At 38.1% G+C, this 254,270-nt stretch overlaps 6 protein-coding genes across 17 annotated transcripts; 3 read left to right on the forward strand and 3 right to left on the reverse strand.

Annotated features, from left to right (window-relative positions):
• Nucleotides 1-4,010: 4,010 nt before the first annotated feature.
• Nucleotides 4,011-6,146, forward strand: bhlha15 (basic helix-loop-helix family, member a15). Its single transcript, XM_055175475.2, has 2 exons — nucleotides 4,011-4,232; nucleotides 5,376-6,146. Exon 2 carries the CDS (start codon nucleotides 5,406-5,408, stop codon nucleotides 5,946-5,948), a length of 543 nt encoding a protein of 180 aa, XP_055031450.2. The 5' UTR covers nucleotides 4,011-4,232; nucleotides 5,376-5,405; the 3' UTR covers nucleotides 5,949-6,146.
• Nucleotides 6,147-7,067: 921 nt separating this feature from the next.
• tecpr1a (tectonin beta-propeller repeat containing 1a) lies at nucleotides 7,068-32,227 on the reverse strand. Its single transcript, XM_055175465.2, has 25 exons — nucleotides 31,804-32,227; nucleotides 26,521-26,756; nucleotides 26,238-26,420; nucleotides 26,024-26,146; nucleotides 25,800-25,922; nucleotides 25,417-25,591; nucleotides 24,902-25,002; nucleotides 23,950-24,051; nucleotides 23,067-23,215; nucleotides 22,400-22,944; nucleotides 22,152-22,297; nucleotides 14,976-15,131; nucleotides 14,616-14,765; nucleotides 14,379-14,536; nucleotides 14,003-14,130; nucleotides 12,872-12,974; nucleotides 12,687-12,783; nucleotides 12,509-12,588; nucleotides 12,163-12,219; nucleotides 11,902-12,076; nucleotides 11,450-11,585; nucleotides 10,164-10,256; nucleotides 9,955-10,061; nucleotides 7,932-8,051; nucleotides 7,068-7,833 (listed from the first exon to the last, which is right to left on the reverse strand). The coding sequence occupies exons 2-25, from the start codon at nucleotides 26,743-26,745 to the stop codon at nucleotides 7,675-7,677; spliced, it is 3,591 nt and encodes a 1,196-aa protein (XP_055031440.2). The 5' UTR covers nucleotides 26,746-26,756; nucleotides 31,804-32,227; the 3' UTR covers nucleotides 7,068-7,674.
• Nucleotides 32,228-33,019: 792 nt separating this feature from the next.
• baiap2l1a (BAR/IMD domain containing adaptor protein 2 like 1a) lies at nucleotides 33,020-56,495 on the reverse strand. Of its 2 annotated transcripts, none has more exons than XM_055175467.2 (14): nucleotides 56,283-56,495; nucleotides 55,334-55,409; nucleotides 54,940-55,026; nucleotides 49,890-49,951; nucleotides 48,945-49,016; nucleotides 48,716-48,850; nucleotides 44,805-44,957; nucleotides 42,449-42,604; nucleotides 42,111-42,225; nucleotides 41,788-42,001; nucleotides 38,562-38,621; nucleotides 38,316-38,466; nucleotides 34,095-34,129; nucleotides 33,020-34,019 (listed from the first exon to the last, which is right to left on the reverse strand). In XM_055175467.2, the coding sequence occupies exons 1-14, from the start codon at nucleotides 56,331-56,333 to the stop codon at nucleotides 33,947-33,949; spliced, it is 1,440 nt and encodes a 479-aa protein (XP_055031442.1). In that variant the 5' UTR covers nucleotides 56,334-56,495; the 3' UTR covers nucleotides 33,020-33,946. The 2 variants fall into 2 exon arrangements, with proteins under 2 accessions (XP_055031442.1, XP_055031441.1); XM_055175466.2 differs by having other exon boundaries at nucleotides 38,316-38,469.
• On the forward strand, nucleotides 55,379-61,631 carry tmem130 (transmembrane protein 130). Of its 9 annotated transcripts, none has more exons than XM_073866822.1 (8): nucleotides 55,379-55,459; nucleotides 57,567-57,652; nucleotides 57,739-57,898; nucleotides 57,982-58,115; nucleotides 58,223-58,307; nucleotides 58,417-58,619; nucleotides 59,632-59,750; nucleotides 60,703-61,631. In XM_073866822.1, the coding sequence occupies exons 3-8, from the start codon at nucleotides 57,759-57,761 to the stop codon at nucleotides 60,856-60,858; spliced, it is 837 nt and encodes a 278-aa protein (XP_073722923.1). In that variant the 5' UTR covers nucleotides 55,379-55,459; nucleotides 57,567-57,652; nucleotides 57,739-57,758; the 3' UTR covers nucleotides 60,859-61,631. The 9 variants fall into 9 exon arrangements, with proteins under 9 accessions (XP_073722923.1, XP_073722922.1, XP_055031448.2 ...); XM_073866821.1 differs by having other exon boundaries at nucleotides 55,381-55,459; nucleotides 57,727-57,898; XM_055175473.2 differs by lacking the exon at nucleotides 55,379-55,459 and adding an exon at nucleotides 56,409-56,546 and having other exon boundaries at nucleotides 57,727-57,898.
• A 584-nt stretch (nucleotides 61,632-62,215) lies between these two features.
• nptx2b (neuronal pentraxin IIb) lies at nucleotides 62,216-67,787 on the reverse strand. 3 transcript variants are annotated; one of them, XM_055177108.2, is made up of 6 exons: nucleotides 67,184-67,787; nucleotides 66,962-67,069; nucleotides 66,177-66,396; nucleotides 65,737-65,990; nucleotides 64,423-64,602; nucleotides 62,216-63,394 (listed from the first exon to the last, which is right to left on the reverse strand). In XM_055177108.2, exons 1-6 carry the CDS (start codon nucleotides 67,364-67,366, stop codon nucleotides 63,143-63,145), a joined length of 1,197 nt encoding a protein of 398 aa, XP_055033083.2. In that variant the 5' UTR covers nucleotides 67,367-67,787; the 3' UTR covers nucleotides 62,216-63,142. The 3 variants fall into 3 exon arrangements, with proteins under 3 accessions (XP_055033083.2, XP_055033082.2, XP_055033081.2); XM_055177107.2 differs by having other exon boundaries at nucleotides 62,216-63,370; nucleotides 66,962-67,787; XM_055177106.2 differs by having other exon boundaries at nucleotides 66,962-67,787.
• A 3,847-nt stretch (nucleotides 67,788-71,634) lies between these two features.
• trrap (transformation/transcription domain-associated protein) lies at nucleotides 71,635-175,811 on the forward strand. The gene is made up of 71 exons (XM_073866823.1): nucleotides 71,635-71,754; nucleotides 72,682-72,870; nucleotides 73,653-73,702; nucleotides 73,782-73,892; nucleotides 73,990-74,094; nucleotides 74,446-74,529; nucleotides 74,647-74,703; nucleotides 74,784-74,909; nucleotides 75,404-75,481; nucleotides 77,534-77,622; nucleotides 77,740-77,836; nucleotides 77,930-78,068; nucleotides 78,393-78,471; nucleotides 80,226-80,460; nucleotides 80,578-80,908; nucleotides 81,038-81,135; nucleotides 81,661-81,855; nucleotides 83,556-83,747; nucleotides 86,360-86,525; nucleotides 86,614-86,870; nucleotides 86,965-87,165; nucleotides 93,298-93,449; nucleotides 95,213-95,412; nucleotides 95,499-95,716; nucleotides 96,017-96,214; nucleotides 96,304-96,564; nucleotides 96,653-96,814; nucleotides 96,918-97,014; nucleotides 97,213-97,334; nucleotides 97,732-97,902; nucleotides 99,117-99,185; nucleotides 101,716-101,835; nucleotides 103,203-103,322; nucleotides 103,602-103,766; nucleotides 103,854-104,035; nucleotides 105,099-105,297; nucleotides 107,484-107,612; nucleotides 108,122-108,388; nucleotides 108,504-108,710; nucleotides 109,179-109,337; nucleotides 109,419-109,550; nucleotides 109,680-109,790; nucleotides 109,873-110,019; nucleotides 113,591-113,808; nucleotides 114,319-114,443; nucleotides 117,961-118,107; nucleotides 119,544-119,743; nucleotides 122,177-122,298; nucleotides 122,678-122,891; nucleotides 123,819-123,998; nucleotides 125,430-125,576; nucleotides 127,063-127,178; nucleotides 131,354-131,645; nucleotides 131,856-131,993; nucleotides 132,081-132,184; nucleotides 132,587-132,722; nucleotides 136,409-136,600; nucleotides 139,712-139,907; nucleotides 140,086-140,351; nucleotides 144,446-144,546; nucleotides 149,890-150,091; nucleotides 152,361-152,522; nucleotides 158,338-158,428; nucleotides 158,528-158,727; nucleotides 159,736-159,997; nucleotides 168,096-168,321; nucleotides 168,487-168,704; nucleotides 170,489-170,673; nucleotides 171,647-171,850; nucleotides 172,822-173,016; nucleotides 174,547-175,811. Exons 2-71 carry the CDS (start codon nucleotides 72,771-72,773, stop codon nucleotides 174,829-174,831), a joined length of 11,502 nt encoding a protein of 3,833 aa, XP_073722924.1. The 5' UTR covers nucleotides 71,635-71,754; nucleotides 72,682-72,770; the 3' UTR covers nucleotides 174,832-175,811.
• The last annotated feature ends 78,459 nt before the right edge of the window (nucleotides 175,812-254,270 follow it).

The raw sequence follows: 254,270 nt of genomic DNA on the forward strand, positions 1-254,270 counted from the left end.
AACAGGTGGAGACACCTGATTCACATATTCATAGGTAAAACCTGAGCTCCCAGGTGTCGCCTTTCAGCTGCAGCAGCATTTGAGGATTAAAACAGTGCTTTACCAAAAGATTTGTCAGTGATCTTTAACCATTACTAATAAAAGTTTGTTTTTGTTTCTTTGCATGTTCTGCATCTTTCAAAGACCATTTTTGAAAATCATTCATATTGATTCAGATGTGTCATATGTGTGACGGTGTCTTAGTGAAGATAAGGTCTGATACAGCATTTTCATAGCATATGTCCAAGCCAAACTGACATAACAGGCTGTACTTTCCCCCTCTCGTCTGTCCGTCTTTTGGGTCATGGAAAAACTGACTTCTCCTACTCTTTCCCATTTTATGACGCGGCATGAGTCAGGCTTGAGTGCACTGCCTTTGGCCGTTGTTTTGTCCAGATCAGTGATGATGACACGATTAGCATCATGACATCAATGTGTGATGCATGAAGAATTATATATCTGTATATAAAACATCTGGATTTTTTGAATAGCAGGGTATAATAAGCTAGTATTTAGCATTATACAAGTTATGATTTTGATTAGTGTTGTAATTGTGTCATTTAAAGGTGAAATGTGTAACTTTTAGAAGGATCTCTTGACAAAAATGCAATATAATATACATAACTATATTATTTGTGGTGCATAAAGACCTTACTTAATGAACTGTTTTGTTTTTATTACTTTAGAATGAACCATTTTTATCTACATACACCACGGGTCTTCTTATATGGAAGTCTTCGCCACCAAGTTTCTACAGTAGCCCTAAACGGACAAACTGTTTTACAGAGAGCGTTTTGTCCTTACGTTGCTTCAAACGACTTCATGTTTGTCCTGTGGCAGCTTCTCATTGCGTTTTGAAATTAAGGTTTATTGCAATTCGCAATGTCACCACTAGATGCCGCTAAAAACCCCATACTGAACGTTTTGGCGTTTGGCACGGCACGGTAGACACGATTCCGCCTCATTCGCGTGTCTAGTTCAGCGTCTGGCGCGGTACACGCGAATGGTGCTTTTTGTGCATTTTGTGTTTGACGTGAATTTGCGGCTGACGCCGGAGTTGAAAATTTTGAACTTTGGCGGATTTGTGCGCCGCGTTAACCAATCAGGAGCCTGCTTGCTGCTGTGGCGACAGCCCTGCCCGGAGTCACTTATTCAACATGAAGGAAGGCTTGATTTTGTCCATGAGCAGTCACCCGGAGCTATACGACACAAGTTGTTATTTCTATAGAGACAGGAATAAAAAGGACCTTGCTTGGAAGAGTGTCAGTGAGGACATTGGGCAACCTGGTAAGTTGTAATTACACATTTGACTTTTGAGTCACGTGACGTTTATCGACCCGCGGCATTCCCGCCGTTTTTTTAAACAATTTTCCCCCTATAGTAAGGTGACCAAATACAAACCGGTAACTCTCTCGATAAATGATCAACATCAGCCATCTTGCAAACAGACAACCACATAGCACTTGCCCCTCCCACAAGAAGCGGATTTTGTCTCTGACGCGTGTCAAATGCTTGCTTTTTCCGCGCGTCTCCTTCGCTCTAGACACGCAAATGCATTCAAACGGCAAACTAGGGTGGTAGACGCAATTTTGACACCTCAAACGCGATTAGTGTATATGCAGCAGAAGTGTTATAAGGGGCAAGGAGTTAAATGCACAAAATGTAATCTTCGCCACTAGAGGTCGCTAAACAACAACATCGGTGTAGCTTGATGATGCTGTGAAAGAGAGTTGAATGATGGGAGTTGTTGTCTTCACTTTAACTTTACATCTGACAGGGCTCAAAATCATGTTCATGGATGATGTAACGAAATAAAGTTTTATTACCATTACATTATAATGTAAGCTTGATAGTTAAAAGTTGCTTGCTTGTAGTCACAAGTACTACTTCCGCATACAACTGCACAGATCAGTTGGACATTAAAGTATCACAAGAGCGACGCAACAGTGCTTTTTTTGAAACTTTAAAGGGGACTTTTCACAAGACTTTTTTAAGATGTAAAATAAATCTTTGGTGTCCCAAGAGTACATATGTGAGGTTTTAAAGGCAGGGTCCATGATCTCTGAAAGCCAATGTTTACATTTGAAATCGCCTAAACCAGTGGTTCTCAACTCCAGTCCTCGGGCCCCCCTCCCAGAATGTTTTAGATATTTCCTGTTGGATGGTGCAGATTGAGGGGTGGTATTATTATAATAAGACCCCCCTCTGACATCACAAGGGGAGCCAAATCTCAATGGCCTATTTTTTCACATGCTTGAATAGAGTGGTTTACCAAATCACATTTTCTATGTTGATAGAAGCACCGAGGACCCAATTATAGCACTTAAACATGGAAAAAGTCATGTCCCTTTTAATTTTTATTTTTTAGATGAACAATTGTAGGTGAACTATTCCTTTAAATGTGTTCTGTTTAGTATTTTTATGTATTGAACAGCAGTTCTGCGTTTGGTGTGAAGAAACTATCAAGTGAACAGTGCAGGTGTACAGAGCAGCAGAGGTCCTGTGTTTAAACAGCTATTTTTAAGGTCAACCTTGAAGGCAGCCACCTGCGAGCTTTGGGTCTTGTTTGAGCTATCTTGCATTTGTGTATCGCTAATTGAAACGGTTTGTATACATAGAGGCGTATCATCTTAATTTCCCATTAAACGCACCATTAGTCAATTAGTCGATTTATTTGTCCTTACTTCTCTGCCAAATCCACTCAATGGAATGTAATGCTTAGCATGGGGTTGCCAGTGACTTATTTACAAAGGGATAACAAGCAGTATGTTTGTTATGCAAATCAAAGTTATCTTGATACATAATAATACTACTACATTACATTGCTACAGGAAATGTAGTAAACTATAACTGGTAAAATGCGTGCCATAGCAAGTGCAATAGATCAGTATTGCTAATCCACAATTAAAGTGGACACCATGGGTTTGATTGAGAAAAGGATTGAATGTTCAAATCAATTTTATTTTGTTGTGTTTATATCTTTCTCATGCCTTTTTGTGATAATGGTTTGCTGTCAGTGTATACAGGAGGTTCAACACTAAATAAACTGAGGGTTGGGATAGAAACGGTTTCCATAGTCTCAGCACTCATCCCAGAGTATCAAACCCTGGCATTAGTCTACGGCCAAACTCTGCAGCGACCAAGGACATCAGTACGAAGAGGTGGGTTTATTTAAGCTGATAGCCCTTGTGAGTTAACCAGGTGTGAAATACACTTGTTTTCACAAAGTCTTGGAAAATATTTGGTGTGTTCCAATATAATTTGAAACAGGCATCCCATGGTTGCGTAAAATGAAAACAGTTGTAAAAACGCGACTGTTGGTTCAAATTAACTTAGAAAACATCATATTTGACACAAACATGAGTTGAAACATACCAGTATTTTATTTTTAGTTTTCCTAATGCAACCACCTAAAAAGAGGAAGTGCAGTGAGAGCATTAAATTATAACATAAGTAAAGGATTCAAAATGGTATGATCTTGGTGGTTTAAGTTTCTCTGTGATCAGATAAAATAAACCCGTCTGTGTTTGATCTGTCTGGTGACACAGTTTGTTTAACGGGTGGCTCCCTGTATACATTTACATTCAAGTTAAATGACACATTAAGACAAAAGATATAGTAGACCTCTTAAAATGCTTAAATGGTTGCCATGCAGGGTAATTTTAAATGTGAAGCCTACGCAAATATTTAAGTGTTTTTTAAATTTTATTAATATGGCACAATTCTAAGGAAACCTTCTTGCATCACTGTGTCACCCCCCTCTCCCTTCCTCTCTCTTACAAATTACACTGCACTTTAAACATTACCATATTAATCACTGGAAAGTCCCCACTGATAAATGATTTGCATCAGGCTATTAAAAACATTAACGCAGTCTGTCTACTGTTTTTAGCTGAAAACATGACCTGCGCAGCTGCAGAGATGTGGCACATCATCATCTGAAAGTATGAACATCGATTCAGATCGCTGTGTTTCCGATTCACGCGCCAGCTCATGTGTGACTCGGAGCAGAGCGGATCTCGCGCGTGATTGGCTGAAAAAGCGCTACGTGGACACGGAGCAGCAACAGGTAGCGCGCATGTGACCGTTATCATGTCATTGTGACTGCGCCTGTCAGGACGACAACAGCGCTCATCGCAACTCTTATCGTGTTTAATACTCATCATCTAAGTTTGGTGCACATTTATTTTGAGGTAAGCACAACTTTTGTTTCTGAAAAGAATGATTGACAGCTTATACAGGAGACAAATATCGGAGAAAATGAAACTTGCACATCCGTTGCTGCTTCCTTTTTGCATTGAATTGTTTAAAATTATGCCAGGATATGTCCTTTATTTTAAACTTTTGTAGATTACTTGAAAATAAATATAAATAATACATTTTCCTTAGATTATCATGTAATAAATATGCTGTAACAATCCTGGCAACAAATAATTGTAACAAAAAAAGTGTAACAAAAAATTAGAGAAGGCCATTAAGTTACACATTATCCTTGCCCTGATATATTTAACCATGGTTTAATTAGAGTAAAAAATAAGTTACCATGCTTTTTATTGTAGTAACTGTGGTTTAATTATTAAAAAAAATGTGACATGGTTTAATTATAGTAAAAATGTACTAATCAGAGTAGCATAAGTAACGTAGCCATGTTTTATTGTAGTAAAAATGTAATAACATGGTTTTTATTATAGTTAAAATATAGTAACCATAATTCAATTATAATAAAAATGTGACAGCATAGGTTAAATATAGTAAAAATGAACTTACCAGAGTTTAATAACAGCAAAAATAAGGTAACCATGGTTTTATTATAGTAAAAGTGTAGTAACTATGGTTTTATTATAGTTAAAGGGTAATAAACAATGTTTTTGTTGGATTTTTGCTGTCTGTGGTACCATACAGGCTAGTTTAACTACACTGTAAAAAAATCCTTGCTGCACACAGTAACTTAAAAAAAGGTTAATTAACTTAAGTTATTTCAACTTATTATAATATATAACAACTCCAGAAAAGTTGAAATTAATTGCATTTGATTAAACGTAAAAAAATTAAGTACAACAAGGAATACAGCGTAAACATATCATGGTTTAACTTTGGTTCCTGTAGTGAGATAAATGTGTGGTTTCTGTGGTTTATCTAAAAATGACAAAGCTAAAATATGGTTCCTGTAGTAAAACCATGAATAACGTTGAGGTGAGTATGCTTTGTACTTATTTATATTGCAAGTATTCAGAGTACTTGAAATGGTATTACTTATGATCTGTGGTTTTCAGGAAAGACTTTAAATGTTAGTAAATGCATACAAATAATGTTGAATGTGTCTGAATACCTCCTAGGGCCTACACCGGGGTGTGGGTGAGTCCAGCATGAAGTCCAAAGGAAAGGGGTCAAAACGGAGCAGTCAGTCTTGGGCAGAGCAGGACGACCCAGACTTTACGCTGAACTCTGAGCCGGGTTCCAGCGAGCAGGAGGGTTCAGAGGCGTCCATGAGGCTCGGCAGGACGTGGAGAAAGGTTCACGGTGGCGCACGAGCCGGCACGCGTCGCAGGCGACACAACGGAAGTGCCAAAGAACGCAACGTGCGCAGGCTGGAGAGCAACGAGAGGGAAAGGCAGAGGATGCACAACCTGAACAACGCCTTTCAGGCCCTAAGGGAAAGCATCCCTCACGTCAAAACAGACAAGAAACTGTCGAAAATTGAGACATTGACGCTCGCCAAGAATTACATTAAGTCATTAACCACCATCATTTTGGGGATGTCTAACGCCTGCCTGCCTCTCTCCGAGAAGCAGGCGGAGAGTAACGCTACTCGGCTCCTGCAGTGCTACCAGCAGCATCTAGAAGAGGAAGGAGATGAAGATCTGTCCAGCTTCCTGAGCCAGATTCACACCTTTAGCCAAGGCAGCTGACACACACTGCTATTAAACAGACTGTGAGTGCTGAATGAGAAGACATTACGGTGTTAAACTGTCCTGTATGTCTTCAGACTAAAAAAAAAGGTTGTCACTGAGCTATATATGTAGTCCATGAATATGCACATTTACATGCATACAAATGGCTATAGAATGAAACAATCTGTGAATGTTTTTGCCATCCTTATATCAAAATATTCAGCCGGTAACCTGCCAATATGGGCTCCTATGGGTCCATAAAAGTGTATGTTTATTTTAAATAAGAAAAAGTGCACGTTGTGGAGCAGGTTTCATATTTATTGCGGACACAAACCATGCACAGTAATGACACTGAAAGTTGTAGCGCACTCAAATAACCACTTCACTGTTGTTTTCTTCTTGTGGCATTGTCCAATGAGCCTATTTGTCTACACTAAATAGTTTAAAACCATAATATCACTTTCAGATTACAGTTGTAAAGTCCGTAGAGACGAACACAACAGATTTGAGGTTGAAATGGCAACGCACAGGGCGAATTTGTTAAACATCGGGAATGTGTCTACATGCTGTCACCTTTCTTTGCCTCTTTTCTGCCTAAATTTGATAAAGCGTTTCTTTATGTACAGCAGTACAGCACACAATTTAATTTATACATTAGCTCACCAAGTCATCATTTACTCGCCCCCTTGTAAAAAGATATTTTGAGCAATGTTTGTAACCAAACCATTTTGGAGCACCATTGACATCTATTTTTTTACTACTATAGAAGTAAATGGTGCTCCTGTTTGATTACAAATATCTTTCTCTGCATTCGGAAATGTACACAGGTTTGGAAAATTGGAGAAATGATGACAGAATTTTCAGTTTTAAGTACCAACATCCAATATTATAACATAAATAGTTAAAATTTATACATCCACATTTACAATAACTTACTAGAACAGGAAAATTTCAGACAATTCATTCCTTTAAAAACCACTCTCGAAGATTTAGTATAAATACTGTTACTTTCTGAAATTTGTGCTGCCTTTAAACAGAATTACACCATTTATATATATATATATATATATATATATATATATATATATATGTCTGAAAAAAATATCCTGAGAAAAAATGTTTCATAACATGTTTAAGTTATGATTAAATATTTAAATATTGCACTTTTTGCCAACAACAAAAACAATTCCTAAGTTTACGCAGTGCCATTGTGCTATCTCATTTCTGAGTAAAAACGTAAAATAAACCAATAACCTGATGGAAGCTGATAATAAAAGTGTTATTACAGAAAGTTGAACTCTTTTTTTGAGGTACTGGCCATTCTGGTCTTACATTATTAAATATTAATGCTATATATGTTTTTATTCTATTCTATTCCATAACTCATGTTTAACGCAGCCAAACAGCATATTTCAGAAGCAGGTGTTTGTTAATTGTTTTGTCTGTAATGTTCAATGTAAAATGCTTGTAAAGTACCGTCTGTTGCTCACGCTTTTGTATCTAATGCCCCTCAACTCCAATAAAGAATCGAAAAAGAAAAGATGTAATCCTGATATGACCACTAATCTATCCAAGTGTAAAACATACTGGTGAATTTGGAAAGGAAAAGCAATGTTTTCAATTTTCAGGAAGACGAGCCAACACTGATAAATAAAAACACGGAGCCTTCTGCGCGTTCGTGAATGAGCTGGAGTGACTATGTGCTACAGAAGAAAAGTGAACTGTTGGCTACGTCAGAGATGGTCTAACATCCCACCGGGTTTCCGTTCATCTCTGGCTGGTTACTGCTTTGCAGTGGACCACGGCCTGTTGTGTGGTTGATGCTGTTGTTAGTCAGGGATGGCATCTGGATCCGAGGAGCTTCCATTGCATTCGCCCTCACCGTTATGTGATCCCATCCACCCTGAGAAGACAACACCATCGCATTTGACACCCATTCTTATCCGTTCTCTGTGCAGCCATTTACTGTATAGCAGATAGGAGAATGTCAGCAGTGCTCACCCCAATGCCATAGTCCCAGGAGTGGCCCTTGGGTTCCATAGGCAGAACCCCCAACCGGCGACATACAGTACCACAACTCAGACTGTGACTACCCTGCACCTTATCTGCAATGATCCACACCTTAGGAAACAAACACATGGATATTGCATTTACTGTATACAGCAGCAAACATGGAGGGAGTTGTGATGCTGTGCAAATTTATTCTTGCTGCTTGTATACTTTATAGATAAATACAAAGCCATAATGCTTGAGGCGTGTCTGTTGGTTGTTTCTTTAAGACTTGTACAGTCTTGTGTTTGGCCAGTATACATTTTTGTCACACATGCTGCTTTGAATGTGTAGGCTACTACATGCTTTACCATGCTTGCTTGTATCTGTAAAGTTTTGTTTGGGGCTTATTACATGTACAACAGCATTCTAAATGGTCCCGTTTTTCCTGATCACATTTTTCAAACTTTATTTAGTGTGTAATGTTGCAGTTAGAGCATAAATAATACCTGCAAAAAGCTCAAAGTTCAATGCCAAGCAATTTAATTTCTTTAAAGCGACACTCATTTTCCAGCTCCCCTAGAGTTAAACATTTCATTCTTACCGTTTTGGAATCCATTCAGCTGATATCCGGGTCTGGCATTAGCACTTTTAGCATAGCTTAGGACAATCCATTGAATCTGATTAGACCATTAGCATCACGCTAAAAAGAGTTTTGATATTTTTGGCGTAATAATCAAGTAATCAACTTTGCTGCTGTAACATAGCCACAGCAGGCGTAGTGATATTACACACTGCCCGAAAATAGAAAAATCGCAACTTTTAATTTTCTGTTGGTTTTAAATTAAAAAAAAGTTTAAATAGGAAAAATATTGAAACTCTTTGGTTATTTTTTAGCGCGATGCTAATGGTCTAATCAGAATCAATGGATTATGCTAAGCTATACTAAAAGTGGTAGCGCCAGACCCGGAGATCAGCTGAATGGATTCCAAAACTGTAAAAATCAAATGATTAACTCTAGGAGAGCTGGAAAATTAGCATATTTAAAAAAAAGTGGAATGTCCCTTTAACAGAATTTCCCTTCCAACGCCTACAGCGAGCGTCCAGTTTGGACTACAGCCCTCTACTTCCCGGTTAAATTACGTCAAAATAAGAGTTTCTGACTAACCTCCGCCCACAGGAATATGTCAGTCACCAGTAAGCGCAAGGGGCTCTGGCTAAGCTTAGCTGCTGTCGATTCCATAAACATTATATATGTTGACGCCTTATGACGCGATGGAACGTAATCCAGCGTCGCCGCCATATTGGTTGGGTCTCCTAACTCGACACTAGTCAATCGGAGTCAACAGAGAGCGAGCAACTATGCCCGTATTTTGCGCAGCTTACGGTTGCAATAACCGGCGCAGCATTGACACTACATCGCATTCTAAATAAGATTGAACAATAATTTTGGTGATTTTACCATTTGTAATATTGCAACATATTACAATAATATGTTATTGTAACTAACGTTACCTACCAAATCGTGTGAAAACCAGACAAAAAATTCGGGAAGTTGGCAATACACGTTCCTCTGTAGAAATTAATGCAGGGTGGGCGCATTGGGGACCCATCCAAGATGGCAGCCGCGGTGATACGTCAGCTCCAATAGGCATTGTCAGTCTATGAGGCGTCTACGTATATAATGTCTAATGGTCGAATCACAACACACTAAACAAGCTACACAATTAGAACTCATTATGTATTTCTGAAGGAGGGATTTCATAGAACAAGAAAGACATCAGCCTGTTTTAGGACAGTGAAAACAGCCCTATAGAGATAAGTAAATTGTGTGACAAATAGCGCGTTTTTTACATGTGAAACATGAACATGTTATATTGCGCTCTGTAAACACAATCAAAGCTTCAAAAACACAGGAAAACCCTTTTAACACTTTGCTAATAATGAATGAATAATCCAGAATCATTTGAGAATGAATTACAATGCAACTGTCCCCACCCCTTAGTAACAGACTAATTTAGGAAATGTTTCAGACCTGGTCCAGATGTCCCACTGATACTTTTCGCACATTATTGGAGATATGCTCCCAAGACGAGCCCTGAGGGTAACTAGGGGTCACACCCTGTCTGTACCACAAGTTACCTGCACAAAAGCAACCAAAATAGCAATGTTGTAACAATTTGCTCATTTATATTTAACACTTTCTATGGACAACACCTGTTAAATCTTTATACAATGGTGTACCATTTTCATCCACCGTATATACGGACGTCCTGCCCACTGACACCTGTTTGAGCTTCTGTCCGGTTGGAGAGGGGATGTGGTACCAGCAATCTCCTGCAAGCACAGATAAACTTGCATTCGTAATGCTGCTGCAGGCGATATGTCACAACTTCAGCATGACAAGCTTAACTTGTGGGAAAAAAACGTAACGTGAGAGATAAGCATTCTAGTGTATGAATGCATACTCACCAGATGTAAAAAAATGGTGACAAGTTTAACAATGTAATCACTATATGTGGGTCTGATGGTGTCCCTTCCCGTAATAATTTTTTACTATTTTAACATGACATGAAGCATTATGATGTACTATGAAACAAAGGGAAGAGACAAGATTTGCTTCTAGTGAAAACACATGATATTACGCAACGCCTGAAAATAGTCCCCTTGGTAACTTTCAATAGCGGGGGACTATTTTCGGGCACTGCATAACATCATTGCGCCTTCTGCAGCCATGTTACAGCAGCAATTATTATGTCAGAATGAGAGTATAGTTCCTAGCCATATCTGCCTAGAAAATCACAACTTTTATTTTTCCATTGGTCTTAGTACACGATGTAAATACGGAAGAGTCAAGTTTTAAATAAGAAAAATATTGAAACTTTTTGTTTAATTTTTTGTGCGATGCTAATGGTCTAATCAGATTCAATGGATTATGCTAAGCTATGCTAAAAGTGGTACCACCAGACCCGGAGATCAGCTAAATGGATTCCAAGATGGTAAAAATCAAATGTTTAAATCTAGGGAAGCTGGAAAATGTGCATATTTTCAAAAAAAAGTGGAGTGTCCCTTTAACACTACTTCAGTGGTACTTCATGGCACAACTGGCGGGTCAAAAATGATTGCTTTGGTCTTTTGGCCTGCATAAGCGTTTCGGTTTAAAGTAAATTCCTTGGAAAATACATTATAACATTTGCCTTAAAGGAACAGTATGGAAGAAATGTATATCAATTTATCATAAAATGGCCCTGATATGTCACTAGACATTAAGAAATCATTTTCATTTCAAATACTTATATCACTGACAACAGTGGTCTGGCCAAGATATTGTCATTTAAAAAGTGGAGTTGCAGCCCTCAACTGATGTTTATGTTGTCATTTTGTGTATTGGCCACCAGTTGTGTGATTGCAATACCAGTTTTAGCCACAAGTTTTGTGATTGCAATATCAGTTTTGGCCACAATCCTACATACTGTTCCTTTAAATAGTGTTCAATACTTTTGTAGGGCGGAGGACATGTTTTTTCTCACCTGCTGGGTTCTGGGCCGACACAGAGCCCCTATAGAATGCAGAGCCGTCTTTAGCGATGGCCCAAACCTGGTGGACGACACCTATGGAAATGGACTTGAAAGGCTGGTCAGTTCCCACATGTAACCACGACGACCCCTGTGTGCAAGCCACAATGATTACACAACTTTACGGAGGCTCTCAGAGGGATTATAAATGGCGGTTCGGCAGTATGTGTTAACTATCAGGGTGATTATATAATTGCATTAAATATAATTAAATGGTTATTTTTCAATTATTTTAATAATTTGGTTCATGTCATGGATCACAAAACATTACAGGCCGTAAAAATATAAAATTTCTGTTACTGTTAAAAATGGTGAATAGCCTACATACTGCGTCTTTAATCAACATCTAAAACAATGTTAGGTAGACCAATCATCTTTTATCTAGAAAATAATAAATAGGAACGTACTGCAGGGGTCAGTGATGTTACACCCAGTCGACACAAGACGTCTCCCTTGTTGCTGATGGCCCATAGTGGCACCTGTTCTACTGTATTCTTTGGACCACAGGGCAGGATTGTGATGTCACTCAGAGGTATAGGCGGTACTTCCTGCCATGGGCCGGTTGTTGTGAGTTTACACTTTCTAAGACAGAAGAATGAGTTACGTGAGTAAATACCTGGATAAACGGAGCTCAAGCTAAATATTGGTATATACACAGTGAAACACACCTGGCCCAACGCCTGCGCCGGACAAAGTCCTTCAATGTTTTATTTCCATGGTATGACCTAGAAAAGTAAATACATACAATAAAGTTGATTTGTTCTCCCCTAGCCACGCTGGTGAAACTAATATTGCAGTACACTGTGGTTAAATTTAGTAATATTTCAGTAATATTCAGTAATATTTCAACATACAACCAGCATCTCATTCAGGAACAACTCACACTTCAACTTAACTGGCCATTCTCAGACAAACAGAATTAAAATTTGAAAAAAATTTTGTAGCAATTCAAGTGCAAAAACGTTTGTGTTTGTGAATTCCCTCTAAGAGAGAAACAAATCTATTGAGACTTACGCAGGAAAGTCTGATGCATACTGCCAGCCCTCTCTGTCTGTCCCACCTGGCACAGCATAGTCAATAGTCCAGTCAGACACCTGCATGTACAATACAATCAAACACAAACTCTTTCTCACTTAATTCAGCACACAACATAAATAATATCTATTGATAGAATACGAGTAACAGCACAAACCCAAGTCCAGTGTGGGGAAGGTGGTTTAGCGTTGGTTTTGGTGCACTCCTTCAGACCCGATGCATCACTCCACATGTATCGATCAGTAGGGAGACCCCTGGTGGAGAAAAAGGAGTTAAGCACAGCAATCTGTACACCGAGTACCTCTGAAATACAGATCTGTTTACTGTAACCTTACTGTTTACCTGTTAGTGTAACCAGTGACAGGGTTCCAGCGCTGGTTCTCATATATATAAACACTCTTCACATCAGTCTGTGTGTAGATGTTATCAGTGCTGCTCGCCAAACCTATATGTGCAGGATGAACTTATATTAACTTATACTTTATATATTATATTATAACCCTGCATGTCAAAACCCTGATTTACTGTTTTCTACATAAAATATCAACATATAAATTTGATATCTTTAATATTGACTAAGATCATGTTAAAGATTAAAATTAATGATTGAAATAAAACATTGATGCTCCTCATCTTATAATTTTATGGTCACATATTATAAAATAGTGCTGGGTAAAGATTAATTGCGATGAATCACGTACAAAATAAAAGTAGATAATATATGAGTGTGTGCAATTATTCTGTATATATAATATATATATATATATATATATATATATAGGTAACACTTTACAATAAGGTTCATTAGTTAACATTAGTTAATTTATTAACTAACGTGAACAAACCATGAGCAATACATTTGTTACAGTATTTATTCATCTTTGTAAATGTTAGTTAATAAAAATTTAAGCTTTAATTGTTTGTTCATGTTAGTTCAGAGTGCATTAACTAATGTTAACAAGATTTAAAATAGTATTAGTAATTGTTGAAATTAACATTAACAAAGATTAATAAATGCTGTATAAGTGCAGTTCATTATTAGTTCATGTTAACTAATGTAGCTAACTAATGTTAACTAATGAACCTTATTGTAAAGTGTTACCTATATATATATATATATATATATATATATATATATATATATATATTTATTTATATTTTATTATTTATTATTATTTATTTATTTATATTTTTATATTTAAAATCTAAATATATATCTGAAATGAATATATGTATGTGTGTGTGGTAAAATATACATAATAATTACATATACATAATAATTACACACAGTACACACTATATAATGACTAATACTAATACTATATAATATATAGTGTGTACTGTGTGTAATTATTATGTATAATATATGTATAAATAAATAAATATTATATGTATATATTATGCAAAAAATACTTTTTATTTTGTATGCGATTCATCGCGATTAATCTTTGCCAGCACTAGTGATGCGTTTACCCTGAAAGAATCCTCCTCCGTAGCCTCCTGTATAGACCCAGGCGGTGTGGTCGTAGCCGATACCCCACACCACACCGAGACTGTTAGACTCAATAATTCGCAAATGCCCTCCAACTTGACGCCAGAACCTGTCCACAGTGACAAAATACAAAACCACTATATGGACGCCCACTTCTAAAGAGTTTGAATCCTTCAGTCATTTCTGTAAGCACAAATTCTAATGCTTTAAAAAAGAAATGATTGATTTAGTCTGGTGTGGAAAAACTTGACAGGTCCGCCTAAATCCCAGACCTGAACACCTTTGTTATGACTTGCAGGATCTGAGCCAAAGTCGCATCACCCAAACCCATAGATGATTATCAAACTGAATCCTTACATCTGATCACAAGGTGTAGGATATGGAGATGCCTCTAGTTCCTTTGTAGGCTCGCTCACAAAGATGTCGCCTTTACAGGTGACCGACCAGATGGCCTGTTTTGACGGAGGGCCCTGTATACCTCTGGAGTCACAGCAGGACATGCTGAGGAGAGCCAGCTGATAAGATGAAAAAATTGTCAGTCAAACAGCAGGTTAAAAGTATAAATGTCCCAAAATGATACCGTTATGTCCTTACCCAATCATGCATCTCTTGCTCTGTGGCAGCAGCCAAGCGGATGGGCCATCTCTGTTTGGTTCTCTCCGCTGTATAGATGGCAAATGTGTGCTTGGCCTCATTTAACACTGGCACTAGTATTGTCACTTCATTGATGAATATGTGGAGATACTAAACAGACATCATTTGATTGGACAAAGTGAGAAAGTGCTGTGGCAGTAAGCAATCATTTTGATCTGTATTAACGGTAGAAAGACTTTACAGATGCATATCTGCTTAAAACTAAACTGATATAGAAATGGCTTGAAAGGAAACTGTAAAGCCACAAAATTATTTCTGTGTTTAGGCTCTGGAATTAAAGAATATAGACTGCAGTAGCACCTTTTTTTCATCGTTGAAGGTGTAATAGATAAACAGAATGCCATCTTTGTTGCCCTCTGCTCCTGAGAACTGCTCCAGGGCAAACTGAACGTCTATCCACTTATGGGGTTTCCAGTCTCGCCACCACTGCATGCTGCCCTTCTTGACCCACACAGACTGAAAGAAGACCAAGAATCAACATAAATTATTCAGTAACATGGTATTAAAGTCCCTTTTAAAGTTTTTATTGTTGTTTATGTGTCTATGTGGTGTTTTTAGTATGTTTTAGGACAAGCCTAAAAGTTTAAAAGTGGGTAATTAATAAAAAAAATTAAAAGCCACAACACTAACGTTGTCGTCTTGCTTGCGAAATCAAAAATGCTTCCATACCTCTGACTTTTTATGTGAATGTGGCATCAACGTCGATGTAGCAATTGAAACACTATTTTAAGCACTGAATGAATGAATGACAGGTTCACCTCTCGCTCCTTGGTAACATTGCGCAAGGCAAAAAAGAGGGTGACATATAGTGAAGAAGACTAGTAATTAGATTAAAGTTAATTTAACGTTCAATGTTTGCGGAAGTAAATATGGAAAAAAAATTGATTCTGCTCAGCCCTATTCTACGGAAGCCGAGAGAGGACATGCACTATTATTATTTTTGCTTGCTTGTTTTCTCGTGATCACGACTTAATTTCTCGTGATCTCGAGATAACAAAAGTTGTTTTCTCGTGATCACGACTTAATTTTCTCGTTATCCTGACATGATAATCCAAATGTCATAATGTAATTTCCTGTCCATAATATGTAGTGTATTTTGAAGTGGCCTGCTAATGCATATGAGTTGGGGTCTAATTCGCCCGTGTAGCTATGTGTAACCGATAGACAATAAATAAATAAATAAATAAAGTTGGACGTTCATGTTCGTGAATTTAGGGACCATCTTTAAAAGTAATACTGTACACATCTGTATCTTCAATAGTATTTAACAGTTTATTTAAATAAATATAAAAAATCTAAAAAGTGTGCATTATAGCTGACAACCACATAAACACGTTGGTTTTGTGACTGTTTGTTGACTTTAAGTCATTCCATTTAAATGCTGTTAAAAGTATAAACGTGTATATTATTGAGTAACTTAAGGACGGTCCCTAAATTCACCACTGTAAAATTGTAAATATTGACAAATCTATTTCAGCTTGAGCGAATCTCTGATCCAAGTAAAATCTCATTTGTTCATCCATGCTAATTTAGCAAAATGTGCTTTTGCTGTTTACAAACAAAACAACACGTTCTATCGAGTATTACACGTAAGCTTTAATCACATCTCAAGAATACGACTTTTGTTATGTCGAGATCACGAGAAAACAACTTCTGTTACCTCGAGATAACGGGAAATTAAGTCGTGATCACGAGAAAACAAGCAAGCAAAAATAATAATAGTGCATGGCCTCTCTCGGCTTCCGTACTATTCAGAATAAAATTAATAAATAATGTTTTGGCTTCAGTTTATTCATATATTGGGTAAGTGCGCCACTTGTGGATAATAATCGCGGTATTGCAGATTAACATAAACACTCATCAGAAACGCGGTTTTTTAACACAATATTTTCTCTTAGTTGACAAGATAACTCATCAATGGCAGGGAAAGAGTTAAAGTTCTACCAAGTTGTGAGCCATTGCATCTAAGTTTACATTGTACTATCAATCTAACACTCAAAGCATTTGTCTGGACACTTACTGTCGCAATATCACTGAGAGTCTGCATATAAATCACATAAAATAAAATATAGCTGTAGACAGCGATACGGGGCCAAGCAACAATGGTCCTGCAACACGCAACGAAGCTGAAAGGACATGCAATTGAAGAATGCAATGTAGCAGATATGTATGGGAACTATCAGCACACAGGACTCAGAGATGAGAATGAACATAATGAAAAAATTAAAATTTTGAAGTATAATATTTATTTGCATGCTGAAAGAAGGACCGATTAGTCCAATGCTGACCTAGAAAACAATTGAACCATCAAAGCATCATACATGTTACACATGAGACTTAAACCAAAAGAGTACAAACGAAATAATACCTGTAAAAATAATAAAGTAAAATACAAATAATCAATTGAAGCTTTTGACTCTAAAGTAAGAGACTTCAATTGCTGCCCTAGCCAGGATTTGAACCCATGATCTCCAGGTTTCATGCCTGTCACCTATCTGGTTGAGCTACAGGGGAGACCTACATACAGACAGCTGCTTAAGCTAGATTGCTGTAGTGACAATGTGTATGTTCAAGTTTGGAGAGATTTTTCTCTAGAACAGAATATTTTTTTAATCCCCTGTAGGTAGTCAAACCTGTTTGAACATTTGACTCTACATGACACAAATTTGTCAACCATTTTAATTGCTGCCCTACGCTGGATTTGAACCAGCAACCTCTGGATTTCATGCCCATCACGCATTTGGTTGAGCTACTGGGAAGGCATAGATTACCCCATCAAATATTCTCCATAGAAGTTTAGTTGATTAAATGGTTTAAAAGTTATTCCTATTGACAAATGTATTACTTTTGAACAAAGATAAATATCAAAATTCTGTTTGGTCATTTCTATGTGGCTCGGTCCAAAGATAATCTGAGCCAAATTGTGTAACAATTCAACAAACACTGCAAAAGTAGTAGCAAAAAAAACTGAATACTGTACTTTTCAAAATGGCCGCTACTGCATTTTTGAACCGGTGATGATGCTTGGCCACCAAATTGCAAGCCGCGCAGAACATGGAAAACAGACTGGTTGAGAATAAAAGGTGAGAATAAACTCAAAACAAATATTAATAGAAAAACATAACACATGCATCAGACGGGATTCGAACCCTTAACCTCTGAGTTTTGATGCATGCGATTTAGTAGACTGAGCTACACAGGCAGCGCAGCTAGCCAAGGTTTTCAGAGCTGCAAGCATTCAAATGGAGGAAGGAAGGTGCAGACATGACATTGCAGAGCAGAAATAACAAAATTACAATTTATATGGGAATCAGATAGTTTAAGTGAGAAGAGTTAAAGTTTAAGTCAAGAAAAACATGTTGTATAGGAATGCACAACATGTTATAATGCAGTCATAATAATTTAATATGACGAAGAGACAATGTCACAGGGACAGTCAACTTTGGACAGGTATTTCTCGGGAATGGCAGAGAATATCAAAAATGTGTTCGGTCATTTCTGTGCGGATTGCTCCAAAGGTTATGTGAGCACAGCCTGGCATAAAATAGACTTAATTTGCAAAAGTAGTAGCGAAAAAACTACTTCACATATGCTATGAAGTAAGATATGAACAGAATGTTGAAAATTGACAAATGAGATATCGTTGCAATCGACATAAACCAGTGAATAAAAATTCACAAAGAAAATGAATATCAGACAAAGTTTTCAGAAGTTATGGGCTGTTTTATATAGTTTATGAACCCTAGGTGGCGCTGTCTTCAGATTTCCCAAGTACCTTCAGGACATCATACCGGATGCTTCCTACCGATTTTTGTGCCGATACATTATATAGAATAATAGTTATCCCAATTTAAAACAAAATTCAAAATAGTGGACAGGCGGTTTGGTCATTTCCGGCATAATATATATCGACAGATTGGTCATGAGCCAAGGAATCCATAGACACTAAGATCATAATTTTCTATCAAACATTTCAATAGTTATGGGCAAAAATGGCCATTTTTCATATCTCATGACCCATAGGTGGCGCTGTCCTCAAATTTGGCATGGTACCCCAGTTCATGGTCCTTATGAAGGGTACCAAGTTTCATTTCAATTGATCAAAGAATGACCGAGATAATGACTCAGAACGAATTTTGGGTTGACATCGATAAATGTACGCAATTATTACTTTTGAACAAAGATAAATATCAAAATTCTGTTTGGTCATTTCTATGTGGCTCGGTCCAAAGATAATCTGAGCCAAATTGTGTAACAATTCAACAAACACTGCAAAAGTAGTAGCAAAAAAACTGATTACTGTACTTTTCAAAATGGCCGCTACTGCATTTTTGAACTGGTGATGATGCTTGGCCACCAAATTGCAAGCCGTGCAGAACATGGAAAACAGACTGGTTGAGAATAATAGGTGAGAATAAACTCAAAACAACAAATATTAATAGAAAAACATAACACATGCATCGGACAGGATTCGAACCCTTAACCTCTGAGTTTTGATGCATGCGATTTAATAGACTGAGCTACACAGGCAGTGTAGCTAGCCAAGGTTTTCAGAGCTGAAAGCATTCAAATGGAGGAAGGAAGGTGCAGACATGACATTGCAGAGCAGAAATAACAAAATTACAATTTATATGAGAATCAGATAGTTTAAGTGAGAAGAGTTAAAGTTTAAGTCAAGAAAAACATGTTGTATAGGAATGCACAACATGTTATAATGCAGTCATAATAATTTAATATGACGAAGAGACAATGTCACAGGGACAGTCAACTTTGGACAGGTATTTCTCGGGAATGGCAGAGAATATAAAAAATGTGTTTGGTCATTTCTGTGCGGATTGCTCCAAAGTTTATGTGAGCAGAGCCTGGCATAAAATAGACTTAATTTGCAAAAGTAGTAGCGAAAAAACTACTTCACATATGCTATGAAATAAGATATGAACAGAATGTTGAAAACTGACAAATGAGATATCGTTGCAATCGACTTAAACCAGTGAATAAAAATTCACAAAGAAAATGAATATCAGACAAAGTTTTCAGAAGTTATGGGCTGTTTTATATAGTTTATGAACCCTAGGTGGCGCTGTCTTCAGATTTCCCAAGTACCTTCAGGACATCATACCGATGCTTCCTACCGATTTTTGTGCCGATACATTATATAGAATAATAGTTATCCCAATTTAAAGCAAAATTCAAAATAGTGGACAGGTGGTTTGGTCATTTCCGGCATAATATATATCGACAGATTGGTCATGAGCCAAGGAATCCATAGACACTAAGATCATAATTTTCTATAAAACATTTCAATAGTTATGGGCAAAAATATCCATTTTTCATATCTCATGACCCATAGGTGGCGCTGTCCTCAAATTTGGCATGGTACCACAGTTCATGGTCCTAATGAAGGGTACCAAGTTTCATTTCAATTGATCAAAGAATGACCGAGATAATGACTCAGAACGAATTTTGGGTCGACAACGATAAATGTACGCAATTATTACTTTTGAGCAAAGATAAAAATCAAAATTCTGTTCGGTCATTTCTCTGCGGCTCGGTCCAAAGATTATCTGTGCCAAATTGCGTAACAATGCAATGAACACTGCAAAAGTAGTAGCGAAAAAACGAAATACTGTACTTTTCAAAATGGCCGCTACTGTAATGGGTGGAGTCTTAATGTAAGGTGGTCATTGTAATGAGCGTGAGGAGAGGATTCAGATGTAGTAGGTAGAGTTTTTGTTGATCAAATGATTCTACAGTTATAACCATTTGAATATTGAATTTTTGAAGTGTTGGTGGCGCTATAGAGTTAATGCTAGAGACCCCATAGTTGGTCACATGACTATTTAGGACCACCACTACAAGTGTGCCAAATTTGTTTCATTTTCCTATGTACGGTTCATAGGGCTGCCATAGACTCCCATTGGGGAAGAAGAAATATAATAATAATAATAATAATAAATATAGCTGCAAGCAGCGATACGGGGCCAAGCACAATCAGCGCAATGAGCTCCCGAAGCACAGCAAGAAAGATACAACTTATCAATCACCCAGGGCGCATTGAGCACCCAAGGTGCATCAAGAACACAAGGCTCAGCAAAGAACCCAAAGCGTAGCAATGACAGAGCAGAACCACCGCAGTGCAGAGCAGCAACAGAAAACATGGCAAAAATAGAACATGTGTGAACTACAGACAGGTCAAAAAGAATAGGTGAGAAAGAACAAAACTATAATAGAAGAAATTAACACCTGCCTCAGGCGGGATTCGAACCCATGAACTCATGATCTCAATGCATAAGACTTAACAGATGCGCCACTCAGTAGACACAGCTCAAAGGGCAGCAGAAAAGAGCTTACATGCCATACAAAGAATTCAGAAGTTATAAGCAGTTCTATAAGAACTGTTATAGTTTATACCCCTAGGTGGCGCTGTTCTCTGATTTCCTCAGGACGTCATGCCGAAGTTCCCTACCGATTTTTGCGCCGATATATCCGATACTTCAAAAGTTATAGCAATTTATCACAGATTTCAAAATGGCGGACAGGCGGTTCGGTCAATCCCGGCATAATACATATCGGCAGATGCGGCATGAGCCAAGGAATCCGTAGACACCAAGATCATAATTTTCTGACAATCGATTCAGAAGTTATGCGCAAAAATAGCCTTTTTTCCTATCTCATGACCCATAGTTGGCGCTGTCACCAAATTTGGCATGGACCCCCATTTCATGGTCGATATGAAGCGTACCAAATTTCATCTCGATTGATCAAAGAATTACCGAGATACAGCTTCAGAACCAATTTTGGGTCAATCTCGTTAAGTTCACGCATTAATTACTTTTGAATAAAGAAAAATATCAAAATTCTGTTCAGTCATTTCTATGCGGCTCACTCCAAAGATCACATGTGCCAAATCTCATAAGAATTGAACCAAATTTGAAGGAGGAGTAGCGAAAAAATGAAATACTGTACATTTCAAAATGGCCGCTACTGTAATGGGAGGAGTCTTACTGTAAAGTATCAAATTCAATAAGCGGGATGAGAGCAATCACGTGTACTAAGTAGAATTCTCATAGATCGAATGGATCACCAGTTATAACCATTTGAACATTGAAATTTTGAGGTGATGGTGGCGCTATAGAGTTACTGCTAGAGACCCCATTTTTGGCCACATAACTATTTATGACCACCAGTACAACTGTGCCAAATTTCATCATTTTCCTACATACGGTTCATAGGGCTGCCATAGACTCCCATTGGGGAAGCGGAAAAATAATAATAATAATACTAACAGAAACAATAGGTGCCACAGCACCATAGGTGCTTGGCCCCTAATAATAATAAGAAGAAGAAGAAGAAGAAAACCATCAAACGCAATAGTGGCCTGCCGCCCTGCGGGCTTGGCCCCTAATGACAAAAAACAACTGGTTAGTATTAATGGAAAGATCAGATGAGGTGAACCTTTCTGTTTTTAAGCACTACCTGTTCAATAGCCTGTTCATAGTGCATGAAATTCTCCATTTCCCTCTTGGAGCGCTCGCTGAGCTGGTCGAATATTTGCTTACGCCATGCTGCTGTTTGTGCAGGTGTGATAGAAAGAGACATGGCCTGCATCGAGCAGTTCAGTGCTGTGGCGACACATGACGAGAAAAACAGATATTAGGACTATAAATAGATAAAAAGACAGTAAAATAAATTACAGTTATCAAATTTCTAACAGCGTGGCTGACCTGTGGATGTAGATGTGTTAAACCAGTTGAGCTGTAAGTGAGAGTCTACTGCACATCCTCCACCACTGACCCAGGCCCATTTTGGATGATCATCAGCCCCATAAGGCTCCTCTAAGGCCAAATTATATGTGGCTACAGAAGAAAGGCTGGAAGTCTCTGCTGTGTCACCCGCAGGTCCTGAAACAAGCTGAGTCTGAGCCTCTTCCAGGTCCACATTGCTCCACTGAGGGTCCAGCCCACCTGACTGACTGGGAGAGAGAATCTTGGTTGGACAACCACTGTCCTCTACCTCTTTTTCTGCAGGCTCCTCCTCAGGGATAGACGGCCCAGCCGCTGACCCGGGCCGACCAATTTGACCCTCGCGGTCAGACACCAGCTCGGAGATAAAGCTGTCACTTGTTACTTTGGGGATGCGTGGTTTAGGGGCGTCTCCCGTCTCAGAAGAGAGAACTCCGCCTACCGCCCTATCACTCTCAGGGTCCACATCGCTCACCACCGAAGCCTGAGACTGCAGACGGACCTCGCCGCCAAAGAAACAACCGGCGCTGTGAAACAAAGTGGATGGAAAGCATGTGAATGATGCCACCTGGTGGTATATAATGAAATGCGATGCATTTACAAAATGCTCATTGCTGTTATAGACTTTAGGATAAAGGCAACATCCTACCTCTGAAGACTGTTTGCACTGGCACTGGAGTGGGAACGGTCATTGTCTCTAGGCACGGAAACGGCCTTCCACGTCTTTCCACTTAGTTCGCTGGCTGTTACACCCTGGCGGAAATATACGGCCCGGTCTTCAACACCTATTGCCCATACCTGAGCAAATCACAACACAATCACTCAATGAGCCTTAAACACATCAACAGAAGTATCCAAGAAATCAATTCAGAACATCATAAAACGCAGATGACGGTACCTTAACGCAGTGGTTCTCAAACTTTTTCAGCGTGCGGCCCCCCTTGTGTACAGCGCATTCCTTCGCGGCCCCCACAAAGAAAATTTATGACAAAAAAACTGTTCTAAAGCTCAAGTTTTAATTAAACAAAACATATTGAATGATACAAAGTAGTGCTGTTGGTTAGAAGGCTTTTTTTAGGTTTAATTCCACAGAATTCATGATAAATTAATTTATTTTATAAAATGTCATAAAGCTGGGGCCCCCCTGGCACCATCTCGCGGCCCCCAGTTTGAGAACCACTGCATTAACGGTCAAGGCCCACATGTGGGCCCAAATTTCTTACACAACTTTTTATCCAATAATAGCTGAATTTTTTTTTAAACTAGAAAAATCTTGACTTTGAAATCTTGATATCTTTGGAAAGCTCTAAGAGTGTAGTTTTCATATTTCAATTGCAGTAATAATAGTGCAGTGAGAGTAATTTATTAATTTGTGACAACAAATGCAGCAAACCAAAGACAGCTAGTGGCCTTTGTTGGTAAAACTACTAAAAGTGTGAAAAAAACACTTTAAATTTTGTAACTTTAACTTGAAATTTGGATTCAAATTAGTTGAGACTTAAGGGGTTAGGGAAACAATACTAATCTCTGACCTGGTCATTGAGGCCAACGTTGATCATCACCATCTCTCCAACCATACTTATCCAACCCGAGCCACAAGGATTATGGGAATTCACACCCCGTCTAAACCAGACCTATTAGTAATTAGATGATAAGTTTAAACAAGATAAAAGGCACTGTACAAATGTTCAAGTTTAAAGGAAAACACCAACGTTTTTCAAAGTGCTGCAAATTAAGTGGTCTTCCGCCATACAATATAGGTCTAACTTTATCCGCGTAAAAAATCGGCACGTTTTATTTTGTGCCACCATACTTACTGGTGCAACTACTCATGTAACAGTCTTTAAAGCGTAACTAAACCCCTGGTTAGAGCCTGACTCCACCCACTGTCAATATTTGAAAAATGCAAGAAAAGTGGGCAGATCCCAACGGAGAGAGAGAGGACGAACTGAGCTCGTACAAAGTGTGTGGTGAGATCGTAACAAGGGCGTGGTGAGCTTGAACCTGCTTACGTCACGAGTCATTTTTTGGACCCAACATCCAATAGGAAAATTCATCTGCAGTAGCCACTGTTCAACCTGAAGAGGGCAGCACTCAGACGTTTTTACACCATATATTGCAGTATTGAAACACTTTATATATTAATGTCAAAAAACTTACTAAAATCAATTAACAGCACTAATAAAGCATAATTTTTACAGATCATTAACTTAAAAAAGTTGGTTTAGGGTTTAGTTACTCTTTAAATAGGGAAACATGGAAGTGTTTGGCGGCTTCTAAATTAATTCCTGTTTGGATCCTAAGGAATGAATGGGGCTAGGCTAAATGCTAACACATTCACGACACGCAGTGCAAAGATGAAGTGCACGCATTGATAAAAGATAGGTATTTATTAATTTGTCTAAGTTAAGGTAAGAACATGGTAAAATATTGAAAAACTGTGGTGTTTTCCTTTAAAACCCACAACTGCATATTCAGTCTTACTTTATGATCTTTAGTAACAGCCCACACTACATTTACACCAACAGCTACATGTACTGCTCCCACTTCAGGACTCGGAGATTCCACTGTGACCCAAGATGTCCCTGTAAATCAATAGATATCTTTAAATATGTGTTAGCAGCAGGTTGTGGGTTCGATCCTACAGAACTGAAGGCAACATCTGCTAAATGTGTAAATGTGACCCTGCCTGTGAAAACCCAGCTTAAAGTAATTTTTTGTGATTTATTGTTTTCGACATAAAATAATCCTATTGTACATAATGTAAAGAACATTCTGTGAAAATATAACCTTGATATATTTAATATTAACTGAGTAAAGTTATGTCAAAGATTGAAATGAATGAGAAATGAATATCTCTGATGCTCCTAATCACACAATTTTATTTTAAGACTTTAGCCTGGATTTCACAAACAGGGTCACAAATATAACTTTATTTGGACAGGTACTGGGTCAAGAGTCAAAGTTCAGGTATCTCATCACCATACTATTAAACTTACCCATGAGACAATCTCTGCCAATGCCCTCTCTGACCAGCAGTTGACCCTCCCACAGGACGGCCCAGACCAGGTCACCTGGACCACAGCTTATCTGTATCACCTCACCCGGCACAGGCACGTCCTCCCAAATGGAGCCTTCAGGATTATGATGATTGATGCCGCTCCGGAACCACACCTGCTCAAAGGAGCAGAAAAACAAGATCTTTAAGTCCAAAGATCTAATGACAAAAAACAAGATGAATTGTTCAGGATTTACATTTATAAGTGTATAATTTGAAACAAAGTTGTTTTATATGTGAACAGGCTCTAGGACCATATCTTTGTAAAAATCGAACAAAATGTTTGTTGAGCACATAATTGAACTTATTGAACAGAGCCCTGACCTTTCCCTGCAGAGATACTGCCCATAGTGCCAAACACCCTCTGGGTTCCTCAGTGATCTCCCAGCCGCCACAGGAGATGTCATTGAACGGGTCGGGAAGAGATTCAGTCTGCTCCGAAGGAATCTGCTCTCAAATGTAAACATTAATATATACATAAACACAAGTTGTATATTTGTACAAGAAACACTACTTAGTTTTTCAGATCCATTTGTACAAAGACCCACCTTTACCCAAGTGTCCTGTGACTTGTACCGTCTATATCGTATCAATCTCCGGCGACGCACGCAAGAATTCCACTTTTTGTCTTTTGTGTAAGTAGCTGGAAAATCCATGGCATACGTCCATCCCTAAAAACACAAAAAAAAGATCAGCCATAGCTTTGAGCAGAAGCATAGCTATGGTTAAATGGATGTGGATCTAATGGATGTTAATACTGACCCCTTTCTCAGTGGGCTCTCCACCAATGTTTTCATCCACATGCCAGTCTGCCTCCCATTCCCAGTTCTCCGAGGGCAACTGAAACCCACTAAGCGGCTGGTGGTTTAGCCCCGTGACATCACTCCACTGCCAGCGATCACTGGGCAACAACCGGTCTGAGAAGCCATCTACAGGGTTCCACCTCTGTTGGGAAGAAAGAATTGTCAATGAGCTTAGCTTAAAGTCTGACTTAAACCAAACCAAAATACAGATAACTCTGATAGGCTAATGGAGCTGTGCACACCTGATTCTCATATGTCTCTTCTTGATAGCGAATGGGCACATCACTAGCATGGACGTTCACGTAGACGTTGTGGTCGCAGGCGATGCCCCAGCAACATTGCTGCACGGCGGTGACACGTTTGAACTCCAAGTGGGCATCACGACAATGTTCCCACTGCTGGCCTGCTGTTGAAAGGCTATAAACCCTCCCGTAAACATCAACAGCCCACAGGAGGGAGCAAGGCATGATGCACCCCGCTGCAGGAGACAAGAGCAATGGAGACAAACAATTGCCAATGAGCAAACAGTGCTTCTCATATTTCTCTCTTATGCAACCCTTTAAACAGCACTCTGGTGTTATCATGGTAAAGTGATAGTATCAGATGTAAATTCTGCACTAATAGGATTTTTTTTGCCAGTACTGATTTTATCCAAGGCTGCACAAACATTGCAGATGTGCATGTTGCAAAAACAGAATGGTTTTAATAGTTCAAAAGGTTTCGCCTAGAAAACGTTTTAGCAAAGAGACTGGCAGACAAATGTAAGTGCTTGTGTGTGCAGGATGATAAACCAGCCGAAGTCATTTAGTTGTGATTTACTGTTTTCTACATTAAAAGGTGTTTTTTCTGCACAGAGGTTATCCTAGTTCCCGACTAAAATGCATGTTCGAGCTGCTTTAATTTAAAAACATCTTGCACTGACATATCTTAAAATACAGCAGGGAAAATAAGTATGTAACACATCAGCATTTTTATCAGTAAGTGGGCTATTGACACAAAATTTCCACCAGATGTAGCCATCAAGCCAAATATTAGTGATGCACCGATGTATCGGCCGCCGATATTTATCGGCCGATTTTTGATGAATTTGAAACCATCGGCATATCGGCAATAGCACGAGAAAGGCCGATACCGATTGTTTATTAATTAACTGCATAAAGAAATCCATAATATGTAAAAAAAACCGATTTAATGTTGTTAATAAAAATAAATGCTGAATAGCAAAAACCACCTTTGAAGTTTGTCATGATGTCTTATTATATTTGTTTTAGCTTAATTTGTGCCTCTCTTATTATGTTGGTCAGTTGAATGTTAATTCCAATCCATGTTCAGTAAAAATAATTTGACGCAGAAATAAACTAGCAAATAGACCAACTGTATAGTATTGTATACAAGTGTTTAATATCGGCATCGTTATCGGCCAGAAGTTGTCTGTTTAAATCCGTATCGGTCCAAAAAAAATCCTATCGGTGCATCCCTACCAAATACTGAATTCATACAAAGAAATCAGAACATTTAAGTATACAAGTTGAGTCATAATAAATAAAGTGAAATGACACAGGGAATAAGTATTGAACACACTTTATTTAATACTTTATAGAAAAGCCTTTGTTGGCGATTACAGCTTCTAGACGCCTCTTGTATGGAGAGACCAGTCATCTGCATTGTTCAGGAGTGATTCTGGCCCGTTCTTCGACACAAATGGTCTTTAAGTCTGGAAGGTTCCTTGGGCCTCTTTTATGAACTTTGATCTTCAGTTCTCTCCGTAGATTTTCTATGGGATTTAGGTCAGGTGATTGACTGGGCCATTCAAGAAACTTGATTTTCTTTCTTTGAAACCACTTCATTGTTTTCTTGGCCTTGTGTTTGGGATCATCGTCTTGCTGAAATGTCCACCATCTTTTCATTTTCAGCTTTCTGGTAGATGGCAGCAGATTTGTATTCAGAATGTCCCGGTACATTTCTCCATTCATCCTGCCTTCAATAATATGAAGTCTGCCAGTACCTCTTGCTGGAAAGCAGCCCCAAACCATGATGCTTCCACCCCCAAACTTAACTGTTGGTATGGTGTTCTTGGGATGGTGGGCAGTGCCAATTCTTTTCCAAACATGATGTGTGGAATGGCTGCCAAAAAGTTCAATTTTGCTTTCATCTGACCATACTATAGTCTCCCAATAATCCACAGGCTTCTCCAAATGCCCTTTCGCAAACTTTAACTGAGCCTCAACATGCTTTTTGTTCAGCAATGGAGTCTTGCGTGGTGAGCGTGCATGGATGCCATGGCGGTTCAGTGCATTGCTTATAGTTTTCTTTGAAACAACAGTACCTGTTGATGCAAGGTCTTCCTGGAGTTCTGCCCAAGTGATTCTTGGCTCTTGGAGAACTCTCCTGATTGTTCTTTGGACTCCTCGGACAGGGAGCAGGAGTCAATTACTGATAGCAGCTGATATCAATTACTGACAGGTGGCAGGGTTTCTCTCTCAATACTGACAGATTTCAGGTGAACTCCTGGCTTTCTATGCCATTTTGCACCTTGTTCTCTTCATGTGTTCAATAATTACTCCCTGTGTCATTTCACTTTATTTATTATGACTCAACTTGTATACTTAAATGTTCTGATTTCTTTGTATGAAATGCTGATGTGTCAAATACTTATTTTCCCCGCTGTATATCAGTGCCATTGTTTTGTCTCAAGATGCACACCAGTATTGTTTTTTTTTTGTAAGGTATGTTTAATGTTCCTGTATAACTGAGGCCTAGTCCTGGATAATCTAAACCCTGTCTAAGAAACTGCCCCAAAATCATCTAACAAAATGTAAAGAATGTTCATAACCTTGATATCTTCTTCAGTAATGACTGAGTAATGCCATGGCAAAGATTGAAATAAATTAATGAAATCAAACTTTGATGATTCTAATAATAGATTATAAAACTTTAGTCTGGATTTCACAGTTTTTAAATATATTTTAATAAAGTTAAAATTAATTTGGCAAACCTAAAACATTACATTTTCACATATCAAGTATTGCACATCACATTCTTCAATATCGTGCAGCCCTTATTTTAACAGTTTTTTGTTAACTTTTGTAAACTCTGGTGCCTTTTTTATATAAATATTTGTATTTCGCTCACTTATTGCAGCCTTTTTTCAATATTTTACTATGTTCTTCTTACATAAATTTAGACGAATTAATACCTACCTATCTTTTTTCAACGTGTGTACTTAATCTTTGTACAGCGGATTGTGAATCTGTTAGCATTTAGCCTAGTCCCACCAAACACTTCACGTTTTCCCTATTTAAAGACTGTTACATAAGTAGTTACACGAGTATGTATGGTGGCACAAAATAAACCATGGCGATATTTTAAGCGGATATAAATTAGAATATTGTATAGAGGAAGAGCACTTAGATTGCAGCACTTACCATACTTACTCGTGTAACTACTCATGTAAAGGTCTTTAAATAGGGAAAACATGGACTTCTGTTGGCTTCTAAATTCATCCCTGTTTGGATCCTAAGGAATGAATGGGGCTAGGCTAAATGCTAACATAGTCACGATGCACTGTACAAAGATTAAGTGCACGCATTGAAAAATATAGGTATGTATTAATTCATCTAAGTTGAGGTAAGTACATAGTAAAATATTGAAAAACGGTGGTGTTTTCCTTTAACATACATCACTGTTTCAAATTAGCATATGCATTAAGGTAAACAAGCAAGTTAATTGATATATCATTAAACTTAAATTGAACATAAATTTAATCGACAGGCCTACATTACAAGAGAGGCACAAAGATTGATAAAAATTACAAATAAGACAGCATAACAACCTTCACAGGTTATTCTTATTAACATTAACTCATACTTGACTTAGACAGAATATTATAGAGTATGCACTCTAAGAAAGGATGTGTTATTTTTAACACATTGTTTTGTGTTATGCTTTAACACATTATTTGTTATTTTAACACATTATGTGTCATTTTGTGTTGATTTTGTGTTAAAAAAAACTAAAAGGGACAACACAAGATGCGTTAAAACATGGCTTTATATACATGATGAAATAAACAGGGATGAACATAAAGGACTGCCTGGTGGCCCGGGGCAAGTGTGAAAGACATTCGGGTAGGGCTGCACGATTAATCGTATTTTTATCATGATAACGATATGCGTGCCCCACGATTAATTAATGACAATCGTCGCGATTAATGTGTAAAGACCAAGCACAAAACAGACAGTCTAGAATCAAGCAACAAAAAAAAAACAACTGCTTTAAATGCAATAGTAGTACAGCTGTAAGCCATCTGTGTACGGAGTTTTTTTTTTTGTTATTTCTGCGGATTTCTTTTGTAAAACTTTTGCAGAATTTTGCGGAATTATTTAAAATGTTTTAAAAACATCTAAGAGAATGGGAGCTGTGAATATTATAAAACAATAAAATATTTTATAATATAGGCCTATAAAATGTATATAATATTATATACATGGCTGTAAAGTGTAATAAAAATACTGTAAATAAGAAATGATCGTAATTTTTAATCGTGATCAAAAGTTTGAGCAAAACAATCGTGATCATCATTTTTCCTGTAATCGTGCAGCCCTACATTCGGGCCAGTAATAAGTATTGTCACCCTCAGTCACTAAAATATATTTTTCATATATATATATATATATATATATATATATATATATATATATATATATATATATATATATATAATTATTTAACATCGTGGAAGCAGACATTTACTTGGGTAAAACTTGACGAAAGAAACTATGCAGTATTTTGCACCGTTTGCTGTCAGTTTCCAGTTAAAGCAGAAAAGTTGGGAGCCTTTTTTCATTGGAACATGTCTGTTGAATATGTATACAATTATATTTGACTTTTGAATTATTATTTTTAAATGTATGTAACACACTGACATTTTTATATTGGGGCCAAATTTGGCATGGCAAGTGAAAACCTGATCCATGGCAAGTGAAAAACTATTTAAAAAATTATTTGGGTTGAGCCCTGATAAATAGATAATTCTAAGAATAATGCACACAAGAACGTCTATGTAACCCTTAACAAAAACACTGTGCTGGACTAGCATGGTAAAGTGATCTGATAAACACCATGCTACTGAAAGAATACCGTATATTTGTACAGTACGTGTCATTGGTAGTAAGCAGTAGTTACAATATATTATGCTAAATGTATTAACTAGATATTTTGTCAAAACAAGATCCATGTTTTTTTTTTTGTACTATCTTTATGTTAGTGAAGTATACATTTTAAATCATTCCGGAACTGATTTTTACAGATAAATCAGATGTGACGTTGAGATCATTTGTTGATGCAGGCTGCAGATAATATAAGCTAGCATTGACACCAAATTAATAAAATGCCTGTAAATAAACAAGACGACGTTGAGATAAATGACTGCAGGCACTTCTTCCGCAGAGACAGGTGGATTCAGACACAAAAGAGAGGTAAATATCATCTTCTCACACAGCATCAGACACATCAGCGTTACATACCTTATTTGCGTCAGGGTGTTAGCACTGTGCTTATGTTGTCATTTTACAGTCGTTTAGTTGTCTTAAGCCTGATTGCGTCCGCTGTTGACTCCTAGAATCCCAAACAGGAAGTGGTAAGAACCGTGTTGTTGTTACAAAAATCCAATTAAGCAAAGTCTCCGCACTCGGCACTCATGCTAGCAGCCTCTCCTCCGGACAGCTAGTTCAGTCATACGAGACCCAACCCTATCTATTTGAACAGGGGAAGACTGATATCTTTGAAGCCGCTTGCTAACGTCACAATTAAACGATATATTTCTATCCAACAATTAAATCTGACATTAACTGCACCATAAAGTTTGTTACTTGTGCTCAAATTGCGCTACAAAACACTTGTTTACAGGTAGCTCTTCCTGCTGCGCATGCGCACAAGGACTTCCCAGCGCTCTGCACACAGTCTTTAGCGATTGATGATTGTTTTGTTAGTCTTGACAGGAAAGGCGGGCCTTTCATCTCTAGCGGCATTGCTGTGGTTGCACTTCTCCTTATTAATAGTCTTGTTTGTTTCTATCCACAATAGTCTTTGGTTGTAATATCAGCAACTGATTGTTGTTCCAGTAGGGGGCGCCAATAAATCAATAACTAAAAGCATAATAAAGTATCATTATGGCTTCAGAAAGTATTCAAACCCATTGCATTTATTTTATTTTTTCGTTCTGTTTAACCAAGTTTACTACGACAAAATAGTTTTCTAACACATTAATCAATGGTAGAAAATGTATTGGCATTGTTTTCTATTTATTGCATTGGACATAAATTGCATTGCAATTTTAAAAAACATTACACAATCAAAAGTCATATTAACAGATAAGAAGCTGTTATATTAAGAAAATTGACTTACTAGAAAGAGGACAGATAGTCAATGCTGATGTAAATATTTTCATTAAAGTGTTTAGATGACAATATATGCATCTTAAAAACTGCACGGTGCACAATACTGTAGTGCCAGAAAACATAAATATATAAACAGCATCAATGTTTCCTTAGAGTTGAAGCTCTTTTGAAGAAAAAACATTGAATTCAACTAGCTACACTATTAAAACAATAGTGGGCGGTCTGAGTCTTACTCTTGACTACTGCATAAATAAGACCTGTGTAACCCGAAGTCAATACAGCACATCTACAGTAAAACATGTGAAAATTCTTGTGATATGTGACAGTAAAATAAAAAAACCTCTTGTATATTCATATACATCTTTATTTCAGAGTAATGTGATATGTCAGAAAACAGGACAATAAATCAATATTGCAACAAAACAAAAAAAGATGTCTGAAAGAAACGTTTCCCCAACTTAATAACATGCAAGCAACAGCAACATGTACACAACCTTATAATACTTAATATATTATAATAAAAAAACAGCATTTAGTTAAAAGATCCAAACATCTGTTTCTCTCAGTAAGGTAAATATGCTCATGAATTACAGATGATCTCCAGATAAATCCAACAATGTGCAGCTATTTTTCCTGTTTTATGCTTTACTTTACAAGATGAGGAATAAAAACAAAAACTTAACACTTTATATTTTCCTCCTATTAAAGTGTAGAATGTTAAGTAAGTATTATATCAATAAACAAAAACAATGATATTGTATTGTATAATAAAAACAGGCTAATATGAATCCATATACACACATTGGCATCTGGCATGATGAAGTAATAACAAAAAAGTAAAACCTCACACGACTTCACTAGAATTTGAAATGAAGATTTTGCTGTTTTGTGTTTCCAATTTGGGACTGCAATACTTCAACATTAGACCACCTATGTGACTTCAGCTTACCTTAACAAGGCCCTAGTTTTAGACATAGGACCAATATGGTCAGAAACTAGATATTCGTTAAGTGGAGGGGTCAAGAGCTGTTGCATTATTTTAAAAACTCAGTGTATGAATCCAGTTAAAACAATAATAATTTAATCAAAGTCTAAATATCTTATAAATAATGGCTCATGTAAATTTAAGTGTGCCCCCGTCTAAAAACTCTGCTGTGGATTAAAAATAAACTGTAACAGAATCCTTTAGTTTGGTGCCGTGTCTGCATTTCTTCAATCAAACCACCTCTCAGACACAAATTTACATCAGCCCATGGACGGTCCACTATCATCAAATTTTCGGGGCCGATCTGTCATTTGTGACGGTGGGTCGTAGTTTCACTGTGGAAAATACATTTCCATCCCTGGAAGGATAATAAAAATAATGATAAGTTCTAGGTCATGCTACTGGCAATGGCGATATATAATAAAATACTCACCCTAAAAAAGGAGGCACGGAGTTACCATTCGGCACCTGTTGCAAAAAAATAAAACAATGACATGAAAAGTGAGCAGTGTGAATTAAATTATAAGTTTGAGAGAAAAGTAAGGACTTGAGTTTCCTTGTTGGACTGGTTTGATTAGGATGTCAACTTTAACACCTGTCTTCTATGACCTCATTATCTATGTCAGGAATCTTGATATTCTTGAAGCGCTTGCTTCCTTAACACTGACAATCTTATTGTAACTACTTCAAGTGACTACAAACTGTAAATAGTCAGGATGCAAGAAATTGTATGAGACAAAGTTTAATAAAAGTCATTAAAAATAGTAAGTGACTTGTTTATGATTAACTAATCTTTAAGCAGGCACTTACTAGTAACTGTTACTACTCATTCTCCATATACTTATCAAACTTTAATCTGAATATTGAGTTTATCAATGTCTGTAATGACCCTGATATGAACCATTCAGAAACAACATCTGCAGTTGACATCACGCAGCCTAAACTCCGCCCTTTTGGCAGGAAATTGTAGAGCACTTGAGCATTTGTATCGATAGCCGTGGAACAATAAATTCAACATGTTGTATAAGGGTTTAAAAGGGACACTCCACTTTCTTTGATAATAGGCTAATTTTCCAGCTCCCCTAGAGTTAAACACTTTTTTTACCGATTTTTACCGTTTTGAAATCCATTCAGCTGATCTCCGGGTCTGGCGCTAGCACCCCCAGCATAGCCCAGCACAATCCACTGAATCCGACTAGACCACTAGCATTGCGCTAAAAAATGACCAAAGTTTCGATATTTTATTGATATTACGCAGTGCCTGAAAATAGTCCCCTGCTATTAAAGGTTACCAAAGGGACTCTTTTCGGGCGCTGCGTAATATCATTGCGCCTGTTGCAGCCATGTTACGGCAGCAAATTCCTTTATTATTACGCCAGAATGAGAGTATAGTTCATAGCCATATCTGCCTAGAAAATCAAAAACTTTTTGTAGGTCTTAGTACACGATGTAACTGCAGAAGAGTCAAGTTTTAAAAAATATTTAAACTTTTTGGTCATTTTTGAACGCGATGCCAATGGTCCAATCAGATTCAATGAATCATGCCAAGCCATGCCAAAAGTGGTACCACCAGACCCAGAGATCGGCTGAATGGATTCCAAAACTGTTAAAATCAGGTGTTTAACTATAGGGGACCTGGAAAATGAGCCCACCCTCAAAAAAAGTGGAGTGTCCCCTTAATAGTAACAATGAAATGACATGAAAAAGTTCAAAATGTGGAAAATACTATTAAGTTTTGGTTGTACATATCTATATCTTTTGAATTAAAGTGCACAGTGAACTCTGTTGCCATGAAACTCCTGCTGGCATCATTCATTTCATATTCGCTCCCGGCTGTCCTTGCCTGCCAGTATGGTGGCATAAACAGAATGGGTCGTGTGACATCCGGACCTCTATACCAATGTAATGAGAAGTTAAAGAAAAAAAATCTCAAAAGGTCAGTCCGTTTCTAGACAAAGGAGAAATTCCAACATTATGGATATTAAATTTCTAGTCAAAATAATAATAATTTCTGAGAGAATATATTTATTACCAATAAATTATTGATAATCGCTATTGGTATCAGTTTATATTTTTTCTAAACCATGACATCAGAAAAAATATCAGTCTATAGTACTCATGTTTTCTATTTTATAAGTAAGGGATTATCTATAAGCAGCAGGTTATGCCAGAAATAAATAAGCCTCGACAGGGGCGTTGCACAAGTCAGTAACAAATCGTTTCCCCTCGTTTCCTTCTCCTGTCTTTCCTTTCTTTTTTGGTGGCCTGATTTAGCTTTCTTTGAGAAAGACAATTCAAACGTACTGCAGACATTTGTGCTCCACCAGACTCTCAAAACGTAAAAAAAGCCGCGTGCAGATGGACTAAACCATTTGGCGCATTAGCAAGGGGTGGGACGGAGAGACTTTAGATTTTTAATTATACAAAATGTAGTCAGTCAAACAGTTATTCAGCCAATACACTAACTTTACATTTTATCTGACATTCATTATGAAATTTAATTAGGAAATGAAAATATCCAGGTAAAATAAAATATATGCCAGACTTTTCAAGGGCCCTGGTAATCAGTACTGGTTTTACCCCCAGTCCGACGCCCCTGAGCCTCGACAGTGTGATCACTCCATATCAGGCCTTGCTTATTTCCCAATATCTACCAGCTGCCTGTACATTATTCCGCTTATTACACGGCTATTTACCTCATAAGTAAGGTAAGGAACATTAAATATTAATTTGAAATATTTTATTTCCAAATTTTTAACGGATGCAGACCTACTGCGTTGGAAAACCTGTTTACTTTCGGTTTTAAGATAAGAAAAGATGATCAAATGTCACAAACACACTATTTGGTTTAAAGGTGCAGTGTGTAGATTTTAGTGACATCTAGCAGTGATATTGTGAATTGCAACCAAAGGCTCTGTCCACTGTTCACCGAAATGTATAGAGAAGCTACGGTAGCCGCTACAGGACAGACATGTTGTCTAGGACAAAATACAGAACTAGTGACAAAACGCGCTCTGTAGAGCAGTTTGTCCGTTTAGGGCTACTGTAAAAAACATGGCGGCACAAAATGGCAACTTCCATGTAGGGGACCCGGGGTGTATGTAGATGAAGTTCTTTTTCAGGTAATAAACACATAACAGTTCATTATGTAAGGTCTTTATACACCCCTGATAATATAGTTATGTATATTAGATTGCATTTCTGGCATTGGATACTTCTAAAATGTACACACTTCACCTTTAATCATTTGTAAATATATTTATGTCATTAAATTCATTTTTGTGTAATATTAAACTGTACCCGTGAAAATGATTGCAGCATCCAGGTTACCATATATTTTAGTGAGCAGTTATCTTGGAATAACATGCCTTGGAATGTCAAGACTGGCCAATCAGAATCAAGCCTTTTACAGTGCAGTGTAATAATAGAAATATACATCTATATAAATGTGACAAAAAAGGGAATTTAAAGGAATTTGTAGGAATTTATCAATTAAAATGCCCAAACCAGAAACAAACGGAGAAGGCATTCGTGTAAGCATTTATGTGGAAGAAACAACATTATGGATGTGACATTTCTCCGATATGGATTTGACCATTCTGAAAGCTGCACTTTCCTAACTATGGAAAATAATAAAATAAAAATGTAACTTAAACGGAGACCTTGCACTGGTATTTAAATCATCAGTATGGTTAAAAACTTTATTTTACGGTTGACATTTGAATGAAATTGCTAATGTACTTTCTTGGTACTTTCACTGTATAAAAAGTTGTTTAATGTCATGCTCTGAGGCAGTGATATGTGGGGTCATTCCCCATTCTCCATCACGATGTCAGAACCAGGTAGGGAGCATTTTTTACATGTCTTTTAATTCATCACAATGATAGTAATGCAGAGCATTCATCTACCCCTCCTAGGCCCATTGGCAAATAACAAAGGTTACGTTACTCCGGGTCTTTTGACTCTAATGTGTATCCAGCTATTAAGATCCTGCAACCTAATGTATAACTGGACAAATACATAATACAATACATAATAGATGCATAAAAGTGCAATCAGTGCTGTGGTGTAGTAGGGAAAAGCAGAGGTTTCGTGTTCGCTCTAAAAGGGAACCTGATCTGACCAGGGAGTCCCCCTTGAAATACACGTCAATGACTTTGCCTGTTTTACCCCAAGATAAATATTCAAAAGAAGAGGCAAAGGTTTTTCGTTTTCTTGTTTCGGCTGATAAATCAGTGTTGGGGAGTAACTAAATAAACCAAAGGATTTCAATCATTGATTTTAATGAAAACTTTATCATCTTTGACATGGTCTTACTCAGTCAATATTAAAAACATGAAGGTAATATTTTCAGTTCTTTACATTATATAGGGTGAGTTTATATCGAAAACAGTAAATAAAATAAAAAAACTGTAAAAACAATCAATTTCAGCAGGTGCTTGATTAAAAAGAACCAAGTTACTCACAGAGAAGTTTAATCAAGTTTTAAAAAGTCCAACATTTCAACCTCAAAGGCTAACGTTATTGGTCAAAAACAGCAGTGTGTCGTTCTTTAACTTTAGAAACCCCTTAAAAAACTTTTTATGAAAAAAAGGTCAGTGTCTTCAACTTATGTTGCACTCAGCTTTCCCATTAGCGTCTGTGTTGTGTTTACCGGGATCTGTGGAGAGGGGGTGGAGGGCTTGATGGGTCTGTCCCTGAATGAGTCACTGTAGTCAGGCGGGGGCAGCAGCATGGGTTCCTCCACCTCCTCTTGGTGCTGTGGACCATCAACCAAAGTCAGGCTGCGCATCGGGCTCTCCACTCTGCTGAACACATATTACACAGACCACAGTCATTCACTCGATCGTTTGCTAGATTTATACACATTGCTTGTTTTAGTTGAAAAAAGCAGAATCACCTGTTTCCGATGGCTGGCTCGTTGTAAGTTCGACAATAAGATGAAGGAAACCAGCCCCGTCTGCAAATGAACACAAAACGTGTGTATCAATGTCTATTACATAAACAAAATTATTATTCTTGTTATTATCCAAAACAGTGTAGATTGAAGGATTCATTTGGATGCTGTTGCTTAGGAACGGTCACACAGTAACTTTGAACTCGGTGTGCGTCAATGCATCAAGATATTTCATTTCTCAATATAGTGCTAGCGACAATAGTTAGTTAGAGGAAATCTGCACACCCACCTCGACCTTTAAAAAGGCCGGAGCTTATTAAAATAGCCAAATAAACAAAAACAATACTGAGCTCATGTAACTGCCATGACTATTTGAAATGAGTATGGAAGACATTAAAACCAGAATCATTCTTACATTCCTGTTATTACATCCTGATATGTAATATTACAATCTCATATTTATTATATTACATTATGTTGTTGTTACATACTCTAAGCAAAGGTCCAATTGGAGTTAAAGACTGTAATGTTTGTGTGGTCCCAAACTCCCATTATTAGTTATATCAGTGAGGGCTGGTAAGGGTGCTCTGTTTGAGAGAGAAATGTTTTGAAGGTACTTCAAATAATTAATTCGTTTTTAGATAAGTTAGATAAATATATTATATAATATGATCTACTATTCTGCATTTTATACAGAGAAAATACAAAGTATTTTAACATAAAACTAAGCTTTAATCAAATGTAATTTTTTATAGTTTTACGCAAAGGTCAAACATTTAATAACTGATATGTATCCATTTATATTGATCTTACAATATAATATTTATATATTTATATTTATATATATATATATATATATATATTATCCTTTACTAACAACTGGGACTGGCATGGTAAATCTATATATAAATATATATTTATATATATATATATAAAAAATTTACTTATTCATTTGTTTTCAGCACTTTTCTTTTTCCTACTATATATTTGTCTGTTGTTTTTATTGAGTCATTTTCCCCACTTGAATATTTTTTTGTAACTAACTTTTCTGAGCTGGAAATACTGGTTCCACGTTTCAAAAGATTTACTGTATTAATTATGGAGAAATACGGTAAGGCATATTTAACATGCCACGCATATCAGAAGTGAATGTGTACGTCAGAGAGGAACATTTGTGCTGACACTGTAAACATTTACCATGTTCACACAGCAAAAGAATGACCTCCTATTTATACCACATTTCACAGTTCAGTGATGACCTCATGGATTTAAGGCACAGCTTTTTTTGTAAAGCTTCTTTGAAACAACATGAACTGTGAAAAGCACATATAAACAATACTGCTTTGATAGTTGTTTGTGATCAAACAGTTTTGGAGCATGACTGACTTAAATGGAAGGAAAAATATTGAAGTCAATGGTGCTCCAGAAATGTTTGGTTACAAACATTGCTCAAAATATCTTCCTTTGTGTTCAGCAAAACACATTTATGCAGGTTTGAAACAACTTGAGGGTGAGTTAATTATTTTTCATTTTTGAGTGAACTATCCCTTTACTGCTCAGGGTCACGTATTAATTTATTCATTATTTGCACTTTATCACATTTTAGAATAATCTAAAAATATCAAGCAAAACTATGAAATAACAAAAATGTAACTCTGTTGCATACACAAAAATTATGTAACTGAACAAATGCACAATAAATTAAAACTTGTGTTATATGTTATATTTTAGCATCTTCAAAGTAACCACCATTTGCCTAGAATTTGTACAATTCTTTCATTTCAAAAACTTTTTAAACATTTAGGGGCAGTTTCCCAGTCCCGGACTAAAATGCATGTTTAAGCTGCCTTAATTTAAAAAAAAAAAACATCTTGCACTGACATTTTAAATGGGACAAATCATGAAAATCTGACTTTTTCCATATTTAAGTGCTATAATTTGGTCCCCTGCATACAGACTAGCAGCAACCAGCAGTAGAATAGTGACACGGTCTCATTAATTTTAATAGAAGCTTGGCGACTTCCGCAAGATGAGCGTGAGTGACCATGGGGCGCGAGTCGCGCGACAGAGTTAAGAATTTTTATGCAAATTATGAGCGATTTTCGAGAGCGACTACCAATGAGAACGAAGCAGGAGTTCACGTCATCTGTCTCTCGTCAGTTACTGGAGTAGACGTTACTCATTTGTTTAATGACAACCAGATATAGAAACGCCTTTTTTGAAAAAGGCACACAGCGACAAAGTCGCTTATAATGTGAAGCCGCCTTTCAAGATCAACTGAGTAACTTAGTTTTGGTAAACCATTCTATGCAAGCATGTGAAAAAATAGAAATTTGGCTACCCTTGTGATGTCAGAAGGGGATAATAACGCCCACTAATCTGCACTATCCAACCTTGCATTTAAAAGGACACATCCAAAACCAAAAAAATATCATTTTTTGCTTAGACCTACAAAGTGGCAATTTCAACATGTTATAATAAATTATCTATATGGTTTATTGAGCTAGAACTTCGCATGTGTACTCTGGTGACACTATAGTTTTATTTGACATTTTAAAAAAGTCTTGTGAAATGTCCCCTTTAACACATATCAGTGCCATTGTTTTGTCTCAAGATGCACAACAGTATTGTTTTTGTAAGATATGTCTGTAATAACTAATTAAATGCATAATATAACTAAAACCTAGTCCTGGGTTAAAGGGATAGTTCACCCAAAAATGAAAATTCTTTCATCATTTACTCACTGTCATGTTGTTACTTTGTTCTGATAGAAACGAAGGAGGATATTTTGAGAAGTGTTTGTAGACAAGCCATTCGTGGACCCCATTCACTTCAATAGTAGGAGAAAAGAATACTGTGGAGGTGAATGGGGTCCACTAATGGTTTGGTTACAACATTTCTCAAAATATGTTCCTTTGTGTTCATCAGAACAATGAAATTTATAAAAGTTTGTAACAACATGAGAGTAAGTGAATGATGACAGAATTTTCATTTTTGGGTGAACTATCCCTTTAATCTAAACCCTGTCCCATAATCTTTTAACTTTTTAACAATCTTTTATAACTTTCCTTTTTTTTAAAGAAACTTTCCTCTGGCCTTTAACACAATATTTGTTTAATAAAAAGAAATGAATATGTTGGCACAATAAAAAAAAATTCCATGCTACTAATTTCAAACATATCGTTGTATGCCTTCAGATCATGAAAAACATTTCAGTCAAGTAACTTACTGTCCATTACGTTCTAGTTCTCCATACAGCCATCCGTCTCTCTCCTCTTGAATCAGCAATGTAATGATGTCGCCATCATCAAAGCCTAGAAGAGTCTCATTATTTCCTGCTGTGTGGGGGAAAATAGTCTGTACCCTGGTTTTCTTTACAATATCCATCCCACTGGACTCTGATGTAGACCTGGACATGCCATTTCCATCTAGGCTGTCTTGATCTGTTGATTGCCAAGAACGGCATCAGCAATTATTTTGATTAGTAATCAGAATGACAATTCAAATGACTCAAAATCTCAACTGTTAAGCAGTGATTTTATGATACAGTACCCGAGTACTGCTCGGATGAGATGGGGCTTCTGGGAACCTCCTGGTTGAACATGTTGGCCAGTGGACTTGTGTGGGCTTTGAGGGGCGGGGCTGGTGGCAGGTCCACTGAATTGTTCTAATATAAAATAAAAAACCAAACAACGTATGACATATAAACAAGGACATAAATACAACAATGTAAAAACTACTACAGTAGATTATGATTTAAAGACCAAAAGCTATCTGTGACTATATGTGTCTAAAGTCAGTATAGACCATAACGTTTTGATATCCAAAGCTTGTTTAATGTCATATGTATTTTTAAAGAATGCAGCAGGTGTATTTTTTATGAGACTGACTCCGTTTCTGCGCTCCACCATAGACGAGGACTCGGGTATTCTTGGCACTGGAGTCTGCAGGCTCTCAATCATGGTAATCACGGTGTCTGGCACCTTGGTGGCATCTGTACACTTTTCCTGCCAGCTGGGCAGTTTGTCAGTCAGTATCTTATTGGCCTTTGGGAAAGGTCACAAACAGTTTTAAGAAAACAAGGCATGCCATGAACACGCACCGTCAAGTTTTGACTATCAGCCTAAGATAATAATAATAAAGCTTAATGTAAAGCATGTTTCTTAATTCTAGCCCTCATTGTCCCCCAAAGGTGTCCCTTTTAAAAACACTTGATTCAGTGTGTTAATGAGTGAGACACCTACAACGCTGCGCTTGTTCGTCTTCATTGGCGTCACGCAGACAGATCAGCACATAGCATCACAGCACCGTAGGAGCAACTAGAGAGTGAAGTACTCGGTATGCTCTCAAATTGCACCTGTGGCACTGTGATGTCACACGCCGATCGTTCTGCACAGCAATACATGAAGCTGAACAAGCCTTTTATGAGAGAGGCCTAATGAGTTAAATCAGGTGTTTTATATAGGGAGACTACACTCACCTAAAGGATTATTAGGAACACCATACTAATACTGTGTTTGACCCCCTTTCGCCTTCAGAACTGCCTTAATTCTACGTGGCATTGATTCAACAAGGTGCTGAAAGCATTCTTTAAAAATGTTGGCCCATATTGATAGGAGAGCATCTTGCAATTGATGGAGATTTGTGGGATGCACATCCAGGGCACAAAGCTCCTGTTCAACCACATCCCAAAGATGCTCCATTGGGTTGAGATCTGGTGACTGTGGGGGCCATTTTAGTACAGTGAACTCATTGTCATGTACAAGAAACCAATTTGAAATGATTCAAGCTTTGTGACAGGTTGCATTATCCTGCTGGAAGTAGCCATCAGAGGATGGGTACATGGTGGTCATAAAGAGATGGACATGGTCAGAAACAATGCTCAGGTAGGCCGTGGCATTAAAACAATGCCCAATTATCACTAAGGGACCTAAAGTGTGCCAAGAAAACATCCCCACACCATTACACCACCACCACCAGCCTGCACAGTAGTAACAAGGCATGATTGATCCATGTTCTCATTCAGAATACGCCAAATTTTGACTCTACCATCTTAATGTCTCAACAGAAATCGAGACTCATCAGACCATGAAACATTTTTCCAGTTTTAAACTGTCAAATTTTGGTGAGCTCATGCAAATTGTAGCCCCTTTTCCTATTTGTAGTGGAGATGAGTGGTACCCGGTGGGGTCGTCTGCTGTTATAGCCCATCCACCTCAAAGTTGTGCGTGTTGTGGCTTCACAAATGCTTTGCTGCATACCTCGGTTGTAACGAGTGGTTATTTCAGTCAAAGTTGCTCTTCTATAAGCTGGAATCAGTCGGCCCATTATCCTCTGAACTCTTGGATCAACAAGTCATTTTTGCCCACAGGACTGCTTCATACTGGATGTTTTTCCCTTTTCACACCATTCTTTGTAAACCCTAGAAATGGTTGTGCATGAAAATCCCAGTAACTGAGCAGATTATGAAATACTCAGACCGGCCCGTCAGGCACCCCCAACAACCATGCCACGCTCAAAATTGCTTAAATCGCCTTTCTTTCCCATTCTGACATTCAGTTTGGAGTTCAGGAGATTGTCTTGACCAGGACCACACCCCTAAATGCATTGAAGCAACCGCCATGTGATTGCTTAATTAGATAATTGCATTAATGACAAATTGAACAGGTGTTCCTAATAATCCTTTAGGTGAGTGTATATCTAAAACTTTTGGAATTTGTGACCCAGTCTGTGAAAACCCAACTAAAGTCTTTTTTGTGATCTATAGTTTTCTACACAAAATCCTCCTACACAATGTAAAGAACATTCTGTGTAAATATAACCTTGATATATTTAATATTGGCTGAGTAAGGTCATGTCAGAGACATTGTTGCTCCTAATCTTATCATCATTACATTATCAGACAGTGGGACAAACATACCTTACAAAAAACTATACCCGTGTGTGCATATTGAGACAAAACAATGGCACTGGTATATGTTAAGATATGTTAGTGCAAGATATTTTTAAATTAAGGCAGCTCAAACATGCATTTTAGTATGGGACTAGGATAAGCTCTGTCCGGGAAACCGCCCCTTTAAGATGGATTTCACAGATAGGTCACAAATATCAAGTATACTTCAGATGCCAGATGCTTCCCAGATTTTAAATTTCTGTAAGCTTATCATTGGTCATCATTATTAGGGAAAAAACAGACAAATTTAGGCAAACATTTACTGAAGCACAGCATGATTTTCAGCTGGTCACCTTGTCGTGAAAGGCTGCTAGCTGATAGGTAAGGGCACAATGTTTGTCCACTACGAAACAGAACCTCCTCTTCTCCTCCAGCAAGGCTTCTCTACATCCCTCTGCAATAAACCTCTGCATGTCTGTTTGTCGGGATGTGATGGACTCCAGACACTGAAAACCCATAACAACCAGAAGATATTGTTGAATCAAATGATGGTTACAGATAATGTCCAACTTTGTTTCAACAACAACGAGTATCAACATATTCAAAGAAATAGCTAAATATGAAAATGTACACATTCTCATACCATCACAGATGTATATGACTTCTTTCTTCAGTTAAACACAAATAATATTTTTTTAATTAAAATATCATCATGTCATCTTTTTATACTATCTAACTTGCTAGCCTGCTACCAATGTAATCCCGATCCCACCCTCAATTCAAATCGCCATCCAAACACATTAACACGCACAAACTAGAAGCCTACTTCGTCATGTCTCATTCATCACCAGTAAGAAAACTTTGCAGTACAAAGTGAATAACATTAGTACCATAACAAACATAAACAACTGTTTTAAATCAGAATCAGACACGGCGAGTTTTTGCTTGTGTAGATATAGTACTTTGCTTGTTAATTTAAAAACATTTCATTTGTCCAATCATTGCATTCGGTCCGAACGCAATGATTGCTTGGACATTTTTCGTTCCTACGCCTTTCGCAGATGACACATTTGTGACCACGGACCACAAAAGCGTAAGGATACATTTTTTGAAACTGAGATTTATAGACGGTTTCATCGGAAGCACGTGATACACGTCTGAATCCAAACTTAATTTCCGGTTTTCGTTTTTTTAATGGTCTGACTAGTTGCTAAACTGATCTATTGAACAAATGCCTCGTCGAAAATAACAAATGTTTTGGTTTCCTAGGTAATCTATGTGTTGTTTTTCTGCTTGTTATATAAATAAACTATGTTTAAAGTACTTTGTTGTTATTTATTATTAGCGGAGTTACCGGAAGTTATGTGCGGACAGCGACAGCGGCTTGTTTATGTTGTTACTGCTGAAACCGTCTATACATCACCTGGAAGCTGATAGGACAGGACAATATTTGGCCAAGATATAATGATTTGAAAATCTAGAACTTGACAGTGCAAAAAATCTTAATGTTACAAATTGCATTTAAAGGTCCAAGTCTAATGAAGTCTGTATACAGCAATGCATATTAATGAAAAGTTTGTTTTAGTGCTCTCCGCTGGCTAACCATTATAATGACTGAATAATACTTGTTGATTGAAAGGGGGAAGTTGTAAGCTTATACATAAACCAAATTTGAATGGGAAATCCCCAAGGAACGGGGAGCAAAGCAAAGTTTGTAGGGGAGTTTCTGATTAATTTTGATCATGATTTTGCTGCATCCACTCACAAAAATAAAGTTTTGTAATGTTTATGGTTGGAAATTTACAAAATATCTTAATGGAACATGATCTACAAACGTAGATAGTAATATAATATACTAATGATTTTTGGCATAAAAGAAAAATCTATCATTTTACCCATGCAATGTATTTTTTGCTTTTATTTTGCAAATATACCTGTGCGACTTGCGACTGGTTTTGCTATCAAGATGTGAAGAGACTTTTAATATATGTCTTCTGTAGTGAAACGATACGTTTGGAAAAGAAAACACCGTTTTGAGATTACTTAGTGATTGATTTGCCACGTATTTGTGATTCATTTGTGCATTTCGTCACAAGAGACATTAAAACCAATAAGATTTAGATGTGTAACCATATTTGAACTTACTGCACTGATCTGTATGTTGACAAGGATGTGTGATGTATTGATCACTAAATACGTTTAAAATAAATAATAAAACATGACAGCTTCTTTTCGTGTTCAACTAAAGAAAGAAAGTCATATACATCTGGGATGGCACACGGGTGAATAAATCATGAATCTTTATATTTGGATAAACTGTTCATTAAAATGTCCCAAGCAAAGCAACTTTACAGAGAGAGAGAGAGAGAGAGAGAGAGAGAGAGAGAGAGAGAGAGAGAGAGAGAGAGAGAGAGAGAGAGAGAGTGAGAGTGAGAGAAACAGAGAAAGAGACCACTGCACTGTAAAAAAAAACGTTTTTTATAGGTAATATTCTGTATTAAATGCTTTTGTTTTACAGATATTTTCTGTTATTTAAAGATTTACCATTAAAATGACAGTATTTCCTTGTAATTAACAATCACATCAAAATTATGTTTTTTTAAAGACAATTCATACTATTTTTACAGATCAAAAATGTATTTCCACAGACATTTGCCGTTAATTTTTACAGACATTTGCCGTTAATTTTCAGACATTTGCCGTTAATTTCCACAGACATTTGCCATTAATTTCCACAGACATTTGCCGTTAATTTTTACAGACATTTGCCGTTAATTTTTACAGACATTTGTCGTTAATTTTTACAGACATTTGCCGTTAATTTCCACAGACATTTGCCATTAATTTTCACAGAAATTTGCCGTTCATTTTTACAGATTAAAAAATTATTTTTACAGAAAATTTCTTTAAATGTTTTATTGATTATTTTTCTGTAGAAATGTAAGTAAAATTACATAAATCAGTAAATTTATAGTGTTTTAAATGTATCCCCCTTCAGCATTGAAACTTTTAGGGTTTTGCTCTTGCTGCAAAGTAAGACCACATCTACTGTTAACTCATATTCCACCTCAATCTCTAACTGGTGAACGTTGTTCAGCAATACTACAACATGACTTCATCAAATCCACTTCTTTTGTTTTGTGCTGCTTGTAGCATGCTTTATCCAGCAGAAGTGTAAAATGACACCAGAAGCATTGTGATCTGTGATCTTCCGTACAGGATACCTCTTCCTATTATAGCTCTGTGCTTAAGTTGTCATAGTGACTATGAACGTTGCTTGTTTCCTTGGAGTTCTTTTTTTTCTTTTGTCAGAATCACTTTTCATTTGTACTTCAGATCTTGCATAGATAAGAAGTTATAGTTATATACACCTATAGTTTTATCTCACAGTGATTTAAAGATAGCAGTGCATTTTAAATAGTTTGTTATACATGCTATCGGCTGGCATGCTTTTAGAGGTGGTGAAAGACAGAAATTACGCTTTATGATGAGCAATAAAGCGGCACCATTTGAATGACGCTAAAATGAGTGTATATTGGGCAACACTAAAACAAGTAACGTAACCTCAAACATATACTTTCGGGTTTGAAAAACAAGTTTTTATACAAGCTTCACTAGCCCAACCTAGAATAAGAATTTTGAGCGTGCTGTTTTGTTTACAATAGTACAAATTTAATGAACACTTCGTAAGACTATTTGATCATTTCCCAATCATTTTACTAAGTAATTCGACTGAAAGCACAAGATTGTTATACGATTATATTTTTTGATTCTGCTTTGTTAATGGCGCTGGCTCATTTTAAATTCCCCTATATATTTGTGTCAAACCAGGACTGAAATACATTCATAAGCAAAGATAAACAGATTTCCATTGCTAATTGTTTAAAGAAACAATGCACCTTTCAAAGAAGGAACACAATGGTGACCGATAAGCTACAAACTGGTATTAAAAAGTAAAGCCCTCCGAAACTCAACTGAAGTATTTGTGCACTAAAATAACAAAAAAAGATTAAGTTAAAGTGCATATACTGTCAGAAAATGTATACATATCTATACATAATGGGACATTTTAATGGGTAATGCCAACATGACAACTGTAAAAGTGTATTTTTATTATTTAAAAACTTCCCGTTTATAATGTTGGAATAAATAATAAAATATTATTGTAAATTGGCTTCCAAATGTATTTATTTATTTATTTTATTAACACACCAACATTGTCTCAACCAATAGCATAATGCGTAAAAATTCAAGATGCCCTTACCTCGTTTTCTTTGACACCATACTTGGATGAATGCTTTGCTTGACTTTTTCTGCGCAGTTTCTTCAGGTCAGCCTGTGATTTTTCTATAGAGTCTTGCCTAATTTTGTGTTCTGACTGGTAATGTTTATAAGTGGCCTAAAAGGATTGTAAAATTAAAGGTTAAAAAATCTTCCAGCTCAAACAGGTGCAATCAAATTACAAAAAAGCGTCAATACCATACACTACTTACATTCATGTATTTGATGTCCATATCCGTTTTCTTTTCCAGTTCGGAGATTAACTCCCTGTGGAACTTCTTAAACTGTTGAGAAAATCAAAATAAAGAAAAGTTCAAACTATGGACGATTCATTTCAATTTCGATTCAAATGTATTTCTATAGTACTTTTCATTGTGGCAAAGCAGCTTTACCAATAAATGCGAGCACAGGCAGTAGACATATTTATAAAATACATAGAATACATGGTATTATTGCTATTTTTTCATAAGATATACGGTCTAAATTATAAAAATAATTGCCTACGATAACTATAAAAATAGGAGAATAGCAGCATCCATACTAAAGAACATACAGAGGAATGATATGTTTGGGTTTACTATTTCAGCGCGATGAAGCATTGGCAGCCAATGAAAATCTGTTTTAATTTAAAGTGCTTTCACATCTGCAATGTAAAACTGTAGCCCATGAGCTCCATAAACATCATGTTATCGTCCACTGGTGGATAAAATCAATAACCTGATCGATAACGTGATATTACACTATGATAAATTCCACTACCGAGGTATTGTGACAATGTAGAGATACTGAACAAAACTGAAATACTGCTTTATTATCTTTTGGGGGTTAACATTCATAACACATTCTGTGAAAGAGAATACCAAAGATTTTTTGATAAAAAGGAGAAATTCTCTTAAAGGAATGAGAACTGAGGGTCAGCACTATATACGGTCACATACCAAAGATAAACTCACTTCAAAGTAAAGAACACATACTTTTGTTTCCTAAGGCAACAGACAACATTGCCATGTATTATAAAGTAAGCATATCATTTATTCAATGCTAAAACCATGTACATGAATTAAAAAATGAGGAATAGAAATAAGAGAGATAAAGAGACAGGGAAGAATGTTGGGTATCAACATGAACACAGACTAACTTGAGGGCCGTGTACTTACAAATTCCTCTAATTCCTGCTGGACCTTCTTATGCACTTCTGAAATCTCAACCAGAACCACACCTGGAAGTGAAACATGCATACTACCTTAGTGCTGTGTTGTAACTATTTCTAGAGATGTTTCTACCTCAAGTTGAATAAACACTTCAAGACTGACTTCAAACATTTCTAGGCAACACTGAAAAAAAATGATTTTGACCCCAATTAAATTTAACATAATTAAAATTTGCTCATCACAATATCGTTTTTGTTTTTTGGTTGAAAAAATATTAAGTGGTTTCTAGGTATTTCTAACCAATGTGAAATTAACTCATTTAAGTTTGGAATACATAAATCATTTAAGTATTAAAACAATATTGCTAAAACTGGGTGGGGATTTCCAGTTCCCAGCCTGCTTTGCATGAAACTTAAGAGTAAATCAGGGTTCCCACACCTTGGTTACCTTCAAATTCAAGGACCTTTCAAGGACTTACCAATACCCTCAAATTAATGTGGGGACGCATTTTAAGTGAGAGCAAGGTTACATTGTGTTACCTTGTAAGATAATTTGTTACAGTTTTCATGTGTCAAACACAACTATGCCATAAAGCATTTTGATACAGATCAAAATTAGCATTTAGAAGATATAAACATTCAAAATTCACAGTTTAGCATGTGTGCTCAAAGTCAATTTTTATGACGTCACACTACAGAGGGGAAAATATGGATTTTTTTCCAGAAAAATTCTTGCACAAAATATATTCAAGCACTTTCAATGGCCTGTATCCATTTATGTTTATTTTTAAAAACTTTTCAGGGCCTTGAATTAATTTACCCAGATTCACAAACTTTTAAGGATTTCAAGGACCCTAAAAAAGGGTTCTTTTATGCATTTTTAATTAATGTAAGAAAAGAGGGGGGACGAGTAGAGCATTTGCTTAGGATAAAAACAATCTCATTGACACGTATCAGTTATTTAGTGTTGTTTTAATCAGTAAGCATTACACTGTAAGTGTAAATGCCTTGATTTGAAAGCATTTACTTTGGAAACGTTTATGCCATAATCAGCTTTTGTTTCAGTTCAGTGTTTGTTATGGTTAGCTTGTGAATGTGTGCTGTTGCTGTATAATAACTTTGTATTTATATATTAAGTAGAACTATGATTAGATAATAATAGCATTGGTGAATTTAACTCATCTTTACTCAGATCAACTCAATTTAATTGCGTTAAGGTAACTAAAAAAATAAATACATATATCTAAATTTAGATCATTTAAATTTAAAATCAGCAAGTCATTTAAACTTTTTAGACTAGTGAAGAGTTGGTATAAATGAAAAAAAAGTGAAATGGGCTTAAGTTAATAAAACTTTTTTTTATAATTTATAGCAACTTCTACATAGTTCAAATTACTTATTAATTCAAGTTGTTTTAACTTAAACTTTTAAGTGCAACAAGGAATTTTTACAGCATATGAAAATGTAGCATTTAGCCATTTAAAACAAAGCCATCGAAACTTGTCTGATAAAGATTGCCATGATTCTTTTTAATGTAGAAATTCATACTGAATACTTTTAAGACACCAAAATAAAAATGAAATTGTGTGATTTTGTGTTTTCTACATATGAAGAGTTTCGTTGCAAAACGAGATAAATCCATTTTTTTACATTTTTGTCAAAACATGTTTATTATTATGTTATCATGTTATTATTTTGTTTTATGGTGCTACTTAGCTGTATTTTTTAAGTTATGCAGGTTTAAATCAAAACAAACCAACTGCAGTTGCATAGAAATTAATTGGAATGCACAACCAAAAAACAAGATTTCTGAACAATTAAAAAAACGGTGGTTATCTCGTTTTGCAACGAAACTCTTCATATTGTCATCCTACATAATGTAAAAAACAATCTGTGTAAATATAACTTTATATCTTATATTGACTGCTATCTTTAAAATACTGACTGAGTAACGTCATGTCAAAAACTGAAATCAATCTTTGATGCTTCTAATCTCAGAATCAGAATTTTGTGACAGGTGCAGCCCACTTCACAATATCAAGTTAACATACAGCTAAAAAGTCTATTGTTATAAAGACAATATGATCAGTTGAGTGTCATTTCAGCTTATCAAATCTCCATTAGCTCTGTTTGCAGTAAGGTTTGTTTTCACAAGCAGGGAAGAGTAAAGGCAAGATATGAATTATGGGTGAAGCTTGTATGGCAGTTTTAATAACATTATTAACATGAAAAGGTCAGCAGAGTGCATGGGTAAATGCTGTCTTTGTACTGAGAGTGCCAACACAAAACCCCTGTGTGTTTTCACATAAGGGAGCACAACCATTCAAAGGTTACAGGACAGTCTCAATGGATTACCATTTGTGCCCTCAAAAACTCAAAATGTAATACTTAGTCATTACCTTTTCAATCCAGGCTATATAAAATATGTATAATCTTTTATTAAAATAAGAACTTCCTCTGACTTTATATTTTCGATCCATGGGGCAGATTTTATTCATTACTATCATCAAGATAAAATATGTAATAGTGATTAAAACACTATCAAGACAAAATATATAATAGTGACTAAAATACTTCAAGATGCATGTCAATAAGCATGAGCGATTGTCATATGACATTAAAGTACAATGAGTTTAGATTGCACAGTAATTTCACACGTCAATCTGTCATGAAATTAAGAGAAAAGGACCCTATGGTTCGGAACCACAGCATTTTTGTCATTAAGAGAAATCATCTTGTCTCAGTTACAACTTTGACAGGTAAATGATAAAGAATGACCTCCCCCCCATTTGTATTTATTGCATTGCATATTGCATCTTCAAGGACGACAGCACACATGCTATTTATGACTGGATGTACCTTTGTATACTTTACGGTAAACTTTGCTCTCTTACTAACTTTGTCCTGTCTGTGTGGCTCTCATTAAAAAACTGTGAAGACCTATGTGCTATGTAAACAACACGCTTACGCAGTTTTGATGCCATAAATTCCTTTGACAAGAAAGGAGGTGCACTAGACATGAAAAGTGACTTATTACAAGTTACACTACACACAAAACTGAAATTGTGCTGTGCATCAGATGATCCCCTTCAAGTGCACCAAGTGCTTTTATTTGGACGACTTTAAAATGAAAAGTAAAACTATTGTTTTTTTAGACACCTTCATATGCATTTAAAGAAAACACCTGCAGGTAAACATTGCAATGACAGATGGATCAGGAGCATTTTTTGCATGTTTGTTGTTCTCATGCCAAAGTGCTTTCCTAAGTGCAGTTTAGATCATAATGACTAATAGAAAAAAATACATATTGCAACAACGAATGACAAAGAAAAATGTCTAAACAACTATTTAATGTATTAATGCTTGAGAATAATAGTAAAATTGTCTACCAATGGCAACCCACATCCTGCAAAATGCATCTGGCTATATCATTGATTGTATCTGTAAAAACAAACCAGTTTTATCCAAACTGCACTTTTATCGCTTGAACTGTTTATCAGCTTTAAAAAAAAAAAACTTTCCACAAAAATGGCAACAGGTAATTCACATCAAGCACCTAAACCAAACAGTCTCCAAGATGTTAGAAATTCAGCATGCTCCTAATAGTAACCTTATGTCTGATACAAATTCAAGTAGGCGACTAATCATACATTGCCATTTAGTACTTGTTTCTGTTCAAGGAACAAAAGTATTTTTTATTTGAATGTTCTTCAGCTTAATTTTAGAAGAATGTGTCATCGGGGGAAAAGGGTGGGGACCAGACCGAGCACTTCTCGCATTCCAGTCATACACGAATGTTTAGACTCCCCAGAGAAATCACTATGTTTAAGAACTAAAAGTTAAGAGTTAGTTGGAAAAGTTACAATAAGAACCAATTTGACGTGCCCCAGACATTTTTACTATAACAGAGGAGTCATGTAGCCTTTATTTAGTTAGTTAGGCTACTATCAAGTTTACATTCTATTTAGTCATTATCATACTTTTACGTTAGCCTATTCTGGACACTGACAATGCTTATTTTATCAAGCCAAAGTGTCAAAAGCAATCAAAACCATACAGAACAAGCTACCATAATAACTTTGCTTGCTCCAGTAAACACTAAACTATTTACAACTAGATTATATTGATATGATGCATGGTCATATATAGCCTTCTGTTTGACAGTCATCATTATAACAATAAATTGGGAGTTTCGGGATAATAAAGCTTAAGCTGAGGACTTATTTTGTTCTTATGTAACATTTGAGCCATGCAAATGATTTAAAGGTCTTGAAGGGGTTCAAAATGCGAGAACTTAGTGGACAAAATCTGTCAGCAGAACTGTTTGCTTTGTGTGTTTGCTGCCAGTCTGTGCAAAACATGTGAGAGAATTCACACTGTCTGGTGGTCATACACTGTCTAGACAGGTTTCCCAGATCAGTAAAAATCATATCAGCCAACTACTGTTTTTCCACAAACATCAAAGATTATTTGAAAATATGCAGCTTTATACGCACTTTTTAATACACCATTAAAGGGACACTCCACATTTTTTGAATATTTTTCAAATTTTCTGTCGGTCTTAGTACACAATGTAACTATAGAAAAGTCAAGTTTTAAATAGGAAACTTATAAAAACTCTTTGGTTATTTTTGAGCGCGATGCTAATGGTCTAATCAGATTCAATGGATTATGCTGAGCTATGCTAAAAGTAGTACCGCCAGACCCAGAGATCAGCTGAATGGATTCCAAAATGGTAAAAATCAAATGTTTAACCCCTTTAACACACCATTTTTATCATTTTCTTTTCCAAACCAGTGACCATAAAAGATAGACTAATAGTAGATAGCAATTTATAAATCACAGCACATCTGTCATAGTATTCCGATAGTACAATAAGCAAACCTGCCGGTGATACATCACAAAACTAGAGTTTATCCAGTCTTTGGATTCAAAATAGACTCCCAATATTCCAAGGCATGGAAATGACTCATCTAGTAGGAAATGCCCCTCTAGAGCCATAATGATAAGGGCCAGATTGTAAAGGACCTCTGGTCCACAGTTATAGTTATACTCACCCAGCTCCCTTGAAACTGGTGATACTGCAGCACTTTCCCCAATCTTTGAGACTGCATCAAAATATGCCTTTCCAGCCAAGTTCATTGCTGTAAAACACAAATAACTTGCATTGATTAATAGGAACTAGAGGTATTGTCTTCATTTAATCTCTTATCTCATGTTATCACAGCAGTTTTTCAATCGACTGTGTGTTTTGCACACAGCAACTTCACACAAAAAGCAGGGTGGTGGTGATGGTGCAAAAAGTAATGTAGCTCAACTGGTACAGCACTCCGTTAGCAACTCAAAATGTTGCGGGTTTGATTTCCAGGAAACACGCATGTCTTCGACACTAAATGCACTGTTAAAGCACCTGCCAAATGCATTCATGTAAATGTAATGTGATGTGATTACCTGACACTGACTTCTCATAACTCTTCCCCAGGTTGACCAGATTCCGTAGCCCTGGATTGAACTGCTCCACTACATTCTGGAAAAGCAGGAAACGCAGCTTGTGTTACAGTTTTCGGTGGAAAGCAGGTTATTATGGTTGAATGAAACTGAAATAACTTTGTGTTCCATGTATTTTGTCATTTGTATTTTCTGTAAAGTTGCTCGGCAAGAATGCAGAAATCTAAAAAGTTCTTTAGTTATAAATTTGTAAGCTTACACTTTGAGTAATGGATATGAACATGCTTCTCCATTATGTTAATTATCACATTTCAAATTTTCTGTATTTATACATTTGAATTGAACATCGTGACACAGGTAACCTATACTTTCCCCGGAATTTTTATTTCACTTATTTTCTACGTTGTTTCGGTTTACGAAGACCGCTCAACCATGTTATTGGTTTAGAAATATCATAAACTGATATTTACTACACTTTTATTTATTTACATTCTACTGCAGCTGTTTAATCATTTACTACTTATATTTCTTATTCAATTGCCTTATGAGATCAAGGTCCATCTAAAGTCAATCTTGGGCCCTGGGGCTCTCCATTGAAATGCCCGACAATGTAAATCTGGGCAGCTCCTCTGTTAATTCCCCAGGCACACACCCTTGGCAAAACAATGAACAAGTCAGGTATGCAATAACAGAAACACTGCAGCACAAACAGGTTTCCAACCCAGAAACCCAACAGGAAGAACTTTAATATAAATCCATGTTTCTGTTTGAACATTTTGAAAATTTCTAACAAAAGTGCATTTCTTTATTGGACACATAGGGCATAAAACTATCGCAAATGCTGATTTGGAAGTGCCTGTTTAGACTCGTACTTGTGGTACTTACGAGTCAATCTGTGTGCCAAGAGCCGCATAAAGTACAACATACCTAAACATTGTAAAGCGAGTTGTACCTTATAAGTGCTTTCGGTGAGTTTGTTTACGTCCTCCGGTGCTCGAGACATTTTGGCAGGTGGTCCTCAAAAGTCCTCAGTAAGAATGTGTTTGTATCAGGTTGCTAGTACAAATGCTGTGTTGTCGTTCCACCTGTTAAAAGCGTGTGAACGTGGGCAGAGAACAGAGCGCACAAGCGCGCTCTCGGACGACACGACACCGCACTGATGCGCTGAAGGAAGATGAAACCTTCTGAGCAACCGATCAGGCCACGCGTGGGAAAGGTGGGATCTGTGACGTCACCGACTTGCCCTTTCCCATTCAGCACATGTTTGTATTTATATTTCATTTGGCAGCTAAACGAATTTTATAGTAAGATTTCTTTATGAAGCGTTTAAATAATTTGTATGACGATCTTTTACCAGATTTTTATGGGTTTTCCTAACTATTTTGATAAGTGATTATTGTTTATTGATTTTAATGTGACTGGCAATTTTAGATTTAACCAAAAAAATAAATAAATTCTATACATAAATATTGGACAGGATACTTTTGTTACGGGGTAACTGTGATTGTTTAACTGATCATAGACAGTGATAAACAGCATATATTACGAGAAAACGAAACTAAGAAGATAGCCTAATACTGAACAACAATAATATAATATTTTGGGAGGGCGAAATCAATTTGAAATGGCACGTGTATATCGAATTGTATGGTATATCAAATCAATCAGCTGCGACAGAAACTGCGTAACTCTTACTTTCCAATTTACAGCGCCACTCTGTGGCCATTTTAGATGCTTGCGTTATATACTAGAAATAAAGAAATGTATATTATAAAATGTATAGTATACAACATGCAGTGACTTTTGCGATTACAATGTATTGAAGTTGGTAGCTTTGGATAAAAGCGTCTGGGAAATGCATAAATAATTGTAATACTACAACTTAGCTTCTTACGTATGAGTGTGCTTGTGAATTAGTTACGTTTCTGCATGAATTATATTCTCTAGCAACACAATAAACCTCATTTATAAGACAAGAATTCACGTGGATAAGATTTCAAGCTTTTACCAAAAAGTGTGAAGACATGAGTGACTCTGACTGTAAGTCACAAGCCATTGCATTGCCTATACTCATTTGTGATAAGTCTGGTAAAATACTGGTAAATATACTGTATAGCTTACACTTTAAGTAATGGATATGAACATGTTTCTACATTACAGGTAATCATGTTAATTTTTTAATTCTGTATTTGTACTGAATGTGTATTGCAATCATCTGTACATTAATTTCCTTCAGGATCCGGAGTGTTCTGGTTTACACTTTCCTCTCACTTTTCTTACCTGTTGTTCTTGGCATACCCGACAACTTAATCCATTCATCTGGTAAGATAGTCCTCTAATGTCTATTGGCTATCACTGCTGTTTATGTTTGTCACGTTGTTTTCATTTTGCCATAGGTAATGTTCCAGGAAAGATCACTTTTCATCAGATGGAGGGAAATTATACATATTTGCGGGACAGTGGCGATCTGGCCACCTATGTACCTACGTTGGTCACTTTTGAGCTCTTTGACCCGAGACATCATTTACAATCTGTGGCTTTCACATACACATGGGGCCTGGGCAATGGGTAATATGCCTGTGGCTATTGTTTCAATTAACTTATATTTAATATTTAAATATAAGCTTTTTGCAATTGTCATTGTTTTTAAGGCAAGTGTATGAAGGCCCAGATCCCTTTGTGCAGTGTAGATACACTACACCTGGAAATTATACATTTAAATTGAGCATTGAAGCCAACACAACCAAACAATCTGGGCTGTACTCTATAGATCTGACTGTGTTAGGTGGGTTCAACATCACTATAACTTGTCATCAGTGTTTTTTTATCTTTAATAATGGTGTTAACATGTCAAATATCAGCTGCAGGTTTTATTCTTCTTTTGTTTTGTAGATGCCATACGGAGCATTGAATTGAAAGGACCATTGAATTATAACGTGGACCAAAGCAGCAGTCTGTCCTTTCATGTTGGAGGAAGGTACCGTAGGCTAAATATATTTTAAAATGTAGACAATTGAACAAATGTAATTAATTCTTCATAAAGTCTTATCTTTTGAATTTATATTTTTCTATTACACGTGTTGTAGTCCTCCAGTTTGGATCTGCTGGAGGGTTTTGTCAGATTGTCACTCATCCAGTCCAACTTCCTGTAATTTAATCAGGATTTATAAGAATCTATTCAATCTGACTTACACCTTCACATCAGTAGGTGCATATTGCCTAGAAGTCAACGTAACAAATGATATCAGCAACCTTCAGAAATCCTACAATATTTATGTGCAGAACAGCCGTAAGTATAATACATTTATTTAAAAGTTTTTTTGTGATTGCATCAACTACAAAAAACCTAACATAAAAAATATGTTGCTGTCTTAGATTTTAAAGATTATTCAAATTAGCTGTGCAAGTCATTTCAATTTACTATTTTAAACATTGACTAGTGATAAGTTGCTATTGCCAAACTTAATTTGACAAAAATGGTATATTCAATATTTAAAACAGTTGACAAGACTTATATATAATTGTAAATAATTATACAAATTTAATGCAGCATAATTTTTTACAGTGTACTAACTGTAGGGATCATTTTTATTGATCATATGTTTTGACAATTATGGTTTAATACTTGAAATTAAGAGACATGAACTTTCAATGACAGTCATGTGAGTGAGCCTGACCATTAAAAATCTGTGTCTGACATCATTTAAAGCGAAACCTCATGCTCATTCACAATATGTGACCCTGGACCAGTCATAAGGGTCACTTTTTTTAAATTGAGATTTATATCATCTGATTAAATTAGATTTCCATTGATGTATGGTTTGTTATGATAGGACAATATTTGGCCGATATACAAATCTGGAGTCTGAGGGTCAAAAAAGTACAAATGAAGTCCACAGCAATGCATACTACTAATGATAAATAATTTTTTTATATATATTTATGGTATTTACGAAATATCTTAATGGAACATGATCTTAACTTAATATCCTTATGATTTTTGGGTGTTATACAAATATACACATGCAACATATATTTTCCATAATACATATAAGTACATTAGCTAATACAAGTCTGAATTTGCCAGCAAAAGGGCTCCTTTAACTTTATTTGTTTAAAAAGACAGATTTTTGACTTTCCACATGCAAATGAGGTGTGTTGTATTGGTTAGGCATATATAGCTCACTCCAAATAGGCTATGTAATGTTTTATTTTCCCCAATCCCATTTAAAGATCAGCTGAGATTGGTTTGTTTCTGTGTATTATACATCTAATATCTCTAAATAATTATTTTTCATCAGCTGTGAATCACCTCATCTTTATTTTGCCCAGTGCTGCTCTTATTGTTGCAACCCTGATATTCATCTCTGTCTCAGTGTGTTGTCCACTGCAGGAATCACGTCTCACATGTAAAACACTGGTGAGTCATATCATGAACGAGAATGAAAGCTGTCCATTTGTTTTTTGTTGTATTTATGTGGATTCAGTGGGAATAGTTATTATTAGGTGCACCATTAAGGTTTGTCCACTAGATGTTGATATGCACCAGAAATACACCACTTTTTGCTATTGGATTTATTCTAAGCATATAATAAGGAAATATTTGAACAGTTACACTATAGTGAAAATGGTTAAATTTAGTATTTTTCTTATCTGATGCTATTTTTCATCACAAATCATTTTAAATAGTAAATAGCAGCTTTAGTGAAGCACTCTGCTGAGATGAACTACACATTACACAACTACACAAATTGCAGTGATGATGCTTTAAAAAAAATTAAGGTTCTAAAAGGTCCCTTTAAGAAATGCATGGAAATCGGACCTTTCGTACACACTTGATAACATGGTCACTGTATCAGAATTGCTTATTTTTTAATTAATCACCTATATAGTTACGAATTTTAAATACTTAACTAAATATTTTATTTTGATTTAGTCTTCTGCATTCGTTTACAGTTGTAAATTTAAATGCCTGATTTTCATTGCGGTCTGAGACTTTTGGACCCCACACACACTCAGAAAAAAACTATAGATTGTATATACGAAGGTACAAGAATTGCACCTAAAGGGTGCATATTGATACCTTATGGTTCCTCAAAAAATATCTGTAGCAAAATACTATTTTATTACCTTTTTAAAAGGTATTGTCTCAGTGTATACCTTATTATATATACGATATCCTTTAAAAATCCTTTCATATGTAGCATTTGCGTACAGTATACATTTGGTACTAATATGTACTCCATAGGTATCAATTTGTTCTTATTTAAAGGGTACCGTCCCAGTGACAGCTTTTGTACCTTTTTTTTAGAGGACTATATGTTTTGTATGTGTTATATTTCTTGTTTATTGAAACTTTTGTGAATTTTCAGGAGGAAAATACGAATGACGTCTCCTTCACAGACGTGGAGATGCATGGCAAGGATACAACCGTCTCCTTAAAGGATAATTGTCTTTTTTCAATATCTACCCAGAAAAATGAAGCACAGCCCTTACTTGATCAGCAAAATACCTCCTACAACACTTAACCCTGTAAATCCTACCTGGTCGACATCTAGCTTTTTGTTGTATCATCTTTTTATAATAGCTATTCATATGTCAGAGCAAATCAGAGGTGGCCAGTTTTGACTCAACATTGTTATTGAGCAAAATAAATCAAGTGCATAAAATGTGAACTTATTGTTTCTCAATTATAGTTTTTCTCTTTCCTTCTCTGCTTCTGCTCTTTTTCTTTTTTTATTTTATAGTTGAGTGGGTTTCAAGGTTTTACTCCATAGTGTCTTTTATTGATGCCTTAAAATTTTTTTTTTTGTAATCTGTTTGTGTTTACTGTTTGAGGAGTTGAATGGTATTTAACAAAGGTGCTTTAAAATAGTTCAGTTTTTAAGTGGACCAAGATGTACACAACAAACACTGCTTTACAGAATATCATATGTCTTTGGTAGTGATTATGAGCAAGAGCTCTTCTCCAGAAATAAATGAGTCTGACCTGTTACTGCCATCTGCACTGTGTGGTATCAGGAAGACACAAATTACAGCTCTACAAGGGATTGCGAAATACCTCTCTGGCCTAAAAGATGTATATATGTAATGCATCATACTCCTAATAACTGTGCCCTTCAGCCCAACAGTAGATGTTCCTGGAAGTGTAAAAGTAGTTGTAATGTGAAAGACAAAGTAAAAGGAGGCTATTTATATTAAGTCACTTAATTCTTAATGAAGAGCGGTGCTCTAGAAAAGTCAGTAAAGTTTTTTGATGCTTTACCTAGATCTAAAAAACAAAATCATTTGCCACGAGACACTTTTGAAATACTTCCATGTTTATTTAAAATATTATGAAAGATTTAGGATTGAATTGGGCATTCAGGTTTTTTTAGTGCCTCTCATGGGAAAACAAACAGCCCTACATTATAATCATATACTTCATTCATTGTCATTTGAAAGCTCACAATTTTTCTGTCTAATTGGAATGCTGTTGGCAGATGTTGGCGTCCTCATTTAAATACTGCACACATAATGCCACATATGAGCCTTTCAACACGAATTTCAACCATTTTAAACTCTTAGATATTTGTGAGATGTCTGTCTGTGATACAAGCTTTGGCTTGTGACTGATCCCATCCTCTAAAGGCTGTCTAATGCCATCAGAGCCACCTGTCCATTACATGTTAAATCCATTGTTTGATCTCAACCACAGTTAGCAAACCTTACATTCAGAAAACAGTTATTATTTAATTTTTACTTTTCTGCTGTATATTTTCAAAATGAGCATGTCAATAAATATCAGAGCAATTGTTAAAAATAAATAAATAAATAAATAACATCATACTGATCAGATCTAAATCTCAAAGGAGGAAAGTGTAGCCGGAAAAAGGAGCAAAAAGCCAAGATTTCCAAGCTTTTATTTATTTTCCATTGGCAAATATACATTGACATTGTCAAGCAAACCCTGTAGAAGAATTGGCACAGTAATCTGAAGCAAAACCCTTCATATAACAGAAGCATGGGTATTCTGACCAGACATAACAAAGACAACGCTAAATGATATTTTTCTGAACAAGATTTAAAAAAAGAATACAAAAATATGATATTATGTTTTATTGAAGAGACAACAAAAATTTCTTCAAAATATCTGACATCTTAAAGCATTTATAATGACTATGTTAATGAGAGTAAACAATTAAACAAAGATGTGCTTTGGATTTGATTCTGAATATAATGATAAAGTAAAAAAATATATATTAATAAAATAATTGTTATTTTTTTTCAATATCTATTACAACTCAAAGTTTGTAGCATAACAAATTTGAAAGGTACATTTCTCTAAACACAATCACGCCTGTTTTCTGACCATTTCAAACCATTAAATTGTAAAGCACTAAAGTAAAGGAAGTCCCTTAAAGTACAATTTAAATACTATATAAGAAAATACTTCAAAGCTCATATTGATGTGTCTACCATTGCATTTATATATGACCAAGTCTGTGAAAACCCAGCTAAAGTCATTTGTTGTGATTTACTGTTTTCTACATAAAATCTTTCTAGACAATTTAGAGAACATTTAGTAAAAATATAACCTTGATATTGACCCAGTAAGACCATGTCAAAAATTGAAATCAATGTTAGTCAATGAGTAAAATAAAATTTTGAAGTTTCTAATCTCATCATTATATTATAGGACTTTAGACAGGGTTTTTACAGACAGGGTAACATCAGCGTATACCATGCTCCACTCCCATTCCTTTGTTTTTATTAAAAATGTTTAATACATAGTCATTTTCAACGATTTTGCTGAGTGATATCCACAATTATTTAATTGTCAAAGAGCCTGGCTTCGCAAAGCTCGAGCTGCAACTTTGATGCCCCACCAAACACCTCAATATTACTGTCGGTCCAGGCCACCACATTGCCAGGCATGTAGGATGAGCAGTTTGCCATGGAGACGATGTCCGTGGAGCGCAGAACCCGATCCCAGATGTTAAAGTGGCTCAGCTCTCCCACAAAGGCCTGGTTGGCATCAAAGCGCCCACCTACTATATCCTGTTGAGGCCATAAACGACAGGCCTCATTAAAACAACAACAACAACCCATTTTATTCACCTTTAGATAATGGGCACTCTCATGCTAACCCTAATGTCAACTACAACATTGATTTAAGGTCCATGAATCGATAAAACACTTTTAAGCAAGAAATAAGACTACAGCTTATTATAAATGTTAAGTATAGACCAGTGGCAGCTCATGACTGCTCATATGAGGGTCGCAAATTCAAAATATGTGTTCGGAGTGTCATGTGTGTTGCTCATGTTTTCAAAATATGTGTTTGTTGCATCATGTGAACCATGTGCATCACATGTTTTGTCAAAATAAGGGCCTGCTGCACACGCATCAAAACCGTTTATGATAAAAGAGACGCTCGCGTTCATAAAATACACGCAAGACACTCCCTTAACAGCCAACTCTGATTACGCATGTTATTATACGAGTATCTGGCAAACCCAAGCGTCTCTTTAATCATAAACCCTTTAGACGCGTCTTCAGCAGGCACTTATTTTGACAAGACACGTGATGCACATACGATCACAAATAATTAGCATAGCACCACTTTTAATTTTTATCCTAAAACAAACATACAATCACACGCATTAGCCACTCATTCTATGTGCATGCTACAATAATTTGGAAACAACTAATGTACATGTAAAAACTAAAGCATGCTTTGGCCCTAAAACCAAATGGGACTGCAGAACCCTACTGAAAAGTCCAGCTAAGACCAGCATAAGATGGTGAGCTGGTTTTAGCTGGCCTCCCAGCTTGGTTTTAGCTGGTGTAGGAAGCTGGTTTTGCTGGTGTAGCAAGCTGGTCTAGCTGTGTTTTGGTCACTTTCTAAGCTGGTCTAGCTGGACTTAGCTGGTCAGGCTGGAAGACCAGCTGACCCACCAGCATGACCAGCTTTGTCAGGCTGGTAGGACCAGCGTAAACCAGCTAGTGCCACCTTAAACCAGCTAAAACCAGCTACCAGCTTATGTTGGTCTTAGCTGGATTTTTCAGTAGGGAAGAGGCTGATGTATAAGCGTATATTTTATTCTCACCTGCTCTTGGCCAAGGATAAGGACTCCACCCGGCTTGATCGGGTGCCAAGGGGCCAGGTTCTCCCCTGAACCCAATCTCTGGCCATCCTGATATGCTTCCCAAACCCCATCCCTAACAGTCCAAGTGATACAGACATGGTGCCATCTCCCATCGCCCAATGATAGAGGCAGTCTTGCCACCTATTTAAAAAGAGATGTTAGATTATAAAGTTTAAAGATTATCTGCTTTATTTCCTTACACAAGTTTGGCCCTGTCCCAAATGGCACACTCCGGACTTGTGGTCCTCCTCAGAGTCCACACTTTGATGACATCATGTAGTGCAGACTTTAGGGACCCTTGATGCGAATCCACGTGGGTGCACCGGAGTCGTATTTTGGGACAGACTCGAGCGTCACACCGGAAATAGGTTGAGAAGTTGCCCGTCAGTGTGAACTCCTCCCTTCCGTCGTCTGATTGCTCTGATTGCTCTTTCACAAGGACTTCTGGGTTGGTAAAGTGGGCGAACCCTGCTGCGGTGCGGGCTTCGCTGAAGACCGCATCAAGGGGGCAAAGGAGGCGCTGATGAGCACACTTCAAAGCGTAAAAATGAAAGACGGGACGCCCTACGGACTCGTAGACTAAGCGAGCACGCGCAATATAAGGCCACGAGACCGAAAGTCAACATGAAGTGCGCCATTTGGGACAGGGCCTGAGTTGAATGGTAACTTGAAAAAATTTTATCAGTTGAATTACTTATTTAATACTTTTGAGGTGATTCTGACATTTTTGGATTACCGTTCACTTTTAGTTACTATCGTTAATAGATCCAAAAGCTTAGGCAGCTGACTTGTTGCCTCGCTGCCTCACTTCGGCGGCATGAATTCAGCTCTGGGAAACGCAATCGGACAGCCTTCATAGGCAGCGTAATGGAATTCGGTTTGAAATATAGACAAAGAGCGTCTTTGTGATGATAACTAATCCCATATTTAAAAAGCAAAACTAATTTCTCACTAGAAAGATGTAAAAAGTGAAAATAAAACTTTATTTACACTAAATTTGTGTTCCAGTCGCTTTCTTGGATGCCATTTTATGTTTTCAAAATCGACCATGCTAGACCAATCACACCCCCCCCAGGCAAAGAATTGTGGGAAAAGACAATGAAGTTATCTCAGGAGAAAACTAAACCAAACCAAACCAAACATTGATTTCGAACCTGCCTTGATGCCTTCGTGCCCTGGAATGCTGGCTTCAAAGTCAGCATTTTCGAGCTTTGAACGCAGCCAACATTATGCGTGAACTGTGAACTTGCTTTTGTTAACACACTGGTTCTGTACCTTGTCATTGATGATCAATTCTACAGGGCTGTTGTCCCATTCGATCAATACAATCTCATTTGCCTGACCCGGCACTCCATAGGAAAAAGGAGTTCCAATGCCAGGACTTCCAGTGCTTGTACTTGACTTAAGCCACATGCAAACAGTGAAGGCGTACATCTCTGGCAAGCTTTTCTTTACTTTCCCATAATGATAATTTGTGCGCAGAAGAAGAGAGATTTTGAAATTCTCTGGTGACTTGAATCCAACCTCTCCTGTACCAAAAAAAAAGTGAGTTAGTACAGTAAAACCTCTGGAGGCATGCAGATATGTGCTATAAACAGCATCACTCCTTTAGCACTGTAGAACAAAAAGCACTAAAAAAAATTGTGCATAGCAATAATCCAATAAAAGTAAATATAGCACAGAAGGAAAATGATAACGGTGGGATTTGTGCAAACCTTTCTCAAGCTCAAAAATCTTGTTGGTAAGAAGATTGAGAGTATTGTCCGTGCGCTGGCGATGGGCAACGGTCTCATTATATAGCTGCGACTTTTCTGTCTCAAGCTCATTGACCTTTTTCAGCAGTTGATTCTCCAGGTCCTCCAGTCGACGCTGCAGTAGATTTCTCAGCTCATTAGGAAAGGAGGCACCAGAGATGTTGGCTCGCATTTGCTGTTGCTTTAAGAAATCAAATATAAAGGATTCATATTCACAAAGTCATTCTTCATGACTGTGACAAACAGATCACATGACCAAAGACTCCTGCAATGTCACATGAAAAGATCAGTTGGGCCTATAGAAAAGTTTGATGGCGCCTTTCAAAACACCCAATAAAGACATTATTAGAACAAAACATTTTCTTTTCTAGAGTCAATGGATTGTTTTTCCTTGTAAAGTACTTTAAATTGGATATAACTTGCAATAATTAATTTGTTTGGAGAAGTGTAAATAAAATTTGGTCGATACATTCAGAGAATTAGATTAACACCTGACATGTTGCACTGACACATTGGGCCATCGTATAACTTCTCTATTTGTGGTAAAGGGATAGGGATGTACTAACTAATGAGATAATCCTTGTAATCTTCAACGCCTCCTAACTACCAAAATAGTCCAGAAAAATATCCAGCACAAAGCACTTATAGTCATTTAATCTTTTTGTTTGCACATGCAAACAAAGGTCCCACTGCAGCATGACAAAGCCTGACACTTATTATTATTATTTTAATGAAGAATGTCTTACCTCTAGATTTTCTAATCGGTCTTTAAGACTCTGCATGGTCTTTCCAAGAATGTCAATGGTATCATTTGAGTCTTTAGGCACATCATCCATCGTTTCCTTATTGTTTTTCTGGAAGGATTCAGATTCACATCGTGACAGTTTAGATGTCAGTTCTTTAATCGTTACTAACTGATTGGCAATCGTCTCCTTTTGTTCTAATATTGTCTGTCTAAGTTGCATCACCGTATTTCCTAGTTCATCCCCTTGGACTGATGCGCTTTGAACAGGTGGAGGTTGCACAGGACAAACTGCATCCATGTCAGAGGGTATTGCAGTACATAGAAAACGCTTCTCATCCAGTCCATAGACAACTTTAACACATGTAAATGCATAGACGCATAAAAGTCTAGCGACAAGATGTAGCATTTTGTAGATATCGATGCGAAGTTTAACTTGGCTACGCGCGCGGTGATGTTTACGCGATACCTTACACAAAACGATACCCTGCGATTTTTGTCCGTTAAGTTTTTTGATCAGAAATTATCTTTGTCTCTTTAAACTACTGAAGCATCACTTGTGTCCATTTATAATAAAGTTTCTTATATTTATACCTGACATCGCACCTCGAGAGTCCACTGACTGCGCCCGCACCTCTCCAGCCTTCAAATTCTACAGGCGCGCTCCGGTTTACTAAAATGACAATGTGCAGTCCGAAGTAACTTAACTAACCAAAAATAACTAAAATTGTAAGAGAAATCAGCTATTCCATTCTATTTTTTTATTATTTCGGTTGTTTTCTTTTTAAAGAGACGAAAGAGGAGTAATGTGCGCGCGACTGCGTCAAATGACTTCGGCGATTGGATTGGCTGTAGTATTTACGTCACTGAGTAGGAATAATAACCTTCTTAACAATTAAAAAATAAAGTAGCCTTAATCCCAGAAAATAACAAGAGCCTTTTTGAGTGTATTCTCCAGTACTTCGGATAATTTTTTCACTTTATATAAATTGCCCATTTATATAGCCTAATCTATAGTGATAACATGTAAATTACCTGTAAAAAAATAAAAATAAATACTTTTTAAGGTTAGGTAAAATAATTCTAAGATATTTACAGCACAATTGTATTTTATTTTTACTCTGCTAAAAACAGCAGTACTTCATGGATTAACACAGATGGTACAAACACACGTTGTCATTATATATATATATATATATATATATATAGAGAGAGAGAGAGAGAGAGAGAGAGAGAGAGAGAGAGAGAGAGAGAGAGACTTTTATTCTGTATTATCACAAGGTTTAAATAAGATTTACATTATTTTAACAGATCATTTTGTAAGGTCATGTGTCATCTGCAGTAAATAATCAAAACATCCTTCATTTTAAGCTTACATGACACTAAGCAGGCATCGTCTACTTGTTCGTCTGTGGAAAACAGAATAAATGCTCATTTTCGAATATTTTAACAAGTGCCCTCTGCAGAAATATATAAGTGAAAGAAAACAACCTACAGCAAATTTAAATTCACTAGGTGTGCATTCAGGCTGGAGCAGAGGTTTAACAGGATCATGAACTTGGCTGTCCACCAGGGGTACTGCAGAGAAAATTGATGCCAGATGCAATTCTCTGCACATAGTGCTGAGGTTCACAAAAAACTCTCCACTGGTTGCAAAAACATATACTGTAAATATAGAACATGCAATAAATACTGCTCTAATTGATATCTAGGGTGCCCTTAAGTGGTGTAAAGACTGACAAGACTGAAACCATTATCAATGTACAGCTTTCAGTCGCTGATGTCTAGGATCTGGAAGCTTACAAAGACTAAATGTAAGCAACATTCACATAAAATAGGGTCCTCAATAATGCAGATGATTCATACATTACTTGATAAGAAAAATATCATTAATGGTAAGTCCATTTGTACCATGTATTTAGTTCATGCATGGACAAGGCAGTCTAAAACTACAAAAAAGTAATCTTTTGTAAAACTATAATGCACCATGCTCTTCAAGAGCAGTACATTAGTCATCGGCTGTGAATAGAGCACTTACATTATTAATCCCATACCTGTATATTGGCGAGAGACATAAAAGCAGTGAATAAATAAGACCCTTTACTACTTCAATAGATGAGGCTTAAATAAGCCCACAGACACCATGCACTCTGTGCACCACATAGAGAAAATATTAGTCATGATTTATTACCACCCTTCACTCATTCAGCTGAATAGATGTTTGTGATGGGAAAGCACTTGCTGTAAATCTGTGACCTTCTTAAGAGACCGTGACAGGAGTGAGTCAGCAGGTTTTTGACAGACATTTTCTTTACTCAACAAATTTTCTCTAAATTGTAGAGACAAATTTCTTAACATTTCTAGTTTGATGTTTTACTTCAATTGAAAGAAGTTAATTTATAGATTTTTTTCTTAATATGAGGTGTGCATGCTATATTTTGCTTGTGTATATAATCAGGAATGGAAAATTGTGGAAATTCTCTGGGTCTCATTTAGGGGTCTTCAACAGATCCACTGTGGTTCTGCAGAGGAGCTATCAAAAACCATGAAAAAATGCACCTCAGAAATGTAATGTTTTTTTATATTTGATGCAAGTGCAGAAGTAAAAATATCTGCACACTGTTACTGTCACAAATAATAATAAACAATAATTAATTAATTTGGGAGCAACAGTTTGTCGACCTGATGCATGTTTCAAAAGCCAAAGAACTATCAATTTTTATTATTTTATCCCTAAAATAATATTTGTTAATTATATTAAGTTAACTTTAAATAAAGCTAAATTTAAAAGTCTACGTTCTAAATGTTCACACATCAAAATATAGAACTAAAAAAAGTATTTGACTCTATGTATTATGATATTTTTCCTTTGCAGTGTTAGCAATATTTTAAACAGTGTGTAACAGACTAATTTAATTCTCAACCTAAAACAATCATTGATCTAAAGCAAAAAAAATCTTTTTGCATTTTCTGAAAGGGGGAAAAATATCAGGATTACATTATTTTAACATAATTATTTTGAAATTGCAGTAAATAATCTGCAATATATTTCACAAAGCATGTGTGTCTTAAATTGTCTCGCCATGCTGTCACATTACTGCCAATTGCACCTGAGAGTATTTGGTAACACTTTACAATTAAAGGTATAGTTCACCCAAAAATGAAAATTCTGTCATAATTTACTCACCCTCATGTTGTTTTAGACATGTATGAATTTCTTTTTGCTGATGAACACAAAATATATATTTTTTGATGATGATAATAAGCATCTAGTGGAAACCATTGACTTCCATGGTAGGGTAAACAAATGATGATGAAAAAATATTGATAAAATATGCTAAGTTGACGGTTCACAGTGGATTTCATAGGATTTGTTTTTCCTACTATGGGTTAGGGTTAGGCAATGGTTTCCACCAGCCAACACGAGGGCAACTAAGTTAAGACAGAATTTTTTATTTTTTGGGTGAACTATCCCTTTAACGCTATGCATTAGCTAACATAAACCCATAATATTTTTAGAGATTTATTCATCTTTTTAAATATTAGTCAATACAAATATGGTTAGTCAGTTCGTTGTAGATTAACTAACAATAACAGATAATGATTTTTAACTTAATTTTGTATTTTGAAAGTGTAAAAATAAATGCAATTACCATAAAATAAGATTAATACATGCTGAAGAAATATTGTTTATTGTTAGTTCATGTTTATGTAACTAATGGAATTGTAAGCTGTTACAAAACTTATTTACACCTAAACATAAACAGTATTTAAAACTTTAAAAAATTATATTTAAAAAGGATATAATTTTAAAGCATAAGTACAATTTTAAAGCAAAACATTATGTTTTTAAGCTTGTTAGGTTTAAAGTAAATGCAGGGTTGCAATTAACTGACATGTTCTATACTTTGCTGTACATGTCATTGTCGAACTAAACTTGATAATCTTGCAGATGCTACTTGTTGGTTAAATATGCAATTAAAAAGCAAACATTGTGTGTCTTAAGTGTGTCTCATTCATTTGGGTGATCCCTTTCTATTTATAACTCCTTGTTCCTATGTTTTGATGACCCTTCTAACCAAACTCCCCCATGTGGTCAAATATGTAGTTGCATTATTTTTGTGCATTAAAATATCTACTACTAAGCTTCTTATATTGAAGTAATAAAACACATCAATGCAGCAGATTTATGCAAGATCATTTTTAGTTGTGTGTTCCGATTAACTAAATGCAGCTTAATATGTCCAGAAATAATTTGTATAATTTATTTAATGCATTTGGTATTTATAAAACGAGAAATCGCTTATTTAAAATGCATTTGTATGTACTGGGGTTTACTAAAGTTAAATCAATCGCTTTATAGCCCTGTTTAAATGAAAACTAGAAGACCGTCATTTTCGATGGTCTTCTAACACTTGCTTTGTTTGGAGTGTCCTTCCGCTTGGTACTATATTGCTGTCCAAATATTAAAATAATTGCTTAGAAAAATAAAATTGACGCCTATATTCACCTCTAAAAAACTAAAATGAAACTGTACAATTAAGATATTTCTGTTTATTCAATATAATTAATTACACAACTTGCAAAAATCAGTACGGCGGATTGATTTTAGACCCGGCACTAAATTTCATTCGGTGTAGCGGAAGTTCATTTAAAACTCCTTCCTGTCCCCTTGCTGGTAAGTTGGTGCTTTTATTCAGAGTAATTCTGCAGTGTATATACATATAATGAGCTCAAAAGTCCAGTGTTAGCATTCGTGTGGAAACAAAACTGCATTGGATATTTGCACAAATTAAGGTAAAATGTGAAAAGCTTGAGTTCTGCCTGACTTTAATGTGACTTAATATAGGTTAGCAGCCGGCTAGTCAGTTAGCGACACCAGGCTCTTTCTTTTGTGAATGGCCTGGTGTGGTGTTTGCTTGCTACATACTAAAAAAACACAAAAAATTCATGCTTCGGATGCGTAAACCTTTCTATATGCATGGTAGTTTCTTAACAAAAGAATTTATTTAGCTTTTATTGTTAGTGCGTTTGCTCGAGCGCATCATGTCAGTGAGCGTGACTGCAGTAGGCGTGTTGTTGCAGTTTGGCGCGCCCACCGCTTCCCCAAAACTACACATGAAGTTAGAAACCTGACGTTGGTGCTCCATTGGACCAAATGACATGTTTATGCATTTGTCCTTTTGCTTATTTTTTGCATTTGGTATTTAGTATAAATGCTCCAAATTATTTAAAATGTGCTATTTTTGTTGCTTGCCTGTTAGAGCTTTGCATTAGTACAGCAAAGGGTTGTGGGTTCGACTCTCCGAAACGTACAAAGTGATAAAATGTATAAATACTAATGCATTGTAAATCACTTTGAATAAAAGCATGTGCAAGTGCATTAATGTAATGAGAATGTAAATATGTAAGTTAGTAATTTGGACAGTTCTATATATTTGTTTAATACTTTTCATATGTTTATGTCACTTTATCTAAGCATTTATCTTTCTTTATGTCTGTGTCTCTTTTTATGCATGTAATATTGTTTACTAACGATATTTAATATTCTTTATTTTGGGCCTGTACTATCATAGTAGCGTAATAATCTTTGAAATGGCAAAATAATACCATTGTGCATGAATATTGGATTAATTCAGCATAATCTGTATAATAACATTATTGCTCATGCAATGCTTTACCGAATGAGCTACAGGAGTACTAAAAGTGTTATGTGGTTTACAGTCCTAAAGACGGCATGAATTTCTACTGAGATCAGCGCAGACACAAGTCTGCCCCAATTCAGCGTAATCCTGTCGGTCCCGGCCGCCACCATGTCTTTTGTGCCCACCCCAAGCCCCACGGTGGTGGATCAGACCACCCTCATGAAGAAATACCTGCAGTTTGTGGCGGCTTTGACTGACAACAACACGCGTAAGTGTATTTCATTTTGCCCAAAATAAATCCTCTGTTTATGTTTGCAAGCTTGTTTATTGTATTATACACTCACCTAAAGGATTATTAGGAACACCATACTAATACTGTGTTTGACCCCCTTTCGCCTTCAGAACTGCCTTAATTCTACATGGCTTTGATTCAACAATTTTGATAGGCCCATATTGATAGGATAGCATCTTGCAGTTGATGGTGATTTGTTGGATGCACATCCAGGGCACGAAGCTCCCGTTCCACCACAACTCAAAGATGCTCTATTGGGTTGAGATCTGGTGACTGTGGGGGCCATTTTAGTACAGTGAACTCATTGTCATGTTCAAGAAACCAATTTGAAATGATTTGAGCTTTGTGACATGGTGCATTATCCTGCTGGAAGTAGTCATCAGAGGATGGTACATGGTCAGAAACAAAGCTCAGGTAGGCCGCGGCATTTAAATGATGCCCAATTGGAACTAAGGGGCCTAAAGTGTGCCAAGAAAACATCCCCCACACCATTACACCATTGCATAAATAAGAAATTGAACGGGTGTTCCTAATAATCTGTTAGGTGAGTGTATGTGAGCAGAGGTTTATAATGAGGATAGTACACTTGTATGTGTATGTGTGTGACAGTGTAATATGCCTATATATTTATAATGCATATTATGGGCTCTGATTTATTACACTTGTGATCGAGAAAGAACATGGGTGTAACTCTGCTCATGTATTTGTAAACACGAGATGCAGTTTTTCACAGCCTCATTTTTCTTTTTAAACATCAGCGGATGAGACCAAACTGAAAATGATGCAGGAAGTCAGTGAGAATTTTGAGGTAAGCCCTGCAAAATTTCAAATTCAACATTTTTCTCCACGTTGATGTCTTAACTCCTGTTATTTCTATTCCTTTGCAGAATGTCACCTCCTCGCCACAGTATTCAACCTTCTTGGAGCACATCATACCTCGTTTCCTGACATTTCTACAGGATGGAGAAGTCCAGTTCCTTCAGGAGAAACCAACGCAGGTGTGTCATAGCTAAAAGTCACATGATCCTATTCTTCACTGAGGTCTCATGCATGACATTCAAGCAAACGCTGGTGTTTTTTTGTCTCTTGTTACAGCAATTAAGGAAACTTGTCCTGGAAATCATCCACCGAATCCCAACTAATGAACACCTGCGGTCTCACGCCAAAAATATCCTCTCCGTCATGTTCCGCTTCCTTGAGGTCAGCTGGTTCACCTACTTTTCCAGATGATGACAAATGTTAAAGGGCTTTTATATTTTATAGAGTACATTTTCAATCTGTTTTCCTATGAGAAAATACATTTTGAATAGGATTTGTCGCTTTCAGAAGTAAACTAGCTTGGCCTCAAAGCTAATAGAGATGAATTGAAGTCTCCAGTTTTTGTGATATTTCAAAGGAGTCATGTTTCTTTACCATTTATTGTTTATTAAACAATCAGACATTTCATGTCGAAAATGAAAAATATTACATTCTTTTATGTAATGGGTCTTGTTTTTTATTAGACTCTGACTCTGAGAAACTGAATCTGACCTTTTGTATTTCATCATTTAGATTGAAAGCGAGGAGAATGTGCTCATTTGTTTACGCATTATCATCGAACTGCATAAACAGTTTCGTCCGGCGATCTCCCAAGAGGTGAGATGAAGCCCTCCGGCACTCTTATTATGCAGGACACTGTTTGCTTCTCTGTGTTTCAATAACGTTTATTAGAAAGCATTCAAAACACATTCAATATTTTGCTGACTCTTACAGATTCATCACTTCTTAGACTTTGTGAAGCAGATTTACAAAGAGCTACCTAAAGTAGTGGTAAGCATTTTTAGTTATATTGAGTAGATTAGAAGTGTTTTAATTGTTTTTTAAAACAACATATTTTTACTGTCTTTCAGACAAGGTATTTTGAGAATCCTCAAGTTATAGCAGAGAACACTGTGCCATCCCCTGAGATGGTGGGCATGATCACGTCAGTATTGGTCAAGACCGCGCCAGAGAGAGAGGACAGTGAGACCCGGACGGTCAGTACACACCTAGTCTTTTTTTTATAATTTGTGTATTAGTGACACATGATCAGCAAAGACACAATGATGAGAGCGATGTGCTTTAGTCCAGAGTGGTACTGTGTGCAAGTGTGTGTATGTTTGTGTGTGTGCGTGCGTGCATGTGTGAACTGAAGTACCAATAAACCTGGGCGCTGAAAGTAAAACTGATAAGATCTGAGTGTCTGTCTGCTGGTTCACTTTATATTCAAAAGAACTATAATATGTCAGCTATAGCATCAGACTATTTTGAATGCAAATTTTATTTACAATTTATAGTCAGTAGAGGGCACCATGTCCCTGCTTATAAGCTTTAGTCTTTTATCAAGAGGGTTTTCCTCTACTGTGAAAATTCTGATCTTTTACTTTAAGCACAAGGAGAGACACGTCCATATATGCGCTAAAAGAAAAAAATAAATGGATGGATTTGTCTATAATTAAATAGTGATGGTTGGTTTTATCTCTGTTTTCAGCATACCATAATACCCCGGGGATCACTGTCACTCAAAGTGTTGGCGGAGCTGCCCATCATCGTAGTGCTCATGTATCAGGTGAGGGTTCGTATGAACATCCATTCAAGACTGACTTAATCCCAGCCATCCTTTTTTATTAGGACACTTCCAACAGTCAGACTTCTTGTTAAAGGATGCTTTTATTGTCTTGGTGTTTTTTGTGTAGTAGTATGCAGTGTGAATACATGTCAGTGTATCAAAACTATTATAATGATAGGTGTGATACTTAATTATTTTTCTGCTCTGTCATGTTGAGTTTATGCCAGAAATGATTTTGATGTTTTAAGTCACATCTGTTGGAGATGCATTCTTTTGAATTGTTAGGAACAGGGTTTCCACGGGTCCTTGAAAGTTTGTGAATCTGGGGGGAAAATTCAAGGCCCTGGGAAGTTTTTGAAAATATACATGCATAGATTGGCCTACAGGTCATTGAAAGTGTTTGAATCTATTTTATGCAAGAAGTTTTCTGGAATAAATCCATATTATTCCCTGTGTAGTGTAGGATAATATCATAAAAATTCTAGACTTTTTAAGCACATGTGCCTAACTGTTTGCTTTAAATGCTTATATCTTCTGTATGCAAATGTTGATTCATACCAGAATACTTTTTTGCATAGTTGTGTTTGACACATGAAAACCTCTCGAGTTACATATGTAACTGTTGTTCCCTTGCCATAGTTCTTGGGTCCCTTTTACGCCGTCTTTGGCAATATTTTAGATGGCGATATACTTCCTGGCTCCCACGTCAACCTGTCTTTGTCGTTAACCCTTACGATTGGTTGAATTTGAAATATATAGGGGCCTGTAACAATGTATTTTAAAAGGTAACACGATGTAACCTTGCTCACACTTGAAATGTGTAATCACATTTAGTTGAATTTGAGGGTATTGGACCTGGAAAGTCCTTGAAAGGTCCTTGAATTTGAAGTTAACTAAGGTGTGGGAACCCTGTAGGAATCTTTCAATCAAAATACAACTTTTGTTGAATCATTTTGACGCATAATTGCTTGTTACTTAAAGGAACAGTATGTAGGATTGTGGCCAAAACTGGTATTGCAATCACAAAACTTATGGCTAAAACTGGTACTGCAATCACACAACTGGTGGCCAATACACAACATGACATAATGAACATCAGTTGAGGGCTGCAACTCTTTTAAATGACAATATCTGGGCCAGACCACTGCTGTCAGTGATATAAGTATTTGAAATGAAAATGATTTCTTAATGTCTAGTGACATATCAGGGCCATTTTATGATTAATTGATATAAATTTCGTACATACTTTTCCCTTAAATTGTAATTAAATATAATGTGTAAACGAATACTGTCCAATATTTTATTATATTGGACGTCGCAATGTTTTTAATTCATGATTGCTTTGGAGTGGTTATTGCAGATCTACTAATGTTAATTATGTTTTATGGTAAGAATACCTTGTCAAAGATAGGATTAGGAAATGACATATTAGTAGATATAAAAAAGTTCGCTATTAACTCTTTCCCCACCATTGACTCGTCAATTAAGAGAAAACGCTTCCCTGCCAATGAGGAGTATTTCCGGCAATCTGTAATATCACTATTATCCACCAGGTTGCGTCCTTCCACAACTTATAAAACCCAGAAGTATCACCCTAGGGCAAACAGCCGTATGTCCGTGTATGTTTTGAGGATCGCTCTGAATCTGATCTCTATCAAAAGTCCTTCACAAAAATTGGATTCTCTCAGCTTTTTGCTCAAAATGTGGTGTTTTTGAAGAAACCTACCCATATCTGATAGGTGATAAAAAGAGAATAAATGTAACCCTAACGTTTTTTGTTTGAAAGCAGAGAGTCTGTTTTTTCATTTAATATATTGTATGTTTTTATATTTTAAAGAAGAACATTTTCTGGAAGGCATTAAACTTTTGTGACAATCATGAAAAATGCTGGCGCTGGCTGGCAACTTTAAAAAAAACGCTGGCGGGGGAAGAGTTAAATAAATTTTGTTTTTATAATTGAACGCAGTTATTTAATTTTTTAGCATGGTTCTGCTTTGTGTCCTCACCGTTATTTTACACACTAATTGCTTTCTTGTCCAATGTCTTTCCTAGCTGTACAAGCTGAACATTCACAACGTGGTGTCAGAGTTTGTGCCCCTTATCATGAACACCATCATGCTGCAGGTGTCTGCACAGGCACGGTCAGTAAACCCTCGCATCTCTTTGTGTGTGTTTAAATGGGGCGTTACATCACCAATGCACCTACGTTGCATAGATGCATTTTAACATGCAAAATATCCTCATTATATCCATGACAGGCAACACAAGCTCTTCAACAAGGAGCTTTATGCAGATTTCATCGCCGCTCAGATTAAGACGTTGTCATTCCTCGCCTACATTATCCGCATCTACCAGGTGAAGTGATACTGGACACCTGTTTGTGAAACTTGCTTTAATACTAAACCAGTGACTGATGTGGAAATGTTTGTGCCATTTTGTGTGTGTCAGGACTTGGTCGGAAAGTATTCTCAGCAGATGGTAAAGGGGATGTTGCAGCTGCTTTCAAACTGCCCCCCTGAAACGGCTCACCTGCGGAAAGAGCTGCTGATCGCTGCCAAGCACATCCTAACCACAGATCTGCGCAGCCGTGAGTCACTCGCCGCTAAACACAGATTGTTTCCAGCTAAGATATGCAAAGCGCTCGCATCTGCTGTTAATTGCGCCACCGATCTTGTGATGCGTAACAGCTGCATTCTGTTTGAGCATCACCTTTCGATCAGTAGCATTCAAGAGAAGAATCTGATACACTTTGCTAAATCATTAGTCATGTGGAGAAGGTTAAATGAATCAATGAAAAACTCTTACTGTTGAGACCTGGCATTGATGTATCTCATGGTTCGTGGGGCCTTCAGCTGTTGCGGTGGGCTTTAGTATCGGCACCAGAATCTGATGGAGTCTGTTTGTGTTGCAGAATTCATTCCATGCATGGACAAGCTTTTCGATGAGTCGATACTCATTGGTTCTGGGTACACTGCAAGAGAGACGCTAAGGTAAGAACGTAGATTAAATCCCTTTGGGTTGTGTCTTTGAAACTCATTCATGTGTATACAAATCTGTGATGGATTCCAAACCTATACGGTGTTGTAATTGTATCATTCAGGCATAATTCCGTTAAGTTTTCATAAAAGGTATCCCAGAATGCTTGGTGACAAAAATCATTACTTCAATCATTTAAGCATCCCAGAATACATTGCGGTTTTCATTTAGCAATTTTTTCCATGCAACTCTCTAAGTTTTGGATAGTCATAGATGTTTTGTTGTCACTCTTTTACAACCTCTGTACTGCTGTAGGCCATAATCTTTTTCCTCCTAAATTTATGTCGATATGCATTTGGGAAATAAAAATTCGGTTTCCATCAACTGCAGCATGTCAAAATTGGTAGTTAATGGTGCGTGACTGAGCTGAGATGCCCCGGTGGGCAGAGAAGATCCAGGTGTCTATCTTTATGTGCCAGGTTCTCCTGGCGATGCCCACTGTCTGTCTCCCTGTCCCAGATGCGTGTGCCTGCCAACATCCCCTTCTTTTCATTCACAGTTCAGCTATCAGAAAGCAAATTTGCCAGGACTTGCGATACGTCATGTCATTTAGTGTCCGCTCATTCTGAATTTTTGCTTCAACGTTAGCTAAAATCTGACATGGATTGACCTAAGATCTGGGTTTCCCGCAGCACTTTTCAGTTCGGGCGGCCCACCTAAGCTGGGAAACCCTACCGCCTTAACTAGGTCATTCAAAAAAATAAAATCGCTGCAAAAAAGCCTGTTAAATGCATCTCGGAGAATAGCGCGGACGCTTTTCACACTGCGAGCGGGCATGCGCACCACACGGCCGAAATGAGATTGACGTGGTCCGGATGTCACTGTCTGGAGGATAGCTAGCCAGTTGATAAAACATCTCTGAGAATAGCCCGGACGTGCTTCACACCACGAGCGTGCACGCGCGCCACACGGCCGAATTGAGATAAAGACGTGGTCCGTCATGTCTGGAGGATAGCCAGTTGATAAAACGCGTGTCCGTGAGAACTGTAAGTGGACTTATGTTTTGGCTTCATTTAAGCCTGTTATTGTGTTAGTCTATAGTTATTGCAAATTTAAAGTAAGTTAGCAGGTGATTTTGTTGTTTGAGCAACCTGCTAGCTAGGTTTCACCTGCCTGTTGATTCGATATAATTGTTGAGCGCTCTTGCTCACTTTATTTATGTGCATTATTTACATGCTACAGTAGTTACACTCCTTTAAGATAGTGAAATTAATAGTGTGAAATAATCCGTTTTAACAATTTTAAATCTATCATCGTTCGCCAGACGTTCTACAACATCTGCTTCAGTTTTTGTTTATTAACGCTTTAGTTTCACTTCATCACACAGCTATTCCCGTTAGAGGTAAAAACATTAAATTCATTAATAATCTAGTATGTGTTCATTTTCCATCATATTTTTCTCAAAATTAAGTTTTATTTGAGTGTTTTAAATAAAAATATTTTAATTTTCATCATAACGCGTACGCCCCGCCTCTTTGATTGCCACGCCCCCCACCCAACCCTACCACCTTAACTAACACATTTTCTGCGGGAAACCCTGAAGATATTAGTTTTAGCAAGAGTCAGGCATTATTTTAGAGTTTTTTTTTTAATACATTTTATCTTGGAAATTTTTCATACCACATTCTTCTTTTTATCACATAAATCTACTTAGACTCTATTGTCTAACAAAGACAGTCGGATGTTAACCTTCTCAATTGTGTATTAGGCCCTTGGCGTACAGCACACTAGCAGACCTGGTCCACCACGTTAGGCAGAACCTGCCGTTGACGGACCTCTCCCTAGCTGTTCAACTGTTTGCGAAGAACATTGATGATGAGTCGCTACCCAGCAGTATTCAAACCATGTCCTGTAAGCTCCTGCTAAACCTTGTGGACTGCATCCGATCGAAGAGTGAACAGGAAAACGGCAATGGCAGGGATATTCTCATGAGAATGCTGGAGGTGAGATGGTTAATGTTGCGTTACGCTAGCCACGAAATTCGATTCTTTAAATTATCACTATAAATAGTTTGTGAGTTGAAATAAATTGATGTGACTTCAATTCTTTTGTTTCTTAAGGTTTTCGTGTTAAAATTCCACACCATTGCGCGTTATCAGCTTGTGTCCATCTTTAAGAAGTGTAAACCCCAATCAGAGATGGGTGTGGTTGACCCAGGGGCGTTACCAGGAGTTCCAGCCACCCCCACTGTTGCTACACCTGCCTTACCTCCCCCTGCACCCCCGACACCCGTGACCCCTGCTCCACCTTCAGCCGCGTCCTTCGACAGACCTGGGGACAAGGACGACAAACAGACTTTTCAGGTGTCAGACTGTCGCAGTCTGGTGAAGACCCTTGTGTGCGGAGTAAAAACCATCACCTGGGGCATCACTTCTTGCAAAGCTCCTGGAGGTAAGACGGTTGTACCTGAAGGGCAATTTCTAAGTCAAATGTCATTTAATGTTGTCTCTGAATTAACACAATTAATTTCTGGTCATTTCCTGTGAATGAGTTCATATTTGCTCTTGGTTTGTATTGCAGAAGCTCAGTTCATTCCAAACAAGCAACTCCAGCCCAAAGAGACGCAGATCTATATCAAACTTGTCAAATATGCCATGCAGGCCTTGGACATCTACCAGGTACGACCGTCCACTGTTCAGAGCGAATTATTAAACAAATGTGGCAACATAAAGCCTCACCATTGCTGAAATCAGAGTAAAATACAGACAGTAGGTGTTTCTCAATTTCAAGGATACTTCCTTGGCAGGACTGGTCTTTCCAAGTCACTTCCTCTTTAGCATCGTAGAACACTAGAAAAGGCTAGCAAGTGCACGTCATTGCATCATTACGTCAATAAAAAGGTGTGCCCTCAGCGCTGCGTGCATAGGTTTTTTGGTGATTTGATAGCGCGAAGGATACACATATGCATCCTTTCCTGTATATGGGATATTTTTCGAACAAAGGACTCGGTCCTTGGTTGAAATTCCGAGGATCCTCGACATTGGAACAGTCCTTCGACAAATGTCGATGACGTAGTATTATTGAAATTCTGGCTTCAGAGAATCCTTCCTTGACATTGAGAAACACCTAGTGTAAATAGAGTACACATGATCCTGAGAATTGAAGTTTACAGATTATCACAGAGCCAACCCCCTTTTGGCTAGGTACAGATTGCCGGCAATGGGCAGACGTACATCCGTGTGGCCAACTGTCAGACGGTACGGATGAAGGAGGAGAAGGAGGTTTTGGAGCACTTTGCTGGAGTCTTCACCATGATGAACCCTCTCACTTTTAAGGAGATCTTTCAGACCACTGTTCCATACATGGTGGAGCGGATTTCCAAGAACTATGCCCTACAGGTATTGGAGCTGGGGAGGGAAAGTGATTATTAATTTGTTACAATGCAGTGTTGAATTAATTAACAATTTTGTTGGTAACACTTTATTCCGATAGCCACCAACAGACATTCTCCAGACTATAAATAACTTTGCTTATACAACGATTTTCTACTAAACCTAACAGTCCCCCAACACCTGCAGTATATTCTATTTTTTTACATGCACACGAACGCACAGAACTGTTGAATGCACAGCCTTGCCAAGTATAGTTTATTTGACTCGTTCGTACATGTACACCGACGTTCAATGCATGCGCGTTGCGACAAAATGCGATGCATCTCCAGGCAGTGCCTCCAGAAAAACGCGATTATGCGATTGCATGATTCAATGCATAATCAGCCAAAGTCCACATATTTATGCGGGGGCCACATTTTTTAAATACGCCGCATCAATTACAGATTTCTGCTCGCAAAACATGCGGGGCCTGCATGATTTTATTTCATGATTTCGCATTTTTGTAGCAAAAAGTTGAAAAATTATGCATTTTCTTCACACTTGCGCAGCCATGTCCCCTGTTGTCATAGAAATGTTAGGAAGTGACGTAATTATGCAACGTGAACATCAAAGCTGCAAACAGTTTCGGCAAAAGTCCACGCAGTTTCGGCAAAAGTCCACGCAGTTTCGGCAAAAGTCCACGCAGTTTCGGCAAAAGTCCACGCAGTTTCGGCAAAAGTCCACGCAGTTTCGGCAAAAGTCCACGCAGTTTCGGCAAAAGTCCACGCAGTTTCGGCAAAAGTCCACGCAGTTTCGGCAAAAGTAGCATCTCAGTAGGAATTTAATTTATTTGCTTGCATAGTCTGAATTAACTGGAGTACCGTATTTTCCGGACTATAAGCAGCTTTTTTTTCATAACTTGGCTGGTGCTGCGTCTTATGTGCGCCTTGTAAGTCAGTCTGAATTTATTTTGACATTATGATGCAAGAGACATCATTACCGTCTACAGCCGCAAGAATCCGCTATATGCTACTCCTGTATTTATGTAATTCAATGGATTCAGTGATGCGGAATGACGAGTCTGCGAACTTCACGCTAGTTGGCTAGTTTGGTTAATTTAGACTATTCAACCTTCCAGGTAAGTTCTGTATGCTATGGTTTATCGTTTAAATAACTGATCAAATTAATTGAACATACAAACATCTATTCAGCCTGCTGTTCTGTCTGCTATTGTTTAGTTGAATAAATTGCCTTTCCAGGTTAAATGTCTGTTCTTTGGCTTGGATTTTGTGAAATAATTTTCTAAATTAACGTGAATATAGTTATTTCGTCTTAATGACGCATTTTTGAATGATGCGGCTTATAGTCCGGAAAATAAGGTATTTCTCTTCTGCAGATTTGTCCTATATGACTACTTTTACCATATTACCGCCTACTTTACACACATTTTAATTATGGTTAATATATTTGTTGACATGCATCTGAGCTCTTCAATAAAAAAGAATGACACCAATGCCATCAAAAATAAGACGATGATAATAACCAAATGCTCTCGGCATGTATTATATGTTCATCAAATACTTTTGCTTTAAATCCACTTAATCCCAGCCTAAGGCCATTCAGAAATACTTTTTTTTTTTTTTTGCAAAACCCATTAAGAGTCTGCTTTAAAATGCTAATATACACTTAGCACTGTTTTCTATCTAAGCTCTTTAATTCTTTAACAGATTGTAGCAAATTCCTTCCTGGCTAACCTGACCACCTCGGCACTCTTTGCCACCATTCTGGTGGAGTATCTTTTGGAGCGACTGCCTGAGATGGGCTCCAACGTGGAGCTATCAAACCTCTATCTCAAACTCTTCAAACTGGTCTTCGGCTCAGTTTCTCTCTTCGCTGCGGAAAATGAGCAAATGCTCAAGGTGAGTCTTTCCTTGATGTTATTCTACATACATATGCAAAAGGAAGGCTTATAAAGAAAACGGCTGCTCCTTTATTGTCTTTGGGTCAGCTAAGATGCTTAGAGAAGGTAATTCAGTTTTGGACAGCGGGAGCACCCACCCCCGCTCGGGCTCTGAAGCGCTGTGCTATCTAACTCCTCGGCACCAGTAGGCTTGCGGCATTAATTTTAATGCGTTCTGTCAGCTATTCTGATGAGAAATGACACTTGTGCTTCAGATTGACAGGAAAGACCAAAGTGAAGGTCACTGTGAAATAGTGGAAATGAAAAGGTTTATATATCTCACTTCCTATACGCCGTCCAACCCGATCCCCACTGAAATTATCTAATATTAAATAGAGTTTGTTTCAGCTGATGTTTGCAGTTTACTTTGCGCTACATTGTTGTTTTGTACATTCCCAGTTGACTAGCTATAACAGTAGACATATAACTTTATTAATAAAGGCGATAGAAAAACAAGCTTCATTCGATTTAGGATTTGCTGTGTTAGGTTCCCACATGTCTCTTTAATTAAAAGTTATTTGTCACATTCAGTAGCATCAGTAGGTCTATATCTAATTTCAGTTAGTTTCTTGAGACATACCAGTGGTCAGCAGATAATAGTTTATCAATGGCCGATACAAAATCTACAGGGCAGGGTGGCAGATTGCTTGAATAATTCGACAATATTGGCTGTAAAGATTGGCTGTGTGTTGATGCGGAGTGAACCTGGCAAAGAGATAAATGTGCTTTATTGTGAATAAACCACAGCTGTTGACCAATCAGCATCAAGGATCTATCCAGTTAATAATATTTCACAAAGCTGTTGGTAGAACCAACACTGTAAAAAATGCAGCATTTTGTCAAATCAACATCATTTGTTAAGTAAAAGTAACATAAAAAATATAAGTTAAACCATTTCAACTTGTTTTTACAAGTTATGTAACTTATCATAGGTCAAAACTTAAAATAGTAGGTTGAATTGACTTACAAAACCAAGTTGTTTTAACAACCGCTGCAATTTTTTTACAGTGTTTGTTGACCAATATTAAAGGAAAAGACCACAGTTTTTCAATATTTTACTTTTGTCTTACCTCAACTAAGACAAATTAATACATACCTATCTTTTATCAGTGCGCACACTTAGGGCGTTTTCACATTAGCACTTTTGGTGCGCACCCGTGTTCGATTGACATCAGAGTTCGGTACATTTGGATGATACATTCGTGGTGCGCACCCGCGAAACGTACTCGAGTCCGCTTAAAAAGGGTGGTCTGTGGTCCGGTTCATGTGACCTCCAGATCGGTTCGCTGCTGATGTGAGCGCAATCGTACCAAATCGGGGAAGTGAACCGCTGTTAATTACGTATTATATGGAATGTCCCACTAAAACAGACGTGTGTGTTTGTGTGCGTGCACTTACCTTGACAACAAAATGCATAGAATGCTTGCTTGACTTTTGTTCTTATTTTTTTAATCCTTTGGTTTTGTGTTCAAAGAAATAATACAGAAAAGCACTTGCGTCTGTCTGCCCCGAACATACTAAAGTCGTTTCGATGACAACGGGCTGTCCGCCGACCTATATTTTTGCGGAGGCATTCAGAAATCATCTCTCTGCTTGCAGTTCGTCAATCACGCTTGTCGTCCTTTCGTTTACAGCGGTTGCCAAGCAACATGAGAACGCGCCGGCTGCAGCTTGATGATGCAAGCGTACCGTGGTTCGGATGCAAAAATAATATGTGAACATTTTCCATGGGGGGCATGGGGAGGGGGGAGCATTCGAACTCTGGTTCGGACCAGGCAATCGCACCAAATGTAAAACCGCCCTTAATTTTTGTACAGCGCGTTGTGAATGTGTTAGCATTTAGCCTAGCCCCATTCATTCCTTGGTGGCACAAAATAAACGTGGCGATATACAATATAGTTCTCATTTTTTTATCCGCTTAAAAGATTGGGACGTTTTATTTTGTGCCACCATACTTACTTGTGTAACTACTCATGTAACAGTCTTTAAATGGGGAAAACATGGAAGTGTTTGGTGGCTTCTAAATTCATCCTTGTTTGGATCCTAAGGAATGAAGGGGGCTAGGCTAAATGCTAACACATTTACGATGCACTGTACAAAGATTTAGTGTACGCATTGATAAAAGATAGGTATGTATTAATTTGTCTTAGTTGAGGTAAGAAAGTAGTAAAATATAAAAAAACGGTGGTGTTTTCCTTTAACAATGTCAAATTAGCCAATTGGAGTGGCTGAAAAGTTATCAAAGTTATCAGCCGATCACTAGCCTATGAAACCACATGAAGTAATTTTTATGTGATTTACCAGTTTTCCACATAAAATAATTCTGCATAATGTAAAGAAAATTTTTTGAAAATATAATCTTGATATTTTTAATATTGACTAAGTAAGGTTATGTCAGAAATTGACATCTTATTGGTTGAAATCAAACATTGATGCTTGTTATCTTATAAATAGATTGAGACAATTTAGCTATGTTTTCACTGACAGTGTCACATATATGATGTGCTAGGATATAATAGGAGATACACGTTTGTTTTCTTCAAAAAAATTTAATTTCTCATTCTCTTGCAGCCTCACCTTCATAAAATAGTGAACAGTTCTATGGAGTTGGCTCAGTCAGCCAAGGAGCCCTATAACTACTTCCTTTTGCTGAGGGCCCTGTTTCGCTCTATAGGTGGCGGTAGCCACGACCTCCTGTACCAGGAGTTCTTGCCCTTGCTACCAAATTTGCTGCAAGGTGAGCTAGATCACAAACCATGAGAATTTAAGATGTTTGTTACCATGAGTATACTCAAAATCACTAACTTGTCTTTGGCATCTCTTAGGGTTGAACATGCTGCAGAGCGGCCTTCACAAGCAGCACATGAAGGATCTGTTTGTGGAACTGTGTCTTACTGTTCCTGTAAGGCTAAGCTCTCTTCTGCCCTATCTGCCCATGCTGATGGATCCACTGGTGTCTGCGCTTAACGGTTCCCAGACTCTGGTCAGCCAGGGGCTGCGCACGCTGGAGCTCTGCGTGGACAACCTGCAGCCCGACTTCCTCTACGACCACATTCAACCGGTTCGAGCCGAACTGATGCAGGTAAAACTTTTTACATGGCGTGAAATTTTACATGCCATGATAAAGTGGGACTGAGTGATGACTGAAGTCAATTGTTTAAACTGTTTGTCAACAGGCATTGTGGCGAACGCTTCGTAACCCTGCGGAGACCATTTCCCATGTGGCTTACCGGGTGCTGGGCAAGTTTGGTGGGAGTAACAGGAAAATGCTGAAGGAGTCGCAGAAGCTGCTGTATGTTGTCACTGAGGTTCAAGGTCCGAGCATCAAGGCAGATTTTACTGACTGCAAAGCTTCCATTCAGTTGCCTATGGAAAAGGTGATTCTTTCAATCTTCATACAAGCAGTGTTATTCATTTTAATTGCACATTATGTGAATGTTTGATATTCGTAATACCTTTGGGGAAACACAAAGGAAGCGTTTAAACCATGGGTCTTCACAAGGGGGTCTGGGGACCCTTGGGGTCCTTTTAATGCAAAATATTTTAGTTTTGAAAAATAAAATTAGGCATAAATCAAAAATGCATTAATAGGCAAATAATACCAATTAAAACTTAATTGAAATAAGGAGCATAATGTTTAGTTAATTTTAATTTATCTTTCTAACATAACCATCATAATTGGGTGTAAATCCAGTCTTAATTTGTCATATGTACACTTGGGTGTCCCTGTTCCTCCTCTCTATCCATTTTAGGGGTCCTTGGGACAAAAATGGTTAAAGACCCCGGTTTTAACTAAAGATAAATATAAATATAATTTTGGGGCATTTGTGACCTAATGGTTAAAGTGTTGGGCTTGTAACCTGAAGATCGTTGGTTCGAGTCTCACAGCCGGCAGGTTGCTCCTGAGGTGCCCTTGAGCATGGCACAATTCCCCAGTTGCTGCAGTGATAGCTGCCCACTGCTCCAGGTGTGCTTGTGTTCATGACTTGCAGTGCGCATGTTCACTTCTAACTGAATGGGTTAAAAGCAGAGGTCACATTTCGAGTATGGGCTACCGTGCCTGGCATTCATTTTTTTTATGTTCCAGAGTCACATTGAATACGGAAGAAAATCGAAAGACAAATGTTAATGTCCTGGCCTTTTCATTTTGCGACTCACTCAAATAGGTGTAATCTATTCTGGGACCCACCAACATATTTTTAAATGGATATTTGGGAAAATAATTTTTTACCTCTTTTATAATCGAGTAGTTTTTATTTTCCTTGTCATTTTATTAATGAAATGTACTTTAATTGAGATAATAAATAACCCATTCACACAGCGCTTTGGTTCCAGAAAATTGGCAGAGACACATCCAGTAAAATTTCTGGGATTGCTCCCGTAAAGAGGACCAAGTAACATTGCCAAAACATTCATGAAAAGCATTTTGTGTCAACGAGGCAGAAACAATGTTGTAAGAGGCGTGGATATGGTTTAGGTCTTTGACACAGAGATTAAAAGCAAATCAACATTCACATCTAGAAATGTCGGCAAACTAGACTGAAGCAGAGATCAGGGGGCTCGCCACTATCCGCGCTGAATCTGAGATCAATTACCATCAATTGACAGAATGGCGCATCACATTCTCCTTATGATCTTGTCATAAACAAAAATGCAAAAAAAACCTACCAAGTGCAGGACTTTAAATATGTCGTGTATCTTTACGGTGTGTGTGAATGCACGTACTGTTTCCGGAAAATCATTGGCATTTTTAATTAACCAAAAATGTAAGATCCCGGACGCATTTTCTGTGTATTTTCCGTAATCTGTGTGCAAATGGCTAAAATAATTGATGGTATATCATATCAAAATCATTATCTTTTCTATTCATTAAAGGCGGAGTCCACGATGTTTAAAAAACGCTTTGAAAAGGAGACGACTACCAAAACACACTTATAGCCAATCAAATCAAATCAAATGCCGGGTTGCGTATGTGTGGGGCGGGTCTATCAACAGAAGGTCCAGATTCTATTGGGGTAGGGGCGTGTTTGTTTAGGTGATTTCAAATATCAACATTGGCTTTCAAACATCATGGACTCCGCCTTTAATTGGACTAAATTGTTTTTTGTGTAATTCAACACAACAGCAAAGTGACTTTGCGTGATGCACCTTATCTCACCGTGCAACCCACAAGTGGGTCTCGATCCACAGTTTGAAATCCCCTGACTTAAAGAAGCTGTCAATGTCCATAATAAGAGAAAAATATTGCCCTATTTAAGTTCAAAAGTGGTGCAAACACCATATTTCAATTTTTATTAAGACATAAAGTACTGTGCAAAAGTCGTAGGCCACCACCACCAGACTTGTTGTTTTAGAAATTTTAATGTCCATCCATATTTATTTTTCAATCTATTTTATTAAGATACAAACAGACAATATGTAATATGTATATGTAAGACTAAATGTCTTTTTTAGGCATTGTTCGTGTTTAGTGTGACCTTTCTTGTCACTAAACACATCTTAAACGTTTTTAAGTAAAAAGACTAATTTCTTTAAAATTAGAAATTAGGATTTAATTTTATTTAAGTTTAAGAGATCCTGCAGTTTCCTGCTATTGCTCAAGTGGAAAGGGAGATTACCCTAAAAACTTTACACATCAGTTTACATTGTTATACAATTTTTAATACTACATACAAATTTCATGTATTTTCTGTATGTAATCTATTAGAGACTGAGAAACATTGCAAAAACAACAAATCGAATTCTTGCATGGCGGCGTAAGACTTGCACATTGCTGTACAATAGCGTTGTGATGACACTTCATTTTCATCCTGTCACACAACTTTTAGTATGACTTCAAAGAACTTGAAATATAGTGTATTTTATGAAACATTTCCCTTTTAATACAAGGAAAATAATCAATTTCTTTAACTTTGCTATTTGTCAAAGTGTTCAGACACAACATGAGCGTGAGAAAATGACAGCATTCTCATTTTTGGCGGAACTATTTCTTCAATAGTAAACCTATTCATATTTAATAGAACATTGTCAACACTGTTGAAAAATTATGAGTCGGGCAAAATGAGTTCTCGCACACCGATTGTCCCGTAAGGGTTCTTGTAGAGCCATAAGAGATTACGTCCCATTCTTCAAAATACAGAAGCACCACGGAATACAGAAACATCACATTTGGTTTCAGGCTTCCTCAACAGCATTCTCTATAAAAAGAAACAAAGCCAATTACTTTTATGTGTCAATTTGCCCTTAATATGCGTCTGTGTGTGGGGGTTAGAAGAGGGTTTCTCATGTAATGAATCCTTGTCAAAGATGAGTGTGTGCCGAAAGACATCGTCTTCCCCAGGTAATTAAATAGATCATCAGGCTGTAAGATGCGCTCATCTCCGCCCTCGTACACCCCCCGTTCGATGGCTCCCCGCTGTGCAGACGGGATTATTTACTCCAGCTAATGGCTCTTCCTGCTGCTTGTCGCTGCTTGAGAAAACGCAAACTGTCATTTCTGTAATTGTGTTCACTCCACAAAGATGGATGCCACCGCCATTGTGCCGTTGCTGCTTAATTTCATTTGCATGCGCCCTGCGGTTGCCACAGGCATCAGCTGCCGTTCGCAGCAGCCCAGAGCCCAGCGATATGTGTTTGGATCGACACCACATCGGCCTCAATCTTCATAACTCACTCTGTCCCCCACAGGACCGTTGCGATCAGCTTGTCCAAAGTGTTGCCGGTGCAGTTTGATTTTGAGGACGTCCGAACTAAACAGTCTTATTTTCAGGTGGTTTGTAAATGAGAGTCAATACACCACAAGTCTGTAAACCGCTTCTGTTAGGGCTGATGGTGCCAACATGCCAAGTCACCTTCTGTGTGAACGCTTGATTAATCTTCTCTGTTCTCCTAGTCGCTTTAGATGTCTCGCCCATATTTTGCCAACATTATCCTTTTAACCTCTTATGGAACAGCTGAAATTCCACAAGGGGGCGTATTTGTTCCTCAGACGTTGCACAATAAACGTGACATCTGAATATATTCATTATAAATCGTGAATGAAAAGTAAGATTCGAACGAATGTCCGTTAGTGAACTAATTGTATACAGTATTTATATCGTAATTCGGTCAGAAATGTTAAGATTGTGAGATGAACAAATCGTTTTGGATTAAAAGGCTTAGATATTCCATTTCCTTTGACTTTTGGGGATTTATGAACAATTTGTTTTGGACAATTTCACCGAAGCAGATAAAGGGAAGATTTTGAAGGTAAGTAAATATCCTAAATCGGCACCGCCCGGTTCAGGTAACTAACAACTAGAATACAGTTTTATGACTGCTATAAATCATATGATGCTTTGTGTGGGCGCTTAATGGAATCCCGAAAGTCTAAGCTTTCAAACGATGTGCCGCATGAGCGTATATTTTGTAACTTTGAAGCATTAAATCTTCAATGACATTTATGCAGCCTCACGTGCAAGGGAGGGGGTGTGCCGGCACAGTGTTCCTTATCAGGTTAAATGGTAAATCAACAGGGTGGCTCGGGTGCCAGTATTTTTTATATAATTTTTATTTAGAGTTTATGTATGTACACATGTCAGTCACACATTTTTCGTTATTGCTCGATTATGTAGCCCAGAAGAGAGGTAAAGCTATTTGTCGCAATGCACATGAGTCGAATGCCAGTGTACATGTACGAGTCAAATGAAGTTTACTTTGCAAAGCATTGCGTTTGACTGTACGGCTGCTCTCGTGTACGGGTTAAAGGGGACATTTCACAAGACAGCTCGGACTCGAGCCCCAAGTTCATATAACAGAACAGAAAAAAATGGAGGAGGGATGCCAGAAGAATTGCGTTTGGGCGCAATAACATATTAAGCTATTACGTAGGTATTATACGCATTTTTTCCAGGTTGTTTTTGTGGCCTGGTGGCAACTGGCGGTTGGGGACCTCTGCTCTATACCCCACCTTTCTGAAACGCGTTAATTTGTACAAAGATCATATGCTCCGATTGGCCAACTATCCAGTGCGTTGTGATTGGCTAATTATCTCAAGCCAGTGACGGAAATGTGGTGCTTCTTAACATATTTTAAACATCAGCTCCCAATAGGAGATAATATCGTCTTTATTACCTTATATATTTGTAATGGTGCGTTTACACCAGCTGCGGTAGAGGCGTCAAGGGCTGTGATTTCAGTGTTAAGTCAATGTGAAGACGCGTTGACGCGCGTCTGGAGGGCTCGCGGTGCGAATGAGGTGTTTGGCGCGGTAGACACAAATCGGCCTCATTCTCGTGTCTAGTTTGCGCGAATTGAGTGCCTGGCGCGTTACGCAGGAATGGTGTTTTTTGTGCATTTTGCATTTGACACGAATTTGCGGCTGACGCCAGAGTTGAAATATTTGAACTTTGACAGATTTTTGCGCCGCTTACCAATCAGCCCGCGCCGTTTATTTTCCCCCTATAGTAAGGTGACCAAATACAAACCGGTAACTCTCTCCAAAAATGCGCAATCAACATCAGCCATCTTCCAAACAGACAACCGCATCTTGCCCCTCCCACAAGAAGCGGATTTTGCCTTTGACGCGCGTCAAATGCTTGATTTTTCCGCGCGTCTAGAGCGAAATAGACGCATTCAAACTGTTCAAGCGACAAACTAGGCGCGGTGAGTGCAATTTTGACGCCTAAAACGTGGTTGGTGTAAACGCAGCATAAGGTAAAACAACACTGTAACGCCCAAAGCGAGTAATGGAATAACTCACTTCTATATGAAGTACACATGCTGAAGGGGGGCCAGTGCTCCACTGTGTCCTGGGGTATAGAGTATTTGAAAAATGACATGGTTTGTATAGAGAAACCTCTTGGGTATAGGGCATGTGTACAAGGTTATCTGACATTTATAATAATGTCTCAACAAGGCAGAACAGCTCAGGACCCTCAGGAATTGTAAAACAGTGCCGTAGCACCAGGTATGGCCCTTTTTTCTTCAGCTTTTGTGCTCTTGGAAAAGGTGAAATAAATGGCACACAAGTATCAAGAGGGAGGACTCTGGTAACATATCTCCTAACAGCTCTTTCTCTCTGAAATGACCTGCTGGCTGTCAGTGGTCACGCCGTCTTTGGTTATAATTCATTCCGACAGCTCTGTATTTCTGCCGTGATCCGCCTTCTCTATCCTCAAGTCTCACTAATTAGCTCATCTTCTCCCTCGACGTGTCCCGCCACTTTAGCTTGTCTTTTTATAATTTAAGGGTTTAAGAGGCATCCAATCCCTGCCGCCGAATGTTTTAATGTGTGATGGGTCTTTAAGTGTCATTTCAGAGTATTTCACTCAAGCATGCAAGATTAGTACAGTCTAAATGTGCCGCATAACTTGAATAAAAAATGATCTATCAGACATGTCAATTTTATCGCTTTAACTAATAAGGACATTTTGGGGGATTTGATTGTGAGTCATTTAGGCTTAAGCTTAGTATTAATTTTGTTGAGCGTATTTAGTCCATAAATGTTTAACATGGTTTATTGTATTTAGGCTATCGAGACAGCATTGGATTGCCTGAAGAGTGCCAATACTGAGCCGTATTACAGAAGACAGGCCTGGGAGGTGATCAAATGCTTTCTGGTGGCCATGACCAGCCTAGAGGACAACAAGCATGCCCTTTACCAGCTCCTTGCCCATCCTAAGTAAGACTACCACTTGAAGATTTCTTATGTACTGGCAATTTTTGTTGATTTGGTGATACCAAGGCATTGGTTATGCAAGGGTTATAAAGCTTTTTGCTAGGGATGCACCGATAGGATTTTTTGGGACCGATACCGATTTAAACAGACAACTTCTGGCCGATACCGATATTAAACACTTGTATACAATTACTATACAGTTGGTCTATTAGCTAGTTTATTTCTGTATCAAATTATTTTTACTGAACATGGATTGGATCTAATTAACATTCAACTGACCAACATAATAAGAGAGGCACAAATTAAGCTAAAAAAATATAATAAGACAGCATGACAACCTTCAAAGGTGGTTTTTGCTATTCAGCATTTATTTTATTAACAACATTAACTCATTTTTTTTACATATAATGGATTTCTTTATGCAGTTAATTAATAAACAATCGGTATCAGCCTTTCTCGTGCTATTGCCGATATGCAGATGGTGTCAAATGCATCAAAAATCGGCCGATAAATATCGGCGGCCGATACATCAGTGCATCACTACTTTTTTCAGCTAATATGCATTGTTTAAAGGATTAGTCCATTTCTTAAAAAAAAAATCCAGATAATTTACTCACCACCATGTCATGCAAAATGTTGATGTCTTTCTTTGTTCAGTCGAGAAGAAATTATGTTTTTTGAGGAAAACATTGCAGGATTTTTCTCATTTTAATGGACTTTAATGGACCCCAACACGTAACAGTTTCAATGCAGTTTAAAATTGCGGTTTCAAAGGACTCTAAAGGATCCCAAACGAGGCATAAGGGTCTTATCTAGCGAAACGATTGTAATTTTTGACAAGAAAAATAAAATTAGCAGTAAGCATATTGCAATGTTCACGTTTGTGATATTTCAATCATTTCGATATTTCTTGCTCTTGACTTCTTTGGGTTCTGGGCTTTAAACAAACCAGCCTCTGCCTATTTCACTTTTTTGCCCGTGTTTGTTGCTCCTCTGGGTCCCATCCAGCCTGGCCACCGCTGTCTACAGTGTTAAAAGGGCTAATTACTCAGAGACGTATCAACTGGCTGCGCGGGAGGCCGGGAGGGTCACATTACACAGCCATTGATCTCCACGCTGAGGCTAATTGACTGTACTTTATCTGTTTACCCCAAAAGCCAGTCGCACGACCCCCTGTAGAAATAATCCAGCGCCGGTTATATAGCAGGAGAGCCGTCAATGCTGTCAGATGTCTTGATTCATGACAGCCTCTCTCCCTGTTTCAGTGTGCCACATTGCGTCGGTCACCATGAAAGGAGACCTTTCAGAGGGCTGAATGCTCTCTTAATATCGCAAATGCCAGGCTGGATAATGGAGTCTCTTTCGAGTGGCGGCATTATGAATTTGAATTGATCTGGCCGCTATTCCCGCCTCTCCGTGGCTCAGTCTTCTCCCTAAGCCAAGCCTTTTAAATAGCGATAATGAAATGAAACGATCCATCACCAACGCTGCTGGCTTTGACATTATAAAACACCTAGTACGGATAAAACACGCACTCCATCACGGTGGTGCTATCAGCGGGGGTAAATAACCAAACGTGAGACAAACCGTCAGGCAAACACAAAGACGGTCTCCCGCGGCGCTCAGCTGTCCAAATTCAAAAAGCCTTTTATGCTCTGTAATCAAATCAAATAGCCTGATTGGGTTATTCAACCTCGGGTGCATGTAATAGAGCGAGTTTGTGGATGTGACTTATGAGCTAAATTCCTTTTGCTGGCTTTCAACAGCTTTACTGAAAAAGGGATCCCCAATGTGATCATATCACACCGGTACAAAGCCCAGGACACCCCGGCCCGCCGGACTTTCGAGCAGGCTCTGACAGGTGCCTTCATGTCCGCCGTCATCAAGGATCTTAGACCTAGTGCTCTGCCTTTTGTGGCAAGCTTGATTCGACATTACACCATGGTGGCTGTGGCTCAGCAGTGCGGTGAGGATTTCTGACGTTGATTAACTTTATCCGTAGTAAAATTCTTGACTTGAGGTTGTTGCATAACTTTCAGTCTCGTGTCTTAGGTCCCTTCCTCCTGCCATGCTACCAGTCGAGCAGTCAGCCCAGCACAGCCATGTTTCACAGTGAAGAGAACGGCTCCAAAGGGATGGACCCGCTCGTGTTGATTGACGCCATCGCCATCTGCATGGCCTACGAGGAGAAGGAGCTATGCAAGATTGGAGAAGTGGCGCTAGCTGTCATTTTTGATGTTGCTAGTATTATCCTGGGCTCTAAAGAAAGGGTAAGAGGTTCCTGTAGATATTTGACCTTCAACAAATGTTTAGATCTTAGTGGCTTTGTTTTACTCAAATCCAATAAAATGTCAAATTGGATCTCAAGTCTGATCTGCCTTGTGAATTCAGTATCATGTTAAGATCTCATGACAGACACTGTCTTAATTTCATCACTTGCAAAAAAGTGCATAAAGTCAGTCTTAACAATTGGATTTTAAAAGCCAACCTGGATTGGGTGCGGTGCGAAGGCAATAACACAAATGCCGTTTTATTGGTTTTGTTGTTGAAATACAATCTGATTTCTTCAGGCGTGCCAGCTGCCGCTGTTCTCCTATATAGTGGAGCGTCTTTGTGCGTGCTGTTATGAGCAGGCCTGGTATGCTAAGCTGGGCGGTGTGGTGTCCATTAAGTTCCTGATGGAGAGACTTCCTCTGATATGGGTGCTGCAGAACCAGTTGACCTTTCTCAAAGCTCTGCTCTTCGTCATGATGGACCTCACCGGCGAGGTACAGACAATCTCTAACCCTACTAATCCTTATATAATAAACTGTCTATTTTAGGGTTACCTGCAATGAACTTCTTTATCCCATCTCAGGTGTCTAACGGTGCCGTTGCCATGGCCAAAACCACGCTGGAGCAGCTACTGATACGTTGTGCTACTCCTCTAAAGGATGAAGAGAAGACCGAGGAGCTCAAGGCCGCCCAGGAAAATTCTTTTCGCTTGGTGACACACGACCTGGTACGAGAGGTCACCTCTCCCAATTCCACAGTTCGTAAGCAGGCCATGCATTCACTGCAGGTCCTGGCTCAGGTCACGGGCAGGACTGTCACCATCATCATGGAGCCCCATAAGGAGGTATGGGATGTAATCAAAAAAACTTTACGTAGAATAATAGTCTTTTTTTTTTTGTTTAGCTAAAGTTTACATCTCGTTATTCTTCTAGGTGCTGCAAGATATGGTTCCTCCGAAGAAACACCTGCTTCGGCACCAACCCGCCAACGCTCAGATCGGACTGATGGAGGGCAACACCTTCTGTACCACCCTGCAACCCCGCCTCTTCACCATGGACCTCAATGTGGTAGAGCACAAAGTTTTCTATACCGAGGTGAGTCTGTAACCTGCTTGAATGCTCAAGTGGATTTTATGTTAAAACACAAAGCATGAAAATGCATGTATTTTTGAGCTCAAGTATCTTTGATTCAACACAGTTGCTGAACTTGTGTGAAGCTGAGGATGCGGCCCTGATGAAGCTGCCATGTTATAAAAGCCTACCGTCGCTGGTGCCGCTCCGCATCGCCGCCCTCAGTACGTGTTCACCTTTCTCTTACTAATTGCTACTGTTAGCAATCTCGTACTGTTAAATACTTTTCATCCATTTCTAAGAGGAAATATATAGGTTTGTTGTTGCTGCCTACATCTGAAACAAAAACCAACATGTAGTGCATACAAGCGCTTTAATATCACAATCTTGATAATTGTCCTATTTTCCCTGTGTTTGAGCAGATGCCCTAGCGGCATGTAACTACCTTCCCCAGTCACGAGAGAAAATCATCGCCGCTCTCTTTAAGGCCCTCAACTCCACCAACAGTGAGCTCCAGGAGGCTGGAGAGGCCTGCATGAGAAAGGTCAGCCCTCTTTCTTCACCGGCTTCATTTTCTCTTCCATTTCTCCCAGTTTCTTCTGTGAGCTCTTTCTCCACCCGCCACCTCTAATGAGTTCTGCCAGAGCAGATCAATACAGGATGGACTGAAAACGAGCAGAGAGAAAAAATGAATTTGGCCGTGATGCATCATCTTGGTGTAAAAAGCTGGCGTGCCCTTTCTTGGGTGCCAGGTTTAGAGTTTTTCTCCTCTCCTGAGTTGACAGGGCAAAAGTAAAAAGCTGTTTTTTAACCTGCTTATTGGGTAATTTATGTGCATGCACCTGTCTCTATTAAGAGCCTTGGATTGTTTAATAACCTGGTATGTCCAGTTTATATCCAGCTAAGTGTTGGGAGTGTTTATGTTTTTATGTGTTTCTCAGTTTTTAGAGGGGGCCACAATCGAGGTGGATCAGATCCATACGCACATGCGGCCCCTACTGATGATGCTCGGAGACTATCGAAGCCTGACTCTCAACGTGGTCAACAGACTGACATCTGTCACTCGACTCTTCCCAAACTCCTTCAATGACAAATTCTGTGACCAGATGATGGTAAGTCAGCACTATGAAAGTGTTTATGGGTACGAAAGATTAAAGGAATGACCTGGGAATAATGTATACAAGTTGGAATGAAAGCAGTGAATATTTTTTAGCAACAAATCAACCAGAAATCATTTCAGTATTGGTGATTTCCAGTCACATGAGGATAAGGATTAGCATGGTTGGTGACGTGACAAAGTTTAGCAGTTTGTTACTGATTGAATGGCGCTTTTCAATTGCATAGTACCCCACGGTTTGGTTTGGGTCAGGTCGGGTAAGCTTACTGTTGGGGAATTTACCACTGGGTGCAGTACGTAGTACCCAATGCTTTTTTTTAGTACCACCTCGGTTGGGGTTCCAAGCATGCCGAGCTAATACCAAAACTTGACGCGAAAACACTGTAGATCTCTGATTGGTCTGAGTGAATCGTCACTACCAGCGTCATCGCTATAATGTAAAAGATTAGCTTTTCCTTCATGCTAGCTTGCGGTGTCTCGGGTTAACTTGTTGTCATCTGTGCTTTGCTGTAAGTTCCCAAACGCCCTTTTAGCGATGAAAAACATCCACAGGTTGAGAATCAGGAACACCATAAATTTTCCAGACTTGCAGTTTGTGGCGGCACATTCGCGACGCACATGTCTGCATATACAGTATGCTTAAATGCAACTTAAATGAGTCTCAGCGGAGCGCGCCGACCAACTCCACGGGTGTTTATACAGAAACTGTCATCTGAGACAGAGGTAGTGATAAACGCGATGTGCAAACATCTATTTGTGGTGTTCAATTTAAATTTTGTGGCGGACTGAGAAATAAATAAATGTATGGGAATGTACAACGATGCTCTCACTTGTATGATGTCACAGCAGTAGGCGGCACAAATTTAACAACACGCCTATAATCCCTCCCACTCCGAAGTGTTACTAAACTCGATGGAAAAGCTATCCAAGCCAAAGTGCTGTGAGCTGGCCCGACCTGATCCAAAACCATAGGAGATCTGTACAATAGAAAAGCGGCAAAATGTATAAACTAAATTTATACTCAAATGTCAACTGGGTTGGGAAGAGGTGTCATGTGTCTATGGTAACCAATAACAAGTCAAGGATGCTGTTTATAGTTTAATTGGTAATAAAGGTTACTAAAAATGACTGCTGCTGAGTATATTGCATTATTCAAAAAGTCTAAATACAGTCAGAAGTACAAACTTCATGCATTTCCTGTTCCTGCAGCAACATCTGCGCAAATGGATGGAGGTGGTGGTCATCACACATAAAGGAGGCCAACGCAGTGACGGCAGTGTGAGTACAAGCTTGTTTTTGCATTAATCCGGTGCTCGCACTGTGAAAAAAATGCAGCATGAAGTTAAAAAAGTAAGTTGAATTGCCAAAATGTTTTGGCTTGTGAAAAGGCGACAACTTATAAAATCAACTTAAAATTGTTTAACCTACTTTTTAAGTTAAAGTAGCATAAAAATATATGTTGATTTGACGAAAACACTGCATTTTTTTTTTACAGTGCAGGGGTTTGTCGTGTATTGACACTAGATTTTTTATTTCAGTCTTCAGACATCAAAAATGTATCATTTTTATCAATAACTATCTAACTTCACGTGACCAGGATCTAATCCTCATTGTTGAGCCCCATACATAAGGGATTTATAGTTGCTGTGAGGCGAAACAAGCGTCGAACTGGATCACCCCGCTTAGACTCTGTGAGTGACCGTATTACAATCAATGATTAATTAGGCGCCAGCCGCCCCTGGGTCTGCTTGGAGTTCTGGATCCTTGTTATCTTGTTGGACAGATAACCTTGTAGAGGAAGAAAAGGTGAGGGGGGAGCTTGCTGTTTCCTCACCTCTAAAAAGAGCTGCCACTCTTTTGGTCTTTTTCTTGCCCTGCCTACCTCCAAAATGTATTGTAATTACATGCAAATTGGCCCTCTGTTCCTGCAGTTCTTAATATTCTTACAACATTGACAGAACGACCGGCCATACATGACAATGAGTTGGTTTCAGGGGTGTAGGGTGGCCCAGAACGCTACTTTCAGAAGATTAGTTGAAGTCATACTGGGATAAAGAAGGTCAAATTTAAGGAGAGACACAAAGTTTAGATTTGTCCTTTATGAGAGTGCATGCTCAGAAAAAGCAGACTGTTCTCAAGTTGGTGTAAAAATATCTCGAAAGTGTCCCAAATATATTAAGATGAAGCCCTTAGAGATTTTGCTTTTTCTTGGTTGACATCAATATTGCAAATATTATATTGCAGATATCTATAGACAAATTGTTGACACAAGTCAGCTCGAAACATTAGAAGATAGTCGATCACTTTTATTTTATGGAGATCTCAGGGTGATGATAATGCACAGCCTCTGCTGGCTTTTTTGTGTTTGGATACGGTCCATTTTGCATTTCAGTTTATCGCTAATTAATCAAGATTGCGAGATTTCTCACAGCTTTAGTTACATACTAAAATCAATGGACATTCGGATGGACTCCAGTTGAAATGATGCCCATTCAGTTCTAATTCAAGACGTCTCCTTACAAACATTACTTCGATGCATGCTAGCAGCTTCATCACACACCATTCATGGTACGTTCTCACGGGACGAAACCCCCCCAGTCACATTAGCTACAAGAGACAGAGCGACAGGCTACCATTCATTTTTAATGGGAGTGGCCGTCTGCCAGCAACAAGCGACGAGCTCGCCACTGAGCGAGCAAGGCGGGGCCAAAATAGACAAGCAGGCTATTTTATGCAAATGCTGAGCGATGTGACAAAGCAACTGCCAATCGGAGTGAAGAAGCAGCGTGAGGTAGGTCTGTAGTCGAGTCTGAGAAAATAATTCAAGATGGTGGAAAATGCGTATTTATGTATATATCTGATAAGTTTGGCATTTTATCTCATATATTTTGTTACTTTTATCGAGAAATAAATACTTTTAAATCCAAAAACACCCTTCTTGTAACTTAACAATACCTCTAAAGTGACTTTTGATACCGCTTTTAGAAACTAGCCAAGGAACGCCCATCAAGCAAGTGCGTGTCGCTCATTTTTGTAGCTAATGTGACTGTAGGGTAAGCGTTAACGCTTCCCATTCACTTTTAATGGGTGACGTCAAGCGTTGCCGAACTAAATTGTGGATCCGTCGGCGTCGCGTCACTGCGAAAGTTGAAAACTTCTCAACTTTTCAGGCGGCAACACGTACACCAGCCAATCAGATCGCTTTATGCAAATAACCTAGGCAAAGCCAGCCATTTACGTTTATGGAAGACCGGAGCATGTGTATTGCCAAGAGCCACTGTTATTGGCTGTTGGCCACACTTCAGACAAGCCGTCCGTCAAGCGTTAACGCTTCTGTCCCATGTGAATGTACCGTCACAGAATCACCATACATCAAGTCAGATTCATGCTGTCAGTCCGTACATTACTCATTACCCACACTGCTTTGCTGATTGTTTGTTGTCTCCTGTTCTGGCGCAGCCTGCCATGGAAGGTGTAGAGGTGAGATGGTGGTCCACTGGCTCCGCTCTCATTGTACTCGTGTTTATTCTGTGCTGGTGAAGTCTTTGTAACCGTATCTTTGTGTCTGTGGTGTAGTGCTTGATCTCTGTGTTTTACATTTGAGGCAAATCTGTTACCATATGATGCCCCTTGGATCTAGGCGATGGCTGCTGCACATTCGTTTTCAAACTTCAGAAACTGTTTATCTCGCCCCTCTGATATTCCCAGCAGATCTTCCCTGTTGATTATATATACATCACAGGAGGTACTCCAGGGTTTTCGCTGTTGGGTTAACCATTACTGCAATATGTTTTTCTCATCCCCACAGGAAATGAGGATCTGCTCAGCCATTATAAACCTATTCCACCTGATACCAGCTGCTCCGCAGACCCTGGTCAAACCTCTGCTTGAAGTGGTGATGAAGACTGAGAGGGCCATGCTCATAGAGGTACAACACATGTCGATTGCCTCTACATTTAGATGCTACTTTAAGTTTTAAAGGGTACAAAACACACACTGTTTCTGCTAATCTCATAGAGTAGGATTGCATCCTTCATATCTTTAAAGAGTTTTATCAGATTTATAAAAGACAGATCAGCTGGATTGCTACTTTTCGAAAAAGCACAGCGCAGTCACCGGCACGCAACACACACAAAACATTATCCCACTATCTCTGTATAACTTATGATTCACTACATGTTTGTGTCGTTTACATTATATGCACTTACATGCCGATTGCCAAAAAACAGACATTTGATGCCATTTTACTTACCGCCTGCGACTCATGACCCACTTGTTTTATCACTGAGACCGCCCCATTTCATCGAAATCCAGTTTTAAACTAACACACAAGCACAACTCCGCTTCTACCTGGGATAAACAAACTACATCCATGGGTTCCATAATGCTGGGTTCTTTGTGAAGCTGAACAAGCTTAAATTTCCAACACAAATCAAAACCCACTTCTTTGGTGACGTTTATTTCGTGTCAGCTTTTGGTTGGTGTGTGTATGCGCTATTCCAGGTGAAGTGCCCATATAAGGACTTTCACTGTACTTTCAGTACTCTTTACGCAACCAAATCAGTAGTCGAAAAAATTAACCCAGAGAAGTGCAGAAATACTCAAAATGTCCAAATGGTTCTTTGCACATGAGAAATCAAACTCTTTAACTGTTAAATCAAAATGCAATACCACTGAAATACTATTACCCTGCGTTTACACCAGCCGTGTTTAAGGAGTCAAAATCGCATCTACCGCGCCTAGTGTGCCGCTTGAACAGTTTGAGTGTACTCGCTTCATTCACGCGTGAAATTCTAGTCATTGATGCATTCATGTGGAAATTCGCGTCATGGGAGGGGCTTCTTCTCGCTTCCTGTAATCACGTCACTACTAAAGCAAGCTCCTGATTGGTTAACACGGCGCATTTTTCCGCCAAGGCTCAAATTTTTCAACTCACGCGTTTGCCGCGGAAATGCTATTTGCGCCATTCGCGCGAACTGGATGCATGAATGAGGCGGAATCGCATCTACCACGCCGGGCTAAACGCCTCATTTGCGCCACGAGACCTCCAGATGCACGTCTTCACATTGACTTAACATTGAAATCACTCACGATTGACGCCTCTATCTTGGCTGGTGTAAAGGCAGCATTAGACCCCCCTTTAATTGCATCAATAATTTGGGTATTAGGCCTACCTATGACATGAAGGTCAGAGGCCATGATATGCAAACTAAACGTTAAATTGACATTCCTTGAAGGCTGTTAAGTATAATGTTTCAGTTTTATAAGAGTATTTGTTGTTTTGTACCCCTACAGGCGGGCAGTCCCTTTAGAGAACCACTGATTAAGTTCCTGACACGTCATCCGTCACAAACAGTGGAGCTTTTCATGATGGAGGCAACGCTCAATGACCCACAGTGGAGCCGCATGTTTATGGTATTGTTTTGCCTTTTACTTGTATAAGCCCAAACAGTTATGCTTTTATGAAAAATTGCTTGCCATCAGTGGTGGCAATGGATTATGCTAAAAATGCTGTTTTTGAACTTGCATTTAGATTTATTCATTTGGTGCACCCTTTCATCCAATGTGCCTTGCAATGCATACAAAGTATATATTTTATCAATATGTCTCTTTCCTGGGATTTGCTTTCCTTTCCATGTTCCCTTCCAGTTAAGCTGCAGAAACCTACAACTTTTACTGTTCTTACCTCTGCAGAGCTTCTTGAAACACAAAGATGCCAAGCCCCTTAGAGACGTCTTGGCCTCCAACCCGAATCGTTTTGTCCCTCTATTGGTTCCGGCTGGTCCAGCAGCAACTGTAAGGCCTGGGTCACCCTCCACCAGCACATCCCGTCTGGACCTTCAGTTTCAAGCAATCAAGGTTGGCCATAGTTGTCTTCATTGAAGCCGTTTAATTTTAGATTTGATGTTTTGGAAATATTAAATGTTAAAAACTCACGCTCCTCAGATTATTAGCATCATAGTGAAAAATGATGAAGGCTGGTTGGCGGGGCAGCACTCTCTGGTCAGTCAGCTCAGGCGTGTGTGGGTCAGCGAGGCCTTCCAAGAACGCCACCGCAAAGACAACATGGCTGCAACGAACTGGAAGGAACCTAAACTACTAGCTTTCTGTCTGTTAAGCTACTGCAAGTAAGTGATTCTTAAGAAATTGTTCATTTAATTAACTCATCATCTTACATTTAAATTGAACCAATGGGGTGATTCTCACGAGATCCAGTGTCCATTCTCACGAAATCCGTGTCCAGCATCAGAATTTTTAAAAAGCCCTTGAAGCCAATTTTTTGTTTTTGCACATATAAGATTAAGGTCTGTACTTACTATAACCATTATTTTTAGAGGATTTATAACATATTTCCTATAAAATTATAAAAAAAATTTAGATTATCTTATAAAAAAATTAACATCACCACAACACGATATTACATTAAATATATGCATTTACAAACTCATGTTTCCGTAATGAGAACTAAGAAGTTGTCTAGGTACTATGACAAACAAAATTTCTATTTTTATCTTGAGAAAAAAAAAGAACTGCTTACTTGGTAGCCATCTTGAGTATCACAGTCAATTTTGTTCCTTCCAACAATTTTTTTTTTGAATAGTTAGTTCCTTGAGGGCTTAAACAATGATTGAAAATTGTTGCGGAGGATGAGAAACTTTTTTTCTTGGACACATTTATGTTCCTTATTATTGTCTCTACATTACCAATGATCACCAAATACCACATGTTTCTTTACTGTAAATGTTTATAGAATGACATGCACTGAAGCTTTTTATTTTTTAGATTTTTAAATTATAAATATTTCCATGTCAAAGAACCCAAATGCAGTCATGGACACTTGCGGTAATGAAAATTTTCCCATTAAATGTGAAAAAAATTTGTATGATATCATTTGAAATCATGTGCAAAATAGTACGTGAAGAGATGTTTGTAACTGTATGCTTCCTATTTTGATACTTTGCATTTACTCTATCAAAATGTTTCATGACGCCTCATAAGTCTAATTTCTTGAGAATCACCCAATGGCATTGATTTGGGTAGTTCTATTTGTTGGACCAATGACATATGGAGGGTGTTGGGGTTCTTGATGGAATAGAGACGTTGTTGTGTGTGGTACACACAGCTTCATAGGAAACAAATGTATTTACCATCAATGTGATTTTTACACAGTAATTGTATGTTATCCTTTAGGCGCAATTACTCTGAGATCGAGCTGCTCTTTCAGCTGCTGAGAGCCTTTACGGGCCGCTTCCTGTGCAACATGACTTTCTTGAAGGAGTACATGGAGGAGGAGATCCCTAAGAACTACAGCATAACGCACAAACGGGCCCTCTTTTTCCGCTTTGTGGAGTTCAATGACCCGCACTTCAATGATGAGCTTAAGGCAAAGGTGAGGATATGCGCATATCTGCCATCTGTGGAATTTTAACATGGTAGGAAACGCTCTCAATTTTGTCTTTACAATGACCTCTGATATTTGATTACGAGCTGCCCACAAGCATGACGGATCCAGCGACAGTGTAGACGGTGTTACTTTTCACACTCCGCTGTCAGCATTACAATAAGCACCTCTGTGGTCAAATTTCTGCTGTCATGCCCCCTTAGCGCTGGCCATTTAATCTGGCTTAATAATAACCGGAATTTAGTGAATATGCATGCACTAGATTAGATGGCAACAGGGACTGGCACATCTTACCATCAACCAATGCCTTTAAAAAGCACAGATGTTGTTGGAAATGGATGATAGTGGGATTTTTTTTTTTTGCTGGGACAGTGCACTGCTAAAGATTGTCACATGGTTTTAGGAGGCAAGTGAAAATAAGTTAATATACAGTTTAGCAGATCAAAATCAACTGACATTGCATCAAGGCATTGCATAATAATACAATACATGCATTCCCAAAGAATCAAACCCATATACAGAACCTGCCACTTTACCACATAAAGGATAAAAAAGTACCTGGATGAAGTCATTAGATCAGTTAATGCTTAAATAATAAGGTATAAGGGAAGCAATAACAATAACATTACAGATCATAATCTTTGCTGTTTTTATTGCTAAGCGCATATTTGCTCTGCTAAATCACCCCTCGTAGCCAAACAGACGCTGCATCACGAACATTCCCCAGGAGACCTTGACAGCTGCATGCTCTTAACAGAATACATGTTTAAGGTGATGTTTGCAGGCAGATGGAGCCTTGTGGTTTGGATGTGATGGATTGTGCAAAAGAGGGTTTGTTGCGATCCATCACTCATGTAAGCAGTGGAGGGCCTCATTAGAATGAGGGGTATTAAAGGAACACCTGCAGCCTGATGGCCCTCGGATGGAGCAGCTTATTTTTGAATAGACCCACTCTCACTCACGCAACAGCTAACATGCACTACCGCAATCATCTCTGACAATACAGACTCTAACCTCTGTTAAAGGGAAGCACAGAGCTAGCTTTATCGTACTTGTAGCAACACTTGAAAAATGTATGACATGGTTATTATCTCTCAGTATTGTTTGTCTTAATAATGTACATTGGAAAAGAAGTCATTAGCGTTCAGAGACACTAATTATACAACACGAGAGCTGAGGTCTGGAAAGTCAAGGTTGAGGGAATTGGGATCTTTGAGGCTCTGCAAACATACAGTCGAAAATAGACCAGTGTTGGGTATTGTATAGCGTTCATCAGACTGATTAATATCACTGTGAGCCACCAAACTGTGTCTGTCCCTATCTGTTCTGTCATTGGCACTTCTTAATGGCTTTATTTCTCTGCACTGCCAAAGTTGATAATTTACGCACATTTAATCAATTTATGGGATTTAAAATGTATGCTTAAAAACGTTAATCATATGAATCCATTAATACATTTTTCTCAAGCTATGGCAATTTAAGGTCAAATAAGGCAAAAACAGGGCAGGGTTCTGGGACCTGCATTTGCAAGTAGGCGCACAGTGTTTGCAAGTTGCAAGTAGGCGCACGCCGCACGCAAGTAGGCGCACGCCGCACGCAAGTAGGCGCACGCCGCACGCAAGTAGGCGCACGCCGCACGCAAGTAGGCGCACGCCGCACGCAAGTAGGCGCACGCCGCACGCAAGTAGGCGCACGCCGCACGCAAGTAGGCGCACGCCGCACGCAAGTAGGCGCACGCCGCACGCAAGTAGGCGCACGCCGCACGCAAGTAGGCGCACGCCGCACGCAAGTAGGCGCACGCCGCACGCAAGTAGGCGCACGCCGCACGCAAGTAGGCGCACGCCGCACGCAAGTAGGCGCACGCCGCACGCAAGTAGGCGCACGCCGCACGCAAGTAGGCGCACGCCGCACGCAAGTAGGCGCACGCCGCACGCAAGTAGGCGCACGCCGCACGCAAGTAGGCGCACGCCGCACGCAAGTAGGCGCACGCCGCACGCAAGTAGGCGCACGCCGCACGCAAGTAGGCGCACGCCGCACGCAAGTAGGCGCACGCCGCACGCAAGTAGGCGCACGCCGCACGCAAGTGGTTTGTTTTTTAGTCTGTGGGGGGTGATTTTCAGTGTTCCAATTTCAGTATCCAATAAAATTCCTTGTGCCTCGTTTCCACTATCCAGGTGTTGCAGCACATACTGAACCCAGCCTTCCTGTCCAGCTTTGAGAAAGGGGAAGGGGAGCAGCTGCTGGGGCCACCCAATCCAGAGGGTGACAACCCTGAGAGCATCACTAGCGTCTTCATCACCAAGGTAACAACTTTCGCCAGCATCACCGATTTGGCTTCAATGGCTGTGCTGTCACTCCCTCTTCATCAAGTCACCAGATCACCTAGTGTGACCTCTGGCTGTTATTTTACTGGCCAGAAATGTCAAGGCCACACTAAAGGTCATAGCGTTTGCTTTTAAAGCAAATCTGATGAGACGGAAAGGTGGAGGTTAATGTCTTCATTTATTTCACGCTTAAAATTGATTGTCTCTCCCCTCCTGGCTGTAATTATAACAAAGAGCAAACCAATCAGTCTATTTGTTTCTAGGCTTTGTTTTTTTCACCTCTGACAGGGGACCGACCGTTTAATGTTAAATTTAGCTTTTAATTCGGTATTGTCTGATTTAACTGCGCTCTTATCATCATTTCCTGTTCTCCTTTAAAATTAAATAAGCAAGCAAATGTTAAAGATTTAGGGGACTAAATTTAATAGATCTGAAAACATGTTCTGCATGTTTGTAATGGACGTCGCCCTGAAAATATTTTCTTCCAGGTGTTGGACCCTGAGAAACAGGCGGACCTGGCAGACTCTTTAAGGATCTACCTGCTTCAGTTCTCCACTCTGCTGGTTGAACACGCTCCTCATCACATCCATGACAACAACAAGAGTAGGAACAGCAAGCTGAGGCGTCTCATGACCTTCGCTTGGCCCTGCCTGCTCCCCAAAACATGCGTGGACCCCGCATGCAAGTACAGCGGCCACCTCCTACTGGCTCATATAATCGCCAAGTTTGCCATTCACAAGAAGATTGTACTACAGGTAATAGAAACAAACTGAATGAAATTAACTCTTTGGTGAAAACTCACTACTCTTATCTAAAGTCTGTCTTTTGTTGTGAACCGCTACTAAACATTGACGTTTCTGTTCTATGCAGGTTTTCCACAGTCTTCTGAAGGCTCACACCATGGAGGCCCGCGCCATCGTCCGTCAGGCCATGGCAATCCTCACGCCTGCGGTTCCTGCTCGGATGGAGGACGGCCATCAGATGCTCACACACTGGACCCGGAAGATTATCGTGGAAGAGGGCCACACAGTTCCTCAGCTGGTCCATATACTGCACCTTATAGTACAGCACTTCAGAGTATGTGACTTCAGTTGACTCATGCACACAATACACCAAAGGCTTTTTGGGACTTTAGCTTATTCACCGTATCCCCCAGAGTTAGATAAGTCCATGCATAGCTTTCTCATCTCCGTGCGTGCTGTAACTCTGTCTGACGCACCCACCGTTAGCCTAGCTTAGCACAAAGACTGGAAGTAAATGGCTCCAGCTAGCATACTGCTTCCAATAAGTGAATAACGCCAACTTTTTCTATTTATATGTGGTGATTTGTATAACTCTGGGGGATACAGTGAATAAGCTAGTCTCAAAACGTCGGCATGTTCTTTTTAACCCTTGTTTGGGCACATTAAAATCATCATGCTGCTTTAGTTTTATGTAAGTCGCAAACTTGTTGAATATATCAGGATTTATTCTGTTTATCAATGTTTAAATTAGCATTTTCTATTTACTGAGGTTAGCCTAAACCTCTCATGTTTCTGTGCACAGGTATATTACCCTGTTAGACATCACCTGGTTCAGCACATGATCAGCGCAATGCAGCGATTGGGCTTCACACCCAGTGTGACTATCGAGCAAAGGAAGTTAGCAGTGGATCTGGCTGAGGTGGTCATCAAATGGGAGCTCCAGAGAATCAAAGACCAGCAGGTTTGTCGCTTATCATAAATGTCATGTAACAAAATGCTTTGTATAAATGATCGAGATCTACAACGCAATTTATTTTTGCAGACGGAATCCGATGCAGATCCTGGAAATGTAGGCGAGGGTACGAGCGGATCCTCCGCTGTAAAAAGAGGAATATCCGTCGACTCTGCGCAGGACGTGAAGAGATTTCGCACGCCCGCTGGAGCTGTCGGCACGGTAAGGAAACCTTAAACCAACCGTGGCCTGTGTGTGACCGCTGAAATCAGCCTCTCGCTCTCTCTGTCCTGATGGACTCTGCCACTTTTTAATAAATCAGCTTTATTGTGTTTGTGTCGGTTTAAGCAGGTATTCGCCCGCAGTCAGTCTATGCCGGGCACCGAGGCTCTCCTTACCAAACCTGTGGAGAAACCGCAAACTGATACCGTGGTCAACTTCCTCATCCGCATTGCCTGCCAGGTCAATGAAGAAATGTTGCTCCCGATTAATGAATCTCTCAAAAGTTTAAAAATAAAGTTTACTGCTATTTCTGCTTTTGCAGGTCAATGAAAGCACTAATGTAGCTGGCTCTCCCGGTGAGCTGCTGTCGCGCCGTTGCGTGAACCTGATGAAGACAGCACTCAGACCGGACATGTGGCCTCGTGCCGAACTTAAACTGCAGTGGTTCGACAAGCTCCTTATGACTGTGGTGAGTCTGAAAGCCATTAGTTAACCAAACAATGGCCACCTTTTTGCCTTTAAGATCAATATGAAACACTGAATTATTTCTGTAATCTGAATAAAACATTGATATTCATTAAAATAAAATAATTGGAGGGTGGTACTTTATCCACCATGAATTTATTAGGTCATGAAAAAAGTGGCCATTATATATCAAGTGGTTGGAGGAAAGGGGTTGAAAAGTACAAAGAATCCTGTCTTGTCATCTTTGAAAAAAGTCCTCTAAAAAAGTTTAAAGAGTGAAGTCTTCATCCTGGAGAGGATCTTTTGGTGTTCCTGTCATTTGTCATATGCCGTTCCTCTCACATCTTCATTACCTCCAGTGCCTTTCCAAGAGCGGTTTTGATACCCGCCAAATCGATATTGCTGCTCTTATGACTGATTTTTCTTTCTTTGAAGTTCACCGGTGTGACTAATTCAGCTGTCATATGAGAAAACATCTCTCAGGCATTGTGAACTTCAACTATCTGCACTATTATTACTGTAACCTCCCAGCACAGTGCCAGTGTCAGACATTTGTGATGGAAACACTTATGATATGGCCCAGTTACTCGGTGTGCAGAGAGGAATCTTTTTATTACCCTTGCTTATCAATAGATCAGATTCCACATGGAAAATTCTTGGAAATCGGAATTGCAATGTTGTTTTGGTTGGAATAACATGAATGCCTTTGGCAATTTCTCCTTTTACTTCGACAACAGCTTTTTGGCAATAAATTGAGGATCAGGACACGCTTTAGGTGTGTAATTGATTCTTTAAGCATTTTATTATTCTTGTGTTGCCTCAGAAAATTCTAGGAAAGGATCAGTTTCAAAAGCTTCTGAAATCTTCTGATTCTTAATTTTAATCGTCAATCTCTGTATGCCAAGATTTGTATCTGTATCCCACTTGTAATTAGGACGCTCATTTACATTTATCTCATAAATACCATCATTTCAGCATGCCTTGAAGGCAGCAACCTTGCATGCTTTTTTTCTGTATGTGTGACACTCAGCTGTCTATTCAAGGGCAAATACTGACAGTGAGTGACGCATTGTATTTTTGCTCAAGTTGCGGATAATCTTTATATTTTGGGATTAGCCTACGTATTCCTTCCCAATAAACTCATTTTAGCTCTTTCAAATTTCATTGTATATATGTCATGCAGTGTCTCTACTTTTGTGCCAATCAGGGGAGTATTTCTGTACTGCCATGCCTCCAATCTATATTTCTTTATTTTCAGAATAGGTCAGTACCAATCTATCTATGGTACGAGTTTGACAAGCAGGTCATTCAGCTTCTGTGCACCAAAGCACTGTGAGGGCGTGAGCTGCTCTCTTATCTGAGCTAATGAACAGCTCCGCAAATCCCATTGCCTTTTATCATCTCATTGTGCTGGATTGTCAGTGATTAAACAACAGGATTTAGGGGCTGGGCTTAGCTTTGTGCAAATCTGCTTGTAGGTCCCTTGGTCCTCAGGGGCCATATTTAACTCTGTTGTCAATATTATATGCGTCTCTCCTTTCAGTGAGAACCTATATTTAACGTGATTTTGCATTCATTGTACCAACATGTGCACTGTTTGGCATACGCAAATTAATGGTTTATTCATTATAACACTTTATGGTTTTGTCTTACTACTTGCCCTAATAAAAAAATTGTTTGTACTAAAATTATGTCGGCAGAAAATGGCGTCATAAAATACCATAGAAATGTTTTTTTTTTGCGTACAATAACCGTATATTTGGATAAAATGTTCACATATTTTCCCATATTCGATGATCGTTTAAATTAACGATCAATCAATCGTATAATCGTTAACTGTAACAGTGCAATACAGCAGTGGCATATAGCCGATGACATAAAAGTGTGCGTAAAAACGCCAGCTTCTTCACGCAAATTAAAAGATTTTATTTTGTCTAAACAACATGCTAGTGGGATTGTAAAATGAGTCAATGTAGGTAGTGTTTTGATAAAAATCATAAATTTAATCTTGTAATGAAATATAATGACTAATAGACACAGTGTATAACTCCGCCTCACATGGGCATTTTGCCCAGTCGCATAAAGGTCTGTGCGTCCATGACAAAATAAAAGTTTCATTATCATCAAGTGTTATTTTTCTAGTTGTTGTTCACCTCTCTTTCCGAGTCATTTGTTGTAATTATATCCAAGAAGCACACGAAGGGCACTTTTCCCGTTGTCACCTCAGCTACGATCTGCAGCGTACTATCAGGAAAGATGCTTATATTATGAAGAATTCAACCTTTCATTAAAAAAAAAACCGCAACAGTCAACTTGGCTGGTGTGTAGCGCCTCAGCCAGTCAATAATGATGATCAATGATATATGTTACGGGCGTTCAGAGTGTAACGATGTAACGTCATTTACAGTTTACATTTTAGTTTCTTGCCAGAATTTAAGATTACATTTTAATCTGTTCATTAAAAACGGCTTCTGGTCTCCTACCCTGTGTATAGCAGCGTGTTTCTGTGTTAATCTTCAGGCATCCCTCTATCGGACCCTATCAGATCCACGGCTGATGCCATTTCATTGCGCTAGCAGCTAGCCTTGTGAGCCCAGCATCATTGTGATCATGGCTAGTTTAACTTCTGCGCACTTGTTTCATTTTTTTTCACCGGCTGTATGTGCTTTGCACAGGCACCTCACACACGTGCTTGCTTTTTCGACAATTGTTAAGTTTTATCGATTTAATTATTATCGACAATTAATCGAAGATCGATTAATTGTTAACATCCCTAGTGCATTAGTGTTAGTGTTGAAGGGTATATGTTAGAATCCACTTTGAAATATGTCCCAATTTTCTTGCTTTACTTTGTCTTTAAAGGGATAGTTCAGCAAAAAATGAACATTTTCTCATGATTTATCCTCAAACCATCCGAGATACATATATCCATCATCTTTCAAACAAACACAATTTGAGTTATTTTAGAAAATGAACTGGCATTTCCAAGCTTTATAACGGTGGAAAACAGTGTCCACGACTTTTAGCCCAGTAAAGTGCGCCCATCCTCCACAAAAGTAATCCTTACGACTCCAGGGGGTTAATAAAGGTCTTCTGAGAGTAGTTGATGTGATTTTTCAAGAAAAATATCCATATTAAAAACTTTACAAACTAAAATAAAAAGCTTCTGGTAACAACGCCATCTTGGACTCCTATGCATTTACGTGGGAGTATCAGCATATGATGCATAGTGATGTAGTGGCTTAGTGACTAACGCGGAAGTACATAGGAGAGAGCTTAAAACAAGGATTTTAAAAAAATGGTGGAGGATTTTGATATATTTTTCTTATAAAATTGCATCGATTGCCCTCATTTTCTAAAATAACTGGAATTGTTTTTGTCTGAAAGATGATGGACATATGTGTACCTGATGGCTTGAGGGTGAGTAAATCATGGCGTAATCTTCATTTTTTGCTATACTCTCCCTTCAAAACTCTCATTTAAGTTAAAATGCAAAGTAAACCTATTACAAAAATAAACATGCCTTAGGTGCCCAATTTACCAGCGTATGTTGTTCTGTTTTTTTATTTTTTTAGGAGCAGCCCGCCCAGGCAAACTTCTCCAACATCTGCACAGGGCTGGAGATTCTCAGCTTCCTTCTGTCAGTGCTGCAGCCTCCGGCCATCCTCGCTCACTTCAAGCCCCTGCAGCGCGGCATCGCAGCTTGCATGACTTGCGGCAACACTAAAGTGTTGCGTGCGGTGCACACCCTCCTGTCCAGGCTTATGAGCACCTTCCCTACAGAGCCCAGTGAGTAGATCAGCCACGACTGATGCAATATCTTTTCCTGGAGGTCTCAGTTGAGCATAGCTGTGGATATATGTAGGGCAAACAATAATTCCCTCATTTGATTTAAAGCACATCCAGAGAGCGGGATGCAGTCAAAGGGAATCATTTACAGGCTAGTGTTACGCTCTACAGCTGCCAACAGACAAATAAACAGCTTGACTGTCTACACATAAGACATTACAAAAGTCAGAAATGTGCTGAATGTTTGTGCTAATTTTGTTAAATCTTTTAAATCTCATAGGCTGCGAAGCTTTAGTACTGTATATGCAGCACATTAATAACATTAAACCATATTGGTTTTTGTGTTGGGAAATTTTGTCATGAGATGCAAAAATGCAATTTACTAGCATTTTCAATTTGGAAATAAAATAATTTAACATTTTGTTATTTACTTATTTCTTTATTTTCTTAAACGTATCCAGGTTGTGCTTATTTTGGAAGCCTTTTTTTCAGTATGTTTTGTTTCTTTCCCCAGCACATCCTCTGTGGCTTCAAAATATGAAGAGCTGGAGTGTTTGTATGCTGCCGTAGGGAAAGTCATTTATGAAGGCCTCACCAACTATGAGAAAGCCACCAGTGCAAACCCAACTCAACTATTTGGTGAGAAACTTTATAACAGCTGCATGAGACCAAAGGAAGTTATTTTGGAAACTTATTCACCGACACATTCATATGTACTGTTAAAGGCCTTCTTGATTATGATTTAACTTTTTTTTAAAGGGACATTTCACTTTTTTTGAAAATATGCCCATTTTCCTGCTCCCCTAGAGATAAACATGTGATTCTTACCGTTTTGTAATCCATTCAGCTGATCTCCGGGTCTGGCGCTAGCACTTTTAGCATAGCTTAGCACAATTCATTGAATCTGATTAGACCAGGGCTATTCAATTGGCGGCCCGCGGGCCAAACCCGGCCCCCAAGGTTAGATGATCCGGCCCTTAATGTAGTCTGTAAAAAAGACATATCTAAAATAAATTTAGTAAGTTAGACAACGGGCCGTACAGTTAGGTGTTGTTGCGCGTGCGTCTGTTTCATGCAGCATGAGCTGCAGAGCGCGAGTCACGTGACTGGTGCGAGCAGCTGTGTCACGTGATTATATTCGCGCTTTGTCCACAAGTTCAAAGCGATCGCCTCCCCCGCTCGCGCCCGCGTCTCAAGACGCGATAGCTGACAGACAGTGGTGAGTTAAGAGACCGGACTCTATGGTTGTTTTAACTTTATTTGTTGTATTTTCAGCTTAAAACACTGCCTTTTCCGACAATTGTTGTCTGATATGTTTATGCTTATCCACAATGACATTAACGTTAGATAAAGGAAACTCATTGAAACGATTTTGTGAACTAGACAAAAAGATCCTGGAGTTTCTCCAAAATTCAAAGCAGACAAAGGCTCAAATATTATGCGAGTCATCGTTCTCACACAAGAATGCAATTAAAACGAGTAACAGTTAGTCGCCTATCGCTCACAGCCCAGCACCTGCACCACTGTATGCGTATCATGCTGACAAACATACACCTGATTTTACTGCTCTTGCGAAATCTAAAAACATATTCTGTTTATTAGAAGGTAGCCTAATGTTTGCCAGTTATTAAGATGGCTGTTGTAGTTTAAAAAGGGCTACTGTATTAATTAGCTTTTGACAAAAACAGCATAAAACAATTATGTTCCATATTATAAACTTTTTTGTTATGTGCACTGAAGTGAGTAAATGAGTTAAATTCTCAATGAGTGTGATATGGATCTTATTTACCTATTTAAATGTAGAATAAAGCTTACTTGGGCATCTTACTTATGTTGTTATGCAATTTTAAAATACAACAAACATGTCTGGATGTAGAAAAAGCCTACTTTGACATCTTACAATGCACTAATGTTGTTGAATGCAGTTTCAAAATACATGTTTGTAGAAAAAGCCTATTGTACAATGCACTGATTTTGTTGTTATGCAGTTTTAAAATACAACATGAATATGTTTAAATGTAGAAAAATTTAGTCATCATCACTGTTATATCTCCGGCCCCTCATTTAAGATACTTTTTATGAACTGGCCCCCACGACAAACTAATTGAATAGCCCTGGATTAGACCATTAGCAATGCGCTAAAAACTAACCAAAGAGTTTCAATATTTTTCCTGTTCCAAACTTGACTCTTTACTGATGTAACATGGCTGCAGCAGGCGTAGTGATGTTGCGCACTGCCCGAAAATAGTCCCCTTGGATACTTTCAAAAGCAGGGGACTATTTTTGTGCAGTGTGTGGTATCACTAAACCTGCTGCAGCCATGTTACATCAGCAAAGTCCTTGATTGTTGCATCAGAATGAGAGTATGGTTCCTAGCCATATCTGCCAGGAAAATCGCAGCTTTTAATTTTCCGGCGGTCTTAGTACACGATGTCACTACAGAAGAGTCAAGTTTTAAATAGGAAAAATATCAAAACTCTTTGGTTATTTTTTGGCGCGATGCTAATGGTCTAATCAGATTCAATCGATGTGCTAAGCTATGCTATGGTGCTAGCGCCAGACCCGGAAATCAGCTGAATGGATTCCAAAACAGTAAGAATCAAATGTTTAACTCTAGAGGAGCTGGAAAATTAGCATATTTACAAAAAAAGTGGAATGTCCCTTTAACTTCGGTTAGTGTGTAATGTTGCTGTTTGAACATAAACAACATCTGAAAAGTTACAACGCTCAAAACTTAATCCACAGAAATCGCTTCTCATAAACTACAAACGAACGGCTGCAAACCACAGTGAGCTTCTTCCTGGGTTAGTGACATCACAAACCCCAAAGTTTACATAAACCATGCCCCTGACCACATTTTACAAAGCGGGTGAGGCCATATTGGACTACTTTTTATTTTATAGACCGTTTCAGCAGGAACAACATAAACAAGCGGCTTTCGTGGTCAACACGTAACTTCCGGTAAACTCCGCTAAGAATAAATAACAACAAAGTCTTTTTAACGTAGTTTATTTATATAACAAGTAAAATAAACAACACGTGGATTACCTAGAAAACCAAACCATTTGTTATTTTTGACGAGGTATTTGTTAAAGAGTTTAGTTAGCATCTAGTCAGACCAAAAAAAACTGAAACCGGAAGTAAAGTTCTGACCATACGCATAATCGCGTCACAGCACGTGCGTCCGATGAAACTGTCTATTGCAAGGATGTAAACAAAGGACAACACTATTTGGCTCTGTTAGCCAGTTAGCAAAATGCTCATTCATAATTATCTGACAAATGCCTACAAACACCTGCAAATTTTTTATTAATCTCACCAGTGAACTTCGAGTGTTGACGTTTGTGTGATCAGTGTAATTTAATCTTCGATTAGAGCTTTTATGTAGTGTTTACTTACATGCTCCTATAGCTACAGGCTCCTCAATGTTTGCAATACACCCGTAATGGTAAGGGACGTGATGTTTTCAGACAACATGTGGTAGGTGGTTAGCGAATCGCAACACACTGGGTCAGCTTATCTGAGCATATTTCTTAGCAAGGGGCTTCATACAGCCAGGAACTGCCTGTTTTTAGGAGGATGGAAACATAATAAATAAAGAAAAAATATGCGAAAATTTGTGTTTTTTTTAACTAGGCATGAACACAAACCTTCAAATACAACTGGTTTACCACCTCTTTGATGGTGTTCATTTTGCATAACCTTGATCCATTTCTGATTTAATATTTTCACAACTTTTTTTCTTTTGTTGAAACTCTTAGATAACAGTTTCAGTTAATAATCTAAATTTAGTAGTGTTTGGTGTCAGCCCAAAGTGGCACCATTGATCAATAAATGCCCTGCGATTCCGCTCCGCCAGTGCTCTAAAGTTACATTTACCCCAGTTGTACCGTATGTGTCTCCATCAAGGGTGACTTTTTACATTTATCTTTCCTCCCCAGAGCCATGATCTAAGAAACGCATTACTCATGCTTTTTTCTTCCTCCTCACCCCGTAACTCGGTTAGATTTCTCAACAAATGTCCTTGTAATACAGCTATCGGGACAAAGAACCTGCACCCAAAGTCATTAGCAGGCGCGTGTCGTGCGCTGTCCCTGACAGCATCACATGGGCCGCAGGGCGTTGAGTTACCACTTTCTCTCCTCTCTTCTTCCAGGAACGCTGATGATCCTGAAGTCGGCCTGCAGCAACAACTCCAGCTATATCGACCGCCTTATTTCCGTCTTCATGCGTTCGCTGCAGAAGATGGTGAGGGAGCACTTGAGCCCGCAACCCAACCCAGGAGCCGCTGAAACTAGCACAGGTGACTATTCCAATTTTTTTTACAACCTCATGGAGGTCAGATGGCGCTTGGAGTAGCGCTGTGTTGTCCGAACAAAGCCGAATCAATCCCTAATTGGCTGCTGTCTCTAAGCAACCGTGCCAAGCTAATGCAACATAGCACACTTGGCTCAATTTAAGCAATTTTGTGCTTTAGCACCGGCCTGGTTCTGACATTAACCCATCTGCACTCGCTTAAGACCGTTTCCTCCATTTCAAAAGCCTGTTTTTAAAGATTTTCGGCATGGTTTATTTTGGTATATGGAAGACAGCTGAGGTAGGTTAAGATCAATTGCTTTGTTGAGTCATGTTGTTGGCCCAGAACTGACAGCCTGTCTTAAATTTGGCCTCTTCACATGAAGACGGAAAATGTACGCCTGGAGTATAGGTTTTTTACAAACCGTAGGTTATTTGACTCATGCACGTACACCAACAGTCGACACATGCAATTGCAATACCTCTCCTGTCCTACATACTACATACTTGCATGCACAACCTACGCGTAAAAAGTATGAGTAGTTACAAAACTATCTAATGAACTATACTTCAGGCTTTACTGGGACGGCCTTAATCCTTCTGTCTGCTGTCATCATCTGGAAGAGATTAAAAAGTTGGACGAAAGACAAAAAGACACGTTGTCACCTTGGAATAGAGTGTAAGAAACAATGGAGTTAAACTTCAGCATGTGGTGTCCATATTTGACCACTGGGTGCTGCAGGAGGGCCAATCGAATGTTCTCAGACTGGCCCACAAATCCGTTCCTACTGAGAAACATCTTCTGTGATTGAAGTAAAAAAACAGTGTCCAGCAGAATATAAAACCGAGACAATCCCATGGGCTCGGTGGTTCTTTTAGATGCTATTATGATTTTTAAATGGTACATGAGATAGGATTGAACAGACACATACACGTTGGCCTGGCGTGTTTGGAAGGCTTCGAAATGCAATGTCACCCTGACAGTGTCGCCCAAGACCTCCACACAGCATGAGCCAGCGTCGAACTGGAAATCAGCCTATAACATATTCTACCCCAAGGGTTCGAGTGATCAGTACAATCACATTTTACCTTGAGCAAATCAAGCAGAAAATACATTCAGAGGCCAGACTAAACTCATAATCCTGTCTCCTTCAGCTATGGCTCTCCATACTAAAACCTAATCACTTTTCTCCAGTTTTTCAGGAGGTGGAATTTTCTATTTCGTAGCTCATATTCACATCTGTCGTACAATTTTTGATATACAGTATTTTCAGAACACTGACTGAACCTCAGCTTGATGGTATAACATAGTTTAGATTTTCATGGTTTTGAAAATAGTACAATGCAGATAATCCTCTGAAAATAATGTTCGCTCATTACTACCGATTATGTCTCATGCTTGCTTCCTTCTGACTGCATGCTCTCGTTCTTGTGTGGATGTAGTTACAAGCGAACTGGTGATGCTCAGTCTGGATCTGGTGAAGACCAGGTTGTCAGTCATGAATATGGAAATGAGGAAGAACTTCATTCAGGTCATCATCACCTCCCTCATCGAAAAATCTCCCGACCCAAAGATTCTTCGAGCCGTTGTGAAGATTGTGGAGGAGTGGGTCAAGAACTCAAACCCAATGGCCACCAACCAGGTAAATGCTCAACAACCAACATGTCATGAATATGGTGTCTTTTAAAGTCTCTGTAATGTCAATTTTGAAAATTGTTTCTAAACACATTATAAAAGTTAGAAATGTATTGCTGAAACACACCAAAAAGATTGTAAACTATGTAGTGCTGAACTACAAAGTTCGATCGTTAAACAGTTTTTCACCATTTCTGTGTTCAGGGTTAAAAGGGTGCGGGCTAAAACAGTGGCTCAATAATGGGCATGGTTCCGCCCCTAACACAATCCCGAGCATCTATTGAGGTTGTAGCTTTATATAAAAGTTAGGCTTGTTCCACTTCATGCAGCACTGCAAGAACGACAGCCTGATGACGTCAAAGTTCCACAAGAGCGATTTAAAAGCAAACTCCTCCGTATTATTTTGCGAATCACTCTCGCGATACTTTGACGCCATCAGCTGTCGAACAAGCCTGTTAAGAAAAAAACTGCAGTCCACATGTGGGTGTGGTTTTAGGGCTGAACGTGGATTTTATTTACTTGCATTCAAATTTGATTGGCTGGTTAATAACACATTTTTTGTGGTGTGACAAACTCAGAACACATTTATTATCTGGCTTCACAGGGACTTTAAGGTGTCTCGTAATGAGAAATAAAAATTTCTTCTGATCAAAACTTCCTCCCCAGTCCTAAGTTGCAAAAATGCTGAAATCATCATATCATAACACGTATATACATTTATTGCATTTTTTCTTAACTTCAGTCCTACTGACACCTCTCCCAAAACCTTTTTGTTGTCTCTCTCTATAAAAACAGCCAAATTCAACGCTCGAGAGCAATTTGAATGCATACGTGATGTATGATGTCACACCCTGATCAGTCTGCACAGCACAGCTGAAGTTGAACAAACCTGTTACCCCAATTAACACAGTAGCAAATGGTGCTTTTCCATTGGATAGTACCCCACGGTTTGGTTTGGTTTGGGTCAGGTCAGGTCAGCTCACCTCACTTTGGCTTGGTTAGCTTTTCCATAGAGTTTAGTAACACTTCGGAGTGGGAGGGATTATAGGTGTGTCATTATATTTGCGCTGCCTACTGCTGTGACATCATGTGAGAGCGCCGTTTTGCCACAAATTTAGAATTGACCACCACAAATAGATGTTTGCACATCGCGTTTATCTCTACCTCTGTCTCACATTACCGTTTCTGTACAAACACCCGTGGCATCAGTCGCTCCGCTGAGACTCATTTAAGTTGCATTTAAGCATATATGCGGACATGCGCGTCGTGAATGTGCCGCCAAAAAGTCTGGAAAAAAATTGCTTTGGTGTTCCTGATTCTCAACCTGTGGGTGTTTTTCATCGCTAAAAGGGAGTTTGGGAACTTAAAGCAGAGCACAGATGCCAACATGTTTGCTCTAGACAGCGTAAGCTAGCACTAAAGGTAAAGCTAATCTTTTACATTGTAGCGATGACGCTGGTAGTGGCGATTCTCTCAGACCAATCAGTGATCTACAGTGTTTTCGCGTCACATTTTGGTATCAGCTCGGGATGTTTGTAACCCCAACCGAGGTGGTACTAAAAAAATTATCGGGTATGTACTGCACCCAGTGTAAAAGCCCCAAAAAGTTAGCTCACCCAACCCAAACAAACCGTGGGGTACTATGCAATGGAAAAGCATTCAGTAAACTTTGTGCTGTTACTGGCTGTGAGTAGCACCTATACTCTGCATTTCCTTCTGGAAGCTTATTTTTAACAATGCTTTTTTTCTCAGCCCATTTCAGGTCAATTATTTTTGTGAACCTGTCACAATGCAGGATCGCAAATAGGCTTTTATTGAAGAATAGGGCCGATAAAAATATTGAGGCTGAGAGCACACCCACAGTGCAAGTGTTGACCTAAGTGTTGTTTTTCATACAACATGCAAAATGCTGTTTCATAGGAATCTTAAAAGCACAGAAAATAACTTGAAGTAACTATAGACTATATTATCTGCTTGCAAGTAATTTTATATGTTATTTTTGGGATTTTAAGAGATGCCGAGTTGAATCATGGTCTTCATCCCATATAACATGAATCAGGATGCTGTGTAAGAAACAGTGTTTCTGAAAGCTTGCTAGCCTCACAAAAGTAAACTAGCCTTATGTTGACTCTTTGAATACACCAATGTTAAACATTTGAGCCTAAAGCCCATTCTGCTGTAAATGAGGTGTTGTGTATTTAGTGCGCTGTGGCCCGGACGGCTGAACCCAGGTGTCTGTTCTGTTAGCTCAAGGCGAACGAGCATACAGGGAGAGAAAAAAAAGAGCAAAGCAAAGGTGCCGCAGAGCTCTCCCAATAGATGAAAGATAAATGGAGTGTATCAATCTGACCCCCACACCTCTCCTCTTTCAATCCCTTTTCTCTTCTGCCTCTCGCTCTCATTCTTTATCATCGTTTTTCTTTTCTTCCGTCGTTCCTAGGTGCCTAATCCGCGAGAGAAGTCCATTCTGCTGGTGAAAATGATGACTTACATTGAGAAGCGCTTTCCTGATGACCTTGAATTGAATGGCCAGTTCCTGGACCTCGTTAATTACGTCTACAGGTAATTACGGCGATTAATCATTGGGGTCCGCTGTCCACACCGGCCCTCCATTTAATGCCATTAGCAACAAGACTGCGGCTGGTTGTCTGGGTGGCGGGTCAGGCTTTTGATTGCTGAAGTGGGTCTGGAGGTCTTTATTGAATGGGGGCAAGAAGCATCAGGGGCCACCATCACCATTGGCGAGAGAGCGTTTATCCACAATCACGTACAATTCATCCTTGTATGAACCCGTGGGCCTAAATCAACATCTTTAGCCGTTACAACATCACTAGTTGTTACACATCACATGCGTTCCATATTGATTTTTTTGTCACGCCTCATTTAACATTGTATCTTGCAGCATGTTTTTTGTATTAAGCGTTTTATTATGTGTTTTTAGAGATGAGAATCTTTCAGGAAGTGACATCACATCCAAACTGGAGCCTGCGTTCCTGTCGGGCCTGCGCTGCGCCCAGCCGCTGATCAGAGCGAAATTTTTCGAGGTGTTCGATACCTCGATGAAGCGCCGCGTCTACGAGAGGCTTCTGTATATTTGCTGCTCGCAAAACTGGGAAGCCATGGGCAGCCATTTCTGGATTAAACAGTGTACTGAGGTACAGACCTTAAAATTTTACAAATTTAAGTAAAAATTGCAAATAATATGTTTAGATTTGGCAGAATAGTGGCTTACAATGCATTAAACTTGCATGCATTTTTATCATGTGTCTTTCTTGGAAAATAAATTTTATTTGGTCATTAATATAGGGGCAGTTTCCCGGACAGGGTTTAGATTAGTCCAGAACTAGGCCTTACTTATTTTAGTACATTCAAGTCGTTTTTTACATGCATACCTATACTGTTAAATTAAGTAGCTCAAAGTAGCTCAAACATGCATTTTAGTCTGGGACAAGGATAAGCCCTGTCTGGTAAACCGCCCCCCTTAGTATACATTTATAGTCATGGTGTAAAATAAATGTTTAGCTTTTTTAAAGGTTATTGCACCTTGCATGTCTCTGTTCAGTTTAACATATAGTTTTTTTAACCTATAATTTTTCCTCTAAATGCCTTTATGGTTTCAAAGCATCCAGGATCTTTCTGAGAGTTTTGCCAGATACATTTGCTTGTAGGTAACCAACCAGGCTTCTTTTGGTTTTGTTATTTTTACTCTTATGTAACAGCTCACATCCATCTCTGCCACAATCAGTGCTGTTTCGGCTGGTGAATTATTAATGCTGTCCTACACGCACCGAATCATCCTGCCGTGATGGAGCAGGAGAACATTGGCTGTCGGAGCTCTTCGGTACACGTCAAGCCTTTAGAAGTGTGGGCTAGTGCCACAGCCTCGTTTTTCAAAACAGCAGCTGTTAAACGATGCCGGCTCATACAGGTGTCATATAAGTGTGAATGTTAACCGCGTTTTTCCCGTAGAGAATCTGTGGCGAGCCACATGGTGTGATCTCCACATAAGGAGCAGCTGTTTGCGTGCGTGTTTGAGGAATGGCGGCAGTTCCGAGTTTGATTTTGCCGTTTCTTCTTCACAGCTGCTGCTGGCTGTTTGTGAGAGGAACACCACCATTGGCACCAGCTGCCAGGGCTCCATGCTCCCCTCCATCACCAATGTCATAAACTTGGCCGACAGCCATGACCGCGCAGCCTTTGCCATGGCCACGCACATCAAGCAGGAACCACGCGAGAGAGAAAACAGCGAGACCAAGGAGGAGGTCAGTTGTAAAAATACGCTCATATGTACAGTTTATTGGCATGTATCATATACGGTCTGTAGTAACCGATAATCAATCACCTCACAGTGGGCGATACTGATAATCTGCCTTTTCTTTATAACTTTTTTGCATTTCAGCTTTTTTATGTTAGTCAAATAAAAAACATTTGTTTAAAACAAAATTGTTTAGAATCTGGTGCTTGTTTGAAATAATGTCTCTGAATTTTTACTTTACATAACATACAGGCTAAGTAAGCCACTGTTAAAGAGACATTCCACTTTTTTTTGAAAATAGGCTCATTTTCCAGCTCCCCTACAGTTAAACATTTGATTTTTACAGTTTTGGAATTCATTCAGCTGATCTCCGGGTCTGGCGCTACTACTTTTAGCATAGCTTAGCATAATCCATTGAATCTGATTAGACCATTAGCATTGCGCTAAAAAATAACCAAAGAGTTTCAATATTTTAAAAACTTGACTCTTCTGTAGTTACATCGTGTGCTAAGACCGACGGAAAATTAAAAGTTCAGATTTTCTAGACCGATATTGAAACTCGTTGGTCATTTTTGAGCACGATGCTAATGGTCTAATCCGATTCAATGGATTATGCTACGCTATGCTAAAAGTGGTACCGCCAACCCAGAAATCAGCTGAATGGATTCCAAAAAGGAAAAAACTGTTTATAACTCCAAGGGAGCTGGAAAATGAGCCTATTTTCAAAAAAGTGGAGTGTCCCTTTAAACTGTTAAGGTGAAAAAATAGGTTTCAGAATTAAAGGGGTAGTTCACCCAAGATTTTAAATTTTGTCATTAATTGAGTAATCTCATGTCATTCCACACCCATAAGACCTTCATTCATTTTCGGAACACAAATTAAGATATTTTTGATGAATTCTAAGAGCTTTCTAAGCCCCCATAGACAGCAATGCATCTCACAAAATAAATGGCCCAGAACAACAGTAAAGGCATTGATAAATAAGCCACATGAGCCTTTTTTGTGCTTAAAATGTAATTTCTGACGTGTATTAATAAAAGCAGCACATGCATGCGTTAAAAATCGTTGTCATAGATATATACACACATAGATGCTTCATTCGGCCACTCATAGAGGCGAGCCGTTAAATGCGTGTCTGCTGCTTTAATATGCAGAGTATTAACGAATACGCATTGTAAAGTAAATGATGACAATTTTTTATATTGGGGTGAACTAACGCTTTCAAATATGATTATAATAATCATAATGGAAATGTGTAAATGATCAAACATCAAAGTCAACGCAAATGGCACTATCTTGAAATTAATTTTTCAAAGTATATATATATATATATTTGTATACATCACTAGCATAATATTTTGCATGAGAGACCTCATGTAAAAGTAAAAAAAGAAAATTTCCACCCACATTTGTGTTTTTATGACCTTTTTATCTGTAGGATGTGGAGATAGACATCGAGCTGGCACCTGGGGACCAGACCAGCCTGCCCAAGACCAAGGAGCAGGCGGAGAGAGACTCGGGCAACCAGCTGCACATGCTCACCAACCGCCACGACAAGTTTCTAGACTCCCTGAGAGAGGTCAAGGTGAGACTTCACCTAAACATATGCCACCAAAACAAAACTTAGTAACAAAACTAAAGAAAGACGTATGTTGGAATTAGTCATTTCACTCACAAAAGTCATTCATCACAGTCTAATCACATTTATTCTGGTTCCTTTTTATCTGGACCTGCTCTACCTTATTAACCTGCTCCATCATAAGTGTCTCTGTTAAAGAGAATTTGATCACGACGACATGGGATTCTGTCTGTGAGCGCTTTAAGGTCACGCCGTCATTGATTTCTGTTTAATCCTGGACACAGCGCTGTTTTATATGCACCTCTCAAGCAGGCTTTAGATAAATGATGAAGTGGAATAGTTCAAAGCCCTGACCTTCCCTCCTTCACCCACCGGAGCAGCTGTCAGGAACCAAAGCACACATTTGAGTTTTCACTTATGCTAACAGCTCGATTCCTTTTACGGTCAGAGGGCCAAACCTTTACCCGCAGTTATGCCCTCAGAATTATTCAGTGGCAAGAGGTGATGACCAGTCATGCATGGGAAAAGTACAATGGTCCCTTATGAAAAGATATTTTTTGAGAGTTTAATGTAGCTTGTCTCTCTTTATCCTTGAACGAGCATCAGCATAGGTAAAGATGAATTCGAATCTCCTTTTGCTTGAGTCTTGGATGTATGGGCTGCACGTGTGGTTAAGACCGGTGGTTGAAATGATTGATTCCCAGTATAATACGGATATTGGATATGCCAGAAGTGTTTTGTAATACAGGTCTATTGGTAGTATTGAGTTTTGACTGACTGACAGATGGCTAATGCAAATGCTTGCACTTTTATTTGCTCTCGTAATGATGCGAGTGCACATGAATAATCAAATGCACTTCTTTGTTGAATTGGCTGTAATTGGATTAAGTGTTGTAGGTGAAAATAAACAGACAGAATTAAATTTAATTGAAAATTAATTTTTTCATTAAAATATTTAATCTGCATATTGGTTTCCATGTAAACTGAGCTGAAGAGTCCTGCTGCTATTTATTATATTATAAAATTAATCAAACAGTATTGACAAGAATAAAAAACTACTTATTAGTTCTGCTTTTTCAATTAAAAATAATATAATATATATAATTAAAAATTAGCTGTGCTCTCTTTAGTAAGAGACATTTTAACTTTATTTTATATTAAAATAAAACTTTATATTTAGTATTAAAAATATATATTTTGATATTTTGTATATTATACTTTTATTTGTGCACCTGCTTGAGTGTATGAAATCTTTATTTCATGCAAAAAATTGCAATATTGCCTATTAATTATAATATCAGTTATACAATTAATTTTATAGTATTGTCAAACAGAGATTTTGTTGCTGAAAAAATTGGCACTAGCAGGACTGTAAATCAGCCAAGGCGGCACGGTTATCAGTTGATGCGATAATCTCAAATTGGCCAAGTGTCGGCTGATATATCGTCCATCGCTAAATAAGCCTGCTGTGTGTGTGTTTGTGTGTAATTAGACAGGAGCGCTGCTGAATGCACTGGTTCAGTTGTGTCACATCTCCACCCCTCTGGCTGAGAAGACCTGGGTCCAGCTTTTCCCTCGACTCTGGAAGATTCTGTCAGACCGCCAGCAGCACGTGAGTACATCACCGTCCCAGTTTTTCAAAAACGTGGCCTTTCAATCTGAATGCGGAGTGTGTGGCTGTAGTTTTGGTTAAGTGGTTAAAGTGCAGACGGGCCATTTGGCTAATAATAATGCATATCACTGCAGAATCAGGGTGAATGGTGTCGTTAATGGTGTTTGAGGTTTGGACTCTATACTTATCTCGTAGCTCTGTGCTTGGATTGGGGAGAGGAGAGGGGGGCAGACAGGCTGTCTTCATGCCCCTGCCACTGAACTTAAGCAAGGAGCATTTGCTAATGAGCTGAAATGAAACCTTTTATGCAAATATGAGAGTTTAATGGACCAGATGTCTTTAAGTATTAGAGATCTCATTAAAGGGCTTTAATTTGGAATGACTGTGGCTGTAAACTATTACATCACACATTCAAAATAGCAATCTTCTACTTCATGTCTTTGCTTGTGCATGAGGTAAGAAAACTAAGACATATTTAATGCAATGGTTTATCTCTGTCAAAAATAACGCAATGCCGAGCATAAAATAACAATGGTGGCATTTTAAAGAGCTAGTAAGATGATAATTTTAAGCGTCATATCCAGGGCTCCAGACTGCCACCAATTGGTGGCATTTTGCCACCAAAATTTGAGAGTGTACCACTGAATTTTACATCCAGTCGCACATGTGCGACCCGTAAATTTGACCTTTTTTTTGTGATGTGACACTGACTTTGAAACAGCACGTTGTACTTTCTGCATCTATCATCAAAGTTTTTATTAGTAATACAGTGGAAATTAGTAGAAATGTGAATATTTGGTTAGCATGTTGATTTACGGTGTGTGCCCCTACATTTTCTGGTTGCGCCCCTAAAATTTTCAGTTGGGGGCTACTTTCCTCCCAGTGAAAAAGTTAGTCTGGAGCCCTGGTCATATTACTGTTTATAAGTCCGGGACAACAGGTTTAAATTAATGCAAGGTCAAAAAAACACTAATTTATTTTCAAAATATAAATTTAAAATTACCCCATTTCTCAGAGATCCCCAAACGATCTGTGTGAAGCCGTTCAATGACCACGTTTACATGGACACCATTAATGCGATTATTTCCAATACTGCGAGTAAGGTCTTAATCGCAGTAAGATGTTTACATGACTGGAGCTAACCTCTTCACTCCGGTTTACATGCAGTTTTTATTTTCGGATTATTCACACATAGCCCAATGCAGAGCACAAATGATGAACTCGCATATATGGTCCACTGTTTTGATTTACTTACGTTGAATGACAAACACGTTGTTGTAGATTCACCATCCGGTGCCGTGATGAAGATATAAATATGACAGTGCCTGTAAAGGGCGTTCACATGATATAAAAATATAGTTTTAAAAATCGTTTTATATTAAAGATAATAGCAGAGCTCACACAACAACTATAACGATAGCGATTTTGGCACATGATGAACGATAAACCATTGACAGCCAATCAAATCTATTTGAACTTGAGGTGCACGCGCACTTAAAATGCAGTAGAAAGCTCATTCATTGCTGAGGTTATAACATAAAATTACCTCAGGTATCCAGCGCTGATGCAGTTGTTGCTGTGACATTTTTCTACCACACTGACTACGCCAAAAGGTAAGATATTAACGTACTACATTCATTGTTTAGTTACGTGAAACGCAGCGAGTTGAGGACATCTGCTGGTTTCCCGCTGTGTAAATGCAACAACAGCATACATTCAGTGACATGTAAACAATTGCAAAAAGTTTTTATTACAAGAAATATCCAATATTAGGTAATGCTGCGCTCGTTGAGCGAATTAGCATAAAGTTATCATTATGATGTGGTCACTAATATAATTATCGTTATAATGTCCCTTAAGCTTTTATACACTGCTGTCGTGTTATTTGAGCTGTTTCTGAATGAAGGCAGACTGCTGACAGCGAGTCGTGTTGGCAGAGTTCATGTAAAACTTCATAATGTCAAGTTTAAAACGAATTTGTGCTTAAGGTGCGTGACTTAAACACACGTGCACTTAATTAGTGCGGTATAAATGCGATTAAAGCGTTTACATGGACGCATACTGCGATTATAAACGGCGTACGCCACCTCTTTTAATGCGATCATACTTACTGCGGTTATGAGCTTTATCGCATTATTTTTATCGAATTATTGCGTTTACATGAGGTAAAGTATAATCGCAGTATTGACAAAATCCCATTATAATCGCATTATTAGTGTGCATGTAAACGCGGCCATTGACTCAGTCTGCCTAAACCCCACCTTTTAGTAGTATACTCTACTCTGATTGGTCAACTGACACAGTCTCCGCACAGACCATAGATCAGTGGCACAGACCAACAATAGTGCAACATGTATTGACCTAGTGCTAACATTATTTACTGAGAAGCCATTATCGACATCAATACACATCATTCATCATTAATCCAAGTAATAAAAACGACGTCAGACACTAACATTTTACACTAATTTAAGCAAGTATGTAAGCTAAGCGGTCCATAGCAAAAATGTAAACACTAACTTAGTGCACATGCGTTAGCCGTTTGCTAACGTGACTCTCTGACAGTATATTAGGGGTTTAAAGAAAGACATTAATACACATCAGTCATCATTAATCCAAGCAATAAAAATGACAACAGAAACTAAGATTTTACACTCATTTATGTAAACTTATGTACTCAAGTATGTAAGCTAAACGGACCATAGCGAAAATGTAAACACTAAGGGCGTTTTCACATTAGCATTTTTGGTGCGCACCCGGGTTCGATTGACATCAGAGTTCGGTACATTTGTGAACGCTGTCTTCCGAACTCGGGTGCGCACTCGAGTCCGCTTAAAAAGGGTGGTCTGGGGTCCGGTTCATGTGAACTCCAGATCGGTTCGCTGCTAATGTGAGCGCAATCATACCAAATCGCTTTTAATTACGTATTATATGAAATGTCCCACCAAAACAGACGTGTGTGTTTGTGTGCGTGCACTTACCTTGACAACAAAATGCATAGAATGCCTGCTTGACTTTTTTTCTTATTTTTTTAAACCTTTGGTTTTGTTTTCAAAGAAATAATACAGAAACTTACTTTCGTCTGTCTGCCGCAAACATACTAAAGTCGTTTCGATGACAACGGTCTGTCCGCCGACGTCAATTTTTGCGGAGGCATTCAGAAATCATCTCTCTGCTTGCGGTTCGTCAATCACGCTTGTCGTTTTTTCGTTTACAGCGGTTGCCAAGCAACATGAGAACGCGCCGGCTGCAGCTTGATGATGCAAGTGTACCGCGGTTCGGATGCAAAAATAATATGTGAAAACAGTCCATGGGGGGCATGGGGAGGGGGGAGCAATCGAACTCGGGTTCGGACCAGGCAATCGCACCAAATGTAAACCGCCCTAAGTTAGTGCACATGCGTTAGCTGCTTGCTAACGTGACTCTTTGACAGTATATTAGGGGTTTAAACAACGATATCAATACTCATCATTCATCATTAATCCAAGCAATAAAAACGATGACAGAAACTAACATTTTACACTCATTTAAGCATTTATGTAAGCTTACCGGGTCATAGCAAAACCGTAACTTATTTAATCAAGTATGTAAGTTAACCGGATCATAGCAAAAATGTAAACACTAAGTTAGTTCACATGCGTTAGCCGCTTGCTAACGTCACTCTCTGACAGTATATTAGGGGTTTAAACAACAATATCAATACACATCCTTCATCATTAATCCAAGCAATAAAAACGACAACAGAAACTAACATTTTACACTCATTTAAGCATTTATGTAAGCTTACCGGGTCATAGCAAAACCGTAAGTGCAACATGCGTTAGCCCCTTGCTAACATAACTCTCTGACAATATATTAAGAGTTTAAACACCAACACCAACATCAACACACATCATTCATCATTAATCCAAGCAATAAAAACGACGACAGATACTAATATTTAGTGATTCAGTGTCGACTCCCTACTTTAGAAGCCAATAACTTTATTAATCGTGCGCTTTTTGGTTCAACTACTTTGCACATTGTTTACATTGATGGAAAGCTACATGACACACTGCAATACAGGTCATTTTCGATTTTGGATCTGTGTGGCTCTTTAATCTCCTTCATAATTTTCTTGATCAAGCTAATATTACCATACTAATAATACTTGTCTTATATAACCACTTTTGCACGCCCTGTCAGGCGAGATGGGCCCGTTCCTATGTAGCGGTAGCCATCAAGCTCAGAGGGATTGCCAGCCCAGTGCCCTAAACTGCTTTGTGGAGGCCATGTCGCAGTGCGTGCCACCCATTCCCATCAGACCCTGCGTGTTGAAGTACTTGGGCAAGACGCATAATTTATGGTTGCGCTCCACCTTGATGCTGGAGCAGCAAGCATTTGAAAAGGGCCTTAGCTTGCACATCAAACCCAAACAGAGCACTGAGTTCTACGAGCAGGAGAGCATCACACCTCCACAGCAGGTATAGGAAGTTATGCTATCTGAAGGTTCCTCTGTGTCACTTGTCCACTGAATTTCTATCAGTTTTGTTTTGACCTGTCAGTAAGGGCAGTTTAAAATATCCCAGCATTCATGCTGCTTATGCTAAGCAGTCATCTCATTGGGTCGCCTCTTGAATATGGATGTGTTTGTCCCCTATATTCTTTGAGGATGCTATTTCATATTCCCCCAGGAGATCCTCGACTCGCTAGCGGAGCTCTACTCCCTGCTGCAGGAAGAGGACATGTGGGCAGGGCTGTGGCAGAAGAGATGCAAGTTTCCCGAGACGAGCACCGCCATCGCGTACGAACAGCATGGCTTTTTTGAACAGGTGAGATACTGAAACAATTGCTTCCCTTGAGTACCTCTCATATCTTTGCATATAAATGTGTTGCCAACAATGATGTTTTTTTTCCAGGCTCAAGAAACCTATGAGAAGGCGATGGAGAAAGCCCGCAAGGAGCACAATGCTTCACCCGCCATTTTTCCAGAGTACCAGCTATGGGAAGATCACTGGATCCGGTAAGTTGTTGTTTTTTTCATGAAAAGTTTCTGTAAAGCTTCTGATTCAACACTTCAGGCCGCCACTCATTAAGCCAGTCTGATTTATTGCTCTCCAACTATAAGTTTGACAGGCTTTGGTTTGGTGCCTAGTTAGGTTGAGTTCCACTTGGAAGCTATTTTTCTGTTTTCACTGAAAGCAAAAGAAAACACCTTAACATCAGGTTCAGTCTTTTATGTATTACAAAATCTTTTTGTTAACATGATTTGTGTTGTAAATAGTTAGGACATGGTATTTTCCCAACTTTCCTGACTTGTATGACCAAGTCCACATTCCATGAAATTTGTGAACATTCAATTTGTGCACAATCGGTTTCTTTTGTTTTTGTTTTGCTTTAACTTCTGAATGTTGTTATTTTCTAGTTGTTCCAAAGAGCTGAACCAATGGGAGCCTCTGACTGAATATGGACAATCTAAAGGTCACAACAACCCATACCTTGTGCTGGAGTGTGCCTGGAGAGTGTCCAACTGGGCGGCAATGAAAGAGGCTCTGGTGCAGGTAAACCCATTTAGCAAATTTTTAAACACTAAACGTACATTCACATTAAAAACGATTTTGTAGCTGTGTCTCGCTCGTCTCTTTTAACGAGGTTGTTAGGGGGCGTTTCAAAATCTGGTTGTCAAATGAGTAACGTCCACTCCAGTAACTGACAAGAGATGGATGGCGTGAACTTCACTGCTTCACTTTCATTGGCAGTGATTCCAGAAAGTCGCCCATCATCAGCAAAAAGTTAAACTTTTCTCCACTTTGTCACGCTACTGGACACGCCACATCTGGTCGCCAACGGTCACAGAGCTTCCATTTAAATGAATGCGATTGCGTCGCTCTGCTAGTCTGAATGCAGCTTAAGAGAGATGTTTACTTAATACTTAAGAATGTTAAAACATGGACGCCTAAAAATGTTCCTTTCAGAAAAGTTTGAACACCATATAATGCTGCGTCATACTTTTCCTTTACATAAGATTATAAAATTATACCAAAAGCTCACATAACTCGCGCTGTTTTTGCAAATCTCATGTTAATCTTGAGTACCTATAGAGTCTTTAGTTTTATCAGATTTATAAAAGACAGATCAGCTCTATCGATAGTTTCTGAAAAAACACAAGCGAGTCACAAGTGAACAACACACAAACATTGTCCCTGGATAACTGATTCACTACATGTTCGTGTCGCCCTCATGCACCGATTGCAACAAAACACAGACATTTGATGCAGTTTTACTTATCGTCAGTAATTAATGACTCGGATGAGACCACTCCATTTCAACGAAATCCAGTGTTAAACACTTACGCACTACTCCGCTGCTACCCCAGATAAACTATATCCATTGTTTCCATAATGTTGGGTTATTTGGGAAGTCAGAATTACAGTATAGATCCTAGCCATATCTGCCTAGAAAATCACAACTTTTGATTTTCTGTCTGTCTAAGTACACGATGTAACTACAGAAGAGTCAAGTTTTAAATATGAAAAATATTGAAACTCTTAGTTATTTTTTAGCGCGATGCTAATGGTCTAGATCTAGATTCAATGGAACATGCTAAGTTATGCTTAAAGTGGTACTGCCAGACCCGGAGATCAGCTGAATGAATTCCAAAACAGTAAAAATCAAATTTTTAAATCTAGGGGAGCTGGAAATGAGCATATTTAAAAAAAAAATTGGAGTGTCCCTTTAATACCCGCGTACACACGGTTTATGTCCAGTTAAATAACCCAGAAGCGATACCTCACTATTACTCTATTTAAAGTTTCATCCTATTGTGAAAGCACTTCACTTTTATAATGCAAAAAGTCACACGCTTACTGTGCTGGCAGAATTGTTTATGACTCAGGATTGTAGCCTTGCCATCGGTGGTTAATTTATGGGCTTCACTTCTAAGACAAAGTAGAAAAAGTGTGTGATAGGGCCGGACACATTATAAATACTCCTGGCTCTTGTTCAAGGAGACTTGGAACGAATTCATTCAGGTTTCTGTCCTGAGGTGACACCTAATTAAATTGTCCAGCCCTGCAGCCCTTCCCTCTACCCACCCCGCCGTCCCCCTCCTTTAGCTTTGCATCTAATATTTACGGATACGTGCTTGAATAATTGCTCAAACATCTGCTAGGAAGTGATTTGTTTTCCTGTTCCAGGGCAGGCTACTTGGCAGCACCGGTTGTTCTCTCGAAGTTTAAATGTCCTCTCTTTCAATTAAGGGTGGGTGGATAAGGCCAGACCGTACGCGTTATCCATCAAATTTCAGTTGTGATAAGTGCTCACTGACCACTGAACGTAAAGCCCTCCGTGTTGTCATACCCCACAGTGACATCAAACTGTCCCAATGGGAGGAATGGGTCAGTGAAAAAAACGGTTTGGCAAGATAAGAAATGCAAAAATCTTAAAAAAAAAAAACTTGTCATTAAAGCATGCAAGCAGGTATATTTCAATGCACATAACATATTTATGTTGATTTTATTACATTTGCACCATTTGTATGAAAGTTAAGACTGAATGGACCTGAAAATGTCAAATGGTGTAACTGCCAATTGCGCCATAGACATCCACCTTGATGGCATGAAAGCATAATCATAAAAAAAAAATAATTTTAATATATCACACGAAAATACATTTTATTAGTTATTATTAAATGTAAATTTTAATGCGTTTTTGTAGTATTTGTCCTGACATATGCTGAAAACAGCTCTGTTTTCTAAATAATCTTTGACAAATTATGTAAAAATGTATGTACAAAAATCATATTACACTAAACTATATGATTATATTTTATTCCACATGTTTATGAATATATTTATATTTTCATTTAAAATAATACTAGTTACACCAATTGACACAGACCGGTTACACCACATTGACATTTTTGCAATTTTCCCCCAAATATTCTTTCAAAATAAAATAAAAACAGAAATTTTAGACTTGGTCCTCAATAAAGAGAATGTATGCAAGTAATCTACAAATTTAATTTAAAATTTTAACCCTTTTACATATCAGTGTTGTTTTTGGCAGCCCTTTTAGTTTTCGTTTTAGTCTTAGTCTTTTGGACGAAAATGCTTTTAGTTTTAGTCACATTTTAGTCACTTGTAAAATTTATAGTTTTAGTCAAGTTTTAGTCGACGAAAACGCAAAATGGTTTTAGTCAAGTTTTAGTCGACGAAAACGCAAAAAGGTTTTACTCAAGTTTAAGTCAATTTTAGTTAAAAAAAGTATTTTTTAACCAATGAATTTAGGTTAAAAAGTGTGGTGTATTTAATACAATTAAAATGTGCATTAAGGTTGTCCCTGAGGGCTGCCGTTGTTTTAGTCGGTGTGCCTTCTGCGCATGTCATAACAAAAAGTTATGAAGAAAAAAGTTTAGCCTAATATTCCCTCGTGTTGAGTTTGTGTGTTACGCTGAGACCTCGCTTATAAAGTTGAGAAACGCGTGCCTTGCCTTATTTAAATACACCACAAAAAGTATTGTAAATGGGCTTAGGTTTGACAAGCAGATACATGTAAAACCTTAAGCTTACCATGAAATGGTTCATTGCATTATGAACGTGAGACTTATAATCATTTTCGTTCCGTCTCGTTTCGTCAACGAAAACTCGAAAGCGTCTCGTCATGTTTTCGTCACCTTAGAGACATTTTAAGCTAGTCATCGTCGCGTTAGCGTCATAAAAAATATGTGCGTCAACAAAATCATTTCGTTATCGTCATCGTTGACGAAAACAACACTGTTACATATAATGAACCATACGGACACAAAATAATTAACGTCACGTCAGTGACCCGACTACTTCCTGGAATACTTGATTCTGATTGATTGATTGTTACATTTTATAGTCACCAATAATTTGTATAGAGAACTCTAAACAAAATATTTGCTTTCCATCACTATGCTACTGCTGTGTCTCTTGCAGAACTCAATGGTCTTTTTGTGATGTAATTAACTAATTTTCAATATTTCATATCTCTTTATTTATTTGGTGAGTAGCTGTGTAATAAGCAGATAATGTACAGTCAGCTGGTTATCATCACAATATAATTCCCCTTAGGATGATACAGGATGGTCCTTTTGTGTTAATCACCGTCTGAGTGTACAAAGTCCCTCCATCCTCCCACTTCCTCATGATCTCCATCGTGTTTGCACCATCCATGACATCCACTATGAAAGTGCTCTGGTTCATTATGTGGTTTTGTGCATCAGGTGGAGCTGAGCTGTCCCAAGGAGATGGCCTGGAAGGTGAACATGCATCGCGGCTACCTAGCCATCTGTCACCCCGAGGAACAGCAGCTCAACTTCATCGAGCGCTTGGTGGAGATGGCCAGCAGTCTGGCCATCAGAGAGTGGAGGAGACTACCACACATCGTTTCTCACGTACACACTCCACTGCTGCAGGTGAGGTTGACCTGAAGCACCCTTGAACCAGAAGCTTTCCAGCCACATTTTAATGCCTTTTCTCCCATTTAGATTAAGCACCACCATTAACTTAATCTAAATTGATTGTCAGTTTTAAATAATGACTTCTCAAAAGCACAACAAGTGGTCAGATATAACCAGCGATAAGCAAAATGCGTAAACTTTGTATAATTGCCTTTTATATTCCCATTATGCAGAATATGTCTTTTGTCATTTCTTCTTTTGTGTGACGAGATCTCGCGAGATTAAATGTGTCTCGCGAGATTAATTATGTCATAAGATTTCTCGTGGAGATGTAATGCTGGCTGTTTCTCAAATAAAAAGACTGCATCCTTCGGAGATCGTATTTGTAGACTACATTTTCATAAAGACATTATTAGAGAATATTAACAATTATTTAGTTAATCGCAAATCGTTGTAATATGCCCATGACTTGCGAATGTAATGCTCAGTTAATTATCTGAAATAAACCTTGATGACGTATGCAGCCTGCATATGTGATCTCCGGAGGATGCAGCTTTCTGTTTGACCCTTTTACAGTGCATGCATTATATTCTGTCTTTTACTGCGTGTGCTTTTTTGTTTGGGTTTCCAATATTGTTCGTTTGGGAACTCGTGTGAAGTCTGTCGATCAGTGTCAGATGTGAAGTCTCAGCAGATTAAACCCTCACTCAGAGTTTACATGATTTAATGTCTGCATGTTCTTGCTCAAAATGACAGTGACTGTATCGTTCCATTGTAAATAAATTGACATTAAATATTTAAATGGATTTAAACATTGTTTGGCTAAAAATAAGCGTTTCTCCATCTAAAGTGAAAGTGAAGATAGCATCCCCGAAACGAGTCCACTGTCGCCCCCTGCAGGCATTTGTTATAATACATACGTAATGCTTTTTATTTATAGACCACAATGTAATGTGTTTGTTAATGTTGTTTAATGTAACTTGGTTTTGATACTTTATTTGAACCAATTATTATTGCATCTTCGTTATTATGTAATTTTAAATGCTATTGCTCACTTGGGTCTATTTTTATTACCCCAAAATAACAAATTACTTCATTATCAGTTAGCAAAATAATTGTTAGGGCCAGTCATTGATTAGTTAAAACATTTAAAAAATAATGTGATTTCAGTTTCTTATTCATTTATTTTATCATTGAGGATTTCTTAAAAAGTCTAAAAATATCGTCTTGTCTCGTTCTCGTGAACCCCATCTTGTGTCTCGTCTTGTCTCGTGGATTGAATGTCTCGTCACACCCCTAATAATTATTGATGCTTGTTAATATTTAAAAAATAGAAGGGTACTTGCTTTTATTTGGTGCAAATAGTGTTTCAGCTTTGGTTTGCTGTAAGTGAAATGCAGTTTTGACGTTGTCAGAACACACAGCGAATATCTTGTAAATGGTTGTCCCAATGTGGGAAAAATCTGGTTTTTATTGTTGTTTATATGTCTACTTAGTGCACAAGCCATGAGCAAATTCATCATTCAACCATTGCTGAGTGTTTTCTAAAGAAATTGGGGAGTAAACCCACAAACAAAGAAGAAGCAGCTTGTTGTGTATGATTTGATAAGACCAGCAGTGATGGAGGTAAATAGACAGCGACTTTTGTTGCAGTTTGAGTTGAATCACTCCTCAACTTGGCCTTACTGTTGCAAGGAGCAATTTATTATGAAAAAATGTGACGATTTTTTTTACCTGATGGGAGGGTTTCTAGTGGACCAATCACAGCACTTGCGGTCCGTGTAGAATGTACGCGGTGTTAAAATTTTGGCAAGGTGCACGTCAGGCTACGCACAACCTATACACAGCTATAAATTACACTTAAGTTTGAAAATAGCCTGCATGTTAAACAGTTTGAGATTAAATGTTTAATACTTTCGGTTTAGGGTTTAGAAAAAAAACAATGTTGGAGGAAGATCAATACAGTAAAGCCTCACAGGCACTGTAACAAATCAGACATAAATGGCCACTCTTTGGTGGCTTTTTTTAGTCAGACCCTTAGAACTTCAGTTGATGTCCCAAAGCAATTGACTTCACTGATAACTGAATTTACTGATAACTGAATCTGTTTACACCTGCACTCTTGAATGCAAACATACCAGAAAACCAAGTCCAAGCAATTCAAACGAGAGAGAGAGAGAGAGAGAGAGAGAGAGAGAGAGAGAGAGAGAGAGAGAGAGAGAGGGGCCCAGTTTTAAATGGCTTGTAATTACTTTTCTTCATCAGATAGTGTTTGATTAAATACCTGCAAGAAAATTAAATTTACATGATGAATGGGCACTTCGAATGAAGGTTATAATGTGCCATCAGCTGATATTAACAGATAATTGTGAAAAATATTGTATTGCCTAATTTATTTTGTTTTGGGGGATTTGATTTGCAAGCAAGTCCATAGACTGATTTGAGACATTTATCTTGTAAACCAGATATCAATGTTGAATGGATTGTTTTTTGATGCGTGCATGTGTCTTTGGATGCTGCCCTAATTCATTATCCTGGCTGATGCCGGCTACTCGTTGAATGCATAGTAAACAGCTAGAATATAGCTTCACTCTCGTACTCATAGAGGATATCGCAGGCCTGTGTAGCCTTTAAAAAGTGCACCTTTACCAGAAGGTGTGTATTTGGAGACTCATATGTTAGGATCAAGCATCAATGGTTTGTAAGGAATGTCGAGCGATTTTCAGGGTCGTCAAAGTCCGTATTCTGTACTGGTGTCGCCTAATAGTCGCCTGAGAGCGCAATTACACATTAAGGGAATAGACGCTTCTCTCCTGCACTCCTTCTCCAAGTAAATGGCTTTTAAGACTCTTTGATCCATCCGTTCGCCCAGCCACCTCAAGACTTTGTTACTACGCATTTCTTTCTCAATAGGAATCTTAAGCCTGTAATACAGTCACAGTAATGGATTTCGGAGTGCTGTGCGCGTGTGATATTTGGCTCCTTGGATGTCTGTGGCTCTCCGAATTGAGTTCTGATGTTTCTTTTGAAAAGAGGGCTTGTGCAGGTTTCATCCTTCCATTAAATGTTTAGTGGTAGGTGCATTGAGATTCTTATCTGTTTATTCCTGGCATATTCTCACCTCAGGCCGCCCAGCAGATCATTGAGCTACAGGAAGCTGCGCAGATTAATGCAGGACTTCAGCCCGCCAACCTGGGCCGCAATACCAGCCTCCACGACATGAAGACCGTGGTGAAAACCTGGAGAAACAGACTACCGATTGTCTCCGATGATCTCTCCCATTGGAGCAGCATTTTCATGTGGCGTCAGCACCACTATCAGGGTACGCTTGGGGCATGTGCAAAAATATGCACATATAATGATCACTAATGACTGGAACTTATATTTTACTGTAGATGTACAGTACTGATGTACATTTGCACTGTTCTTACGGTATTACTTTATTGTACAGTTATTGTGTCTAAAAGTAATCCATTTTGATTCCATCATTTTTGTTGCAGCCATTGTGACCGCTTACGAGACCAACACGCAACACGACCCAAACACTAATAATGCCATGCTTGGCGTGCACGCCTCCGCATCGGCCATAATTCAGTACGGAAAGATCGGCCGGAAGCAAGGGCTGGTCAATGTGGCCTTGGACATACTGAGTCGCATCCACACCATCCCCACTGTGCCTATTGTAGACTGCTTCCAGAAGATCCGCCAGCAGGTTAAATGCTACCTGCAGTTGGCTGGAGTCATGGGCAAGAATGAATGCATGCAGGTGAGTGAACTATCAATCTTGCCAATATGATTACATTTATGCATTTGGCTAAGGCTTTAATTCAAAGCGACTTGGGGGCATTTACACAACACTGCTTTAAAAAAATTAGATTTTTTTGCATTTTGATCATTCATTTACACAACACCGGGATGTTGAGAGCATGACAACGCAAAGTTTTTAAAAAAAATGATACCATTATCGTAGCATTATTTTGTAAACTACAGGGGTCCCACGGGTCCTTGAAATCCTTGGGAAAAATTTCAAGGCCTTCGGAAGTTTTTGAAAATATACAAACATAGATATAGGTCATTGAAAGTGCTTGAATCTATTTTATTTGTTTTCTGGGAAAAAATTATTATTCCCTGTGTGTAGTGTAGGATGATATCATAAAATTTCTAGCCTTTTAAGCACATGTGCTAAACGGTTCGCTTTAAATGCTTATATCTTCTATATCCGAATGTTGATTCATACCAAAATGCTTTTTTGCATAGTTGTGTTTGACACATAAAAACGTCTCGGGTTACGTGTGTAACTGTTGTTCCCTGAGAAGGGAACGAGACGCTGCATCTTCCTTGCCATACTTCCTGCGTCACTGTTACGCCATCTTTGGCAATTTCAGATAGCGATATACTTCCTGGCTTCCATGTCACCCTTTCTTTGCCGTTAAGCCTCACCATTGGTTGAATTTGATATACAGATTCAGATGCACTTACCACTGGAGGCGTCCCCAAAGTGTCACCGATGTGACGCAGCGTGAGTTCCCTCAAAAGGAAACTGTAACAATGTATCTTCAAATGGGTAACACGATGAAACCTTGCTCTCACTTAAAGGCGGAGTCCATGATGTTTAAAAACCAATGTTGATATTTGAAATCACCCAAACAAACACGCCCCCACCCCAACAGAATCCGGACCCTCCGTTGATAGACCCGCCCCACACACACGCAACCCGGCATTTGATTTGATTGGCTATAAGTGTGTTTTGGTAGTCGGCCCGTCTCCCCCTCCAACGCGTTTTTCAAACATCGTGGACTCCGCCTTTAATGTGTCCCCACATTTAGTCCTTGAACTGTATTGGAAAGTCCTTGAAAAGTCATTGAATTTGAAGTTAACTAAGGTATGGGAACCCTGAAACCTCAAAAACACATTTGTAAAACCTTGATGTCATGACCATGCATATATTATGTGTTCAGAGATTGTGTGATTATTGCTACTGGTAAGTTTACTGAACTACTGGTAAACTAGGATTGCTTTAACAACATTGTTGTTTGTACCCAAAAATCTTTTTAAAACGTGAAAAAAAAACTTTTTTAGTTTGTAGTACATTGTTGTGTAAATGTACTCTTAAGGCCGAAGTAAAGTCAATTTTTACGCATACACATTGATCCATATACAGGGTGCGTGGCACAATTTTCGTCATCAGAAGAGTGCGCACGTATTGTGCACGCATCACCAGATTTTTTAAAAGTTTATGCGCATCTGCAACCTATGTTTACAATGCACGCAAAGGAGTATGTAGTATGCAGGCCAAGAGTGGTATTGCAATTTGTCACAATGCACGTGTCAAACTTCTGCGCACATGCACGAGTCATATAAATATGCTTTGCAGTCGACTGTGTTTGTACGCTCGGTTTTTTAAAAAAAAACTAGACTCCGGGATTTACAGTGCTTTCAAGCTAAATATGTTTTAACAGTATGTTAAAAAAATGGGTATCGAACCCAAAACCTTTACGCTTGCGCAGTGCTATACTTACTAACTGAGCAATAGGAATGCTGGATATATGGTCCTGAATTTTTCAAGTATATCTGTTAATAGAACAATATTTAATATAAAGCTTTATACAATAAATATTATTGATTTGTTCATTAATTTAAATTATTTATTGAAGACAGACAACTAGAAAATGGAGTAGTTTTTGTGCAGCAATATGAATCTGTATTTATATGTGGTGTATTGTGTCGACCCACCTGCTCATTTTACTGTTAGCTGAAGTCTCTTAATCGAAGTAACGCGGCTCTCATTAGGCTGAGAGTGACTGTGGTGCTGTCAGAGTAAGAAATGCGTTCCAAACAGTGTAAGGAATGGAGTGTTAGCTGCAGCATTCGCTTAAGCCTGATTAATGGAGCTGCCTCAGCTGAGTTCAAGTCATTAAACTACCATTGGATTTAATAGGTCTCTCTCTCTCTTTCTCTCTCTCTCTCTCTCTCTCTCTCTCTCTCTCTCTCTCTCTCTCGCTCTCCTTTATCATTGTTCTGGCACACTCTTAAGCCACTAAGGCTCACCTGGCAGTCATAGATTGAGTTACAGAGATGTCTATAACTGATATACTCTGTTGACAGTGATGTTGACTTTTTATGTTTAGGAATTCTAGGTTGGAAAAATACACGCTGGGCCAGTCCAACATATTTGATTATTCCGGGTGTCCACAGATCCTAAAAACACATTTAAAATGACAGTATACAAATAAATTACGACGATGTGATGGATATTAATTAAAGGGGCCATGGCACAAGTCTTTTTTAAGATGTCAAATAAATCTTTGGTGTCCCCAGAGCACATATGTGAAGTTTAAGCTCAAAATAACATGTAAATAATTTATTATAGCATGTTAAAATTGCCACTTTGTAAAAATGTGCCGTTTTGGGTGTGTCCTTTAAAATGCAAATGAGCGGATGAAGTGCAAACACTGATCACAATGATGGTGGTTTGTTGCAATAGAAAATCAATTGTGCTGTCAATTATTTTCTCTCTCTTTTTCTCTCTGCACAAAATGGCAGTGCTGTGGTTGGATAGTGCAGATTAAGGGGCGGTATTATTATAATAAGAGCTTCTTATGACATCATAAGGAGAGCAACATTTCAACAACCTATTTTTTTCATTTGCTTGTAGAGAATGGTTTACCAAAACTAAGTTACTGGGTTGATCTTTTTCACATTTTCTAGGTTGAAAGAAGCACTGGGGACCCCATCATAAACATGGAAAAAGTCAGATTTTCATGCCATGGCCCCTTTAAGAGAAGATGCTTCTGTTAAAGGAATAGTTAACCCAAATAGAAAAATTCTCTGATGCCATCATTATCATCTTATACAGCGTTTAACATGGCAAAGGGCCAAAAAAACGCATACATCCATTATTAAAGTAATTCAAATGACTCCAGTGGGTTAATATTTGATACATATATATTACATACAATACATTTGTGAGACAAAGCAGTTAAATATTTTGAGCTTATGTTAAATCTCATTGGTTCTTGTATGCTTTGTGACAAAATATGCATGGCAACTAGTCTTTTTTATTTTATTGGATGTTCACTAAACATTACATTAAAGAAAACATACAACATTACATAACATATATAACAGGGGGAGACGCATAACAGACCTTACTACATTAACATACATAGCTTACACAGAGAAAAATAAATAAATATATAAAAATAATAATAATTAAAAAAAAGACAACTAGTCACAAGACAGGAAATCTGATCAAATTTGACATTTTGACATGCTGCCGTATTTGAACTTACTGTGCTGATTTAAAAGGTTTCATCGATATGTAACATAATGATGACTATATACTGTAACTTCAAAATAGCCCAAGTATATTATACGCGTTGGTTGCACATGTGCTTACAGGCGAACATAGTATGTAACCGAGAAGATGCATTGCATTTTGTTGCAATGTCCATGCGTTGAACGTCTGTGTACATGTACCAGTCAAAAAAACTATACTTCGCAACGCTGTGTGTTCGACCATGCGCGTATGTTCGCGTAAAAATACAGACTATATTTTGCCCTTTACATGACAGTATTTTTTTATATACTTGTAGATAAATAGTACCATTTACTAATGTTTTGAGATACTGTTAAATATACTGAATCTTAGTTATTTGCATTAGAAAATACCTATAGTCTACCTTGCAGCAATTGTTTTTTGTTAAATCATGACTTACATGCAATATAGCATTCTACTGAGCCCAAAAATAAAAACAGATGCCCTGTTTTTTGTTAGATGTGAAATTATTCTAGAGTATGAAAAATTCATATCCGTAAAATATATGAGCATTTTAAATGCAATCATTGTTGTATTGTCAGGGTCTGGAGGTGATCGAGTCCACTAACCTAAAGTACTTCACCAAGGAGATGACTGCAGAGTTCTACGCACTCAAGGGAATGTTCCTGGCCCAGATCAACAAGTAAGACAGTTGATCCCTGGCTTTATTCATCTTCTCCCTGTCACTTTTTTGAGACTTCTCAATTGACACCATGCGTGTTGTTGTCTGTCGTGTGAGAGTCTGGCTTGCACTGACAATAAGCAATGAGAGCAACAGATAGATCATAAGAGCTCACTTTTCAAACTCATTACGCGTGGGATAGATAAACATCTGCATGTTTGTGTCACTAATCATCATGGTTAAACCTTAGACCAATAATGGGGTCAGAAGAGTCGTTTGCAGTCAATATGAAAGTATGATGAGTAATTAACCTTTTATGGCAGAGGATAATGGAGCCAAACTCACAATGAGTGATTATCTCTTACTGCACTTCTATTGACCGCCATTGAGTTGATACTGATGAGAAGCCGTCATTAAATTGGTTCATGTCTCAGAATACAGTAGATTCATAGTGCATACAGGTCAGGGGTTTTAAATGGCAGACATTAAACAAACAGATAGAGATCAATGATGGATACGGATTTCCGAAAGTTTGAAAGAATGAGGGTGCCTAGTTAGATATGCTTACACAAAGTATATTTGAAGAGCTCAAATGCAAAAAAGCTACCAAAAATGAGATCATGATGTTGATCGAATGCTCTTAGTGCTTTTTATACGTTCATCAAATACCTTCACTTAATCTACTTAATCCTGGTTTCAGTTCATTCAGAAATACTGATTTGTTGGCAGAATCCATTAAATGCCACTTTTCAGCAAAGTCCTCTAAGTGCACGGATTAATTGGATGAATGACGGAACGTTACCTCAAGGTGCAAGAGTTTTTTTTAACCCGGTAAAAGGAGGTTTACCAAATATATCAGGATATTGAATTAATTTTTTGCCTTTTATTTTCATTCAGAAAGGACAGTGAAGAGTGACACTGGTTATTTTATTGGACATTTAAACTTTGCCATGTCAAAATATCTAAGAATTTAAAGAATATGCTGACCTTTAAAAATCTCTATCTGTGATATGATATTTTCAGTTTTCTCTGTATACGAAGATAAATAAAAGAAGCATGCATGTTTTTTATACCATGTCGCATTTGCGAATGTTGATCATGTTTTGGAGCAAATCCTTTTTAGCAATAATAGTTTTCCCTTTCCCTTTATAAAAAAACATTATTTCAGAAATTGTAAGCATGATCATAGATATGTCTGCACGAATGAATACTAGAAGCCATTGTCTATTTAAGCAACATTTAAATTATTTGTGAACTTAAAGGGATAGTTCGGCCAAAAATGATGATTAAAATGATTAAACCCACGATTTACACAGTCCCAAGCCGTCCGAGATGCATATGTTTATCGTTTTTTAGACAAACACATTTTCAGTTATTTTAGAAAATGTTTAAAATCTTTCAATTAATCAAATGTAAAGTTACGGGGTCCATGTCCTTCAAGTCAAAAAAATGTGCATCCATCCTTCACAAAATAAATCCAAACGCCTCCACGATGATAAATAAAGGTCTTCTGAGGGTAATCCACGCTGTTTTGTTGTAGAAATATCCACATTTAAAACTTTATAAACTAATATAACTCGCTTCCGGTAATGCCGTGTCCGCATTCAAGATGAGAGCTTACGTAGTTTACGTAGGTTGCTCTGCTGCTGCTCTGAGCCCCTGCCCTCAGAATTTGTCATACGTCAAATACAAGTGCGTACACTACGCTAATACTCTCTCCTGAATACAGAGGAGTCTAAGATGGCTGCACTACCAGAAGCTAGTCACTTTCGCCTATAAAGTTCTACATTTTGATATTTCTACAACAAAACGGCACGGACCACACTCAGAAGACCTTTGTTTATCATCCTGGAGCCTTTAGATTTATTTGTGAAGGATGGATGCAAATTTTTTAGACTTGAAGGACGTGGACCCCTTAACTTTACATTTGATTAACTGAAAGATCTAAAACATTTTCTAAAATAACTGAAAATGTGTTTGTCTAAAAAACGATGGACATATGCATCTCGGACAGCCTGGGGTTGAGTAAATCATGGGTTTAATATCATTTTTGGTCGAACTATCCCTTTAAAGGAATAGTTCACCCGAAAATGGAAATTTTGTCATCATTTACTTACTCTCATGTTGTTAAGAACATGTTGTAAATTGTTTTTTTTGTTCTGATGAACACGAGGGAAGATTTTAAGAAGCTCCATAGGTAAAAATAATAATATGGAAGTCACTGGGGCTTCTGATCGGCAGAGGTGTAAAGTACTCGAGCAAATGTACTTCGTTACTGTACTTAAGTATTTTTTGGGCTACTTTGTACTTGTACTGAGTATCAAAAATATAAGCAACTTTTACTCTCTACTCAATTACATTTTTGATTGGGTATTTGTACTCTTTACTCCACTACATTTGAAATGACACTTAACGTTACTCGCTACATTGTTTATTCGTCAAATAAAAACGAAACGAAAGTGTCAGAGAGTGATGATGGATAGAATCTGTGGTCGCGAGGTTAGACGGACACACACAACTGAGGGACTTCATTGGCGCTACGCAGGGCAATCGTATGAAATCAAAGTACTGCGAGAGCGAATCAAATGCATATGGAGAAGTCTGGTCTCGCGGTACTTTGATGTCAAACGCTGAATGGCTTGCGTTGAGCCACCGTAGCGGGCTGCGTATGTCATAAACTGTAGAGAAAATTTAGCGTCTTATCTGAGAGAAGAGATAAAGCGCAAACATATGGATGCATATCACATTTGCTTCTGTCAAGGGACCCTTTGTTAAACTTGTGATGCTACAATCAAACAAGTGAAGCGCGATTGGGTCATCCCGCAACTCAAAGGCAAGCACAATGTTTTATATACTCTGATGCTACTTTATCAGCTAACCTAAGCTGGTAAATTACATAACTTGATATAACTTACTATATAAGCCAAAATAAACCAGCGATGTCCTGTACTGATTGCTCAAGTACATTAAGTACATTATAAGATTGATAACAAGTGTACAATTTCACTGTCCTCAAATTTAACCAAGTAAGTTATGCTGTAATGTATTTACTGTAAAGTGGGATGCATGACTAAATGTGCACTTAATGTGAGATAGTGGTGTTACGCACTACATGTGTTTTCAATTAATCTTTCGAATGAACAACTTCCTGTTTTAAATATGCATTATCATATTTCTGTTAGTGTAATTTTAGTTTACTGAAATTAAATATTAAAATTATATTTTTTTATATCTTTAGGCCTATAAGAATATTTGGTAACACTTTACAATAAGGTTCATTAGTTAACAGTAGTTAATGTATTAACTAACTTGAACAAACCATGAGCAATACATTTGTTACATTATTTATTCATCTTTGTTAATAGTTAATAAAAATGTAAGCTTTAATTGTTTGTTCATGTTAGTTCAGAGTGCATTAACTAATGTTAACAAGATTTTAATGAAGTATAAGTAATTGTTGAAATTAAAATTAACAAAGATTAATAAATGCTAAGTGCAGTTAATTTTTAGTTAATGTTAACTAATGTAGCTAACTAATGTTAACTAATGAACCTTATTGTAAAGTGTTACCATATATTTACATCACAAAGTTAGGCTATATATTTTTCAGCATGGCACATTCAAGTACACAATGACACTAGACTAAAATTAAATGGGTTTAAATAAAATGTAATGTTGAATAAAATTAGACTAAAACCAAATCAATTCAGATGACAAAAATATGACTAAAACTAAATTAAATTTTAATCAAAAGACTATGACTATGTTTAATCTGTGTTTGTTCTGCCAGGTCAAAATTTTGAGGTGTTTGATTTCTTTTCTATATTAGGAAATAAAACCTCATAAATAAACTTTCTTAGTTTTCACTGACATACAATGTCTCTTTGTGTTGATGATAGTGCATCTTTGAGCCAACATTCAGTACGAGTAAAAATACTTGAGTACTTTTAAATTGGGTTACTTTAATACTTTTACTCAAGTCGTATTTAAATTGGTGACTTGTAACTTGTAGTGGAGTAATTTTTACAGTAAGGAATTTGTACTTTTACTCAAGTATGGTTTCAGCTACTCTTTACACCTCTGCTGATCGGTTTGGTTACTAACATTCCTCAAAATATCTTCTTTTGTGTTCATCAGAACAAAGAAATTTATACAGGTTTTTAACAACATGAGAGTGAGTAAATGATGACAGAATTTTCATTTTTGAGTGAACTATACCTTTAAAAGATCCAGACAAAAACATTATCATCGCGTCATTGAACCATAAACTAATGTTGATGAAAACCCCATTAGCAACACCTGAGCTCAGTATAGACCCCACATCTTCATCTTTTCCACATTGTGGATGAATTGATGGCGACCCCAGAGCCCGGCTCTGGATTGAAATAGCTTATTAAATACACATGCTGAATAATTAACTCAATAGCAATTTGCGAAATCTCTTCGATCAGCAGAACTTTCCTCCGGTCTCAGCAGGGCTCTAATGCAATCATTACATTTTTACTCTCGGTGAATATTAACATAGGGATTTGATAAAGCAGCGGAGCTGTCGAAAGAAGACGTCTGACTCTTGACTGGGCGTGGGGACTTCACATGCTCTCCAGGCCTGACTTTCAGTAAAGGCCAACATTACACGTGTCCACAACTGACAGAATGCTTCAGTGGAGTTGGACTCCCCAGACTCCCATCGCAATCAAGTGTAATTCTGTTGCTTGCCACGTACTCATTAAAAGTTCCCATTATGCGTGATTGGTTTAGTAGGTGTGTCATGTTGGGGTAACATTTGGGGATGTGGTGGTGAGGAAGGAGGCCTGATGACTCAATGTTATAAAGGCCTTTATGAGTCTCTTTTAGATTCTATTCTTATTCTGCGTCTATAAATGGCTCAGGAAAAGATGCTCTCGGGGGACAAATTCTCAAAGCTCTTAAGTGGCTGAATAAACAAAATAGTGGACTCGGTCAGCTGATTTTAGATAGTATAGATCCGTTCTCAGTCACGTTCCTTAAAGGAAAACACCACCGTTTTTTAATATTTTACTATGTTCTTACCTCAACTTAGACAAATTAAAACACACCTATATTTTTTCAATGCGTGCCCTTCATCTTTGTACAGCGCGTTGTGAATGTGTTAGCATTTAGCTTAGCCCCATTCATTCCTTAGGATCCAACCAGGGATGAATTTAGAAGCCACCAAACACTTCCATGTTTTCCCTTTTTAAAATCTCTTACATGAGTAGTTACACGAGTGTTTATGGTTGTGATCATTTTACTGACCCAAGCTTAATGGGTTCATTAAATCGTTGTGATGCTAAGAACCTGATGGTCTTCATCTTCCTTTATTTTCATCTTTCTCTCGTCCTCCAGGTCAGAAGAGGCAAACAAGGCATTCTCAGCTGCCGTGCAGATGCATGATGTTCTGGTGAAAGCTTGGGCTATGTGGGGCGATTACTTGGAGAACATCTTTGTGAAAGACCGCCAGCCCCACCTCGGTGTATCTGCCATTACTTGTTACCTACACGCCTGCCGTCATCAGAACGAGAGCAAGTCCCGCAAGTACTTGGCCAAGGTAAGAGCTCTTGTGTCAGCTTGTTTCAACTTGGCTTGGTCTGGACCAGCTTACAGCAGTTATAGGATGTGCGAAACAATTTTTTCATAATCCACTAAATGTTAAGTTAGCTTGAGATCAAGATTTCTTATTAGGCGTTTGTGCTGGATGCAGAAAAGAACAAAGAGCTCCTGAGGCAAAAATTAAGCAGTTGTTTGCCAGACATAGTATATTAAAAGTGCTTATGGTGAAGGATGCTAAATAAAACTGCATGAGTTGCAAGACAACTGCCTTGAGCATGCTAATTATTTTTATTATTACAAAAACGACAGTAAAAATAAATACATCTAAAACGATTATTAGATATGGCGGATCGTGACTATATAAAATATGGATATTCTGTCTGTGACGTCACTCGTAGGTTTCTGAAGAGCATTTTTGAAGCCCAAAGTAGGCGGAGCTTGCCGTCTCCATCTTGGCAGCATGTCACTTTGCGAATAGCAAAAAATGGGCAAAGAGGTGGAATGTGAGTGGAGCTGAGGTGCCGGATTGCCAAAACCACACCCGCTTAGCTTGACGGTGGTGACAGCAAGTGTCCAAGCCCTCAATTATGCAAAACTTTAAGGCTTAATATAATTTAAACGGAAGAGTTACATAAAATTCACATCCCGCCCACAGTTGTCATGTAGGGCAAATTGGCCATATACACCAAATACAATTTGTTTACCAGGCTGTACACATTTGTTCCCGCTGTAAACTTGGGCATTTTAACATGTGGGGGTCTATGGGGTTAACTCTCTATTAAAGACAGTGGCCTGTCAAAGAATTGCAGTTTAAGTCACTTTAGTGTTGGCTTCACGAGAGTGACCAGAAGGTTGCCCCTTGATCGTGACCCATCCAGTCCCACATATAAAGTTAGTAGCACAAATGGGAACTCTTGATTTTTTTGGTTTTGTGCTGAGGGTTACCAAAAAAAAGCTTCTCAGATACCCAAATCGTGTCTCTTAAATAGTTTATCACCCATCTTGAGTGTGTCATACGTGCCCAGCAGACTGACTCCTTCAATTACCAAATCCACCAGCAGCACCGTCCTGCCCAAAGGTTAAAAGCTTCATTCCACCTCTGTCAGTCCAATCTACGCTGTTCTCTGTAGCCTGACCCCCTGGAAAGCCTGCATTTATAAGCCAACCAATAAAACACCAAGTGAACTCTCCCTTGGGTCGTGACCCGTGAACAGAGGGGTCATGGTGGCCGAACGCGCACAGCAGATCAGGGCACTGGATGAGCTGAAGTGTGCAAAGAGAACACTTGGTTGCACTTGGTTTTGTTCTTCTACAGAATAGGTAACATGGTTGGCAGAGATGCACAGAGGCCGTGTATTAATGGGGCAGCATCTTTTTTTGACAGGCCTGTAATTAGTTTTACCATTAAACCAATTTACCATAACACAGAGGCAAACTCTGCTCTCATTTGTGGTCCAATAAACCCATTCTGCTCTCTGATGGCTTTGTTAAATGGAGGGCATATCCGTGTCCCAAAAACATGCGTCACCATGCGCCGCTTCTAAATTAATGCAGCTGTAGCAGAGGGATGCGCCACAGTCGGACTGATGAACTCCCAATGATGGATGTAATTATATTATTAGACCTGATGATGGCTTTTGTATGGATATCATACACGTGGCGGCCCGCTCGCTGTCGAGCAGATCAAACAGCTCCACACCATTTGGCCTTTTTCTTTTTTCCTCTGTGGGTTTTTTAATGCATGGAGCACATTAGATTACGTCTGGAGTGCCGCTGGCCACCGAAGCTTTAGAGACGTTGGCATAGTTTACGTGTGATTAATGAGAATAGCTGGTAATTATTTGCAAGCCCGCCGGTGTCCAGAGCTTAATGTCTCCATCAGACCTCAACCCAGATGGAGGTTTTGATCTGCTCCCATTCTTCCAGCCTCAATACCAGAAGAGCGAGAGGAGGCAGCAAGCGACTGAGATGATTTTTACAAGCCATTAAACCCTTAAGAAGCTATTTCATGGAGCTGATGGCCTTTGCTTCGAGCGCTGATGTACTTCTTTACTATAAAATAAAATGTGTTACCTGGCCTGTCAGTCTCATGCACGTGTGTGTTCTTCATGCTGTAGACGCTACAGAAGGCTTGAGAATGGCGATGGGACAACATCCAATATGTGATGTTTTGAAGATCTTTATATCTCACTTACTAGGTTTCTGTGACTCTTCACCTGCTGAAACAGATTTTTTTATTCATTTCTTCATTCTTTATTTCTTTATAGGTGCTGTGGCTGTTAAGCTTTGATGATAAGAATACTCTGGCCGACGCTGTGGACAAATACTGCATTGGAGTGCCGCCCATCCAGTGGTTGGCCTGGATCCCCCAGCTTCTCACCTGTCTGGTTGGCTCGGAGGGGAAACCTCTTCTTAACCTCATCAGCCAGGTTGGATTTCTCACTATAGTACCTTTTTGTTAGCAGCACATTCATATTTAAATAATATATGCTCGTTGTTTATTTGCAAATTGCTAATTGGTTTTCAGAGTTAAAGAAATGCGTAAGAGGACTTTACGATTAATTTCTTTTGCTCTCTTAAGTAAGAGACAATCTGCAAGTCAGTACCCCCTTTGTCAAATTTATACTTTTACCGCTTCCCTCTTGCCTTTTTAATGAATTATGCAAAGCATTGTTATTAAGTCAATATCAAACGCTCTCAAACTGTGGAAACAGAACCACAAATTAAACAAGAGACTAATTTGCCTTCCTTGATGGAGTATTATTTCCAAGCCATTTCAAAGCTCCTAAACTTCAAAGAGGAAACATCTGCTCCAGGGGCCTAGAGAGAGACCGAGTAAGAGAGAGAAAGAAAGATTTTACTTGGACGTAACTGAAAAGTTCACCCAAAAATGAAAAATCTGCCATCATTCACTCATCCTCATGTTGTTAACCGTTGACTTTTTCCATGGGACACAAAAGGAGACATTTTTGGGAAGGTATTGGTTCTATGCACTATGTTCCAAGTTTTTCCTGCCTTTTTTAATGTGGATAAAACACAATCTAAGCCGTTTTTCGCTTATCTTGACATCTATCCTAGTTTTTTTGGCATCTTGGTGAGAGTTCATGAGACGTAGCATATAATTCAGACATGTTTGCAGAATTGGAAAGCGAATTCGTTGGAAAAAGATCTCGTTTAAAAGAATCATTTGTTTACAAATCGGACATTACAACTACTTACGCCAAGGAGCGTTAGGATGGAATATAGTTGGGAAAGCTTGAAAGATCTGTCCGTATTCAAAAAAAACATTTCTCCTGTAGAAAAAAGTAGATAATTCGGTTTGGGAATGAGATGATGAATAAATAATGCCGTAAGTGATTTTCTTTATTAGACTATTCCTATAACCTACTTGAATAAATGGTAAAATCCCTCTCTTATTCACTTCAAGCGCATTTTGAATGCAGCTCTGCCCTCCTGTCTCTCCTCACGTACACTTTTTAAACCACCGACTCCTAATCTTCCCGTTTCAACGCAGACGCACCCATGCAGTGGAAATGCTTCACTTTGAGATTAAGTACACTCAAATCCCTGATAAGCACCGAATGAAATGGATATGTTTGCACTCCATAATCTCAATTAATGAAGTTGTCAAGGCCGTTTCGGGAATGACGCCTGCCCTTGTTGAAGGATCTGTGGGTCTGATCTAAAGCAGAGATAATGGGTGAAAAGGTAGATGTTTTGTAAAACTCAAGCGAAATCTTCGATGGATGAAACGCCTTTATCTTGGACTCTGAATTATTTAGCTGTGCTCCTCTTGGTGGGATGTTTTAAAAACGTTTGCTAAAATATTGATGAAGGGTGAGCTGTGGGGTGCCTTCAGATGAAACAGAGGCGAGGAAAACTCAACGCCTTTATACGAGCACACATGCCCTTAAATATGAAGAGGCTTTTTTCCCCGTTTTTTTTTTTTTTTAGGGGCAGTCTATTCCCCTTTAGACTCGTTAATTTTTAATAAAAAACTTAAAAATCTCTTAAAGGAAGGTCTTGGCCAATTCTGTTTTTGTTTTAAAATCCCAACTGGATTTGAAGGTGTCTCTTTACGCCTAAAGGCCAGCCTGCTTTCTGCAATGTGTTTGACGGAGATCAAGTTTCTTCTCTAATGGCCTGGGCGCTGTGAGATTTGAGAGGGGTTGTGGCGGGTTTCAAGAGGAACATGGTCTGATGCTTCCGTGCTTGTCCTTATCCCCCTCACACCAATGTGGACACATTCACACCCTCGCAAATATCACAGAGCTAGAGGGCCACAAGATAACAGTGTTTCTGTGTTATATAACGTAATGATAAAATGAACCTGTCATTGGGGTATGATGCAGGCAACTTTCAGTTTTTCTCTAAAAATGCAAAGGTACATGCAAATCCAACTTTATTCTCTTTAATGGCACTTGCAGACCAAACGTTTTTAGCCTGATATTGGCGTGATCCATTTGTTGTAGGCCGTCATGGTATTCGTATATGACAGTGGGCATACAAGACTTGTATACCATGTTACACTATGCAAACCGCAATGTTAAATTTTTTGGGATTCTGTCACATGGGTTACACTGACAATGAAAGCTGGTTACATACACTAAGTCAGTTACGTGAGTTTTAAACACTGCAAAACAAAAAAAATACAACGTTTGTTAAGCTGTGGCAACTATATTGTTTAAGAGACTACCAGGGCAGAATAAAAATAAATTAGTACTTGCGAACAAAATCTGACTAGCCAGTTGCTAGTTCCAACTTCTGAATGACATCACGCAATTGATCAAGCAATTAGTGATCACATTTTTGAGATCAATTATATATATATATAAATAATATATATATATATATATATTTATATATTTATATTTATATTTATATTTATATTTATATTTATATTTATATTTATATTTATATTTATATTTATATTTATATTTATATATATTATTATTTATATATATCTCGTCGCTGCCCGATGAAAGTCACGTATGTCCAAAACGGTTACTTGTGAAAAAACACCGTATATCACAACCAAAGAAAATGCTGTGAATGGACTCTTTGTTTAGAGTAGGACCTAAGATAAAAGATGGTGTAGCATTTGTGGCTATCTGAGGCAGCTCACGCTCAAATTTCACATAAATTTACAAAAGACAATTTTTTACCTTATTATTCATTTAACGATTGTTGGATATGTGTTGATAATTGAACAAAAATAACACTGTAGCCTTATTCCTGAGAATGAGAGCTTTCATTTGATATAAGACTTGCCCATGTTTGTCATATTTGAAAAATATGAAATATGTGAATATTAAATGATATCAAAAAATATGGGGGGGGTGATAGTGTAAATTAAGTGTAAATAACTTTCTTACAGTAAAAGATATGTCAAAGTGATGAAAGTAGAGACTCTAAGCTTTCAAACAGTATCTCATATGTGTTACTGGGGTCCATGAGGGACCATTAAAGATTAAAAGAATATTTTATATTGAGTCAAAATACGAAATTTTGGCCCTGGGACAGGGTCCTCAGGGTTTAAGAGGTTAAATGGACATACGTGCATATTTTACAGTAACGGTGGTCGATACACGTTCTTCCAATCATTAATTAGAATGGCCAAGTCGCGTTTTATATTGACAGATGAATAAAGTCAGGTTATTAAATAGCCTACGTTTTAGTTAAGTACGCTTAGTTTATTTAATATTAATTATACATTTATTAAATGTATCTTGCAAACTATGAAGGAACAATGAATCAATACACTGACATGGTAATGCTAGACAGCAGGGGCGTCAGTTTGCGTTGAAAAGTGGTGGGGACAAAAGATCAGATAAAAAACATTACTGCAGGACGGGAAAAATATTGAATAACGGCGCATCAAAAATGGGCATAGTGTAGGCTAGTCAACAACAAGAAAATACTCAGCATAAAACCCTCAACAATGTCGACTGCACACATGTTACAGACTCTGCAACATTAGCTCAACCGAACAGTGCCAAAGCACCATACCGTAAAAAACAGCAGCGCGTTTAGTCAATGATTACAATGAATTTATAACATATGTAAATGAAAACACGCCATAAGCATACAACGCAACATATGTGACCCTGGACCACAAAACCTTAAGCGTCGCTTGATTTTTCAGAACATTTTAACCAAATGCTTTCAAAAAGTGGTGGGATGTCCCCAACGTCCCCAGTTTAACACCTATGCTAGACAGATACTTTGTTTGCACAGTCCTACCGTAATCAAGTCACTCCTAGACTTACGTCTGGCATCAGGAGTTAACGTTTACCTCGATGAAGTAAAATGAGTGTCTCATCAGGCTATGTTTATGCGGCTATCCAGTGCTGAGCTTCGATGAAACTTTACGAGACCGGCGAGATGCTTCCACAGGAGATATGCGGCGGGATTGACAGCTTTGACACCAAATGGATATACGTGAAAGTCAGATACCAATGATTTCACAACTTTTCATTGGCCATTTAGGTATGTGACGCATACAATATATGGAAATGAACCTGGACATTCAATCCGTCAAAAAATCTCAAAATCGGCAAAATGGACATACGTGGGTTTCATCGGACAGTGACGATATATTGATTTTCAAAGATTTATTATAAAAACGAATGATTTTTTCCGCAAAATGCAATAAATCCATGAAAAGTTTTTTTTCAAAATGCTATAAATCTATTGAATCAATATATAAATGTGCATTCATCTTTGCCATGTAATATTCATTTAATTAACTAGTGCTATACACTGATTAAAAAAATAAACATTAATGGCATTAATCAAAACACTTACTTTGTCATATTAGGAAAACTGTCATTGCTGATGTTATCCTTGGGATGTAGTCGATGAACTTTATTAACAGCGATCAATTGTAAAATGTTTTGGTCCTGCTCGATTTTCGTTGACTTCAAGTAAAATAATGAAAGTTTTTCATAAGAACCCCTTGGGTCAATGTGTTAGCATGACAGAAGCTTGATGCTGTCATGTAAAAACAAGCAACGTACGGCATTTCTCTGTTGCTCGAGTGGCTTCTCCACCACAGAAAACCACCACAGGTTTATCAATGCATTATTTTGTTTTTGTTTGTTTGTTGATCATGAAGTACAAAGTAGATGAGGAAAACTAGGATTCTGTGTACTCAATGCGCCGCCATTGTTTGTTTTCAATGCGTGGAATGGTGCCCTGTGATTTGTTGAGCGGGTTTATTGCATTCTGCAGAGAAGGAGGACTGGCGTTTATTGCGTTTTGGGAAAAAAGGGAGAAAAGATGATAGAATAACATAGCAGATATCGGATTTTGTGTGAAATTAAGAATTTACTTTTTAATACTGACCTAATACAATACTGATTTTGGTGGTAAATAATTTTTTTTAAATGCTGTTTATCGCGTTTTGGAACCAAACTCTTCATATATACGGAATAATTACACATAGTACCCACACATTTATTATGCAAACACAAACCTTTATTTTGTAAGTGATTAATCTCAGTTAGTCGTTTGAAAGCCTTATACAATTTTTCTTAACTTATGTATGTGCGTATTTATATATATACATAATATTTACCTGCAGCACACACACACACACACACACACACACATACATATATTATGCAAACACTTTTTTAAAATATGCGAATAATCGTGATTAATCATTTGACAGCACTGATCATAACTGACAAAAGGTCCTGTTTTCTGAAGAAGGCTTAACGGTGCCACATATCATCTCTCATTGGTAAAACAAACTCATGTCGCTGGTCAAGCCGGTGTTACATTGTAATGCCCTCAAACCTGGTTGCAAGTGTAATTAAATGAAGCAATGGTGCCAGTTTGCATTTGGCTGTCATTTGCCAATATTAAAAAGGCATATATATGCAATAAAACAAGATATTGTTGGAATGGCACTGACGCGTTTGCACTAAGACCAAAGCTTTTATGCAGGAGCATTAAACTGTTTGAACCACCTTTGTGTGATCTTTCTCAGGGGCACATCAGATCCCGGTGTCTGTGTGTGTATACATTCTGGCTCGACAAGCTTTTAGCGAGTGTCATATTGAGCCATGGTTTAATCTGGCCTTCATGTTTGTCCATCACTTCATTCCCCCTACGGTTTCATTTTCAAAAGCCTGCACTCACAAGTTTCAAAACACGTCAGCACCACATTTTCCTCTCTCACTCTGACCTGAGTCCACAGGGACCGTCTGAAATGTAATCTGGCACTGTTTCTCTTAGGTGGGACGCGTCTACCCTCAAGCCGTGTACTTTCCGATCCGAACCCTGTACTTGACGCTGAAAATCGAGCAGAGGGAGCGCTACAAGAGCGGTATGAGATTTGTTTTACTTATATTGAACAATGTAATAGTCTACCAAAGTCAAATGTCTTTTCTGATGTGTGCTTGTGTTGTCATTCATCTTGCTTCAGACTCAGGCCAGCAGCAGCCCAGTTCGGCGGCGGCCCAGACCCACTCTGCATCCGACCCGGGTCCCATCCGAGCCACGGCTCCAATGTGGCGTTGCAGTCGGATCATGCACATGCAGCGTGAGCTCCATCCTACCCTGCTCTCATCTCTGGAGGGCATCGTGGACCAGATGGTCTGGTTCAGGGAGAATTGGCACGAGGAGGTGAGCCGCACCTAATTTACGTTAGAGAGTTTTTTTTTTTTTTAATAGTGCTATATTAAACTTGACTTCCCTAGTATGTCACGTTGAATTGTTAAGGCCGAAATACATTTTGTTTTTAAGTGTACGTGAATCCGTTTCAAACCATCAGTCAACAAGATATTCTAGGATTGTGTGAAAAAAAAATTCCCTTGTTTGCTTTTTAGACGTGAAAACCCAATTTTTGTATTCTAGATGCGAGTGGCTACCTCTTAGGCACCTCAGCCCAAAGCACAAGTTAAACATGACGTGTATGCGTTTTCTGTCTGGTTCGCTTACGTTGTTAAGCCCTACGCCGCACGCTCGCAGAGTCACATACACATAGCTGTTTTCAGAGGACCGGCTGACCAGATGAAAGCTGACAGGGGGGAACGATTGGGGCTCAGTGAGGCTGAAAAGTGCTTTTGCAGTGCAGGTGGACACTGGCGCTCCACCGCTAATCAGGCTTTGGCAAGTGGCTCGCGGTGATTGATGGGTGAAGGGAGAGAAGACGGATTGCGGGAAGATTGGATTGCTGTGACAGGGCCGATGCGATGATGCGTCAAGACCGGACAGGAACCGAGAACAGGCACGCTCCTCTGGGGCGCTTGCTTGTAGACAGCAGGAGGAAGGAAAGGGCAGGGAAAAGTTTAGCAAGGAGAATTGGAGGATGAAAGAAATTGGGATTGAGAGTGTTCGGTGAAGTACAACGTGGGTTTAATTGTGCAGACGTTGATGAAGTGTAGTCTCAGACTAAAGTATTTGGCGATCCTCTTCAGGCTAATCTCCGCGGTGAAGACTTGTAGAGGCGGGATCTTACTGATTTCTCTGGTGAACATCTGGGCTCTTAAGGATTTAAAGTATTATTGAAATGGCAAATTGGGTTGAATATGTGGAAATTATGTTATCCTTCATGGTAAATTGATAAAGACTAGTTAACCATTCATGCTCGTTTCGCTGGTCTCACTCGACTTCTCTCATTTACTTTCTCAGGTCTTGCGTCAGCTTCAACAGGGCCTTGCAAAATGCTACTCTGTGGCGTTTGAGAAGAGCGGAGCAGTATCAGACGCTAAGATCACCCCTCACACGCTTAACTTTGTGAAGAAACTTGTAAGCACGTTTGGGGTGGGACTGGAGAACGTCTCAAATGTGTCCACCATGTTCTCCAGCGCGGCCTCGGAGTCCCTGGCCCGTCGAGCTCAAGCGACTGCTCAAGACCCTGTGTTCCAGAAGATGAAGGGCCAGTTCACAACAGGTCAGAACATTGCCTCACAGTATATAAGCCAACCTAACCACATTACTTTCTTAATATGTCCGTTATATTGATTTTTTTAGTACTATACTCTAATCGCTTTTCTATTGTGGACAAAGTGTGTACAGGAATAGAAAAATCGTTTAGTATTCCCAATTTTCATGATCTAGTTTATTCTCAGTGGGCAGAACCAGATTTCTGCGGAATTTCGCTGATTTAATGCCCGTGATTGACAAGCACACATAAACCGCGCTTGAGCGTGTTTGTGACAAACCGTCATTGACGACAAGCACACATACATAGCCTCGCGCGTTTGTGAGCGGCATTGACAAGTACATAAACCCTGCGCTTGCTTTTGCTGTGATTGTTTTTAATGATAGAGAGCACGAACAATTTGAGATTAAATAAAATTTATCGCAGAGTTAAGCAGATCTTACTTGTCTCTGTCGTCTATGTGACGCGACAGTCTGCACTTAGCATCACACCATAATTTCAAATTCGCTTACAAGACGAATGCTCCTGTTAGGTTTAATAGTAAGTTTATATTGCGTTGTAAAATTATGAAATTATCTTTATACGTGCTTAATTCACAATGAGAACATTTTAACACAAGCTTTTTTATTCTGCTATAATATATAACACTATAAACAATAATATGTCATTATATACAAATTATAATTCTATCTTGACATGCACATTATCTGGTTCATGTTGGTCCAGTTTGGTCCAATTCAGAGGACTCATTGGTTTGGTGTATTCATTTTCATTGCAAGCCTTTAAAAAGTAATTATTTGCATTATTTAGATGCAATTTTGTAATATTTATAGCTTGAATTATCTAATATAATTTTTTAAATATTTAAAATCATTCCATAGAATTCTGCAGATTTTTCCAAAAAAATTTCAGAGAAAAAGCAAAAAAGTCAGCAGATTCTGTCTGGCCCTGGTTATAATTTACTAATTTACTGAAATCAATTATTAATAAATAATTACACTTAAATACACTGGAAAAAGTAAAAGTTGGATCAACATTAAAAAATACTTCAATTGGTGACACCTAAAATGTGTTTTTTCACTTTAAGTGAAAAATTTTAGTTGAAAAAGTTTTAATATTTTATGTGTTACCAATTTACATATTGTTTTAAAGGTTTTTTTACCTTAAAAATTTCACTAAAAGGCGGGGTGCATGATTTCTAAAAGCCAATGTTGATATTTGAAATCACCTAAACAAACACGTCCCTACCCCAATAGAATCTGGACCTTCTTTTGATAGACCCGCCCCACACATACGCAACCCAGGCATGACGTTGATTAGTAGACACACCCCTTACTGCTGATTGGCTACAAGTGTGTTTTGGTACTCGGCCCGACTCCCTTTCCAAAGCGTTTTTCAAACATCATGCACACGGCATTTAAAGTAAAAAAGTGAATAAAAACATACGTTTATATATAACTATACTATACCCTTAACTAAATTTATATATTATATAAAATATTTAAAATATTCATATTTATATTATATAATAATATTTATATATATTTAGTGTAGAAATAGTTTATTCAAAAATGAAAATGGTATCATTTACTCATCCTCATGCCATCCCAGATGTATATGTCTATCTTCAGTTAAACACAAAAAATTGTATAAAATTTTCATTTGCGTGTTTCATCACAAGACATGCAAGAGCCAATGAGATTTAACATTATTGATGTGCTTACATATTTGAACTTGATACGCTGATCTATACGTTTCCATTTATACGCAACATGTACTTTTTTTGAGAAAGCAATGTGGCCGATATGAGTCTTATATAACACAAATGTAATTTATATACAAATGTAAGTCATATACATCCTGGATGGTGTATACGGATGAGTAAATTACGAGAGATTATTCATATTTGGTTAAACTTTTCCTTGGAATAACTAAATAATGTTATCCTTAACCCTGTCTCATAAAAATCCAGATAAGCATCACTTAAAGCTTCACGTCTCCCTTGCACACATTACTTACGCTCTTGCTCTTGTCTCTGTATTGTATAAGCACTCCTGCGCCGAGTTAACCACAGGCCTCTCTACCAAACCGGCTCTAAGAATAATTGCTTCTGTGAACCATGTGATTAGATTTAATGGAAAAATGACTATAGGCAGTGCTGCACGTGAATCAAGGTGTTGTTAACTCTAAAGGAATTATACGGCATGCTCACCAAAATCAGCTTCTAAAGAAAAACAAATTCTGACTATTTGAGGAATAATGTATTTGTGTACATTTTATTTACAGTGATTTTCAATTTTTGTGATTGTATGAGACCATGTTTCTACGTCCAGCCTAGCTGGTTGCAGTTTTGTTTTGTGCTCCTAGTGCTGCAGAAATGACACACTCACATCAACCCTATGAATACAACCATTAAATTTAAAGTCTGAAAAAGAAGCCTGTATTTTTCGGCAACTTTACCTTTAAATTCCAAATGTCAAAACCTTCACCCCCACACGAAGGATATTTGTTAGAAATCTCTTACGAGTAGGGGAAAGTTGGCACGGCTCTTACCTCAGGCCAGTTTTGTACACATTGCACAACAGTAACCTTCCAGTACCCCTGGCTCTCAGAAACCGAGCATGTGTGATCCAACTCATGTGTTAAAATAAACTCCTCCTCAGCTGTCTCTGTGCGGAGAGCAGAATGTGTTTATGCTTCCCTTCCCCATCCACCTACACTTCCTCCTATCCAGTAAACCTTGAATCCTAAAACTAGTGCTCTCTCTCTACACATTCGTAGCTCTGTCCAGAGGCTTAGTATGTGTGTGTGAATATGTGTGTTTGTGGCCTTAGAGGATTGGTAAGGTTGTAAAGTGTAAAACAGATGTTGTGGTGCCAGCTGTCTCTGGGCAGTGAGGCATGACCAGCGCCCAGAGCCCTCTCTGCATACCTGCCTGGCATCACGTGCCAATAGGAATGAATTTTGGAGGGGAACCAGCAGAGCAAATAGCCCCCCCTTTGTTCTGTGTATCCTTCTCTTCTTTTGCGGTTTTTATTCTCAACTCTAGTCTCAACAGTGGTTTACTTCCACATGGGCAGACAAACACACAGTGCCATTTGTCAAGAATCCTTGAATCCAACGATAAGCATACCATGTGCATGTGTTATTTTTTGGTCATTTGCTCAGCCTGGTCTGGTTCCGAACCTGTCTGGCGTTTTTTACTTTTTTGTGTAGTGGGAGTTGCGTAGCAGTTCGATTTGCTCTTTTTTCGTATACAATGAAAGTGTAAGGTCTCCATCTGTTATAATTAGGGCTGTCAATAGATTAAAATATTTAATCGCAGTTAATCGCATGATTTCATGAGTTAACTCGCGATTAATCGCAAATGAATCGCACATTTTTATCTGTTCTAAATTTACCTAAATGTAACACTTTTTAAGATTTTAATGCTTTAATCAGCATGGATTTGGATAATATATATGCTATATGCAAATGTATGTCTACAACAGCCTGTTTACATTTTCAACAGAACCATCAGCCATAGATTTATAAATGTTTTTGCCTTTAGAAGACCTTGTTCTTTCTCCATTTCTGTTTGCTGCTGCATCATTTGTGACCTGTGCTGGCAAATTGAGTTGGGATGAGCAAATTTTAAAAAATGTGTCTTAACATTCTCTTTTAAAAAACTTCAAAACAATTGGACCAATTGTTGGAATCTGACAAAGCATGACAGAACTATACCTGTTAATGCAGAGCAAAAACAATATCAATATACATATATGTTTTTCTTTTCTTGTTTAATTTTGACATTGAGACAGACCACTTTAAGACTAGGATAATGCAAGGGTTTAATATAAATGACACAACAGATACTTTTCCTTAACAGTTAACCAAACATTCACTTCAGATATAACAGATTATAGGTCATACCTGCGTGAATTCTTGTCAAAACAGATATTTTTAAACCTGTAATTTTGTGTTAGATGTCTATATATATCGAGCCCAGTCTCCTGAAGATGCGTATAAATAGCACAAAGTGTCACGCACTCACGCGTTTGTGTGCATGCGCTTCAGACGTCTGCGTCAGACATCGCTTTTGAGCCTTGTCACTCTTAATAACTCTTTTAACATCAATCAGATCCCGAACTTTATCTCTCTTAATAATTATTTTAACATCAAGAAAGTCCTGCGGTCTATTTTCTATCATTTCTGAAGGCTTTTTAAAACGAAACTAAAAAGTGAAAGAAGACGCATCTTTGCTTTATATGGATTTGGGACGGTACACCTCACAGAAAACGTGCAGATAAAGAAAACTGCACGTGCAGAAAACGTGCATTTTAGATGTTTAATTACCATTTAGAGCATTGGATTCGCTAGACGAGAGCTTAATGTTCTTATTTTCATGGAAAGCTCCGACTCATCCAGGCAGCGCCGGTCACTTGCTGCGTCTCAATTCATCCAGCTGTGGGTCAAACAGAAATTGCGTGTTGCCTTAATCGCGCGTTAATAAAATTAGTGCCGTTAAAATGAATTTGCGTTAACGCGTTATTAACGCGCTTATTTTGACAGCCCTAGTTATAATTATTAAAAATTATAATAAATAAATAAATAAATATATTTATGGAAATTTTGGGACTTGACCCTTAAAGATTTTTCCTGTGCAGTTTTATTTATATATTTAGATGGCGGAATTTGTAAACTGAAAAACTAAGCGGAGGAAGAAGACCAGGTTTTTTTCATTTGTATTGAAATTGTTCTTTTTTGGTATTAAAACCTTTAAAAGTTGTTTTCTTTCAGTCATGGAAGTAAAATTAGCAGGCTTTTAATTGCTGTAAATGAATGGATAGCCTACATGATCTGTGTTATCTCCAAAAAGAATTTACAAATATACAAGAAAAGGTTTGTACTGTAAAAATAATTATTTGTAATAAACAGGAGATAAAGAATTTACAAACGTGCGGAGAGCCATTTCAGCACTCAGACAGCGCCGTGAGCTTTGAAAAACATTAATTATGTTTTAATTAATTAATTGCCAGGCTACATATTTTAAAACGTTTATGTGCTGCTGCGCATCCATGTGATAAGCAAACATGCGTGTCGTCCTGTTTATAGGCGCATATTAGGCTACTAACGCGCTCATTAAATAACAAAAATAGTATTGCGCCATTGACTTCAGACTTTAGAGCAGGTTTTAGTTGATAAATATCGGAATCTTTTTAGGTGCCTTAAATAGTTTTCCTCATTTTCAAATGGGCGCAAATGCATTTGCTATTTAAGCAACATGGCGTTAAACGTGAAAATTATATTTGCGCTGGGTTGAAACTAGCAAAAGACACTTGCGTGGCGCATTGTGCTGCATTGTGCCGCATCGCGCCGGGTGTATGATAGAGCCCATTATGTGTCATTTTGTGTTGATTTTTAACACATCCCTTGATTTTTAACACATCCGTTTTAATGCTATGTACACATCAAACGCGGGGCATCGCAATACTCGCTCTAGATTACTTGCGGAATTTAACTTTGTGTCATGCGAATTTTTTGCTCGAGTTGAATATTTTCAACTTGGGTGAAGACACGGTTGAGGTGAATAGCGTGTGTTTTCGCGGCAAATGCGTCGCCCTTATAGCGTCATTCGCATCGCCCTACGCGAGGATGCGTCTGATCGCGTCTTTGCCTTGACTTTGTATGTAATCTACTCGCGCAAATCGTTGAACTCGCGTCTGGTGTGAAACCATAGAAAGAGTGTAGTGATGCACGACAAGTCAAATATTCGATTAGCTGTAATTATTTGAAAAGAAAAATGCTATTCGAATGTTTTTTTTTAAATGCGTCACCGCTGGGTTTAGGCATAATACTTTAGTATGCTCATTTAATGCTTTTTTACTTCATCTGTACTGTCTTTTACAGACTTTAATGTAAAATATACATGAAAAATTTCATGTGTATGTATTTCTAATTGTTTTGGTAATTTAAATTTCTAAGTTTGATAATTGCCAGGTTGTCTGATTTTAATACGATTGTTTTTCTTGAAAAAGAAAGATATATCATATGCCGACTGTACAGTCTATGTAGCCTGTTTTCTCTCGTTCGCTCCAATTTAAAAAAAATATTTTGAAACGTAAATACACAAATGTACAGAATATAAGTTTAGAGTGTTGTGGATATTTTCTAATTATAAGCCTTTTGTGAAATTGTGACAAAATAAAAAATACATAAAAATTGACTTAATAAATGTCATTTAAAAAAAACAAATAATCAAATTAAATTTTTAAACACTAAAAATGTGAATATAATAATACTGGAAAATGCCCATCCCTGGTTTTCACACACAGGGTTACATTTATGCATATTTTTTCAGTATGTGTGCGCTCTGGGATCCCATGATTTTACGCATTTAAAGCTATGCTGTTGCAACAAATGATGCATACATGAATCACATTTTGCATCTTAAATACGAAACGTTATTTTACTGTAGCATGGTTGTGGTGTTCTTAAACGTTGTCTGCATTGCTGTAAAGCAGGTGCATGTGTGTGCAGGGCTGGGACCGTTCGGCGCTCCCGTCGTGCTGTGCTGTGTGTTCACTCGGGCGTTTCAGTGATGGAATTTAAAGCAGAGAATTCACAGGAGACAGGTGCGCAGCGGCACCGGCACACAGCCGTCGAGGGCCTGTATTTTTAGTGCTCGGCCACCTCCGCGTCCCAGCGTTATTAGGTGCAGGAAACGTCCGCCTTCGCTGTATCTTATTCACAGGTCAGAGAGCAGCGACTTTGTTTTTCGCGGCAGTGGGGAGCTTAAATCCCCCATGAGCTAAGCTGATCCCGGGTCAGTGAGATGGGTAGAAACAGAGCGCTAAAATCACACTCCATCCCCCACACTCACACGAAAACTATGATGAGGCGCTACATTTATCAGACGAGAACCTGCGCTGCCCAGGAGGCGCTATCTGACAAACTCCTCGCTTCAGGGCCCAGCCGCTCCGGGGGACGGACTGTTCATTCTTTTCTAAATTGATTACAGCAAGTCGACCGCTGTGCATAGCTGTGAAATACAAGTCGAATCTTTTTCATATGCTCACTGGTCATTAAGCACCTAAACAGTCTGTTCAGAAAGTGAAGAAGAAGCTAAGTTTACAGAGTGTGTCTGATTCTATAAGACATTGTTTGATTCAGGGGCGTGAAAATGGGTTGCTTATGGCAGCTCGCTGCGAATCAAAATGTCTCATGGGACATTGACATTATTAATGGTGTCATGCGATCAGCGTGTTTTCTTTTAAGTGGCTTGTCATTATCTGTGGCGGCCACATCTCACTGGCTTTACTTTGACATGAGTGGCAGCTGAATGCAAGTTGCTTTTGAATTAAAGTCTCTTAAAATAAAATTAAATGTCAACTTCTTTTCCAGTCTACATTTACATGGTTTTATTAATGTTTCACAACAGCTGTATAAAAGTGGAGCAGCTTTTAGCCTATTTAATAAAGACGTTCTGGCCCGGAGGTGGTCTCAAAAATTGGGAACGTGGCTTGCATTCAGACCGCACCTTTTGTGCATGCTTTCCAGTTTAATGCGCAATGTCATTTAGAAGTTGCATTGAGCGGTTAATCCTTTTTTTCCCCTCCTCGTGAACCTTGATGTTATCAGCGCCTTCGCATCGCAAAGGAAACCTAAGAGGAAGTGCAGCCCTTCTCTTTCTTGATTCAGAGATAACATCATCTTACTTTCTCTCTCTCTCTCTCTCTCTTTTTCTCTGCATCTGTCTGTCTCTCTCTTTTCACGCCACGCCAACCTTGTACACATTTATCATCTTTTTCGACACCTGTTTATTAATGCAAATGTGCTCGATTATGTCGTATATGTGAACAGGTGCGACAAATATCTGATTTGTTAACATATTCGATTTTTGCTATTGTGTAAATTCATGACCTACCGCTATTATCAATATCAAACAAACAACAAAATAAGAAAAATATAAAACCAATCAATTCCTGAATTGTAATTTTGTTTTTTTGTTTGATGAATGTTTAGATTAATTACTTGATAAACTCTTGTTTATACTTTAATAATGAATTGTAGTTTTTGGCGTGCTCTAAAAATGTGAACTTTATTTTGTTATTACTACCGCACACAGATTTTGACTTCAGCGTTCCCGGCTCCATGAAGTTGCACAACCTCATCTCAAAGCTGAAGAAGTGGATCAAGATCCTGGAAGCCAAGACCAAGCAGCTCCCCAAATTCTTCCTGATAGAAGAGAAGTGCCGTTTCCTTAGCAACTTCTCAGCCCAAACTGCCGAAGTGGAGATCCCGGGAGAGTTCCTCATGCCCAAGCCCACACACTATTACATCAAGATTGCCAGGTAACAATCGATACGCTTGCACTTTGACTTGTAGGTGGCTATAGCAAAATGATTTTTTTATTGAACTATTTCCTCCCTTTGGAGTTCTTAGCTAGACTCCTGCCAAGACCTTAATTCTCAGCGATTACTTCATCACTTACCCATCATTCTCACAACCCTCCTAAGGTTCATGCCCAGGGTGGAGATTGTTCAAAAGCACAACACAGCTGCTCGTCGTCTGTACATCCGAGGGCACAACGGAAAGATCTATCCGTACCTAGTGATGAATGACGCGTGTCTCACCGAGTCCCGCAGAGAGGAACGTGTGCTGCAGCTTCTGCGACTGCTCAACCCTTGTCTGGAAAAGAGGAAGGAGACCACCAAGAGACACCTCTTCTTCACAGGTAACGTGACTGCTACAGATGACCCTCATATGGTTTTTTTATATTAGTATTTCAAGAACTGTCCGTTTGATCAGTGAAATAAAATGCTGTAAACGTAAACCTCCTTTAAAATATGAAGAGTTTCGTTGCAAAACGAGATAACCACCATTGTTTTAATTGTTCAGAAATCTCGTTTTTTTGGTTGTGCATTCCAATTAATTTCAATTCGACTGCAGTTGGTTTGTTTTGATTTAAACCTTCATAACTTAAAAAATACAGCTAAGTAGCACCATAAAACAAAATAATAACATGATAAGATAATAATAAACATGTTTTGACAAAAATGTTAAAAAATGGATTTATCTCTTTTTGCAACGAAACTCTTCATATTTAAATCGCGTTAAAAGTAGCGAAAGGTCCTGGTAGTTTTTTGGCATAAAAGAAAAATATATAATTTTGACCCATACAATGTATTGTTGGCTATTACTACAAATGAAGAGTTTGGTTCCAAAACACAATAAATCCATTTTGACTAATTTCGGTAAAAATTTGTTTTCTATACCAAGAAAGAGACTAAATGAAAACCACTATTTTCTATTACAAACTTTCACATAGCATCTTTAGGTTATAATAACATTATAAATCCATAATTTGATTTTCAAAGATTTTTTATAAAAACTTTTTTTTTTTTTTCAAAATGCAATAACTCCATGACAAGTTTTTTTTAAATGCTATAAATCTATTGAATCAATATATAAATGTGCATTCATCTTTGCCATGTTATATTCATTTAGTTGACTAGTGCTATACACTGATTAAAAAATAAACATTAATGGCATTAATCAAAAAAGGTTTCCATGTGTATTCAAAGCACCGCCATTGTTTGTTTTTGATGCGTGGAATGGTGGGCTATGATTGGTTAAGTGGATTTATTGCATTCTGCAGAGAAGGAGGACTGGCGTTTATCGCGTTTTGGAAAAAAGGGAGAAAAGATGACGGAATAAGATGCCGGATATCAGATTTTGTGTAAAATTTACATTTTAAAACACACCAGATACAATACTGATTTGGCGGTAACTCATTTTTAATATCATTATCTTATTTTTGAAGCAGGTGACGTTTAGAGGCTTTTGCATCTGAGCTGCTCATTTGATAAAAGGGCAATGCACATATTAAGAGCAATGCTTAAATTTATTAGTTTTATAAGTAGGAATGTCAACCATTAACTCTCAGAACTAGACTGAATAGCCTAGTTATTCTCCGAGAGATTGAAGGAGATGAAGAACAGAGGAGAGAAGTAGGCGAGATTGAGGTGAAAAGTAGCAGAAAAAAGCTGTATAGTGTTAACAGAGGAGGAAAGAGGGGACAGGAGCAGAATGAATAAAAATGAGGTTGCCGTTCTGCTCCGAGTTCCCTGTGGAGATGGAGGGTGGAAGATCTAAATTGTATTTCTCCTGAAAGACACATTAGAGATGAAACTGTCAGGTCAAAGGTCAAGGATGGCACAAGCTTGTTGAAGTTCAGTTGCAGTCTGTTATGCATCGTTTTTGTGTCTCTTGAGAAAATAGGTTAATTTTAAACAGCTAAGCAATAAATAATCTGTAAATATTCAGGTTACACATTATCATGGGTATATGCTTGTTTTTATAGAATTATAATTTTAATTGTTTTTTATTATGCACCATGCTTCAATAAATTAAATGCAGATGTGTCCGGCTCTACTGTTCATATTTCCCAATGGTTGTGTCATCCAACCTTTTCCCAGTGGTTGTGTGATCTCTAAACCTTACCTGTTCTCTTTCTAGTCCCGAGGGTGGTGGCGGTTTCTCCTCAGATGCGGTTAGTTGAGGACAATCCATCGTCATTGTCTCTGGTGGAGATCTACAAGCAGCGGTGTGCTAAGAAAGGCATCGAGCACGACAACCCCATCTCACGCTATTATGACAGGCTAGCCACGGTTCAGGCTAGAGGAACTCAAGCCAGCCATCAGGTATGCCATTAATAGACAAATGTATCCTGGAGGAAGTGAATGCCTTGCTGGGGGACTCACAAAATGTAGAGTGAGTCTCTAAACCAAAAGAAAACCGAGATGAAGTTTCAAAGAAATCCATTGGTGAACAAACACACATGCAAAACTCTGCTGCTATTGTTTCCAAAATGCTGTGTTCATTGGGAAGCTGAACAAGTTTAAAAAAACAAACAACAATACACTTTTTTGGTGACGTTGGTTTCTTGTAAGCTCTTGGTTGGTGCGTGCACTATTCCGGTTAAAGTGCCCATATAAGGACTTCCACTGTACTTCCTACACTGAAGTTACCCATAAAAGAAATACAGCAAGATTGATACGTATGAATTTTTCATGTTCAAAAAAACTTTGGTGAAGTGCATTCGACACCGAAATACACTGTAACACGTCCAACTGCTTTTTGACACTTTGTCTATGTTTAGCATTAGGAATCCAACTCTTAAACAGTGTTAATAAGTCAGAATGCATGAAATAGCTTTAGACCCTTTTAAGTGAATTAATAGGCAATAGGTGTTGTTTTACACTTAATTAGTCGATTTAAAGAAATCAAGACTTAAAGGAACACTATGTAAGAAATTTATATCAATTAATCATAAAATGGCCCTGATATCTCACTAGACATTAAGAAATCATTTTCATTTCAAATACTTATATCACCGACAACAGTGGTCTGGCCAGGATATTGTCATTTAAAAAGTGGAGTTGCAGCCCTCAACTGATGTTTATGATGTCATTTTGTGTATTGGCCACCAGTTGTGTGATTGCAGTACCAGTTTTAGCCACAAGTTTTGTGATTGCAATACCAGTTTTGGCCACAATCCTACATACTGTTCCTTTAGAGAGTTGCAGAAAAGGGTAAAGTGTGAACTAAAAATGTTTTCTTGACTTTCACTCCATTTGTGATCACCCTGAACATTTTTTCCGTCTGTGTTTTTAGGTTCTGCGTGACATTCTGAAGGAGGTCCAGGGAAACATGGTTCCTCGTAGCATGTTGAAAGAATGGGCTCTGCACACGTTCCCCAACGCCACGGACTACTGGACCTTCCGAAAAATGTTCACTATCCAGCTCGCTCTAATTGGCCTGGCCGAGTTCATGCTGCACCTGAACCGCCTCAACCCGGAGATGCTGCAGATCGCACAGGTAACTGACAAATGCCTCAACCTCAAGAAACTTATCCCGTACCTCATCCTCAGAGTTTCATCAAACATTTATGCATACGACAATTCTAAAGTTCACAGTACTACGTTAGTTTCTCGCGTTAGTTTCTCGCTGTTAACATTGTTTTGCATTTCAACTTATGCTCTTGTTTGAGGTGTAAGGTCAGCGCGTGTCCGTTGAGTGCATTTGAAAGTTTTTATTAGAAATGAGTGTCAACAGGCATCCCATCCTCTGATTAATCTGCCGCTTTCTGACAGGCAGAGAAATAGGCAGCTAAGTGAGTATAGTAAGCCTTGTTGCCAGTTCCACTCCATAGATCTCATTAGGCAGTTGGAGATTACCACAGAGAAACAGCAGATATATGTCATTGTCTCTCTCTCTCTCTCTGTTTTTGTATTTATTTAGATATTCTTGACAAAAGCCATAGAGCCTGGTGCCAATACCAAAAACATGCAATATTTATAGTTATAATATTTATTAATATTTATAGTTATTATATTTGAAAGGAACACTAAGTGTGTCACCTTTGAAATAGCACTGACATTGAACAGTATGGTCAGCTGCAGTCTGTACGTCAAGGGCATCAAAAGGCAAATAGACAGGAATTAGTTTTGTTCATATTTCAAAATGCTGACATTAGCCTATAGTGGGTGTTGGATCAATACATCCCCACATTTCTGTGGTCGGATGCCTACAACACTATCCAGTTTTCCAGCGTGCTATAGATTAGCTGTTGTCTGATGTTAGTCCATCGAGTCCCACGTGAGCAAACAAGCTCTGCCTAAATCTGATCTGCTTTACTTCACTGGATGGAAACGAACCACTTGGCGCCACATGATATCCATTTTCTCAATGTTTGTCATACATTAGCTGGAAGTCTGCAGATTTTAGTTTCTGACAAGGTCCCATTTGGTTTGTCTTCTTAACACCAGTCTGATGCGTTCTCTCTACAGGACACAGGAAAGCTCAACGTCTCTTACTTCCGCTTTGATATTAATGATGCCACCGGTGATCTGGATGCCAACCGGCCCGTTCCGTTCAGACTCACTCCAAACATCTCAGAGTTTTTGACCACCATCGGAGTCTCCGGTCCCCTCACTGCTTCCATGATCGCAGTGGCACGCTGCTTTGCTCAGCCTAACTTCAAGGTATGCTCCCTCAGTAATGAAAGTGCACACGATGCATTTTCCACACTTATATCTTTCACAGTTGTTGCTTGTCAGATTGTATGATGTGACCTTAGTGAGGTAAAACTTGGGTAAAAGCCAATGCAGAGACCAAAATCTGCAAAAGATGTGATTTAGTGAATTGTGGTTTAAAGGTGCAGTGTGTAAATCCTAGCGCCATCTAGTGGTGAGGTTTTGAATTGCAACCAACGGCTCAGTCCACTGCTCACCCCTCAATTTTGAAACGCATAGAGAAGCTACAGTACTCACTGCCGGAAAAACATGTCATCGTCGGAGACAAATTAGTAAAAAAAGTTTGTCCGTTAAGGGCTTCTGTAGAAACATGGCGGCACAAAATGGCGACTTCCACGTAAGGGGGCCCTCGGTGTATGTAGATAAAAACGGCTCATTCTAAGGTAATAAAAACTTAACGTTTCATTACGAAAGGTCTTTACACACCCCTGATAATTTAGTTTTGTATATAATTTTGCATTTCTGTCAAGAAATCCTTCTAAAAGTTACACACTGCACCTTTAAAGTGATTTTTGCAAACATACTTTGAAGCGAAATCAACATTAATCTGGTGATACAATAATGTAAAGAAGCCCAAATTTATGTATTAATTATAATACATATCATACTGACAAGTTAATATCGCACATACATCAATAGAGAATTGCAGGGATGACACATTTTTGTAGGCAAAACCCCCAAAAACGAATTTTGTAACTTGTCCCAAAGTCGATGTTTTTTTATGTTTCAGTAGTAACAACATAAACAAGCGATTTTGTGGCAACACGTAACTTCCGGTAAACTCTGCTAAGAATAAATAACAAGAAAGTCTTTTTAAAGTAGTTTATTTATATAACTACCAATATAAACAACATTTAGATTACCTAGGAAACCAAAACTTTTGTTATTTTCGACTCTGTGGTTAACACCCATGTTAAGCTAACTCTATAGACGGGTTTCAGCAGTAACAACATAAACAAGTGGCTTTCGTGGTCAACACGTAACTTCCGGTAAACTCTGCTAAGAAAAAATAACAACAAAGTCCTTTTAAAGTAGTTTATTTATATAACTAGCAAAATAAACAACACGTAGATTACCTAGGAAACCAAAACTTTTGTTATTTTCGACAAGGTATTTGTTCAAGAGTTCAGTTTAGAAATCAGTCAGACCATTAAACAAACAAAACCGGAAGTAAATTTCGGACCAGACGCGTATCGCATCACCGCACGTGCGTCCGATGAAACCGTCTATTGCTTGATGTTTATTGGTTGTTTTCTTAAAATTTTCTATTGGCTCATCATAGCAGGAGTTACACAGCAGGACTGTGATCCAAGACACCCAAAAAGTCCAAGAATCATCAATACGACAATTATTTGGCCATTTTTGTACTTGCACATCGTGCCCATATGGTTCCCAGTAATGATGTTTGTGGTTTTTCTTATCCGAATGACTCTCATCGAGCTCTTGATCTCCTGCTAACCTCTTTTCTCTCTGACTCAGGTCGATGGCATCTTGAAGGCGGTCCTTCGAGACGAGATCATCGCCTGGCATAAGAAAACTCAGGAGGACACGTCCATGCCTCTGTCCCCAGCTGGACAGCCAGAGAACATGGACAGCCAGCAGCTGGTGTCTCTGGTCCAGAAGGCCGTGACTGCCATCATGACCCGCCTCCACAACCTGGCCCAGTTTGAAGGCGGAGAGAGCAAAGTAAACACGCTGGTGGCGGCGGCCAACAGCCTGGACAACCTTTGCCGGATGGACCCAGCCTGGCACCCGTGGTTATAGACAGGCGTATGATGGGCATCAGGATGATCCCGCGTCTCAGAGGAAAGCAATACTGTGAAAGTGACTGCTTGAATGTCAGGGTCAATGTGTCTGCTTAAAAATATCTTGGTTTTAACATGGAGAGCCATTTATAGGTGATAAAATGATGTGGAAAAAATGAGTTTAATCTTTGTTATTCCCATTAATCCAGGATTCTCCAGTAAGAGTTAAACGTGGTAAAGAAAAAATAAAGATTGTTTATGAGCTTAGTGATGGGCTTTTATTGAGATTGTAATTGTTGAGACGGTATTTAGGAAAATAGTTTTTTTTCCACAGCCTTATATCCCAGAATCCACACTGGAAAGGGCACAGCATTGATTCCAGCTAATTGTATGTAATTCTCATAATGCTTTACTTTTACACCTCCACTTTTTCTTTCTGATGGCAGCCTTTGTGTTTTCAAGTCACCAAATTGAGTTTACATGCAATGTTGAACGTGTTATGTGTCAGTATGTCCTTATTTAAAGTTACATGGGGGGATTTTTGGTTTTATCTTTTGTACATCATGTAAAAATAATAGCATTATTAATTGCTGTACTTTTCTACAGGTTTGGGCTATTTAAAACTGTCACGTGTTTACTGTCAGACACGATCGTACATGCTGTCACGGACTACTCAAAACTTATTTTTTGTCTGCAAAATACTCTGGAAAAGCAAAGACCTGTGAGCCTTAAGACAGGGCAGGGGTAGCCCTATATTGAGCTAATTCTCAGTTAACCACAGCAAATAATTTTGTCTGAGTTCCAGCTCCGAGTTTTTGAACCTTTTTAGGATGGTGTCCTAATGCATTTGTATTTCACTGACACCCCTAAAATCATTTTTGTATACATTTCCCTCTATTTTGTAAAGGTACAGAGCATTGTGCCAAGCGATGGATAGTTACCTCTGCAATGTAAATATGCATTTTGTTTTAATAAAATGCTCTTTTTCAAAAAAAAAAAGTTTTCGTAACTGTGCTTTCTGTGAACGTGTCACCCAACGCGTGATGTGTTTGTGTGTGTCTGCGGGTGGTTGATTGAAGGACTCTTTCTAAAGAATAACCTTGTCTGTGGCTGATTGTCTGAAGTGCGGCAGAAGAGGACCTGAGTGAAAGCACACTATCTGGGTCAGGTCAGATCTTTTCCTGTTTTGGCTCTTTTATCACAACAGGTCAGTATATCTTCTGTTGAGTTACGCATGGTGTCAGCTCTTGCTCCAGTCCCATAAACCAATGGCTCACAGACTGTACGTTAGACATCACAGTCGCTTCTTTTGATCTCTCTTTAACCCAATCCTGACATCTTTTCGAGACATTGCACTCCCACTTTTGTGCACCTTTTGGGGATTTTACAGCCCTGGAGCTGCTGTACAGCTGTGTTGTCTTGACATGGAAGAGTTGCAGTATTTTGTCTCCCAATGTGGTAGATGTGTTGATGTCTAGACTGATAAGAGGAGGATGTGGATAAACCGACTGATGGAGACCCTCATGATTGGCAGATTTAGGAGGACAAACAATCCACCATTGCTTCTGTCAGTAATACGATAGCAGGACAAATATCTACCTTGATCCATTTCTGTCACTAATCTGAATCTGTATTCCAAATTAATTGAATTTGTGTCTTACAGATTGACCTTGCATGCCATTTAATAAGACACCGGCTGCAGATGTGTGATAAAATCCGTGGATATTAAACGGCAAGCCGTGTCCAGAATGTGTCGCTTTTCTCGCATCCTAGACAAATTACAAACCGCAATCGAGTCTTATCCTCGATCTACGTGAGCATGCCATGATCCGGAGAAATGTCCTTCTGTGCAGGTATGTTATTTTCGCTGAGCAGCAGAATTCTCGTACAGATGAGCGGCGGTTATGTTCTGCCGTTACAAATTGCTGGCGAAAGTTTTCAAGGTGATGTTCTGTGATGCGTTACAAGCTAGAAGTCATTTGAAGGAGTGCCAAGTGTTAATAGTAAGCACAGCTGAGCTCATTCAGAGTCCAGGTATTAGAATTTAAGATTTTCATAAGCATGAACATTTTTATTTAGATGAAACCATGCAATTTGATTTTATGGAATGGCTGGTTTAAGAAGCAAATAATATGTTATTTTATATTATTCAGCCATAAAACAGAATTGTTTTGCATGGGTGCCATATTGTGGTAAATTTAAAGTCCCCATGAAATCAAAATTCATATTTTTTGCTTTTAGTATGAAAATGTTATCCTTAAAGTCATAATGAAATTAAAATTAAAAACGAGATTTTTTTAATATTGTATTTTTTTTACAAATTACTTATCTGTGAGCTTCAGAAGCCATTTCACTCGGATATACGTCACAACAGGGAAAACAAGACAATCGCTACTTCCGTTTCATTGTGATGTTAAGAGTATGCAGGTGATGGTCATATACACTGTAATTAGAATATCATCAAAAAGTTGATTTATTTGATTAGCTCTGTTCAAAAAGTAAAACTTGTAAATTATATTCATTCATTAAACACAGCCTGATATATTTATTTCTTTTAATTTTGATGATTTTAACTGACAACTAAGGAAAATCCCAAATTCAGTATCTCAGAAAATTTGAATATGACTTAAGACCAATACAAAGAAAGGATTTTTAGATATCTGGGCCAACTGAAAAGTATGAGCATGTACAGCACTCATTGCTTAGTTGGGACGACTTTTGCCTGAATAACTGGAGTAATGTGTCGCGACAGCTGAAACCCAGGTCTTGCATACGTCTGTGCGTCGTGGTTCATGAAGCACTGACTCCAGCTGCAGTCCACTCTTCCTGAATCACATATTTCTGAATGGGTTTTGTTTGACAATCCTCTCCAGGGTGCAGTTATCCCTATTGCTTGTACACTTTTTTCTACCACATCTTTTCCTTCCCTTCGCCCCTCTATTAATGTGTATGGACACAGAGCTCTGTTATCAGCTAGCCTCTTTTGCAATGACCTTTTGTGTCTTGCCCTCCTTGTTCAAGGTGTCAATGGTGGTCTTTTGGACACCTGTCAAGTGAGCAGTCTTCCCCAAGATTTTGTAGCCTACAGAACTATACTGAAAGACCATTGAAAGGCCTTGCAGGTGTTTTGAGCTTATTAGGTGAGAGTGTGGCACCAGATGTCTTCAAAATGGAACCTTTTCACAATATTCAAATTTTCTGAGATACTAAACTTGTGATTTTCCTTAAATGTCAGATAAAATCATCAAAATTAAAAGAAATTAAATTTTGAAATACATCATTCTGTGTGTAATGAATAAATATAATATACAAGTTTCACTTTTTGAATGGAATTAGTGAAATAAATCAACTTTTTTGATTTCTAATTATATGACCAGCACCTGTATAAACTAGACTAAAGCTTAAGCAACCTGATCTCACAAATTTCGTGAAATAGTCACGCATTATTTTGCTCAGTTTTGCGTGACATTGTAACGTATTTCCATCATATTACGTGCCCCTGCCACGACTTTCTTTTCCGTGACAGTTTCACGTATTGGTTACTCAACTGTTTTTCCTATTTTTAAACAATTGTCGCTTCGGTTTGGGGTTAGATTTGCTGTTTGGATGTCACTTAAAGTATTGGTTTATACAATTTTTTCGTATGCTTTTTAAACCATCGTCGCCTGACGTTAGGGTTAGAGTTGGGTTTGGGTAAGGATGTCATTTTATGTAACAGAAAGTTGTTCTAACCCCAAAAACGAAGCGACAATTGTAAGAAAATAGGAAAAACAGTTGAGTAACCAATACTGTCACGGAAAAGAAAGTCACGGCAGGGGCACGTAATATGGTGGAAATCATGACAATGTCACGCAAAACTGAGCAAAATAATGCGTGACTATTTCACGTACTGTATTTTGTGAGATCAGGCTGAACTTAAGCTGTGTCCCAAATGACATACTATACACTTACTGTAAACTGTGCACTATGTACTCACCCATCTATTGTATTAATTGTTGAAGAGTAATATTGTCCCTAATGGAACATTTTTAATGTTTTTTACTAACCGAAACTGCAACCAGTTTCTCAGACAAGGGCAAATGGCGTCAAATGTATAGTACAATGCAAGTCAATGAAATTCATTATTTTAGTGCCATTGTTATTTGTTTGTTTATCATGACCAAGTGTAAGCGTCTCCGCAGGTAAACTTTGCTCTCATGGCCTTGTATAGCCCAACCTCGTATGGCCCTGCCTCTTTTCCGTTACGTTAGCTAAGCCGCGACCATTAAGTGTCTAGCGTTGCACACTTAAAATTTTCAGTTCAATGAGTGCATCATCCAGGTACTTAAAGTACACTTTCTTTTTTTGATATTTTAGTGTGAACGGACTATTTATACTAGAAAATGGCATAGAGTAGTGCATAAGTGTGCGATTGGGGACGCACCTTTGGTCTAACTTATGCATTTTTGAACAATCGGGGTTAGTGCAGAACAAGGCATAAATATTGAGACTTTAGCCCGGTCATATATTTTTGCTTAATTTTTTGAGCATTGTCCATCTTTTTACATTGGTCAACTAAACGCTATTGGCTATTTTAAAAAAGGAAGAATTAAGTCACTCAATATGTCCCACCCTAACTTCCTGTTTCGGTAGAAATTAACCAACCAAGCAGAGATGTACATTTAAGTCTTTAAAACGCTACACTCTTGGTAGCACTTAAAAATAACTTCAACTAAACTCTATCTTCAGGGTGAACTTTCCTGAGGCTCCTTCTGAGAACACACTGCGGTTTCTGTCTTTGGGTGCTTGTCAAAAACACTTCACATCCTAAACCAATTAACCAACCTCTTCCTGGTGTGCCCTGTACTCCTGGCAGGCTTGGTGGAGAGGCTGTTGTGTGTCTGACAGGATCTTCCTCTTTCTTCCTCCCTGTTCGCTGATTTAATTTGCTTGGTAATATGAGGATTGGCGTGTTCAGTCTAGATTCACTACTAAAGTGAAATTGGACAAGGGCATTGGCGCTTCGACGTGTAAAACTGTCTCACATTGACAGCTGTCTGAGTGCACGGGGAATGCTTGAAGTGAGCACCTGAAAGGACCACACACAGCAATTCATTTAGTCCTCATTGTTGGGATTCAGAGGAGGACATCAGGAACAAATAGCTCTAGTGTTTGTTAAAGTAATGGTGCTGCTTTGTAAGCAGTGCTGTGAATTTTCCTTGTACGATATGTGGTGTCCTCTTCCTTGCATCTGTCAATCAAGTTATTTAATTGTACACAGTTTATAGTAAATTTTAAATGGGGACAACTTTTGTTGTGGGGTGACCACATTACGAAGTATTTCTCCACAAACAAATACCATAAACTATCCAAATAACTGTGCTGTACTGTGTTAAAATACTGTCACAATGAAAAAAAAAGATAATATCCTGCTGGTGAGTTAATTAGATCAAGTTCATTAAATCATGCATTGCCGTGTTCTTTTAGTGCACAGCACTGCAGTTATTATTCCCAGACGTTCTGCCTGTTCGTCCTGAGAGACAGACACCAGGACCATCTTAAATCTGGCTCATTTCCACCTCTGGTGAAGGGAAACGACTCCTTAAGGTGTGTGTAGGAGGTGTAGCCCTTAGGGACGGTAACTGATCTCGACCAATCACAGCGGCTTGGACATACAGTAGAGTGTTTATGAAAGGATGATTTCTATCTAGAAGCTTATTTTTAATGTTAAGATCAAAAACAGCTCTACACAAGAATGGTTGTTCAAAATCAGGTTTTGATATTTGCATTAGTCTGTCTTGTTTCACATCCTTGTAAATGTGCATTACTGAAATGCTTTAAACTGGCAGCAAATACCTTGTGTGCTTGGCCATGCTTGACCGGATAAGCAGTGCTTCTGTTTTATTATTATTATTTCTTGGAAATCTTCCATATCCACTCACCTAAAGGATTATTAGGAACACCTGTTCAATTTCTCATTAATACAATTATCTAATCAACCAATCACATGGCAGTTGCTTCAATGCATTTAGGGGTGTAGTCCTGGTCAAGACAATCTCCTGAACTCCAAACTAAATGTCAGAATGGGAAAGAAAGATGATTTAAGCAATTTTGAGCATGGCATGGTTGTTGGTGCCAGACGGGCTGGTCTGAGTATTTCACAATCTGCTCAGTTACTGGGATTTTCACACACAACCATTTCTAGGGTTTACAAAGAAAGGAAAAACATCCAGTATGCGGCAGTCCTGTGGGCGAAAATGCCTTGATGATGCCAGAGGTCAGAGGAGAATGTGCCGACTGATTCAAGCTGGGCTACAACAGCAGAAGACCCCACCGGGTACCACTCATCTCCACTACAAATAGAAAAAAGAGACTACAATTTGCACGAGCTCACCAAAATTGGACAGTTGAAGACTGGAAAAATGTTCCCTGGTCTGATGAGTCTCGATTTCTGTTGAAACATTCAGATGGTAGAGTCAAAATTTGGTGTAAACAGAATGAGAACATGGATCAATCATGTCTTGTTACCACTGTGCAGGCTGCTGGTGGTGTTGTAATGGTGTGGGGGATGTTTTCTTGGCACACTTTAGGCCTCTCAGTGTCAATTGGGCATCATTTAAATGACATAGCCTACCTGAGCATTGTTTCTGACCATGTCCATCCCTTTATTACCACCATGTACGCATCCTCTGATGGCTACTTCCAGCAGGATAATGCACCATGTCACAATGCTTGAATCATTTCAAATTGGTTTCTTGAACATGACAATGAGTTCACTGTACTAAAATGGCCCCCACAGTCACCAGATCTCAACCCAACAGAGCATCTTTGGGATGTGGTGGAACGGGAGCTTCGTGCCCTGCATATGCATCCCACAAATCTCCATCAACTGCAAGATGCTATCCTATCAATATGGACTAACATTTCTAAAGAATGCTTTCAGCAACTTGTTGAATCAATGCCACGTAGAATTAAGGCAGTTCTGAAGGCGAAAGGGGGTCAAACACAGTATTAGTATGGTGTTCCTAATAATCCTTTAGGTGTATATTATTAATAAAACCTTGATATCTTTAATATTGACTGCATAAAGATTGAAATCATGTGAATGGTTAAAATCAAAATTTGATGCTCCTAACCTCAGAATTTGATTTGAAGACTTTAGCCTGGTTTTCACAGACAGGTTCACATTTAGTGTTCTTGTAGCTCAATTGTTGGAGTATTGCACACAACACAAACCATGTGTGTCAGAGTCATTATATGACAAGACTAGGGCTGTACAAAAATATTGATACAGCTATAGTGATAATTTTTCACAATAGTGTATTAATATTTCGATCTCTAGTATCAATATAAAAAACCCATCAAATCCCTCTGTGTGCGTCAAACAAAGGACATCCTCTGCTGCTGCTGTAGTTTTCGCTGTCCAGTTGTCTGTCATATATACGGCCATTCAGCCAATGTCTCAGAAGTTAGCGGGAGTGAGAAAATGGCAGAAAATGTAAAAATGCCTGCAGCTTTTCAAAGGCAACTTGTGGAAGCAACAAAAAAATCCAGCCTGATCTCACGAGAATTCATACATATTTTACAAGTTGGCTAATTCGTATGAATCGTATAATTCGTACCATTCTCATGAAAAAAACGACAACAAAACCGAACCCCTAACGCTGCACCTAACTCCAATGTCACAGGGGTCAAGGCAAATCGTACAAAAACTTACGAATGTGGTCGTATGAATTAATACAAATTAGGCAATTCGTAAAATATGTACGAATTCTCGTGAGATAGCGTTGGTTTTTATTACTTTCGCCTGCTGCACTAACACAACAAGGTGAACAAAGCTTTTAGGCTATAAAAGCAATTGTTTAATTAAAGGCATCAAAATACAAGAAAATGGTATCTCCTCCAGTAAATGTGCAACATTTTTTTTTGCTTCCAACGTCAGGAGATGACGGACACATATTGAAAAAATGTATAGATTGAATGAACTGCAAATTGCTTTGGATTAAAGTGTCTGCCAAATGCATAAAATTCTTGTATATGCTAGTGAACTTTAAAACTTTGACAAAATTAACAAAATTCATCAGTGGGGCAGTACCTTTTCAAAATGACATGATCTCACGGTCGTGTTATAGTCACGAAAAATTTGAAAAAAAAAAACCCAACTCCAAGCGACAATGGTAAGAACATAAAATGAAACAAAAAAGAATTTCATGCCACGGACACGAATAAATTAATAAAATTTTTGTGACTATAACACGACTTTCCGTGAGATCAGTCCGTTTCAAAAAGTAGCTACATGTAAAAGATGCATATTGGTACCTTAAAAGTACACATTGGTGCCTTGGAGGTACATACTGGTTCCTGTGCATATCTGTAAATTAGGACTTTCTTAAACGTTACATCAGTGACAACTTTTGTACCTTTTTTCTGAGAGTGTATATTCAGTAATATGAATGCGCAAATGTGATGTCTGAGGGGGACAATTTGTACAAGATTTGCTTTTAATGACTCCTCAGTTTAGATTAAACCATCAAAATATGAGGTGTAGGGTACACTGTAAAAAAAGTTTTTTCAACTTAAAATTTCCATCTAAACTGAAACTAAATTTTAAGTTGAAAAAAATAAAATTTTTAAGTGTTACCAATTAAAGTAATATTTTAAGTTGATTCAACTTTTACAGCTTCCAAAATGGACAAAACAGTAAACGTTTAAAGGAACAGTATGTAGGATTGTGGCCAAAACCGGTATTGCAATCACAAAACTTGTGGCTAAAACTGGTAGTGCAATCACACAACTGGTGGCCAATACACAAAATGACAACATAAACATCAGTTGAGGGCTGCAACTCCACTTTTTAAATGACAATATCCTGGCCAGACCACTGTTGTCAGTGATATAAGTATTTGAAATAAAAATGATTTCTTAATGTCTAGTGACATATCAGGGCCATTTTATGATTAATTGATATACATTTCTTACATACTGTTCCTTTAAGGTATGTATTGGACAAAATAATTTGGCAGAAAGGCAAGCCACATTGTATTAGGTAATCTGGGTTGTATTCACTTATACAAAAAATGCACAGAAAAACTAAAATCTCACAGGTAATAAAGCATACACTGACAACAATTTTACCTGTTAAACTTTTGTTTTGTTAATTCTCTTTTGTGGTAATATTTTGCAGTAATTCATGCAACATTTATAACGCACTTTTAATAAATAATTTGAATAACAAGTAAGGAGGTCAATTGTTCTGTTGGACATCACTACTGTACATATTTACTTTGAAAATGGACCAGAAACATCATGCAACGGACCAATAAGATGTTCATCCATCAAATAGCCCAAATAATTGATGGTACAGTATATGGATGTGGCATAACTAAAGTCTACAAATATGTCAATGTAGTGTATGACACTAAACCTGTTTCTTAATTTCTTGGTCTTTAATATTCCGAATATAATTGCATTACTCTACTATGGGTTTGACTTTCGGTCATTTTGTATGTCGTTTCCAAACGAGTGCTTTAATTTGGTTAGCTATGATAAAATCCTGCTCTGTTTTCTCTTAATGCTTTATGCTAAACAGCAGAGGAGCTCAGGATGAAGCCAAATGAGTCTATTCTAATATCCTGCTGTATCAGCAGCCCAGCAGTGTGTCGTCACCCAACTGACTGACGCTTCTGTATCCTGAGATTATAGTCTTAATGAAACATTCCCTGCACCATTTCTCTTTATGGCCTGTAATGATTATTAAACTGGGCTTTGGCGCTATCTGGAAAGCACAATAAAACCTAATGATGTAGCCAATGGTTTAGCCAAGCTGCATCAAAATACCTGATATTTCTGCGCTGGGAATCCCTGATTAAATCTTTAATTACAGGTTTCATACTTCAATGCACCGAGGACTCTTCTCAGATATTTGTTTTTCTTTGGGTATTTGTACAAATGCTCCACTGTGGATGTACTCTGCCGGGTCTGTGTTGTTGCTTACTTTGTACGCTTTAAAAAAAATTATTTATCAAAGCAGAATTTTTTTATGCTTTCTTTATTATTTTATTGTTGGATATACAATTTTGCCCCCTCTGTGCAGTAAGAATTAATCAACTTATAGAACAACATTGGCTCATCGTGTGCTCAATTTTTTATGTGTTAGTGTCTTTGCATAAGGGGGACATCTATTTATCCTGCTATTTTATTTCCATAAAATAAACATCATACTACATCATACCAGCACTGGCTGATTTCTCCATATGCATAAACCATTAGCTTGTATTACAAGCAGTGTGTTCAAGCTAATGAGCAAAGCAAATCTTCCCCGAGTGATCAAACAACAGGAAAATCAACTAAATCCGGTTTACAAAACAACATATCCTGCTGTTTCTCATAGGTCTTTATTCATACGCCTGAATCTACAACTCAGCTGCCGCCAATTGGCACCGTCTGCATTAATGTACTCCAATGCTTTCAGTTGTATTTGAGTGAAAAAAATTAAAGATGCACCGATAATACATTTTTCCAGGCGATTATTTAGATTGATATCGGCCGAAATCGATGGTGACGATAGTTTAGTGGTTATATCAACTTGCATTAACTACACTCTAAATTCTGCTGGGTTATTTTTAACCCAATGCTGGGTAAATATTGGACAGAACCAAGGGGCAACCTTCCGATCTCTCTGATGAAGCTAATACGGAAGTGACTTAAAGTGCAATTCACCCATGTCCCGCCATTTACAAATGTTCAGTTATCCGCGAGTGATGCGCGGTAACGTGCAGCCAATAGGGATGCACCGATAATGGAAATTTTGGCCGATACCGATAACTCTTTAAATTTGGGGGGCGAAAACCGATATCTATAGGCCGATAAATATTCATATTATTATCACAATGAAAAACTCGCAGACCGTGGACATCTTGTCTTTGCGGTAGACTAGCATACTCTTCTTAAGCCCGCAACACGTGTCATCTTCGTGCTATGTCACAGAAAGCACCAATCAAAACTCCACATGGCCAGCAATGAGCAAGTGAAGTGGTTCAACAAACCAAAATAATCCATAATTTATTGGCTTTCGTTTATCGGCCTAATTTTGCTATCAGACCGATAACCGATAATATTAAAAATAAGCAGTTATCGGCCGATAACGATATGTCGGCCGATATATTGTGCATCCCTAGCGGCCAAAATGGCAATGGCACGCACTGCCTACTATTGGCTTCAAAAAAGCTCTTCACAATTATTTTTAAATAATTTAAAGGACCGGAGTCAATTATTCCTCTTATACCACTGTTACCACAAACATTGCTCTGGTGCCTATTTTTAAGACATTTAAAAGGTTAGGTGTACAGTTTACAGAAAAATTATCAAAACCCATGGAACATTTCTCAACCAATCAGAATACAGCATTCAACAGCCATGTGGTATAAGAACGAAGGTTATATACTTTATTTATTTTGTTTATGTTGTTGCACCTACTGTAAATCCGTCTATATGAATTCTTAATCTGTGAAATATTCCAAAGATAATGAGACATCCTTTACTGGAACGAAGCATTTAAAAAGCATAATCTAATCAAAAATTATGCATCAGTTTTAAAATCATTTGCATAACTTGTGCCTGATTGGTGCATATGATTATTATGTTTAATAGACCAGAGAGGATAATATACAACATATACTGTACTGTATAAATATATCAAAATTAGAGAATCTCTTTCCTGTGCTCCGTTTGAATCGAAAAGTACGTCTGCTGCTATTTTCATCAGCAGGCTAATGTAATGTCATGACTAATATTATTCCAATTGACATGACAGACACTATTTATTTCTTAATACTCTCAGAGGGAAGCTTGCTCAGCGGTGCTTTTCCATCTCACTGATAGCCATCAAACTGGAGCCCTCATTTTAAACAGGGCTCCGTCATCACACAGCCATGAGAAAGAAGGACTTTCATTCATACACTCCAGTTTATGTAGCCTTGATTTAACTTTGTTGTCCTTTACAACAGCATGACATCTATTAACAAGAATTTACATGCATCTCATTGACAAATTCCTAATATATGTAGATAGGCACTAAATTATTCCGTGATTGTTATCCTGATTTATCTCCTCTGAACGGGCCTGGTTGTTGAACATCCACATGCACCAACACATTTAGTCATATAGTATTCATGTGGTAATGTCATTTTCGAGTCTGGCTTGTATTATATCAAGATTCACTTTAATTTCTGTCCCTGTCTATTATCCCTGTCCATAAATGTGAAAAATAACAGTTTTGTTCTGTGCTATCAGTTATGTAAATATGCATGGAAATGGTTTACATATAATGGTGTTCGTATGAATTTGAATTCGTATGAATTTGTACAATCTCAATCATACGCAGTCTTAGAGGTAACACATTACAAGTAACATGCATTAATAATATTACTTTTCTGAAGTAACAAGTAAAGTAACGCTTTACTTTATAAATGTTTACATTAATATTTGAGTTACTTTTTCAAAAAAGTAATGCAAGTTACTTTTTTAGTTTATAATTTGATTAAAATTAGGTACTGAATTAAACTAAACGTTGTAACATTTTTGCAATGGAAATATGCCATTTCTGAATGCAGAACTTTTCAGTCATAAAACACCTGCAAGGCCTTAAAGAGATCAAGCCTCAGCCAAGAAAAAGTAATGCAAAACTAACTAAAAAATAACGTAAGGATTTCTTTCTATAAAAAGTAACTAAGTAACGCAATTAGTTACTTTTTTGGGAGTAGCTTAATATTTCAATGCATTATTTTTAAAAGTAACTTTCCCCAACACTGGTCATACGTTTTAGTGTGATCTGCTTTCGCACCATGACATTGTGTTTAGGGGTGCCCTTTTTTCTGATTATTATAGTATGTTTTTGTGTGATTCACACAATATTCATATGATGTTGACACTATATAGGTAAGATCAGGTTGAAATACATGTCCAACATTAATGCCTGTTGTCTAGCAGAAGGAGGTCTACTGTACCTGGGTCTGTAAAAATTCCCATTCATTTCAATGGCAGTTGCACGGCTGGCACATGGCAACCTGCAAGTATACAATTTAAATTGTCATCTTTGATCATATACAGTTAATAAAAACAATTATTTTTGAGCCAATCACCTGACTGTGGCCAAGGTCATGAGACTAATTTCTTTGGCGCTGCAGGAAAATTACATGATGATTCGACCAATGGCACAACAAGACTAGTAGACACATATCTACTACACATATCAATTTATGTGTACCTTGCAAAGATAAATAAATTAAGAGCTTGGATGCAAAAGCCACCTCTGTCAAAAATGAGATGATGATATTGATTGAATGCTAATGGCACGTATTATATGTTCATTAAATAATTTCAATATCTTTTACAATTTTACAGCAAAAGCAGCAATTTTTTCAAACAATTGGATGAATGACGGCATTCGTACACCGGTTTATCAAATCTATTAGAATATTGACAACTTTTTTTATCCTTTTACCTTCAATCAGTGAAGAGTCACAGGACTGGAGATTTTTGCCGAAAAAGCATGGTTTTGCAGAGAAAGACAATCAAATTTGTAAAATACCAATGAAGTGACATTTGTGAAATAAAGCATTTTAATTACAGACCGATAACCTTTTCATTGGCAAGCCAAGAACCTAAGCATAAGAGCCTGATAAAAAAATGCAAATTTACAAGAACGCATTGTCAGACGCACTTATAGGGTTTTGCATCTAAACTCCACAAATACATATAACTTGCCACCAATACAGACAGATGCATTAAGCCCCCACAATGTTTTAGTTGGCATGTACCAACAACCTCTACTCCTTGGTCGAGCTTATAGCTCTATAAAGCTTTACTTTTAGGAAATGGTTGTGTAAAATGACCCAATTATTGGTTTAAATAAACCTTAAAAGGCCATATCTGACCCAACCTAAACAAGCCAGCATTCTGAGGTGAAGCAACTGAGCACAGGTTAACTTAAACCCATCTTTTACCCAGAAGAAAATTATGATGGAGTAATGATAGCAGGCTATTTATATACAGTATACATTGATGATATTCCAAGAACTTCTTATCTTAATTTCTACAATAAAGTCAAAACCCTATTCAGCATTGCTCTTTGTTAAAGCTTTAGTAAAGCGTTTGAAAGAGATAAAGAAGACTAATTATATCTTCTGTATTCTTTCACATTAGTTCGTCTAAAACTAATTGTTTTCTTTTAATAAAAATGCTGTTTTAACTCTGACTAGCTGGTCAAATAGCTGGCTTTATAGTGCTTTAATTGTGATTACAGCAACCTGCGCTGGTTATTTGACCCAGCGCTGGGTCAAAAAGGGTCTAACCAAACTCAAAGGGTTATAATTTAATCTATGGTGGGTTGTTTTAACCCATTGTTGGTTCAAATATAAAAATTTCTGTGTTAAAGAGCACCTATTTCATTTTTGAAAAACAACTTGTGTATCTGGTATAATCGCGTGGTTTATGGTTAAAAAACACATATCCATTATTTTCCATACCGTACATTTTTGTAGCTCCAGATTTCACTCTCTTCCTGAAACGCACGGATTTGAAAAACTCTGTGTCTCTGATAGGCCAGCTAATCTGTACGTTGTGATTGACCTGAATACCTCTGACGTCAGCCGAAAATGTGACGATCCTTACCATGTTTGAAATTTGCTCGCAATGCTAACAGAAGTTAATTTACAGGCTGTAAGTCAGAAGCGGAAGGAATTATGATAATGTCGGTCTTGTCTACAGCACCAATCCCAGGAAGTAAACTGTTGCCTACAATCTGTGTATTTATCCAAGAAAAGAGATTTACGTTGGAGACGATAACTTGCGTCATTGTTTACTTTGGGGTTTGTACCTTTTGCATATCATTAACATGTACTAATACACAGTTACACACCAAAGGAAACTTAAAAACGTGATAATAAGGGCTCGGACAATAAGGGCTCTTTAATTAAACCCAACAGCTGTGTTTGTTCCTTTTTGACCTACACTGGGTTGTTAAATAACTAGCATTTTTTTAGTGTGGGTTGGGTAGTTATTAATGTGTCTTTGTCTGAGCTTTAATAGATTATGCATAAATACTGCTGTCCAGTTATTCAAGTCTGACTGACTGACTGTCCTCTTGTTGTCAGAGGACATTTGTTAAGGTTTTCTTCAGAATGGATTTTTTAAGAGACAGCCAACAGCATGTTAATGCTTGCAGTGTCGTGATGACTAAATGCCCTTACTGTACAAGTGGCTACTGCACAATCATGACCCCATTCCCTATAGAGAATCCTATAAAATCTATAATGTACACATTCATTGGAAAGCACGTGGACAGACTGACCATGCAGCTGAACATGCAAGTTCATGAATAATGCTTGATTCTGATTATACAGGGTAGACGGGTTTTAGCAGCAAAAACAAACGGCTTTTGTGGTATAAATTAGCCTGGGTGCCAAGAATGTGAAGACGGGAAGATCGGTCTGGCGTTTCTCCGTTGAGGAGCTACTATGCTCAGACAAATGCTGGTCGAACCAATCAAATTGTCAGGGCGGGCTTTATACGATGATGGACAGATAATCAACAGTAACGTAATGAACCACGTCACCAAAGAGCGCGTGTGTTGAATGGCTGCCGCTGTAGAGTTCAGATGTGTGGATTCTGACATTGAGTCTGTTCTAAAAGATATCGACAGAGCATTGATTTTAAGAGAGGAACAGAGAAACCCGAGCAGGGCATTTGTTGAGGTTTTTGCCGTCCTTCCTATTCGGCAAAAGTTGGTCGCAACTGAAATGGCTAACGTTATCACGGCGATGCAACTCTGCGTGCACGACGAGATGGATATAATTAGCGGTCGTTGCCAGCTTCTTTTCGGAAGCCCGGAATCGTGGTTGCTGAATAATTGGAGGGACATGCTAAGCTCCAATATTTTCAAGCCAACGTAATGGGTATTGTCGTGGATGAAGTTCACCTAACGTACAAATGGTAAGAGATAGTCTTACTCTATGACTTAGTAAATACTTCATGTTGTGATAAACGAAATGTTGTAAACATAATAGGTGTTAATGTTCATTCGCTAACTCAGTATAATCACAATGTTAGTGTCATTGTAGCGAAGTAACTAGCAGTTTGGTCAGGCTGTAAAAGACGTAACGTACGTCACACACTCCGTTGCTCTGATTGGTCGTAGGTCTATCCAATTGAGTGCAGAGGCATTTTTCGGTTGAGACACGCCTCATAATTATAGCTCAATGGAGCGGTATCAGACTCAAATTCTGACTAGAATTGAGTATGACAACGTCAGGCTAGGTATAAATGCAACGTCCGGTAGATATTCACAAAGAATCAATAATAAGAGATGTAATTTTACTGTAGTTTATGTCTGATAACAAGGGAAGTAAATGACAAGTAAATTACCTTCGTTCATATATCATATCTAACTCGTATCAAATACTATACTGAGCTAACGTTACAGTGTAAAATTAATGTATAAGTTACAATGTACAGATCATTGAATTCTTGCCTGGCTGCCAAACCTCTCCACACAGTTGTGATCCACGCTCGTCGTCTTCTCTCGTCTTTAGCAAACCAAAACATTTTCGAGAAGGTATTTGTTTATAAGTTTAGCCACTATCGATAAATAACAGACCGCAACAACATGCCTTCTCGTCTATTTATTGCACTTACTTAAAGCTGCAGTTTTTTTTTATCATATTCACTGAAACCTAGAACAACATAAAGTTTAAGATAAACTCCCGCGCTTCTATCTCCATCTAGAGCTCCCGGTTCTTCTGGTCCAATCAGCGCAGGCCGGTTCTTCTGGTCCAATCAGCGCAGGGCTGTGTAAAATCTGCCTGTCAATCACAGTTCCTGCACGCGCCACAGATCCACCCTCCCCCTCGCGCGCGTTAATGCATCCGCCTGAAGTTCACAGGTGTGTTGGATTGAACGCAGCGTGATGGCGGGTAAAACTTTCACTAACAAACTTCAGATTCTTCGGTTAACAACCAGAGCTAGGAGAACAACCAAGGAAAAGAAAACAACCAAGGAAACAAAAATAGAAAGCGGCCGTGCCCGTTATAAAACTAGGATCAATATTGGACCGCGCGCAATTTTCAAGGTGGAAAGATCTGACGAGGCTGAGATTTTAAAGGGTTCAAGCTGGATGAAGAGCTTGCCACATTTCTTATCGACAGGTAATTGTGCTTTAACCATTGATTGTATTTCTGAGTGTTATGTAAGTAATCTAAGTATGCTTGCACACGCACTGACGAGGATGACCTCGATGGGAGGTTGCTCTGTGATAATGTGGGGGGGCATGAAAATTGTAAACATTCGAAATCATCTCAATCCTCCAGAGTTGCCGATTGTAGTACTTTAGTTATCAAAAAATCCATACATTTTTATGAATGAAAGCCCATATTGGTCCATCCCACCTTACTTCTTTGTTTCCCAGAATGTTTTAAGAACGTTTATTCATGGTGGCAAAAACACTAAACCTTAAAGAGCGTTCCTAGAACACGTTTTGTGTTTGCTGGCATACAGTAATTACAGCAGGGTTGCCAACTTTGGTGATTTTGTCTGGAGTGAGATTTCTCCCCAAACATGCGCATGCAGCGGCCTACTGGAAATTTTGGCCGGTAGCCACTGCTGCCGCCACCACAAGCCACTTACCATCTAAACCTACACCGACTGCATTCATTTCCAAATGTTTGATGTTTTCTTTTTTGCGAAGTTTCTTTTTGTTTCTGGCAAGTTTCTTTTTGTTCACTGTTACTTTGACTATTTGATTTATTATGTGATTGTTATGATCAGGGCATTGCTGAAAGAGAGCTTAAAGTTCATCAAGCTCCCCTAAATAAGTAGCTATGGTTGATTAACTAATCAGGTCAGGTCATAAATGAGGTTGATGCATGAGTGAGGACTATACATGGCTATACATTTATTCTACTTTAACTTCAAGTCATGATCTGATTCAATAGGTTGTGTTAGTAAACTGAGGTTAATACACAGATGAGGTTAATACATGGTTTTGTTTTTTGTTTGCAAAAAAAAAACAATTCAAGAGATGTGAGTGATTTTCTCTTATTTTGTTTAACTTTAATGACTTTAACAGGTTTACTGTTTATTAGGCAGGCTTTAGACAGAATGCAATAAAATGTTTACATTCGGTAAAGACATAATCAGTTGTTTACCAAGATACTCACTAAGGGGCTAATCACACCAAAAGCGTTTATGGCAGTTGCAGGCGCATTTTTGAATGATATTCTATGGGCAGGGAGCGTTTGCACGCTGTTTATGCGCGCTGAGCGCCTTGCGTTTTTTTTTTTTAAAGGAGCGGTGTGAGTGGAGAAGCGCCCAACGTCATTCGCGTCTTTCCATTGTCCAATCGAATGAGGGGAGAGGCGGGCCTTACGTTGTGGTGAGGGAAGTTTACAGTTGCTTTAAAGAACCGGACTCCACTCGCTCACTCTCTCCTGTGTGTTTGTGCACCTCTCACCCTCAAACAAGGTCAGAGCAAGCGCCCTCTTTTTAAAGTTTCTGCTAATATGACAGTTAACAGCAAAAGAGCACTCACACTTCAATATTTGATTGGCAAGACAGCTGACTCGGTGGTCGCTTAGCAATATAAAAAGCCACGTCGTACTGCTCTTTTAAAAAAAAAAAAAAAAAGGCAGTGCGTCGCGCCTTGGGTTTCCAAGTGTTTAAAGCGCTTTTGGTGTGAAGACGGCTACATTCACAAATGTTATGTGAATTTGTTCGTTTAAGCCAAAAGACAAACATGGGCTTATTTAAACTCTGTGCACTCGCGCTACCGGTGGATGAAGCGTTGTGCCGCGCACAATGCGTCGGGTTTTCAAGTTCAAGGCTGTAAATCTAATCATTATACAGCTGTATGATAGTCAGCGTTTGATTACTCACATCTTTCTTGCACTTCCACTTTCTGAGGAATCGCGCAGCTGTCCTCCTTTGAGTTGCTGTGCCATGCACATGAGTGAATAAAGTACAGCAGAGAAGAATGTCTATTTTAGCGTGAGATTTCTTTTTTGAGCGTGAGATTGAGGCTGAATGCGTGACTGTCACGCCAGATGCGTGAGAGTTGGCAACCCTGAATTACAGTGGTTCTTAAACTTTTTTTCAACGTGTGGCCCCCCTTGTGAACGGTGCATTTCTTCCCAACCCCCCAAAGAAAATGTATGACAAATGTGTTCTAAAACGTAAAATTTTTATTAAAGGCAGGGTGCGTGATTTTTGAAACGCACTTTGGAAAACTGAGTCGGGATGACTATAATCAAAACACACTTGTAGCCAATCAACAGTAAGGGGCATGTCTACTAACTGTCATCGATGCCTGTGATGCGTATGTGTTGGGCGGGTCTATCAAAAGAAGGTCAAGAATCTATTGGGGTAGGGGCGTGTGCGTGTTTGTTTAGGTGATTTCAAATGTCAACATTTGCTTAAGACAGTGATTCTCAAACTGGGGTCCGGGGCCCCCAGGGGGGGCCGCAAGATGGTGCCAGGGGGGCCCCAGTTTTATGACATTTTTATAAAATACATTAATTTATCATGAATTCTGTGAAATAAAACCTAAAAAAAAAAGGCAGCACTACTTTGTATAATTTAATGTTTTGTTTAATTAAAATGTGAAGTTTTAGAACAGTTTTTTGTCATAAAATTTCTTTGGGGGGGCTGTGAAAGAATGCACCGTACAGGGAGCCGCACGCTGAAAAAGTTTGAGAACCACTGGCTTAAGAGATCATCATTCTGCCTTTAAACAAAACATATGAAATTATACAAAGTAGTGCTGTTTGTTAGTAGCCTTATTTGTTTTAGGTTTAATTACACAGAATTTATGATAAATTAATGGATTTTATAAAATGTCATAAAACTGGGGCCCCCCTTGGCACCATTTCTGTTTGAGAACCACTGATTTACAATATATGTCAGAAGAGCACAGGGAGAGCACAGCCAAGAACACTGCGACAGTTTACTGACTTCTATTTCACAATCACCCTGAGAAAAACATTGCAACCCAGACAATGAAGAAAGGTATGTTAATGTTATGTTTACTAGTTAGTTTATTTTCGTTTAGATATTTTTAGTTCCTTCTCCATTGTGTTACGCATTTAACTGATCCCAGTCTGCAGCCTGCTACAAAGCCCTCTCCAAATGCCAAACCCTGTTTTTTTGTTAAACTCGACCACTTGTCTACTTATAGTGTGTGACATTTTTTTGTATATCTGTCCAGAGCAGAGGTGAAGATTGAAACTTATAGTATTGCAAAATGCAAGTTCATGCAATTCTCTAAATGTCTGTAGTCCCTATATAACAAACAACACAATTTAGGTATTGGTGCATATATTTGTGATACAACACACAAACGCAACCACTGTTTTAATATCACATTATATGTAATATCTAATTAATTTAACTTGCACTGAAATCTTGTGAATGTGAGTTCTTGACTGTGCAAAAGTCTTAGGCCACCATGCTACCATTAGATTTGTTGTTTTTGCAATTGTATAATGATCATATATAATTGTTTCTCCGTCTCTTTATTAAAATACAGCCAGAAATACAGGACATGTGTGTGTAGTATTAAAAACAATATAAAAGTATAAGCTGAAGTGTCAAGTATTTAGGGTAAACTCCCCTTAAACAATAGCAGGCAACGGCAGGATCTCTTAAACCGAAATGAAATTAAATCCTAATTTGTAATTCTAATCGAATGACTTCAGGACTTCAGTCTCCTCAAAAAAGCTCAAGATGTGTTTCATGCCAAGAGAGGTTACATTAAATACTCACTTATGCGTGTAGAAGACATTTAGTTCTTAAAATTGTTTTGTTTTTAATTTTATGTACATATTTCCTGTATTTTTTTTTTTAAAAAAGAGTAAAAAATAAATATGGATGGACATTAAAACTTTGCTAACAACAAAGCTGGTGATGGTGGGCTACAGTACTGTATGCGATGGGGTGTTCTTAACCTCAGAAGCATTATTAGAGACATTATGGATGTAGTGTGTTAAGGACACTGAGATTTGGCATTTTCACCTCTTAAACACTTTTATTTGTAAGAGTGAAGATGAAATGGCCAACATGTTGGCTATAGTAAGATACCTTCTGCCTTCCCAATGAAAGTGTCTTATGTATAAGGTGTTGCTGTTCAAAGTTGAAGTTGATTTTAACGTTGTAAACTCATGTCAGAGCCATGGCCGTGTGGTAACCCAGCAAGCAATAATCGTCATTTCACCTTCTAGGTTAATAGACCTGTTATATCCCGGCTGTGAGTAACCATTCAAAATAACATTGAATTTGGTTACATGGTGTTTTTGCCAAAATAACTTGTGAGATGTATGATATATTCTATCACGTAAGCAAAATCAACAGTGATTACAAGGTGTTTGGTTTCATTTATTTCTTTAATTTATTTTTGGGCTATAATTAGATGTCTATTAAATTTTCACTGACAGTCTTGTTTTAGCATAGACCAAGTGGACGGCTATGCCTTTCAAACAAAAAAATACTTGTTGGGAAGCACTTCTGACATAGTCAGGTGAGCTAAGTTCGAGTCCTGCCTTGTAGTTGTTTCCTGATCCTTCACTCTAAAAAATTGTGTTATTTTCAACCCAGCATTGGGTCAAAAATGGATAAACCCAACCTGTTGGGGTGTAATTTAACCTATGATGGGTTGTTTTACCTTGTTGTTGTTGGGTCAAATAAAAAAATCTCTTCGTCCCTTTTGACCCAATGTTGGGATGAAAATGTACCCTCTCTTTTCTCCCCTATTACTTTCTGTTTGTTTTAACTGTCAAGTTCGTCGCAACATGTATGTAGCCCGTTATGTGTGTGGTTCGTAATTTCAAAATATGTGTTCTGCGCATCGAGTGATCCTATGTGCATCTTGTGTCTTGACTAAATAAGTGCCTGCTGCAGACGTGTCTAAAGGGTTTATGATAAAAGAGACGCTCACGTTTGCCAGATACTAACATAATCTCATGCGTAATCACAGTTTACTGTTAAGGGAGTGTCTTGCGTGTATTTTGTGAACGTGAGCGTCTCCTTTATCATAAACGGTTTTGACGCGTGTGGAGCAGGCACTTATTTTGACAAAACACGTAATGCACATGTTTCACATGACGCAACAAACACATATTTTGAAAACACGAGCAACACACATGACGTCCGAACTAGTGATGTCCCGATGCGATAAGCTGGATCGGTATCGAGGACCGACAACATGACTGATCCAATTCCGATATGCGCGTTAGCCGTGGTTGTTACTGACAAGCTATTAAAAGGACAACGTATTATAAAAGCACCATAAACGTTTTATGCACCAAAGTCTTTTAATACACTCAATAGCTTCATGTGAAGGAACAAACACACATTTAAAGATATTTTAGTTAACAGAAACACTGTAACTTACTCGCAAACTGAGTTAATCCACTGGTGAAGTGGATGGATGAAACGCGTCATTCACACATGCACACACAAGATAACTGCTATTTTAAAGATCTGATTTTATAAAGTCTCAGTAAGCCATTGGATGGATGCATTTCACTTTGTGCTGAGCACACAATGCATCTATTCTCTTTGTGTTTTAACAGTTATGAACTTTCTATTGCGGTGCAAGGATTCCAAATGAGAGGATGATTCAAGGGCATCAATTCTGCACCCAGAAACCCCATGAACGTAGCGTGTTATGACTTAGGCGCATCAATTCTGCACCCGGAATGTGGATAAATAGTCCGGTAAAACTCATAATTCACAAAATAACCATCTGGACACTAAAGTTTTTTTACTATGACAGTTTTATGCAATTAAGAAAAAATATTTAGCATACTTAATTGATCAAACGTACCTATTATATGTTCTCCTAAACACTACCATGATTAATAATTACTAATGTTTCCTGTAACTTGTAAATCATTATAAATTATTGATTTTTTTACTTTTAAAATTATACTAGATGTAGCAGAAAGCACTATACACATTTTATTACAGTAGTATCGGACAGGTATCGGTATCCGCTGATATACGGAGTTCTGGTATCGGAATCAGATCGGAAATGAAAAAGTGGGATCGGGACATTCCTAGTCCGAACACACATTTTGAATTTGCAACTCTCGGATGAGCAGTCACGAGCCGGTTAAATATTTAAATATATAGTTTTAACTACCATTATATACCTTCAAAGAGTATCAGTTCCATGTTGATATAAGCTCTACCTAATTTTGCCAAGTGAAAAACATTTTGTAAATAAACCCTTAACCCAATGTCCAACTTTAACATAGCCTAACCTTAAAATTAGATCGAAATGAATGATAAAGTGAAAACCATTTGTCTAGAAGCAGCTAATCTTGATTTTAAAGCTTAAACTTTGAAACAAACTGTAAACTTATTTCTGAAATCTGATTGGTTGATTGGAATGTTGTCCCAGGGTTAACAATGTTTCCCGTGAGGACGTCAACCACTTGGCAAAATCAGAAGAGCCGGTGATGTGATGAAGCAGAGACCCAAGGGCCATGTAAATCAAGCTTAGCAACAGGCAAGATACAAAATATTTGGCAACATTGACTTGTGAAAGGGACACAAAGCATTCATTAAAAAGATAATGAAAACACATTTGTCTTAGATATTTCACACCACAATGTGATTCTACATTAACCCTCTGCTAATCTGACGAATAAACACCCTGAACACCTGTAGGATGTGCTCTATATACTTCAAGGACCTCAGACGCCTCTCAGAAATTTATAGTGGACTGAGTCAAGGACCACAGATCAAACTCTCATAAGCTTCCTGTGATAGCTTTAATTCACAAGCACACGCTCCTAATCACTGCTATTTCATGTCACAGCTGATTTGATTGTACAGTAACGCACTAAGGTTTAAATTTTTATAACCTCCTTGGGTAAAGAGAAATGGAAACTCTTCATACGTACTGTACTTACCTCAGAAGGGTCAGAGTCATATAATCATCCGCAATAACATTCTTATCTAACCTGAACTGTAGTTACACAAGACACTGGAGACAATTGTCAAATTAATCAAGGTGTCAGGTTATGGTAGGACAAATAACCTCATTCGCCGTGCCTGTGATTGGTAGATTGCAACTGAGCACTGTACTGTAGCTATAATTAAAAGCAGTAATACAGTTGTCAATGTCAATAAATCAATTCTCCTGCAGGAAACGAGAGGAATGGCCTTGCCTTTGACTCTTAGCGGTAAACACATATTTTCATTTGGTCCTCATAGTGAAGCTGTCCTTAAAGGAAAACACCACCATTTTCAATATTTTACTATGATCTTACCTCAACTTAAGCCCGGTATACACTGTGCGATTTTAAATAGTCCTTTAGGATTGTTGCTTGCCACACTGTGCGATCAATATCGTAGTTAAGTCCATGTCACACTGTATGATCTCAGTTTCCATCAATGTCAGACTGTCCGAGTTAAAAGACTTTTAAAAATCGGACGCACGCAAACAAACGCAGTCCGCAGTTTTACGTCATCGATCGACGACGGCTGTGCAAACACACGTTGAAGCGGAGGCTAGCAAACCGAAACAACATTTACCGTTCATTTTAATAATAAGCATAAAAAGAAGGAGACGAGTACCTGGCGTTTCTCTCCAGGCTGCTTCATTTATATCCTATCATGGTACAGTGGCGATGACACATTGTACAAACACACTTTATCTTTCAATAACTCAAGTTTCTCCTCCTGCTGTATAGTCCACCTGGCTCTTTTTGACATTTGTCTGTGTTGATTTGTTGTTGTCGCCGCCGTACTAATTGCATCATCTGGTTCTGTGCTTCTATTGGTTCTTGATCTGCTGGTTGTCGTAGGAAGATGTCACACAGCAGGATTGTGTCTCAAAATTTCTGACACTGCCAGATTTTTGTCGGAGGATAATTTTGATCGCAACGGTCATTAATCGGCTGTCTGTGAACATGTCAAACTAGCGATCAAAGACGGCAGATTTTAGCCTGGGATTCCAGAAATCTTTTAGGATTTCAAAATTTGTCCCAGACAGCTAAATCGTGGCTGAAATCTCACAGTGTGCACCAGTGTGTTTGGTGGCTTCTAAATTCATCCCTGTTTGGATCCTAAGGAATGAATGGAGCTAGGCTATTTGCTAACACATTCACAATGCGCTGTACAACGATTAAGTGCACGCATTGAAAAAAGATAGGTATGTATTAATTTGTCTAAATTGAGGTAGGAACAAAGTAAAATATTGAAAACCGGTGGAGTTTTCCTTTAAAGTTCTCCCTGGTATTAGCTTATTAAGTTATTCCAAAATTGTATACAATTCTTTTTGTTTTGCTAAAAACAAAGCAAGATATTTTGAAGAATGTTTCAGATCTGGTGCACCATTTACTTATGGAATTCAGTGGTGCCCCAGATCTGCTTGGTTACAAACTTCTACGAAATTTTCTACTTTGAGTTCAGCAAAGCAAAAAAGTTTATACAGCTATTGCGGGTGAATAAATGATGAATTTAAATTTTTTGGGTAAACTATCCCTTTAATATGAGCTAGCTGAAATCCCACAAATTGCTAATACTTTTTATTTTCCATCATACTACTGTATGTATTTTTGGTTAACCCTGGTTTAGCTCTTACATTATCAAAAACCCTTATGGTCAGTTTTATAGTTATTATAGACTGTAAAAAAAGATGGACGTAGTGTCCGTGACGTCACCCATAGGTTTCGGAAGATCGTTTTTGAAGCTCAAAGTAGGCGATGCCTGCCGTCACCATCTTGGTCGCGCGTCACCGTGCATCACTCGCGGATATCCGAAAATGGGTAAAAAGGCGGGACGTGGGTGAAGCTTAAGTGACTGGTTGCTGAAACCACACCCGCCTAGCTCGACTCTAGTGACAGCAGTGGCGGTTCAACCATCACTCAAGTGGCCACGCCCTTAATTATGCAGAACTTTAAGGCTTAATATATTTTAAACAGATGATTCACAAAAAAATTCACCCCCCTCACAGTTGTAATGAAGAAAATTAGCGAAATTAGCTATACAGACCAAAAACAAATTTTGTACCAGGCTGTAAACATATTCTTTTCTACTGTAAAGTTTGGCATTTTAACATGGAGGTCTATGGGAATTGACTCCCTTTTGGAAGCAGCCTCTAGCGGCCAATCGATGAATTGCAGTTTAAGTCACTTCCGTATTGGCTTCATTAAAAAGATCTTAAGGTTACCCCTCGGTTTTTATATTTGTTGTACTGTATACAGTATACTACAGCAAAAATTTGTTTTCAAACATTCATAACACGCTTTCATTAAAGGTAGGGTAACAGATTTGATCCTGAAACATTTTTAATTATGCTGGTTAAAAGTCTCCTCACATCCTGATAGCAATCACTGTGTTAAGTTGTTTAAATGTATTTGTAGAAATTTATGTCATCTGTGAAAGGCGTAGGACCAAAAAATGTTCAACCAATCATAGATTTCGGTCTGAACAGACGTTTCCTGTTTTGTCCCTCATACACAAGCGTAATTTGAATGCCCACCGCGCAGCTAGTCCACGCAGACACCATCATCATCGTCCTCCTGTCTGTAAACAGTGAGAACAGCAAACTTTTCTGCTGAATTGACAACCTATACAGGAGGCACACAACGAAAGACATCTTTTATAACAACAACAGCAAAAACTGCCTGGATCAGCAAAGAGCAAAAACCCAAATTAACATCGGTAACTTTACTGCTTTACCACGAGATGCAAACAGCTGCAAAGGGTCAGAAAGAGTCGTTGCACTGTTTATTTTGGTAAGGTAGGTGATATGTTTGTATTGAGATGGATTCAGATATTCTACTTTGAAGAAACGTTGTGTTGCTTATGAAATTTGTGTTTGTTTACGGATTAGCGTAAAGATAGTTACTACGTCTACACAACCGAACGTGTGCTTAAACTAATTCTGATGTAAACCAGTTGTTTATGTTGGTTATTTTGGAAATGTTATTCACTTTGTACTGCAAAGTTTTCTCACTGCTGAATGAGACATGAGATGTGACCGTGTGATCTGTGTGTGTTCATGTGTTTTGAAAGAGGCGTGACTTTGGATGGCGATTTGAATGGAGGGTGGGATCGTGATTTCATTGCTAGGCGGCTACCGTAAGCATTTTTCAAAATGTTACCCTACCTTTAACTGGCCTATCTGTTACATAATCTCATTTGCAGCAAAGCAAAAATAATATGCAAGGTTTTTGTCCCTGCAAATGTGGCTAGCATAATTTTTTAAGAAACTATAAAAAGTATGCAAGTATGTTTTTGAAATGCATGAATACAGACAGAGTTTCCTGTGCTCTCAGGTCCACAGCAAGTGAGTGTAAATTGACAGCGAGCAGTAATTACAGATCATGGCAGTGACGGCCCTGTAGATTAAACTCTAGATTGTTTTCAATCAGCTATTTACGAACATGCTCGTCCCACTGGATCCAGAAGGATGCCTGATAATTGGAATTAGACCTTCGAAGGTGTTGTCCACCATTAAACGGCCGAATCAATCACTGGTATTGGGACGTTTAACTCCCACTTCAATTCTTCATTTAAGTCATGTTTAATGGACTAAAAATGAAAGTGGCTTTCATAACATCGTCGGTAAGAGAAAAACATTTGTGATCGTCTGCTATGTGAAAATGATTTTTGTCTTATTTTAGCTAGCAAAATAACATTTGTTACCTTTGTGTTTTCCATTGTCTGTTCTTTATCCTTTTATCGCTTGTTCACTATCGTTATTTGACTTCACTACAATCACTAAAAAATGAGTTGGAAAGGTGGTGTGGAGGGATGTTCTGTACCCTCATGCTGTCCTGGCCACAGACATACAGCTGTACGATGTTAGTGTTAAGCAGGAAGAGTAATGAGGTTTTGCTGACTGACATCATCTCCGTTATGTCAAAGTAATGTCACAGACTCCAGCCCACATCAGTGTCAGCTAGAAGACGAACACAATACCATCAGTCTGATGAATGAAGCCTGGCCGCTCCTTGTGCTGTATAACTGAAACATCCTAACTTCGAATCATATCTTATGTGTTTAGTAGCATGGTGATTAAAATTTGTATACTAATAATAAGCATTAAATTTGTCAGATGTTAACTTAGACTTTATTCAAATCTTACCCTGGAGGGCCGAGCACTACAGAGTTTGCTCCAACCCTAATCAAACTTAACCACCTGTGATTGTCTAGTGATCATGAAGACCTGGATTTGCTTGCTTGGGTGTGTTTGATCAGGGTTGGAGCTAAACTCTGTAGTGCTCGGCCCTCCAGGGTAAGATTTGAATAGACCTGCCCTACACCTTTGCCTCATAGATCTATGAATATACAAATTAATCCCTGCCTCCACTCAATAGCACAGCTCACATATACATGAATATGCAAATTAGTCCCTACCCCCACTCTTTCACACCACCTCGGACCATAGATATATATATGCAAATAGATGCTACATTCGGCAGTTTCAGATACATAACCTGCGTCCCAATCTGCATACTCTCCGTCCTAAAGAGTGTTTGAAAGTAGAATTAGTGTGTCCCAAACCAAAGTATGTTAAAATGCGTATCCATGAAGTACTGTTTTAGGTGAAAATTTGAAGTGTAGATTTATGGTCACGCAAACAGCTTATATTATCCACAATTTACTGCGAGAGGATGGGGTTTAGTTGTGCTACACAGAAATAACAAATTAAATAAATGATGTGTCACTGAATCAATACATTAAACAATAGCTTAAATATCAAGTGAAGAATAATGAATGAAGAAATGCTTAAATGCAAAGCTGAGTTGTATTCTGACGTTCCTTAAGGATCACAGCGTCATCCAGGCAACAGTCGTCACTTTCGTTTTGCATTAGTATGTTTCAGTTTCTGCATACTGTGTTGTTTTGCACTCAAATACTAACTCATATGCAGTACATATTATTAGGGCATAGTAGGCGAATTGGCCTACAGCTATAACTGCTAATGCTGGGTACACACTAAAAGATTTTTTACGTCTTATAAGATTTCAAAATGTAATAGACCACAAACATGAGGATAAAAAATCCTAGATTTAACCGTTTTGCTCCTATAGTGTGTGGTGAGTCTCGACTGTGAACACAGGAAATCTCGCAAGACTTCAGAATAAGCATGACGGACGATTTGCAGGAAGACATTTCAATGATAGTGTTTAGAATGATTTTCACAGAATTTCAAGGGAAAAAGGGTTTTGGTCGTGGAGACAGCGTGAACATGGTCCATCTCTGCTGTCCACATAAACTTCACTTTGTGCTGCGCCATGACTGCTTTGTCTTCCGTCATATCGCTTTCTGATTGGATATTGTTTCGTTTCACGTGATAATCTCAAGACCGTGTGCGTGTTTGTCCTTGGGGTTCCCCCCACACATCAGGATTTCTGATCGTAAATATTAAACATGTTAAATATTTACCATTCGAGATCGGGGCAGCTCCGACGTTCTTCGATCAGGTTCGGACACTGTTAACACACCTCACACTAGGGGTGTCAACAATAATCGATTCGGCAATGCATCGCAATGCGCACATGCACGATTCAGCATCGATGCAGCAAAGTGCCATAATCGATTATGTCACTGTTTATTTTCTGGCCTCGAGTGGACATAGTTGTGAAGTTTCAATTACTTCCGGGGGCATAACAACAACAATCAAGATGGCTTATGCGGAGAGAGATGACAGACGGGTAAATAAAAACGCACCCTTTTCCATGGAAAGTGGATATATGGGCACATTTCGGATTCTACGAAGTTAATGGGAAACTAGACAAAACTTATGCTGTGTGTAAATTCTCATCTCAGGTATATAATTGTCATAGTCTTAAAGCTGTTGAGAATAGTTGCACTTGCCTTGTGTATAGTAGAATTCTGATCCATCGCAATGCATCGTAGAATCGAATTGAATTGAATCATTACCTGGTGAATCGAATTCAAGGGAAAATCTGATAAGATAATCTGTAGAACCATCAAGATAATTGTGACACAGCTATGATTGTCGGAAGGGGAAAATCGACCCAAAATCAGCCTGATTATCTTTTGGTTTTACACAATGCATACGTGAACTGCGCGTTTGCGGCAGTAACCTTTTAACCTTGATGTTAACAGGTGTAAGCATCACAGAAGCAGAGCTGAAGCATCTGTGCTGCAATCATTTCAGTGCCGGGTCTATGAGGCATCTAAATATATCCATGACTCGAACTACTGATCCATGCATTCAACTTTGTTGATGTGATTTGTTACATGTTTGTGACGATGGAAACCGAGGTGAATTTAAACCCTGGGAATGAGAAAAAATTCAGCAATGGTGTTGAATGATAAATTTGCACATGGCTTGTCTTAAAATATATTAAAAACACCACATAGACATATAAACAATGATTAAAACCTGATTTTCCCCACAATGCATACCACACGTTACCATATTTTTAATGTTTCATCATTGATGTTGTATCTACACTGCAAATGTAAAAAAAATCGTTAAATTGTATATTTTTATCTAAAAACTAGATTTTTTTTCTTGAGTAATTTCACTCATCAGGAAAATATATCATGATTTAAGTCAATTAAAAACAAGCAAAAATATCTGGGGTGTTTAAGAAAAATGTTTTTTTATTTCAAGATTTCTTTTTCACCCCATTGGCAGATATTTTTGCTTGTTTTAAGCACAAATTTACTTAAATTGTATGTTTTTAGTCTAAAAATTTGTTTTTTTTTCTTAGGTCATTTAGCCCATCAAGAAAATACATCTTGATTTATATTTCTACTGAAAATAAGACAAAAATACTAAGTAAGAGTCATTTTTGAACTGTGCACATTAGTTTATTTTGAAATCTGAAACATCTGAGTAAGATCCTAATAGAAAGGTTTCTTCAATACCATCAAAACAACAAAAATACCAAAGGTATAAAAGTTCATAATAAGAGGAAGAAATAGCATTTATTAAATATACAGTAAATTATCTGTTGAGTTGGTGAGTAATGCTAATGTGCGAGCAATGCTAACAGTGTTTGCTAAGAGAAATTCAGGTTGATCAATGTTCCTTGTTTAAAATAAAGTTTAATATATTTAACATTTTGTACATTTTAACTGTTGTTATAATGTTAGTGTGTCTCGATTATAGAAAAGTTTTAGCTTGATACAGAAGTGCAGTTCGTTGACAAGCTGACCCTGCTTATTAAGAGTTCAATGTGAATTTGATACGTTTTTAAGATATTTTCAAATAAATTAGTTTTGCCTCAGTGGCTTGTAAAAGTGCCTTATAATGAAATGAGCCTGATTTTAGATGAACACTTCACCGCACGATCCTGCGGCCCGAGGCGCTAATTAAAACATTGAGCTATTAGCAATAATTCAAAAGGCAACTTACAGAAAGATGAAAGCGTATGTGGTGAGCCTTAATAAAACATGTTAGATTAAGAAATGTTCAATTATGTCGAAGTGAGCCGTCAAAAATACTAAACAGTCTAGTGGATTGGAATGTGTATTTTTTTATTTTATTTGTATTTTTACTATTGAGTAGCTGTCTGATTGTCTTACATAATGTCTTTCCTTATTGTGTTGTAATTTTTTGTACAAACGCAACTCATTTGTATTTTTAAAATATTAAAGTTAAAGAGGAATCGCAACATACTGTACAAATGTACGAGTAAGAGTGACATAGTCATAGTTTTCTCATGTTAAATTTAACTGAAACCACAGCATAAAGATGCAGTGAACACATGTAAGAGTTGTCACATCTGATCAAGCTGTGTTGTTTACAGCGAGAGAGGTTTATTACTCTCATGTCCCCCGTCACCAGAACTGCATCGGAGGGTACAGTTTAATACAGACCGTAATGAGGGCTGACAGCAAATACATATTAATGAAATGAGATCAAAAAGTGCCGTATAGCTCTCGCCTTCATTAAACTTTCAGTGACTGTGTGATTTTTGACTGGAAAGAGGTCGTAAAGTAGCTCTGTAACTGTGTGTCGAACTCCGAGAGCGTCGGCTAATCTGTTTGTGTACACAAAATGGTGTTACCGTGGACTAATGGCCCAGGGCTGAATATCAGCTTTCATAGCACTTATGAATTTTAGATCTTGAAACGAAGCTTTAGCAGTCGCGCGAGTCGTATCTATTTCATCAGCTTTATGAGTGGTGTCTATTTCATAGGAACGAATTCTTTGATGTCAAGTCCCGGAGGTTTCGCTATTACCGTTCCCTGTGTAGATTCTCCATTGTTTATTGATTAGGAGTTCATAAATTGTGAAAGAACATAGCAGTGATGAAGTTGTTAAAAGCATTTTTACATCGATTACTGTTGGCAAGTGGAAAACTGCCCTGAACTCAAAACTGCGAAACCCGACAGTCACATTGAGAGATAACGGGCGGAGCAGCGCCGGAACGGTCAGGATTTATTTCCCGTCCCCTTTGGTGTTTGTAAATTGAATATGTTTATGGTAATGTTTTTTGATCAAGGATGGTGGCGCTACATATACAGTAATTGAGTTGTTTAGATTAGAAAAAGCATTTCTCTGTACCATTACCGACGCCGAAACTCAGTCTGCCTGTTTCTAGCCATACAGAAAATAATGTTTGAATTGTAATGCTGTTCCCGTAAGTCAAAGTCATTTGTCTTTGTTTCTGCGCGCCTGTGTCTCGCTGTGTATCACAGGAAAGATGAATGCAGCTAATAGACTGTGACACAACCATTAACTACAGCTGTAATGAAAGTGTAATAGTATCAAACAGCCATTTCTCTGCAGAGCTCCAGTAGATACAGGTAAATGTCTGAAGACCGGACGCAAGGCCTGCACTCCTCTAGCAAGATTCTGCCCTTGAACTCCCATCAGCCCCGCTAGAAACATCAAACACCTGGGATGAAAAGTGTCTTAGTAAAATTTAACATATTAAAGGAATCCACTGAGTGCATTATTCTTTTGGTCTTCAACAAAGAAGTGAGATGTCCTTTCATGTGCGATCTCTGCTTTTGTGAGCTCCCGTCCTTGGCCTGTACTCGGAAATGAAAGTATTGAATATTGACGGTAGAGATATTCCCTCGTTTTATGGAGCTGTAAAGCTTTTAGACTCAAGTGTCAAGATCATAAGGGACAATAATAAGCTCTTGTTATTAAAGGCTGCTGGCCCTCTTCTTTAAACCAGTAATAATGCCGGTCTGAGATTTGGGTTTGGCTGCTGAGTAATTGACTTGTAAATGGGGAAATGATTCCCAGAACTAATTTAGCTTTTTTCGTATCATTTACATAATATCAATATTTGTGATTACCCCTGGGTTATCGCTGTGTTTCAAGAGGTAAAATGAAATATAAAGAAGTTACACTTTAATACTGTGATTTTAACGTTTTGATTTGAACATACATACAAACACTTACCAAATTATTATTATTATTATTATTATTATTAAAGTCAGCCATATTATTAAAATCCCAAGCCATTCTTACACATTTATCAACCCAAATCTAATAAGTACAGTAACTTATTTATGGTAAAATACTAGAGGTATTGCTTGAATCTAAAATATATCTTGGATAAAAATAATTTATATTTTCTTATGTTTGATTTGAATCATTCTGGGGGGGGGCCATACAACTCTTACGGAGAGTTGTGTTATAGTCATGCAAAATTTGATAAATTTATTTGTGTCCATGGCACAAAATTCAGGTTTTTTCGTCAAATGTCTTTTTCATGTCACTCACAAATTTCTATAAATAGTTTTTCATGTCCGTTGCACGACTTTCTTTTTCGTGTAATTTTATGTATTGTTTTCTCATAGATTTTTCCTATTTTCTTACCATTGGGGGCGGTTAGAATAACTTTCTGTTCAATAGACATCCTAAACCAAACCCCAACTCTAATGCTGCATTTACACCAGCCGTGTTTGAGGCGTCAAAATCGTGTCTGGTTTGACGCTTGAACATTTTGAATGCATTCGCGCGTCAGAGGTGAAATCCACTTCTTGTGGGAGGGGCAAGTGCTATGCGGTTGTCCATTTGCAAGATGGCTGATGTTGTCGATGGCTGATGGATCGTGCGTTCATCGAGAAAGTTACCGGTTTGTATTTGGTAACCTTACTATAGGGGGAAAAATTTTTAAAAAACACCAGGAATGCCGCGGGTCTATAAACGTCACGTGACTCAAAAGAAATGTGTATTTACAACTTACAGGTTGCCCAATGTCCTCACTGACACTCTTCCAAGTGGGGTCCTTTTTATTCCTGTCTCTAGAAATAAGAACTTGTGTCGTATAGTTCCGGGTGACTGCTCACGGACAATATCAAGCGTTCCTCCGTGTTGAATGAGTGACTCTGGGCAGGGCTGCCGCCACAGCAGCAAGCGTGCTCCTGGTTGGTTAACACGGCGTGAAAATTACATTTTTTTTTAACTCGGGCGTTAGCCGCAAATTCGCGTCAAACGCAAAAAGCACCATTCGGGCGTACCGCGGCAGACGCTCAATTCACGCCATTCTTACGAACTACTCGCGCAAATGAAGCGGAATCGGGTCTACCACACCACGCTAAACGCCTGATTCATGCCGCGAGACCTCCAGACGCGCGTCAACGCATCTTCACATTAACATTAATATCACTCGCGCTTGATGCCTCTACCACGGCTGGTGTAAACGCAGCATAACCCCAACTCCAGATGAGAATACTTTTAAAAGCAGAAGAAAAACATGTAGAAAAAATACATAAAAGTACATCCTAACCCAAACCCCACATCTAACCCCAAGCGACAATAATTTAAAAATGAGGAAAAAAATTAGAAAACAATACAAAAAAGAAAGTCGTGCCACTGACACGAAAAAATTCATCACATTTTTCGTGACTATAACACGACTTTCCGCAAGGTCATGTTGCAGAATGCATATGTGACCCAGTTTGTAAAAAAAATAATTTATGACTTCAAGAGTCATTTATTTATGATTTACTGTTTTCTACAAACATTTATTCTACATAATGTAAAGAAAATTGTGTGAAATACCCTACCATTGACATCTTTAATATTGACTGAGATCAATAAGTGAAATCAAAGTTTGATGCTCCTAATCTCATAATTGGATTATAAAACTTTAGCCTGAATTTGACATTTTCTTTCATGTTCACTTTTTAGGTAATACTGTTGTATCTCCGAAAGACAGGCACTTTTGGACAGCACTGCTCTGTTCAGTTTCTGACACACACGTGCAGATGAAGAAATATGAGTCATAATTAGCATGAAAGATGAGTGAAATGTCACTCATAAAGTCGTGATACACTTGACTGGCTGTTATAGAAAAGTCTGTTTTGTTTCTTTGACGCCATGAGAGAAGCAAACAGTAAATTAAATTACAAACATAACTCACGTGTCCCTAATATCATGCTGCAAACATATTTTTATCTTTTATATATAATATTGATTATGTCTTTGCGTTAAATTGTCATGACAGTTGGGTTATAATACACATATTTGCCTTGAAATGATTATCTCTACGTATTGTAGACACATACACACACAGATAAATCCAGCAATATATCAAGAGATATAGTGATGACATTCTGGCTCTATGATGAATGTCTTACGGTTTCATGTCTGGGGAAATAATACTCAATAACTCAGTTTAATCTGATGAAGGGGGTTGATGGAGTCTACAATCTGTTCCAGTAGATCAACTGGTAGGGCACTGCATTACTAGCACAAAAGGTTGTGGGTTTAAGTCCCAGGGAATACGAAATAAAAAATGTATAGCTTGAATGCTTTGTATGTCACTTTGGAAAGAATAAATATAAATGTGAATCTAATGATTCATGAACAAAGGAACTACATAAATAAAAGAACTATAAACAATAAATTCTGAAAGGTGTAATTAAAACAAACCCACAGCAGATTTAATTCATTAATCATGAAGCCTTTATAAATGAATGAACTTTAGTAAGTGACATATTTCACAAATCAAAAGTAGCTGAAAATACATAAAACACAGAACGACTTAATTCTTTGTAAGCAAATAAGTATAATTTCATTTTGAGGAAAGCAAAATGCTAAGGAAAGTACACTTTATAACTGATAGTCTGTTTGTTCGAAACATACGGTTCAGTCCACCGTATAGCAATTTTCAGTTTACTGAGATAGATGTGTCACATCTTTTCAAAATGTGTGGGGTCTGCTTGTCGATACCAATCCGACGTGCCAAAAATGGGTGGATTAGAGAATCTTCCAAGGTATTCAAACAATTTTCAAGACCAGCAACTTTAAAGTCTATAACAATTGATTTGTTTGCAATGGGAGCAGAGCCATTTAGAGTCTTTGGGGCGTGAAATCTTTGTGTGAAATAGATGTATCAATCAGAAACATAGACAGATAGAGAGAAAGAGAGTGTGGTTTCACTTTAATATAGACAGTGTTTGATGTACTGATTCCCAAGTCATGCACAACTCAAGAAGAGATTTCCTCAACAGTAACAATTATACAGAATCTTTTAGGATGGTACGTTTAACTTTAAAGATAATAAGATAAATAACATAAAATCTGTTTTGTTTTTAACAGAATCATCTTAAATTTCTGTAAAAGTCACAAGTCTGTCTATTGTGTTTTCTGGTTTTGTCATGCTGATCACCTGGCGATCTACATTTTATAACTAATTTCTGTTGTGAACTAATTTTAGGAAGACTGGGTCTAGTTGTCACACAATGAAGCACTGTAAAAAATAATTTGTAGTCTCAACAAATATGATGTATATGATAACTTTTACTTAAAACATATATATTTACAACATTTTTGACAAAAAAAAAAACTACAAGATAAACTAAAAGGTATGCATAAAGTGAATTGAAAAATCTAACGTTTCATCCACAATTAAAACTAAGTGAACACAATCATAAATTGAATCAGTGGCGGGCGGCTCGTGACTGCTCATTTGAGGGGCGCAAATTCAAAATATGTGTTAGGAGTGTCATGTGTGTTGCTCGTGTTTTTAAAATGTGTTTGTTGCATCATGTGAACCATGTGTATCACGTGTTTTGTCAAAATAAGTGCCTGCTGCACACGCGTCAAAGACGCTCACGTTTACAAAATACTCGCAAGACACTCCCTTAACATTAAACTCTAATTACACATGAGATTATGTGAGTATCTGGCAAACACAAGCGTCTCTTTTATCATAAACCCTTTAGACGCGTCTGCAGCAGGCACTTATTTTGACAAAACATGTGATGCATGTAGCTTCACTCGATGCGCAGAACACATATTTTGAAATTACAAACCACACACATGACAGGCTACATACATGTTGTGCTTCGCATTGAGCGCCCTCGAAAAAAGAAGTCACCGGCCAGCACTGAGGGTAATGAACTTAAAATTATCAGTAAAAAACACTGTGAAGGATTACCCGTAAGTCATAGCCTCTGAGTATTTTGATTATTCATTAAAATTATTATCAATTTAAATCAACATGATCTCACAGAAAGTCATGTTATAGTAACGAAAAATTTGATACATTTATTTGTGTCCATGGCACGAAATTCAGCTTTTCTTCATGCCTTGATCACAAATGTCTTTTTCGTGTCACTCGAATTTCTATATTTTTTTGTGTGCGTGGCACGACTTTCTTTTTCAAATTCATTTATGTATTGTTTTCTTATCCCCCCCCCCCCCCCTATTTTTAAACTATTGTCACTTGGGGTTATTTGGGGTTTAGGTTAGGATGTACTTTTATGTACTGTATTGGTTTTTACATGTTTTTCTTCCGCTTTTAAAACTTTCTAGCCTGGAGTTGGGGTTAGAGATCAGTGTCATTTAGTTGTTAATATAATAGTTTGTAAAAAGAGGTTTAGGCTTTGATAAAGGACAAGTTTGGTGTTTTACACTTAAAGCCCTGTTTTCAGATTGTTTATTATGAAATAGAACGGTTTTGACTGAATTTCGACATATGCGGCTGCCCCGATAATTTTCTGGTGTTTGTTGTATCACCTCTCACCTCTACAATGTGTGTATAGGTGCACAGGGACAATCCTTCCTAAAATGCATTAAATGTTCATTACAAAGACGTGAAACTCACCGAGTGGTCAGGGGTGTTCACTAATATGCTCACACAAAAATCGCTGCAAAAGATGCTTTCCAACAGGTGTTTTAGCATTCGTTGTAAACTTGCGGACCTATTTTTCCAAACGCCTCACACCCGTATATTCTTCCGTTGAGAGCTTGAATAATAGACACTCCAGCCCAGTTGGTTGCGATAATTCGCCTTTGCCAATTGCAAGAATACAAACAAAGTTCCCTGTGCGGAGTAATACCACCTCACAGCACATCTAATACAAGTCAATGGAGTTGGACAAAAACTACGATAAAATCTGTTGGAATGCGTATTTTGCAGCGATTTTTGTGTGAGCATATCAATGAACACCCCTGACCAATCGGTGAGTTTCACGTCTTTGTAAACGAAAGTCTAATGCACTTTAGGAAGGATTGCTCCAGTGCACCTATACAGCCACTGTAGAGGTGGGAGGTGAAACAACAAACACCCGAAAATTCTCGGGGCAGCCGCATAAGTCGAAATTTCAGTCAAAACCGTTCTATTTTATCATAAACAATTTGAAAACAGGGCTTTAAGTGTAATATAATACTCTGTGTAAAATATACTCTGTAGAGCAGGGGTGTCCAATACGTCGATCGGGATTGACCAGTCGATCGCAAAGGCAATGCCGGTAGATCGCACAGAAGTTAACTGCTGCTCCACGTGCGAAATTGGCATTATGGTCTTTTATTGTGAACCACGCAAGTCTTTTTGAGTTGTTGCGCCTTTCTTCTCAAATGTGTTTTTATAAATCTTATGCCAGGTGGCTGCAGCTCAGTCGTCTAACTTCCAAAATTCACCAGGATGTGCATTCTTGCCTTCACGCAGTAGCTGATCCATGGTGTGTGTGCGCGTGCGTGCGTGAGCAAACGAGAGAGAGAGGCAGCGTAGTGCTGATTTGTATGCTTCTGATACTGTTGTCATTTTCTTGTAGAAGAGCCTGCGAAGGATTGAAATTACCAGGGCCATAACGGTTTACTTGTATGAATTTTTTTTTAGCAGTTTGGCTTTCCTAAGGGTCTATATAACCTGTCCTGAAACGAGTCTATTAAAATCAAGATATCACAACACATATCGCTACGAAGAGGAAGCATTGCATATCGCCATATGGATTTTAGGCCATATCGCCCATCCCTAATGAACATGAAACATTTTCAGTCAGTTACTGGCAACCAGCTGCATAATTTTTACAGTGTATTATTGATGTTGTTATGTTTAAATTATATTTTCTGTGAAGTCACCGTTCAGGTGATCATTGTTTGATTTGGTTAACCATATTATAAACATAAACGCATAATATTTCCACAATAATGAAAACCCCCAAACAAAAATGCACTTTGCTGTGTATTTCTGTGGTGAGGCAAGTCCGTTTATTAATTTGAGTACATTATAAGTTAAGCTAACTGGTGTTACAATTTTTTACACTGAAAACAATTTTTACTGCCTTAAATAATATGAAGTTAAATTAATTGTAACTCTGACTTGATTCAACAAAAAAAATTATCTTAACAAGAGATGAGTTGCTACAACTTATAAAATGAAGTTGACCATTTTCAACTAAATTTTATAAGTTATAACAACTCATAGTCAAGATAAATAATAGTTAAAGTTTAATGAATTTTAAATCTGACTTGATTCAACAAAAAAATTAAGGCAGCAAAGATTTCTTTACAGTGTAGTAAAGGAGGTTGAGTCTCAAATATTTGTGTAAATGATTTTTCTTGTTATTTTGACTTAAAAGTAAAAGTTGAATTTACTTTAAAAGAATGATGCAAAAACGATGCATATATACTTTGAGTCAAACACATATTTTTACAGTGAGATGTCACAAGAGCTTAATCTGTATTAAATAGTTTTAAGTCATAAATTACACAAATGTGTGTTTTGTCTACCAAGAGTTACAGCTGAAAATGACAGTACTCAGTGGGTTCTCATACGAGCCATAACTCATAAAGATGTGTGTGTGTGTGCGTGTGTGTGTGTGTGTGTTGTGGAGGTGGGGGTTGCTAAAGCGATATGATGAATCACATGTCATTGTTTTCCATCTTGGATTTCAACTCATAAATCTTCTGATCTCTGTCGCCAGTAATTGTTGCTTCATACCAGTGTCCCAAACCTCAGCCCCTGAACTAAAAACCTAATTACTCTTGCATGAAAGCCAGAGTAATTAGCCTTGACTGATAGGTTACCATACCATTATTCTCATAATTACGTTCCTATCAGACCCAATAATATATAATACTGTACTTCTGACTACATAATCAACTTGGATAACATAACTTAGCCCGTAATCATCTGTCTGCTGGAAGAGATAAAACTGTGTAACTGATGCTAATGTCTTCTTTAAGCAGCTTGCTGTTGACACTGATTTTCTTTACTCCAGTCTAAAAGGTCTACAATTTACTAATCAGAAATCTGACACATGACTGACGTGGTCTGAAAACAATATAGTTCATAGACTTCAGAGAACTTGGAATATAGGACACGGGCCACATGGTAGATATTTGAAATCATTTTTATTGTGATTTCATAGTCATTTTGGAGCTCAACAGCCTCAGTCCTCATTAATATTCATATTATGGAAAAATGTGGCAGGATATTTTTCCAGAAGAAGATAGAAAGTCATAGTGAGCCATATAGGTCATTTATGCAAGCAGCACATTTTAAAGTTAAGCACCTGAAGCCACCTTTGCACTGTACTGTACACGTCAAACAACGGACAATAAACCGGAAGTAATTCATTCCCCATGGAGAGTCACAAAAGGGCTGCGTAGGGGGCCGACAATCTGCAGATGCCCAATTTTCGAATGTGATTTGAGCTTTGGAGGCATTAAAAAACTGAATTTGTGCACACCACATGTGATACGCATGATTGTATTTTAGTCTATCCAATCAAAACACATGTGTGAGGTGAAAATTATGAATCCTTTTTTGTTTAACTTTATCAGTAACACTTGAATCCTTAAAAATTATAAGTAATAAATTATTAAATCAATATTTATACGTTATTATTTTAATCTTATCTCCATATGCGCTTGATGCGAAGTTCGTCACAACATGTATGTAGCCCGCCGTGTGTGGTTTGTAATTTCAAAATATGTGTTCTGCGCTGCGAGAGATCCTGTGTGCATCACGTGTCTTGACAATATAAGTGCCTGCTGCAGATGTGTCTAAAGGGATTCTGGTAAAAGAGACGCTCGCGTTTGGCAGATACTCGCATAATCTCATGCGTAATCAGAGTTTACTGTTAAGGGAGTGTCTAGCGTGTATTTTGTGAACTTGAGCGTCTCTTTTATCATAAGCGGTTTTGACGTGTCTCCAGCAGGCACTTATTTTGACAAAACACTAGGGGTGGAACAATACATGTATTCGTTTCGAATCGGTACGGGGGTCACGGTTCGGTGCATGAATTTAAACGGAGAATACACGGTATGAAAATAAAAAAACTTGCGTGCAAAATAATTAATGTAATGCGGAACTACTGTTAGATACGCGGGTTCTTTATGGACAGCTAATCTGTTGCCCCGCTTTAGCTCTGAAGCTCTGATTGGCGCCGATGCATCCGAGCTTCGCCTATGTATGCGCTCTATCAGAGCCCGTCTACATTCTCTGGCACTCTGCATTTTTTTGTCACGTCGACGCTGGTCCAGTCAGTTAGTGAGCAGCGATAGCGGATGGCAAGTGGTGTTCCACAAGAGTTATATGCTCCGCCAGCCTCTTTAAGATCGCAAGTTTGGCAAAACTTCAGTTTTCCAGTCAGTTACAATAGTACAGGCGAGAGAGTGGTGGAAAAGACGAGGACTTTGCATCGGCGTTGTTAAACAATTGTTAGGTATGTGAGTGGAAATACATCTAATCAGGGCTCTCAAGTCTCACGCATTCACCTTGACAAACAAGCATTTCAGTCAGTTCAAACGCCACACTTTGTATTTCTCACGCTGAGAAGTAGGAGATAAATTGTCCTGCTATATACAACAGGCATACGCAGGGCAGTTCTGTCGAGTTTAGCTGCTTTCAGTTTTTTAAGTGTGCTCAACTTTACGCAGTGCCATCAGCGTCAGAGTACCGTGAGAAATCTTGCGGAGGAGGGTGATTTCAAATCGCTCTCGCGTTACTCTGACGGCATCCACTTGTCGTTTCTTGCAGCGCCTCGTGAAGTCGTACACACCTATTAATTCATCCTAAGAGCCTTTTTTTGTTCTTTAGTACATTAATATGGAATAAGGCCAAAATGTAATTTTGAAAATGTATTTAGGTAACACTTGTAATACAATTGAACCCATATTTGTATGAAAGATGAGTACAAGATTACTTAAAGTGGTATACATTTTTGAAATACGAGATAGTATGTTAAATGCATTTCGGTTCATATTCATGACATCTCAAAATAACACTGATAAGGACACCTATGTGTTTAAGATTAGCTTAAGTACTAAAAAAAATCTTTAATTTTTGTTTTGCTTTTCCCTCCATTGTACCGAAAGTGAATCGAACCGTGGCGCCTGAACCGAGGTACGAACCGAACCGGGACTTCTGTGTACCGTTCCACCCCTAATGATGCACATGGTTCACATGAAGCAACAAACACATATTTTGAAAACACAAGCAACACACGACACTTCGAACACTTATTTTGAAGAAGCGCCCCTCGGATGAGCAGTCACGAGCCGTCACTGGTAATGCATGTCTTTAAAATTAAAGTTTCACTGTGAGTACCAACCCAAAAAAATTTACATGTTGTTTTTTTACCACTTTTCCAATATCTAATTCACAATTTTTTTTAATTTAGTAAACGCACCTGTAGGTTGTTTTTGATGAAAATGACTAACAACCGTATGGTATACTGTTGGAGGATATAAGTACTAGGGATGGGCATTCGATTAAGTTTTCTTTGTCGATCGTCGGGAGAATTAACGATCGACTATCGATTAATCATTAATGTTTTTATAATAAAATTTGTTATTTAACCTTTATACTTAAAAAATGCAATGAATACAAATATACAGCGTGTTTTTCCTCGATGAGACCTTTATTACAAGATCAACTTGTGGCAGACAGTTAAACTATGTTTCAAACATATATGTGATTGTGCGTGCATGTGCGGTGCTCTAAAGCAGCGGAACCTGCAGCTGCGAGCCAGCGTTCTTAAACAGAGACCTCATTAGTTCCAAAATAAAAAAAACAGATTCATGTTTAACATTAAATTCAACAAAAAACATAATACTTAGATCTGAAAGGTTTTGTCAAAATGTAACTCAAAATTATTCAAGCCAGAAGAAAGTGCAAGATATAAGCCTTCCTAACATTAGGCTATAACGAATTAGGCTACTTAAAGCCTCGTGAAAAATAACTAACTTTAGTAACTCGCATAAAACTTATGCACCAGTCTACTGATTTTTTTTGAGAAATAAAACCATGTTTTGGGGTCAGACGCGACCGCAACCCATGGGACCGTCAGTCCAGCCGCCGCCGAAAACAGCCGCTCCGAGGAGACTGACCGGGATGCACAGGTACCTCAGCGCTAACTTGGCTTATTCCGCATACAGAGTATGTGTGAAACAGCGTGCGTTTTGTGAGCCCCATTCACCATTGTTTAATTATACTAATATAGTCTTTTAGTTTTTATTTGTTGTAAAACAACAGTAGACACAAATTTACTATGGTCTCCAACTCCACAATATACCATAACCATGGTATTTGTAGTAAAATTGCGGAAATACAAATCGTTTTTAATCTGCAAAATAAAAAATAAAAAATTTCACAATGATAAAATCATGGCTAATTTTCCTAAGGTAGTAATTACAAAATTATATATGTTTGAAAGACGGAGATGCGCACCTGTCAATCTATTACATAACAGAGCGAGGCCAGAGACAAACGTGCTCATAAACGGGAGTAATATGGAATAATGTGTGCATCTTTGAATAACTGTAAGTATACATTTCATTTAAATATATTTTGTCATATAAAGTTTTGAGACATGGCCTAATAATGCTTTTTCACTTTTATTGCTCATTTAGACTTATTGTGCGGTAACAGCGTTTTTGACACATTTACCTCAGAGATTATTTTAGCAATATTGCTTTTTTCCGGTAATAATAATACAATTTATATTTCAATCCTGTTTCATTGTCTGTTTATTAATTTCATTATGCTTTTATGTTAATGTGAGGATATTTATTTGCCATATGAAACGTGCCGTTATATGAATACTTTTGTATAATATTCAAATATATGCGGAATAATGTGTGCATCTTTGAATAACTGTAGGAATACAGTTGCTTATTTTTGTCATAAAGTTTTGAGAAATAATAATATTGTGAGGATTTATTTCCATATGAGACGCTTTTTGTCGTTGAATACTCTCGTTTATTATTTGGAAATCATATACATACATAGTAGGAAATATATAATGTGGAAGGGTAGACTTGCAAAGTTATGATATAACTAATAACTTGATATAGAAATGATATATTTGGAGATAAATAAAGCATTGCAAAACTGCTGATTTGATCCATTCAGATCCAGACCACCAGGCTAGAGATTTTAAACATCCTTAATCCACACTTACTAGTCTGTCAAATAATATCTAAAATATATTGTTTTGTGAAAAAAAATGATGCTTTGTTCTATTGTTTATGCGGAAAAGTGCTCACAGAAAGTGTCAATCACATGAAGGTTTTATATGCAGAATAAGCGGTCAGCAGCGCACTGCAACGGGTGCTTGACGGATTCGCCGCACACATACGCAAACGCACTGCATACGGAGTATTTGTGAAACAGGAGTTAGAAAAAAAATGCATTTGATTAATTGATAACAAATTAACGTGATCGACGAAATTCTTAACAATCAATTATCGATCGTCGATTAATTATGCCCATCCCTAATAAGTACTGTACATGAGGATGAGTACATTTTATTATGATGTATTCTCTAAACATGCATTAGTACCAAATCCAAGAGAAAATGCATTGACTAAAGTGATTTTGCAGCTGAATCAATGGCCACAGGGCTGAATAGTACTGGCAACCATGTCTTGTGCTTGCTAACAGCGTTGCATTCATTGGGGGCACTTAGGAAAATGAGATGGGGCTAACTCAAACATACCCGATTGGGACACGCATCATCGGTATCAGACAGATAGCTTTATTAGCGCAGAATTGCAAAAAGGAGAAAATTGATTTAAATTAGGGTTAATGGAACTTGCAGAGAAATCTAAAGCAGTGACCATTAAGTGTCTTTAATTCTCCTTTCATTTTCTCCCTAATCCACCTCCTGGCCTCCAGCCTCCACCCACCGACAAGGAAGATAATGGGTACTGGCAGGCGTTAATTGCCCCGTCCTTTTTCTACAAAAAACCACATCCTCCAGCCCTGACCATTAGCTCCTCTATGAGCGAGAGATGAAGCCTGACCGAGGATATGTTTGCTGTGGAGAACGCAGGGTTCTGTCTTTCACACGTCCCTCTGGGTTTATAACATGGCAGATGAGTGTATTTAATATCATTACGCTTCCACTGACCATAAGTTAGACACAGGACTCCGTTAATGCAATGTGCATGCTGCGTATAAACCAAGTTGAGGAATCCAAGCGCGCTGCATTGCTTGAAGTTGATAGTCTGATTTTCTTTAGTACAATATTCTGTTTGGAGTCTGTTTAGTCTTCACCATCTGTTTTCAAAGAAATACATTTCTTTACTTTTTAATCCTACACGCGCAGTCAGCTTTCAAACGTTTTTGAAAACCTCATTGCATAAACAACTGATTTGCATTAAAAAAGAAAATAACATGCCGTCTCTATCTTTTTAGTATGTTTTTAAAAAGTTGCGTTTGCCTGAATCCAGCGTGCTGTTGTTTAAGAGTAGAATAATGCCGAACAATAACATAATTCTCTCAAAGGTTTTGAGGAAGCTTTCCACCATCTGCTGCAACCATATGGCTGTACTATCAAATAAAATGTTTTTTAAAACGCATATTCCTACTGCTTCTTAAAGGATTAGTTCACCCCAAAATAAAAAATTCTGTCTGTTTACTCACCTTCATGTTGTTCTGCGCAGGTGAAATTAAATAATTTAATAAATATCTGCCTGGTTGGATTCAACACAATGGCGGTACATTGTGACTCATTTTAACGCTTAATAAAGCACCCAAGAGTGTCAGTGAGGAAGTGTGTGTGGCTCGCTGAGCATCATCTATGTGCTCCAGTTGGTTTTGTTGGGGTGTCAGGGCGATCACAACAGCTTTTTTGTAAAAATAAACGAAATATCAGGTTGTTAATGTCACCAAAACTGATCTGAGTATGTTTCAAGGATCATGGAGCCACATAAACACTCTTGGGTGCTTTTTTTGGTGTTGAAGTGAGTCATAATGTTCTGCCATTAAATTAAATTCATCCAAACAGATATTTATTCACTGTAAAAATTGTTATATTAACATATTTACAATACTTTAACTCAAAGGGATACTTTAAGTCCAAGATGGCATCGATTTCTTACAAAATCCCATCAATTACCCGGGTGATTCTCACGAAAACTTGGTTTTAAAAATGTCAAGCATGAAAATTTAAAAATTGCTTAAATTTACTTTTTTCCCACCAGACATTGAAAAACAAAGTCTGGAGTAAATGGGAACATTAATTTAAAAACTTTTACTTATCATTTAACCCTTTTTGTAACATAACTTAAAAAATTAGTCCTAAAAAATCTCATTACCGCAACAGTCAGAAAACATCAACACTGACATATTTTCAAAATGACATGACAAACCTGAAAGAACATAATTTGGAGATTCTGCACATGCATTTAAAATCAAAGTATTATGCTTCTATTAATTAAATTAACATTTTAAGAAGCATCTGTTGTGGTAATGATAATCAAAAGGTTGTGTAAGCATTCTGACAAGACAATATTTCAAATTAACTGTAAAAAAAATGATCTTACCTGGTAGCCATTTTGAAGTAACTGGTTAGGGCTGCACGATTAATCGTATTTTTATCATGATAACGATATGCCTGCCCCACGATTAATTAATGGCAATCGTCGCGATTAATATGCAAAGACCAAGCACAAAGCAATGTGTTTGTTATGGGCAGAGTCAGAGTAAATGTTTCTTTGCAAGCGCAGTCTGTGTTATGGTAGAAATACGTTAGCATCACAAGATTTACAGTCATTTTTGAACAAACATAATGACAGAGCAACAAGAAGAAAGTGCAGAAATATGTATGTTTAATCCCCAAAAAGGGTCATATAGGCCTACTCCATTGTTTGGATATTTCGGATTTGAGGAAAGTGATGTTGATCAGGTAAGTTACAAGTCTTGTGCAAACTGTGCTCCTGTTCCGTTCAAACGTGAAATATCAAGAGTTTCAAAAGCTGAAGACACAAGCCGCAACCATAAAAAAAATCCCCGACATCCACGACACAAACAACAATAACGGATCGCGTATCATGTAAGTTAACATATGTTTCCAATAAGCAGAGTGAGCAGCAAGGGGTTTAAAAAAATTATTGCCACATAAAAGGCATATCATAGGCATTTTTTATTCAAAAATGTTTTGTTTTTATTTCAGTTTAATTCTCATTTGATATAAATACATATTAGAGCCCTGCATTTCAGCCTTTTACGCCCCTCGGGTCGGGTTTCGGACCAATTTTAACATCACAGATCTCTGGATTTTTTAGGCTTCTTCACCTTTTTATATTTTAATTTAATTAAAACAAACGTTGAGACATTGATAAATTGTAAAAGAAAGACATTTAACCTATCGCACGAGTCCACTACGCACATTAACAATGCACCTGTTGCAACAGTGGAGCGTCTCCGCCAGCAGCAGGACATTCAGCGCTTCGGGGAATATGGAGAACTGAATTAAAACCTTAAATACTGCGCATAATCCATATAAAAGACTGATGCATAGCGAATGTGTAAGGTAAGGCAACCTGCATGTTTATTTCGTTTCATGTTTATTTCGTTTTGATTTTATTCATTATTTTTCATTATTTTTCTCCACCTCGTTGCGACTGCGAGCAACAGAGCAGCCTCCCTCCGCTTTTTTTAAAAATAGTGTGTTGACAATAAACATTTAAACTAACATTGTTATATGCTGAAAATATATATTTTATATAGATGTTATTGTAGGCAAGTGAAGTGTTGATTTGAGAGGCTCATTTGATCAAACAAGTCGTCAACATGACGTTAGCTGTAGGACACCGCTTGGTCATTATCAAAAACCTTAATTTAACAAACATAAAAGGCTCTAAAATAAATAAAAGATAATATATAATATAAGATTTTATAATTTTGACAGTTAAAACTGAACTGCTTTAATTGCTGCAATAGTAGTACAGAAGGAGTTATTTTTGTTATTTCTGCGGATTTCTTTTGCAAAATCTATGCGGAATTTTGCGGAATTATTTTAAATGTTTTAAAAAGATCTAAGAGAATGGGAGCTGTGGATATTACAAAACAATAAAATATTTTATAATATAGGCCAAGTGTAATAAAAATACTGAAGTAAATAAAAGTTCTTCACTAAAAGAATGATCGTATTTTTAATCGTGATCATAAGTTTGAGCAAAACAATCGTGATCATCATTTTTCCTGTAATCGTGCAGCCCTATAACTGGTCCATGTGCTTGGTCACTCAAAATCAAACTTTATTACAATTCTGTATGTGTGCTTAAACTGTTCTCAAAAAGTGTTGCGGAGGATGAGAACATCAGGCATGGACACATCATTTTCCTAATTTTTCTTCATTATTATTATACATGAATATTCAGTAAATCCATTTATTTTTTTTCATAATATTTTTGTGTTAATTTGATTAAATTACAACATAATGCATGTTCAAACACAGCCGGACACATTGCGGTAATGAGAATTTCAGCAGAAAATGAGATAAAATTTCCAATGATAAATTCTTATGTTGAAATCACGCATTGTGCAAGGTAGAACACAGTATTGTGTTAATTCTGATGCTTTTTTATGTTACTATATTACACATTTTAAAGCTAAAATCATTAGTGCCGTGGTGTTTCAATGGTTTCGTGAGAATCACCCACCCACAGAATAGCTGTGTGGATTACTTCGGTAAAGGATGAATGCACTTGTTAGTGGTTTTAAGTCATAAGTTGTTCCCTGATCCCTGTTTCTACCATTATAAAGCTTGGAAGAGTAAGGATATTTACTAAAATAAATCCAAATATGCTTGATTGAAAGATGTGGACATATGTATCTCGGATTGCTTGAGGGTGAGCAAATCATGGGGTAATTTTGATATTTGTCTGGAGCATCACTTTAACAAATTAGGTTAAACCATTTCAACTTGTTTTTCTAAGTTATGTCAACTTAGCACAGGTCAAAACTTGAAGGTTGAATTGACTTGCATAATTAAGTTGTTTAAACTTTATGCTGCATTTTTACAGTGTTAAATAATCTTCTTTTGTGTTCTGCAGAAACAGTTGGACAGGTTTATATATGGTTTATATATATTTGTATAAACTGTCCCTTTATTTTTTTACCACGCGTCTGTTGAATGCTGTATTCTGATTGGCTGAGAAATGTTCCGTGGGTATGCATTAATTTCTGATAACCGCACACCTAACTTGTCAAATGTCTTAAAAATAGGCACCAGAGCAATATTTGTGGTAACCGTGGTATAAGAGGAATATTTGACTCCGGTCCTTTGAATTATTAGAAAATAATGCACACCCGCGGTGTAACGGCACTCTGCTTTGCGTCGTGCCACACTGCATCTTGGGTGTGCATTATTTTCGTATAATTTAATGGCCCGTCCTTACTTATCTGACATACATTTACACAGTTACCCATGGGTGTTGATTTGGGTAGGGATGCTAGGGACATGTCCCTACCAATTTCCAGGGAACATTTAATTGTCCTTAGCAATAATTTCAACCAAAAGATTTATCTATAATTATAACCACTGATGTACATCTGTGTCTTTTGTTTTTTAGTTAACATTTATTTATCCCGGAGTCATTTAAATAAAAAACTAATTCTGTAAAAAGAGCGCATATGTGGTATGCAAACTGTTAAAGTACACGTGAACAGGAAGTCTTGATCGACTTTACCTTCCATGTTTGTGATGTATCTCCAAGTGAAGCGGAATATGACAAGAAAAACAGCGGGTATGGCTTGTGTTTTCCACTGTGAACTTATTGGATATGGAAAAGTGGTCTATCGCCACGCCAGCAGAGAGAGCCCTCACCGGAGTTCTAGCTGAGCGTTGCCTTCTGCTTCCTTCACGACTTCAAAGCCTGTCGTGTTTGCGCACAATCTAAAACCCCCAAAGAATTACTGTCTGGACTGCTCAAACCATTATCCATACCCGAACTCCCATGGTCCTACCTCAGCATTGGTTTCATCACCGATCTCCCACAATCTAACAGATTAACTATTGTCCTAGTCGTCATAGATCGATTCTTCAAATCATGCCATCTAGTCCCACTCAAAGAGAGTTCCACTGCCATGGAAACCGCTCAAGCCATGTTTCGTCACGTGTTCAGGAACTTCGGGATCCCAAAGACAACTTATCAGATAGAGGAACACCATTCACTTCCCAGGTCTGGAAAGCCTTCTGCCAACAACTTGACATTAATGTGACCCGTACCTCAGGTTTTCACCCTTAATCGAATCCAAGGCGAATGTCTCAATCATGAGATAGGAAGATACCTCAGATCATACTGCAGTAAATAACAACACAGCTGGGGTGAATTTCTCTCCTAGGCTGAATATGCGCAAAATTCTTTGAGACATTCATCCACTGGTCTCACTCCATTTCAGTGTGTCTTAGGCTTCCAACCTCCTATGTTCCCCTGGTCAGGAGACCCCTCTTCAGTTTCTGCTGTGGATGAATGCTTACAAAAAAGTGAAGAAGTTTGGAAATGTGCTCATGTTAGACTCCAGAGGACTATCCACCACCAAGAAACCCAATCCAAGAGGCATTGGCCTCTCTGTATCAACCAGGTCAAAGAGTCTGGCTCTCCACCAGGGATCTTAAACTATGGCTAGCTAGCAAGAAACTAAGCCCAAGGTATGTTGGACCTTTTAAAATGATAAAACAGATCAATGAAGTTACATACACCCTCTTCCCATGTTTCATTTCTGAAACCATACTTACCCAGAGATCGACCCCAACGGCGAGAATCCAGAACCACCTCCTCCACTGGACGTTGCTGGGGAGCCAGCATACGCTGTCAGGGAGTTGTCGGACTCTAGTATCTGGTGGATTGGGAGGGATACGGTCCAGAGGAAAGGTCCTAAGTAGCCGTGGATGACATTCTCGATCCCAATCTCTTTGAGTAGTTCCATCAAGCCAGACTTGATCAACCAGCACCATGACCACGAGGTCACCCCCGCAATGCGCCAGGAGGTGCTCTTGGGGGGAATTTTGTAACACCACGCACGCAGAGGGAGCCCTCACCGGAGTTCTAGCTGAGCGCCGCCCTCTGCTTCCTTCACAACTTCCTGTTCCATTCATTAAAGCGTAACTAAACCCCTGGTCAGAGCCTGACTCCACCCACTGGCAATAATTGAAAAATGCAAGAAAAGTGGGCAGATCCCAACGGAGATAGAGGGGACGAACTAAGCTTGTACCAAGTGTTTAGTGAGATGGTAACAAGGGCGTGGTGAGCTTAAACCTGCTTACATCACAAGGTATTTTTTGGACCCAACATCCAATAGGAAAATTCAACTGCAGTAGCCACCGTTCAACCTGAAGAGGGCAGCACTCAGACGTTTTTACACCATATATTGTAGAATTGATCTTCATATCCAAATGTCAAAAAAATTACTAAAATCAATGAACAGCACTAATATAGCCCCATTCTTACAGAACATGAACTAAAAAAAAGTTGGTTTAGGGTTTAGTTACTCTTTAATAAGCATGCTCACGCCAAAGCCACAATTCGAAGTATTGCCAGTTTACCTGCCTTACCTGTTTTTCTACATTGCATTCTGATAACCTTTTGTGACTATTGCCTGTTATTTTGTATTTACACCTTTTGGATTGCCCCTTTGCCTGGATTTGACTGCATATTATTGTTTGATCATCGCTTGTGCTACGACTACCCCTTTGCCTACTGTTTGGATTTGATTGTACAATTGGTGTTTAAATAAATATCCCCAAATGGATTCATCTGACATGGCCTCCTCCTTACAAGGGGGCATTTCATTCATAAATAGAACTTGCAGCAGACTGACAGTTGGCAGGGGTGGGATTAACGGATGCTAGGTGACATCATAAGAGAAGGATTGCCACAAGTTTTTGAAGTTTATGAGGGCGTAGGAATAAAAATTGACTCAGATAATGTGTTTATAATAAACTGCAATATTCCATAAAAAAATAAGAATGGTCAGTTTTGATTTCATGGGGATTTTAATAGATCTCATTCAGTCCAGTAAGTCCCTCCTCCGTAACTCACGTCACTAATAAGATTGGCTTTGCCTTTCTTGAGTCCCGCCTCTCTAACCCATGTCGCTTTATGATTGGCTTTTTCGATTCTTGCTAACGTGTGGTTTTATGCACAAAAACGGGACAAGTTGCATCACATTGATACAAAAAACACTATTTTAAAGTCAAGTAAACAGTGCTAAACGTTTGTGACAATGTAGCTCTGCAGACCAATTTCATTTATGTCCCCACTAATGTCAAAATCAAACTTACGACCTTGCAGTTACCACAGAGTATCCAATTATATAGTGCATGTGATCTACTTTATAGCTTTTGGGAGAGGCACTATATTGCGAAGAACCTCAGATAAGCATCTATCTGGTAATTTTTTTATCAACTTGCTCTTACTGTTAGAGAGATATTCATACGCTTATGTGGTTCCTTTTGAAGCTCATCTCAATTTGAATTTCGATACTAAATCTCGCAGACTTAATCAAAGCTTTGCTTTATAAGAAACTTCAGTGCTTTGAATGAAAATCGGTGGATGGGAGTAATTGTTAAAGTCTCTTCTGATCTATTCAAAAATCTCACACCCCAAGCTTTCTCACCTTAACCTGTCAGTTGAAAAATGGGAATATTCTGGCTTTTCAGCTCTAAATGAATACTAACATTACAGACAAGCATTTTAAATAACATCCCAAAGTAAGGGATTGCAATAATTGGTCATTCTGTCCATGTAGGTTTCTTTTATTTATTCATTTATTATTTCTATAATGATGTCTTTAATATACATGATTTCAATCCTACAGCTTAGAAATTTCTCCTTTAGTCCTTCAAGGGCCTAGAAGATGATATCAAAACAAATCAGGGACAGTTGATATTAGGAGCCCATCATCTTTGACAGTAATCTATCCCCCATCCTCAGCTACTAAAAAACCCAGGCCCGCTGTGGCCTCATTGGTATTGGTGTAAATGAGTTATAGATCCATTTCCTCTCTCACACAACATCACTGCCAGGTAATTGGGAGGCCAGATCATAAAGAAAGAAAAGAAAGAAAAATCATTGGCTCTTGCGAACCGGACAGTTCTGTCCCATCCCCCCTCATCTCCAGGAGTAATATAGATATTATTTCAGCCTCTGCCCCATTTTCCTTACAATGAAATTATGATGTCCTCCACCCAGTCATACTCTCTAAAGGAGAGAATCGGATGCAATATGAGGTTTATTGATGTGGACAATTACTGCTTAGGCTCTGCTCTACTTCAGGTGGAGAGGGGCTGGAGATCCTTTGTGACTCAAACCTAGGGAAAGATAAATAACCAGCATATCGTCTGAATGATGCACAACAAAGACACACGTCTTACTGGTCCTATACAACACAGAGACATGTTCTTAACAGGAGCAGAAAACAATGATTCGATTTATTTAGTTCAGATTTATTTAGTTACAACTATTTAGCTCAATTACAGTTTTTTTATTTTTGCTGAAAAGCCCAGAATAAAGATAAAATATTATTGGCAAACAACATAGATAATTGCTAATTGTACACACTGTAAAAAAATTATTTGCTGCCTTAAATTTTAAATTTAGAGATGAGTTGTTATAACTTTATTTCATAAATTGTAGCAACTTATCTCTTGTCAAGATAAATAATAGTAAGTTGACATGACTTGTAAATCTGAGTTGATTTTTTTACAGTGCATTTGAAACAAGATGCTAAATAGCACTAAAAGTGGTTCATAATTATAGGGGAACCACTTTAAGTGCTATATAGCTCCCACTGTAAACTCTAATGCTCAATGTAATTAAATATATAAAGTAGTGTGAACTTGATTTAATGAAAAAAAAAATGTAATTTCATTGTACTTATTTTTTGTTTCTCGTTGTCAAACATTTTAGTTTGCATTAAAAAAATGAATTAAGCTCCTTGTCCAATTAACTTAAAGGGACACTTCACCGATTGGCATTAAGCTTTGTATCGTTAGAACCCCAGTCATGTTTTTGAATGGCCGTGCATCATTCCCTCAGTTTCCCCTGAGACAGGAGAAATACAGATTTCAGTGTTGCACTTTCTTCTTTCAATGATGTAAAAATCGTCATTTTGCGTAATTGAAATAAGGAACTGCTGTATCTTTGTTGATGGTGAAAGACTACAGACACTCATTCCTCATTTTTCCAAGGTGGGGGCTATGGGTGGGACCAACTCACGATAAAGACCTATTACAGATCAGTGGGTGGGACTTAGGAAAATATACCAACACAGATGAAAAAACAATCAGCTGGCTGCCATCTTTATGCTAAGCTAAGCTAACAGACATTGTGGAGCGAACCAGACTTCATGTCACAATAGCGGAAGGTAATCAATTAGATATGGAAGACGGTGATTTCACAAGCGTGTTGCTCTAATCCGCTGTTCATTGCACCTTTATGAGCCACAATACAGCAAAGAGGCAGATGGAAGGACAGAAGCATGAGGAGTAGAGGAGCCCGGGGAAGACGCTGCAACTCTCGGCCTCTGCTGCGTAGAGAAGCCCAGACTGGCTCGAGCTTGGACGTACTAGTAGTACCTGTACTCTCGCTGTGTGCTTTCTGTATAACATTTCCGCATCAAATCAGGATATGGATGTTTGTTTGGTGAATGGTCCCGGGCAAGAGAGGTACTTTGCGCATGTTTGGGCGTGTTTTATTTCACAGATGTGTTTCAGCTTACGAGCACAAGCACCCCAATGACCAGACACACGAGAGAGTAAGTGCAATTTAAAACAAACTTTAAATTATTTAAAAGGGAAAGGGGCAGGGGCAAAGGGACACTAAAACTATGGCTCTCCGAGCCAAGGGAAGCGTGGACACAGAGTCGCCTGGACGCTCAACGGGGACGGGGAGGTAAGCCACTCTATCCTCTCCTCCAATCTGCGTCGTCCGTGACTTGACTGTGTATTCCTGATCGAGTTTTTTGTGTCTACAGCCGTTGCAGCCGAGTTTCTCCACTTCGGGTTCCTGGACAGAAGGGGTGCACACAGGTAAGTAAGAAGGTAAGTAGGGGAAGGGGCGAGTACCTGAGTTTAGCGATCCCAACGGATAGGTATCCTGCAGCCGTCCAACTGAGACGTCCAGCGAGTCTACAGGTGTCCCGGAAGACAGACTAGGGAGGCCTAGAAGGTACACAGGTGAGTATTCAGATACTAGGAAAGCGTACAATAAGTTAGGCGTTCAGCCTCCAGACTTTCGGGTGATTTATGCAGGGCGATACACTGGACTCATGACTGAGATGAGCAGGTAAATATATGAGGTGAGTAAACTGGGCTCTTGACTTCAGGCAATACAGCAAAGGGACAAGGTAAGTACACTGGACTCGTTGTTTTGGACGTACGAATACGTGTATTGGGCAATTTCACTGGGCTCGTAGCTTTGGACATACAGGTATGTGTAATGGGCATTTACACTGGACTTGTGGCTTTGAACGTTCAGGTAAGTGTATTGGGCAATCACACTGGGCTTGTGGCTTTGGACGTACATATAAGTGTATTGGGCAATTGCACTGGGCTCGTGGCTTTGGACGTACAGGTGAGTGCACAAAAGAAGTAACTGTAACCTTGCGAACGCGACTCACCAGCCCGGAGGCAGCGGGGGTACAGCTTTAGCTTCGTAGACCTTCGCCGACGAGAGAAAACGTAGGTACACACACACACATCTGATCCTCCTCACTGGGACGGATTTCTGGCAAACACACTTGGACGGGGACTTCCAACACGTCGTGACACGGTCCCACGTCGACGCAGAGCCCTTGGCTCGAAACTACAGGCTGGCGGCAAAACACACACACAGAGCTTTGTTGATAATAGGATACTTCAGTGAGCAAGTAAGGACAAATACATCACCACTGGACTCGGGGCAAGAAAGCGGGTGAAAGTACAGGGCAGGCTGCAGCACGTGGAGCCTAGCACGGCCGCAGGTAAGATCTCAGCGGTGGGTAATCCGAATTAAAGCACCACACCAGGGGTGTACTGTACGAGTCGGCCTATCGCTTCCCTCTCCTCTCTTCCACAGCGTGACCAGAGATCTAGACAGGGGCGGGCATCTGAGAACACTCAACAGCGTATGATCACACATAGTACAGTACATCCACCTTTCCACACAGCAGCTGATCTGAATTCTTACTCCTTCAGTACTTCACACAATACTCACAACAAATCTTCTCTCCTTACAGAGTTTTTGTCGCCACCAGATAAAGGAAGGGATTACGAGTCGCCGTCCAGGTATATATGAAGGTACCACTCGTCCACCGACACCAGCTCACTCCCTTTTATCCAGTTCTCCTCTTCGGCCTAGGGGGCGAGTGCTGACATGTACACAACACTGCACTACAATCCCCTCAAGTGTAGACACAACAACAAAAAGACTCACCCACAGCAATCCACACACTCACTGTGACCTTAGCCCAACGTGGTGCTGCGACCCTAAGGGTTGATCCTGAATGATAGACAGAAGGGCTGATGTGAAGGATGGCTAGATGGGCATCTACACCGCGACAGTAATCCACGCTGCTTGTCTCCTTTCGTGACTTTCGGCTCACCCACCGCTCCTTGCCACCGGTGGGGCCGCAACAAACTGTGCACACTAGCAAGGGGACGTACTGGCACACACCGTTAGTATAGAGGTACTCACAAGGCAGCAAACTATGCGTACTCACTGATTCGTTGTCACACGATGGTTTCCTTCTTCCTCCCGATGCTTAATACATGCAAGGCAGTCGAAACGCTCTCCTTTGTTCCCTCCATTGCATCCCACAGAGACACCGTGGATGTACACGGAGGCTGCAGGGCAAGCATTAAATGTAAACACAAGGCCACAACAAGAACTTCTTAAATACTCAACTCAATTCTCCATTAATCCAATCCTCCTTGTGTGCTGCCAATCCACAATATCTTTAACCATGTCTCTCTCTTTCAGCCCCCTCGTCGCTCCGTCTCACCATTAGTCTCGACTGGAATAACAACCGCAATAACAATCCTGGATACATATTTTAGAATCCTAAACTGGAAGCGACAGCCAAAGCCTGCAGGGATAAACGGACATCTGCCTATAAAGTTAGTGTTTTTATTTTCTTTGTGTACATTAATGTCACGTTAGGATAACAAAGCATATCTTAGCGGTGTTCCGATTAATGGGAGTGGCTTGCAAAGCTGTGCATTGTGATGCATTGTGGGAGTTGTAGTTTTTCATACAAATGTGCTCTAAAGTCACGTTCTGTCTTTTCTCGGCCAAATAGGCACAACATTCTAAATTTATGTTCTATTTCGACTACAAATATGACCACTTTCAATAAAGATTAATGTTTCGACCGATGAAATGTCCCTTTAAGTTAAATAAATTCATTTAAAAATTGAATCAACTAACTTGATTCATTTGAGTTGGGACTACTTAAATTATTATTACTGACCGTTTCTTAATTGGAAGACTGCAGTGCAGAGGTCGCATATGCAGGCTGCGTACGTCATCAAGCATGATTTATTTAAGTTAACTGAGCATACATTTACAAGTCATAAGCATATTACAACAATTTACGATTTACTAAGAATAAGAGTCAACTGTATACTTAATATTCTAGTTCCCAGCATGCTTTTTAACTGCATTAGGTAAGTACATTTTTATTTATTTTATGTATTTTCAGTAAAGAGAAAGACTAAGTAAGTGTTTAACGTTCATCTATGTTGAAGATTCAGAGTAGTTTACACTATTTTTGAGTTTTGTGGTTACCATTGTGCAGAAGAGTGTTGCTTGGTTAGGTTGTGGAAGATGTATTGTTTCACTCAATAAGGGGACTAATTTTAAAAGGTGTTTCTTAACAGACCACCACAGAAATGAATGCTTGTAACCAGTCTTTTTAGTAGGAAACAATAAAAAACAACAATGTCTTATGATGTCATTTATCAATCCTTGCCCTAAAGTGCAAACTAATGTTACATATTTCTTAAATTAAAAAGGACATTTTGAATAAAGTCATAACATTTTATGGTAGTGCGAAAATAAGAAAATTTACGCTGGAAGCCATCATCCTGAGTTTGAGCTCTATGCTATTTGACTGTGAATGAAAAAACCAAACATGCTCAATTCTCTTATGGCTGATCTAATGTTGTATGGGGAAAGTAAAGCCTGCAGGGTGATGTCTAGCCGACAGACGGCCTGCTCCTATATGTAATGAGAACAGACCCATGTGCGTATGTGCAGGTGCGCACGTCTCTGTTACAAGCCTCTAATTGGATGTTTGATATAGCCTGACCTCCTGACAGAGCACACCTATGCAGGTGGAGTGCACAGAGGGTGTCGAAGGAACAGACTAGACCAAAGTTAAAGGTCTTGTTAAACAAAGGTGGTGATGTTGGGGCGGTTTTCTGCTGCCACGTGAGGTAATGCTCTAATTGGATTTCTCCCGGTAAATTCCGATCTCAGATTGCAGCTGGAAGACAGCACGACCTTTCGGGTCTCAACAATTTGCATTGTCCTTTCATTGGAAAGGGAAGGTGTCTAATTCACATACACGGCATGAGGTAAATTGCCCCTTCCGTTTGTTCCATACCGACCACTGAAGCTGTAATATATCAGGTTTCATTAGATATACGAGTTGAAATAAAGAATAAAGGGTTTAATTGTGCTTTGTTGTAACGGTCTGTTACGCAAGTAGGCCTGTCTTGACACCCAAATAGCGTGGTTTGTTCCAACCTGATCATTTATAACAATTTTACCAAGTGGCTCCATACAAAAGAAATTATACAACAACGTATTATTATTAAAAAAAACATTACTGAAGCTTACCTCCGACTCTAAAGCCACAGTCACTAGGGCTAAAGCACACAAAAATATTCAACTAAAATCATATGAATTTATATAAATTGGCCAAAAATTGCCATGAGATTTTGTTGATTGTTTCAAGCCTGATATTCATAAGTCACACAAACCTTTTTTTAATCGGATAAATTGATTAGGTTTAATCGTTTTTCATTATTAGTTATTTATTTAGTCATTAGGTTTTTTTATTTAATATGGAAATTTTTTAATGATCCACTATTGTACGTGTGAGTGTGTTACAGAATTTGTCTTTTGTTCTGTTTAGGGGACATTATTAGTTGTGGTGTACACAAACAGCTCAAGATGAGGGGCAAGACCTCATATTTCACATGATTAGATAAGCGCCGATTCATTCTGCTCAACTGAAATAAATAGATGAGTTGGTCTCTGTGTTGATGAGCGTAAATGTGAAATCAATGTCTAAAGGCATTGATTATGCCAAACATACATATTGCTCAGACAGATCTTGATCATTTGGCCATTAGCAATATGGATCACGTCTATTCTGCAGTTGCTGTCTCTCATACGGGAGGTCTGTAGAAAGTATCAACATGCATTTCTTAATAATTTTGTCAATAAATACATTTTTAATGTAGCCTAAATGATGTCAAAAAATTATATAAATAAACTGTAAAAATTTACAATAAGGTTGTATTTGTTAATATTAGGTTAATTGAACAAGAAAGAATACTTCTAAGCATTTATTAATCTTAATTTGTTAATTTCAGCATTTACTAATACAATTTAAACATTAAAAGTTGTAACTGTTAACAGTAGTTATGTACTTAAAGTTCGGTATTTTACACTTAAAGCCCTGTTTTCAGATTGTTTATGATGATGAAATAAAACGGTTTTGACTGAAATTTGGACATATGATGCTGGCCCGAGAATTTTCGGGTGTTTCTTGTATCACCTCCCACATCTATAATAGCTATATACGTGCACAGGAACAATCCTTCCTAAAATGCATTAAATTTTCATTTACAAAGACGTGAAACTCACCGAGTGGTCGGGGTGTTCACTGATATGCTCACACAAAAATCGCTGCAAAATACACATTCCAACAGGTTTTATCGTAGTTTTGTTCAACTCCATTGACTTGTATTAGATGTGCTGTGAGGTACACTGTAAAAATACTTTGCTGCCTTAAATTTTTTTTGTTGAATTAACTCGGATTTACAAGTCATTTTAACTTACTATTATTTATCTTGACTAGAGATGAGTTGTTATAACTCCAGGTGAGTTGTTATAACTTATAAAATTAAGTTGACTTTTCTCAACTATATTTTATAAGTTGTGACTACTCATCTCTGTTGACATGACTTATAAATCTGAGTTAAATTAAGAAAAAAATTTAAGGCAGCAAAGTATTTTTTACAGTGTACGGTATTACTCCGCCGCCGGGAACGTTGTTTGTATTCTTGCAATTGGCAAAGGTGGATTATCGCCACCAACCTGGGCTGGAGTGTCTATAATTCAAGCTCTCAACGGAAGAATATACGGATGTGAGGAGTTTGAAAAAATAGGTCCGCAAGTTTACAACGAATGCAAAAACAGCTGTTGGAAAGCATCTTTTGCAGCGATTTTTGTGTGAGCATTTCAGTGAACACCCCTGACCACTCGGTGAGTTTCACATCTTTGTAAACGAAACTTTAATGCATTTTAGGAAGGATTGTTCCAGTGCACCTATAAACCCATTGTAGAGGTGAAACAACAAACACCCGAAAATTCTCGGGGCAGCCGAAATATGTCGAAATTTCAGTCAAAACCATTCTATTTCATCATAAACAATCTGAAAACAGGGCTTTAAGTGTAAAATACCCTTTACTTGTCCTTTAAACTAACACAAACAAATGCATTGACTAACACTAACAAACGACAATAAATGCTGAAATTACTGTATATTGCTTTAAAGGAATAGTTCAGCCAAAAATGAAAATAATGTCATTAATGACTCACCCTCATGTCGTTGCAAACTCGTAAGACCTCCGTTCACATCGAAAATACGTTTTGGTCCAAAAATAACAAAAAATGTCGACTTTATTTAGCATTGTCTTCTCTTCCGCGTCTGTTGTAGGACGTATTTTCGATGCTTGGAACACATTCTAACTGACCCATTGATGTCACATGGACTACTTTAATTATGTTTTTCTTACCTTTCTGGACATGGACAGTATACCTTATGTAGATTTTCAATGATGGGTCAGCAAGATCTCGGACTAAATCTTAAACATCTTAAACTGTGTGCCGAATATGAATGGAGGTCTTACGAGTAGACTGTAAAAAAAGATGGACGACGCCCGTTCGCTCTCTTCCATTGGTGAAAAGTGAAGCCGTCAGTGTCCTGTTATGGCGCTGACTTCTTGGGTCTTGAGTCTGCACGGTAGCGATTTCGGGACCAGTCCTGCACAGTAGTGAGCAGGAAGTAAAGCCACGGAATCAAGACCCCGCCCTCGCTCTCGCAGAATGCGCATATCACACGTTATCACAGCTGTCAATCATGATGTGACACCACCGTTTTTATATCATTAAATAACTAACTTAACAAAAACTTATTTTAAAAACAAACATTTGAATGTACATCAGCGTGATAAAAACTACAGTAAATGACAGAAACCAGCCTCAGAAAAAGATAATTGAAGTGTAATTACATTTTTTAGTTGGTCTCAAGTCCCATTGAATAACATGGGGAGGCGGGGTTCATGACCTATACTGGGACCAGTCACTGGGGGGCGATCAAGACGTTTTGGTTTCACTTTTCAGGGCTTGTGCGGCACGCTTGGTTTGGAACGACATGAGGGTGAGTCATTAATGACATTATTTTCATTTTTGGGTGAACTGTCCCTTTAAGTTAGTTCGTGTTTACTAATCCATTTACAGATTTGAAGTTCTACACAATAAATGTAATAAAGTTTAATTCAAGTTATAATAATAAACCAATCCAGATTATAAAAATTATGTATTTTGAAAAGGGTTTCAAACTCCGATAGTCTCACATTGAGTCACGCCCAAAGACCGTTGACTTAACAGGAAACACTTCAAAGTCATCCTGTGGTTGTATTATGAAAACAACACAAAGGTGTTAGATTGAAGATGAAAGCCGTCCTGTTAACATCGGTGACGATGCTTTATCAAGATCAAATAAACGCTCCATTTTTAAAAGTATGCAAGGTTCAAGGCAGTCTTTAAAAGACATCCAAAAGTTTTGCTTGAAGCAATTAGTGAAATCCAAAAGAGATATTTTGTTATGAATTTCAAAGACATTCATAAATTAGTGATTTGCTGGTTGTGGAGACATTTCCACGCACCTGAACTTGAGACACAAAGCGAAATGTGATTGGATGCTTTACTTGCCACTAATATGGCCTTTTGGGTGGACCTTTGCCATTCAAGGCAGCCATGGTTCCCAGATCTTCAGCATGAAAGTCTGGCTATGCGAGACTAATCCCCAACTCACATCATTGGTTAAGCAAGGGATGCTGTGTCGAGCTGTTTCAATGGCACAACAGAATCACAGTACAGTATTTATTGAGGAATTCGGCCTACAGTGGCTCACTAATAGTTGCATGTAAAGCAAGGATAGTTTGGCTATTTTTGAGTCAAGAGTGTGAGGGATCTTGGTGTTCTTCTGGATAGCCGGCTTATTTTTGAGAAGCATGTCTCTTCGGTTGTTGCCTCTAGCTTTTTCAACTCCGCTTACTCGCCAAAATGAAACATGTCTTGCCTCCAAAGCCCTAGAAACAGCTGCTCATGCTTTTATTGTCTCCCGTCTGAACTATTGCAACTTGTTATATTCTGGTATATCAAAGTCCCAAGTTGCTCGATTACAACTGGTTCAAAACGCTGCTGCCAAATTTCTGACTAAAGGACGGAAATATGACCATGCTACCCCCATTTTATTAGCTCTACATTGGCTACCAGTTCACTTTAGGATTAATTTTAAAATCCTTTTACAGGATGTTTAATCTTGCCCCACACTACCTATCCGAACTTTTGCTCCCCTACAGTCCGAATAGAGATCTCCGATCTGGAGGCTACAATTTTCTTGTGGTTCCCCCCACGAGGCTAAAACGCATAGGTGACGGGGTAATGAACCCTAGACTGTGAAACCGCCTACCTGCTCATCTTAGAGCTGCCCCCCCTTTAGTGGCTTTTAAATCTCAATTGAAAAAAAAAATCTTTAGCTTTTGTCACTTAAAGTAAATTATAACTTGGAGGTTGTTTTAAACATTTTTATATTTATTTCTATTTATTTAGTCTTTGATTGTGATATATGTGTTTTATAATTGTTTTATATTGTGTAGCCCTTTGGTCAGTTCTGGGGCTGTTTTAAAAGTGCCATATAAATAAAATGAACTAGAACTAGAAGGATACAAGAAAGTATTTAAACATAAAAGGAACGAATGACCGTGGTGAAAATAACGCAGGAATATGTAACAAAGTGATTTTCTCAGAGCCCTGATTACACTTGCATTCCAAACTATGACAGCAAGTTCAGCACGAAACCCTTGACAAAGCTACCAAATATTGCGCTATTTCGTCATCTTTCCCGCGGGTAGGTGTGGAAAGCTTTTTCAAGCATGAAAAGTAAATTACTAAAGCGGTACATTTTTTCCAATAACAAATTGTGTTTCTCGTTTCATGTGTTACAGTAATTATAAATCTACAGGTTATTTAAAGAGCACCAATGGTCCGAGTCACGATTTTACATTTCCTTTGGTGTGTAAGTGTGTATTAGTACATGTTAACGATATGTAAAAGGTACATACCACAAAGTAAACAATGACGCAAGTTATCGTTTCCAACGTAAATCTCTTTCTTGGACTACAACAAACACATGGATTGTAGACAACAGTTTATAATGTAGTAAAGACCGACATTATCATAATTCCTTCGGACTTCGAAATCTTTCAAATATGTTAAGGATCGTCATGTTTCCGGCTGACGTCAGAGGTATTAAGACCAATCACAACGTACAGATAAGCTGGCCAATCAGGGACACAGAGCTTTTCAAATCTGTGCGTTTCAGGGAAGAGAGTAAAAACTGGAGCTACAAAAAATGACAGTATGTAGAAAAAATTTTTTTTTAACCATAAACCACGCAAACACATTGTATTACACCAAAAACACAATTATGTTGTTTTAGCAATGAAATAGGTGCTCTTTTAAGCAAGACACATCCTGAAGTTTGCCTTAAAAAAATTAGGTTTAAATCTCATGAGTTCCTGTCGGGATAGTCACTTTTGTCCCACTGCAAATACTGTTGCATTATTTCTGAGAATTTTTATTATGCTTATTTATTTTAATGTAATTTTCATATTTTTAAATAAAAAATTTTTCTCAAGAGATAAACAAGAGTAACACAAACAAATCTATCTCATACTGTTATTTCGTCCCAGCTGACGGGGTCGAAAGTAATAACGCACAACTTATGGTCAAAGTAAAATTATACTAAAGTCGTCATTTGACCTGGTATTGATAGCAGTGGGGGCTAGTGACTGCTCATCCATTGGGGCGCAAATTCAAAATGTGTGTTCGGAGTGTCGTGTGTTGCTCATGTTTTCAAAATATGTGTTTGTCACCGGCCGCCACTGATTGATAGAACACACTTATGAGTTAATGACCACAGCAAAAAACAAATATCTTAAACATTATCTTTGTTATCTAAAATTACAGTTTTCTGGAAAATGGTATTGTAGGGTGGAGCGTGGGCGAAAGTACATCATCTTTTGTCTACTAAAACAGATTCTTGGAAACTATTTACGTCAGCAGGGGCAAAGAAAAGAAACAATATGGCATTTTTTACAGACACTTGATAAGGCAATGACAGAGTCACTTTTCAATAAAGCTTTTGTGTACCGAGTGACCAGTAATGCCTCTCTGTTTACTCTCAGGGAAAGCACCTCACATGTAGACAGGTTGGTTCAAGTTTTGGTTAGTTATCTTTTTATTGTATAAGGGAACTGTTATATGCTGTTGTTATAATTATAATAAATCTGTTATGTTGTTACAGTAAGTGACATACTGTACTCTGTACACATGAGAGAAAAACATCCATATTGCATGGTTTTACATACAGTAACACTTTCATTGCCCGTTTAACATTCACTGATTCAGAGAAAACCAATATTATCCTCCTACTCCTTTAAACACACTGTCTCTTTATGAGTCTGATAACAGATATTGCACCCACGCTAGACTAGCGGCCCACAAGCCGACTCTCAGACCTCACAGTCTCTGAATTAGCATTCTGTCTTCAGACTTCTTCAAGCGACCGTACTATTTTTAAGCTGGTAATTGGCAAATGTACAAAACCACTTAAATACGTGCAAGAGCATTTAGAGTCCTAAAAATGTCTAGTTTCTCTGAAGCGAGACATTTCACACTCATTTAAACAATGTTAACCACAGAGGGTCACTGTGTAAATGACTACAAATACAGAATTCTCACTCGGCGGCATCTGTTTATGAAACCACAAATGAAGTACTGTATGTGTAGTAAAGCATGTTGAGAAGAATGCTAATGCAAGGCAAACTGTAGTAAGATTTGCACACCACAGACATTTTACCATCCTGCAGCTGTGGTTTTGCGAGCGCCAGCTTTCTTCAGCTGAATCCTTTGTCAGGGTCACATGGTGCTTTATTTTATTTGTGACCCTGTGCTTCTATCAAACTAGAAAATGTGAAAAAAATCAACACAGTAACGTAGTTTCGGTAACCATTCTCTGCAAGCATGTGAAAAATGGGTAATTGAAATCTGAATCCCCTTGTTATGTCACAAGGGGATAATACTACACCTTAAAGGTACAGTGTGTAATTTTTAGAAGGATCTCTTGACAGAAATGCAAAATAATATACAAAACTATATTATCAGGGGTGTATAAAAACCTTTTTATCTACATACACAGAGGGTCCCCTTACATGGAAGTCGCCATTTTGTGCCGCCATTTTTCTACAGAAGCCCTTAAGCAACACAAAGAGTTTTTGCTCTTTGCTCCCCCTACAGGTTGGAAGCGGAATTGTCCATTGCCACTGTCGTAAATAATTTAGCCTACTGCAGCAAAGCTGGCTCTGATTGGGTTGTAGGTCTAGGGCTGGGCCGGTTTGGATTTTTTCTTACCGCGGTCGGTAATCAACAAATTCCTGCGGTTTTGTGGTTTATTGGCAAGACAACGAGTTAAATAACATGCATGACTTATTTATGTTCAATAAACAACATGTGCAAATTACTTAAGGAACATGTAAAGTGAATATTATTTCCTTCCACATTTCTTCAATTTCAACATTCAACAACTTAAACAATTAATATTCAGTTAAAAAAATGTTTAACGCATTGTGCGTGTCCACACGTACGTGCCTACAGACGTTTCTCCACTTTTCTATCCTTAATTTATGAATGGCCTGTAAATGACGCAAATTATTGCTGCCCTGATGGTCTGGTAAAATAACGATTTGTATGAGAAATCACTTGTTCTGCATATGTGTCCGTGCTTGAGTATAGATTGGAAGCTGCAAGGAGACGCGTGTGTGTGCGCAAAATGACACGGTCTGTCTCGCGCGCGTCCGGGCAGTGCGCGTCTGTCTGGCGCGCGCCCGGGCAGTCCGCGTCTGTCCCGCGTGCTCGGGACCGCTTCTGTTCTAGACTTTTACCATAAACATCTGTCTTTTTCCACAAACGGAGAAAGAAGACGCAAAAGCAAAACTTGCTGTGTGTACTGTGAAATGTGTACTGCTGTAGAAATGGCCACTGTGGTAGGCTAGATGAAAAAGAGACAATCTAACCTCTTTGGATATTAATCCTCGGACTGATCGCGTGCTCTTTATGTTGCGTGACAATTTAATAATGTATGAAACCTGATTCTGTTGTTGATCTGTTGCAGCTGTTTGTTCAAATTAAATAAAATGTTTGTATTGCTTTACCGAGTCACAGACAACGTCACCCGTATTTCTACTCAATGACAATTTAATATTAAAATCATTCGAATTACAGGACTGCGACCCGACGGTTGGAAACTTCTGTTGTTATTTTAAGGTAAAAAACTCTTTAGTCTTGCTTTAACAGACAATTTTCTTACTAAGTTGTGTCTGACGATGACATGTTTGTCCAGTGCTGGCTATCATAGCTTCTCTGTGTGTTTCAAAACACACGAGTACTCGATTAACTGGGGGCGGGGCAATCAAAGGGGCGGGGCGTACACGTCATGGTGAAAATGAAAATATTTTTATTAAAAACACTCAAAACTTAATTTTGAAGAAACTATGACAGAACAATGAACACATACTAGAGTTTTAATGAATTAAATGTTTTTAACAGAAACCTCTAACAGGAAAAGCTGCGTGATGAAGTGAAACTAAAGGGTTAATAAACACAAACCGAAGCTCTTTCTACAGGGTCCGAAATTAACACCCGCCAAGCGCCAAATGCGGGTAGATTTTCCGTTTGGCGACTAAATTCAAAAGGCTACCCGCCACACTGGCGGGTGATTTTCATACCAAAATATTCATGCAATATAATGTGTTTGCCAGTAACTGATCTGGGAACGAGGTGAGCTAGCCACAGAACGTCTCTACGCTCCAAGTCTCGCACTAGAGACGGTCTGTTTAGTACTGCAGGTAACTTGCGGTTTGCAGCTATCTGCTGCATATTAGCTATCAAAATGCATCCCCGCCCTGCCCGTCGGGCTATCTTGACTTATAGGGAGGAAAACATATATTTAAATGCTTATGCATTCTTTTACAGATTTGGATGGGTAATAATGGTGTATGAAATTCAGGCATTGGGAATTTAAATTACGTTTGAGCGCGCGCTCGAGTTTTACTTTCACTTTCGCGATTGCGCGAAAAGACGCAGTACAGAAAGCAATCCGTCATGATTTGTCATGGATTTGTTTGGCAAATCCATCAACTTCGTCCTGTCAGTCATTACTATCCTCACGTAAGAAAATTAAATCTCTCACAGCAAGTTTTAAAGTGATATAGATTGTACGGGCAGTGAAGAGAGTGACTCTGTGCAGAATCTCTCTTAAAGCGACAGTAGCCCCTGTTTTTCTGATCGAAAAATGATCCAATCTGTAACTGGATGATCCAAACTGTGAGTTTTGTGACCCACTAAACCACTTTTAAATGGTGATTAAATCTGGTGTGTGGGGATGAGCAGGAAAAGTTGGTTTACATGGAAATCCAGTCTTTTTGTTTGTTGAAAAAACAACAGCATCAAAACAACAACAAATTTGTGTTTTGATAGATGTTTTGTCTTAATATTCTACATTAAAAGTACTGTATTTTTTATTCGGGCTACTTGCATTAATTTTGGGCTACCAAAAACTGAAGAGTGCCTGCCCAAGGGCTACCAGGGATTTTGAAATTTTGTGAGCCCTGCCATGAATGCAGCAAATTAAATTAATGTACATGTGACAAAAAAGGCTGTTTATTATTCTGGCCGGTAAAAAATGTGTTTGGCTGGTGGATTTTTTCATCTACCAGTCCCCGTGGCAGGTGAGCCAAAAAGTTAATTTCGGACCCTGTCTTTCTATATGACGCACTCCATAATATTAAGCCTTTATATGACATAAATGTACAACGTGCATCTATCTGCATAAAATGCAAGACTTCAACTAAGTTTTCAACTAAGTTATCTAAAAAAAAGAAAGTTTAACTCCCTTTGTGGATGTGCATCATAAACGGCGCACTTTTAAACACCTCCAGTCAAAGCACAAGCTTCATAACATTAACCAGCTTGAAGTCTTTTGCTATCATTTTAGCGGTTAGCTGTATCGTGTCGTCCCCTTACCTCAGTCAAGATGTAATGTTAATGCTTGTATGGCTCTCTGGTATCTCTTGACATTTGATGTTTAAATATGAGATGATAACCCATTGAACTTTTGACGCAGCTGTACATTTTGCACCTGACTGACTGTATTTCCGAAAATCACGGCATCCTTTTAAACCATAGTGCCTCAGTGATGTGAGGTGTGGCCGGTTTCACGGGATCGGCGGGCTGTCGCGCATTGCGTGGATCGGCGGGTTGCTGTGCGCGGTCGCGTGGAATTATCTGTTTGTTTTTGAATCACGCGTGGTAATGTTACTGATGTCATACGCCGGTCTGCGTAGCTCGACACGACGTCAAACACGCATCTGCAGTACTACCACATGCGCTTGTAACGCTAACCAGACATCCCAATGCCGCCATTTCCACAATAAATAAATAAATAAATAAACCCACATGATCATCGTTTTTGTGATCGATCATCGATGCCACGCTCGAGTACTCGTGCCCATCCCTACTAGATGCTGCTAAAATTTACACACTGTACCTTTAATCTGCATTATCCAACCACGGCACTGCCATTTTAGCGCAGAGATCAGCTCATTTGCATTTAAAAGGACACACCCAAAACCAGCACATTGTACAAAGTGGCGATTTTAACAATAAATTATCTATATGGTATTTTAAAGTTAAACTTCACATACATACTCTGTGGACAGCAAATGAAGAGTTTGGTTCAAAAACGCATAAAATCTATTTTGACTAATTTAGATAAAAATGTGTTTTTATACCCAGGAAATGACAAGATGAAAACCACTATTTTCTGTTACAAACTTTCACATAGCATCTTTAGGTTATTATAACATTAAAAATGTAAAACCATAATTTGATTTTCAAAGATTTATTATAAAAACTCATTATTTTTCCACAAAATGCACTAAATCCATAAGTTCTTTTTCAAAATGCTATAAATCTATTGAATCAATAAATGTGCTATTATCTTTGCCATGTTACATTCATTTAGTTGATACACTGATTAAAAAATAAACATTAATGGCATTAATCAAAACACTTCCTTTGTCATATTAAGAACACTGTCATTGCTGCTGTCATCTTTGGGATGTCATCGCCAAACTTTTTTTTAAGTGATCAGCTGTAAAATGTTTTGGTCCTGTTTGATTTTCATTGACTTTGGGTAAAATAATAATGTTTTTCATAAGAAAAGCATCACTGAAGCTTCATGCTGTCAGGAGAACAAGCAACAGACGACATTTTTTTGTCTCCCGAGTGCCTCTCGCAAAAATTATTCGATTTTTTTTTTTTTCTTTTGTTTCTTTCCCATCACAGAAAACCACCACAGGTTTATCAGTGCCATCAAAGTATTATTTTGTTTGTTTGTTTGTTGATCACGAAGTACAAAGTAGATGAGAAAAACTAGGATTTTGTGTGAATTCAATGCGCCGCCATTATTGTTTACAGTGCGTGGAATGGTGCGCTGTGATTTGTTGAGCGGATGTATTGCATTCTGCAGAAAAGGAGGACTGGCGTTTATTGTATTTTGGGAAAAAAGGGAGAAAAGATGACAAAATAACACGGCGGATATTGGATTTTGCGTAAATTAAGAATTTACTTTTAATCCTGACCTGATACAATACTGATTTTGGCGGTAACTCTGATTTTTTTATGCCGTTTATCGCATTTTGGAACCAAACTTTTCAAATATTTTTTTTTACATTGTTAAAAAGTTGTGACTTCAAAGTAGGATTTCACAGTGATTTCAATCTTTGACGACCTTACTCGGTCAATATTAAAAATATCACGGTTTATATTCTCACAGAATGTTCCTGACATTATCTATGATGATTTTATGTACAAAACACGCAAATCACAAATCGTGAACATGGAGTCAATCTGTCATGACCTGTCAGCTCCCTTTATCCACCTTAAGCAGAACAGCGCTGTCATTGCATCATGACCTCATGTTTATGCAGGGGTTTTAGCCCTCTAACAATGTGTCGTGGTGACATTTTGCAAGAAGACAGGTCTGGTAATAAAGGTCTTAGCATGCGGCGCTACCTGACACAGCCGAGCGTCTGCTAACTTATAACTGTGAGAACCAACTAGAAGATAACCTGCAGAGTCAGCACTCAAATAATTGCCATGTAGGAGAGTTGTGAGTGGTACAATTTTGTAGCGAAAGAAACGGTAAATCCAGCCGTAAGAAAGTTTGCCTAAAAAGTTGGAGGAAAACTTTGACTCCATACAATCAGTTTTAATAGCAATCGACCATACATCAATACAACACAGGGGGAAAGCCTGTCAAAACTTTAATAAAATGAGTCAAGAGCTTTTATTTTACACAAGATTAATATACGCCTGAGCTACTTCAATTGGGCACTGCCTTCTAAACAAATCATTTCTTAGTAGCTTTGCCTTTTAACGCTAGAATACTAAGAAATAGTGAAAGAGAAGGTGTTAAGAAACAAGAGAAGGGAGACAGAGATAACTATCGAGCATATGAATGGCAACAAACCCATGGGAGTAACCTTCCACCCACAAGATAGCAGGTGGTTCTGTAACAGATATAAAGGTGAAGGCTGTACATGCAAGTTCCATTCAAAAAGAAAGCTCTACACCCCTATCATCTGTACACTGCCTCATCATATTACTCTATTGAAAAATATAATCATAAATCTTCAACAGAATAAAAATAGCTGCTATAAGGCCTACGTTGGGTAGCTGAAGGTATAAGACAGAGCTTAACAGGAAATCATTGTAAACAGACATGTGCAGTCATGTTCGCACTACCAGGATTTGCTGTGTACTAATGAGAACAATCCATATTGAATTACAACGTGACATCCAAATCAATATTCAGATACAACCATTATATTATTCAGAGGTTGACGGAGATCGATGGGATACTGATATTCAGAGTTTTCAAGATCAGTGAATAGAAAACAGTAAACTTACTGAACTTTTTCTTATAGCGTTTTTGTTATATTTCACATGTACTTACTATAGTAATTAAATAAATAACCCTAAACCAAAGCCTTACCCTAGTAAGTACATGTTGTTAATCATTATTACTTAGTACTTGAATAATTACACCGTAACAAGGACACACTCTAAAAAATGCTGGGTTATTTTTAAGCATTGGGTCAAAAAGGACGAACAAAGCTGTTGGGTTAAATTACGGTTACAATGAAACTGAAAATAAAAACGTCATTTTTTTGGAATATTGTGGTATTTTTTACAAATGACTTATCTGTGAACTTTATTATTTAAAAAAAATGTATGTGACATTTTAATCTGTGATGTTTTTATTATTTTTCGTGACACTGTCACGTTTTCCGCATTTTTACGTAACTGTGTCATGCATTTCTGTTTACGTGTCATTGTCACGTATTGGTTACTCAACTGTTTTGTCCCATTTTCAAACCATTGTCACTTTGGTTTAGGGTTAGATTTGGTGTTTGCGATAGGAAGTCACTTTAAGTATTGGTTTATACTATTTTTTCAGATTTTTTATATTTTCTGATTTTTAAACCATTGTTGCCTGGCATTAGGGTTAGAGTTGGGTTTGGGTAAGGATGTCTTTTTGCTACCCAGTCTCATGAGGTTGATATAGGCAAGTAAATCTTTGGGGTTTTTTATCACACATTTCCAAGTTTTTTCGTGACCGTATAATGAATTTGCGTGATTATCACGTATTGGTTACTTAACTGCTTTTTCCTATTTTCAAACCATTGTCGCTTCAGTTTAGGGTTAGATTGTTTATATTGTATTTTTTCTGATTTTATTTATATGTCGCCTGGCGTTAGGGTTAGAGTTGGGTTTGCAGGGATGACATTTTATGTAAATCTAACCCTAAACCAAAGCGACAATCATAAGAAAGTAGGAAAGAACAGATGAGTAACCAATACGTGATTATCACACGAAAACAGAAATTCGTTATACGATCATGAAAAAATTTGGAAATTTGTGATATCACAAAAAAAGAAAATTTAAAAAGTTACGTGACTACATAACGAAATTTCGTGAGACTGGGCTGCATTTTGTGTAAATCTAACTCTAAACTGAAGTGACAATGGTAAGAAATAGGACAAAACAGTTGAGTAACTAATACGTGACAATGACACGTAAACAGTAATGCGTGACATGGTCAGGTAAAAACACGGAAAAACGTGACACTGTCACGGAAAAGAATCAAATATTTACGTGACTTCTTGATACTGGGTTAAAAAGCAATAATTGAAAAACAAGTTGTTTTAACTTCATGCTGCATTTTTTACAGTGTATTTTGAACTTCTGAAAATTTACAATTAAGCATTTGCATTATTGCAATAAATCTATTTTTTTAATCAGTTTAAACCATGGGCGGCACTAGAGGTGGGCTAGCAGGGCTTGAGCCCCGGATCTATTTAGTAAAGCCCCAATTGTTATAATGATATGCCTGATACGCGCGTCACTAATTTTAATGCTTTTTATTACAGCCGAACCGTAAATCTCTCAAGAACTGTCAACTTGCGTGTCAACTTCACGTATGACAGGAACTGCACACTGAGGGTTCCAGAAATTACTGACTTGTTAACTAATCTCTTTTTTTTACAGTCTATGAAACCAACCAACAATCAATAAGACAATGTAGGGCAGTGGTTTCAAACTCCCGGCGCGTGTTTGCTGTCGAAAATATAACATAATCTATATAACATAAAATAATTTGTATTTACTTCATTTTATATTCGTTTGATTATTGATGTAAACGGTTAAGGGGCCGTTCACATGTCGCGTCTAAAACGCGTGTTAGAGCATTCTTTTCCCCTAATATGTTAAAAAAAAACTCTTGGCCCTCCTTTGACATGCTTTAGTCAAAGTCATGGGGGAGTTATGTTAGGGTAACCAAAATTTTTCAAAATATTTTATTTTGTGTTCTGCAGAAGTCATTCAGGTTTAAATAACAAGGAGGTGAGTAACAGATGACACAATTTTCATTTTGAGGTGAACAACTTCTTTGATATCAGTGTAAAGTGTTCTCTGTTTAACTCACTGGAACATTGTTATTTTAATAAGCACGATTAAAAAGATAATCTGGCAAAAATAATACAAATTTGTAAATGTTTATCATATTTTAGCTATTAAAAGTGTATTTTTGACATATGCATAGATGTCTTTTGGCTAAACCCTGGATATCCACTTACCCTAGAACCGCCTGTGGTTTAAACCCATGACTTTTGGCAATGCTAATGCCTTACCTATTGAGGTACAAAACATACACAAAAATGAAAACAGAGAAATAAAGACTAAGAACTGTGTTTTTTATATTTTGTATCAATATCATTTTGGTGCTTTTGTAACCAATTAATCTGTATATGAGTTGATCTCTAATATTCTTTATCCTGGCCATACAATAGGATTCATGAATGAATAAACCTTACATTCATTCAAGTCAGGCAGCGTTTCCCCACTCAGCGATGCTAATCTTTGAAAACAAGCCAAAACCCCTTGGCTGTCATTTTCAGCTTCGAATATATATAGCACTTGAGCAAAATAACAAACAGTGTGGCAAAGAAGACTGTTATTTGGACAGGGCAAGGGGGTCGTTACTATAATCAGTGTTGACCGGCCATCCTTAGGGACGCACATTAAAACCCACACACTGTAATAAACACAAGCCTAACGAAATCATTTGAGCTCGAAAGCTTCACTGTCAAAACCTCACACTCATTAAAACCATCCGCGCAGAGCTAATTATAGTGTTAGATGGGGCCTGTAGTGAGCGATTTATTCCTAGATCATCCACACAAGACGCAAACATTGCACGTATAGTTTATGTGACCTCTCACTTTTTGATTATCGCCCAAATAAACATATAGACGGAAGATGTGTATTCGCATAAACATAGCTATAAATAAAGGGGTGGGGGTCTTGTAGTGTAGGGGATGGGCATAGATTTTGTAACTACTACCCTGGGCTATTTTAGTCTTGTGTGTTACCACATACTGTATCTGATGGCACAAGAGCACTGTTTACCTCTCCTATCAAAAAATGATACTGTTTTTCTGTTTATTATAGATGACTGTATATGAAATTATGAAATTATTTTATTTTTTAATAAAATTCTTCTTTATAATATCAGAAAAAATCCCTTATATATAATAACCGTAACTGTTTTGTTTTGTGTTAATATGATGGTACCTCTAATACCCAAAATATTTTTTTCTTTAGTCAAAATTTTACTTAAAACTATGGCTGGATACCAATTTGGAAAATTTGATTGAATCCTTTTTTGCATGGTTTCGATTAGATTTGGATTCAGTTCTTTATCATTCAGTTATTGCTACAGTATGTAATAAAATTAACATTTTAAAGTGTGTGTAATAAGCATTAATAATGTATTTCTATTGTAATGCTAATTTTAAGAGGAAGTCCATCCCGTTACATTTTCTTTTAAATGACCATTTAAATTATTGTGTACTCCCAATTAATTTTACCTCCCACCCAACCCTAAACTCTCACCTTCTATCGCCATTCAAACTAAGTGTAGTATAACAGCACAGTCTCACGAAATTTCGTTATATAGTCACGTAACTTTTTGATTCTTTTTTCGTGATATTATCATGAATTTCTGCATTTTCGTGACCAAATAACGAATTCCTGTTTTTGTGTGATTATCAGGTATTGGTTACTCAACTGTTTTGTCCTGTTTTCTTACTATTGGCGCTTCGGTTTAGGGTTAGATTTACATAAAATGACATCCCTACCCAATCCCAACTCTAACCCTAACGCCAGGCGACATATAAAAAATAAATCAGTAAAAATTTTATAAATCAATACATAAAGTTACATTCTAAAAAAAATTTGAAAATAGGAAAATGCAGTTGAGTGACCAATACGTGATAATCACACGAAAACAGGAATTCGTTATATGGTCACGAAAAAACGCGGAAAATCTAATATCACAAAAAAAAATTTACGTGACTATCATGAAACCTTGTGAAGACTGGGTAGAGTATAAATCTCTAACTAAATAATGAATAGACTTGTCAACCAACGCTTCGGTGCCCTCGCCCTATCTGTATCTCTATCTATATCTTCAGAATAATCCCCCATCTCTGTCCACGAAACTGTATCTAATGGTCCACCCTGATACCTTGCAGAGACATACAGAAGTGGTCATAAATCTATTCTGGCTTATTTACAGCCTCTGCTGTAGTCAGCGTTTTGAAAGGAACAAATCCTCTGTTGCCTTTTGCCATCTGTAGAGCTCTCTATCCAGTGCCAGTCTGCTGGTGGGCCTGCACACAGCGATGACACAGAGGTGCATCCAGCATCAAGTCAGTGCCTCAGCTGTGCATTCTGCTTTAAATGACTTGTCCCATGAATGTTTTTGACATCATTTTTTATACAATGCTGTGTCCTTAGGCGAAGGACACCGTTGAGTTATTGTTATGGGGAGAGTTATGGCTGTGTTATGGCCAGACCTAGTTGGAGGCTAACTGTTATGGCTCCTAGATTGACAGAAGTTAGAACTGAGGTTCATACAATAAAATACAATAGTGTGACTCAGGGAGAAGAAGAGAAGCTCTCGGAAATCTAACCTTGTTTGAAATAAGTGCTCATTTATTAGGCTTTTCCCCAGGCAAGGACCTAACCGACAAATAACACTTTGTTTTAGAGCATTGTCCCTAAATAGCAAAGGAAATTGAAGTGCTTTTGGAGACAATTAAGCTTTTATTGTCCTCTCTGACAATTCTTTTGTCTGAAAAGTGACATTTGACCTAATAATAAATTGGTGTTATTAAGTAATTACTGATGTCTGGGCACTGAACTGACCTTTTGTATTGGGGGATACATGATCAGGTAAACATGATATCTGACCCTGGACCCCAAAAACAGTGATAAGGGTTCAGGGTTTCCCGCAGAATATTTGTTAGTTAAGGTGGTAGGGTTGGGTGGGTGGTTGTGGAGTGGACAGGGTGGCGTGCAATCAAAGGGGTGGGGCATACATGTCATGGTGTAAACAAAAATATTTTTATTAAAAACACTCAAATAAAACTTAATTTTTAAAGAAACTATGACAGGAAATGAACACATACTAGATTATTAATGAATTAAATGTTTTTACCTCTAATGGGAATAGCTGCGTGATGAAGTGAAACTAAAGGGTAAATAAACACAAACTGAAGCAGATTTGTAGAAGGTCTGGCGAATGATGATAGATAGCGCCAAGATTATAAAAACTGATTATTTCACACTATTAATTACATTATCTTAAAGGCATATAACTACTGTAGCATTTAAATAATGCACATAAATAACGTGAGCAAGAGCGCTCAACAATTATTTTGAATCAACAGGCACGTGCAACCTAGCTAGCAGGTTGCTCAAACAACAAAAATCAGCAGCTAACTTACTTTAAATTTGCAAGAACTATAGACTAATACAATAACAAGCTTAAATAAACCCAAAAGTCCACTTACAGTTCTCACGGACACGCGTTTTATCAACTGGCTATCCTCCAGACAGTTGATGGACCATTTCGGCCGCATGGCGCACGTGCATGCTCACGGTGTAAAGCGCGTCCGCACTATTCTCCAAAATGATTTATCAACTAGCTACTAGTTATCTTCCAGACAGTGACCGACCACGTCTTTCTCTCATTTCGCCGTGTGGCGCGCATGTCCGCTTGCGGTCTATAGCGCGTCCGCGCTATTCTCCTAGATGCACTTGACGGCCTTTTGTGCAGCAAATGTTTTTTTTGTTTGTTTTTTTTTGGACAACCTAGTAAAGGCAGTAGGGTTTCCCAGCTTAGGCAGGCCGCCCGAACTGCATGCAGGAAATCCTGAGGGTCAATTCTTTTAAATAGAAATGTATAATCTGTAAGTTGATTAAATCATATTTCATTGATGTATGGTTTGTTAGAACATGAAAATATTTGGCTGAGATACAACTATTTGAATGTCTGGAATCTGAGGGTGCCAAAAAATCTAAATATTGATACATTCGCCTTTAAAGTTGCCATCATATGGATCTTTACATAATAAACAAATTATTTTTGGCATTAAAGAAAAATCAATAATTTTAACCAATAAAATGCATTGTTTCCTATATCTACAATTAAATCAGTGCGACTTAAGACTGATTTTGTAGTCTAGGGTCACATATCTTATGTTTGTTTGTGTTTTTCATTGTATAATATCCTATAAGTGATCTACATACTTATTTATAGGGCTCTGCTATGCCATTACAGTTAATAGCTACCCAGTCTCACAAAATTATGTACCTATAGTCACGTTATTTTTTTTTTCATGATTCTGGCACGAAAATTTCCGTGGTTTTTCGTGATCATATCACAATTTTCTGTTTATGTGTCATTGTCACGTATTGGTTACTCAACTGCTTTTTCCTATTTTCAAACCATTTTCGCTTATGAGCGTTAGCATGTCACGCTTTTCTGTTTGTGTCACTGTCACGTATTGGTTACTCAACTTTTTTGTCCTAATTTCTTACCATTGTCGCTTCGGTTTAGGGTTAGATTTACATAAAATGACATCCCTACCCAAACCCAACTCTAACCCCAACGTCAGGCGAGAATTGGTTAAAGTTTAGAAAATATAAGAATATAAGAATAAGTCTTGTATATTTTTTTATAAACCAATACTTAGTGACATACTAATGCAAGCACCAAATCTAACCCTAAACCGAAGCGACAATGGTTTGAAAATAGGACAAAAAAGTTGAGTAACCAATACGTGACAGTGACACAAACATAAAAGCGTGACATGCTCACGCTCAAACGTGGCAAAACGTGACATTGTCACACTGGTCCATACGTGCCTATAGGTACATAATTTCCTGATACAGGGTTGCGAGGAGACAGAGATTTCTTTAAAAAATGATCGAAATGAACATAAGATAGATAGCACCGTAAAAATTCCCATGGCCTACATTTTTATGTGACATCCAAAATGATGTGAATGTAAAAGTGATCACATAGACTGATGATGCACTTGAGGGGATATCAGATCCATAAGTGATCCTCCAGTCTTAACCTTCTGTATGTTAAGACCAACATACACAGAGACCTCGCTGTCATTCACACTTTGTTGTGATTTATTTAGTTCTACATAAAATCATATAATGTAAAGAACGTTCTGTGAAAACCTTGATATAATTAATATATTGGCTAAGTAAGCCAATGCCAAAGATTGAAATCAGTACTAAATGACTAAAAATAGGTATGTTGCTAACTCTGCTGTCCCGGCTGACTTTTTGGTTCCGCTCAACGAAACTCAAGATTTCCTCACGTGTGCACAGTGTTGTGGAAAATAATGCTTCTGTTGGTTTGTTGATGGCAAAATTTCTGAGTT

This window comes from Misgurnus anguillicaudatus, chromosome 4 (assembly GCF_027580225.2).
Source record: "Misgurnus anguillicaudatus chromosome 4, ASM2758022v2, whole genome shotgun sequence".
Classification (NCBI taxonomy): Eukaryota; Metazoa; Chordata; class Actinopteri; order Cypriniformes; family Cobitidae; genus Misgurnus; species Misgurnus anguillicaudatus.

Coding starts and splice junctions, on each gene's coding strand:
- bhlha15 (XM_055175475.2), top strand. CDS start 5,406: ATGAAGTCCAAAGGAAAGGGGTCAAAACGGAGCAGTCAGTCTTGGGCA.
- baiap2l1a (XM_055175466.2), bottom strand. CDS start 56,333: ATGTCTCGAGCACCGGAGGACGTAAACAAACTCACCGAAAGCACTTAT. Junction 49,952..54,939: donor ACCAGTTTCAAGGGAGCTGG/GTGAGTATAACT, acceptor TTTCACTTCCAG/GTGTGGTTCTGGTTGAGATT. Junction 48,851..48,944: donor TGGACATCAAATACATGAAT/GTAAGTAGTGTA, acceptor CAATCCTTTTAG/GCCACTTATAAACATTACCA.
- trrap (XM_073866823.1), top strand. CDS start 72,771: ATGTCTTTTGTGCCCACCCCAAGCCCCACGGTGGTGGATCAGACCACC. Junction 74,704..74,783: donor AAGAGCTACCTAAAGTAGTG/GTAAGCATTTTT, acceptor ACTGTCTTTCAG/ACAAGGTATTTTGAGAATCC. Junction 108,389..108,503: donor ACAAGAAGATTGTACTACAG/GTAATAGAAACA, acceptor TGTTCTATGCAG/GTTTTCCACAGTCTTCTGAA.
- nptx2b (XM_055177106.2), bottom strand. CDS start 67,366: ATGCTACATCTTGTCGCTAGACTTTTATGCGTCTATGCATTTACATGT. Junction 66,397..66,961: donor ACCGATTAGAAAATCTAGAG/GTAAGACATTCT, acceptor GATTTCTTAAAG/CAACAGCAAATGCGAGCCAA. Junction 63,395..64,422: donor TTATCCTTGGCCAAGAGCAG/GTGAGAATAAAA, acceptor TGTTTTAATGAG/GCCTGTCGTTTATGGCCTCA.
- tecpr1a (XM_055175465.2), bottom strand. CDS start 26,745: ATGCCTTGCTCCCTCCTGTGGGCTGTTGATGTTTACGGGAGGGTTTAT. Junction 15,132..22,151: donor ATGAACAGGCTATTGAACAG/GTAGTGCTTAAA, acceptor GTCTTCTTTCAG/TCTGTGTGGGTCAAGAAGGG. Junction 8,052..9,954: donor CAGTGGGACATCTGGACCAG/GTCTGAAACATT, acceptor TTGTTTCCTAAG/GTGTGGATCATTGCAGATAA.
- tmem130 (XM_055175468.2), top strand. CDS start 57,462: ATGGATATGAACATGTTTCTACATTACAG. Junction 58,116..58,222: donor TATAGATCTGACTGTGTTAG/GTGGGTTCAACA, acceptor TTTGTTTTGTAG/ATGCCATACGGAGCATTGAA. Junction 58,620..59,631: donor TATTTATGTGCAGAACAGCC/GTAAGTATAATA, acceptor ATTTTTCATCAG/CTGTGAATCACCTCATCTTT.